Source organism: Scyliorhinus torazame, chromosome 8 (assembly GCF_047496885.1).
Source record: "Scyliorhinus torazame isolate Kashiwa2021f chromosome 8, sScyTor2.1, whole genome shotgun sequence".
Classification (NCBI taxonomy): domain Eukaryota; kingdom Metazoa; phylum Chordata; class Chondrichthyes; order Carcharhiniformes; family Scyliorhinidae; genus Scyliorhinus; species Scyliorhinus torazame.
The window spans coordinates 55,099,451-55,370,143 of NC_092714.1; the positions used below are offsets into that span (position 1 = coordinate 55,099,451).

The window sequence follows — 270,693 nt, forward strand, 5'->3', positions numbered from 1 at the left end:
AGATTTGCGCCGTTTTTTGCGCCAATCGGCGGACATTGCGCCGATAACGGAGAATTTCGCCCCATACTTTTAAATCAATGACTATTTAGGGGTAAAATTGCATGTTGTGAAATAAGTTACATAAGATTAATGGTCCATCGGAAGATGTCCTTTTTCTAAAAGCATTTTAACAGTAGTCAAACATCGCAAGGTGACCCACAGGGGCATTACAAAACAAAGGGCGTCATTCTCCGACCCCCCCGCCGGGTTGGAGAATCGCCGGGGGCTGCCGTGAATCCGGCCCCCGCCGGTTGCCGAAGTCTCCGGTACCGGATATTTGGCGGGGGCGGGAATCGGGGCGCCCGGTTGGCGGGCCCCCCCAGTGGATTCTCCGGCCCGGATGTGCCGAAGTCCCGCCGATAAATTGCCTGTCCCGCCGGCGTGGATTAAACCACCTTTTGAACGGTGGGACAAGGCGGCGTGGGCGGGCTCCGGGGTCCTGGGGGGGGGGCGCGGGGCAATCTGGCCCCGGGGGGTGCCCCCACGGTGGCCTGGCCCACGATCGGGGCCCACCGATCCACGGGCGGGCCTGTGCCGTGGGGGCACTCTTTCCCTTCCGCCTCCGCCACGGTCTCCACCATGGCGGAGGCGGAAGAGACTCTCTCCACTGCGCATGCGTGGGAAACTGTCAGCGGCCGCTGACGCTCCCGCGCATGCGCCGCCCGGGGATGTCATTTCCGCGCCAGCTGGCGGGGCAACAAAGGCCGTTTCCGCCAGCTGGCGGGGCGGAAATTCCTCCGGCATCGGCCTAGCCCCTCAATGTTGGGGCTCGGCCCCCCAAAGATGCGGAGCATTCCGCACCTTTGGGGCGGCGCGATGCCCGTCTGATTGGCGCCGTTTTGGGCGCCAGTCGGCGGACATCGCGCCGTTTCGGGAGAATTTTGTCCAGGATTTGCCAATCCCCTGAGCTCCATGGCTGCAAACCTGCAGACCCCTGTCGATACCAGCACGGGCCTCCAGGACTGGCAGCGCCAGATGTCGGGGGGGCGTTGGATGGCCAGTCCGTTCGCATCCCCCACCCATGTAGAGGCCTGGGGGCCATCGGGCACCCCGAGGGAGGAGGAGGTGCTGTGGTCCGTCCCGGGTCCCCCTGTAGGGGAGGTCCCGGAACACCGCGACACCTTGGACTCCCCCCCTTCCGTCCCAGGTGCATCGGGTGGGCAACGGGCAGGACAGGCTGGCAGCTCGCCATCTCAGTCACCCGGGCCGCAGCCTGGCCCATCTAGGCCAGGACGCCCCAGGAAACGGCCGCCAAAGGGATCCCGTGTCAGAGGGCAGGAATCACAGGAGTCCACCTCCAGTTCTGCTGTACCGTCTGGGGAACCACGTAGATGTAGTAAGGCCAAACAATTAGACACTGAGTAAGTTGGCACGGGTGCAGGGCACAGATGAGTTTTAGGGGCTAGGGCAATTGCACAAACTCCTTTCGTTATTAAAGTCAATGTTACACCTACAGAAGCTGCCTTTGTGCTCTGTCCAAAGCGTGCGGGGGTGTCATGTACGTTGAGCGCAAGTGTGTGTGTGAGGGGTGGTCTTACCTCAGCCCCAGGTGAGTCTGCCCCTTCCCCCTGGGCCGCCATCAACATCCCCCCGGGCAGAGGACGGGACCGTGCGCTGCAGTGTCACAGCCGCATGCAGGGATGGTCCGGGTGGATGGTGGTACTGTGGCCATGGGTCAGACATAGTCCAACGATGTGGAGCCAGGAGCTCACCGCAGGGCAGGTTGTCATCATCCTCCATGGCCTGCAATAGACACGCGTCCACCGGCAACTGTGTGATCCCGGCCGTTGTGCCGCAGGTGGATCGGCAATGGGGGGTGGTGAGCATGCAGGCGGGGTGGGTGGGGTTGGGGAGGGAGCTGAGGGTGCTGGGTGGGGGGATGGGTGGGGGGTGGGGGTGGTCGGCTGTTGCCATGGTGTGCGTCTGTGGCCATACTACCCGATTCCCACGCCCATCTAGTCAGTGAAGCGGGCGGCTATCAGCCTGTCCCGTGCCCGCTGGCCCAGCTGGTAACGGTGGACAGCCACCCGCCCGTGTCTAGCCCATCTGCCCTGACCATTGCCCCCATCCCCTTCATCTGGGGAGGACTGCGCCTCTTCCTGCTGCTCGTCCACTCCGCCCTCCTCTGCCTGTGGCACATCGCCCCTCTGCTGGGCTATATTGTGCAGGACGCAGCACACCACAATGATGCGGCCGACCCTATCTGACCGATACTGGAGGGCGCCCCCAGTGAGGTCCAGGCACCTGAAACACATCTTCAGCATGCCAAAGCACCTCTCTATCACTCCCCTTGTCGCTACATGGGCATCATTGTAGCGGTTCTCCGCCTCATTGCGTGGCCTCCGTATAGGCGTCATCAGCCACGATCGCAATGGGCAGCCCCTGTTGCCCTGCAACCAGTCCCTCGGCCGGGGATGGCGTCCCTCGTACATGCCGGTGATGTATGAACGCGACAACACGTATGAGTTGTGTACACTGCCCGGGTAACGGGCGCAGACGTGCAGGATCATCATGCGGTGGTCGCAGACCACCTGTATGTTCATTGAATAGGTTCCCTTCCTATTGGTGAACACGGCCCTGTTATCTGCAGGTGGCCGCACGGCGACGTGCATCGCATCAATCGCGCCCTGGACCATGGGGAACCCGGCCACGGCAGAGAAGCCCACGGCCCGGGCATCTTGGCTGGCCCGGTCCACAGGGAAGCAGATGTAGCGGTGCGCCATGACATATAGGGCGTCTGTCACTGCCCGGATGCACCGGTGCACCGATGTCTGCGATATGCCGGACAGGTCCCCACTCGGTGCCTGGAATGACCCCGTTGCATAAAAGTTTAGTGCATTCTCGGTCCATGCGGTACTGGTATGACTGCCGGGGCCATTACACACGGGGCGCCCTCGGGTGCCTCCGTTGCCGTGGGGCCGCGACGTCCTCCTCCCCCTCCTCCCCCTGTCGGTCAGGTGTCCCTCCAGCCTGGTCGGCTGCCGCCTGCCCCTCTGCGGCAGCCTGCGCCGCCTCTCTGGCACACTCCTCCTCATCCAGGGCAACATGGACATTAGCGGGGTGCCGCCACGGTGGCCAACATCGCTGGCTGATCGGAAAACATGATGGCCGGGGTGGGGGGGGGGGGCGGGGGGACGACGACACGGCATGTCATCATTGCCCATACCCCCTCCTCCCACCAGCCAGGTGGCGTGGACCGCATGGGTCCGACTGTTGGAGGCTGGCACCTGGCCAGGTGGACCAACTCACTTGCCCCCCCCCCCCCCCGCCCCCCCCATCCCCTCCCCGGCACGGACCCCATCCCCCACCCCGGCACGGAACCCATCCTCCTCCCGGCACAGACCCCATCCTCCTCCCCGGCACGGACACCACCCCCTCCCTGGCACGGAACACCCCCCCCCCCATCCTCCTCCCCGGCATGGACCACATCCTCCTCCCCGGCACAGACCCCATCCTCCTCCCCGGCACGGACCCCATCCCCCTCCCCGGCACGGACCCCGCCCCATCCCCCTCCCCGGCACGGACCCCATCCTCCTCCCCGGCACGGACCCCATCCTCCTCCCCGGCACGGACCCCATCCTCCTCCCAGCACGGACCCCATCCCCCTCCCGGCACGCACCCCATCCCCCTCTCCGGCACGCACCCCATCCTCCTCCCCGGCACGGACCCCATCCTCCTCCCCGGCACGGATCCCATCCTCCTCCCCGCCATGGACCCCATCCCCCTCCCTGGCACGGACCCCATCCTCCTCCCCGGCACGGACCCTATCCCCCTCCCCGGCACGGACCCCATCCCCCTCCTCGGCACGGACCCCATCCTCCACCCCGGCACGGACCCCATCCCCCTCCCAGGCACGGACCCCATCCCCCTCCCCGGCACGGACCCCCTCCCCGGCACGGACCCCCCCCCAATTCCCCTCCCCAGCATGGACCCCCTCCCCGGCACGGACCCCATCCCCCTCCCTGGCACGGACCCCATCCCCCTCCCCGGCACGGACCCCATCCACCTCACCGGCACGGACCCCATCCCCTCACCGGCACGGACCCCCCCCCCATCCCCCTCACCGGCACAGACCCCCCCCCCATCCCCCTCCCCGGCACAGAACCCATCCCCTCCCCAGCACGGACCCCATCCTCCTCCCGCTGCGGGGTCGGAGAATCTCTCCCAATGTTGTTGATATTGAGTTCCTCGACTATGCAATATATAATCTCAAAATTTTGCCATCCCTCTTCTATTCCATGCATTGACTGCCCGATGAACGAAGAAGATTCTGATATCAGTCCTAAGTTTGCCTTTTCCTCATTGGATCACCCTAGTTTTACACTCAATTTAGTCGGAAATAAATTTCCAGATTTACGTCTTACACCAGTTAGTGTTGTATACTTTAAAATCACCTCTCGGCCAACTTCTTTCCAAGCAATGTTTCTGACCTCAAGGAGATGAGTATCAAGTGTCTTGGAATCAGTGTCATGACTCTTCACAGCATCACCTCCAATACAGAACTGATCACTCTATTCAAAAGAGCAGCTCCTTGTATACAACCAGAGGACTATACCGTCAGGTGACTTGCGATTTCTACTTGGCGGTTTTGGTTATCTAGCATAGCATTTACCAATTTCATTGAACACTTTTCTGCTGTGATGATATATACATCATCCTTATGACACCATCCTTAGGTATTTCTACATTGTTAATGGAGTGGAGACCTCATTCAAAATTTTTCTTTTAAGTATTATATAGCTGTTGTAAGATTTTAGGGTTGAGGTATAAAACCCTTTGAATTAAAATTTCTAAGTTCCGAATTCATAATTTCTACCACTAGGATCCATAAGGTATGAATAATTATTCATGAGCCACCGTTTAACCATTTCTTCAAAGCTGATAAAAAGACTTTTAATTGCCAACAATACAATTAAAACATACAACTGCTTGAACACAGGCAACCTGGACTGAAAATCCATTCTGTAGTTTTTCACAAGCAACAACTGCCATCTCTAAAATGCCCCAATTGCTGTGAATGACTGAAAAAGTGGTTAAAAATAAATCCAGTGATGTTACAACGAACCCTAAAAATTTGTCATATTAGCAAAATCTTACAATGTCCTCAGAAATCCCAGTCACTTCCAACATTTTCTATTTTTATTACAGATTTACAGATTCAATTTTTTTTAAACTTAATTTTCCTATTTATTGTTTTAAATTTACCAATGTATTTTCTGTGAATTCTATGAAGTTTACTAATATGTACTATGTTCACATTTCAGTCCCAAGAAAGAAGGAGGAAACACGAAAACGCCAACATAATGGGGCACTTGCTGCTGCGATTGCATTGATCTCTGCGATTGCCCTATTACTTGTGGTAATCATTTGACTGATTTGTATCACTAATAAAGATAGATTTTTTAAAAAACCATAGCAATAGCAGAATTGAAATTAAAGCCATAATGCCAGGATCAATTCCCATACCAGCCTCCCCGAACAGGCGCCGGAATGTGGCGACCAGGGACTTTTCACAGTAACTTCATTGAAGCCTACTTGTGACAATAAGCGATTATTATTATTATATTGGCACACTTAACCTGCTAAACATGCCTGTTGTACACACATTTTGTTAAGTCTTGCAAGTTTACATAAAGGTCATGGCTCAAACATGCTATGCATACGGATTAAATGTACATTAATTTATTATGGAAAATAGAACTGCTCCAGTAACGTATTACGAAGCTGTCACATGAGTGCCCTGCAGCAGCTCTGTTCACTTATACTTAAATTACACTGCCACTCCAGCCTGCCTCATCCCTTCTACGTTTTGCCTCTGAACGCTCTCCTCCCCCAAGTTGCATAAGTTAGATCCAAATACCATCGTGAGAGTTGTAGGAAGTGTGCTGTGATACGCTTTTTTGAAAAATTGGTTGAACTCCAAGGCTCCTGTTTTTTTGGATTAAAGTGAGACCTGTGAGATTACCTCGAGCTATGTCGGTCATCTTCATAGCAGTAGTCTATTCTCCCCGGTCAGGCAATGCCAATACGGAATATGTTCAATCAACAGTAGACAATCTTATTTCACCCAGGTATCTCAATTTTCATAAAGGGAGTTTAATCATTTTAACATTGAACAAAGTTACTTTATCATCAGACGGAGAGGTTGAAATCCTGCATGCATAGAATCAAAGAATTTACAGTGCAGGAACCCATTTAGCCCATTTAGTCTGCACGGGCCCTTGGAAAGAGCCCACAACTCCACCTTATCCCAGTAACCCCACTTAACCTTTTTGGACACTAAGGGCAATTTAGCATGGCCAATCCATCTAACCTGCACATCTTTGGACTGGGAGAGGAAACCGGAGCACCCAGAGGAAACCTACGCAGACATGTGGAGAATGTGCAAATTCCGCACAGATAGTGACCCAACCTGGGAATCGAACCTGGGACCCTGGAGCCGTGAAGAAACAGTGCTAACCACTGTGCTACCGTGCCGCCCATGCATGCGGCAACTGTGATATTGCCACTGTTCTTGAGAAGTGAGGAGTACCTGCTATCTCCCAGTCAGAATCCTGCACTCGTAGCACACCCACTGCAAGACAGTGGCGTTCAAGCATTTGCACAACTCATGACTGGTTTGAGAGCATCTGTAATGCAGATGTTGATCAACAGTGTCAGGAATTCTACAGTACTCCAAGACTGAAAAACATTTTCCGACGCAAAAATGGAAATGTCATTTATCTGATGAGCATTGGGTGGTGGCTCGTATCAAATTGATGATTTGCAAACACACACTCCTTATCACCCATCCTGAAAACATTAGTTTGTATAGATTGGCAAAAATAAGGTGAACCACACAATAATTGGTGCAAAATTTTACTACAAGCAAATCCAGCACTAAAAACAGTGATCCAGTGGGATGGCATAGAGGATACGTTTGGCATCCCTAATCAACTTCCTATCAGCATACCCAGCAATGCTAGCAATAATCATGAATATCGCCAATCATATCAATGGTCATTTCACATTTATGCCTCATGACATCCCTTATCTCATCAGCAGCTTCCATGCCATTCCCAAAACCTTGTCCAATTGTGTAACCAAAGCTAGCTTACCATGAACTAAAATCCATAAACACGTAACAAGTAGGAGGAACCGTAGGAGGAGTCAGGAGAAGGGTGTGTAGATAACCTGGCTCATATTGAGATACAAAAAGACGAGGTGTTGGGCGTCTTGAAAAATATTAAGGTGGATAAGTCCCCAGAGTCTGATGGGATCTACTCCAGAATACTGAAGGAAGCAGGAGATGAAATTGCTGAGGCCTTGACAGAAATCTTTGGATCCTCACTGTCTTCAGGGGATGTCCCAGAGGACTGGAGAATAGCCAATTTTATTCCTTTGTTTAAGAAGGGTAGCAAGGATAATCCAGAGAACTACAGGCCGGTGAGCCTTACGTCAGTGGTAGGGAAATTACTGGAGAGAATTCTTCGAGACAGGATCTACTCCCTTTTGGAAGCAAGTGGACGTATTAGCGAGAGGCAGCACGGTTTTGTTTCACTAACTAGGTTTTTCAAGGTGGTCACAAAGATGATTGACGCAGGTCGGGCAGTGGATGTTGTCTATATGGACTTCAGTAAGGCCTTTGACAATGACCCTCATGCCAGACTGGTACAAAAGGTGAAGTCACACGGGATCAGAGCTGAGCTGGCAAGATGGATACAGAACTGGCTAGGTCATAGAAGGCAGAGAGTAGCAATGGAAGGGTGCTTTTCTGATTGGAGGGCTGTGACTAGTGGTGTTCCGCAGGGTTCAGTGCTGGGACCTTTGCTGTTCCTGATTCGGAGGAAAATGGAACTGATCTGATTAGTAAGTTTGCAGAAAACCCAAAGGTTGGTGGAATTGCGAATAGTGATGAGGACTGTCAGAGGATACAGCAGGATTTAGATCATTTGGAGACTTAGGCGGAGAGATGGCAGATAGAGTTAATCCGAGCAAATGTGAGGTAATGCATTTTGGAAGGTCGAATACAGATAGGGAATATACAGTGAATGGGAGAACCCTCAAGAGTATTGACAGTCAGAGAGATCTAGGTGTACACAGGTCGCAGGTGGAGGAGGTCGTCAAGAAGGCATACGGCATGCTTGCCTTCATTGGCCGGGGCATTGAGTATAAAAATTTGGCAAGTCATGTTGCAGCTGTATAGAACCTTAGTTAGCCCACACTTGGAATATAGTGTTCAATTCTGGTCGCCACGCTACCAGAAGGATGTGGAGGCTTTAGAGAGGGTGCAGAAGAGATCTACCAGGATGTTGCTTGGTATGGAGGGCATTATCTATGAGGAGAAGTTGAATAAACTTGGTTTGTTCTCACTGGAACGAAGGAGGTTGAAGGGTGACCTGATAGAGGTCTACAAAATTATGAGGGGCATAGACAGAGTGGATAGTCAGAGACTTTTTCCCAGGGTAGAGGGGTCAATTACTAGGGGGCATAGATTTAAGGTGCGTGGGGCAAAGTTTAGAGGAGATGTACAAGGCAAGTTTTTTACACAGAGGGTAGTGGGTGCCTGGAACTCGCTGCCGGAAGAGGTGGTGGAAGCAGGGATGATAGTGACGTTTAAGGGCCATCTTGACAATTACATGAATAGGATGGGAATAGAGGGATACGGACCCCGGAAGTGTAGAAGATTTTAGTTTAGGTGGGTAGCATGGTCGGCACAGGCTTGGAGGGCCGAAGGGCCTATTCCTGTGCTGTACTTTTCTTTGTTCTTTGTTCTTTGAACTAACAATTGATAAGAATTCACTAGTGTATGCTGACATGCATTCTGGTCTTGCCCTGTCAGTGAAAACAAGTGATCATTACCGCTATGCCAAATTCATCCCCAGCTACTGTTGAGTACATTCCTGTCATCTCGCTCTCTCGCTGTCTGATCATTTTGCCTAATAAGCTTAAAGCTTCAAAGTCGACAAAATGTTCAGACCGTCTGTTGTTCTGTATTAGAAAGGAATTCGCCACAGTCCATTGTCTGGTGGATCTCCTCAATGTGCCTACTTTAACATTGACAAACAGAAAACATCAACAGTAATGCTAAATGATTTTAGAAAAGCATTTGACAGTGTAGATCATAACATCGCAATCAACAATCTCCTTCAATTAACAGTAATCCATCATGTGTACACCGGATCCTAGGCTTTCTCCACCATCGACCAAAATGTGTTGGATGCTAATCGAGCACGTCTAGTTGCATAATGCTATATGCTGAGGCCCACAAGGAACCAAATTAGGTCCTGTTGTATTTTTAGCCAGCTGAAATAATTCCTGACTTGATACTGCCACCTCTATTCATCGCTAAAATTATGTTGATGTCCTGACCCTCTTGGTGTGTCAGAATCAAAGCAACACATTTCACATGCAAGGGCATTTTACTTTATTGGGTGAATGGGAAACCACAATTTACATGAAACAGAACCCCAAGCTCCCCACATCCCCCCCCCCCCCCCCCCCCCCCACCAATTTAGATGTTCCTGAGATTGTGCAACAAGTATGCATTAAACTGTTAGGCATCTACATTCAAATGAGATTACCAAGTGTGTGAAACGCTCAAAAACAAATGGAAAACTTTACATGCTGGCTTCACAAACATCACAACATAGATTCCGGCTTGGGTCACTGTCTGTGCGGAGTCTGCACGTCCTCCCCGTGTCTGCGTGGGTTTCCTCCGGGTGCTCCGGTTTCCTCCCACAGTCCAAAGATGTGCAGGGTAGGTGGATTGGCCATGATAAATTGCCCTTAATGTCCAAATTGCCCTTGGTGTTGGGTGGAAGTGTTGAGTTTGGGTAGGGTGCTCTTTCCAAGAGCTGGTGCAGACTCAAAGGGCCGAATGGCCTCCTTCTGCACTGTAAATGCAATGTTAATCTATGATTAATCTAGGACAAAGGTTCGGCACAACATCGTGGGCCGAAGGGCCTGTTCTGTGCTGTATTTTTCCATGTTCTATGTTCTATGTTCTATCTCAAATTGACTTATTCAGTGTTTAATATTACACAAGACCCACTGTCCATAGAAACCCGTCACTTCCAGCATTTTCCTTTCCTTTCTTATTACAGATTTACAACACTTGCAGTTTCCTTGTTATTTAATTTCCCTATTTATTGTATTGTTTTAAATTTACAGATGTATTTTATGTGTGTGAATTCTATGAGGTTTGCTAAAGCGTACTTTGTTCACATTTCAGATTCAAAACTGCAAGAGGAAATGATAAAATGACATATTGGGGCAATTGTTGCTGGGGGCACATGAATCAATATATTCAGTGTTTAATAGTTAAACAAGACCCATTGCTGAAAATGAAGGACTAGTTTTTAATGCTGGACATACCAAAGGGCATGTGAACAAGGTTGAATGTGTTCAGAAAATGAACTCAACCTCACAGCGTATGACCTGTGGACTTCAATACAGAAATACAAAATGCAGTGCAGTATGCATTTAGTGTAGTACGCCATTTATTTTTATTCTGTAAATTAAAAAGAGCTGTATTTTGCAATGAATCATAATTATTTTAAGATGAAAAATTCATATTGGAAATTTTTTTATATTATACCTGTTTTATTTTAATGATTGTCTATAAATCTGTTATAAATTATGATTGCTTGTTTTATTTGTATCATCACCACAATTTGGCACATGCCCTAATGCTTTTTTCATAAATCAATTATCTATTAGCTCCTGATCATTCTCCAGTGACCTCAAGTACACAAACCTAGACACATGATAGTCAAAATCAGACTGAATTATGGTAAATTAACTAATTAGCACTGATCATCAATGCTCACACATAAATAATGGTCACTTGGTTAAGGTGCCAGAAGATAATTTACAGCAGAAGTAAAGGGTCAGGGCAAATTTTATCTGGACTTTGAAGACTTCCGGTTGTGGTATGTAGGTGGAGTTGCATGTTGGGTGGCTCCTGTTAGAGTCTCTGGTTTTTGGACTTTTATGTCTGGTTTCGGGGGTAGTTTGTGGATGAGTTGGTGTGGGAAGTCATAAGGAAGACAAGGAATTTTGAAGCCCCTGAAGAAAGGTGCTGGAAAGAACGGGGCGAGCGAACGTCGCCAGCGAGTGAGACTCTGAATCCTGCAGGAAGAAAGATGGCAGGAGCTGGCCGTTGGGTGGGGCCGCACTCCTTCCGGTGGAAACTCTGAACGAGGTGATGTCGGTGGAGTTTGAAAGGCTGTTTGCCAAGCATATGGAGGTGTTTTGGAAGGAGATGATGGCTACGCTGAAAGAGTGGGTGTAGGAGGCGATTGCCCCGGTGAAGGTAGCAGTGATGAAGAAGTCAGTCGAGGTGCTGGAGCAAGGAGAGAAGTTGAAGGGAGTGGAGGAGGCACTGTTGCAGCACAGCGACCAGTTCACCTCGATGGGTGAGGAGATGAGGAGCGTGGCTGAAGCCGACAAAGGACTCAGAGGTAAGGTGGAGGACTTCGAGGTCGACCGAGTACTTTGCGAAGATGTTGCGGAGTTGATGGGGAGGGGGAAGAATCCTCCCGCTATGAGTTGGACCGGGCACATCAGTCGCTCAGGCCGAAGCCGAGAATGTGTCACCAAGGACAGTTATAGTCTGCTTTCAGAGCTCCAGGTGAAGGAGAAAGTTTTGAGCTGAACAAAGCATAGGCGACATGTGAAGTGGGAAGGTGTTGAAAATGAAAATCGCTTATTGTCACAAGTAGGCTTCAAATGAAGTTACTGTGAAAAGCCCCTAGCCGCCACATTCCAGCGCCTGTTCGGGGAGGCTGTTACGGGAATATACAAGGGAATATACATTACAAATATACAAGGACTTTTACGCTGGAGCTGGCAAGTAGCCATTGGACGGGTGAAGGTGGCATTGTATGACAGCGGAGTGAGATTTGGAGCGGTCTACCCTGCGAAGCTGAGAGCGCGTCACAATTCGAGGGACTTTTATTTTGAGATGGTGGAGGTGGCGGAGGCGTTCGTTATGGCTGAAGGACTGGAACTGAGATGAGAGTTGGGATTTGGACTTGGTTGGCGGGGATGGGGAATTGCGTTTTTCTTATGGAGGGTTTTCCAGTTGATTAGGGTTTTGTATTCTGTCTCTTGAATGGGGGTGGGGGGTGTTTACATGTGTTCTGGGTTTTGGTTTTCTTTATTCCTCATGGGTGCGGTTCTGCACTGTTTCTTGGTTTTCAGGGAGGTGGATTTTGGGCACATGAGGCCGGGTTACTGAGGAGGGGGAGGGGAGGCTGTGGCAGGGGTCACCGCGCTAGCAAACATAGGTTGGCTAGTAAACGGGAGTGTGGTAAGGGATGGGGCCATGGACACATTGGAGCCTGGTCGAGCAGGTTTCGATGGATCTGGGAGGTGTGAATGGTGGGGGGAGGAGATCGATACTGGGTGAACTGTTTGCAAGACAAAGTGGATGGGGGGATTCTGGGAGGGGGAGGGGTTCGACGGTAACAAAAGGATGGGGCGGACCTTGCCGGATGGCCAGGGCTTGGGATAATGGTGATGGCGGATAGGAAGGGGGGGGGGGGGGGTGAGAGGCCCCTGGTCAGAATGGAGGCATGGAATGTGAGGGATTAGGTGGACTAGTGAAGAGAACAAGAGTTTTTGTGCACCTGAAGAGTTTAAAAGCTGATGTGGTGATGCTGCAGGAAACCTATGAGGGTGAAGGATCAGATGAGGTTTAGGAAGGGGTGGATGAGTCAGGTGTTTCATTCGGGGTTTGTAGCCATCTGGGACGGCCACTTCCAGAATACAAAATGGACATCTGCAAAGATTGCAGGGAAAAATGGACAATGTTAAGAAAGCAAGCAGGCGCAGAGCCTGTCTGCACATTGGAGAAACAGCTCCCAGACAAGACTGAAACTGTAGACCCATTAGCATATGGATGGCCCATCTCCGAGAACAAAGGAAGATACTTAAGTAACCGATCTGGCCCCAGACCTCACGGCGCCAGTTCCCCAAACCGAAAGCAGAAAACAAAGCAAGGTCAACGGCCACCGAGGACACGCCCAGCCATTAGGGCACCCACCCCTTTATTGGTCAGGATCAATGCAAATGATCAAGAAATGGCCCAATTGATTGGGGCCAAGTTCAAGGCCCGCCCAAAAGCGCACGAAATCCCATCGGGTATAAGAAGAAGGCCCCAAGAGAGAATTGCTCTCTTGGAATCGGCTCTCACAGCGGAGCAGCCCTTCCACCAGCTGTACCAGAAGCAAGTAAGTCCAAAGTTAACGCTCGCTACCAGACGGACTACCTTAACTGTTTCCCCTCTACCACTTCGACCCCAGCAGCCTCAGAACCGAACAACGGCCATTGTTCCTCTGACTGAGTGGGTGCCTGAAGCTAAGTATAGGCTTTAGCAGTAGTGATAGTTTAGTCTGTAGTATTTCGTGCATGAGTAGATATTGCTGTGTATGTAAATAAATATTCTTGACTTTGAACTAACTAACTGGTGTACCGACTCTTTGATCAGTATTCGGGTTTGAACCTTGTGGTGGTATCGAAAGATACCTGGTGACTCTAAAGCAAACGTAATTAGAATTAAGGAAGGCGACCATATTGACCGCCATATTTAGAAACAACCAAAGAGAGCAACATTTACTGGCGACTCCGCCGGGACTCGACCTAGAAATGGCCTAGTCACTCTGAGAGAACACAAATTTGAATTGGAGTCCAATTGGAAACAGAAAAACCGCAAGTGTAAGAATGATACTGATCAAACCTCCAAGATTCGGAAGTGTGTTAATGCATGCGTACTAACAGGGATATAAGGTAAACCTGAGAGATTTTGTTGCATAAAACTGTCGGGAATTTTGTAGGCCGGAAATTAGCGTAAGCTGTACCCGTGTTTGCATCACCACTTTATCACCCCCTGTTCCAAATTCGGTAGAGACCACAGAGATAGAGAAAAATGGCAATGAAGGCAATGGAATGCCTTATGAACCCCCAAGAATTCGAAGTCGCAGCGACCAGTAGAGTAAGACAGTGGCCCGTATGGAAAGAAGAGATCAGAAAATATCTCAAATGGAAAAGGATGGCCCCTTTGGAGTGAATTCTGCGCCAATGATGAAACAGGTCCCGGGAGTATAGGGTATACTTGGTGGGAGAACCTGACAGAGATCCATAAGAGCTTAGGGAAAGCTCACAAGCCGATGGCAATCGTGTCCTGCTTGGCACAATTGCGAGGCACAGAGGAGGTCGTGAGGACACTCCGTAGAGAGATTGAGGAGAGAGACAAGAGTAGTGAAGGAGATGTGAACGGATATGAGAGAGAGAACAAGGAACTGAGAGAGCAGTTAGCGGCGAGGGACAAGGAGGTGGAGGATGCCAAGCGGGCACACCAGTCTTGTCTCGCCCATTTAAGCAGCTTCCAGTCCCAATACGACAAAGCCTACCAAGACACGCAACGCGCGGTGTTGGTAAGATAGGAAACAGAACAACAGGTCGAGCAGTTGCAGAAACAGTGCAGCGATTTAAAAGCAGCCCAAGAGCACTCCACACTTCCACAACGGAACAAAGGCAGAGCTCGGTAGATCACGCAAAGTGCCGGAAGCAAATTACAGAATTGCAATCTCTGCTTTCTGTTCAGAATGGGGTTCAGAGTATGTTTGGACCCCAGTTAGACCAGGAAAATGGCCCCGATTGGCAGGAGTAAAATGAGACTGCCCATAGATAAGTACATGGGACATGTACACAGGAAAAACCCCAGAAACGTAAAGCACCCCAACCCCCGACTGCACAGGCAGAACACACCCCTATGAACCCTGTAACCACACATCGCAGGGCCGCAGCAAAAGGAGACTCAGATTTCCTATACACTACCCCGTTAACCGTCACCCAATTGCGTGACGTATGAGATAAGATTACACCGCTCCTACCCACAGCGGACCCCCACCAGTTCTTTGCTAGAGTAAAACAGCAGGCGACCATGTAAGGCCTGGATGAAAAGAAGCAAGTGAAGCTCACAGTTTTAAGCCTCGACCCTTCAGTCGTGGCAGCCCTTCCCGACCCACAGAATGTCGGAGGAGGCACACTCCAAGAAATGCACACAGCGATCCTAGATACGATCGGCTATAACAAAGGAGACCCCGTAGAAGGCTTAAACAAGTGTAGGCAAAAGAAAACAGAGCACCCCACAGCGTTTGCTGGACGCTTGTGGATACATTTTTCTGCAGTTTTCGGAGAATTAGCAGGACTGAGAGCTTGCGCAAATTACGACCCCTCAGACGAGGCCCACAATGAGAAATGGGTTTTGAAAAGATTGTCCCGAACTTGGGAACAGTCCATCCAAGGCAAAACTGCATTTGTTAAAACAGGAAGAACAGGCAGACATGCATCCAGTTAGGACGCCCCAGAACCCCGCATGGGTAAATGAGGGCAGGAACAGCCCACAGCAACCCAAATCCCAGGAATGTTACAATTGTGGACAATTAGGATACTATGCATGAGAGTGCAATGCGCCCCAGAAGCAGCAGAGAAACCAACAGACAGGCACCCTAAATAAGAATAGGGCAAAGCCACTCCACATCATTAGCGCCCGTTCTGAGAACCCTGATATGAATGGGACCAACTGACGGTGTTCGGGCTCCCCAACGTAGGTCTGCGACACCCTTTGGGACAAATCCGGTAGACCGGTAGTGGCAGGCACAGTCCGGGGACACCCCGTAGAATTTCTTTGGGACACTGGAAGGTCCCGCACCACGCTCAATTCCTCCATGATGTTTCAGCGAGACACGTGGCCCACGACAGACACCATTACACTCAGCGGTTTTACAGGTCATTTACAGCAGGGACACATCACAGCCCCTGTAGCAATACAGATAGGGAACATTAAAACTAAACACCACATAGTTCTGGTCGATCTACCCCAGACAGCCGAACACATCTTAGAAATTGACTTCATGAGCTCCCACAACCTCTCATTTGATCTGGTAAATAAATGTGTATGGGGAATGGCAAAGTCAGCACATGCCCCCGCCATGCTCACAGTGGGAGAGTATGAAAATAGGATCGGCGCAGTAGGAGACTTCTGGTTCAACCCTCGAGCCATTAGTCAGGACAAACAAGCTAGGGATGTCCTGCAGCAACACAAAGCAGCATTTGCACAGCACAACCACGACTGTGGCAGGATCGCTGGCTTGGTGAATATTTCAGGTCCCGACCCCAGACCCCAAAAGCAATACGGTTTTCCCCAAGAGGCAGAGGGAGAAATCTCAAAAGTTATACAGAGTTTGCTTGATCAAGGCGTGCTCCGATCAGTAGCCTCCACGAATAACGCACCAATATTTCCCGTCAGGAAACCCGATGGGTCATGCCGACTGACCATTGATTACCGGGAACTGAACAAAGTAACCCCAGTAGCAGCCCCCACCGTGGCCACGAGTCCCGAGACCATGCTCAAACAGGGACTACAGTCAAAACATTTTCCGGTTTTGGACATTAGCAACGGCTTTCGGTCCATTCCATTGGATAAAGCGTGCCAATATAAATTCGCATTCACATTCCAGGGACAGCAATATACGTGGACATGCCTTCCACAAGGCTTCCACAACTCCCCTTCCATTTTCCACCGACAGCTGGCAAATGGTTTAGCAAAACTTTCCCGACTCGATTGTCTGGTCCAATATGTAGATGATCTGCTACTACAGACAGACACAAAGGGAGAGCAGAATGTTTAGGACTCCATTAACAAATTGGCTGTAAAGTGAACCCCAAGAAGGCCCAGATTTTACAAGAAAAAGTGATTTACTTAGGTACAGTAATCACACATGGCAAACTCGAGATGGAGCAGAAAGGAATCGACTCGATCGTGAAATTACCCCTGCCCCATAATTTCTCAGCAATCTGGTCATTTCTAGGCCTGGTTGGCTACTGCCGAAATCATATTGACTGTTTCGCCACAAAAGCAGCGCCCCTATCCGAACTTCTCAAGAAACAAGCACCTTGGGAATGGCTTCCACAGCACATGGATGCCGCGGATGCTTTAAAAAGAGCCCTCAGCACAGCCCCCGCATCACAGGTCCCAGATCCACTTTCCCCGTACGCAATTGAGGTTGCAACTACCGACCGAACCCTTTCGGCCGTGCTCCTCCAAGAACGACATGGCATACGCCTCACGCATATTAGATCCAGTCGAGCAAGGACTTTCTGCCTGCGAAAGGCACCTGCTCGCAGTTTTTTGGGCAGTACAATACTTCGTCTACATCACAGGACTCAACCCCATCACCATTTTCACTGAACACACCCCAACACAGCTACTACTAGATGGTCGACTTAAGGATGGCACAGTCAGCCAAATCCGCGCAGCCCGTTGGACCCTTCTTTTACAGGGACGGGACATCACAGTTAAGAGAACCAAGACCAACACTTTCCTAGCCGATAATTTACAATATGCAGGTACGCCACATGTATGTGAGATCATCACCACAAAGCATAATACAGGACCCTTTATACCAAAGTCAGCCCCCAGGAAAGCAGGTACTACACCCCAGAGACCCCAGCCCACTGACACATGTGCACCCCTTAGAATCTATGTGGATGGCTCCTCCAGTTTTAAATGGGAAAAGAATCACCAGTTGTGGCATTTATGTAGAGGACGCGCAGGGACGTGCCCTAGAAGAGATTTCATTAAAATTGCCAGGACATTTAGGCTCACAGGCAGCAGAACTGGCAGCCATAGCATATATTGTAGATCACCCCGACTCGTTTCTGACCCCAGCCAACATATATTCAGACAGTTTATATGTCTGCAACAGTTTAACAGAATTCCTACCCCTTTGGGAAACTAGAGGTTTCGTTTCCGCAGACGGAAAGCCCCTACCCTCAGCCCCATTACTCCAGCATATCCTAAAAACGGCCAAAGACCGTAAATATGGAATCATCAAAGTTCGCAGTCATCATCGTTCTTCCCCCCCCCTGGTAACGTTAAAGTAGACGTCCTAGTGAAAGCAGGTTCCAGACATGGTCACTTTTGGAACCCCCCCCCCCCCCCCGAAAGCGCCCCAGTACACGCGGTTCAGGTCTCACAGACCAACATTCAAGATTTGGCAAAGGCTCAAAAGGAAGATGAGAAGCTCAGGAAAGTTTTAAAAGGCAACTTCCCAGCCCCTTATGACAAGTTTAAAAATGCGATAACCACACAAGACCGTGTAATTCTAAAAGACGGCATTTATGTAGTCCTCAGCCAGAACAGGAATCAAATTATTTGTCAGTTCCATGACAATCATGGACACCAGGGCATTGAACCCACCCTAGCCCACCTCAGACCTCTCTGCTGGTGGCCTGATTTAAAAGCCAATGTTACCCACTCCATTGAGAATTGCTTAATCTGTGCCCAGAACAATCCGGACAGATATGCAAGAAAGGCTCAATTTAGTCACACCCGCCCTGTTAATGGCCCCTGGGCGAATTTGCAGATAGATTACATAGGACCCCTACCCACCTGCGGAAATGGTTTTAAGTATGTGTTGGTGGTCATCGACACCTTCACAAAATGGGTGGAAGCTTTTCCATCCAGAACGAATACGGCCAAAACAACAGCTATAATCCTAACACAGCACATCTTTAAAAGATGGGGCCTCCCACGCAGTATAGAGTCCGATCAAGGCTCCCATTTTACAGGACAAGTAATGAAGAACGTCCTCACAATTTTCAGAATTAGGCAGAAATTTCACATCGCATACCACCCCCAGTCAAACGGCATTGTAGAGGATGAACAGGACTCTAAAAGCCACTCTCAGGAAAATGGTGCAACAGAACAACAGCACCTGGGATTCAGTTCTCCCATTTGCTTTAATGTTCCTAAGAAACACGGTATCCACGTCCACAGGATACACCCCCCACACCCTCATGACCGAACGCCCCATGAAAGGGATAGAGTTTTTATTAGGACTGGATTTGGCCAGCCCCGCAGTCACCGCCCTCACACATGAAAATGCTGTACAGCAGCTTATTGAGAACATAAAGGCAGCCCAACTCGCAGCAGCTGTGAGACTTGGGACCAGGAGGAAACAAAGCAAGGCTTATTTCGATAAAATGGTACACGCCACCGAGTTTGTAGAAGGGCAGCAAGTGATGCTTTTCCTATACAGCCCCAGTTCATTCCTTTCCCCCAAATTTTCCGGACCGTACTCCATTTCGGACACAGTTAGCCCCTCGGTATGACGAATGTGATATAAAATAGTTAGTTTAAATATATTAGTTGCAGTAATGTAGATGTAGGCCGGTCTAATTCTAGTGAGTTCACAGGCAAAGGATTTCAGAAAGCATGGCAAGGAAAGGGGAAGGGTGTCTGGTAGAGGAGGAGAAAAGGATGCTGGGTAACAAGAGGCCAGGGTTAAGGAATGAGAAGTGAGCCAATTAGGATGTAATGGCCATCAGGAGGGGTATAGGATGACTTACGGGAATCGTGTATGTGAAACTTGATGCCATTTGAATGTATTTGCAGAGATCCCTTTGTCTTCTTCCTCATTCATTTACAAGGGGTCCAGGAGACTGGTTCTGTGTTCTGTGTCCCTAAGAAGCGAGTCAGACTTGCAAGTTGGTTAAAAATAAATAATACTATGCCTACAAATCCATCTAGAGTTTTATTGAGGCCAGATTGACGGGTAAAGAATTCAACATTTGTCATTTGGTGCCGAAACCCGGGATTTCTCAAGATGGTTACCGACCAACCGCAAAATCAGAATTAGACTGATTTTGGACAAGGGAAGTGGAAAAGGGCCCACAATGTGTAGCTGGAAAATGACCGCGCATTGATTTTCCCCTCTTCTTATGGTCTGATTGGTCTGGTCACTCGCGGTTGGTACGGAAAGATCGTCTCGACGAAATCAAAGGTCAGTCTGGGGATTAGAAAATTTAACTGATAGGATATCATAATTGATAGTTTGGTTTTGGGTTAGTTTTGGAATTGATGGGACATCGAAATTGATGGCTTAATTCCATGTGTGAGTGTTTTGATGAACTGATGGGACCTCAGAAAGGAGGGTTCAGTTCCAAGAGTGTTTTAAAATCTATAGTTGATTAAGCTAAAATTGAATCCTTGGACTGTAGTGGCAAGAAACGCAGTCTCGAGATTATGGAGAAATCATTCCCCGGTACAGTATACAAGCTCAGTTAAGTTCTGATAGCGGGCCTCATTTTATTGGACAGATTAACATGGGGTTCTGCTCCCAGTTGGGCATATGTCAGCAGTTACACTGTGCGTACAAACCGCAGGCGGCCGGGTTGGTTGAGAGACACAATCAGACCCTCAAAACTAAATTGGCCAAATTAAGAGCAGACACGGGACTGACATGGCTTAAGTTGCTCCCCGTTGCCCTCTTCCAGCTGCGGGTTACACCTGCGGGACCGGCCCGGCTGTCTCCTGCCGAGATCCTTTATTGCAGACCCCTTAGAACTCCCTGGAGCCTGCATGTTCCCAGACTGGTTCAGTTTCACCACATGACTGAAGAGATGACCACCTATGTTCTAGCCCTCACTAAGGTCCTCAAGGAGCTCCATGGCCAGGTCCGCGCGGCTCACCCGCCACCGCCCCCATTATCTAGCTCACTTTCAGTGCAGCCCGGTAGTTATGTCATGGTCAAAAATTGGACTCGGAAAGGGTCGGAGCCACGATGGGAGGGGCCATTCCAAGTTCTCCTTACCACCCCCACTGCAGTTAAAGTGGAGGGGGGGAGTGCTTGGGTCCATCTCCACCACTGTAAATTGGGTCCACCTCGACCACTGTAAAAAGGTCGGTTACTAACCTGCCTCCCTTCCCCAGCGCTGTTTTACAGGTGTGAAGCATGATGGGGTGGCTGCGCACCACCTGTGTAATCTTCGGCCTCACCTCGCTTGGAGTGACATCGGCGACGGACATGGAAAAGGGAAATATCATCTACATCTGTAACCCCAACCAAACTACAAGGACATTTCATTTATGCAGAGGTGATGTTCTTCGCTGCCCCCATATAGGAGGACATGGTATCGACTCATGGAAGGTTATCAGGTTAACGGACAATGCAGGACTCATGAAGCAATTGCACCGGTCCCGGCGATGGGAAGGGAACATTACATGGACATTGCCTTGTTTTTGGAGTACATGTAAATTTGATTTCGGATATGTTAAGATTGGTGCCATAAAGGTAAAATCAGACCGTAAGGAGAGGGTAGGAACAGGTTGTGAGAAAAAGAAGGGGACTAGAGAGAGGACGGGGCGTGTAAGGAGGGGAGTACAACTAGAACGTAGGTTATCAGGAGATACACTTAATTCATTTAGGGCCCAGACTGAGAAAAACCCGGGTAGTATGAATCGCTTCTACCAGATTTACCACCGCTTGTATGGCCAGGGACGGGTTGTCTGCTACCCGAACCCCGCAGCGGTGTCTAGGTTATTTTCTGTTACACCGCTTTGGGGCACTCCCCAAACGGTGGTTCATTGCCACTCACAGTATGATAGGCTGCAACGGTGGAGGGCATACATACCTAGCCACTTCACTCCCAATAGGGACTCCCGGTTGTACGAGAATTGTTTCGGCAGTGACGGGTACGGCTGTTTGCTGGTAGAGGTGGAAACGAATATAACATGTCTGTTCCCCACCTGTACGGACAGGAGGTGTCATATCACTTAGGCGTCTGGCCAGCTCCTTTGTGGCTGGGCGAATGTCTCTCATATCACTGTTGGGACTAGGGCTTTCCGCATTGCTGGGAGGCCCGAATGGGCGTTCCAAAGCTGGATAAACTGGGCTACTGGGGGATCCCTATGCAACCGATATACTGATTGTGATGCTAGCCTGTACACGGAGCAAGGATACTACTTTTTTTTAATGGCACAGCGACCAATGTTTTGTCACCCCCATTTCCCCGCCAAATTGCTATCGGGACTCTAGTCCCGACCACAGTCCCCTGCCCCTCGGCGTGGATGCTGCATAATCAGTTAGCACGCCGGGCAGTCTCAGCTGAATGGCTTCCACAGCACACAGATGCCATGGATGCATTAAAATGAGCCCGCTGCACAGCTCCCGCATAACAGGTCCCAGGTCCACTCTCCCCATACGCAATTGAAGCTGCAAACACCGACCAAACCCTTTTGGCCGTGCTCCTCCAAGAAAGACACGTTCGTTTAGGCCCCGTAGTATACGCCTCACGAGTTCTCAACCCAGTTGAGCAAGGATTTTCTGCCTGCGAAAGGCACCTGCTCGCAGTTTTTTGGGCAGTTCAATACTTAGCCTACATAACAGGACTCAACCCCGTCACCATTTTAACAGAGCACACCCCAACACAACTTCTACTAGATGGTAGACTAATGGACGGCACAGTCAGCCAAATTCGCGCAGCCCAATGGACCCTTCTCTTACAGGGACGGAACATAACAGTGAAGAGGACAAAAACACACTTTCCTCGCAGGCTATTTACACTATGCCGGCACCCCACATGAATGTGAAATCATCACCACCAAACACAACACAGGACCCTTTGAACCAAAGTCAGCTCCCCCGAAACCAGGTACTACACCCCAGAGACCCCAGCCCACAGACATAGGCGCACCCCTAAAGATTTATGTGGATGGCTCCTCCACAGTTTTGAACGGTAAAAGGATTACCGGTTGCGGTATATATGTAGAGGACGCGCAGGGACGAGCGTTAGATGACATATCTTTGAAATTGCCCGGACATTTAGGCTCACAGGCAGCAGAGCTAGCAGCCGTAGCGTATATTGTACAGCACCCCGACTCGTTCCCCTCCCCAGCCGACATAAATTCCGACAGTCTATATGTCTGTAATAGTTTAACAGAATTCCTACCCCTGTGGGAATCTAGAGGTTTTGTGTCCGCAGATTGAAAACCCCTACCCTCAGCCCCATTACTCTAGCATATTCTAAGGACAGCTCAAGATCGGAAATATGGTATCATTAAAGTTCGTAGCCACCATCGTTCTTCCCCCCCAGTAACGTTAAGGCAGACGCCCCAGCAAAGGCAGGTTCCAGACACGGTCACTTTTGGAATCCTCCCGAGAGTGCCCCAGTACACGCGGTTCAGGTCTCACAGACCAACATTCAGGATTTAGCACAGGCCCAAGAAGAAAACGAGAAGCTCAGGGAAGTTTTAAAAGGCAACTTCCCAGCCCCCTACGATAACTACAAGAACACGTTGACGACACATGACGGTATAATTTTAAAAGAAGGTATTTATGTGGTCCCCACTCAGGACAGAAACCAAATGACTTGTCATTGCACATCAAGGCATAGAAGCAACCCTCCCCCACCTCAGACCTCTCTGCTGGTGGCCTGTTTTAAAATCCAATGTAACAGCCTACATTGAAAACGGTTTAATCTGCGCCCAGAAGAATCCAGACAGATATGCAAGGAAAGGTCAGCTTAGTGACACCCGCCCCGTTAATGGCCCCTGGACGAATTTGCAGATTAATTATATAGGACCCCTTCCCCCCCTGCAAGAATGGTTTTAAGTATGTGTTGGTGGTCATCGACACCTTCACAAAATGGGTGGAAGCTTTTCCATCCAGAATGAACATGGCTAAAGCGACAGCCAAGGTCCTCACTCAGCACATCTTTACAAGATGGGGTCTTCCCCACAGCATAGAGTCTGACCAAGGCTCACATTTTACAGGACGAGTGATGAAAAACGTCCTCACAATTTTCGGAATCAAACAAAAATTCCACATTGCATATCACCCCCAGTCAAGCGGAATAGTTGAGAGAATAAATAGGACTCTCAAAGCAATCCTAAGGAAAATGGTGCAACAGCACAATAGCACCTGGGACACAGTTCTCCCCTTTGCACTAATGTTCATAAGGAACACCGTATCCACGTCAATAGGATACACCCCCCACACCCTCATGACCGGACGACCCATGAAGGGGACAGAATATTTGTTAGGACTCGATTTAGCCAGCCCCACAGTCACCACCCTCACCCATGAGAAAGCAGTTCAGCAGATTGTCGAGAATGTAAAAGCAGCCCAGCTCGCAGCAGCTGTAGGCTTGGGACACAAAAGAAGCAAAGTAAAGTTTGCTTCGACAAAACAGTACACGCCACAGAATTTGTAGTAGGGCAGCAGGTTATGCTGTCCCTATACAGCCCCAGCTCATTCCTCTCCCCAAAATTTGCAGGACCGTACTCCATTTCTGATAAAGTCAGCCCCTCCGTATATAAAATCACGTATCCCAATGGCAAGTCTGCATGGTTTCACATAAACCAGCTCAAGGCTTATGGCACACAGGACAACCATTCACACCACATCTCATTTGCAGCAGCAGATGAACACACCCCGCCCACGAATGATCTATTCCTACCCTCCCCCAACCAGTCCAGCCCATCCTCAGACATTCCTTCAGCTCCACCCCCAGAGGCACGACTCCGCCTCTCCCTTCATTCAACCAGCAGCGACAGGGACAGCCCCATAGCACCAAGACACGATTACACATCTGCACCAGGCCCCACTCCCAGCGACTCCGAACAAGATTCCAGCGACCCCTTTGAGACCACGTACATTAAAGCCCCTGATTCAGACCCACCGCCCAACGACTATGGATTGCCCCCTACCACCTCCAACCTCGACACAAAACACTGGCACCGAGACAATTGGTACAGACTCATCCGGAATGATGAGATGAACCCCAATTCGCCCCAAGCAGCTTTGGCACAGCTACTCCAGTCACGAGTATGGCAACCGGGAGAAGATGATGACTTAGAGTCTGACTCCCACCAGACGAACCCCTTTGCGACTCTGTTCGCTAGAGCAAAGAAGTGTCCAGATGATGGTAAAAAGGAACCAATGGAGATTTACGGTGTCCTTTCTGATGGAACCTGCACGATTTTTGTTATGTTAGTTTGTTGCTTCAAATGTTTGTTACTGTACATGCTGAATATTGTTTGTTCACTTAAAGTTTTCATGGCCCCACGCCACCACTCTTTTAACGCCCACTGGCAGTTAAATGAACAAGTTTGTCGGCAGACAACCGATCATAACTACTCTTCTGATTCGAAGGTAATCATAAGGGGCAGTATCCAAGATGAACACAAATACTTTCCATTCTTGTCCGGTCACTCAGGCAGTAGAGAAACGGCACTGGTCCCGCCCTGCCTGAGGAGCCCCATCTGGTCAGCTACGCTCGGGTAGTGCACCTACGGCACTGGTCACCGTCCTACCCGGGGATCCCACCCATTCTTGCCCCGCCGCGGCCCATACACACCCCATTCGGAACTTTTAGTTCAAAATTCTTTTGTTTGTTTTCCAGCGACCGTTAGGTTGCTCTCCATATGCTATTTACATCCTGAAACACTGGGATGGTACACTCACCGCATCGATTGCACAGGCTGCGAGACTGCTGGTGCTGTGACAGTATTTTCTTCTCAGATGTCTTATCCCAAAATTGGTTTTAAAAAAAATGAGGGAGTCACAGATGGTGACCAATTATAATGGGTAATTGATAATAAAAGGACAGACAGACATACAAGATCTTAAGCAAGATAATAACATATTATGCTTGTGCCCACAGAAATCCAGAACCACAGAAGCCACAGGAAGATCACGGAAGGAAGAGAACATGAAGACAGGCTTCATGGTCTACATTTGGATCTTCGCGGGATCCCTGCAGTTGCGCACAGACGCGACCCCCCTGACACCTATCCCACAGGCTGTAAATGTTTCCCATCCCTGCCACACACCACACCCAGAGACAGCAACTGATACACCAAACTGGTGTGACAAGTTTATCACCTGGTATTCCCAGTAGAAGAACTGTTAGTCATGGCAATACTCTGTCGTGTCATCCAGACACTGAGACTTAGGAAATGGCGAAGGAAAGCCTCCCACACTCCGGTATATACATTCAGACCCCCTATTTTCAGACTTCAGCAAACCCCTCCCCCACTCTCTTTAAGTGAATTAAAGTGCATCGACTTTTTTTTTGTTTGTTTGTTTTAATAAAAAGATGTAAAACTCGGTGCTTGACTGCCAAGCTACAGAGACATGTATTGCTGCTACTGTATAGTTTATACTGTTGTAAATTCTTGTAATTGACTAAGGATCGTTTAGATAATAGTTAGAGGTTCCCGTGTTTAACTGAATGCCTGAATGTCATAGCGCCCCGTAGAATTTTATAATAATGTGTGATATGGTACGAATAAAGTAATGGTATGATGGGAAAACTGGTCAATGGGAAGACTGGTCAAAATATTTGATACAATGTAAGAAATGCTGCCCTAACCATTTCAGACCCCTGTAAGACTGATAAGGCCAACTCTGCATAACTTGAAGTCTGAAAAGATCAGCGAAGGTCGAGCCATTCAAAAACACCGGACCTCGGCAACTCCTGATAAAACTAACTCGTCATAACCCAGGGCCGTAGGAATTAAACAAGATAGGTTCAGGAAGAAATAATTCTATTCCGACCTTTTAATGTGCCCTCCAAGGACAAGATAATGGTATGAGTGATGTGACCAAAAAAGGACCGTTCTATGCTTCCGTTTGTATTTCCGATCAAATTCCTGACTATACTATTGTCACGTAATCTTGATAATGTATAAATATTGAGCTAATTCTCTGCGAAAGCGCGGAACTTGCGAAAGACTCAGCAGTTTTATTGACTGCTCTCTGACTTCAAGTTTCAGCCAGTACTGCATGCAGTCTTTTCGAAAATAAAGCTTTGTTATTTTGTCTTAACTAGTGTGTTGAATCTTTCTACTACAGAAGCGGGAAAATATTGGCTTTAGCATTTGCCGCAAGCAAGCAGTTACCAATATCCTGAGTGAATTCCATGGGGGACTGAAGAAGTGATCGAGCCACGACCCGGAGGGAGGAGACGGATGCCGGCACAAGTTAAGATTAACCTTGGTCTCTCCTCTCTTTCGGATTGATGGTTCAACCCCTCATCCCTGACGGAAGTAACTAAACAGGTGACGGTGCTCAAATCTAAATTGTACTGTTAGTAGAGTACTTAGGGTCAGGGACCCCAATTGTGGTTAGCCTTAGGTCAGGGACCTCTTGTTATACAGGCTTAAGTTTTGGTCAGGGACCCTGCAATTTGGTTTGGTACTAGGGATTTTTTTTTGATCATTTTTTGTTGCCAGGAGCACATTTTATTGACATTATGGGACAGAGTTTGGACAAAACCGGGGGCAATTTCCCTCTATTTTATATGTGCTCCGAAAATCCTTCTCAAGAACGAAATTACCGGAGATTATCTGCAGCGCTGAACAATAACTTGGGTAACGATATTTGGCCACTAGGAACTACAATAATTGCATTTCCGCTGAGAAAATTATTTGGCAGAGAAACGCCGGCTTCAAATGGAAATTTTTAATTTCAGAGTGGAGAAAACAGTCCACTAATCGCCACGAACAATCACTATTAATGAGTTGGAGAGATAACACCCACAGAAAAGGGATTGATGATTGTGTGGATGGTAAAGCAAAAAATTGGGAGACTTTAAAATTGGAATGTGAACTTTGGAATAGAAAGCATAAACAACAAGGCGAAAATAAAAAATCTCCAACCAATAGGCAGGGAGGGCTAGCCCATCAAACGAAAGGAGGATCCTCCCAGTTGCTCTGGCATGCCGATGTTTCCCTATTTAGGTGATACGGAAGAGGAGGAGCCCCTGGATCCCACCCTCATCCTGCACTCCCCGATCCTACAATTCCACCGTCCCAAGTCCAGACTCCCCTTTATGGTCCCACTGCCAATGAAACTCCTGCTGAAGCATCCCCCGTAGCAACACGCACTCGGTCACACACGCAAGCCATGAATATGGAACAACCCTTCAACACTGTTAATCAGGCTTTTCTTGACTTATCACTCCAACCTAAGGAGGAGGAATCTTTTCCGACACCACCTCCCCACCCCCACCCCCCCCCCCCCCCGCAAATTATCCCATTAGGAGTGTTATTAACCCCCACGCTGGTGATAATGACGACCCATTCATTGAGGTGTGGCAGGCTTTTAAACCCCATGAGCTATGTTTGATCATGGCCCAATGTCACTACCTCTAACCCCTACTGACTAGCCAGATCGAACTTTCCGGTCCTCTCAACAGACCACTCTGACGAGCCTACCGCTACGATTTACATAGAGGGCGTGACTATCCCCTTCCTGATTGACACTGGCACGACTCATTCTACGCTAGGCTGGACATTAATTCAGAAACATGGCTTTCCCCTTTCTGATAAGCATGTGGAACTTGCTGGTTTCACGGGGGAAGGTGCTGTTTATCCGCTTACAAAGCCGCTCTCTGTTCAATTTGAGGGCTGGGAATGTTGCATCCTTTTCACGGTTACCCGCGTCCTCGGTGTCAACCTGGCTGCACGTGACTTGCTGTGTCCCTTGCAGGTGAAAATTGTTTGCCTTGATAACGGCATTACTATATCAGCTATCCCACAGGCCCAGCTTCAAAATTTTCCCCTTTTCACTACTCCACAGTGGTGGTCGGTTGATTTTGATCCCTCATACTTTTCACCTCCCTTAGAGTGTCACTCTTTGCTACGGTCATACAGGATGCTCGCCTGATTTGGAGAGCATTTACCAAGACGCCCTCGGTTCTCTACAATCTGTTTCCTTTGTTGGCCTCGCTAAGGGAAAAGAGTCTGCCTTTCTTGTCAATTTACCCCATGGTCTCTGGTGTCAGTCAGGACTTGTGTCGCCCCACGTGACACTTTCTGTGAACGAAGGCTACAGTGCCAAGTCCTTGGGATTACTGGCAGCTGCACTGAGGACAAGCTGATCCTTTATTTAACGGAAGTTAAATCCTACCCGCAGGCACTTTAGAATATTTCAACGCCCATTTGTCCTCATTGGTACACTGCACCACCATCGTTCAGTCCAATCAACGCCCGCAGATTTATGGGCGGCCTCCAAACACGACGTTGGTCTCACTAGTGTCCCTCCCGTTATTATTAAAGTTAAACCTGACATTCCCTTGCCCTCGATTTCACAGTACCCTTTGCGCCCCAAGGCTGAAGAAGGAGTCTCGGTCATGATTCAATCGTTCCTTCAACAGGGAATTGTGGTACCATGCCAATCGCCCTGTAACACCCCGATTCTTCCAGATCCTAAGATAGGAAGGCCATCCGAATGGCGATTGGTCCAAGACCGCCGACGTATTAATCAGATAGTGGAATCCTTACATCCTATTGTCCCAAACCCGGCGACAATCCTTAGTAATGTCCCACCGGAAGCGACTGTTTTCACCCTTGTTGATTTACAACATGCCTTTTTTGCGATACCCTTCGCCCCTGAATCACAGTATTTGTTTGCCTTTACATTTAAGGGCAACCAATACACTTGGACTAGGCTCCCACAGGGCTTCATTCATTCTCCAACCCTTTTCTCACAAGCATTGCACTCCCAGTTAGCGACATTATCAACTCCTGGTGGCTCCATCATCATCCAATATGTTGATGACTTACTCCTTGCCAGCCCTGACTTCATCGCTAACCAGCATGACACCGTTTACCTGCTCATCCGTCTCCATTCATGGGGATATGTGATCCCGCCCGCTAAAGTTCATAAAGGCCAACGGCAGGTCAAATTTTTGGGTGTCCTAATAAGTGCTACGGATTGCTCCCTTACTCAGGAACGCATTACTCCTATACTGCAGACCCCATTTCCTACATCGCCCAAGCAGATGCAAGCCTTTTTAGGATTGGTGAACTTTTGCAGACAATGGATTCCGAATGTTACTATCCATACTAAAGATTTAACTCCGTACTCCTCTCAAAATGCTCCTCTTAAGTTTGAACTTCCTGATTCAGCAAAACAATCTTTTGTTACTCTCAAACACGCCCTGGCTACCGCCCCAGCGCTAGGACGACCTATGTATGACAGACCCTTTCAGTTGTACGTTAATGTTCTTGATGAATGTGCCACTGGTGTTCTAACACAAGAACACAGTGACCGGCGTCGCCCGGTCGCCTACTATTCTACGAAATTGGATCCTGTAGCTTGCGGTCTACCTCCCTGCACCCAAATTCTTACGGCTGTCCATTTGTTAGCACAGGCAGCCTCTAATCTGACCCTTCACCAGCCAGTACAAGTGCATACCTCGCACTCTATTGTGGCTCTCCTAACGTCTCAGCAAACCCAGCATCTGACTCAAGCGCGCTTGAGCCGCTATGAGGTTTCACTATTGCAAAACCCCTACCTCTCTTTTCATTACTGTTCTACCTTAAATCCTGCTGTGTTCCTCGAACAGTCCCCCGATAACCTTGCGGACCCGCCACACGATTGTTTGCTTCGGAATCACTTCCTTACCGCGCTTCGCCCGGATTTAACGGACCGGCCTATTGATAATCCAGATCTAATTTTTTATGTTGATGGCAGTTCCTCCATTTCTAACACTGGCATCCCACAGTCGGGATATGCCGTGGTAACCGACACTGACATGCAGGAAGCAGCAGCCTTCGAGACCCCGGTCTCTGCACAAAAAGCCGAGCTATTTGCCCTTACTCGAGCATGTATTTTGGCCACAGATAAAAGTACTAATGTTTACACTGATTCTAGGTATGCCTTTGGCGTGACTCACGATTTCGGCCGCCTCTGGCAACAGTGAGGCTTTCTCACCTCTGCGGGAGCACCCATTCAAAATGCTCTTTGGGTTAAAAATCTCCTCTTATGTTATTCAGCTTCCCCATCAATTGGCAATTATTAAATGTGCTGCGCACACAAAGGGGGACACTCCTGTTCAATTAGGAAATGCCCGTGCTGATTCGGCTGCTAAGGCTGCGGCTATATCAGCCACTCTGATTGTTCCCAGTGGGGCTAATCAGGCTCTAAACCAGATACCTGCATTAGGAACAAAGGGCATGCCAGAGATAACTGAAGTTCATAATTTACAGAGGGACGCCTCTGATTCCGAGCGCACACTATGGAAGTCAATGGGGTGTTAACACTCCTTGACACGAGACCTCTGGCTTACTCCCATTGGTCAAGTTTGTATTCCAAATTCTTTATTGCCGGTACTTATTGATTATTTGCATTCTTGTACCCATCTTGGCAAGGAGGGAATGGTACAGCTACTCCTGAAAACTTGGTGGCACCCAGATTTGAATACAGTAAATGGATTGAAGCCTTCCCCACCACTAATTGTACGGCACATACGGTGGTGAAGTTGTTGTTAACAGAGGTCATTCCTCGTTTTGGGGTACCCAAAATGGTGAGCTCAAACAATGGACCACATTTTGTAGCTCGGATCAATACTGAATTGTGCGAAGCATTCGTAATTAAACAGCAATTGCACTGCGCGTATCACGCGCAGGCAGCAGGAATTGTGGAAAGAGCCAACGGGACTTTAAAAGAAAAATTATCTAAATTGACTGAAGAAACTGGGTTTAATTGGCTAAAGGTATTTACCCTTGGCACTGTTTCACATGCGAGTGACTCCCCATTCGCGGACCGGACTGTCAGCTGCAGAGATAGTCTATGGTCGGCCAATGAGGGCTCCCTGGGATGGCCATGAAAAACCCCTAGAGGGAGTAGACCTCCATGGGATGGGGGAACAAATGCAGAACTATTTGAAGCAATTAACACTTTCTCTGAAGTTTCTCCTCACAGGTAAAACAGGCACATCTCCCAGTAACGGCAGGGACAGCCATCCCTCGATATCCAGTGATCAAACCCAGAGTCCACGTGTTGGTGAAAAACTGGGACAGAAAGAAACTAGGACAACGCTGGAGCGGACCCTTCCTCGTACTGCTGACTACACGAACTTCCGTCAAGCTTGAAGGACGTTCAAGTTGGATACATCTATCCGATTGCAAGAAGATAGTCTCCAACCCAGACGAGAACACAGGATGAAGATCTTCATTATAATTTTTGGACTCTCTGGACTATTTAGCCTTAATGGCCACTCGGTAGTAAAAAAAATGACCTAAACGAGACCTGCCTTCCAATACCTATTTATATGTCATACTTTATGCCGAAAAATTGAACGTAAGCAAGTGTTGGGTTTGTACCCACATCCCCGTCCATTCGAGGGAAGGAATACCTCTCCAATCCCTCCCCTTTCATATCGCAGAGACGGTTGAATGGATTTTATGACAAAATCAAACAGGGAGCAGGGGAGATATGGAGATCTGCTGACTATGACATGACTAAATTTTCAGCTTCGTATCAACCTACCTATAATCATGCCTTGACTCCGCCCTCCCTCACTGTCCACTCGTATAATGTTCAAGGTTCCATGTGTTTTAATAAATCAGGGAAAGGAAAGTTAATGGGGCAAAGTAGGTGCAACCTTACAGTTGACTGGCAAGGACCGGTACCAGGCATATCCAACAAGGGCATGTTTAACTGTGATTAGTCCACGGTATGGAATCGAACCTCTAACATTTCATGGGGACAGACATCCCCAATCCCCTGGATGACATTAGCTGATGATTTTACGGCTTATAATGGAATCTATTTCATATGCGGCACTAAAACATATCCATGGCTCCCCATTGATTGGACAGGATCCTGCTTTTTGGGATACATCGTACCTCAAATGCGTCACCTACCCACCCTTAAGCACTCCCCCTCACGAGCAAAAAGGACTATTTCTAAAACAGAACAATTCTTCATGATGGCCTATCCCTTGTACGGTACGGGCAAGGCATCCGACGAACTGATCCACATGGCCACAGCATTGGAACAACTGGCGAACATAACGGCAGCAGAAGCCAGGGAAACTGGACAAGCACTGGCTGACGTCTCAGTTGAGCTAGTAGCTGTCCGGACCGTGGCATTACAAAATCGACTGGCTTTGAATTATCTGTTAGCCTCGCAGGGAGGAACGTGCACTATCATAGGTCAGGAGTGCTGTATTTATATTCCAGATGGCTCTGAAAATATCACTAACCTGGCCGACCATATTAAGAGACAGGCTGCTCAAATTCAAGAGATTGGCAGTGAATTTCATGACTATAACCCGCTGGGTTGGCTAGGATGGTTGGGTCACGGATTATTTAATTGGATCTTTAAGGCCTTCATTCTACTACTACTAATGCTATTAGGGATAGGATTGCTTGGTTGCTTGTGTAAATGCATTTTCAATCGAGTCATGGATATACCTATTTAAGTAGTTGTCATGATATGACAAAAGGCGGGAATGTGATATGGTACGAATAAAGTAATGGTATGATGGGAAAACTGGTCAATGGGAAGACTGGTCAAAATATTTGATACAGTGTAAGAAATGCTTCCCTAACCATTTCAGACCCCTGTAAGACTGATAAGGCCAACTCTGCATAACTTGAAGTCTGAAAAGATCAGCGAAGATCGAGCCATTCCAAAACACTGGACCTCGGCAACTCCTGATAAAACTAACTCGTCATAACCCAGAGCCGTAGGAATTAAACAAGATAAGTTCAGGAAGAAATAATTCTATTCCGACCTTTCAATGTTCCCTCCAAGGACAAGATAATGGTATGAGTGATGTGACCAAAAAAGGTCTGTTCTGTGCTTCCGTTTGCATTTCCGATCAAATTCCTGACTATACTGTTGTCACGTAATCTTGATAATGATAATATATAAATATTGAGCTAATTCTCTGCGAAAGCGCAGAAGTTGCAAAAGACTCAGCAGTTTTGTTGACTGCTCTCGGACTTCAAGTTTCAGCCAGTACTGCATGCAGTCTTTTCGAAAAGAAAGCTTTGTTATTTTGTCTTAACGAGTGTGTTGAATCTTTCTACTACAGAAGCAGAAAAATATTGACTTTAGCAAATGTGTGTATATAAAACAATTTAGGTAAAGTTCCAATCCACAGGACAGAGTAGAGTAGAGCCTGTCCTTGATTGCAGGTGCTCGACTTAGGCAGAGAACAAAGAAGATGTAGTAATATGATCCTTCACGCTTCGTGTTGAGGATCACAAGGAGGGAGTGTGTGGCCATCTGGGGTGGCCACTTCCAGGATACAAAATGGATGCTCACAAAGAATGTAGGGAAATGTGGACAAAACTAGACAACAAGCAGGCACAGTGCCTGAATGTATATTTGGGAAGCAGTTACCAGACGGAATCGAAACTCTGGGTCGATTAGCATATTGATGGCCCATCTCCAAGGAACAAAGCACTAACGCTCAGGTAGTTGATACTGTCGCAGACATCCCGGCGCCAGTATTCCAACTGAAAGACACAAAGCAAGGCCAACGGCCACCTAGGACACGCCCAGCCATCAGGGCACCCACCCCTTTATTGGTTAAGATCGATAACAATGATCGAGAAGCGGCCCAATTAATTGGGACCAAGTTTAAGGCCCGCCTAAAAACGCGTGAAGCCCCTCCAAGTATAAGAAGGAACCCCCACGAGAGATTCGCTCTCTTGGATTTGGCTCTCAGGCGGAGAGACCCATCCACCAGCATCACCAGAATCAAGTATGTTCAAGGTCAATGCTCGCTATCAGACGGACGACCTTAGCTGTTCTCCTGTGTCTATTCGAACCCAACAGCCTCAGATCTGATCAATGGCCATTGCTCCTCTAAGTGGGCACCCGAAGTTAAGTATAGGCGTTAGCGTTAGAGATAGTTTAGGTTGTAGTACTGTTGTGCATGAGTAGATCTTACTGTGTGTGTAAATAAATAGTATTGACTTTGAACTAACTAACTGGTGTATTGGCTCTTTGGTCGGTAATCGGGCTGAACCTTGTGGCAGTATCAAGAGATACCTGGCGACTCTGAAAGTAGAAACATGATTAGGATTAAGGAAGGCGACCATATTGACTGCCATATTTATAACCAGATAAACAGAGCAACAGTAGTACTGTTGCTTCACAGTTTAAGGGTCCAGGTTCGATTCCTGGCTTGGGTCACTGTCTGTGCAGTCTGCACGTTCTCCTCGTGTCTGCGTGGGTTTCCTCCAGGTGCTCCAGTTTCCTCCCACAAGTCCCGAAAGGCGTGCTGTTAGGTAATTTGGACATTCTGAATTCTCCCTCAGTGTACCCGAAAAGGCGCCAGAGTGTGGCGACTAGGGGCTTGTCATAGTAACTTTATTGCGGTGTTAATGTAAGCCTACTTGTGACAATAATAAAGGTTATTATTATTTGTCATTGTCCCTTATGCAGTCATCCTTATCTCAATATTACGAATGTGCTGGAGAGCACTTTTGTATGCTGCAAGAAACAAGGCCAAGGTATGTCATAATTTTGAAGTGCCAGACATATTGACATCCAGATCTGTATGAATGTTTACAATGTGCATATCTTAAAAAAAATTAAACACTTAAATTCCATGGTACTGGCCATTCTATCCATGTAAAAGCATATCTTAATGGCTTAGAACATTAACCCTACAGTCCTGTTTGAGGTGGACTCCTCTGCTCTGTGCAATCGTGGTGAGTGGAATTAGAAGGCTGTCAGTCCATCATACACTATTTTCTGCTCATGCTCTCAATGATTCTCTTTTACAACAATCTCTGGGGTACAGCAACTATATCCTGTTGAGCAGAAATTGAAGAGGTTGTACCCTCTCACATGAAATCCCCACTGCTGCCTGCACTACCACAAACCTGTTGCTCACTTGTGAAGTGTAAGTGACCAGGTGAAAACCAAACACTGTGAAAGGTCCCATCAAAGAGCGAGTATGCGTCAAATGCACTAGATCCTGCAAGGAATAGAAATTTGGAATTATTTAACTGTCGCCAGGAACTAGGATTTCCCTCTCTCCAACTCCCCCCGCTAGGCAGCCAAAAGTCCTTGATCTCCTGTATCTCCTCTTTTACAGTTTAGATGCAAAGTGGCTTGAGGGTCATCTCCAGTTCGCCCCCTCTGCCTGATGTTCTGTACTATATTTTCCTGCAGTGAAGGAAAGAACATAGTTATGAATGATTATAATGGTGTTATGTCAATGGAATGAGTTTCAGGGAAAAACATAAAATTGCAGAGGGGTGGCAGAGTGGGAGTGATGTATGAACTGGCGGGAATATGAGGAAAGGCATAGCAGGAGGATGGATGGGTATGCAAGACAAGAAGAACTTGTGAACTATCTATTTGCAACTTATACTGAGATTAGCAAAAATGTCCTTGAAATTTAAACTCTAGCCTTCTGAGAAGAAAACAAAGGTGTGATCCAACGGCCTTGCTACATCCAAAGCGCAGCTCACCGGCGCAGCGTGACTGATAAAAGCTGGATCTACCCGGCAAGCAACACCTTGCGAGATCTAATGTGATCCCATTGTGGGCGGGATCACATTTTAGCAAATCTGCATGTTAGAGCGGGACTGCTAGTCTCACTTTAATACGCAATTTCCTGAGGTACCCAAGGCATTGGGATCTATCCCCTTCGCCTCGGAGACCTTGGGCGAGTGCCGTTCAGTACTGGTCTCCACAAATGGGGACCAAACGGAACGGCACTTCTAGGGCTCTCCCAGGGGATCGGAGGTCCCCAGGTGCATGCCCCCTGTCACTACTGGAGCCAGATTGGCACTGCCAAGGTGCCATGCTGGCATTCTTTTGCGTAGGTGTGATCGGGTCGTGGGTGCCCTGCGCGTGTGTTGGGGGAGGGAGGGGTTGCAGGGCCAGGGACCCTCCCATTGTGCATTGGAACTGGGGGGCGGAGGTCGCATCAGGGCTTTGTAGATCGTGATGCCATTTCCTCGGTGTAGAAAATGGAGCTATGTGCGGCCTTGGCAGTGCGTTCCCCGCTGAGGCCCCTATAAGTGTGGTATAAACCAAAGTTTGCATTCAATTTTAAGCATATATTCAATTGAAAAAAGTTTATTTTCACATGAGGGGGGGGTGGGCGGGAGGGAAAAAAGGTGTAACACAATTGTGTCTGTATATAGCAAATTGAAAATTAGACAATATATCTAGAGATGACACCATACATTAAAACATTATCAAAAACAGGAAGCAAAAAAGTGACAGGAATGTGCAAGTGTAATTATTTTTTTTTTCTTTTACATATTTTTAGTAGATTACTGTTGGTTACTTTAAACCACAATCTGAAAGTTTTCTTGAATTGTAGAGCAGTGTTTCCCGAATTTGGTCATGGACATTCATAAAAACATTGAAAAACGGATAAAATTGCCATATATTTACATTGCGCATAAGCTGATGAATAGCAGTTATTTTTTTATGATTAAAATACAATAGATTTCTGCTAGAATAATAGCTCTGCATTTGGAATTCAGGATAGTAACAGGAAGACAGAATTACATCTAGCCACTAATAATGATTATTATAATATATCTTGAAAATTATAGTTTGTATTCTTCTCACTGAGACACACAGTTGCTCAAGTATGAGACAGCTATCTTTCAATGTCAAAGTTATATCTAGTCAAAAGATACAGAGCGAACATGTCTTGCCCTGAACTACCTATCCAGTCAGTCAGCTTATGGCTAAAGGATGCAATATGTTACATATTGAGACTGATAATGATAATTTTGAATTATTACACTAAATTTAAAGACTGCAATACCACTAAGTTCCTGCCAGTAAATGTGCTCAAATCAGTACCTCAGCAATGTCAAACACTCACTTCCAAAGCAAACTTTAATAAAAAACAAATATTAATGGTTATAAATTATTTGCTAAAAGTAATTTGTTGTTTTAATCCCATCAGGTGGATATATAATGTATCAGGTACAGGGACTAAAAACAAAGTCAAGCCCAAATCACAAGAAACAAGGCTACAAACTGAGATTTACTGTATTTGACTGTAGTTTGTTACTACTCAGACTGTGAATCATTGCTATCATCTGAGAGTGCTTGTTGAGTTCATCCTGCTGGGCTTGGACAAGGGCTTCTTTTTGTTGCAATCGTGCTTCTATCTGGGATTTTTGCATTTCTAGAGATGACAACTGCAGGGCGAGACAAAATGAACATCATATTAGGAAGGATATAAAGATCTTGGAGCAGAAGTAGGCAATTCAGCCCCTTGAGCCTGCTCCTCCATTCAATACGATCATGGCTGATCTCCTTTCGGCCTCAACACCACCTTCCTTCCCATTCTCCATAACCCGTCAACACATTGCTAATTAAACAAAATCTGTTTCTCTCCTCAAATTTACTCAATGTCCCATCATCCAACACAATCTGGGGTTGCGAATTCCACAGATTCACAACCCTTTGAGAAGTAATTTCTCCTCATCTCGGTTTTAAATCGGCTACCCCTTATGCAAAAACTGTGACCTCTTGTCGTAGATTGCCCCACAAGAGAAGCATATGCTCCATGTTTACTTTGCCAATATCTTATATCACTCAATTAAATCTCCTCTCATTTTTCTAAACCCGAGAGCGTATAAATCACTTTTAATCAATGTCTAGTCCAATAGCTGTGAGTATTATACTGAACCCCATTCACTAGTTTTATTGGTGTACAGTGGACTGTTTCTTAGCAAATACTTTAAAAAAAAAAAAATGTGAAAGCCATTTGTGGCTTTGGTCCTAAAAATGCAGCTTCAATTTTTAAAGTCAGCTTGATGACCGACAAGATCAGCAATCAGCAAAACCTGCATTGGTGATCAATTATAATCTGCTTACATGGCCAGTTTTGCGAGCAACAAATCTTGGAAACACAATCCACGTTGGAAATTAAGTGCGTTTTAAATTAGCTAGTCTTTTTGCAGCAGTTTCATAGAATTTACAGTGCAGGAGGCCATTCGGCCCATCGAGTCTGCACCGGCTCTTGGAAAGACACCCTACCCAAGCCCACACCTCCACCCTATCCCCATTACCCAGTAACCCCACCCAACACTAAGGGCAATTTTGGACACTAAGGACAATTTATCATGGCCAATACACCTAACCCGCACATCTTTGGACTATGGGAGGAAACCGGAGCACCCGGAGGAAACCCATGCACACACGGGGAGAACATGCAGACTCCACACAGAGAGAACGTGCAGACTCCACACAGACAGTGATCCAAGCCGGGAATCGAACCTGGGACCCTGGAGCTGTGAAGCAATTGTGCTATCCACAATGCTACCGTGCTGCCCTTTGATCAATTTGTGAAAATTGTACTGGAAAAACAAAAAAACCGTGAAACCCAGCAGAAACTCTAGGCCAAATATTTATTCAAATCACAAGCCAAATTAGTAATGAGTGCCAAAACACCATGACAAATTGAAATATTACAGAAGTTCTGCAAGAAATTGGATAAAGTTCATGCAATAGAAAACTCGAGTGGTATGCAACATGTGAAAAATATATTTATTTTTTTAAAATTTAATAGTAATGAACTGAAAATACAATTTCAGCCAAGTCAATTAATTAAAAAATAAATTATGGGAGTGATTAGTTCATTTTCTCTGTTCAAAAAGCAAGAGAAAATTGTGGAGAAAAATATTATTAGAAATTACTATTCACATTCAATAAAAAATAGCACGAGTGCAATTATTTTCCCGGATGATTTCACCAAACACCAAATATCTACTGTTGGTTAGGTTTATTTATTTTGATCCACTTTTGTACTCATAAGGAAATATATGTTATAAATGTCATTATCTGGCACTTTGGTACGGTAAAGTCGCCACAGTCCCAGATGACCATAGGTTGCTTCCCAGTATGAGGGGGAGAGCTATGATTTAACCTGAGGATCACCTCAGGCGAGTGGCAAGGTTGAGAAGGTGGGCCTTCATGAATAACCTCAGTTGGAATGGGAATTGAACCCACGCTGCTGGCCTTGCTCTGCATCACAAACCAGCTGTTTAGCCCACTGAGCTAAACTGGCCCCGACACAGTCAATGTAAGGACTATTCTCCTTATACTTTGGATTGATCCCAAACTCAGAATAGCACATCTTGCTGCATGAAGAATGAATTTCTCAAGTTTCCCCATCATCCATTATGGGTATTAAGCGTGAGTGCCAATTTATGTATAATTATGTTACATGCTATTCAAAACAACTGAAAAGGGACTATCAAATTATCCTGTGCTGGGTTCAAACAGTTGTAAGGAAACTTTCTGTTCCCTAATTAAATTTGTGTTACAAAATCGAGTCTACGCTAGATATTCTCTCAGATTAGTCAAGAGACACTGGTTTCTCCTGTAATTGGATCTGCAACTGTTGAAATCAGCAGTTTATCGTCACTATTCAAAATTTAGTCATATTATAGAATAACTCGGGGAAGAGGGCACAGGTACCCAAACAGGATATTATGATCTTCATATGCACTTCTACAATCTTCTGGAAAGTAGACAGATTAACCACTCTAAATACATCATTTACCTTAATACTGAGCTCTTTCCTGGCTAACTCCGTCTTGCTCAGCTCCTTTCGGAGAACATCAATAGCTTCTTCCATGTCCTCTTTCTCCTTCTCTGTTGTTTTTATTTTTTCTTGCTGTGCTTGGAGCCTTTGTTCCAAACCTGTCAATTGTTACAAGACAAATGTCAGATAGTGGTTTCAGACTAATATGCAAAGTGCAAATTTATCACTGTTATTACAATCACACACGTTCAATGTATTGGATGCTTTTCTGCCACTCTGTCCTTTCTATTGACAAGACAATATTTTCAACTTTCAAAAGGTCTCTAATAATCTAGTGCTCGAGATTATCCAGTCCATCAGAATATCAAACTGAAGAAATTACTAAAATTTGTTATGATCCCAGTTGATGTTACTATTGGACAGGAAGATCCCAGAACCTGGCCGTAACTGCACCTGTTTTTTTTAAAAGAAATCGTGGATGAATAAAGTCACGGGACTGCCAATTAGCTTTTAATAACAAAAGCAAAATATTTCTAAACACAAAATGTTTGGCCATAATACAATAGTCCTTCATTCCCATTTCATAAATGTATAGATTTTAAGGGTAATGCAGGTTATAAAATATATCTTATGCTATAATGTTCATAGTAAGTGCACAGTCGACCTTTGGTGGCGGCCATGGTGTGAGTGGTCGCACATTTGATGGCTCCCATCTCGTGGCGGTTTTTTCGGACCTTTTCCCCGGTTAATGGGTGGATGTCAGGAAGCAAAAAGGTGCAGGAGAGTTAGCAGAAGAGATTGACCTACTGTTATATGGAGCTGAGGGCCAGAAGCGGTCGCAAAAGAGCGGAACAGACTGCAAATGTTGGTGGGGTGCCTGCGAGGCACATGGAGATGGCGGAGGGTCAGGGAGCGTACCTGCCGGCTCAGTGGTCAACAGAGCAGCTGGTGGGCTTCCTGAACGAGAAGTTCACCCAGCAACGCAAGGAGAATCTGGAGGACCTGGCCTGGGCAGTGGATTCAATTACGGCGGTGATCGACTGCGTGGAGACGAGGCTGGAGACGAGGCTGGAGGCCCAGGGGGAACATGAAGTGGCGGAGGAACAGTTTGCCTCGATGGCAGCTGAGATGGGGCTGAAGCGGGATCAGCAAAACGATTCCAGGAGAAAGCCGAAGACCAGGAGAACCGGTCACACAGGCAGAATGTTAGGATTGTGGGCCTGCCGGAGGTGAGTGAAGGAGGCGACGCTGGCACGTATGTGGGGAGGATGCTGGAGGAGCTGCGAGAGGGAGCATTTGCACGGCCTCCTGAGATGGATCGAGCATATAGGGTGTTAATAAGGAAACCCCAGGCGACCATGCCACTGAGGGCGATGGTCGTGCGTTTGCACCAATTCCTGGGCAAGGAGTGGATCATGAGGTGGGCCTAGCCGGAGGAGTGTGAAGGAGCCGACGCTGGCACAAAGAACAAAGAAAAGTACAGCACATGAACAGGTCCTTTGGCCCTCCAAGACCGTGCCGATCATGCTGCCCGTCTAAACTACAATCTTCTGCAGTTCCTGGGTCCATATCCCTCTATCCCCATGTCAAGATGCCCCTTAAATGTCACCATCGTCCCTGCTCCCACCACCTACTCCGGCAGCGAGTTCCAGGCACCGCTCTGTGTAAAAAACTTGCCTCGTACATCTACTCTAAACCTTGCCCCTCGCACCTTAAACCTATGCCCCCTAGCAATTGAACCCTCTACCCTAGGGAAAAGCCTCTGACTATCCACTCTGTCTATGCTCCTCATAATTTTGTAGACCTCTATCAGGTCGCCCCTCAACCTCCGCCGTTCCAGTGAGAACAAACCGAGTTTATTCAACCGCTCCTCATAGCTAATGCCCTCCATACCAGGCAACATCCTGGTAAATCTCTTCTGCACCCTCTCTAAAGCCTCCACATCCTTCTGGTAGTGTGGCGACCAGAATTGAATACTATACTCCACGTGTGGCCTAACTAAGGTTCTATACAGCTGCAACATGACTTGCCAATTCTTATACTCAATGCCTCGGCCAATGAAGGCATGGATGCCGTATGCCTTCTTGACTACCTTCTCCACCTGTGTTGCCCCTTTCAGTGACCTGTGGACCTGTACACCTAGATCTCTCTGACTGTCAATACTCTTGAGGGTTCTACCATTCACTGTATATTCCCTATCTGTATTAGACCTTCCAAAATGCATTACCTCACATTTGCTCGGATTAAACTCTATCGGCCATCTCTCCGCCCAAGTCTCCAAATGATCTAAATCCTGCTGCATCCTCTGACAGTCCTCATCACTATTCGCAATTCCACCAACCTTTGTGTTTTCCGCAAACTTACTAATCAGACCAGTTACATTTTCCTCCAAATCATTTATATATACTACGAACAGCAAAGGTCCCAGCACTGATCCCTGCGGAACACCACTAGTCAAAGCCCTCCAATTAGAAAAGCACCCTTCCATTGCTACTCTGCCTTCTGTGACCTAGCCAGTTCTGTATCCGCCTTGCCAGCTCACCCCTGATCCCGTGTGACTTCACCTTTTGTACCAGTCTGCCATGAGGGTCCTTGTCAAAGGCCTTACTGAAGTCCATATAGACAACATCCACTGCCCTACCTGCATCGATCATCTTTGTGACCTCTTCGAAAAACTCTATCAAGTTAGTGAGACACGACCTCCCCTTTACAAAACCATGCTGCCTCTCACTAATACGTCCTTTTGCTTCCAAATGGGAGTAGATCCTGTCTCGAAGAATTCTCTCCAGTAATTTCCCTACCACTGACGTAAGGCTCACCGGCCTGTAGTTCCCTGGATTATCCTTGCTACCCTTCTTAAACAAAGGAACAACATTGGCTATTCTCCAGTCCTCTGGGACATCACCTGAAGACAGTGAGGATCCAAAGATTTCTGTCAAGGCCTCAGCAATTTCCTCTCTAGCCTCCTTCAGTATTCTGGGGTAGATCCCATCAGGCCCTGGGGACTTATCTACCTTAATATTTTTAAAGACGCCCAATACCTAGTCTTTTTGAATCTCAATGTGACCCAGGCTATCTACACACCCTTCTCCAGACTCAACATCCACCAATTCCTTCTCTTTGGTGAATGTGGGGGCACGTATGTGGGGAGGATGCTGGCGGAGCTGTTGGGACAGGGAGCATTTGCACGGCCTCTGGAGGTGGATCGAGCATATAGGGCGCTAATAAGGAAAACCCAGGCAACCAAGCCGCCGAGGGCGATGGTCATGCGTTTGCACCATTTCCTGGACAAGGAGCGGATCATGAGATGGGCCAAGCAGACTAGGCGCTGTACCTGAGAGGGCAGTGAACTTCAAATATATCAGGACCTGGGTGCAGAGCTGGCCAAGAGGAGCGAGTTTCAACAAGGCCTAGGCGGCCCTCTTCAAGAAGGGGTTGAAGTTTGGGATGTTGTACCCGGCACGTCTGTGGTTGACTTAACAAGGCCTGGAGCTGTACATTGGGACGTCGGAGGAGGCAATAGAATTTATCAGAGAAAATGGACTGGCAGGACTTTGAACTTTGGTGAAGATGCTTTGGTGCTGCGTTTAATTTGTTTGGGGCCATTGTTCGGAGGGGTAAAGGGCTTGGGGGCCCAAATGGGCTGGTAGAAGTAGTGGAGGGGTTGGAGGCGATGCAATCGGGGAAGGCCCCGGGTCCGGATGGGTACCTGGTGGAATTCTACAAGAGGTTCTCAGGGGTATTGGAACCGCTGTTGGTAAAGGCTTTCAATGGGGCAAAGGAGCTGGGAGCACATTGTTGCAAGCGTTGATCTCCTTCATTCTAAAGCGAGATAAAGGTCCGGAACAATGTGGGTCATATAGACCTATTTCCCTGTTAAATGTAGATGCCAAACTATTGCAAAGATCTTGGCCTCAAGGATCGAGGACTGTGTTTCAGGGGTAATAGGGGAGGGCCAGACTGGGTTCGTGAAGTGGGAGGCATCTGACGGCCATCATCAGGAGGTTACTTAATGTGCTCATGATGCCTCCAGAGGGACGCGAGGTAGAGGTGGTGTTGGCCATGGACGCAGAGAAGGCCTTTGATCGAGTGGAGTGGGAATACCTATGGGAGGTCCTGGTTTGGGTTCGGGCAGGAATTCGTGGACAGGGTCAGGTTGTTACATCAGGCACCGGTGGTGTGTGTGCGGATGAACTGGCTCAGATCAGATTATTTTCGGTAACACCGGGGGACGAGGCAGGGGTGCCCCCTTTCCCCAGGCTGTAGAGCCATTGGCAATGGCACAGAGAACGTCGAGGGTACGGCAGGGGATAGTACCGGAGCACAGGGTCTCGCTTGACGTGGATGATTTACTTCTTTATATTTCAGACCTCAGGGGGGATTGGAGGGATTATGGGAATATTAGAGGAATTTGGTCTTTTTTCGGGGTATAAATTGAATATGGGTAAGAGTGAGGTCTTTGCGATTCAGGCAAGGGGACAGAAGAGATTGTATGAGATGTCGTTCAAGGTGGTGGTGGTGGTGTTGGTGGGGGGGGGGGTGATCTCTGGATTTGCTTGGGAAGGTAAAACCCTGCAGGTGAAGAAGGTGGTGGGCGAGATGTTTCCAAGGCCAGCAAATCCTTCCTTAGATACAGGGCCCAAACGGCTCACAATACTCCCAATGGGGTCTGACCAGAGTCTTATCCAGCCTCAGAAGTACATCCCTGCTCTTGTATTCTAGCCCTCTCGACATTAATGTATGGGCAGCATGGTAGTACAATGGTTTGCACAGTTGCTTCACAGCTCCAGGGTCCCAGGTTCGATTCCTGGCTTGAGTCACTGTCTGTGCGGAGTCTGCACGTTTTCCCTGTGTCTGCGTGGGTTTCCTCTGGGTGCTCCGGTTTCCTCCCAGTCCAAAGATGTGTCGCTTTCCTCCCACAGTCCAAAGATGTGCAGGTTATGTGGATTGGCCATGCTAAATTGCCCTTCTTGTCCAAAAAAAAAGGTTGGGTGGGGTTACTGGGATAGAGTAGCTTAGGTAGGGTGCTCTTTCCAAGGGCCGAATAGCCTCCTTTTGCACTATAAATTCTATGATTAATGCTAAAATTGCATTTGCCTTCCTAACTGTCAACTGAACTTGCTTGTTAACCTTAAGAGAATCTTGAACTAGGACTTCTAAGTCCTTTTGCGCGTCCTCTGAAGGTCCTCAAAGCATTATTTGTTGGATAAACAGAAAATACTACCAAGATGTTAGTAGATATAAGAGCATATATACAGCGATTCATATACAAACTGCATTCCAGATATCTGTCAGTGACTGATTACAATTCATACCGTAGCTGTAATTTTAATTTATATGATAAATGGAATTATAATTTCCCCAATGTGTGCCTTCTTTAATTATGATGTGAAGATGTCGGTGTTGGATTGGGGTGGGCACAGTAAGAAGTCTTACAACATCAGGTTAAAGTCCAACAGATGTGTTTGGAATCACTAGCTTTTGGAGCGTAGTTCCTTTATTAGGTGAGTCTGATGAAGGAGCTACGCTCCGAAAGCTCGTGATTCCAAACAAACTTGTTGGACTTTAACCTGGTGTTGTAAGACTTCTTACTGTTCTTTCATTATGGACATGCATGAAATGCAATGAAACTTCTAAGATTGTGTTAGCACTTGACATAAGCAAGGAATAAATGTCGAACAGTGTACAGGACTTACAATCTTGAGTCATCTATCTAATGTTTTGAAGAATGGTAAATCCACACCAAAAATAATTCCTATTCCATCATCGTTTGAGTTCCCAATAGCATCACACACAAATTTCCAATGTCATTTATTCCAGATGAGTTTAGCCATTTGGAGCACACAAACACATACAAATGAAATATATCCTATCACTCCCTGGAACACTTCACTCTTCTGTTCAAATAATAAATACATTTGAAGCAGACAAATGGACACGGAGAAGCGAAAAACCAAAGACATACCCAATAATTTATTGTCCTTTTCCTGTAATTGAATGCATAAATCATTTTTCTGTGTTTCCATCTCTGCCAACTGAGCAAGACATCTAAGATTCAAAAAGACAAGATATTTTATGGGCAGCACAGTAGCACAGTGGTTAGCATTGTGGCTTCACAGCACCAGGGTCCCAGGTTCAATTCCCTGCTGGATCACTGTCTGTGCAGAGTCTGCACGTTCTCCCCATATCTGCGTCGGTTTCCTCCGGGTGCTCCTGTTTCCTCCCACAGTCCAAAGGCCATGCTAAATTGCCCTTAGTGTCCAAAAAGGTTAGGAGGGGTTATTGGGGTCAGGGGATAAAGTTGAAGTGAGGGCTTAAGTGGGTCGGTGCAGACTCGATGGGCCGAATGGCTTCCTTCTGCACTGTATGTTCTATGTTCATATGTTCCATGTTCATTTTACTGTTTCTTTAAAGTAATTCCCACTTGAAACTGACGTCAAACCATTCTGACTGACTTAATGATCTATAAATTAAACGGGCACAATCCAAACGCCATGCTGCGCATGAGAAAAAGCTCGCACGGCGCAGCGTGGCCGGTAAAACATGGGAGACTCCGCTCCCGGGATCTATCTGGCTCACAACGATGCCTCGCAAGATCCAACACAAATTGTGGGCAGGATCCCTTTTGGCAAATGTGCATATTAAGAGCGAGACACCTAGCCTCACTTTAATGTGCAGCTTCCCAAGGTACCCGAGGCTTTGGGATTCACTCCCTTCGCCTCAGAGACCTCAGGCGAGCGTCATTCAGAACTGGTCCCCACAAACAGGAACCAGATGGAACTGCACTTGTGGAGGTCTCCCAAGGGATTGGAGGCCCCCAGCTGCATGCCCTTTGGGCAAGGTGGTGCCCTGGCACAACGGTTGCCAGTCTGGCACCCGACAGTGTCAGTCAGGCACCCTGGCAGTGTTACCTGGCACTGTCAAGGTGGTGCTGGCATGGGCATTACCAGAGTGCCAAGCTGCCATTTTTTTGCACACGCCCGATCGAGCCAGGTGTGCCCTGTGTGGATTTTTTTTTGTGGGGGGTCACTTCGGGGGCCTCCCGAGATCAGGATGCCATTTTAAAAATGGGGCTATGTGCAGCCCTGGCCACGCGAACCCCACTGTGGCCCCTTGTACAAAGTTGTGGGGGGGGGGGGGGCGTGTTGTATAGCCATGTGTTTATTGGCACTGCGAGCGCTGAGAAACATGCAGCTAAAGGAGCTCGCTATGAGACTTTGCTCACAATTTGTTGAGTCATGCCCTACATCTAGTCACAGGTTAGAACATGGACTTACCTATCATTCTGTTGTTTAAGGGAGTCAATTTGCTTTTTAAACAATTCACTTTGTTCAGTTAGGGAATTGTGTTTAATCCGGAGTTCTTCAAGTTGCCTTTCGACTGTCTCGAGGCTAAAAAGAAAGTATGTGTAAACATACAAATCTGGAACTGGATTTATGGATCACGGTTTCAAGAGGTTATTCAGTCAAAAATACAATTTATTTAACCTTTAAAAAAGTTATGCAAATCTAAGTATACTTTGTGAACTGCCATACATAGAGGTTAATTTAGCCCACTCCCATAGAGACACATTCTCTCCTCGCCCACACTCAGTGTCTTAAGTTATGTCTGGTGTCCTCGCCCATATATCCATTAATACCACTTTGAAATAGAGTGCCAGAAAGGGTGACAGTGATTTTTAAACGAGTCACGGAACAAGTTACCTCCCAAAGCGTCAGGGATTCTCATAATTTCAACACTACTTTTTTCTGTGAAATAGGTGCGAAAACAGAAATCATATATGAACAAGTCTTTTCCAGCTATAATCTATGTATATATTAGGAATCAGGAAGAGGTACGCAGTCGCAGATACATTCCACCAATTACATGACCCCCTCAATGGGTGGCACGGTAGCACAGTGGTTAGCACAGATGCTTCTCAGCGCCAGAGTCCTAGGTGCGATTTCCGGCTTGGGTCACTGTCTGTGGAGTTTGCACTTTCTCCCTGTGGCTGCGTGGGTTTCCTCCGGGTATTCCGGTTTCCTCCCACAAGTCCCAAAAGACGTGCTCTGTTAGGTGAATTGGACATTCTAAATTCTCCCTCTGTGTACCTGAACAGATGCTGGAATGTGGCCACTAGGGGCTTTTCACAGTAACCTAATTTCAGTGTTAAAAGTGTTAATTGTGACAATAAAGATTATTATTATACATCAACCAACTGGCAAACTTGGCCGCCCTGGCCCTATAACATTACCCATTGGAAGTAGTACCCACTTAAGGATGGGTAATCTGGTAATAATTAACAAGTTCTCCTATTATAAACATACTTAGTCTTAACTTTTATCATATGTAGCAGCAGAACTGATGCTGGAAAATTGATTCTCATATACCCCCTCAAACCCACCCCAACGACAGCCACATGCACACATATAACACACACACATCCCTCTCATACACGCGTGCTCCTTTCCTCCCTCCCTTCCTGCACACCCTCCTCCCACACCTCTCACGCCCATTCTCGAGCCCCTTCCTCTCTTGCACCCTTCCTCCTCTCTCACGCCTCTCACTCTCCCCACCTGACACGCATGCAAACCTCGCACCCCCACACGCACACAAAACTCGCCCCCCCCACACGCACGCAAACCTCCCCCCCACACGCACACAAACCTCGCCCCCCCCACACACACGCAAACTTCGCCCCCTCAACACGTGCGCAAACCTCGCCCCCCGACACGCACGCAAACCTCACCCCCTCCACATGCACGCAAACCTCACCACCCCCACACGCACGCAAACCTCGTCCTCCCCACACGCACGCAAACCTCCCCCCCCCACATGCACACAAACCTCGCCCCTCCACATGCACGCAAACCTCCCCCCACACGCACGCAAACCTTACCCAACACACCTCCCTCCTCATGCACACCTCCCCCCCCCCCCCCACACAAACACACCTCTCTCCTCTCTCACACAAACACAAACATTCTGCTCCCGACCTTCCCTCTCACACTCGCCCCCCTCGCTCTCACAAAAGCACCTCTCAAGAGGTTCAAACCCACCGTACACTCTCTTACAACTGCCTTTGATGCCTGCACCCCCACCCCCCACTACAACCAGCTTGCTGAGGCCCGAACCTACCCCGGTTCCCTTGGCAACCACTTCTCAGGCCCGAATCCCCTCTCCACTCCACCCCCCTTCCCCCTGCCTTGCTCTCTTACAAGTGCTTCCCCGAGGCCCGAACCTGACTCTCTTGTTCTCTTACAACCAGGGCTGGTTTAGCACAGGGCTAAATAGCTGGCTTTTAAAGCAGACCAAGGCAGGCCAGCAGCACGGTTCAATCCCCGTACCAGCCTCCCCGAACAGGTGCCGGAAAGTGGCGACTAGGGGCTTTTCACAGTAACTTCATTTGAAGCCACTTGTGACAATAAACAATTTTCATTTTCATTTCACCTCTCTGAGGCCCAAACCTGCCCCCTCCCACGCTCTTTTACAACAGCCCCTCCAAGGCCTGAACCTGCTTCCTTATAAACTTCTCTCCGAACCCACGTACCCACTCTCACAGAAGACTGAACCCACTCCCTTACAACTGCCTCTCCGGAGACCCACATCCGCCACCCTGCTCTCTTAGAAGCACCTCCCTGAGTCAGCATATCAGCATCCAGTGATTGGTAACTTGATTGGTGCAGTTATTGTTGAAATTTGTTGGTTGCGCCTTTCCAACTGCCGTATTCCGGACAAATGGAGGCCATCAGTTCTGCTGACCTCCTGGAGACCTTTCACGGACCTCCATGGTTCCCAGTTTGGGAACCCCTGGTTTATAATATGACCCTCTCCCATTCTTATAAGCAACTGGTACAATTATTGCTCTGTGCCATATACAAAATCAATTCTTCACTGTTGTACACAAACCCTGTGCCACCGCAATTCATTTTTTGCAATGACAGGGTGAAAGATTGCACCAAGCAATGAGTAGATATCACTCAACCTTACTTTTTAGCAAGACCGTTTGAAGTAACTTTTAAAGATTCATGTTCTTCAGAAATAGCCTGCAGTTTACAATTGTGCTGATAAAGCTCTTTAATGTCAGCCTTGGCACGATCAGATTCCAACAATTGCGTCTTTACGATTCCATCAAGTTCCTCATTTTTTCTCTCTGCATCCATTAGAAGTGAAGCTAACTGTCGTGCCTACAACTCAAAAAATATACCAAAACATTTATAAAATGGAACAATTCAGAATTAATGTATAAAGAAGGTATTGCAGCATTGGAAAACAACATGAAAATCGAATGGTTGAGACAGTAAATATTGCCAGAGAATACACATCTGATTGACAAGTGATAATAGACAGCAATCAAATACTGCTGCTGCAGCAGGCCTGGTGTCTACGATAGTAGTGAACAAGTAGGGTTCATTATCAAAGTTGGTACCATGTTTGGAGATGATGGGCGGGATTCGCCATCAGTGAGACTATGTTATCCCGCCGGAGCTGAATTGCACCAGTTTTACGATTCCCTTGCATGGTGTGGAATATGAGGGATTCCCAGTGAATCCTGCTATCAAGCCACCATATTAAGCTCTTCTCCACCGAGGAACAGGCACATGGGAGCTGCAAGGTACGTGTTACAGCTATAATGCTTCCCTCTGCCCGTCTGGACTGCTCTCTAGCTTCCAGACGGGGGTCCCTTTTCGGGGGGGTGGGTGGGGGGAGCTGTGTGTGAGGGGAAGAGATCACACACAGGTTTCCTTTAGGCAGGGATCCCTATGGAGAGAGTCCTCCTATTACAGGGGTCCCTGTTGGGGTGGCCCAGATTACAGGGATCCCTGTGGGGGCTGGTCTGCTAGAGAAAGCATGAGAAGGCAGTACATTGTTTTTCGGGGGTGGCGGGGGCCCTCGGATGGTCTCTACCAGCGTGGCTCTGGTGTGGTGGACCTCATGGTGGGCCAAGGGGGAGGTCCACCACATCAGGTTCACAACTACTGAGGCCACAAATGATCTGCGCCTATGTGATTCCTGACCACAGGGTCTGGAAAATCACAGGTCGGAGCACACGGCACCAGGCCCGCTAAATAGTTGTAAATGAATCATGAAGACCCATTTGCATTTTACATCCCCCACTGGCGCGCATCGTGGACCTCGTTCATGCCCGACACCCGATTCTCCACCCCATCGAGAAAAGTATTCCAGGCGTCCTGGGATGGAGAATGCTGCCCTATATTTCTGAGGAACAGAATGCAAATAATGAAAAGGGCTATTTTAATCTATTTGGGAAAATATTTGGTTAGAGCCCAACTTGTCCATGCCGCGCAGTTTTTACAACTAAGCTAGTCCTAATTGCCCACATTTGGCCCATAACCCTCTATACCCAGCTTTCCCTTAGATTGTATAAATACTTTTTAAAAGACAAAATTGTACCTGCCTCTGGCAGCTCGTTCCAGACACTCACCACCGTGTGTGTGAAAAAAGTGCCCCTCTGGACCCTTTTGGATCTCTCCCCTCTCACCTTAAACCTTTGCCCTCTAGTTTTAGACTCCCATAACTTTGGGAAAAGATGTTGACTATCTACCTTATCTATGCTCCTCATTATTTTACAGGCCTCTATAAGTTCATTCCTAAGCCTCCAACAAACGCTCCAGGGGAAAAAGTCCCAGTCTATCCAGCCTCTCCTTATAACTCAAACCATCAAGTTCCGGTAGCATCCGAGTAAATCTTTTCTAGTTTAATAATATCCTTTCTGTAAGAGGGTGACCAGAACTGTACACAGTATTCCATGTGTGGCCTTACAACTTGTACAACTTCAACAAGACGTCCCAACTCCTAAATTCAATGTTCTGACCAATGAAACCAAGCATGCCGAATGCCTTCTTCACCACGTTGTCGACCTGTGACTCCACTTTCAAGGAGCTATGAACCTGTACTCGCAGATCTCTTTGTTCTGTAACTCTCCCCAACTCCTTATCATTAACTGAGTAGGTCCTGCCCCGATTCGATCTATCAAAATGCATCACCTCACATTTATCCAAATTAAATTCCATCCACCCGCCATTCATCGACCCACTGGCCCATTTGATCAAGATCCCGTTGCAATGCTAGATAACCTTCTTCACTATCCACTATGCAACCAATCTTGGTGTCATCTGCAAACTTACTAACCATGCCTCCTAAATTCTCATCCAAATCATTAATATAAATAACAAATAACAGTGGACCCAGCACTGATCCTTGAGGCACACTGCTGTTCACAGGCCTCCAGTTTGAAAAACAACCCTCCACAACCACCCTTTGTCTTCGGTCATCAAGCCAATTTTGTATCCAATTGGCTACCTCACCCAGATCTCATGAGATTTCACCTTACGCAACAACCTACCATGCGGTACCTTGTCAAAGGCCTCGGTAAAGTCCATGCAGACAACAACAACTGCACTGCCCACATCTATCTTCTTGGTTACCCCCTCAAAAAACATAAATTTGTGAGACATGGGGCGGGATTCTCCAATAATGGGGCTATGTTTAAGAAGAGTAGTAGGAATAATCCAGGGAATTATAGACCTGTGAGCTTGACGTCAGTGGTAGGCAAACTGTTGGAGAAGATACTGACGGATAGGATCTATTCACATTTGGAAGAAAATAGACTTATCAGTGATAGGCAGCATAGTTATGTGCAGGGAAGGTCATGTCTTACAAACCTAATAGAATTTTTTGAGGAAGTGACAAAGTTAATTAATGAGGGAAGGGCTGTAGATGTCATATACATGGACTTCAGTAAGGCGTTTGATAAAGTTTCCCATGGCTGGTTGATGGAAAAAGTGAAGTCGCATGGGGTTAATGGTGTACTAGCTAGATGGATAAAGAACTGGCTGGGCAACAGGAGCCAGAGAGTAGTGGTGGAAGGGAGTGTCTCAAAATGGAGAAGGGTGTGGTGTTGCTAGGGAGAGGAGGGGGGGTTGTTCTGCTGACGGGGATGGAAACTGGGCATGGTAACAGTGAGGAAGTCATGAGTGGAGCCGCCAGGGGGCGGGCCAGAGGAAGCGCGACACATGGCTGGGGGGCTGGCCAAAGAAAGGGGATGGCTGATCGGCAAAGTGGGAGGGGGGAGGGGGGCGAAGTGCCCCCCAACCAGACTGATCACCTGGAATGTTAGAGGGTTAAACGGGTCAGTGAAGAGGGCACGTGTGTTTGCGCATCTGCGGGTTCTGAAGGCGGGCATAGTCTTGTTGCAGGAGACGCACCTGAAAATGGCAGACCAGGTTAGGTTAAGGAAGGGCTGGGTCAGTCAGGTCTTTCAATCGGGGCTGCATTCTAAGACGAGGGGGGTTGCGATCCTGATTAATAAAAGGGTGCAATTTGAGGCAGAGGGCACAGTCGTGGATAGGGGTGGCAGGTTCGTTATGGTGAGGGGTAAGCTCGAAGGGATGAGAGTAGTTTGGTTAGTGTGTATGCCCCTAATTGGGACGATGCGGATTTTATTAGGAGGATGCTAGGGAAGATCCCCGACTTGGACTCGCGCAAGTTGGTCATGGGCGAGGACTTTAATACAGTCCTGGACCCGAGCCTGGACCGGTCATGCTCAAGAAGGGGCAGGTTGCCAGCGATGACAAAGGAACTGAGAGGGGAGCAAATGGGGTGAGCAGATCCGTGGAGATTTAGCCGGCCGATGGCGAGGAAGTTCTCGTACTACTCCCACGTCCACAAGGTGTATTCCCGAATTGACTACTTTGTTGTGAGTAGGGACCTGCTGGCCGGAATGGTGGGGGCAGAATATTCGGCAATTGCCATATCGGACCATGCTCCGCACTGGGTAGACCTGCAGTTTTGTAAGGACAGCTTTCAGCACACACCATGGAGGCTGGAAGTTGGACGACTCGCGGACGAGGCGGTGTGTGAGAGGCTGAGGAAGTGCATGCAGAATTACCTGCAGGTGAACGATACTGGAGAAGTCTCGGCAGCAGTGCTCTGGGAGGCACTGAAGGCAGTGGTGAGAGGGGAGCTGATTTCAATCCAGGCGTACAGGGACAGAACAGAGAGGGCAGAGACGGACCGACTGATTAAGGACGGACAGGAGTTACGCGGAATCCCCAAGGCCAGAGTTACTCAGGGAACGACAGAAGCTGCAGGCCGAATTTGGGGTGCTGACTACAGGCAAGGCTGTAGAGCAGCTTAGAAAGGTAAAAGGCGCGATTTATGAGCATGGGGAGAAGGCCAGTAGAATGCTTGCGCAGCAACTGAGGAAGAGGGAAGCGGCCAGGGAAATAGGGAGGGTAGTGGGTGGGGAAGGTAATCTAGTGGGTGATCCAGCAGGTCTGAACAAGGTCTTTAGGGACTTTTATAGGAAGCTGTACACTTCGGAACCACCCGGGGGACCGGGGGGGATGAGGCGATTCCTGGACGGACTGACCTTCCCATGAGTGGTTGGTGGACGTACTGGGGGCCCTGGTCAGGATCGAAGAGTTATTGGGGGCCCTGAAGGTCATGCAGTCGGGTAAAGCCCTGGGGCCGGACGGGTATCCGGTGGAGTTTTACAAAGAATTTTCCAGGATAGTGGGGCCGGTGCTGGTCAGGGTCTTTAACGAGGCAAGAGACAGAGGGAGTTTACCCCCGACGATGTCGCAGGCCACCATCTCGCTCATTCTGAAACGGGATAAGAACCCAGAGGCCTGTGTATCATACAGGCCGATCTCTTTGATCAACGTAGACGCCAAGTTACTGGCCAAGATTTTGGCGACCAGAATTGAGGATTGTGTCACGGATGTAAATGTGGAGGACCAAACCGGGTTTGTAAAGGGGCGGCAGCTGGTGGCCAACATAAGAAGGCTGCTCAACGTGGCTTTTGACCGGGTCGAGTGGGATTATCTGTGGGAGGTACGAGGATGGTTCGGGTTCGTGGCGGGTTTCATCGACTGGGTTAGGCTATTGTATCAGGCCCCGGAGGCGAGTGTAAGGACGAACAGGACGACATCGGACTACTTTAGACTACACCGTGGGACAAGACAGGGCTGCCCTCTCACCCCACTGCTATTTGCGCTGGCCATAGAGCCGCTGGCAATTGCACTGAGAGCTTCTGGGGGCTGGCAAGGGTTGGTCCGGGGGGGGGGGGGGGGGGGGGGGGAGTGGACATAGAGTCTCGTTATACGCGGATGATCTGCTGGTATATGTATCAAACCCAATGGTGGGGATAGACGGTATTATGGCAACCCTGAGGGAATTTGGCCGGCTATCCGGATACAAACTGAACATGGCTAAGAACGAGTTGTTTATAATTCAGGCGAGGGGGCAGGAGAGTAGGCTGAAGGGGTTGCCATTCAGGCTGGTGGGGGAGAGTTTCCGATATTTGGGGATTCAGGTGGCATGGGACTGGGGCAGGTTGCATAAGCTCAACCTGTCCCGACTGGTGGAAAGAGTGAGGGAGGAGGTCCGGAGGTGGGATGCACTCCCGCTGTCATTGGCAGGGAGAGTGCAGACTGGTAAGATGACGATTCTCCCGCGGTTCGTTTGTTTTTCAGTGTCTCCTCATCTTTATTCCACGGTCCTTCTTTAAGAGGCTGAATAAAATTATTCTGGGATTTGTATGGGCAGGGAAGTCCCCGCGGGTGAAGAGGGTGATGCTTGAAAGGAACAGAGGGGAAGGGGGGCTGGCATTGCCGAACTTCAGCAACTATTACTGGGTGGCCAACATAGCGATGATAAGGAAATGGATGGTGGGTGCGGGGTCGGTTTGGGAGCGGATGGAGGCTGCTCGTGCAGGGGCAGCCGTGGTCACGGCGCATCTGTCGCTTCCACCGGCACGGTACTCCACCAGCCCGATAGTGGTGGCGGCTCTTCGGATCTGGGGCCAGTGGAGGAGGCATGTAGGGGAGGTAAGAGCATTGGTGTGGACCCCAATCTGCGGCAACCACCGATTTGCCCCGGGGAACATGGACGGGGGGGGTATCGACTGTGGAGGAGGGTGGGGATTGTGAGGATGGGGGATCTGTTCCTGGAAGGGAGCTTTCCGAGCATGAGGGCGCTGGAGGAGAAGTTTGGGCTGGCGAGAGGGAACGACTTTAGATACTTGCAAGTGAGGGATTTTGTATGCAGACTGGTGCCGTCCTTCCCACGTCTCCTGCCGAAGGGGAGGCAAGACAGAGTAGTTTCTAGGGGAGAGGTGGGAGAGGGTAGAGTTTCAGACGTCTACAAGGAACTAATGGGAGATGAGGATACGCAGACAGAGGACCTGAAGCTTAAATGGAAGGAGGAGCTCGGGGGGGAGCTGGAGGACGGTATTTGGGCAGAAGCCTTGAGCAGAGTAAGCACGAACGCAACATGTGCCAAGCTCAGCCTGATCCAGTTTAAGGTCGTGCACCGGGCCCACATGACGGTGGCCCGGATGAGCAGATTCTTCGGGCTGGAGGACAAGTGTGCTAGATGTGCCGAAGGGCCGGCTAACCATGTACACATGTTCTGGTCGTGCCCCAAACTCAGGGGGTATTGGCAGGGATTCGCAAATGTCATGTCCCGGGTATTGAAAACTGAAGTGATAATGAGCCCGGAGGTGGCAATCTTTGGGATTTCGGAGGACCCGGGAGTCCAGGAAGAGAGAGAGGTCGACGTTCTGGCCTTTGCTTCCCCGGTAGCCCGGCGACGAATACTGTTAGCATGGAGGGACTCAAAGCCCCCGAGGGCTGAGGTATGGCTATCGGACATGGCGAGCTTTCTTGGCCTAGAGAAAGTCAAGTTCGCCTTGAGAGGTTCGCTACTAGGGTTCGCCCCCATTTATTGACTTCTTTGCAGAAGAGTAAGCGTCAGTTGGGGGGGGGTAGAGTAGAGTGGAATAGGGGGATATTGAGACAGTTCCGTGTGTGAACAGAGCCGTGGTTTGCACTATGTTTAATTTGTGTCTTAACTTCTTTTTTATTGTACTGTACAATGTCACATTTTCTAAATGCCTAAAATACCTCAATAAAATAGTTTGTTAAAAAAATGTTTTTTTTAAATGGAGAAGGGCGACTAGTGGTGTTCCACAGGGATCCGTGCTCGGACCACTGTTGTTTGTGATATACATAAATGATCTGGACGAAGGTATAGGTGGTCTGATTAGCAAGTTTGCAGATGATACTAAGATTGGTGGAGTTGCAGGTGGCGAGGAGGACTGTCAGAGAATACAGCAAAATATAGATAGATTGGAGAGTTGGGCAGAGAAATGGCAGATGGAGTTCAACCCAGGCAAATGCGAGGTGATGCATTTTGGAAGATCTAATTCAAGAGCGGACTATACGGTAAATGGAAGAGTCCTGGGGAAAATTGATGTACAGAGAGATCTGGGAGTTCAGGACCATTGTACCCTGAAGGTGGCAACGCAGGTCGATAGAGTGGTCAAGAAGGCATACAGCATGCTTGCCTTCATCGGACGGGGTATTGAGTACAAGAGTCGGCAAGTCATGTTACAGTTGTATAGGACTTTGGTTAGGCCACATTTGGAATACTGCGTGCAGTTCTGGTCGCCACATTACCAGAAGGATGTGGATACTTTAGAGAGGGTGCAGAGGAGGTTCACGAAGATGTTGCCTGGTATGGAAGGTGCTCGCTATGAATAGAGGTTGAGTAGATTAGAATTGTTTTCGTTGGAAAGACAGAGGTTGAGGGGGAACCTGATTGAGGTCTACAAAATTATGAGAGGTATGGACAGGGTGGATAGCAACAAGCTTTTTCCAAGAGTGGGGGTGTCAATTACAAGGGGTCACGATTTCAAGGTGAGAGGGGGAAAGATTAAGGGAGATGTGCGTGGAAAGTTTTTTACGCAGAGGGTGGTGGGTGCCTGGAACGCTTTGCCAGCGGAGGTGGTAGAGGCAGGCACGATAGTATCGTTTAAGATGCATCTAGACAGATATGTGAACGGGCGGGGAACAGAGGGAAGTAGATCCTTGGAAAATAGGCGACAGGTTTAGATAAAGGATCTGGATCGGCGCAGGCTGAGAGGGCCGAAGGGCCTGTTACTGTGCTGTAATTTTCTTTGTTCTTTGTTCCAGTCAAAACGTGGGCGTTTCACTCTGGACTTTCCTGAAGAAAGTCCAGTGATTCTCCTACCTTAAGGCGGCTAGCAGGGCCCTGGAGTACGTCTTGCAGCTCTGGCTGCCGATACGGGGCCCTGCACCTCCAGTCGGGAGTCCGTGCATGCGCACGGCAGCGGCCTTCGGCAGCCGCCCCGTGCAATATGGCGGACTCACACCGCGGACCGGCCCGAAAATATAGCCCCCCCCGCCCCCCGAGACCGCGCGCGCCCGCTGTTCAGTGGCCCCCGATCGCTAGCCTGGCCGTTTGTGAGGGTTCCCCCCCCCCCCCCCCCCCCCAGATGAAGGATTCCCTCTGCCCCCCCACTCCACAGCCACCACTGGCCGTTCCCGACAGGCAAAACGTTGTTAGAACCAAGTCGTCTTGAACTCGGCCAGTTTTCGTCGGAGAATCGCCGCGGGGGCCTCTGTCAATAACCCCCTACCCGTGCCGCGTAGACCGCGCGCGATTCGTGGCGATTCTCCGGGAGAATCGCGGGAGCGCCGTCGCGCCGGATCTCGGCGTCAACGCCCATTCTCTGTCCTCGCACCGAAGCTCGGAGAATTCCGCCCGTGATTTTCCATTCTCAAGGCCTTCCTGACTGTCCCTAATCAGTCCTTGCCTCTCTAAATGCCTGTAGATCCTGTCTCTCAGAATACCTTCTAATAACTTACCCACCACAGACGTTAGGCTCACCAGTCTGTAGTGCCCCGGCTTTTTCCTGTGGCCCTTCTTAAACAGAGGCACAACATTTGCTACCCTCCAATCTTCAGGCACCTCACCTGTGGCTGTAAACGATTCAAATATCTCTGCTAGGGGACCCACAATTTCCTCCCACAACATCCCGGGGATTTATCGACCTTCATGCGCTTTAAGGCTTCCAGCACCTCCTTCTCTGTAATATGTATACTCCTCAAGACATCACTATTTATTTCCCTATGTTCCCCAACATTCATACCTTTCTCAATAGTAAATACTGATGAGAAATATTAATTTAGGATCTCTTGTGAATCCGCACATATTTGACCTTGTCGATCCTTAAGAGGCCGTTCTCTCTCCCTCGTTACTCTTTTGCCCTTTATGTATTTGTAGAAGCTCTTTGGATTCTCCTTTGCCTTATCTGCCAATTCAATCTCATGTCCCCTTTTTGCCCTCCTGATTGCTCTCTTAACTCTACTCAGACAAGCCCTATACTCTCCAAAGGATCCACTTGATCAGCTGCCGATGCACATCATGGGCGTCATTCTCCGACCCCCCGCCGGGTCGGAGAATCGCCGGGGGCTGGCGTGAATCCCGCCGTCTCCGGCACCGGATGTTCGGCGGGGGCGGGAATCGGGCCGCGCCGGTTGGCGGGCCCCCCCGCTGGATTCTCCGGCCCAGATGGCCGAAGTCCCGCCGATAAATTGCCTGTCCCGCCGGCGTGGATTAAACCACCTTTTGAATGGCGGGACAAGGTGGCGTGGGCGGGCTCCGGGGTCCTGGGGGGGGGCGCGGGGCGATCTGGCCCCGGGGGGTGCCCCCAAGGTGGCCTGGCCCGCGATCGGGGCCCACCAATCCGCAGGCGGGCCTGTGCCGTGGAGGCACTCTTTCCCTTCCGCCTCCGCCACGGTCTCCACCATGGCGGAGGCGGACGAGACTCCCTCCACTGCGCATGCGTGGGAAACTGTCAGCGGCCGCTGACGCTCCCGCGCATGCGCCGCCCGGAGATGTAATTTCCGCGCCAGCTGGCGGGGCAACAAAGGCCGTTTCCACCAGCTGGCGGGGCGGAAATTCCTCCGCCGCCGGCCTAGCCTTTCAATGTTGGGGCTCGGCCCCCAAAGATGCGGAGCATTCCGCACCTTTGGGGCGGCGCGATGCCCATCTGATTGGCGCCGTTTTGGGCGCCAGTCGGCGGACATCGCGCCGTTTCGGGAGAATTTCGCCCCATATGTCTCCTTCTCCTTTTTGACCAGGACCTGAATATCACCGTAGGGAACATCCAGGGTTTCCTACGTCTAGCAGTCTTGCCCTTCACTCAAAAAGGAATGTGCTTACCCTGAACCCTGGTTAACACACTTTTGAAAGCCTCCAACTTACCACCCGTCCTTTGTCTGGAAAAAGACTATCTTGGCATTCTAGTATGCTTTTCATACACACAAAAGTTACAAACACTGATATCGTCAAGATTCCAACTGAAACTGGCTCAGACCAAAACTCTACACCAATAGATCAATTAAAATGCTAGCGTTTTAATTGGTACGGTTAATTAAGATGTTTGCGATCTGTCTCCTGATGAGAATTTCAAAATTAGCAAAATAAAAAGAATTTACTGTGGTTTTTAGCATTCTTCCCAGCCCATTGGGGTGGATAACTCAGAAAAAGTGCAACTTTCACAAAGTTATTAACAAACCCCATACAAGTTTATTTAATTACAAATACTTTTAACAATTTATTACTGCCCTTCGTTTCCATAGATTAAAAGGACTGTAGTTGCAAAATAGATTTCCATTCTCCTCACTACACTTTTGATAACAGCTTTTTATTACTTATAATCAACATTAGCATGATAACTCCAACTGTACCTTACTCTACTATATTTTGAAGAAACTTAGAATCTAGGGAATCAGCCGACCCGACAATATTTAGTCAATTTTTGTACCGAAAACAATGCTTCTTCTAATTTGAATTATGTAGCTTATATAATGCAGCAGGCCAAAAGATTGAATTAATTTGTTGAATTAAAAGGCTGAATTGGAGACAGTGGGCTGGATTCTCTGATTTTGAGGCTAGGTCAAAAAATTTGTTGAATTAAAAGACTGAATTGGAAACAGTGGGCTGGATTCTCCGATTTTGTCTGGAGAATGTGTCTAGTCTTAGGATGGAAAAGTCGGCGCAGTCCCGCACCGATGCTCTGCGGTAGGGGGGCTAGCAGTCGCGCCATGTAAAAACCCCGGCGTTCCCGATAAAAACGGCCGGAGAATTGCCGGGTCCATGGCTGCGCACGGCGACAACATGGCACCAGCCACATACAGACCCGGTCTGTCAGATAGTGTCCCCCTGTAACCCCCCCTGCCAACCCCCACCAGTCCCTCCAGCCAGCAGAACCACCCCCCCCCCCCCGGACTGTGGTGGCGCTGGACGCAGTCCGCAGCTGGCACGCGAGGTTAATAAAAACTCTGGACACAAATGGTCCATGCTGTCGGGAAGTTGGCCCATCTGGGGTAGAACATCGGGGGAGGGCCAGGTGACGCCCTGAGGCAGTCCCAAAGGCGTGCAGCATACTCACCGATGACTTGTTTTGGAGGGGGCAGAGCAATCAGAAACAGGCACCGCCCCCCGATTTCGGCATCAAAAGTGATTCTCCGCCTGATCGTCAAACGCGATTTCAGTGTCGGCAAGTGGAGAATCCCGCCAGTATCTTTTAAAATGATTTACCTATCTTGTGATATTTTCAAAATACCTCTGCTTCTGCGTGGGCTCTCTGGCAGCGGTATTGGGCAATCAAACGATCAGCTTGTGCTAGAGCCAGTGCCTTGGCTTCCAATAGGTCTTGTAAACGGTTTTCTTTAGACTACACAAAGGAAAGAGTTCAACATCAGTTATAGTTAAGCTAAAGATTGTTAATATCGAAACACATTTCAAAAGGAGCGTCTGTGGTATTGTAAAATGTGAAAATCTAATGAAGTAAGGAAGGCCAAGGCCCCACTCAATTCACATGCCGTCGAAAGGGGAGGCATGCAAAGGAATAAATGAGGGACAGTCACCTCTACGTGAACCTTGACGATTCCTTGCAATGTGACATAGAAGACATATATGGCTTTGGATGCCATTCCACTGACAACCATGCAGAAAAATGAGGCTTAGCAAAAACAGAAACATGAAAAACGGGAGCAGGCCATTTGGACCTTCTAGCCGGCTCTGCCATTCAATGTGATCATGGCTGATCCTCTATCTCAGCGCCATATTACTCTATTTCCTATCTCACAGCTGTCATAGTCGTCTCAACCAAGGAAGCTTACAAGAAAATTGAATAAATTTAAAGCCTTTGCACCCACAACACAAAAATGTATATGTAATAAAACGGCAAGACTCATGTGAAGAAATCCTTTGTCTGCACGAGGCTTTGGCGCTTAACATCAGACCTCCATGAGTGTCAAATTGGGGGTACTCCAAAAGATGCAGTGGGGAATCCCCTTTGGATGTTCCCAGGTAAGGTTTGCACAGCAATTGTTCAGAAGTGCAAACTTCCCCAGGGCAATTGCCCTGCACTGAGGACCATTAAAAAACACTATTTAAGGCAGCACAGTGGTGCAGTGGGTTAGCCCTGATGCCTCACAGAGCTGAGGTCCCAGGTTCGACCCCGGCTCTGGGTCACTGTCCGTGTGGAGTTTGCACATTCTCCCCATGTTTGCGTGGGTTTCGCGCGCCCCCCCCCCCCCCACCACAACCCAAAGATGTGCAGGCTAGGTAGATTGGCCACGCTAAATTGCCCCTTAATTGGAAAAAAAAAAATGAATTGGGTACTCTAAATTTAAAAAAACAAAAAACAAAAAGAAAAACACTATTTAAATCGCAAAACTTCAGATGGTTCTGACTGGGTTACTTTGTTATGCAGAAAAGGATAGAAGAATTAACACCTCATTAATTATTGTAAGTATTGTACAGACCCACAGAATTCTCCCTCCCCCACCCCCAATAGGACTCCTCCCCCCCCCCATCTTCAAGGGACTACACCCCCCATCCCACCATCAGAAACTCCAGCCCATAGAATTATTGCACTCCCCACAGAGACTCTTCGCCCCACGTACTCCACCATCAGACACAATTCTCACTCCTTCCCCCACCGTCAGGCACAACTCGCAACCCCTCCCAGCCCGACCCAACCTGACACCAATTCCTCCCACTACACGCGACCCCAAGGACCGACACCCACCTCCAAGGCCTGAGTACTCTCCCTCGGCCCAGCATGCACACCTCTCCATCCCCCAAGGCACGATCACACCTCTTCCTCCATCCCAGACCTCCCACCATCCCCTTCCTTCCTGAGACCCGTCACATATACCGCTTCACCTCCGGGGCCATTGTCCTCACCACTGACATTGTCCATTTTGCCAGACATTTGTGTAATATGGAGTAACCCTTCACCAAGAATGATTAGTGTTACATTAATTAGCTACATTTAAAAACATCACAAGAAAATGCACCACTGCTACAATGGCATGGGTAGAACATTGGTCAGCCTATAACAAGCTAAGAATTGTTGCTGAAACTTGTGCCAAAGCTAAACGCATAATGTTCTGAGAGACGTTTTGTAAACATACCAATGGGAAGGAACAGACTGCTCACAATTAGTATTGGAAGTTAGCAGTCCCACACCATTTTGCCTGCCACCTTCAGGATTTCTGTTATCAGGTTACACTGGCTGCCTTATTCGTGGCCAGCTTGCAGTCATTAAAATTACGGAATTACGTAGAATGGATGGAGAAACTATTTCAAGTGGTGGAGGGATCCACAACATGACAGCATAATCTTAAATTTAGAACTAGACCATTTAGGACTCAGATCTGAATGTGTTGTTTCACACAAAGATTTGTAAAAATATTTCCTCCCACCCCTGACTGAAATTTTTAATGAGACTGATAGGGCATTGTTGGGTACAGGTACTAAAATGATGTGGAACAAAGGCAGGTGAATGGGAGTTGAAGTACAAATCAGCCAGATTGACTGGCAGGACAATTCGAGGGGGAGAATGGTCTATTCCAATTCATACGTCGTTTCTCATTGTTTTCAATTCTCTTCTGAAGCCGTTTTGTACTTCAGTACACGTTGCATTTGATTGTAAATGTGGTAGCACAGTGGTTAGCATCGTTGCTTCACCACGCCAGGATCCCAGGTTCGATTTGGGTCACTGTGCGGAGTCTGCACATTCTCCATGTCTGCGTGGGTTTCCTCCGGGTTCTCCGGTTTCCTCTCACAAGTCCCGAAAGACGTGCTGTTAGGTAATTTGGACATTCTGAATTCTCCCACCATGTACCCGAACAGGCGCTGGAATGTGGCAACTAGGGGCTTTTCACCGTAACTTCACTGCATTGTTAATGTAAGCCTATTCGGATACACAGTGGGAGAATTCAGAATATCCAATTCACCTAACAGCACGTCTTTTGGGACTTGTGGGAGGAAACTGGAGCACCTGAAGGAAATCCACGCAGACACAGGGAGAACGTGCAGACTCCACACAGACAGTGATTATTAGGCTGATTTCAAAAATGTTACATCACTTGAAGAGTAAAAGAAATGTAACTCATGTTATCCACTACTACTGTCTAACTGCCTTATCAGACCAACAGATGAATAATTCACAATTCCGGACTTCTATTGTCATTAGACATTCAGCAAAGGTACCAATACATTATCAATTGCATCACATTGAGTTGTAAAAGAAACTATATAGAAACCAATCGAGAGGAAATGTATTATGTTTCCAGTATTTCCTTATTGTTTCTCAACTTAAAAAAAACAGCTGTTAATGTAATAGTGCGATTTCTGTTCCCATAACATGTAGCACATATAATTTTGGTTTTACCAATTTTCAATGCTGCTGGTTTAAAAAGATTATGTCATCAATTTCAACCACTTACGGCAAGAGATGAAAGCTTCTGCTCATATACATCCATTACATCGGACAGCCTCACATCCTTGACTTGTTCCTTCAGCTGCAAAAAGATATCAAATGTATTATTCAGCTGCTAAATAAAAACAAAACCAATATAGAATGCTCAGCAGAAAACTAAAAATAAATAGGTCTACAGGTGTTCATTGCTTACATAAAACTGACAACAAAATTATTTGTGGAATTCAAACATATGGCAGATAAAAATTTAACAATTGTGTTTAAGAGATCAGCTTTCAATATACACAATTTCAGGAAACTGTCCTAATCAAAAAAGGATCCTACACTTTTCCCACACAATTCTGAAAGCTAATTTTCTTAATAAGCCTCAGCCATCCATGTAGTCTATTTTATATTGCTGCACTTTCCTCTGTTAGACTATTATTGATTAAACATGGAAGTTTGGTAGCAAGGTAGCTAGTAACCGACAGGTCTGGACAAATGCTCTGGAGACACTCGTTCAGACCCACAATGTGGTTGACTCTTCGCTATCTCTGAAATGGCTCAGTTATATTCAACAAGATGACTCACCACCTTATCAAGGGCAATTAAAATTAGGCAATAACTGACAGCCTTGCCAGCAAAATCCACATTCCATGAATGCATAATTTAAAATCCCCATTCTCATTTGTGGGTTTGTGCCAAAGCTGGAACTGTCCCACAGACTAATCAATCGACATCTGGACGTTATCATACTCTCAGATTCGTACCTTTCACCAACTCCAGCAACATCTCCGGTTCCTCCATTGCCTCCCCTAGTGGCATATTGCTATATAGTCAGGAGGGAGAGGCTGTGGAAGACTTCAACATTAATGGCATCAGTAAAGTCTCATGGCATCAAGTCAAATATGGGCAAGGAAATGCTGATTATCAGCTATTACTTTCCCTCAACTAGTTGGTAGAAGCACCAAGATAGTATGAACACAACTATACTCTGGATGGGTGGCACATTGGAACTACGACTGACCCCAGCTATGATGCTGCAAGATTGGGCCTGCTGGAGGTGGTGAGAAAACCAGCATGAAGGAAAACCATACTTAAGCTTGTCCTCACCAATCTGTCACATATGTATTTGCCCATGACAGTATTGATAGGAGTAATCCCTGCAGAGTCCTTCTGGAGCCAAAGTTTCATCTTCACATGGAGGATTCTGCAGCACTACTAAATAGGAAAGATTTAGAAAAAAAATCTAACACCTCAAAACTGGGTATCCATGTGCTGTGAGCCATTAGCAGAATCAAAATTGTGTTCCATTGCAATATAAAGCCACACAGCCAAACATATTCCTCACCCCACCATTACTGTTAACCTAGGGAACCAACTCCTGTTTAATGAAGAGTGTCAAAGAGCATGCCAGGAGCAGCAACAGACGTGCCTAAAATGAGGAGCTAAATGCGTTAAAGTACAGGATTACATGCATGCTGAGCAGCAGAATCAGCATTCTACAGATAAAACCAAGCGAGCCCATAATCAACAGATTAGATTAAACCTTCGGAGGCCTGTCAGATCCAGTCATGGATGATGATGGACTGTTAAAACAACTAATGGGAGAAGGTGACTTTATGGACACCCACAATTTCAATGGAACTGGAACTCAGTGCTTAAATGCAAAAAGAAAACAAGCCTGAAACATAGGCAACCATTTCAACCAGCAGAGGTAAATGGATAATCTCTCTCTGCCTCCATTTAAAGCCCTCACTATCATTTTAAAAAATAAATTTAGAGTACCCAATTATTTTTTTCAATTAAGCGGCATTTTAGCGTGGCCAATCCACCCAGCCTGCATATCTTTGGGTTGTGGGAGTGAGACCCATGCAAACCCGAGGAGAATGTGCAAACTCCACACAGACAGTGACTCGGAGCCGGGATCGAACCCGGGTCCTCAGTGCCCTGAGGCACCAGTGCTAGCCACTGTGCCACCATGCCGCCTGAAGGCCCTCATTATCATAGTGTAATGAAATACTCTCTACTTGCCTGGATGTGTAAAGTTCCAACAATGCTCAAAAGTTCCATCAAGGACAAAACAGCCAGCTTGGCTGGTATCCCCATCCACGAATTTGAATCTTCAGGCTCTTAACTTCTGGCACAATATGGTTGCAGTATGCACCATTGCGCCTCACCAAGATTTGTTCAACAGCATCTCCCAAACCAGCAACCTTGATCAACGAGAAGGACAAAGACAACAGGGGAATGGGAACACCCACACCTCTAAGCCAAGTATTATCCTGAGTTGGAATACCTACGCATTCCTTCATTAACAAGCAACTAGTCGCAGATGACCGTGGGCCGCCTTCCCCTTTTTTTTGGAGGGGGGGGGGGCTGATTGATGATGATTTGACCCGAGAATCACCACCCCCCAGGTGAGGGGCAAGGTTGAGAAGACGGAGCCTTCACGAATAACCTCAGCCGGTATGGGAATTGAACCCACGCTGCTGGGCTTGCTCTGCATCACAAACTAGCCGTCCAGCCAACTGAGCTAAACTGGCCCCAATTCCTTAATTATTACTGCGTCAAAATCCTGAAACTCCTTCCCAAACAGCACTGTGGGAGTACCTTCACCACACGGACTGCACTCATCACCAAGGATAAGTAGAGGTGGGTAATAAATGCTGACCTAGCTAGCAATGCCCACATCCAGTGATGGAATATAAAGATGAATAAGGTGCACCATTGGTCCAACAGCATTTTTAGTGCCTCTGACAAAGTATCGGCATCCACCAGATGCCAGAGCGATATTAAAAACAAACTATAATATATAAGTTAATAACGCATAAAGCCCATCAACGTGCAGTACAAACCTCCATTCCTAATTGCAATTTATCGATCAACTCATGAATATTGGATCTGGCAGCACTGGTTGTACTTGAACATTTTGACGCTACAAAGCTTGCTGAATGCTGGTGGACAGGAACCTTTTTCATTACATGGTCTGTGTTCTGTTGTTTATATGCATTATTTGCAGCAATGTTTTCTCCAAGTCTGAAAGGAACAAAGCAGCATAAGTGTAAAATTTCTCCTCAATCTTTCCTATATTCAGGGCAGCATATCACAGAATCATTATGGCACTGGAGGCCGCCATTTGGCCCATTGTGTCTGCACCAGCTCTCCAAATGAGCATCACGACTTAGTGCCATTCCCTCACAACAGTGAATATTGTTTCTATTCAAATAATCATCTAATGCCCCCTTGACTACATTTGATTGAACCTGCATCCACCACACTTTCAAACAGTACATTTCAGACCCGTTGTGTGAAAAAGTTTGGTCTCAAATCACATTTGCTTCTTTTAAAATCACTTCAAATCTGTGCCCTCTCATTCTTGTTCCTTTTACAAGTGGGAACATTTTCTCCCCATCTGCTGTCCAGACCCTCATGATTTTGAACATCTCGATAAAATCTCCTCTTCGCTTTCTTCTCTCCAAGAACAAGCCCACCCTCTGAAATCTATCCCCGTAGATTAATTTTCTCATTCCTGGAACCATTCTTGTAAACCTCTTCTACTCTCTCTCTAATGTATTCACATCCTTCCTATAGTGTGGCCCTATAGTGTGGCACCCAGGACAGTACACAATATTGCAGCTGAGGTCTAACTAGTGTCCTCCTTGCTCTTGTACTCTGTGCCCCTATCAAAAACGCCCAGAATATTATATGCTTTATTAACTGTTCTCGCCACTTGTCCTGCTACCTTCAATGATCTATGCACATATACACCCTCTGCTCTTGCTCCCCTTTAAGAATCTTACCCCTAATTTTATGTTTTCTTCCCATGTTCTTCCTACCAAATGCATTGCCCCTCACTTCTCTGCATTGAACTTCATCTGCCACCTTTTTGCCCACTCCACCAACATTTATGTCCTTTTGAAGTTCTACACAATTCTCCTGAGTTTACAATTGTTATATTTATTTATTAGCCACAAAGAGAAAAGATCCAGAGGTGGCACACTCTGGATTCTTTCAAAGCATGATGAGAGGTTTAAAAGGTGTTGCTCATCCAATCTAAGATGGAGAACTGCAAAGCCCGTGCAAACACTCTGCTGATGTCATTACATATCACGTGACTCATTACCAGCAGGGATGTATTCCCAGATCCACAACTAGACTTCCAAGATTGCATCATCCGCAAACTTGGAAATTGTCCCCTGCACACCAAGATACAGATAATATATATATATTTATAGCAGGAAAAGTAAGGGTCCCAGCACGACCCTGGGAACACCACTACAAACCTTCTCCAGCCCTAAAAATATCTACTGACCATTATTCTTTGTCTATTATTCAGCCAATTTTTTATCCACGTTGCTATTGTCCCTTTCGTTCCATGATCCATAACTTTTCTCAAGTCTGTTGCATGGCACTGTATCGAATGCTTTCTGAAAGCCCACATCAACAGCAATACCCTCATCAATCCTTCCAAAGAACACCAGCAAGTTAGTTAAACATGATTTCTCCTTTAGAAATCCATGCTGGCTCTTCCAAATCAAACCAGATTTTGCCATGTAACTACTAATTCTATCCCGAATAATTGTTTCTAGAAGCTTGTCCACCACTGATGTTAAATTGACTGGCTTGTTAAATTGACTGGCTTGTAATTGCTGGAGCTATCTTTGCAGCCTTTTTAAACAATGCCATAATATTTGCAATGCTCCAGTTCTCTAGTACTGCTTTCGGGTCTAGAGAAAACTGGAAAATTATGGCCACGACCCTGCAATTTCCATTCTCACTTCTTTCGATATTCTTGGGTGCATCTCATACAGTTGCGGTCCCTTGTCAACTTCTCTATTTTGAACCCTTCCATGAGCGGAGTGTCCTCATCTGTCACCATACTCGAGCAGAATGAGAATACCTGAGCGAATTGGCACTATGATGTTTATTACAGAGCAGCAAAATTTGGATGAATTGCTGCACAAAAGTTTCAAAATTCAATCTACCAAGAGTTTTAAATTCAGCCAAAATATTGAAAACAAAACATATTGGGGGAAATAGGTAATGCTGGTGACGTAATTAATCTTGTAACAGATTTTGTATTGTATTTTCAGAGGGATAATTTATCAACAGCACTACACACCCCTAACCCCAAAATCACTCACTTCAGCTAATTAAACCACTTGGCCTTAATTCCTCAGCTTAGTTCAGCAGCTGGCATATCGGATGATCTGTGAGAACTGTGATACATTTGTGAGTCAGAAATCAGAATGGGTACGATGGACTGCTGAAAGGGCTCACATTAAGTGCAATTGGATGTTGAAACCAAGTTCATATTTCGCAGCTGAATTGCATTCCTTGCGTGTAATTTGTGCCATAACAGACGAAACAACATTTTATCCCCATGTTGTGCGACATAAACATAAATATAGTGCAGAAGGAGGCCATTCGGCCCATCGAGTCTGCAACGACCCACTTAAGCCCTCGCTTCCACCCTATCCCAGTGATCCAATAAAGGTACGCAGTTCTTAGAAGTTGGGCTTACCCATTTGAAAGTAACAAGACATCAACACCCACAGCTCGTCAAAATATAAACCTGATAATTATAAAGAATGTTGGAAATGTTCATTCAGGAGGTCAAGCAGCTTCCGTGGAGTGTGCTGACATTTCCATATGACTGTTCCAAATCAATAACCTTCCACCGAACTCACCTCTCTCTCCACAGATGTCACCTGATCTGATTATTTTCAGCATTCCATTTTAATTTCAGAGTTCCAGCTTCAGAAGTATTTTGCTTTGGTTGTAGCCTAATCATTATTGTTGGTAATCTCAAATAAAGATTTAACTTGCTTGTATGCCATCCCTCTGTCCACCATTTTAGCCGAGGTGTTATCCTATACAATGTAATTAATGTCTACAACATATATATTTATTGATTTACATTAGTTATCAAATTGATGGCGCATAGTCACATTCATTCTGAGCAAGCAAAAGAAAAAATAAACTAAATACCTTGAACACTTACAATATTGCAGGAAAATCAGGCAAAGGTGCTGCCTCAAACAGAATTTTTAATGCAAACTGTACATGCTCTCTGTGCTCGGATGTCAAAGCAAACGACAAAGGTGAAGTGAGTCGTTGGTCCTGGAGAAACATTAAAACACTGTAAAGAGCAATAATATTCCTATTTTGTAACATTATTTAGGTTGATAAATTTTACCTTTCACCTTGCCCTCCCGAAGGGACATAAAGAACGAGGTGGCAGAGATGAAGATGATGAAAATTAAAGGTATGGATAATTTACACAATTTCCTTACAACGGTGATCAACGTGTGCCATAATTATCACAGCAGGTGGTTGACCAGGAGGGCTATAAGAGTTTCAAAACTAAAATAAAAAATAGAAATATCCAGATTCATGGACATTCATGAAAAGGGGAGCATTTGTACAGACTGTTCAGTTGATTCCTGGGAAGTATGTTTCCCGGGGTGTTTATACGTTGTAACCTGATTTAATACATGTTTGAAATAAAATACCTTTTTTTTAATAAAAAATCCACCTACTCAGGTCCTGCAGCTACCTGGTTTCTGATGTTTGGTATGCCCTGCCTAAACTTTGCTCAGAAGAACAATTTCTGATGGCATCAGAGTGGATAACTATAGTACAGATTTAACATGATTAGCAAAAGAATCGGATGTGTCATGAAGAATTTATTTTAACCTATCAAATATTGTGCTCTGGAATTGATCAGTGATCCATGTTGAAGATGCCACCCTACATTAGACTCCCTATGATCTCAAGTTGTCAAGTAAAAGCCCACAGAAACATTATAGGCACCTATAAGTTTAATGAATGGCAAGCACCATTCATTCAGCACTGACAATATCCAAGTCAACATCTTACTCTGTGCTACCTAATTGTGGAATTTGTATACACAACTTAAGATGAACACTTTACAAGCAATACCTTATTTTTAATTTGAATAAAGCAGAAATAAAAAGATATTCCAGAAAAGTTGGCTTTTAAAACCATTTGAAATTCTACCTGCAAAATCTTATAAAAACTTGCTTCCATGTTCGGCACCAACTGTTTCACTCTGTTCATAAGACTCAGTGTCTTCAGGACAACATCTGCACCTATTTTACTGTCAACGTAGAGCAAGAGGAGAAAAAACAATGTCAGAAATATGTCAATTACAAACTCATTCTAGACTTCAAGTGATTATAATTCAGCTAGAAAATAATATACTTCCTGATAAGCATAATTAAATCAGTATACCATGAAAGAATTTGGAAAGAATTTTCAAATTTGAGCCTCATCGATGTATTCCACTGCCTAATAATAGAAAATAAACACTTTGGCAATTCTCATCTTTATTTTCTATCAGCTTAAAAATATGCTTTTCGAGTAACAAAAGACTTAGTGCAAAAGTATCAAAGGATGCTGATTCGATGGCAAGATTAATTTTTTAACAGTATTTGAACTCTTTTTACTAGTATTTATGACTATCCAATTAATCCCACTCTCCTGCTCTTTCCCCTGTGCCCTATTCAGTGTTTCAATTGAAGTATTTATAAACATAACTATGACGTCCGATTCTATCAGCTTTTCAAACTGTTCCATTCCAGAACACAACACTCCTGTAAATAAAAAGGTTTTCTCGTGTTGCCTTTGATTCTTTTGCCAATCAATTTAAACCTGTGTCCTGTGGTTACCAACCCTTCGGTCACTGGTAGTTGAAGGACCAGCTATCATTGATCAGGTGGATTCTAGGGATTTGTGGGGGAGAGGGGATTTATTTTTTAAAAAACAGGATATATGAAGGAGTGTTAATGGGAAACATAGATGTTGTGTATCAGAGAATGCATACTTGCTGGTTTAGCATCACGTGGTGTGCAGTGACTTCAGCAGAGTGTGTGCACGGGTTTTGGGCAGATCACCATCCTTGATTGTATGAACAACACCTCTCATCATGTTTTATAAGAATTCACAATGTGGGCACCTCCACACCTTTTCTCTTTGCGGCAACAAAGAAATATAACAGAAGACAAAACTGGCGACAAGAAATAGCTGTAAAAGAATTCAGACACGCACACATGCACACACACATGACAGTCAGGGAAGACTTACTTGCGTTAGCGTAAGTGGGGTCTGGGCTGCTGGGACCGCAAAGTTAAACGGGCTGTGGGGAATGGGGAATTTGAAGACTGCTGACTTTGCACTGATCATTACTCAGGAGAAAAAGTATAACAAGTCAGGCAAAACGGAAAATAATTCATAGTTGCTTGTAAAGGGGATTGTTTGAGCCATACTTACCATTAAACATTGGAAGGGAGGAAGTGTAAACCCTAGGAGATGGTATGGTTGGAAAAATAAGTACCATGAATGCATTTGATGAGGATGATTTGACATGGAATTCATGAGGACAGATTCAAATTATTTCTCATAGTAAATTATACATCAGAGGATGTAAAGATCAGAACATTTCTCAGCTAAGGACACAAAACCTTTATGCTGCTACAGAATTTAGTTCACCCAGCAAAACCAGATAAGTCCTACATTGAATGAATGAAATCTCCGAGGGACATTCTCTCCAAGACCATTATTGATTGCAGGACGGTTTCGGTTCTACCCCCATAGCAGGAAGAAGGTGAAAGTATTTTACAGTTCATAGTGACTTTAAGGAGGTTGGCAAAACATTGTAAATTTTGTGCAACATTTGACGATACTTTTTGTGTCAGACTGGTTTGTGGACTCCACAGTGAAGCTATTCAGAAGAAGCTGCTTACTGTAAATGATTTAACTCTGTCACATCTAAGGAGCTATCAAAAAGAGAAGCTTCACAGATTATGGATACCTCAAGGAACAAGCTCCAAAGGTGCAACCATGTCACCATTGTACACAGATTGTACCCTTAAGTGGGGTGGGGGGGATGTGAGAATGCTGGAGTAAAACAAATACATGCAAAACCTGTGGAAGAAGAGCCACATGGCCATGGCATGTTGGGCTCAGAAAACCTCTACACCAAAAAGATGCAAGAAAAAAAATCACAGCAGAACAATCTAATCATGTTTACCAATTAGTGGATGAAGCTCAAGATCACTCAACAGACCGTGCAGCTGGGCTACTGCAGGAGCTAAAACTATTTGTCTTGTCAATGCAGGACAATCAACAACATTTTTGGACATACCCAAAACTTGAAGGTCACAAAATTAAAACCGAGGTGGATACGGGCGCAACAATGTAATTGATACCCGAGACAATTTATCATCAAAAGCTGAAGCGTTTGCCTTTAAAACTGCTAAATGTGATCCTAAGGACATACCAAAGAGGTTGTACCATTAAACGGGTACATTGTGGTGAAAGTAGAAGAAAATGGACAGACGGCAAAATTGTCTCATGTTGTTCATGGAAACTTTCATGCTCTATTTGGCAGAGCATAGTTGGCTAAAGTTAGGCTTAACTGGGAAAGTCAATCAATGGGTGAATTCAAAGAGCAACTTGTAACAACCACTGATGAAGTACGAGAAGATGTTCGAAGATTTTCTAAGCTCTATGACTGGAGTTAAGATATACCTAAAAATCAAGCCAGACAGCACACCCAAATGTCTCAAAATTAGGACCATAAGCTATCATGCCTAAAGTTGAAGAACTAGAAAGACTAGCACAAACAGGAGCCATTGAAGCTGCTGCTACCTGATTAGGCAACACCAATAGTTCCTGTATTAAAAGGGATGGCGCAGTGAGAATTTGTGGAGATTTAAAAACTATTAACCTAGTTTTGTGCGTGGGTCTTATTCCACTGCTGCTGATTGAAGACTTGTTTACTGGACTTTCTGGAGGACAGAAATTCAGTAAAAATTAATTACAGGCATATCTGCAGATGAATGTGGCTGCCGAATCACAGCCACTATATCGCAATCATGATGCATTAAGGTCGGTTTCATTATAGAAGATACCCTTTTGGAATAACAGCTGGGCCTGCTCTTTTTCAGCGATCAGTGGATCAAATTCGAAGTGCGTTGAATAGAGTGTAATGTTACTTAGATGGTATATTCATCACCAGTTCAAGTGAACGAAAACACTTGGAGAATTTGGAAGCTATCCTGAAGCATTTACAGAGCTACAACCTGAGAGTTAAAAAGGATAAGTGTCACTTTTTCCAAGTCATCCATAAATTACCTGGGTCATATTATTGACAAAGATGGCTTACACAAGGAGCCAAAGAAAATGTCAGCACTCTTAGAAGTACCACATCCTCAAAATGTGACACTATTAAGGTTGTTTTTAGGATTGATCAATTATTATGGTAAACTTGTGCTGAATTTAGAAACACAATTAACACACTTTGCTATGTGTTAAACAGGCATGGCACTGGTCAGAAGAACGTAAGAATGCATATAATGAAGTGAAAGAAGCTTTACAGAACTCCGAGCTGTCGTTTCATTATAATCCCAAGATAAAGTTGCAACTTGCTTGCGATTCCTCACCCTATAGGGTTGCTGCAGTCGTCTCGCACATCATGCCTTCAGGAGAGGAAAGACCAATAGCATTTGCTTCATGCACTCTTACTATAGCAGAAATGAATTACACTCAGCTTGAAAAAGATTTGCGCATCATTTTTGGTGTAAGAAGGTTCCACAATTACCTTTATGGCCATCATTTTACCTTTTTGACAGACCATCGATCAGTCACTACAATCTGTGGGCCAGTAGCACAGTGGGTAGCACTGCTGCCTCACTGCGCCAGGGACCCGGGTTCGATTTCAACCTCGGGTGACTGACTGTGTGGAGTTTGCACATTCTCTCTGTGTCTGCATGGGTTTCCTCCTGGTGCTCCGGTTTCCTCCCACAGCCCAAACATGTGCAGGTTAGGTTGATTGGCCATGCTAAATTGAAGTGTCCAAAGGTTAGGTGGGGTTACAGGGATAGGGCAGGGATCGGATCTGTATAGGGTGGTCTTTCAAATAGTTGGTGCAGACTCAATGGGCTGAATGGCCTCCTTCTTCACTGTAGGGATTCTATGATTCTATGTCTAAAGGTATACCTTCTTTGGCAGTTCGTAGATTGCAAAGATGGTCATTGATATTATCAGCACACACATCGGATATCCAATATCGCAAGTCAGGGCAACATGCAAATGCTGTTGCTTTGTCACGATTGCCATTACAAGTGTAGCATAACCATGAAGAACATTTTGTCATTATTTTGTATTTCTCCCTCGTGGACGTGCACCTGTGACTTCATCTCAAGTTCAAAGATATACAAGAACCGATCCAGTGATGGAGAAGTTGATGGACTTGGTCTAAAAGGAATGCTGTCAGTCGTTCATAGGAAAAATCCAGACCTCAAGCCCTACATCACATGCAGTCTTGAATTGACAGTGCAGAATGGAGTTCTATTATGGGGAATCAGTGTGATTATTCATTCGTGCTTGTGTAGTAGAGTCCTTCACCAACTGCATGAGGGGCATCTTAGTGTGGTAAGGATGAAAGATTTGGCACATAGTTATTTTAGGTGGCATGCTCAAATTGAAGAGAAAGTAGTATTAATTCCAATCCTGTGCAAAACTAATGAACTCTCCATCATTACAACATTACATCATGGCAGAGAATATACACTGCTTATTCTGTTCCACTGGAGGATCACATGTTCTTAGTTTTGTTTTATAAATTTAGAGTACCCAATTCATTTCTTCCAATTAAGGGGCAAATTAGCGTGGCCTACCCTGCACATCTTTGGGTTGTGGGGCGAAACCCACGCAAACACGGGGAGAATGTGCAAACTCCACGCGGACAGTGACCCAGAGCCGGGATCGAACCTGGGATCTCGGCTCCGTGAGCCAGCAATGTTAACCACTGCGCCACCGTGCGTGTTCTTAGTTAATCTGGACGAACATTCGAATCAAGCCAAACAGTGTTTGTAATTTTCTCTTTAACCACAGCATTGACAGTAAACTTTGCGGACAGTGTTCCGGTAAGATATTAGAAATTTGTTTACTCTTCTTGCCAATGCCCCCATGTCCTTCGATACTTTTATAGAATGCTTTAATAATTACACAAAACATTCAGAAAATCCATTCCTGGACGAGATGAAGCTGACTTCAGAAACTTGACAAAATATACACAAGATTTGGAATACCAGAGCAGATTGCCAATGACAATGGTACGCAGTTTACTTTGAAGGAATTTGAGGACTACTTGAAGGGAATAGTATACACCAAGTCAGCTTAATATCATCCAGCAACGAATAAACCTCTCATCGTGTTTTACAAGGATCCAGAGCGTGGACACCTCCATACCCTTTCTCCTTGTGGCAACAAAGAAATACAATAGAGCTGAAAAACAATGTGGAAAATAGAGTAGAATAAAGCCATCAAGATCTTAAAGTTACTGCATTTAACCATTATACCCTCTTCTATTTACAAACATACCATCAATTGCATTTACACTGTTTTCAAATTAATAAAGGAAGCATGAACAAGTCAGTAGGAAACAAATACCTTTTCTTTTTGCGCCACTATCAAGTATCTCTATATTTAATAGGCCTCGCCTCCAATCACTTGCAAATTTGCTCACTTAGTGCCAGTTCATAAAGCTCTGATCAATTTTTATAGATCCACAGCCACTGTGCATTAGATTCAACACAAAACTAGATTCAACACAAAACTAGTTTTCTTTAAGCAGTCAACAAATCTCTCAGCAATACTCATTGTAGAACTTTTATCAAGTATTAACTAACTGTTGTATTCATACCTTACCATTTTGCTTGCTTTTTAAAAAAACTTTGCAAGACAACCCCATAGCTTACCATAGCTCCACATCGGTGATATTGCTTCTATAGCCAATTTCCATCCTATTGTATGTGAATTGATATTCCAGAATTGAAACGCAATTTCTGGCTGTGAGAACCTTAGCAACCTGCAACTTAATTGTATCATCTCCACAAAGCAGTAAAATATAGTTAAGGAAAAGGACAAATTTCCTGTTATTTCCTCCTCCTTCAAATGCAATTCAGCTTTATGCATTCCAATTTAATATTCTGAGATTGGTTCTCAAGTCATTAGGTTATTAGGTTGTTCTCTCGTCAGGTGAAAATACAACATTATAATGACCTGTCTAAAAAATTGATCATTAGCACTTATCAAATTATACACAAGTTTTAACATCAGGAAATTATGCTGTCACTCAATGGATTGTTCTCCATAAAAATGTTTCACCGGTGCTTAGTAAAGCACTGGAGGAAAGCTTGTGACATCGATAAATCATTATTAAGCTCAACTATTATTACAAGACAAGGAATTCACAATGGCACAACTGTCAACTTTATAAAGGCAGTCAAAAAGGGAACATACTCGTGATATGACACCAAACTGATGAAATCTAAAATGTCTGCAAATCAGGTTGCTACAATGACTAATTTGTTGTTTCCTAGTTGAAGGGTTAAAATCAACTCTGTTTTTATATATGCACGCACATACGAGCACTAAGATTCAAATAAATTGTCAAGGATCATAGATTTTCACCCCAGTTGCAAGGTGGAAGTGTATTTACTTGTGTGGGACTGAAGAAGAATATTATTCATCAGGAACTGAAAAAAAATCTCAATGTTGAAAGTTTCCAGAGTGAAAATTATTCATAAATCTTCATACATTTCACTGTATTTTTGCCCAGAATGTAAATTTAATTAACAAGGACCAAGTTCAATTACCAAAAATGAATATAACCAATGGACAGAAATAGTTTGGAATTTTCAATTCCTCCTCTAAGTGCTTCAGATAACTGTATCTAATTAAAAAAAGGATATCTAATAGGACATCGAGAGCCTTTGCAATTCGATCATATTTATTTTTCATCAGCATGTCCCCTTGGGTATGATCTGGAATTTGTAACTGCTCCAAAATAACTGGAAAAAGCAGCTCCATAAATGGCTCAACAGTCGTCCAAAGGCTACAATCCATTATTTCCTGGATAGTGTTACAGAAAATAAGGTTTAATCACAAAATAAAACAAGCCTGGCATATATTATTTCATTAAATTGCTCACTGTTCCAAGATTTTTTTGGAATGCAAAGAAAACCCCTGGTTTATTTTCTCCACTTCAAACTGCCTCCTTAAATATCTCCCTCCACTACTCCCTTCACAGTTGCCAAGAACAAGTGGAAGCAACCATGGACATCTTTCTCACCAAGAGTGAAATCAAAAGTTCAATTGCATCTGTTGCAACTTCCCTTCCTAATTAAATAAACCTTGACCAAAAGGTTAAAGATTGAAAAGCACAAAGAAGTAGGGAAAGGACAACAGGATGAAATTCTAGCAAATACATTAGAATCAATTTGAAGCTAGAGGAGCAAATCTGCAGGGAAAGAGTGGTGCAAGAACTATAGAGTGGTGAAACTAGTTAACTGGGGTTCATTTGACACTATTTAACGAAAAGAGAATTTGAGATACAGTTGTCAAAGCAAAGTTGGATATTTCTTTCGTTTGTCAGGCAAACAGAGGTTGTTTTAAAGCGATGTATATTTGTATCATTAAATATTAGAAATAAAGTATAGCTTTAAGTAGGTTTAATTTAGTGTTGCTGTGTAAGGAAGGGTAAACCTATAGATAGACTCATGTTAGACAAAGGTGTTTACATCTGGAGTGGGGGGGGGGGGGGTTGGTTTTAGTTCAAACTGCACTTCCATTGTGCCATGAAAAATAAACAAGCTCGGAGAAGTAAAAAGTAATTGCTTAGTAACCAGGGGCACCTTAAGGGTAGGAATGCATTTTGAGTGTGGTTTTAACTGCATTTTTTGGCAGTTGGGGAGAGGAAGAGAGCGTGTGAGTATCTCTCAACTCTGTTAAAAGCAGAGAAGCCATACAATGGAGTACGGTACACGAAAGAAAGCTCCAGGGGAACTAAAAGACAGTTAATACTAGAAACCAGGAAATGGAAAAGCTCCAGGAATATTGATGTAAAAAGGATCAAAGAGGAACTGCCTTTGGAATAAGATACTGTTTATGGAAGTTAAAGTCAGACCTAGGGAGAGAAGAGCTGATGAGGTTAGCTTCGAACAAGCCACATATCTGAAGCAATCATAAGGTTTGGTGTCATTATTTCCAATTTGTTTTAAGCAATACTATTCTGCTGGAGACGGAGTACCTGAGTTTGTGTAGAATTTTGGATGCATGTTACAATTCAAGATAAAGGCAGCCAGGAAGTTGGTGAAAAACCTGGTGCTGGATTGCTTATTAAAAGTGGAGCGGAGAGGGCAACACAGTGGTGCAGTGGTTAGCACTGCTGCCTCACGCCACCGAGGGCCCGGGTTTGATCCCGGCCCCAGGTCACTGTCCATGTGGAGTTTGCACATTCTCGTTGTGTCTGCATAAGTCTCACCCTCACAATCCAAAGATGTACAGGATTGGCCACACTAAATTGCCCCTTAATTGGAATTTGTTTTTAATTAAATTGTTTTTTAAAAAGTGGAGCAGAAGCTTTGTTTGAAAGGGTAGTTGGAAAACTTGGGAGTGTATTCTTAATGCCAACAGCTGATGGAAAGTATTGTTTTAAAGAAGATTTTGAAACGTGTTTTTTGGGGACTGGGGTTTAGGAACCCTCGTGTTACAATCATCTGGGTGGGATGGATTGAGAGAGAAATAAACAGATCATCAATTGAGTTTTATTGCCATTTGGTTCAGAGTGGGGTGCAATTTTCGAAATCTGCATACATCTGTGAAGACAAGGGGGAGTTGTATCATAATTAAATTTTTCATTGTTTAATAAATGCTTTTCTCTTGTTGCTAAAACTAATTTGCAGTCTGTCCTTTCATGTTTTCTAAATAAAAAGTAAAAGTTACAATTTTTTCAGTGAGGTTCCATTCTGGAATGTTCCCATCCAGTAGTAACACGCACTGGGATCATAACATTTTCCTCTCCCCTCACATGACTTTCAAGCATTAGGAAAGAATTTTCCTAGTCTAGTCTGATGTAACTATGCAGCAAATATAAATGTGGCCAAGTCCTGAAGGAGGGCATTATAAGATGTTACTGCTAAACTTTATTCTGCAGAGCTGCACCTTCTAGGCATGGACCCGGGTTCAATTCTGGCCTCTGTCCGTATAGAATTTGCACTTTCTCCCCGTATCTGAGTGGGTTTCCTCCGGGTGCTTCGGTTTTCTTCCACAGTCCAAAGATGTGCAGGTTAGATGGGCTGACCATGTTAAATTGCCCCTTAGAATCCAAAAGGTTAGGTGGGGTTACTGGGTTACGGGAATAGAGTGGGGGTGTGGGCCGAGGGAGGGTGTGCTTTGCAAAGGTCGATGAACTGAATGGCCTCCTTCTGCACTGTAGGGATTCTGTGATTCTATGAATACACTCAGTTCCTTCGTCCAAGTTAAATAGATTGCAAATAGATTTTGAGGTCCAAAATAGATTCTTGTGGCAACCCACCAGTTAGTTAATCTGAAAATGATCCATTTAGCCAGAATTTTCTGTTAGTTAGCCATTTTGCTCACCATACTAACATATTACCCACAATAGAAACCTCCTATCTTGTGCAGTTATGTGCCATCTATTTGAATGATTTTTGGAAATCTAAGTGGTTGGTCCTCCTTTATCCAATCTGCTTGTTATACCCTCAAAGAACACTAATAACAAACACTAATTCCCTTTCATTAAAGTATGCTGACTCTGCTGCTTAACTGATTTATGATCTTATAAAAGTCTTGTTAATATTTCCTGAATAGACTCTAGCATTTTACCAATGACAGTTGTTGGGCTAACTGGCCTATAATTTCCTGCTCTCTGTCTCGTTTCCCTCCTTTCTTGAATAGAGGTTACATTTGAGATTTTTAAATCTGTTGAGACTTTTACAAAATCTAGGGAATTTTAGAAGATCATGACTGCTACTGCAGTAACTTCTTCAAAATCCCTAGGATGGGTCAGCAGAAGCATGGGGCTGCATTTTCAGTACTTTTTCTCAAGCGACACTGATTTAAGTTCCTCCCTCCCTTTTGCCCCTTATTCTCAACTATTTTGGGATGCTTCTACCATGAAAGCAGGTACAAAATATTTGTTCAAAAACTCTGCCATTTCCTTGTTTCTCATTACTAATACTCCAGTCCCATCCCCAAATTGATACCATTTACTTTAGCTCGTCTCTTCCTTTCATTATACTTTCAGAAGCTCTTACTGAATTATTTCTTGCTGGTTTATGCTCAACCTATTTTCACCTTATTTCTTTGGTCATTCTTTGCTGGTTTCTAAAATTTTTCCAAATCTTCCAGTCAGCGTCATATTTACAAAAATATCCTCAAGGCGCCGAGGTCCTAGGTTCTATCCCGGCTCTGGGTCACTGTCCGTGTGGAGTTTGCACATTTTCCCCGTGTTTGCATGGATTTCGCCCCCACAACCCAAAGATGTGCAGGGTAGGTGGATTAGCCTCGCTAAATTGCCCCTTAATTGGAAAAAATTAATTGGGTACTCTAAATTTTTAAAAAACTTTTGCGAAAATGTATGTTTTACTTGAAAATTGATATCATCCTTAACAATTAATCACAGATGGTTCTCCCTTCTTATAGACTGTGTGTTAATGCAATATATCTTTGTTCGGAATTATGAACCATCTGCTTAACTGTACAACACAGATAAAAACACGGGGCAGCATTCTCCGCCGGCGGGACGTTCCGTTTTGCCAGCAGCCCAGGGGGCTTCCCGACAGCGTGGGGCTGCCCCACAATGACCAGCCAGCGTAACGGAGCATCCCGCCGGCGGGGTGAAACAGAAATGTGGCGCGGCGGGACGGAGAATCCAGCCCATGATATTTTACCGGTCATAGGCATATAAATATATTTAAACGCATCTTTCTTCCCCTTCAAATATTCATTCAAAGACTATGTACCTCAAACAGTTCCTTCAGAAGAATCAAAGCCAACAATGAACACCTCTCAGGGTTCTCTAGTGGTTGATTTGACCAATGGATAAGAGTGACAATTGGTTGCAACGGTTTAACATGAGATCTGAGGCCAGGTGTTGTAATCCGTTGCTCAGAGGACGTTTCAAACATTGTATGGCACAACATTCTCCTTAGGCTGCTCACTGAACAGAAAGCGAGAAGGAGTTCAAGGATCTGTGGGGGAGAAGAGAGAAATCTTACATTAAATCATAAATGTTTATACAACGTTCAAGTAGATATTGAATCACTGTGGTGCCAGTTTCTGTATAACTCAGTGCAGTCTGTTCAGCTGAAGATGGTTGGGTCTAAAACACTAAGCTGAGGAACTCCTGCAATGATGTAATGATCTAATTAATCATTTAATATGATTACAGGATTCAGTAGGTTGGATGAAACAAGAATGCATGATTTTAATGAGACCTGCGTAATTTCAGCAAAGGATGGTGGAAATTTGGAACTTACTCTCCAAAACACTGAAGATGCTGGATCATTTAAAATTTTCAAGACTGAAATTGGCAGATGTTTGTTGGATATGATGGTTAGAATTCCATGTCCTTAGGAATAACCGCAGAGTGGGTCCATCTTCAGATTCCATCTCTGTACTTGCCAGCACATTCTTCCTGGAGTTAGCTTCCTAATTGGGCGTTGCCTTGTCTGCCATCAATTTAAAGATTGTAGTGGGTTACTGATGCTGCAGACCTCTACTGCAGTCCCACCAGCAAAGGTGGGCACTATCACTGCAGAATGGGGACAGTGAGGGAACCTTTATCAAGAGGCACCCTCTGAAGTGGTATTTTCATTTTTAAGTTAAAATGTCAATATAGTTACAAGGCAACTCCTGTGGGTAAAAGCTCCTCCATAGAATAGCTTGCAGCAATAGCAGTGACCCTCCAATCGAGGGCAAACTGAAAGACGTTTCACGAGCCCTCCTACCGCCAAGCACTGCCAAACATCAGCCTTTTCCACAGGGTGGTGGGTGAAGTTATGTCTGTCCACTGTCAGCAAGCCTTTGATGATACACTTTCGGAAGTCTTCAAGCCCACTTCAATGAGACATGGAAAACCCCTCCCAGTATTAGGAATATGGAGCAAACAGTAGTAAATAGAGTTGAGGTGCAGATCAGCCATGGTTTCAAATAACATAGGAATATGCCCAAGAGGCCGAATGCCCCAAGTTGGTTCCCAGCCTTGTATAACAATATTTTATTTCTCAAGTGAGATGAATGCATAAAAATAACAGCACGCTCATGTACCAACTTTCATGGACTGACAGGATACAGATTTAGAGCCAAAATTCAACATAGAAAATTCAAAAATCACAGCAGTACAATTATGGCATTGGTTGGTCACTTTGATCTCTGAGGCTTTTTAATAAGGACAGGGGGAGTCCACACCGAGTAAAATAATAAATAAAGTTTTATTTACACAAACGATATGTACACTATCCGATAAATCGTTTCCGGGTTCCTAATCTGCTGGCTGACCTTTCATACATTGGCTAACTGAGGTTCCGCGCTCCTAGCAGGGGAGCTCATACTCCTCAAGTAGCACGGGGAAGATAAGCATTTCAACCCGTAGATCCCATACGGGATATTATAAATTGGTCCTCAGATCCAGAGTAAGTTCACCTATTTCCTCTGAAACACTGTAAAGCACTGTGTCTCTGCTGCGGTTATGAATCGTCCAATTAGGAAGGTAGTCAGGTTCAATGTGCGTCCGTATACAGGTGGCAACTTTCCAATGTCAAATTCTACATTTGGTCGATCCCCCGTATTATGAGATCTGGCGATGTTTTTTGCCCAAACTCAACAAAACTCCTCAAGTGTATTGAGGAGGCACAAGGGTGTGGAGCATTTTTATTTGATCTCATCTCCATTCGGATGAAATTTTTCATTAGCACGAGGCCTGAAAACTGTGTGAAATGGGGTGGAGGCTGAAGGAACATCCCAACAGAAGAGAAAATGTTTTGGAATTGTTTTATTGAAAGCAACATAAGTAACAAGGTCGGCTGAATTAAGAAAACAGTTAGAGGTTAGGTGTGTGGTGGTCGAATGAGTAGCAACTAATGGTAGTGCAGTGAAAGTTGAGGATAAGGAGTAACCTCGTTTCAGAGAAATTAAAGATTGCCAAGGTAGGGTGGGACAGGTTTTGGGCATTTGAAAAGAGATAATCAGGACATTCAAGTCAATTTATAGGAGCAGAGAAATCAAGTAAAGCTTTAAAGAATTAAGGAAATGAAAATAAAGATACGGGTACAGCCTTAAGTATTCTGAAAAGGCTGCAAACTGTGCAGGTTGGATATGTGTCAGAGAAATTGGAACTGGAATGGAATCCTGTAGCTCCACAAGAACCATGTAGGGAGAAAATGAGAAGAGAAAAAGTATCATATACATTCATTCCTTTGATTAGAGATAGAAAATGTATTTAAGATTTAAGCAAGTTGTTTAGTTATGAAGTAAATATCTTGCCATAACAAGAATAGTATGAGCAAAATCACTTCCAAAGATATTTTAAAAATAAATTTAGAGTACCCAATTCATTTTTTCCAATTAAGGGGCAATATAGCGTGGTCAATCCACCTACCTTGCACATCTTTGGGTTGTGGGGATGAAACCCACGCAAACACGGGGAGAATGTGCAAACTCCACACGGACAGTGACCCAGAGCCTGGATTGAACCTGGGACCTCGGCACCGTGAGACTGCAGTGCTACCACTGTGCCACCGTGCTGCCCCATCACTTACAAAGATAACATTTGAGGACACTGCAATTCCAAATTTCAAAACCCTTTCCAAACTAAATAATTAAACATTCAATCTTACTTTTGTGATACACCCGAGAATTAAATAGCTCATACCTTGGCTGCTGAATCAGAGTCCTTACCGCGCAAAAGACCTAGTACTTGACCCAGGCATGATTTAAAGTGTTCATACCTAAAGTGAGAGAAAAGAACTTGGGCATCAAGCCACTTTTTGTAACAGCCAACATATTCTTACATTGCTGCAATAAACATTATCCATTCTGCATTTCGGAAAGGTCTACAAAGAACAGAGAACATAGAAAATACAGCACAGAACAGGCCCTTCGGCCCACGATGTTGTGCCGAACCTTTGTCCTAGATTAATCATAGATTATCATTGAATTTACAGTGCAGAAGGAGGCCAATCGGCCCCCTGAGTCCGCAGCGGCTCTTGGAAAGAGCACCCTACCCAAACCCAACACCTCCACCCAACACCAAGGGCAATTTGGACATTAAGGGCAATTTATCATTGGCCAATTCACCTAACCCGCACATCTTTGGACTGTGGGAGGAAACCGGAGCACCCGGAGGAAACCCACGCAGACACGGGGAGGACGTGCAGACTCCGCACAGACAGTGACCCAAGCCGGAATCGAACCTGGGACCCTGGAGCTGTGAAGCAATTGTGCTATCCACAATGCTACCGTGCTGCCCTTGAGAACAAATAAATCTACACTATATCATTTTACCGTAATCCATGTACCTATCCAATAGCTGCTTGAAGGTCCCTAATGTTTCCGACTCAACTACTTCCACAGGCAGTGCATTCCATGCCCCCACTACTCTCTGGGTAAAGAACCTACCTCTGATATCCCTCCTATATCTTCCACCTTTCACCTTAAATTTATGTCCCCTTGTAATGGTTTGTTCCACCCGGGGAAAAAGTCTCTGACTGTCTACTCTAAGACTTCATAACTATGTTTTTTTTCATAATTTTAAATTAAAACATTACAAGTGATTTACACTTGAGGTGAAACAAACTGAAAAGTAAGAAAGTAGCAATTATAAGCATGGTGACAAGACAACCAACTTGTAGTTATTTCATTGTAAATTTGAGCAATTAAACAGGCTCCTGGATACAGGAAAGCCTGGTCTTTCTTTCAACTAAACTAGGTTAGTTAATGGAACAATTATAAGCAGCAAATAGTCAGCAGTTATTTGGTGTTGCTGCTATCCTCAAAGAACTTGCACAAGACCAAAATTCTTGACAATTTTTCAAGAATTTTCAGATACAAATTACTACATTTAATCCAGAAGTTAGGGCAAATCAAAGTTTGAACTTTAGATCTGTGTATCTATTAGGAAGAAAGAACTTCAATTGAACAGCACCAATCACAACTTCAGGGCATCTGAAAGTGCTTTGTATTCAATGATGTACTTCTGAGGTGTAGTCAATATTCTAATACAAGAAACATGGCAAACAATTTGTAATGAACAAGGTCCTCCAAACAGCAATTAGATAACAACCATGTCATTTAACCTTGCAATGCTGATTGAGGGATAAACATTGGCCAAATCACAAACAGGGAAGAATACCTATAATTTGTTTTTCAATAAGATTTTTTATCGGCACTTAAAATAAGTCAAACAAGGTCCCGGTTTAACTTTTCATTCAAAAGGCAGCACCTTTTTTAGTGTAGCAGTCCTTTAGTATTGCACTGAGGTATCAGCCTCGACTATATGTTTAGTCTCAAGTGCAACTTGAACAAAAACCTTCTGCTTCTCACTCAAGAGTGGAAAGTTTTACCATTGAACTAAGGTTGTTTTATCCTAATATTTTGATAGTTCCAAAATAAATACGACCGTTCAATTTCTGCTTCATAATCTAGCTTACTGATTAATTTGCATAATTGTAGTCAAATACAAAGAACAAACTTGAATTATATTGCTTTGACAAACTTGCTTTGACAAGGAGTCATCCAGACTTGAAACAATAGCTCCCTTTTCTCTCCACAGATGCTGTCAGGCCTGCTGAGATTGTCCAGTATTTTCTATTTTTGTTGCATTAAATAATGCTTTCTATGTTCTTAGGTCAATAAATTACTTGTGAAATGTATGTTTTGTAGGAAAATATGACAGCCAAACTTAGGAACAAGTTTGTATAAATGACAGTGAGATAATGACCAGTTAATCTGTTTTGGTGGAAGAATGAACTTTTGTCAGAACACGATGAGAACCCCTTCCTTCCTTCCTTGGATAGTACCAGAATATTTTATATCCACCTGAACAAGTAACAGGGTCTCTCTCTAATGCCAAACTGGCAAAGCAGTACTCCCTCGGTACTGTATGGAATATCATCCTAGACTGGAATAAAATTTGAACCATAAACCTCCTGATTTTGAGTTAAAGGTAGACTTGCAGGAGTTTGAGTTGATGATTGCAGAAAACACAGAAAATTTGAAAAGACTACCAGCTGGGTTGTTAGTGCTGTACATAGACAATAGTCAGGCATCTCCTCGTCAGTGACAAGTCAGTGATCTTACTTCAAATTCCTGGGGAATGGAAGAAATCTGAAATGGCTGATCTTTGTGAATCCAAAATAATGACATTTGCTAATGACACAATTTTTACAATTGTATTTTGCACAAAAAGATTGGGCATGCATTTTGAACAGACCATATTCTCCCGAGATGCTACTTCCCCATTTGACAACCATAGATCTGAAGGCATTATGAGAGTAATGTAGATCAAAGTAAGTAGCTACCAAAACCTTTAGGACTGAAAAAAAATCAATGTGGAGCTAGAGTTTGCATTATTTGTTCCCTATTAGATTTTCTTGGGTGCAGTTTTCATACAATGTCAACAAAGGACACTCTACCTTTGGAGAAAATCTGCAATCTTGGGATTCTTAAGGAGATCCACCAAAAGATCTACAGCATATTTTCTGGTTAATGTTCCATCTCCATTTACCAGAATATTAAATATAAGTTGAAAGGTCTGGTGGATATTCTTGGCATGAAACAGCTGCATTTAAAAAAAGAAACATTGAGAAACAGAAATTAGAATGAAAGAATGAATACCCTGGATGTTGTTCTATTGATCAGCAAGAAAGTTAAAATAATTTGAATGTCAAATTGCTTCATGCATGCAATGTCTCCCTAAAGGCACTTGATGAATCTCAAGCTTAAACAAATATCGTACTGCAATCTTAATCAACGGTCCATAAAATGTTTACTAGCAAAACGTACAGCGGTCTAGATATATGGGGGGAAAGGTTCAAAGCAAGGTGAATAAAAGGTATTTCAGGTCTCACCTTTTCTCCAACCTCTTCATTGAGAGTTATGCTTGCCAGTATAGAAAGTGCAAAAACCACCACTGTCAAACTACTGTGAGCTAAGAATTTAATAAGAGATCGATAAAATCCTTTTACATGGTTCTGTGGAAATAAAATTAAAATGAGAACAGTCAAATGAATTTAATATATATATTTTTTACTAGAGTTTTATCAATTTTTACAGATAACGCAACAAATTTTTAAAAAACTGATACGACGCAGAACAATTACTTCTGCATACATTAGATACAGAAAAGGATAAGAGAACGGCACCACATTAAAAGTGCCTTCAAACATACAATGGCTAGGGGATGGGGGGTGGAATAAGGCCATGTCAACAACGTAAAATGAAGTAACAAGATGCACACCTTTACGTGCAGCAAATTCAAGACAGTGCTACATGACTTATGGAAAACCTTGTAGGAGCAAGTCTGACAGTGGAACCTATAAATTTGAGATGGGGTCCCACACTTTTCGGAATGTATCTGATTTAGAATGGAGTACGGAAGTCAGGAACTCTGTAGGGATACATTCCATAATAATTTTATGAAAATTTGAATTGAAGGATACTTATCGCTAATCCAAGAAGAGAGGATGTTCTTCTGTGCTGCAAAAGTTAGGATATTATAGCCTGGTTTCATTAATGTCAATAATTCTCCTATCTGGGAGCCCCAAAATTAGGAGTAAAGGATCAAACTCTAAGGCTGTACCGAATATCTTCTCAAAGCTCTTTAACTACACCAGACCAGTAGGATTGAGCTTTGACACAGGCCCATGTATGTAGTCACCCTTGACTACCTGGCATTTTAGAAATAGAAGTTATAGCAGGATCAAACATGTGTGCGATATGCAGACTGTGCAATCTTTTGAACCGAGTCTGCTTCGTTCTATTACATACCAAAGTTTTATTGGCATATTCCGATATGCTACCCCATGTCTCCAAGTCTTTCTTTTTAAAAAAAAATATATTTCTTTCAAGGCATTTTCGCATACATACAAACCAAAGAGAAACAGCAACAGCACACAACATACCATATCTATCACCAATTGCCTCTTCTCTCCTCCCTCCAGCCTATGCCTCCCTTTTCTTTTATCAGAACCCCAAACAAAAGGAAGCCCCCCCCCACCCCCCACTGACGTTTTACCACTCCTTAAAGAAGTCAATGAACAGCTTCCACCTTGAGAAGAACCCCTCCTCCAACCCCCTGATATTTTCTCACGGTGTAGAAACTCCATCAAATCACTTTCCCATGCTCCCGCCCCAGGAGACTCCGGGTCCCGCCACTCGAGCAATATCCGCCTCCGGGATATCAGGGAGGCAAAGGCCAACACGTCGGCCTCTCTCCCCATCTACACTCCTGGATCAACCGACACTCCAAATATTGCCATCCACAGGCTCAGAACCATCTTCACCCCCAGATTCTTTGACATTGCGACTGCAAGCACTTTCCAAAACTCATCCAGCCTCGGACATGCCCAGAACATATGAACATGGTTCGCCAGTCCCCTGCACACCTATCCGCCACGCATGTAAAGAACTGGCTCATCCTGGACAACGTCATGTGTGCACTATACGTGACCTGGATGAAATTCAGTTTTGCACAGTGAGGATGAATTCACCCTCCGCAGCGCCTCACTCTATACCTCATCCTCAAAATCCCCGCAGCTCCTCCTCCCACCTGCGTCTTACTTCCTCCACCAAAGCTCTCTCTCTCTCTCTCTCCATCAGCTCCCCATATATGTCCGACACCCTGCCCGCTCTTATCTCCACCTCAGACAGAATCTTGTCCTGTAGCGGCACGGGCGGAAGCTTCAGGAACGCGGCCAGCTCCTTTCTCATGAAGTGCCTAACTTGCAAGTACTAGAACCCATTCCTCTTTGGGAATTGATACGTCATCTCCAAATCCTCTAACTCGGCAAACCTCCCCCAATAAACAGGTCCCCACCCACCCCACTCTAGAAATGTAGAATCTAACCTAGCCGTGACAAACCTGTGGTTGCCGCAAATTGGCACCCACAGGAACATGCCCTCCATTTTTAAGTGTTGCCGACACTGGTTCCACACCCTCAGCACTGACACCCCAAAGGGCTCGTGGAGTACCTAGCCATCGAGAACGGAAGAGGCGGCAGCAGTAATGCACTCAAACTGGTCCATCTACACGAGGCCTCCTCCATCCACCCCCACATTGACCTCTCCTCCACCGTCCACTTCCTAACTGTTGCGATGTTTGCTGCCCAATAATAATTCTTCAGATTTGGCAATGCCAGCCCTCTACTCTGCCTGTCCCACTCCAAGAACACTCTCCTACCCCGGGGAACCTTGCCTGCCCATATAAACTCCAAAATCATTTTATTGATTCGCCTAAAAAAGGACTTAGTGGTAAAAGCTGGGCAGCATGTACAAGTTGGGCCAAAAGGCCTGTTTTCATGCTGTAAACGTCTTATGACTTGGGCACAAAAATTAAAAAGTTCTAGAAGACTAACAAAAATCTTGGTAATACCATCACTTTTACAGTCTGGACTCTTCCAGCTAATGATAACGGCAAAACATCCTACCGCTTAAAAGTCCTCCTTCATTCCTTCAACCAAATTTGGCAAGTTCAACTTGTGCAGCTGTGCCCAGCTCTGTGGCACTTGTATGCCCAGATACTGGAAGTTTACCCCTACCAACCGAAATGGCAACTTCCTCAGACTCCACCCCTGCACGTCGATCAGGAACACCTCGCTCTGCCACATGTTAAGCTTGTACCCAGAGAACACACTAAATACCCCCCCCCAAGGAAGGCATCCTGACATTTGATTTAGAATTTGTGGCCAAAAAGCTCAGATACTTACACGTATAAAAGGATAAAATAAAGGCAAGATCTGCACATTGAGACACACTGCCCTGGCTGCAGCGCATTTGTGCTGTGTGTGCAAGGGTAGCACAGGTGTCAACTCAGATTAGACACGAGTTGTGCTATGGGTTAACTCTGATGAACACTTCAATGGGGCAGGCTACAGCAGGCAGCCAATAGGTGAACACAACAAAATGCTTTGTACTTTGAAAGCCTGTATTCAATGTTCAAGGAATATGGAGGAATCTGGCACCAACTTGACAAGATGATTTTGCACAAAGCTTGGAGCTCGTGACCAGCACAGAAGTGATTTGTCGGCAGTGCGGTGCCGCAGTGGGTTAGCCCTGCTGCCTCACAACGCCAAGGTCTCAGGTTCGATCCCGGCTCTGGGTCACTGTCTCTATGGAGTTTGCACATTCTCCCCGTGTTTGTGTGGGTTTCGCTCCCACAACCCAAAACGATGTGCAGGCTAGGTGGATTGGCCACACTAAATTGCCCCTTAGTTGGAAAAAAAAAAGAATTGGGTACTCTATAATTTTTTTTAAAAAGAATGTGATTTGTCTGCTCGGTATACTTTTAGCAGATGTCCACTGTGCATGTACTAATAGCTGCAGCACAATGGCAACTGACATGCTTCATGTTCCGAGTGTGCATGGAATATGCGGACACCATTTCAGACCTCTAGTTGCACAGATGATACCCATTGAGCCCACTTCTTTACCAAATATTTCTATGCCAGGCAGGGCAATGTTAAGGTTATGCACTCTTGATCAGTATGTCTGGTCAACCATAAGACCCTAAGATGTAAGAGCAGAAGTAGGCCATTCGGCCCAACGAGTCTGTTCTGCCATTCAATGAGACCATGACTGATCTGATGTCATAATTCTCAACTCGATTTTCCCACCTTATCCCCAAAACCCTCGATTCCCTCATTGATGAAAAATCAGTCTTTCACATTGAACATACTTGGCAACCCAGCCCCTACAGCTGGCCTCTACAGCTGAACAGAAATGATTGAACCTTGCATTACACAGCTTGTATTGTGCTCAGGTTTTCAAGAATACATTTCAGTCGTTAAGGGTTTCTTCCATCATTTCATTTAAATTGCTCAGCTGGGCAATTTTTCTCTCAGCAGATCAGATTTTGGAATTAATACATATAGACTTTACAATTGGATTTACTGCAATCATAGTTTCAGTTTAGTTTGATCCAAACAAAATAAATAAAGTTCTTACCAAAGATTTTATATGGGCTTGAACAGTGAGATTGTGTCGACACATGTTTGCCATCAGCCCTAGACATAGCATAGTTAGTTCATCTTCTGGTGCTTGACTAAATTAGAATAGAATTCACGTTAATTAGTTCAACTGGAATAATTCCACTGATGATACCGCACAATAAAATTACATCTTGCTACCTGCAATAAGGTTCTTCAAATTAAGCTTTCAAATAAAGGACAGGAATATAACTGCAAATTAGCCAATAAATTAGAATGAATGCAATATCGGGTCTGCTTAAGTGTAAATAACGTAAAGCAGAACTAGCTTCTTTGGATAAACAGAGTTGGATTGAAAAGAAGTTGATAAATTCAATTAAAGTTATCTTATGAGTCAAAATTTTTAACCAGCTGATTGCTTCGTGATATGGTTGTGTGAGAATATTGAAATCAGATATATTATTAGAATATTTTATGTACAAGTTGTTGTAACTAACTCATGGAACTTATGTGTCGTGATAGAAAATTAACATTTGCAAACAGGATTGTTGGAGTCACCAATGGATGTCCCAATCTTTAGAAGACAATGGAAAGTTGTTACAAGCATTTCTTTCAATAAGCAGAAGTTAAGAAAAAGGTCTAAAAACAGTCCAAAATAACTCAATTTTCTGTGATGCATGTGTTCTTAGGTAGCATAATAGACATAAGATAATAAACATCTGTTCTCAAGACTGGGTAATTATATCTTGCCTGTATTTTGCAGTGCAGTTAATAAAGTTTTACAAGTCAATCTGTTGCCATGAGGTTGATTGCCAGGTGTCCAAAACCAAAGCTCTACCCTTCAAGTCAGCAGTACAATTTTCTTCTAAATTCATATTTATACACTAGTTTTATTTAATACAAAAATGTTCCTGATGTTAGATAATGCTGTCCAATATGTTCACTTCTTATACTTGTTATAGCCATTTCTAGTTTAGAATAATTGCCCTTAAAAGGCTCCATTGAAGATACTCAATGTACGATGTACCCCACTTTTTTAATTGAGAAATGGAGATTAAAAAAACTTAGCATTTCACACCTTAAAAGTCATAAACTCAAACAGGAGGGAAGGATGTGAAGAGCATTATAGCGGAGGAGACAAAGCAGAGTTCTGGATTAGCTGAATGTTGTGAAGTATTGAATCAGGGATGCAGGTGTGGAAAACATTGCAGGTATCAACTGCAAAGATGAAGACATGGGTAACATTTCAGCGGTACTGAGGAAGTCCAACAGGTTTGTTTGGAATCACTAGCTTTTGGAGCGCAGCTCCTTCATCAGGTGAGTGAAAAGGTGGGTTCCACAAACACATATACAGACAAGTCAATGATATAAGATGATACTTTGAATGCGAGTCTTTGCAGGTAATTAAGTCTTTACAGGTCCAGATGGTGCGACTTGATGGAGGGATAATCACAGGTTAAAGAGGTGTGAATTGTCTCAAGCCAGGACAGTTGGTAGGATTTCACAAGCCCAGGTCAGATGGTGGGGGGTAAATGTAGTGCGACATGAATCCAAGGTCCCAATTGAGGCCGTACTCGTGCGTGCAGAACTTGGCTATCAGTTTTTGCTCGGAGGCGGTCAAGGGGTTCTACCTGAGGTGGCAGCCATTCATTTCCTACTTTAAAGAATTAATCACCATCAGCTGTTTGGGGAGGGGTTCCTACTGTTGGGGAAAGGGTGTTTCTTTCTTGGGTGGGTTTTATATGGTTGGTTGTGTTTTCCTAATATTGCTTTATGTAACATCAGTTTTCCTGTGTTGATATAATGTTTGTTATAAATGAAAAATCTTTTAATAAAAATCTTTTAAAAAAAGAAACATTAACAAATGTCTGTTTGGTAGCAATATGTGGGTAGTTCTGGATTTCATTGGCATGCACATAGAAGCTTACCATCTGGGTGTCACTGAAGTTACTGAGGATCAAACTGAAAATGATTTAAAGAGGAGGACCAAGCAATGGTGCTGTGGAACATACTTGAGACAGCAGTGATTATGAGATGATAAATTGTGTACTGGCACAGGTTTACATAGAACATGAGAACAGACTACGGAGGAAAGGTGGTTTAATAGCATAAGTTCATAAGAAATCGGAGCAGAATTAGGCCATTCGGCCCATCGAGCAGGAAACGCTGAGGACGACAAGATGGAACAAGTGCACCACAAGGTTTTCAACAGCTTTGACCAAACTAATCTTTGTGCTTCAGGTAGAATAGGGATCAGATTGGAGGAACTTAAAACAGAATTTGTCAGCCTCTAACGATGTGTCGACAATATATTTAAAGGTGTTGAAGAGAAAGATTCAGTCAGAGGTAGGATTGAGAAAGGATGACAGTGATTGGTTTTGAAAAGGTTGAAAACAATGATGTGATAGGGAGAGGTAATTGGGCTAAGAAGAGGGATGTTGGACAGATGGCAATTTGCTTGATGAGGCAAAAGAGACTGAGGAATCATGTGATAAGTATCATGGGGCCAGTAATGTGGAAGCCTTTGGAAATGGTCTGCAATAATAAGAGGACAGTGAGAACTTCAATACAATGACAATATTAAAGCTGCACCATCATACACACACAAGTTGTTCTAATCAGATTGTTAATAATAATAAAGTTGTCACAAACTTACATATGTTTCATCAGAAAAGCAATCAGCACATCAATATTTGCACTACAATTAAAAACCCTGGTGTTGTAAGTCATTTTCTGTAGAAGCTGCAAGCTCTGTTGAAAAATAAATGATTAAGTAATTTACAAAAATTCAAAACTGCAATTAATACATATATTATAAATACATATAAATCTCTGGTTATCAAATTTTGATAAATTATTTTCAAGAGCAAGAAATACACAGCCATGGCACAGTGCGTTAGCAAATCCTTAATTATATTTACCTGAAACTTATTTTCAGTGAGTTTTTGATAGCTAATAAATAAGTGTCGTTACAAACAAAATAACACTTGTTAAAGAGGTTAGAAAAAAAGAAAAGTGGAAAATAAAACTCTCTACTCTACACTACTTTGACAAAACAAATTGTTATGTTCACAGAATGCCTACAGTGCAGAATGAAGCCATTCGGCCCATCGAGCCTGCTCCAACCCTCTGAAAGAGCACTCCACCCAATAACCCCAACCTACACATCCCTGGACACTTAGGGGCAATTTATCATGGCCAATCCACCTAACCTGCACATCTTTGGACTGTGGGAGGAAACTGGAGCACCTGGAGGAAACCCACAGATACAAGGAGAAAGTGCTAACTTCACACAGACAGGCACCCAAGACTGGAATTGAACCAGGGTCCCTGGAACTACAAGGCAGCAGTGCTGACCACTGTGCCACCGAGTGTGATGTCCTAGTTAATCTTTAAATACCATAGAAAGGCAGTTAACAAGATGATTCTGGTTTGATGTGAGTAGTTATTTTAAAAACACTCCTCCGAATTTCTAACAATTTAACATTTATTGTCTTATTCCATCCTTGAATCTTCGCTTCTGCACCCCATGCCAAAGGTACTTGCCAATTATACTAGATTCATACCTGCAGTACAACCTGCTCATTAGGAGTTGTACTGTAATGTTGAACCACTGCTGCAAGTGCACCAACGAGGTTGTATGTGTGCAAAGTCTCTCTGCTTTCACTGTCTGATGCTGGAATAGAAACATAAAATAAAATATTTTAAAACTGGTACTGATGTCAGGTGCAATAATGTGAAATAATTCCATGTAAAAATGTCAATATCTGCAAGTATAAACACAATACAATGGCAGTGTGGTTCATTAAACTACCGACACACTTTATAAGAAAGTGGTTTCCCTCACAGGGTGCCCTGATTTCGATATTCTTCATAAGGAGACACCAAGGTGAGGTCAGATACTTCCTCACATGAAGTGAATCACCATGGTTTGTCCTCACACACTTCTCAATTACTGGTAATAGAATCATGGAAGTTTGAAAATGGGCTGGCTGTTACACTATCAGTCTAGGTTGCAAAAACCAGAAAACTAAAAAAGAATCAAAGGATTTAAAACATCCTTTAAAACAATACATGTAATGAATCTTAAATGACCAAATTATATTTAATACACAAATTACAATGAATAGCTTTATTAGATTTTGTTAATTCGGAAGTAAAAGTCTCATCTGATATTTTTACAATGACTTGTGATAAACTGAAAGTCACAAAAATAGCTTTATCCTCGGAAGTTTAAAACATGCAAAACATCAGGGAAGGATAAGTTTTAATCCAAGTCCCTTACCCCAGAAAAACACTGAAGAGAATGCTTATGTCTTTCTACATTTATTGCTTTGGATTGTTTAGCATTCCCCAATTTAGATCATTCGCAAATCCTGATTTCAAAAGTATCTCATCCTGATATGAAAATAGTTCCAAATAATGCACTCATCTAAGCACACCACAACCTTTTAATTGCAATAAACTGTCCTGCATCTCCCCAGGATTCTTATATATTAGGAAAGCAGTAGAATATCAGATTATATTTCCTTGCAAAAAAATTCTCATACAGCTTTCTGTGCTTCACTCAAGTTATTTTATACTAATTACTCTCAGTCTGACTTCAAATTTTTGATAATTACTGTCCCCTTTTTTTGAACTCTATACCCTTCAGATTTCAAATTCCCAGCTAATGATTTACGTCTATTCAATTAGGCCATCCTTTTCCTTCACATTCTACTAATGTGGTCATCCGGACTATGGGTTATCACATCACTCTGTCCCATCTGTATTTAATCCAAGTATTCCAAAAGAATTGATTTAATTTATAGAATTTTTAAAAAATTTGGGCCGAAAGTACACATTTCCATGAAAAGGTACAGGCAATTTAAAAAGTAAGTTTTTGGCGAAGTTTGAAAATATTGAGTACACTCGGTTTCTCTCTCTTTACCTTTTATAGATACATATATATGCATGTTTGTATTCAAACTTTTAACAATCTAGAAGCGAAAACAAATTTTATTACAGTATGAAGTGAAAATAAAAATGATAAATAATGTAAATCCATAATTGAACTACAGCATTCAATTTATTCTAGCAAAATGAATCATACCTAGCTGTGTTAGTAATCCAATAATCTTTAGAGTCAATGTCACTTTTATGTTAGGGTCACCAACAAGTTCCACAAGGCTATTCAGACATTCACTTGGTAAACTTTGATTTGTTGTAAATATCATTACGGCTTTTGTCCCACAAATTACCTAGAAAGATAAAAGAATATTTCAAAATTTGATTCCTTGGATATTTCTAGACTATGAATAACAATTGTGACAAGGACAGTATGCCAAACATAATCCTTGTCTCTTTCAATCTGCTTGTTCAGAAGTTTCTAAATCAGTTGTCATTTTAGCTAATATTGCCCATTATTCTATGATTACAAATTATAGGAGTTTAAACCGTAAATTGAACAAGAACAGGATTTGGCCATCCTTAAGATTGGAAATCTGCAGTGAACATTTGAAGAATACAGTATATCCAATAATGCATCAATAACTTCAAAAAACCATTGTTAAACTCATGATCATTCTGGATTTTTACTATCAGTATTAGTACATTAGAGTTGGAAGATATTATTTTATAAAAGGGACACTCAAGCCATGTAGGAGGCAACATCAGGGCCATTAACAGAATGATAAGAGTCAAATTGCATTTGCATCAAAAGGTACTCTGGAAAAATTTTGATGTTTGACTCTATTATTCTGTGAAAGCCATAGATAGTGGTCTCTACTTCATATAATTTTTTTACCTATGTATCTTAATTTTATCCTTTACCAGATTTTAAGCTAAGAAAGAATGCAAAGCAATGCTGTGCAATATGTGCCAATTACAGCCTGACAACTAGGCTCCCCTCAGTTCAAATGGCTGGAGGAGGGACTATTCCCATTGGCAATGGGAGTGTGGCCTCGAATATGGGCAAGATCCTGGTCTCTCTAGGCCAGAACTTAAAATTCCAGTTGGGAACCTTGAGCGTCTGAAATCATGTCAAAGGGAAAGGTTGAGGAGTTCCCAGAAGTTCCTTGTTCGAAAGGTCAAACGGAAATTACAATCAGGACCGAACATTAGTTACTTTGAAGTTTTTTTTGTAGGCCTAAAACCTCCTCCTAAAGGAATTATGAATATCTGTACTTGGAATTTCTCAGATGAGGGCTTGGGCCAGGGTGGCTGTCGCTGCATCTTTGGAAGCATCTGCAACCTGACCTAACTAAATAAATTACTCTGGTCACGGTCAAGGGTTAAAATCTGCAGGCTCCAGGAAATTTCCAAGCCTTGATATTTAGCATTGGGTAGGGGCTACACTAACGCTCCTTGGCATAGCTAGATGGGGCACTGTTGGAGGCTGCTAAGACTTTTCATTGGGATAGAACAGTAGTTCCCAACCTGCGGTCCATGGACCATGGGTACTGCAGGTGGTCTGTGTATCCGTTGGAGAAGAAAATGGTCTGTGGGGAAAAAAATGTCCGTGGAGAAAAAATAACAAGTACTCACAGTCTCATATGTAGCATACTAATCCTGGTTAAATTATTTTCACAATTATTTTCAATATTATATTAACCCCTGAAATTAGATTGTGTGGCCAGAGGCAGACTTCCAATGAAAAACACAGCGCGGCAGCGCAAGGCCACAGCCAATGTGAGAGCCCCATACAGAGAGGTGACTATTGTGGTGGAAACATCAGAGTCTTGGTAACTCTAAATTTGCTGATAGGGAATAAGCCTATCAGAAAGTCATTTTTCTTGGGTTGTTCTTTTGGCATTCTGTATATTTATATTTTTGTTGAAAAGCTTTAAATAATATATATTTTTTAAACTATCACGTCATCTCAATTTCACCCTTTGGCCACTTACGTTTAGAATGTTCACATTTTAGAATCGAAAACCGATACCTCATTTCTAAAGTATTTGATTATTAATCTTCATGAGTTCTACGAGTTGTAATTTTGGTTGGATTGCATATTGCTTTAGCTGAAACAACGTGTTTGTTTTACTTTGATTTTCAGTACCATTGTACAAAATTTCATGGCACACTTGGACTTTTTTCACAGCACACTGATTGAAAACCAGTGCCTTAAAATCCTTTGTTCGTGATTCTGAGTCTTGCAGATGATTCTAACGGAAAAAGGCTTACAATATCTTGACCATTGCAGCTCGTGAGAATATCCTATGCTCCTGGATTTGTGAAAAATATCTTTCAATTCAAAACTGGCAAAGGCTAATTATGGATTGCATCCCAATGGAATTCCTGATCCACTCTAAGAAGGATCCATATCTTAAATTCTTAGGCTCCACATTGGCGGACTTACTCCTATTGGGTTTGCCATGAGCTATTTCATTTTGTTAGTCTTGCCATCGCAATAGGCATGCATCCTGAACTGTTCGTCCTTTCCCCCACTTAATGATAATATGTTGTTGAAATTGATTTGTTTTATAAACTAGAGGCGCCGGTACCTTAAGAGTACTGTTCTGAATTTTATCCTGTCTTGCTTGTTTCTATGTTTGCTGTAATTCTTCAGTTTTATACCTGTTTTGCACCAATTGTTTTTGTTACTTTGTTGCGTTTATTGTAAAAAATATAAATAACCTAAAAAAAAACTCCTGCTACATAAGACCACTATCTGCTAGTATAATGATTGCTTCAGGCATGGTAGCAGTGTTTATATTCCAGGTGTTAATCAGCCTATAAATCCTTCCACTGCTTCACACCAATATCCATGGGAAAACTGAAGATGAGAAAACAACATATTCCCTGGATCAGATATTCCCGACTCAGATTCTTTTTTGTTAAATTAATTTATGAGTTGTAGATGTCACTGGCTAGGTCAGCATTTATTGCCTATCCCTAAGTACCCTTGAGAATGTGATGGTGAGTCTTGGTAACTCGGTAACTTCTTGAACCACTGTGGTAACTGTGGTGTAGGTACACAAAGTGCTGCCAGGGATGGAGTTTCAGGATTTTGACCCAGTGACAGTGAAGGAACAGTGATATATTTCCAAGTCAGGATGGTGCGTGTCTTGGAGGGGAACTTGCAGGTGGTGGTGTTCACGTGTCTACTGCCTTTGCCCTTCTAGTTGGTAGCAATCGTGGGGTTAGAAGGTGCTGCCTCAAGAGCCTTCCTACAGTCTAAAGTGTAGATGGTACACACTGCTGCTGTTGTTAGTTGGTGGTGGAGGGAGTGAAGGATTGTGCATGAGGTGCCAATCAATCGGGCTAATTTTTCCTAGATGTTGCCAAGCTTCTCGAGTGTTGTTGGAGCTGCACTCATCTGGGCAAGTGAAGGCTATTCCATCAAACCCCTGACTTGTGCCTTGTAGATGGCTGGCAGGCTTTGGGGAGTCAGGAGACAAGATATTTGTTGCAGGATTCCTAGCCTCTGACCTGCTCTTGTAGCCACATGATTTATATGGCTAGTCCAGTTTCTGGTCAATGGCACAATCCAGAGGTGAGGTGAGAATCACTTGTTGATATTGGGGGAATTCAATGATGGGAATACCATTGCATGTCAAGGGCAATGGTTAGATTCTCTCTTGTTGGAGATGGTCAGTGCCTGGCACTTGTGTAGCACTAATGTTAATTTGCCATTTGTCAGCCCAAGCCTGAATATTATCCAGGTCTATCTGCATTTGGATACAGACTTCTACAGTATCACGAATGGTGCTGAACATTGATTGCACAATCAGCGAATATCTTCAATTCTCAACATATGATGGAAGGAAGATCATTGATGAAGCAGCTGAAGATGGTTAGACATAGGACACTACCCGGAGGAACTCCTGCAGTGATGTCCTGGAACCAAGATGATTGACCTCTAACCACCACAACCATCATCTTTTGTGACTAATATGATTTGAACCAGCAGAGGGCTTTCCTTGGATTTCCATTGACTTCACATTTTGTTAGGGCTTCTTGATGCCATATTCAGTTGATGTCAAGGGAAATCATTCTCACATCACCTCTAGATTTCAGCTCCTTCTTCCATATTTGAACCAAGGCTGAAATGAGGTCAGGCAGAACCCAAACAGAGTGTCAGTGAGCAGGTTATTGCAAAACAAGTGCCGCTTGACAGCGCTGCTGATGACCCCTTCCATCATTTTATTGATTATCAAGAGTAGGTTGATGGGTTGGAAATGGCTGGGTTGGGCTTATCCTGCTTTTTGTGTACAAGACATACCTGGGCAATTTTCCACATTGCTGGGCAATACCAGTGTTGTAGATGCACTGCACACACAAATATAAGTTTTTAACCAGAATTAAGCTTTTGACATTGGTCTTCATTTTCTTCAAAAGCAGCCAAATAAAATTTTGTTTGAGTCCAAGGAATTATTTCATATTTCTTCAATATTTTATTTAAAATCTAATATTGGATTCTTAACGTTGGAAAGTTTAATTCAAGAAAAAAAGTGAACAATTTTTTCAAAAATTGCACAATGTTCTCAAAATGCTAACTGGCAATTCGTTGAATCTTACAGCACAGGAGGCTTTTCATTGTGCATGTTCTTTGAAAGAACAGTCTAATAAATTCAACTTCCTTTTGGCAGCGTACAATTTGCAATTACAATAAGTGAACTAAATGCTTTTTTAAAAAAAACATTAGCCCAGCTGAGCATGGAAATCATGGAGGAAATTCCTTCACCACATCTTCCAAAAATAATGTGTGTGCTTGTATAAAAGTCAGCTTTGTGAGGCCAAATGTTTAGGTAAAAAGGATAGATTTTACTTAAGCACATGTAATATTTTTGTGGTGTTGAAATAGTTTTGTGCCAGGGCTGGCAGAGCAGTGGCATTTTGACATGGCATCTCCTGCTTCCTAAGACTCTCTCCCGCTGACCACTTCCCGGCCCAACTCTCCCACCTTTCACTTCCCTGTCTAACTCTCCGGCTTGCAGCTCCTTTCGCTCACTTCCTCCTTCTCGTCACTCCTCTTCTGAGCCCTCGTTTACAGTAATACAGGAAAAAAAGCGGCAAGCAGATGAGATTTGGTGAGAGGGAGAGAGTCGATCTATGACAGCAATAGCGAGCATATGAGAAGTAGAAAGGGTTACTACTTTTTTGATCAAATGTCAGGGGTCAACTTTTATGCAAGGTCAACTATTCACCCAGAGTCTATGGATTGTTCCAATATAAAATGCTGACATGCTTAAACAAGGGTTTCCTTATTACAAAGACTGACATAGGACAAATCCATTAAAATGATAACATAAAATGCTACGGTTAAAACCATGGAGAGAACTTTTATGTCAATCAGAGAAAAAAGGGAGAAAGGTGGGAATGAGGAAGGGAGCACAGCAACAATGGAGAGAAATCAAAATAATCAAATGAAACAGTCTTTCAATGTCAAAAGCATTCTATAGCCAATTAATTGTTTTTGTAGTGTAATCACGGACATATATAGAAACATTCCACACTTGTACAGAGTATTAATACATTAACTTTTCTTCCACACAATAAGTTCTGTACTTACATCCAATTGCCTTTGCACTTGCAAAACATTACTTTCAGTTTTCGCATTTTTATATTGGGTGATTGCCAGCAACAGAGATTTCATGGAAGAAGTTGGATCCATTTCTAGGTAACAAAAAAAGGGAAATTAACAGATTGATAGATCTCACAATTTTAGCACATTACTATCAAAAAAAACAATAATAACATTGGGCCATAACTTTCTTGGAGTGACAATCAGCGTTGGACTGCCACTCCCTAGACTTTCCTGCACTAAATTTCTTCAATGCCCATCTCGCCTGACCTTTCTGACCGAGGTCAAGTAAGATTAAGGCAGTGCAGGGGGTCCCTGGGTCCAGCGGTGGATTCCAAAATAAATGCAGCGAAGGAGGGCATGCTCCCTTTTTTACGGCATTAAATGCCATAAAGCCCCGTTGAGCGTAATAGAATCACAGAACAGAAGAGGCCATTCAGCCCATCAAGTCTGCACCAACACATGAAAAACACCTGACCTACCTATCTAATCCCACTTACTTGGCCCATAGCCCTGAATGTTACGATGTGCCAAGTGCTCATCTAGGCACTTTTTAAAGGATGCGAGGCAAACCGTCTCTACCATTCTCCCAGGCAGTGCATTCCAGAATGTCACCACCTTTTGGGTAAAAATATTTTTCCTCATATCCCTCCTGCCCTTCACCTTGAATATGTGTCCCCTGATAACTGACCTTTAACTAAGGGGAACAGCTTCTTCCTAGCCAGCCTGTCCACACCTCCTCCAGCGAAAACAACCCAAGCCTATTCAGCCTCTCTTCAAATCTTAAATGTTCCATCCCAGGCAACATCAGTGAATCTCTGCACCCCCGTCCAGTGCAATCACATCCTTCCTAACTGCACGCATTACTCCGGTTATGGCCTCAACAAAGTTCTATACAACTCCAACATGACTTCCTGCTTTTGTAATCTATGCAATGATTGATAAAGGCAAGCGACCCATGTCTTTTTCATGGGTGGCACAGTGGTTACGCCGAAATGTGGCGACTGGGGGCTTTTTACAGTAACTTCATTGCAGTGTTAATGTAGGCCTACTTTGTGACAATAAAGATTCTTATTATCACCCTATTAACCTGCCCTTCTGCCTTCAGAGATCTGTGGACAAACAAGCCCAAGGTCCCTTTGTTCCTCGGAATAGGCTGGGGAGAAAGAAGTGTCCAAGGTAAGCGGGGGAGCTTGGAAAGGGGGTGGGGGTGAAGTGGGCTGTGCAGTCAGTGAAGCTGGGAGAGGTTATGTTGCACCCCCCTCCCCGGAAGAGGTTATATTGCATCTCTCTCCCCCCCCCCCCCCCCCCGGCGTTTAGCGACAACGCCAGCTCGCGCGCGCTCAGTTTAAATCGCCGGCATTTACCACAGCGGCGCGGGGGGGAGATTGGAACAAGCCAGCTTCCCTCACAGTACTAATCCAAGGACAAAAGTGCTGCAGATAGTGACCTTATTATGTTTATAATCTAACCAATTCCCTTGAGCTTTTAAGCAAGAAAATTGCAAAGTACAGCGTGTGTTTTCAAACTCATCTCCCATCACACCCCCTCTCCAACACAGTTTACAACATCCCAACAGTTTAACTGGCCAGGCAGCGGTTGGGCCGGTTGTGTGATCGGAACTGCGCCGCGCATTACAACAACTGCTCCGCTGCAGAGTGCCGGTGGATTACTGACCTGAGTATGTTTTCTCTTTTTCTCAAATACCTGTACGCCGCGTCAATAAAGTTCCCCAAAGATGAATCGGTTCCTCCGCTTCCCTTCCAGTTTTTTTTTGCCAGCTTGCGGTTCCGCGCATGCGCGGCAGTTCGTCTCGCTGGGCGGGCCGGCGTTCTGACGTCACTGTGAGGACGCCCCACCCCCCTGGGACTCCCTGACAGGTCATAGTATCATAGAAGTTACAGTGCAGAAGGAGGCCATTTGGCCCATCGAGTCTGCACCGGCTCTTGGACAGAGCACCTGACTTTTTAAAAAATATTTTTCATTCTTTTTCACATTTTTTCCCAAATTTACACCCAACACTAAACAATAATCAGTAACGGATGTAATGTCAATCCCCATATCAATAACAACTATCCCATCCTCCCACCAAACCCCAGACATTAGCCCGTATGTTAACATAAACAAATGACAGAAAGGAATCACCCATAATCGCCATTAACACCTATAGTCCCTCTCCCCCCAATCCTCTCAGCGCCCCCCCCCTAATGTTCGATGTGATCCAATTCTCGAACGTGCATAATGAATAACGACCATGAATTGTAGAACCCCTCCATCCTCCCCCTCAGTTCAAATTTGACCTTTTCAAGCGTCAAGAATTCCAGCAGGTCCCCCTGTCACGCCAGGGCACGGGGTGGAGAGGTTGATCTCCACCCTAACAGGATCCACCTTTGGGCGATCAACGAGGCGAAGGCTACAACATCTGCCTCCGCGCTCGTTTCCAACCCCGGCTGATCCGACACCCCGAATATGGCCTCTCGAGGGCCCGGGTCCAGTTTCACGTGCACCACTTTAGAGATTACCCTAAAAACCTCCTTCCAGTAATCCTCCAGCTTTGGACAGGACCAAAACATATGAACGTGGTTTGCGGGGTCCCCCCACCGCAATGTTCACACACATCTTCTACCCCCTCAAAGAGCCAGCTCATCCTCGCCCTTGTGAGGTGTGCACTATATACCACTTTCAGCTGTATCAGCCCCAAACTCGCACACGAGGTGGAGGCGTTCACCCTCCGGAGCACCTCCGACAGAACCCCTCCTCCATATCCTCTCCCAACTCTTCCTCCCACTTTGCCTTGATCCCTTCTAGCGGCACCTTCTCCTCCTCCAATAGCCCTGCAAACCACCAATACTACCCTCTTCTCCAGTCCCCCTGTCGTCAGCACCTCCTCCAGCAACGTGGAAGCCGGCTCTACTGGGAAGCTCTGTATCTCCTTTCTGGTCAACAACAACTTATTTATAAAGCACCTTTCAATGTAATGAAACGTCCCAAGGAGATTCACAGGGCTATTATAAGACAAATTATGACACCAAACCACATAAGTCCGACATTCTGAATTCTCCCTCTCTGTACCCAAACAGGTGCCGGAATGTGGTGACTAGGGGATTTTCACAGTAACTTCATTGCAGTGTTAATGTAAGCCTACTTGTGACAATAAAGATTATTCTTATTATCTTCCCAAAATGGAAGAAAGTCCCCGAGTGAGTGCGTTTAGCCCCGTGCTTCCCAGCACTTTCAGTGCCGAGAAACACATGGCTATTCAACGGGACTTGTGTTGAATAAGGGGTCTGAACGGGTAATGCGTGGCCAAGGCCGCACATTGCCCTGCTTTTTATACAATGGGGAGCTCCCATGAAGAGATTGAGACGTCATTTCTAAATGGCATCCGGATCTCTGAGGCACCCAAACGAATCCCCTAACTCCCCGCCCCCCCCCAAACACTAATATTTTAGAGAAAGTGTTTTAAATACGTTTTAAGTGTGACTTTAAAGGATAGGCACAAAAAAGCTTCCTGGTGAGTTTAAATCAAATTAAATAAATGTTTATTTACGCAACACCTGAAATGTAAATACAATGAAAACACTTCATCAAACATAAATACACACATATACAAAAAAAGGTGAGTTCCGTAGATGAAACATACACTTGGGTTATTAACAGGCACGGTAGCACAGTGGTTAGCACTATCGATTCACAGTGCCAGGGGTCCGGGTTCGATTCCCGGCTTGGGTCACTGTCTGTGCGGACTCTGCAAGTTCACCCTGTGTCTGCACGGGTTTCCTTCGGGTGCTCCGCTTTCCTCCCACAATCTAAAGATATGCGGGTTAGGTGGGTTACGGGGATAGGGTGGAGGTGTGGGCTTAGGTGCTCTTTACCTAGGTGTAGGTAAAGAGCACCTCAGTAGACTCGATTGGCCGAATGGCCTCCTTCTGCATTGTAAATTCTATGATCTACAAGATGGGAAACATTGCCGTCTTGATGAGTTCCTTCTCTAGGTTCTCTGAGGTAAAATGGAGATTGAAAGTCTGGGTTTTCACACAAAGTTGTGGCTAAACTTATAAAGAAATGGGAAATACTCTTGCAAGTTAGAAGCAAGTGGAAGAGTTAGCCCCTCTCTCCCTGCCTGAATTGATTGGTTGTCCGGCAGGATTCTATACTTCTTGCTGTATGGTGGTTCCCCTTTGTGCCGTTTGTCCCAGACTGCCCTCCCCTGACTGGTCCTTGAAATAATAAGATGTGTGTTATCTGAAGTCAATTTTAATTACACATGATCAATATTTTTATCTACATATATGAAACCATGTTAGAAGCCATTGCCAAACAATGGAGGAGGAATGGTTCCATTCACACCTACATGCGATAATCTGGTTTCTTTATACTTCTCTTTGCTACGTTTTGAGTATGCAGACACTAAGTCTGGATGACCATTGATTTGAGTGTCTATAAATTCTCAGAAAATAGGAGCAATGAATTCCATAAATGGTCTCCCATATTGAATGTTTATTTTTCAAAAGAGGATCCTTTTCCCACAGGCATTTATATTTGAATGACTTTCCAGAACCATGCGTTAGTCCTTGTATGAGCAGAAATTACAAAAAAACTTGACATCCCGCCCCCCACTACCCTCCTGCTAAATATATGCCTTTGCTACATCCAGACTCAACTGGGTGGAATCTTACCATTTTTTTTACAGTGTCAATTCCGTTGACAAAATGGGGAAAATCTCAAGCAACAAATCATGGAATTCAACAGGTCACCTCAACCTCAGCTGTGAATCCTGGGCTATACCTAGACATACTGGGAGAGTGAGAAACAATAGCCACCTAGTGAGACACTTAAAGAAAATACACCATTGTAATAAATAGCTGGCATTAAAATCACTTTGATCACCGAAAAAGAACCTCCATGCTATCAAGTCATGGCGGCAAGCTCCGCAAAACCCTGCGCAAACTCAGCACTTCCTCACGGTGCAGTGTGAGAATGGCAGTGTAATGTCTCCCCCACCTCCAACTCTGATGCAGGAATGCTGCATCGCTCTTGGTGCAGGCCCCCCCCCCTTTCCCCCCCCCCCCCCCCCCCCAGCCCCAACCCCATTTATGGAAGGTCCCCCACCCTCACACCAACGCTCAGTCTTCTCATGCGTGCCAAAATCCTCTAGTTATGAGGATGCCAACAGCTGAAAACAAGAATCTGGCCACCTCGTTATAAGGTGGGGAAAGACACCAGGACCCCTAACCTCAGAAGAGGCAGTAGCAGCTCAGATGTGTTATTCTGCCTCTATGGGCCCCTAGATCACCCCCTGTTCAGTGGCAGGTCACGTTCCGTTCTGTCATGCAGGACATTTCACAGAGGTTAAAATGAGCATTGCTCTGTCCTCACTGCAAGTCTTCATCATTCTCCTGTAGCATCCGGTCAGTCGCTTTTAACACCCTGCCCATGAATAGCTTGGCCATGTCAATGACCACACGCAGACCCCTTAGTAGTGAGACACCATGTTGGGAAGGGTCTTCACATTTTCGTGCTGGTCCTCACCAAACTGAGAGTCCGTAGCCCTGTGCCCTATGCAGGCCCCAACCATCGGCCAAAGTACTACCTTCCTCCTACTCCGCGGTTGCCCATCACTGCCCTCCGCTTCATGCGAGAAGATGTGATGCTCCTCCACCTCCTCCTGGTCCAACTGCTCCCCTCACTGCTGTGCCAGGTTTCACAGAGTGCAGCAGACCACTATGATGTGGGACACCCTTTGGGCGCTGTATTGGAGGGCTCTCCTCTACCAGTCCAGGCACTGGAACCCTGCCTTGAGCAGTTCACACATTGATGCATGAGTCTCATTGTAGCGAGTCTCAACGGGTGTTTATGGGCTTCTCACTGGCATCAGCTGCCACTTCCTGACTGGATACCCTTCATCCATGAGGAGCCATTCCTCCAGCCACTGCTCTCCCTGAAAAACAGCTGGGTTCTGCGAGTGCGCCAAGATATAACTATAATGTACAATCCTGGGAAACAGGCATACACCTGTATGTTGGGCATCGCATGGTCACAGACGAGATAGATATTGATAAATATAGATATCAAAAATGAGGAACACAGAGGCACGTGGATGCAGCTGATGACACCCTGCACCTGTAGCATGCCTGCTACGTGGGCAAAGCCCATGGCACAGGGGTCCTGGATCGCTTGGTCCCGGCCCAAGTTGATGTACATGTGGGCCCTCACAAATAGCACATCTGTGAGCACCCTTATATACTTGTATGCTGATGACTGGGAAATGCCGTGCAGCCCTGAAACAACCCGCTGTCGTAGATGTTCAGAGCGGCAGTAGCTTTCAGGGCCACAGGTACTGGGTGACCTCCCAGTCCATGTGTGCCAACTCTTGCATCTATAACAAACCTCTTGTAAACTCTTGTGTGATCCTGATTTCCTTTTAATGCCTGTACTACTAGGTGTTTTTAAAACTACAGACTTTTGGTTTTGAAATGAAAGCCCCCTGCTGCAAACTGCTAATTGGACTGGCCCAAAGAGAGTTCCCTCCGTGCAGTGTGCTCTGTGGCAGAGCTCGTGTTGCCATTTTGATGGACTTGGCTAGCAGCCAATCTCTTCTGGGATTTCGGGACATACTCTAATCTCGATTCTGATTAGTGGAGCGCCCCAGAGGTTTCTGGGATGAAGAAGCACGGCTCCATTTTAATGCAGTACTCCTTACACCTTAGGAAGAACAGGTTTTTTTCAGCTGAGGCTGGCGATGTTTGAAACAGTCGGGCTTGTGAAGGTTAACTCCTGATTTAAATGCTGCAGCGTTCTCTATCCAGCCAGGCCTGTGCAAGTTTAAACCTCTGATCAAAAGACTGCAAGCATTCGCCAGCCAGATCTGTGAAAGCCTAACCTTTGTTTGGAAGGCTGGGGATGGCACAGTGCTGATAGCTCTCCCCTCAGATCTCTAGAGGTCTAGAAGATTGGCCTTTTACTTTCTCTTCACTACAACTAATCTTGATCTGCGGAAAGAGCAGACAAGCGTTCCAGAGGCAGAGTGGATGGAAAACCTCATGCAGGGGATTCTAAGATTGTCTCAGTGAGACTGATAGTCAAGCTGGTGCTGATCAGGCAAGTGACAGTGACTCTCCAGAAGAATTCCTGCAACCCGTGAGGTCTAGTTGAAGTAGATCCTAAAAGATCCAAACCGACCAATGGTTTCAAGTTTGCCAACTACAAAGACTACAGCCTCAGCAGCAAAAAGTCCTTAATCTGCAGATACCTGAACTCACTCCCCCTCGGCAGCTCTACCCTCACCCTTAGCTCCTCCAGACTGGCGAACCCTTCCTCCAAATACAGATCCCTCACCTTGACCAGCTCCTCCCTCCACCTCCAATATACACTATCCATCCCCCCTGGCTCAAACCCATGATTCTCGCACAGCGGCGTTAGCACCGACATTCTTTCACCCTAAAATGCCTTCTCAACTGATTCCATATCTTCACCGTGGACTGCACCACCAGGCACCCTGAATACCTACTTGGAACCATTGGCAACGCTGCTGTCACCATAGCCCTCAAACTAGACCCCTTACAAAATTCCTCCTCTGTCCTAACCCACTCTACCCCTTCTCCTTCCCACCACCGCCGCAACTTGTCCACGTTCGCCGTCCAATAATAATGAAGCACGTTCGGCAACGCCAACCCCCCTTGCTGCCTCTGTAGCAGGGTCCTCCCCACCCTCGGCACCTTCCCCGCCCATGCAAAGTCAGAAATGATCGTGTCCACTTTCTGAAAAAAGGCCTTTTGTATAAAGATCGGAAGAGCTTGAAAGATAAACAAGAAGCTCTGCAGAATATTCATTTTTAACCGCTTGGACCCTCCCCGCCAACGTTAAGTGCAATGTATCCCACCTCTTAAGTTCCTCCCTAGCCTCCTCCGCCAGCTTTGTTAAGTTCCACTTATGGAGCCTTGTCCATTCCCTCACTACCTGAATCCCCATTTACCTAAGCCTATCCCTCGCTACCGTAAAAGGTATCCCCCCCTAAATTAGCCGGCTGTGCCAGCTCATTCACCGGAAATGCCTCACTTTTCCCTACATTCAGCTTGTACCCCAAGAACCCTCCAAACCTCCCTAGCAGGCCCTTAATCCTTCCCATACTCCAACGGATCCGAAACATAGAGTAAGAGGTCATCGAGATGGAGCAACACCCAATGCTCCCTCTGTCCCCTCATAAACCCTCCCACTCTACCGACCCCCTGAGAGCCATCGCCAATGGGTCAATGGCCAGTACAAACAGCAGCGGCGACAGAGGCCACTCCTGCCTCGTACCCCGGTGTAAGTCCAAGCTTTGCGAGCTCAAAGCATTCGTCCTCACCTTCATCCTCACCTTCGTCCTTGCTGCCACATACAGCAACCGCACCCATGCAACAAGTCTCAGCCCAAACCCAAACCTACCCAAAACCTCGAACAAGTACCGCCACTCCACCCGATCAAATGCCTTCTCCGCGTCCATGGGCACCACCACCTCCAGTACCAGAGCCCTCAATGGATTCATCACCACATTCAACAGCTGTCTTATATTACTCGCGAGCTGCCTGCCCTTCACGAAGCCTGTTTGATCTTCTGCCACCACCCCCGGGACACACTCCTCCATCATCCCTGCCAACAACTTAGTCAATATTTTCACACCCGTGTTCAATAGTGATATGGGTCTATACAAACCCACATTCCACCGAGTCCTTCCCCTTTTTCAGGATTAGTGTGATTACTGCCTGCGTCATCTTCTTCGGCAACTCCCCCTTCTCCAGTGCTTCATTAAACGCCCCCAACAGATGTGGTGCCAGGTCCGGCGCAAATTCCTTATAAAAGTCCGCTGGGTACCCATCCGGCAAAGGGGCCTTCCTCGACTTCATACCCCTGATATTATCTAGCACCTCCCTCAGCCCCAGGGGCTCCTCCAAAGCTTGCCTCTTTGCTTCCTCCACCTGGGGAAATTCCAGCTTGTCCAGAAACCGCCCCATGTCCCCCTCCTCTCCTCCCGGGTCTGCCTCATAAAGTCCCTGGTAGTACCCCCTAAATGCCTCATTTATCTTCCCCGGCTCTGACACCACATCCCAAGCCTCAGTCCGTATCTTCAATATTTCCCTGGACGCAGCCTGCCTCCGCAGCTGGTGCGCCCTCCCTGTTGCCAGCCTGTCTAACTGTCCCTGCAACTTTTTCCTCCTCGCCAATCCCTCCATGGTGGACACCCTCGAATATTCCCTGTCCACCTCCACTATCTTGGGCTTGCGAAATCCAACCAATTGTCCTGGCTTGAGACAATTCAGACCTCTTTAACCTGTGATTTTCCCTCTCTCCGGTTGCATTGTTTGGACCTGTAAAGACTTAATTAACTGCAAAGATTCGCATTCAAAGTATCATCTTGCATCATTGGTTTTGTCTATATGTGCTGTGTTTGTGTAACCTACCTCTTCACTCACCTGATGAAGGAGCTACACTCCGAAAGCTAGTGATTCCAAATAAATCTGTTGGACTTTAACCTGGTGTTGTAAGACTTCTTAGTGTGCCCACCCCAGTCCAACGGCGGTATCTCCACATCAATGTAACAATTGTTATCGACTGCCAAGCTCCCTGGCCCAGAAGGTGAACAATTAGTAGTGTAGTCACATTTTTTCAGGTATGAACTGTTGTTGGAGATTTTAATAATGCCCTTTAAAAGTAATTCTTACTTTTGTCTCTTCTTTCTCTCCTTTAATCCAATCTTTGTTTCCTTTCCGATAACTGATTTGACTTTAAATTCACTCATTTTCTTCACCTTCCTTCTCAGTCCTTCCTTTCTTCCTCTCTTCTCAATTCTTTTCTCAAATCTCATTGATTAAGGAGATACAATGATGGTCCCATAATTCACTACGGTTGCACATATAAAGTTGCTTCCATCAGTCCCTTTTTAAATCAAATGACAGGACAAAAACCTTTTTATCTGATAGATGCATGGAAAGGTCTAACAGGGCACACTGGGTGCCTGCCTGCTAAAACAAAATTGAAAATATTAATAAAGTAGAAGCCCAAATAGTGAATGTTGTCAAATGAAAGTAAAATGCTTCACTGAGGTGTAATTTGGAAAGAAAGCAGAGTAAGCATTTCTGGTAAATGGAAAAACAAATCTCAGACCATTTTTGAACTATAATTGATCTTGAATAATTGAGTGAAATCTATTGTATTGGATGGTCTGAACCAAAAGAAAGCATTTCAAATTGACGAAAAGCTGTGAAACTTGCTAATATTTAAAGATCTGCCTTCCCGCAAGTGAAAACCACAGTTTGGGTAGTTTCAAGTTGACTCAGTTTTTCTTTTAAATCTTTCTGCAGACGCCATAGTGGTATTGTCACTGTCAGTATTCCAACGATCAGGGATAATGCTCTGGACCCAAGCTCAAATCCCACAGTGGCAGATCCTCAATTAAAAGTCCCCAAAGCCACTTTCAATCACCCTAAAAACCCATCTGATTCACGAATGCTGATGCCCTTTAGGGAAAGAATCCTTACCTGGCCTGGCCTACGAATGACTCCAGACCCAAAGCACCCAGACCCACTCTTAAATTCCCTCTAAAATGGCCTAGCAAGCCATTCAGTTCAAGGGCATTTAGGGATGGGCAATAAATGCTGGCCCAGCCAGCAACATCTACCTAGATGAGTAAAATAATTAAAAACCTGCTGATATGCAACAACACCCAAATTGATTATTGGATTAATTCTCAGGGATGTCTGTTATTGTTGGCTGAGTTAGAGTTTGTTCTCGTAAACTGGATGACAGAACAGATACGCAACAAAATGATAGTTGATGTTTGAAGAGAGAGAGAAATTTATAGCAGAAACTCGCCCTATTGAAAGTGCAATGTTGTCTAGTGTGTTGGGTGCTCTGCTACACAGACGAACCAACACGGTTGCGGAAGGTACAACTCAGTTTTATTACTAACAATTATTTACATTTGTAAACTGGTTGCTGTGGTTCGTTCATTACCCTCTAACCTGTGGACCCAGCCCTAACACGATCTTGGAGAGGCACTCAGCACATGGTGAATGTCTGAGTGGCTTGCTGTGAGCTCTGTGCCCTGAGCTGTGTCCTGCTGGAATGAATCGGAAGTGTCGTGTTCCCCGTTTTATAGTGTGTCTGCTCTTGCTTGTGATTGGCTGTGATGTTGCATGTGTATTGATTGGTCCGTTGATCTGTCCATCAGCGTGTATGTGTGTTTGCACCACGATGTTTATCTGAATATCATGACATCCCCCTTTTTTACAAGAATATGTGCCTATGTGGTAATAAATATAGATGTGTACTGAGTGCAGCTGAATGTGTGTGTGTGCAATATCTACAACATGTACATGAGGCTAAACTATATACATAGGAAGGTATCAGGTGCAACATAGCAACGAGGTTGTACCATCAACAAAACAAGTGTAAACATCAAGCATCAAAACAAACTCCTGTAACGACAAAAGAGAAACTTATTAACATAGTGGCATAAAGCTTTTAGTGAGTCCAATCTTCAAACAGGCTCATAAGTCTAGCCTAGTAGGTAGGCGACGAATTCGGGTTGACCACCTCAAGGGTGGGTCAGGAACCACCGGCTGAGGAATGGGCCTGGCCACATGCAGCAGAGGAATGGGCATGGTGGCAGGAAGCTCCACGAATTCGACATCAGGGGCAACAGGAGGGTGTGGCACCGGCGTATGATCACGTAGCGAGCGCGGAAGCAGGCGAAGAGCCCGGCGATTGCGCCGGCGAATGGAGCCATCAGGCATGCGAACCAGGAACGAGCGGGGAGCCACGCGTCGGAGAACTTCGGCAGTTGCCGACCAGCCACCCTCTGGTAGGTGGATGCGGACATTGTCTCCAGGCGCCAAGGCAGGAAAATCAGTTGCCCAAGTGTCGTGTGCCACCTTCTGCTGTCGCATCCTTTGCAGTACTGGAATGTGGTAGAGTGTAGGGACAAGAATGGATTGCACAGTGGTCCTGAGGGCGCGACCCATCAACAGCTGGGCTGGTGAGAGGCCAGTGGCTAATGGGGCTGAGCGATAGGCCAGCAGGGCTAAGCAGAAATCCGATCCGGCATCAGCAGCCTTGCAGAGGAGCTGCTTGACAATATGAACGCCCTTTTCCGCCTTGCCATTTGATTAGGGATGCAGAGGGCTGGACGTCACGTGTGTGAAGCCATACGAAGCAGCAAAAGATGACCATTCTTGGCTTGTTAAACAGGGCCCATTGTCCGACATGACTAATCGGAATGCCATGTCAAGCGAAGGTGTCTTTGCATGCCCTTATGACAGTGGACGATGTTAAATCGTGCAGGCGTATGACCTCTGGATAATTTGAAAAGTAATCTATGATGATTACGTAGGCCCTGCCAAGCGCATGAAAGAGGTCCACACCCACCTTCGCCCAGGGGACGTCACCAACTCATGGGGCTGAAGCGTCTCGGGGGGTTGCGCCGGCTGAAACCTTTGGCAGGTGGGGCAGTTGAGCACCATGTTGGCAATGTCATCGCTGATGCCCGGCCAGTATACCGCCTCTCGGGCCCTCCGACTGCACTTCTCAACCCTGAGATGGCCTTCGTGCAGTTGGTCGAGGACCAGCTTGTGCATGCTGTGTGGGATCACAATCCGGTCCAGCTTTAGGAGGACACCGTCCACGACGGCCAAGTCGTCACGGACATTGTAGAATTGTGGGCACTGTCCTTTTAGCCACCCTCCCGTCATGTGGCGCATCACACGATGTAGAAGGGGGTCAGCCGCAGTCTCCCGGCGAATACAGGCCAGACTTGAATCGTCAGCTGGCAGATTGGCCGATGTGAAGGCCACCTGCGCTTCGACTTGACAGACGAACCCCTCCGAATCGGGCAGTGTGCTTACTGCTCTGGATAGGGCATGCGCAATGATGAGGTCCTTACCCGGGGTGTAGACCAGTTGGAAGTCGTACCTCCGGAGCTTGAGTAGGATGCGCTGGAGGCGAGGGGTCATCTCGTTCAGGTCTTTATGTATGATGCTGACCAGGGGACGATGGTCGGTTTCCACGGTAAACTGGGGGAGACCATACACGTAATCGTGGAACTTATCTATTCCGGTCAACAAACCCAGGCACTCCTTCTCAATCTGCACATAGCGCTGTTCTGTGGGGGTCATGGCCTGCGAGGCATAGGCGACCGGGGCCCATGATGCAGTGTCGTCCCGTTGCAGGAGTACCGCCCCAATGCCGGACTGGCTGGCATCAGTCGAGATCGTCGTATCCCGAGAGGTGTCGAAGAACGCCAATACCGGGGCTGTGGTGAGCTTAATCTTGAGCTCCTCCCATTCTTTCTGGTGTGCGGGCAGCCACTGGAACTCCGTGGACTTCTTAACTAGGTGGCGAAGAGCCGTTGTGTGGGAGGCAAGGTTGGGAATGAACTTCCCCAGGAAGTTGACCATGCCTACAAAGCATAGCACTGCTTTCTTGTCTGCCGGCTGCGGCATGGCTGTAATGGCGCTCACTTTGTCTGCATCCGGACGCACTCCCGACCGGGATATATGGTCCCCCAGAAACTTTAGCTCAGTTTGGCCAAAGGAGCACTTTGCTCGGTTGAGGCGCAGGCCGAAGACACGCTGGAGACGACTGATGTGCTCCTGTGGTGTGGTGGACCAGATGATGACGTCGTCAACATAGACGCGCACCCCTTCGATGCCCTCCATCATCTGTTCCATGATTCTGTGGAATACCTCGGATGCCGAGATGATGCCAAACGGCATTCTGTTATAGCAGAACCTGCCGAAAGGAGTGTTGAAGGTGCACAGCTTTCAGCTGGACTGATCCAGTTGGATCTGCCAAAAACCCTTCGAGGCATCAAGCTTTGTGAAAATTTTAGCCCGGGCCATTTCGCTCATGATCTCCTCCCGTTTGGGTATGGGGTTGTGTTCCATCATGATGTTGTTGTTCAGGTCTTTTGGTCGATGCAGATCCGGAGTTCGCCAGAGGGCTTTTTAACGCACACCATGGAGCTGACCCATGGCGTGGGCTCCGTGACCCGGGATAGCACCCCTTGGTCCTGGAGATCCTGCAGCTGCTACTTGAGTCGGTCTTTGAGTGGGGCTGAGACTCTACGAGGTGCGTGAATGACCGGGTTGGCATCCGGTTTGAGCCGTATTCTGTAGGTATAGGGCAGTGTGCCCATGCCTTCGAATGCCTCCTGATTGTGGGCGAGGAGCGAGTGGATCTGTGCCCTAAATTCAGCATCCGGGAAGACTGACGTGCCTTCTGGAGACAGAGCGTGTACCCGCTGAACGAGGTGGAGAACCTTGCACGCCTGTGCGCCTAGCAGGGAGTCCTTTGATGAACCAACAATCTCGAAGGACAGTGTGGCCTTATACACATTGTGCGTCACCTGGAGCTGGCAGGATCCCATGGCCGGGCTAACGTTTCCGTTATAGTCGACCATCTTACAACGGGATGGCCGAATTGGTGGTCTGACCTTCAAGGCGTAGAAGGCTGATCATGCTATCAGGTTGGCGGAGGAACCAGTGTCCAGACGGAATGTGATTGTTGATCGGTTGACCGTTAGGGTGGCACACCATTCATCACCCAGATTGACACTGTTCACTGGCATTGGCTGGTGGGTCCTGCTTGGAGACATCCGGTTCCTGTCGATGACCGCAACGCGGAAGGCTTCCCGGTCGTCCGTATCGCCGGTCTGTATATCGTCCGGGTATGATTCGGAGTATGGAGGCTGAATGGTCCGCACGTCCCTGCGAGGCTGTCGGAATTGGGGAGCGTTGGCAGGTTGAGCTGCTCGACAGCAGGCAGCGTAGTGGCCCATCTTGCCACAGCGGAGGCATTGTCGGTTTAAATGTGCGGATCTACAGTTGCCGCACGTCGTGGCGTCATGGCGTCCGTTGCGCCATTGCGCATGCGCAGTTCGGTCCTGCGTAGAGCGCGCCTGCGCGTCACGTCCCTCTGCGTCAACGTCTCTTTTGGTGAGTACAAGGGCGGGAGGCCGCGTAAAGCGCGCAAAATGGCCGCCCTTGTCCGGGCTGCGGGCCGGGAGGAACTCGATGGACTGGACCCGCTCGGCCTCGTAGGACCCCTGCCCTGCCGATTCGGCCGCGTAGGACCCCTGCCGTGCCGATTCGGCCGCTTGGAATTGGGAGTAGCGGCTGGTCGCGTTTTCATGGAGGACGCAGGCTTCGATGGCGGTGGCTAGGGTGAGACTTTTTATCTTGAGCTGCTGGCGTAGGGTGCCCGAGGTGACCCCAAAAACGATCTGGTCCCGAATCATGGAATCGGAGGTGGCCTCGTAACCGCAGGACTGCGCAAGGATACGGAGATGTGTAAGGAAAGATTGAAAAGGCTCATCCTTACCCTGCAGGCGCTGCTGGAAGAGATACCTCTCATTTACCTCGACGCTGAACTGTTGCTCGAGTTTGAGAAGGACCGTCTTGTACTTCGTCTTGTCCTCACCTTCCGCGAACACCAGGGAGTTGTAGATGTGGATGGCGTGTTGCCCTGCCGTGGAGAGGAGGAGGGCGATTTTCCTGGTGTCCGAAGCATTCTCCCTTTCTGTGGCTTGTAGGAAGAACTGGAAGCGCTGTTTGAACAGCTTCCAGTTAGCGCCGAGGTTTCCAGCGATTTGGAGCGGCTGCGGTGGGCTGATAGTTTCCATGGCGCAGGATGGCGGATTCCTGAGGATGCATAGGTAGGTCTCACAGGTACTGGGTTCCAATCCTGGTACTATGTCGTGTTGGGTGCTCTGCTGCACAGACGAACCAACACGGTTGCGGAAGGTACAACTCAGTTTTATTACTAACAATTATTTACATTTGTAAACTGGTTGCTGTGGTTCGTTCATTACCATCTAACCTGTGGACCCAGCCCTAACACTATCTTGGAGAGGCACTCAGCACATGGTGTACGTCTGAGTGGCTTGCTGTGAGCTCTGTCCCCTGAGCTGTCTCCTGCTGGAATGAATCGGAAGTGTCGTGTTCCCTATTTTATAGTGTGTCTGCTCTTGCTTGTGATTGGCTGTGATGTTGCGTGTGTATTGATTGGTCCGTTGATCTGTCCATCAGTGTGTATGTGTGTTTGCACCATGATGTTTATCTGACTATCATGACACCTGGTAAAGCAGCAACATTGTTAATGTGGTACCCTCAATAACGACGCTTAGAGTGTAAACAGTAAATAAGTCTTTAATAAACTAAGAACTAGGCTAGAGCCGAGACGTGTGCTAACTGCTGCACTGCCCACAAGGCGGCCCCTTATATACGGCTCACAGATGGGCAGAGCCGGAGGCAGAGTTCTCCAGGGTTCCAAGCCCGGTCTTAAAGGGGACATCACCTTACATGATGACAAGGGTACAGTGTTACAGTAATCGTTCATCACATTCACCCCCTGTTTAAAAAAGAGTCCGGCGGGGGTGAAGTGGCATCATAGGTCCATCCGTCTCGGTGGCCAGATCGTCCTCATCATCCTCCTCAATTCGGGCGGTGGTGCGGCGGACACGGACGTCCTGGTTGAGGGTACATCCGGGAGCACGGCGGTCGAGCTTCGGTCCGGGTCAGGGCAGGGGAACAGGGCGCAGGGAGAATAGGCGGGGCCGGGGGTAGCGGTGCCGGCGCCGGCGGGGTGTGTAAAGGGGGGGCGCTAGGAGGGGCGCCCGGTAGGTGCTCACCAATGGGGGGTGGGGCCAGGAGGGGGTGTGTTGTAGGGGATGCCGGGTCCTGCACGGGGGCGGCGTGGGAAGGGGCGTCTGTAGTGGGGGATCCAGTGGGTGCCTGATCCCGGAGGGAAACCGTATCTTGCCTGCCGTTGGGGTACTCAACGTAGGCGTAACTGGGGTTGGCGTGGAGTAATCGGACCTTTTCGACCAGGGGGTCCGTTTTATGGCTCCTAGCGTGCCTCCGGAGAAGAACAGGTCCCGGAGCCGTCAGCCAAGGTGGAAGCGAGACCTGGGGAAGACAAACAATCGGTTGTGCGGGGTCTCATTCGTGGCCGTGCAGAGGAGCGACCTAATGGAGTGTAGGGCATCGGGCAGGACCTCCTGCCAGCGGGTAGTTGGGAGACTTCTCGACCGTAGGGCCAGAAGGACAGCCTTCCACACTGTCGCGTTCTCCCTCTCCACTTGCCCGTTTCCCTGCGGGTTATAACATGTCGTTCTGCTCGAGGCGATGCCTTTGCTGAGCAGATACCGACGCAGTTCATCGCTCATGAATGATGTACCCCGGTCGCTGTGGATATAAGCGGGGAAACCAAACAGAGTGAAGATGCTTTGCAGTGCCTTAATCACGGTGGCGGAGATCATGTCGGGGCAGGGAATGGCGAATGGGAAACGGGAGAACTCATCGATAACGGTGAGGAAATAGGCATTACGATTGGTGGAGGGGCGATGCGAGGAAGCGGGCATCAAGCTGCGTGAATCGGTTTATGGTCTGGCTATAAGCCACGACCATCCGTTTCTTATCCCCGGACCGGACAACCACCACTTGTGCTCTCCAAGGGTTGATGCTAGCCTCGATGACCCCCTCGCGCAGTAAACGCTGGACCTCTGACTTGATAAAAGTCATATCTTGGGCACTGTACCGCCGGCTCCTGGTGGCGACGGGCTTACAGTCGGGAGTGAGGTTCGCGAATAGCGAGGGGGGTGCGACTTTCAGTGTCGCAAGGCAGCATACCATGAGGAGGGGCAAGGGTCCGCCGAACTTCAGTGTCAGGCTTCGGTGGCTGCACTGGAAATCCAGTCCGAGCAGGAGGGGGGCACAGAGGTGGGGAAGGATATAAAATTTGAAACGTGTGTACTTGGCGCCCTGGATCGAGAGATCCGCAATACCGTACCCCTTGATTTGTACTGAGTGGGACCTGGATGCGAGGGCTATGGTTTGGGACGCGGGATGGATGCGCAGGGAGCAGCGCCTCACCGTTTCAGGATGGATAAAGCTCTCCGTGCTCCCTGAGTCGAAGAGGCATGCAGTGTTGCGCCCATTGACCTGGACCTGCATCATAGAGTTCTGCAGGTGTTTTGGCCGAGTTTGGTCGAGGGTGATCGCACCCACTCGCGGGTAGTCCGAGTCCTCAGCCGAGTCAGACTCGTAAAATGGCCGCCGCCGGCTGTGCGTGTCGGGTCGAGAAGATGGCCGCCGACAAGATGGCCGCTCCCATGATTCGCACGAGGCTGATGACGCGTCAGAAGGGGCCGGGTTGGTGCGCAGCCTCATTGCGAGGCCTGCGGGCCTGAGAGCCTGATTTTCGGGCCGGCTGTTCTTTGTTCTTCTGGCCCCTGGGTCTGACCTTCGCAAAATGCCCCTTCACGGAGCGGGCTGGGAAGCGTGGGCGTGGGTGCTGGCCCTGCCTGCAGAAGTAGCACGATTCCCACGAGCGCTGCCGGCAGGTAGAGAGCAGATGCCTGGCGTGCACCTAGTTGATAGGCTTGACGAACCGCTTGCGGAGTAGCTCGACCGCCTCTTCATAAGTCGTCCCCTTTTCAAGCGTGGCGGAGATTCTGTGACTCACCCGGGCGTGGAGTAGGCGCAGCTTGCGTGGCCCCAGGATGGGAGTCTCTGAGGAGTCCAGGTAAGCCTCCAAGCATCGGAGCCAGTATTTTAAAATGTCCTTTGCCTCCGGTGTCCGGGCTTCCAGGTTGAGCTTCACTGGTTTTAGGCCTGCTTCCATCCTGAAGTGGTTTAGTTTATTAAATTGTGGTACCCTCAATAACGATGCTCAGAGTGTAAACAGTAAAGAAGGCTTTAATAAACTAAGAACTAGGTGTAGCGCACAAAGACTCCTGAGAGACAAATAGAGGTGAAGTCGATGAGGCTTTATTAAGCGTGACTCGTTCCCCGCAGTTCAGCAACAGACTGGAGCTGCGGGGAGAATTCCTGGTTCTTATACTCCGCCTTCAGGGCGGAGCTAGAGATCAACAGCCAACCAGGACCCGGGATCTGTCAGCCAATGACATCACGGCTTCACAGTCCCACATGACCCCTAATGCATACTACCACATTCACCCCTTGTTAAAAATGAACCCGACGGGGTGGTGCTTCGCATGGTGGTAGGGGTTTACAAGGCTGGTCCTGGGAGGAAAAAAAACTTTTGCATGTCATTACAGTGCCCTACACTGGGCTATGTACAGGGTTTTTTGTTTTGAACTATTTACAGTATTCGTAAGAGGGAAAAGGAAAAAAAACATTCTCGTTAAAGTCCACAACATTCTAGTGTTACACCGATGCCACGAGTCGGGCGGGCGGTCTGGTCGTCCTTGTCGATCGCCTCAGCCCTGGTGGTGGTGGTGCTTGTTCCAGTGTTGTCGCCTCCGGGAGCTTTACGGTTTCTGCTTCAGCTTCACTTCTGGTCGGACCTGGGAGGAGGACCGATCCTCCCGGGAAGGGGGCTGTCGCGGGGTGCGCCGGTGGCCGCTAGAGCTACATCGGAGGCGTCGCTCTCGACCTGGAAGGGGAGGGACTCGTCGATGGCGCGCATTGTGGCCTTTGCGATATCCGCTTTGATGCGGCTGAAGGCCTGGCAAGCCTCTGTCGACAGAGGGAAGGTTGTGGTCTGTATTAGGGGGCGGGCCTTGTCTGCGTACTGGGGGACCCACTGGGCGTAATATGAAAAGAACCCCAGGCAGCATTTTAGGGCTTTTGAGCAGTGAGGGAGGGGAAATTCCATGAGGGGGCGCATATGTTCGGGGTCGGGGCCTATTATCCCATTGCGCACTACATATCCCAAGATGGCTAGCCGGTTTGTGCTAAAAACGCACTTGTCCTCGTTGTATGTGAGGTTCAAGGCTTTAGCGGTCTGGAGGAATTTTTGGCCCGCAACCCGTGTTGATCAACCATTCGGTCCATCTCCCGTTGGAAGACCGAGACCCCGTTTGTGACGCCAAATGGGACTCTTAGGAAATGGTATAATCGCCCGTCTGCCTCGAAGGCTGTGTACTTGCGGTCACTTGGGCGGATGGGGAGCTGATGGTAGGCGGACTTGAGGTCCACGGTGGAGAAGACCTTATATTGGGCAATCCGATTGACCATGTCGGATATGCGGGGGAGAGGGTACACATCTAGCTGTGTGTACCTGTTGATGGTCTGGCTATAGTCTATGACCATCCTTTGCTTCTCCCCTGTCTTTACTACTATCACCTGTGCTCTCCAGGGACTATTGCTGGCCTGGATTATGCCTTCCTTCAGTAGCCGCTGGACTTCGGACCGAATAAACGTCCGGTCCTGGGCGCTGTACCGTCTGCTCCTAGTGGCGACGGGTTTGCAATCCGGGGTGAGGTTTGCAAACAAGGATGGGGGCTCAACCTTGAGGGTTGCGTGGCCGCAGATAGTGAGTGGGGGTATTGGGCCGCCGAATTGGAAAGTTAGGCTCTGCAGATTGCACTGGAAGTCTAATCCCAGTAATGTGGGCGCGCAGAGTTGGGGAAGGACGTAGAGCCTGTAGTTTTTAAACTCCCTCCCTTGCACCGTTAGGGTCACTATGCAGAAGCCTTTGATCTGTACGGAGTGGGATCCTGCAGCTAGGGAAATCTTTTGCGCACTGGGACGGATGGTCAAAAAACAGCGTCTTACCGTGTCGGGGTGGATGAAGCTTTCTGTGCTCCCGGAGTCGACCAGGCATGGTGTCTCGTATCCGTTGATCAGCACCGTTGTTGTCGTCGTCTGGAGCGTCCGGGGCCGTGCTTGGTCCAGCGTCATTGAGGCCAGACGTGGTCGTAGTGCTTCAGCGTCTTCCTCGAACCCCGTGGAGCCGTCGATGCTGGGGTCCATTGTTGCCATCCAAGATGGCGGCGGGGGTGAACAAAATGGCCACCCCCATGCATCGCACATGGCTGGGGGGTCACAAGATGGCGGCGGGGTGGACAAAATGGCCGCCCCCATGCATCGCGCAGGGCTGGGGGGTCCCAAGATGGCGGCGCCCTTCCTCCCCTCGTGGTGGCCGGGACCCAAAATGGCGGCGCCTGCGGGTCGCACATGGGGCGCTGGGGGGGGTTGGGGAGCATTTGGAACGCGCAGGACTCCTTCTTCTCCGGGGACAGCGGCGACCCCCCGGGACCGGCACACAGCCGCGAAATGGCCCTTTTTCCCGCAGCTCTTGCAAATCGCTGCGCGGGCCGGGCAGCGCTGCCGTGTTTCGCCTGGCCGCAGAAATAGCAGCGGGCTCCCCCGGGACGACTTGGCGTCTGAACCGCGCAAGCCTGTGGGGGGGGGGGGGTTGTCGCGGCAGGGGTCCACGGAGCCCAAGGGGCTGCCGCGCGGTCGGGGCCGTAGGCGCGGGCGTTTCGCGCGGCCACATCTAGTGAGGCTGCAAGGGCCCGTGCCTCTGAGAGTCCTAGCGACTCTTTTTCTAAAAGTCTTTGGCGGATTTGGGGAGAGTTCATACCAGCCACAAACGCATCGCGAATTAACATGTCCGTGTGTTCAATCGCGTTTACCGGCGGGCAGCTGCAGGCCCGTCCCAAAATTAGCAGCGCGGCGTAGAATTCGTCTAGCGATTCTCCGGGACTTTGCCGTCTGTTGCTGAACTGCGGGGAACGAGTCACGCTTAATAAATTGTAGCGCACAAAGACTCCCGAGAGACGAATAGAGGTGAAGTCGATGAGGCTTTATTAAGCGTGACTCGTTTCCCGCAGTTCAGCAACAGACTGGAGCTGCGGGGAGAATTCCTGGTTCTTATACTCCGCCTTCAGGGCGGAGCTAGAGATCAACAGCCAACCAGGACCCAGGATCTGTCAGCCAATGACATCACGGCTTCACAGTCCCACATGACCCCTAATGCATACTACCACATTAGGCTAGAGCCGAGACGTGTGCTAACTGCTGCACTGCCCACAAGGCGGCCTCTTATATATGGCTCACAGATGGGCGGAGCCGGAGGCGGAGTTCCCTAGGGTTACAAGCCCGGTCTTAAAATGGACATCACCTTACATGATGACAAGGGTACAGTGTTACAGTAACCGTTCATCACAGTTAATAATCATCACTGTTTCATAAATGACTTTCCTTTCATCATAAGGTCAGAAGTGGGGGTGGAGGGCGGCAAGTGACACAGTGGTTAGCACTGCATCCTACGGCGCTGAGGACCCGGGTTCGAATCCCGGCCCTGGGTCACTGTCCGTGTGGAGTTTGCACATTTTCCCCGTGTCTGCATGGGCTTTACCCCAACAACCCAAATATGTGCAGGGTAGGTGGATTGGCCATGCTAAATTGCCCCTTAATTAGAAAGAATGAATTGGGTACACTAAAATTTAAAAAAACATTGAATAGCATTGTCGCCTCGCTGGGCCGAGCGGCAGGAAACTCGCGACAATTCCCACTTGTTAGCACACTTGGTTATTGTTATAACCTGCCTGCTTACCATTGGCTGGGGACTAATGACAATCCCACAATCCTGTGGGAGTATGAGCTTCCCCAATGAGGGGGGGCGGAGAAACCATTAGTAACCTCCATGTATAAATAAAGCTGGCCAGTTTGGAACCAGCAGGAAGAAGTGTGCAGCAAGGGAAGTTGCTGCTGCTGTTATATATATATATGTTATTGTAAATAAATGTTATTACTTTGTATCCTTAAAACTCGTGCTGGATTCTTCGTGGCCCTCACAAAAGTTATATTTCCAGAGAATCGCGCCCTAAGTGTCATTGATGTGCATGTTAGGTGCATTGGCCACGCTAAATTGCCCCCTAGTTGGAGAAAAAAATAATTGGGTACTCTAAATTTATATTTAAAAAAAGAAGTGGGGATGTTTGCGGATGACTGCACAATGTTCAGCACCATTCGCAACTCCTCAGATAATGAAACAGTCCATGTCCAAATGCAGCAAGACCTGGACAGTATCCAGGCTTGGGCTGACAAGTGGCAAATTATATTCGTGCCACACAAGTGCCAGGCAATGACCATCTCCTATGAGAGAGGATCAAACCACTGCCCCTTGACATTCAATGGCATTACCATCGCTTAATTCCCTACAATCAACATCCTGGGAGTTACCATTGATCAGAAACTGAACTGGACTGTCCATTTCAATACTGTGGCTACCAGGGCAGGTCAAAGGCTAGGAATCCTACAGCAAATAACTCACCTCCTGACCCCCCAAAGCCTATCCACCATCTACAAGACACAAGTCAGGAGCGTAATGGAATATTCAACACTTGCCTGGATGAGTGCAGCTCCAACAACATTCAAGAAGCCTGACACCATCTAGGACAAAGCAGTCCGCTTGATTGCTCCCTCTTCCACAAACATTCAAACCCTCCACCACCGAGGAACAGCGGCAGCCATGTGTGCCATCTACAAGATGCACTGCAGTAACTCACCAAAGTTCCTTAGACAGCACCTTCCAAAACCCACGATCATTACCATCTCGAAGGACAAGAGCAACAGATACCTGGGAACCCCACCACCTGGAGGGTCCTCTCCAAGTCACTCACTGCCCTGACTTGGAAATATATCGCCGTTCCTTCACTGTTGCTGGAGCAAAATCCTGGAACTCCCTCCCTAACAGCACAGTGAGTGTACCTACACCTCAAGGACTGGAGCGGTTCAAGAAAGCAACTCACCACCACCTTCTGAAGGGTATCTAGGGATGGGCAATAAATGCTGGCCTAACCAGCAATGCCCACATCCTGTAAATGATTTTTTAAAAACTTACACAGGAAATGTTGGACATAGAAAAACCTAGTACACCTAAGCAGGAGCGTGAAAAGGCCGTTAAATCGCGGGAGAGGCCAAAAACAAGAACCACATCGGGCACCGATCGGTTTGTAATCTAACCAGTCTAACGTGGGGAAACAATGGCGGAAAGGAGGGTCCTTGGGGAGGAAAATACCGCTAGTGTCAGTCTCACACCCTCTCCAATTCCTTACAGATATTACACGGGATGGATGATATCTTGGTCTCTGCAGAAGCTGCCCTCGTGGTGCTGTTGGCAGGCCAGGCGGCCAGATGCCGGAGGAGGTGGCTTCAGCAACATAGACAGAGGCTTGAGGTGGCAACCCATGTGCAGGACTCCACCCCACACCTTGAGGACCCTGCCACTCATCAGGCTAGGGAGGGACCCAGAGGGGGATGACAGTGACGGCCCTGGGTGAACAGACTTCGCAGATCTGTCGGACATCATGTGCCACAGGAGGTTTTGCCTCGATAAGGAGATGGTGCGGCATCTGTACCATGACGTTGCGGATTTGGAACTATGTGGAGGAGGAGGATACCCAGTCCCGGTGGCCGTCAAGATCTCTGCTGCTTAGTTTAGTTTCCCTGCTGTTTGACCTTTCACATCTTTTGTCCTCTCTGGGGACTGCCATTAGCACTCTTTTCCCTAGGTTTTTGTGGCCATTAGCACCCGGTTTCCCTGGGTTTCTGTGGCTATGATTCATCTTTCATTCTCACTCCACAGTATAAATATATCCCATTTTCTCTGTCTGTTAGCTTTGACAAAGAGTCATCGGGCTCGAAACATTAGCTCTTTTCTCTCCCCACAGATGCTGCCAGACTTGCTGAGACTTTCCAGCATTTTCTCTTTCGTTACCGTTTACTGTTTGTTAGTGGGATGTAAATTTTGAAGAAAATGTGAAAATGGAGAATAAAAATATTTTAATAAAACAATCACTTCCCAGAGATCTTAAATAACCTTAAGGTAAATAAAATTGAGAAAAAATATTTTTAATGTTTCCTTACTTCCTACTTACGTTAAGACCATAAGACATAGGAGTGGAAGTAAGGCCATTCGGCCCATCGAGTCCACTTAACTGCTCAGTACAGCAAGAACTATGGAGCACGACCTCGTAAATTAGGATAAAACAGTAATTTCTATAAAGCAGCAAAAGCAACATAAATAAAGACTGGTTTTGATGCAAAACATTTTATTTGACTAAATATTGTATAACTTCTTACAATGATAATACTTCAAAATTTAAATTCAAATGCTCATTTTGCTTTTTAATGTAGCGACAAATTACTACAACATCTCAAAAAAGTGAATACAAAACTAAAGAAAAACTCTGGGCGGGATTCTCCATTTCAGAAACTAAGGGCAGGATCCTTCGCTTCACCGGCAGCGCACTCAAACCCATGGATTTCCCGATGGCATGGTAGTGGCCACAATAGTAAACACCATTGGCTGGCTGCCGGAACGGAGGGTGCCGCTGCCCGCAAGGGCACACTGCACCTGAAAATGGGCCTGACGGGACGGAGAATCCCGCCCTAACTGTTGATGCCGGGACATAATTTGTGGACAATTCCGGAACCATTAATGGGCTGGCACCTGCGCCACATGGAACACGTGCGATTCTAATGAAAAATGGTGTCGGATTCAGTGGGGTCGGGATTGGCATTCGAGAGGCTGACAAGCTGCAGCTGCCTATTAGCAGTCCACACACAAACAAGATGGCACTGGTTGCGCTGGAGCGCGCAATCCCATTGATGGGTCAGCTGGGGCCAAAGGATACCTGGAGGGGTGGCCTGGGGCGCGAAGTTCACAGTGGGCAGTCAGTAGCATATGCAGCAACAGGGCTGCCTTGCAGGCTGCGGCATTGATGTTCCATGCTCGTCCACCCCGACCCCACGGTTCACCTCCTGGCCGCATCCCACTGTTTGCTCTAGCCCTGGTAGAAGCCCCTGACCAGCAACACAACTGTCAGCACACTATGGTGATGTTGGACACTTTTTGGATCCTCTCTCCCTCAGCAGCGACAGCACCTGTTCCTTGATTTTTGAAACCACGAGCGGTAATTCCTCCTGGTGGAGGCGAAGCATCGCGAAGGCCCGAGAGATACTGGGTCAGGCGCACTAATGATATGCCAATGGCATTTACTCTACGTGCTGAGTAGAATGCACTGACGCTGCTGTTGAGGCACCAGGGCTTGGCATTCTGTCGGGCGCCTGGCGCCAGCCACGATTTTCGGCTCAAGCGCGATGCTCCACCCAATCGCATTTCCCGATTTCAGCACGGCCGATGGAGAATCCCGCTGGCTATCTCTTGATCTTTTTTAGCTGCATAGAACTCTGCATTTTTTGGTAGGAATCCAAAGCCAATAACCTTTGCACTTTCTCTTCCATTACATAAACGCCAAACTACTGCATGAGTGCATAGAATTCAACATAATATAGAAGTTCATAACTTGTGAAATAACAGTTTCATCTGTTCCATCTTAAATGGAAACCATCAGGCGCACTGTTGATTCAGACTATGATTAGTTCCTGGATCCTTCAGCTTGATGGTGGAAATGATGATGGATGGTACAAATTGGACCCTGCCATCCAGAAGATTGTGTCACATGGTATCGTCCATCAAAAATGCCATTGTCTTGTGCTATTCCCTGCTTGGCATTGAATGTATGTGACCATTTCTGAAATTTGTTCTGCTCTTCAAGCAGTAGCATTGTTTTCATAACAGGTTAGAAAAGCTTCCATGTTGTCAAACCAATGTGGGATTTTGCTTTTCCCGTCCACAAGAGGTTTCACCTTGTCCAAGTTACTAACTCATAATGACAATGTGTACTGTCCTTTTCTCATTTTTGCTGCATTTTACTTCTCTCCATATTTTGCATAGTTTGATCAGGAACTGCATAGTAGAAAGGGCTAGTCTCATCACTATTGTAAGTACAGTCAGGTAGATATTCATAATAAATCTGACACTATGTCATCAGTCCATGCAGGCTGGTCACTATCCACTCAGCTTTTTGTAGATAAGGGTCTGAATTCTCTGTCCTTTCACGTGGGCACAAATCTCTGGTCCTGCGACAGTGAATGGAGTTTGGCTGAATGCCAAATTCTCTGTTCTCGCTGGCAGTGGTGGTGGGGCGAACTCGGATCGGAGATTCATGATCAAGGCTTTGACTCATTTTCCATTGCTCAGGAATTCATTCAACCATTTAGCACTTCAAAGAATTCTACACTAAGTCCTTTGGCAAGCTTATTAACTTTAGCTTTTAATTGTCTCGTTGGATTTTCTGAGCTCCTTTCTGATTAAATCTCCAGAGCAGTGTTTAATCAACAACAAGACATCTTCCTCATACACTTCCATTTCTTTTAGCCTAATCTCATTTATTTTTGAATCTTTCAAAACATCAGTGGGATTCTCCATTGCGAGTCCACCTCGCTACCGCTGCCAGCAAGGACAGCCAAATCTTCATTCACTGCAGCGGGAACGGAAAATCCCACCGAAGTGAAGGAACGGTGAATCAAAGTCATCCTTTTTTTATTTCAGAATGGTAGAAACCTGCATTTCAGGAATGCCGTGCTTCTGTTCAACTAGCTTTTGAATTTACAATTCCTTCAGACTGTTCAAATAATCTTCTTATTCATGCAGTGGCAAATCATGGTGCTTTTTAAATTGAGCCAACTGTAAATTTGACATCCTCCCTCACACATGACCCAGGTCAAACAGGTGCTCACGTATAAAGACCACAGAAGCCAATTGAATTGAGAGGGGAATGCCTTAGGTTGTACGGTGATGAATCTTATTAAAATGGGAGTTCTCTGTGCCACGCTTACATTTCAGCAGGAAGTGAAATAAAGGAAATTGTAATAGATGTGTTAAAATAGGAATTGCAATTAAATGAGGTGCAAATAGAAAATTGTGACTATAATACTTTTTTGATGATTATGGGGCACCATAGCTTAATGATCTCCCTTTATTTACTCATTTGCACATAAATACAAATGAAAATTTTAAGATTTTAAATATATATTTTCCACCAGAACATCAAGTGTGGAATAATTTGTGAAAATCTTATTAACCCAAATGCTTTACGTGGTTGTAGTGCTGTTGAAACTGTTAGTGTTCAACATCATTGCAACTCTGAACCTGACAGCATTATCTGGTGCCCACACATGTGTAGTTAATCATGGAAAGCTGCTGACAGTCATTCCTATTCCTCTATAGGATGGGCTGTTGAATTCCCATCAGATGGAAATCTTTATTTGAATTGATGTGGTCTTCCACAGTTTACATGCTAATCCCTCTGGAGAAAAGTCAGAAAAATGATGCCTTGTTCGAGGTGATCAGACTGGGTTTTTAAAGGGTTACCGAATAATGATTGCCGCTGAACAACCTTTCTAGCCCTCAACGTCTAATTTTATATTTGTGAAATGTCAAATTCCTCCATTTCAATGGTACCACAAACTTTTAATATCAAATTAACTGTCATAGTTAGTTGACAAAATTTCAGCTTCTACCTTAATCCAATGTGTGCATCCCAATCTTCATTTCGTTTTCTGTAAAATTATTAAAAAATGACGGATAACCAATGCATTTTATGTTCTGCTTTCTGGTCTGTGAGAATTCTTCAATATGATTGGCTGCTTGATGACATCACTATTGCTGTACACTGGCGTTTCCGAAAGTTGACAGCAAAATCAAATTAACGTCAGGAAAGGTGAAATACAAGCTTACAAGGGTTTCTTCGAGATCGGCAGTGAGCATCATCACTTTGCCACTGACCACAAAATTGAGGCTTCAGAGTCATTTTCTTGAGCAAATTTGCTGAGGAATTTTACAAATCAGTGACTAAGAACATTAAAATCTATTTACAATATTTAAAGTTTGTCTGCTGGGGAGGGAGTGAAGCTGTGTGTGTTTTATGTCATATTCATATTGCATCCAGTTGAAGTGATTATACTCTTATAATGTAATTATTATGCACTTAGGCACAAATTATGCTGCTGTATATGTTGCCATTTTTTTTCTACGGTGTCTATATTACTTTAAGAAAAAAAAATGTGTTCTTCCATTCAATAACTTTGCACATTTTCATTCAGGGAGGACTTCTACATAGTCAGCATCATTAACTTCTGCAAAATAAAAGACAAATGAACAATAAAATATGAGATTATATTGAAATAACATTTAAATCATTTCAAAGTCATTTTCAACCTACTTTGTGGCAAAACATTTTTTCCAATTAAGGGCCAATCCATTTACCCTGCACATCTTTGATCTTTGGGTTGTGGTGGGGTGAGACCCACGCAGTCACAGGGAGAATGTGCAAACCCCACACGGACAGTGACCTGGGCCGGGATCGAATCTGGGTCCTCGGTGCCATGAGGCAGCAGTGCTAACCACTGTGCCACCGTGCTGCCATTGGCAAAACTGTTATGTGTTCCTACTTTATCCTGGGCAAGGTTCTCCGGCTTTCCTGCAGTGTGTTTCTTGGCTGCTGGAGGCAGCCCACCTTTGAAGATCCTGCCACCATCAATGGGATTTTCCATTGAATCCACCCCACGCCACCTGCACTGCAGAAACTCGCCAAGGCTCCTTAGGCAGCACTTTCCAAGCCCATGCAGCAGATACCTCGGAACACAACCACCTGGGGGTTCCCCTCCAAGTCTCTCACCACCTCGACTTGGAAATATATTGCCGTTCTTTCAGCGTTGTTAGGTCAAAATCCTGGAACACCCTTTCCTAACAGCACTGTGGTGTACCTACACCTCAGAGACTGCAGCAGTTCAAGAAGACAACTCACCACCACCTTCTGAAGCGCAACTAGGGATGGGCAATAAATGCTGACCTAACCAGCGATGCACACATCCCGTAAATGAATTTGTAAAAAGTTGATGCCTCTGATAATATTCTCTCTAATAAAATATTAATAACATATATTCCTCATATAATCAATGAGGTCTTGCAAAAAAAAGAGGATAAAAGAATGAAGAGTCTGGCAGTGGCTGTAAGTGAAACAGCTAATAATGTCAAGGCTTGATTAAAGGACGATTGCCTGTTTTGTTACACCCCACCTGCCAACTTCTCCACCCAGTTATTATACTCCTTTGTTTTACTCTGTTTATATAAACAATGTACTAATTATTTATATGAACATGGAAATGGCAATGTGTGAGATGTAATTATTCCACACCCAATTGAAGTGATGCAGGCAGCATATAACTTGGTGTTGCTTATTTCCATGATTGTATGCTGCTGAGTGGCTGCATGTCATAGCAGGGAGCTCAAATTCAGGTTAATCTGCACTACTTAAAGTCAGACAATGGCCGCGATCGCATGGCCTCGTCGTGCCCGACTCAGAACGCGACGAGGCTGGTAAGTCGCTCGGGATGCCTCACAATTTCTAATGAGATCTGCGAGCTGTCGCGATCTGGGTCTCGTCCTCACTAGGCGGGATCCAGATCACTTAAGTAATAATAATACTCTTTATTAGTGTCACAAGTAGGCTTACATTAACACTGCAATGAAGTTACTGTGAAAACCCCTTTCACAGTAACTTAATTGCAGTGTTAATGTAAAGGGGTATATAGTCACCACATATACAGTGGTAATGTAAAGGGGTATATAGTCACCACATTCCGGCGCCTGTTCAGGTACACGGGGAGAATTCAGAATGTCCAATTCACCTAACAAGCACGTCTTTTGGGACTTGTGGGAGGAAATTGGAGCACCCGGAGGAAACCCACGCAGACACGGGGAGAACGTGCAGACTCCACACAGACAGTGACCCAAGCCGGAAATTGAACCTGGGACCCTGGCACTATGTCTACTACGGAGTCTCCCAAGCCCAGGATCGAACACCCGTGCCTGGGAGATCCCGACTGTGCACCATTTAGCGCTGGTCCACACAAACGTGGATCAGGCGTAACGGCAGCTGGGGCGGTCTCCCAGACGATCGTAGGCCCCCGGTTGGTTAGGTTCTGGGCAGATTGATACCCTGGTACCTCCAATTCCACCCGGGCACCTCGGCACTGCCACCCTGGCACTGCCCTGCCCTTATAAGGTGGGGTGAGGGGGGTCTCGAGGCTGCCCTAATCGGTAAGTTGGGATGGTGACAGTGTCTAAAGGCCGCAGTGGGGGGGTGGCGTCAAGAGATCGGGGAGCCATTTTTCTCTTCCTGCTCTGAAGGGCTGCGTTTGGTTCGTCAGTGTAGGAAATGAAGCTACGGGCTGCCTCTTTGGGGCTTTCCTCACCGAGGCCAGAAAAACCTGTTTAATAGCAGGGTCGTTCACAGTACTGCAGGAGCCGAGAAACACCATTAAATCGCGCCCTACATCTCTTAAAGGCAAGGTGCATACTGCTGCAGTATGTGCTGAAGCTACTTGGACAATATTGAAGGAGCTTCAGGAAAGAGTCAAAATGTTGCGAGATGTACAGTTTGCCCCGCCGCTTTCGGATCCTGAGATGGAGTTACTGGTGTAGGAGGTGGACTGGATGAGAGATGTCATTCTTCCTCAGGTGGGCCCTCAAGGCAAGTGCTCAAGATGCAGTGGGAGTGGGAGGTCTTGGAGATCAAAGTCAACAGTCTGAAGCTGAGGATCCTGATAAAAAATGTTTAATAACCTCACACAAGTGGTCAAATAAGTAAATGCAGTGTTACGTGTCAAATCTTACCAACTCCACCAAAGGTTCACACAATGCTCCAATCACCAGACTCTCTTCAATCAGATATCAACAATAAAATCAATCTCACACCAATTTGCTTTAGCTCACCCCCACACAACTAACGCTGCTGGAAACCGCACATTCACACACCTTGCACGAACTGACAACTATTCAACTGTACACTCAGCTAGATGCGTACCCTCTCCCCCGCATATCCGACATGGTCAATCGGATTGCACAGTACAAGGTCTTTTCCACCGTGGACCTCAAGTCCGCCTACCACCAGCTCCCTATCCGTCCCGGTGACCGCAACTATACTGCCTTCGAAGCAGACGGGTGGTTATACCACTTTTTAAGGGTTCCATTCGGCGTCACGAACGGAGTCTCGGTCTTCCAATGAGAGATGGACCGAATGGTTGACCAGCACGGTTTACGGGCCACGTTTCCGTATCTTGACAACGTCACCATCTGCGGCCACGACCAGCAGGACCACGACGCCAATCTCCAAAAAGTCCTCCAGACCGCTCACGCCCTGAACCTCACTTACAACAAAGAAAAATGCGTGTTCCGCACCGATCGTCTAGCCATCCTGGGCTACGTAGTGCGTAATGGAGTGATAGGCCCCGACCCTGAACGCATGCGCCCCCTCATGGAGTTCCCTCTCCCCCGCTGTGCCAAAGCCCTGAAACGTTGCCTGGGCTTCTTTTCTTATTACACCCAGTGGGTCCCCCAGTACGCAGACAAGGCCCGTGCACTAATCCAGTCCACTACTTTTCCCCTGACGACAGAGGCATGCCAGGTCTTTAGCCGCATCAAAGCGGATATCGCAAAGGCCACGATGCGCGCCATCGACGAGTCCCTCCCATTCCAGGTTGAGAGCAACGCATCGGATGTAGCTCTGGTGGCCACCCTCAACCAAGCAGGCAGACCCGTGGCCTTCTTCTCCAGAACCCTCCACGCTTCAGAAATCCGCCACTCCTCAGTGGAAAAGGAGGCACAAGCAATAGTGGAAGCTGTGCGACACTGGAGGCATTACCTGGCCGGTAGGAGATTCACTCTCCTCATTGACCAACGGTCGGTTGCCTTCATGTTCGATAATGCACAGCGGGGCAAGATCAAGAACGACAAGATCTTGCGGTGGAGGATCGAACTCTCCACCTTCAATTATGAGATCTTGTACCTTTCCGGAAAGCTGAACGAGCCATCCGATGCCCTATCTCGCGGCACATGTGCCAATGTACAAGTGGACCATCTACAAGCCCTCCACGAGGACCTCTGCCACCCGGGGGTCACTCGTTTCTACCACTTCCTTCAGGCCTGCAACCTCCCTTACTCCGTCGAGGACGTCCGAACAGTCACCAGAAACTGCCAGATCTGCGCTGAGTGCAAACTGCACTTTTTCAGGCCAGATAGAGCGCACCTGGTTAAGGCCTCTCGACCCTTTGAACGCCTCAGTTTGGATTTCAAAGGCCCCCTCCCCTCCACCGATCGCAACGTGTACTTCCTGAACGTCGTTGACGAATACTCCCGTTTCCCTTTCGCCATCCCCTGCCCCGACATGACAGCGTCCACGGTCATTAAAGCCCTCGGTACCATTTTTACACTGTTCTGTTTCCCCGACTATATCCATAGCGACAGGGGTTCTCCTTTATGAGTGACGAACTGCGTCAATTCCTGCTCAGCAGGGGCATAGCCTCGAGCAGGACGACCAGTTACAACCCCCGGGGGAACGGGCAGGTAGAAAGGGAGAATGGAACGGTCTGGAAGGCCGTCCTGCTGGCCCTCCGGTCTAGGAGCCTCCCAATTTCCCGCTGGCAGGAAGTCCTCCCGGATGCCCTTCACTCTATCCGGTCCCTGCTGTGCACCACCACGAATCAAACGCCTCACGAGCGCCTCCTCCTCTTTCCTAGGAAGTCCTCCTCTGGAACGCCACTTCCGACCTGGCTAGCAGCTCCAGGACCCATTCTGCTCCGGAAACACGTGCGGGCGCACAAGTCAGATCCATTGGTGGAACGGGTGCATCTCCTTCACGCCAACCCGCAATACGCCTATGTGGAGTACCCCGATGGCCGACAGGACACGGTCTCCCTGCGAGATCTGGCGCCCGCCGGAGATACCCACACCCCCCCAACGCCAATCACCACCTCCTCACTCCCGCTGGTTCATCCCGCAGCCACCCCCTTCCCGGGGGGTTCGTTTCTCCTCCCAGACCCACCCAGGAGTAAGGACACAGGGGACAGCGCTACGCTCCCAGAGTCAACGGGACTCGAGCCAGCGCCATCACCACCACGCCCGAGATGATCGGAAAGGACGACCAGGGCGTCCATCCGGCTCATCGAATCACTTTAACTCTCAACGTTTTCAGTTATTGTGTCTTGTTATAGTTATGGCATCATGCCGACCCTGTTTGGCCCGTTGGCCCAGTTTTCAGTTATTGTGTCTTGTTATAGTTATGGCATCATGCCGACCCTGTTTGGCCCGTTGGCCCAGTTGAAGCGATAATTTTGTGTTTTGTTCAAAGTTACGGCACAGTACCGACTCTGTAAACCCCTACCACCATGCGAACCACCATCCCGCCGGGTTTTTTTCAACAAGGGGTGAATGTGGTGGTATGTATTAGGGGTAATACGGTACACCACGTGTCGACAGGCTATTGGTGGAGGGATGCCAGGTCCTGATAGGATCTGCCACCTACTGGACTCCACCCAGAAATGCCGGTATAAGAACCCAGTTTTTCCCTCCATTTCCCTCAGCAGCTGCATTCTGTAACCACGCTGCTGGGGATAAAGTTCTGCTTAATAAAGCCTTCAATTGACATTACCTCAACCTGCCTCGCGTCATATTGACGGTGCTACAGTGTGCAGCCACTCAGCAGTGCATTTAGCACTGAACTTCATGCTGTAACCATTTAAATTAGCAGCCAGCGTGAAGTTTGCTTGCTTGTTTTGCATGCAAGTTTGCTACCTGCTTCGGAAGCAATGGGTGTGGATTAATCGTGCATTAAGATCCCTGCGTCCGTTTTTGGCCTTATACAATGTCATTCTATGCTATTCTATTCCATTCATAATTTTGTTCACTTCTTTCTGCTGTCAAGTTAATAGCATTTGTAGAAACTGGGATAAAAATTAATTCTTATTAAGTTACAGAAGAATTTACCATACCTTCGTAATCATTATCTTTATCCTCCTCTTCAGTTTTGCTTCTTTCCAAAGGGCAGATTAATTGAATCACTAGACCTTTGCCAGGTTTTTTATAGTGAGCAGTTAAATCAGCCAAGGTTTTGAAGAATTTTTCTTTGACTCCAAACCCTGTCTGTACAATGAAAATACAATCATCCTGTTAAAAATTAGCATAATCCATTCACGTTCACTGAATAGTCAACTTGTCAGAATGTTGTTCATATGCAAATAACTGCAACCTTCCAAGCTTTGTACTGAATTAATAATACATTAGGCATACAATATAAGCTTCTCAACTTTTTAATGTCTATTTCACTGATGGGGAAACTCCTCTCTTCTTTGAGAAAAATATACTCTGTATCCTTTATAAAATGTCTTTGAATATACCAACGAAAGTATTCAACAATTCTACATGTTGCAATTTCAAGGTTTATTTACATGTCTTCAGTGATTGTTTGTTCAGGTGAGGGATGTCAGTGCAGAATCACTCCTAATTCAGGTACAGCTTGCTGCTTTGGTCAACATGCACTGTGATTAAAATTAAAACTATCCAATTCTAGGGCTGGTTTAGCACAGGGCTAAATCGCTGGCTTTTAAAGCAGACCAAGGCAGGCCAGCAGCACGGTTCAATTCCCGTACCAGCCTCCCCGAACAGGTGCCGGAATGTGGCGCCCAGGGGCTTTTCACAGTAACTTCATTTGATGCCTACTTGTGACAGTAAGCGATTTTCATTTTCATTCATTCTACATCATAAATCTTCTAGCAGGTTAACAGAGGAATTGTGCAGTCTATCATTCGGGACTGTAGTTTAGACCATGTCTCAGAGGTTAACGGAAAAAGCGCTGTCGCACCCAGTTCTCCAACATAAAGATTCAAAAATCAGTGTTTGACCAATATTTTATATTTAAAAATAAGAGTAACATCTTTGTGTAGAGATCAATAAGGAGGAGATCCAGATGCTGAGTCCCAGTCGAATGATGAGTCTCTGGAGTCGTTCTTTAACAATACAAATTGGATGGGATAAAAAGAGAAATCATTAATGTTGGAAACCGGAAATAAAGTGAAAGCACTGATTATGCACAGCAGACTGGTCAGTACATGAAGGTTAAAATAAGATTGGTCAGGTGCACTGATTGTGCAGGACCATGAGTCGCACTGCTAAATTTGACGCAAACTACTTAATCATACTTGCTCTGTTGCTATCCCCTGAAGATTTCTTGGAGTGACAATCAGGAAGCTGCCGCCTAACAATGCTCCCCCTCCCCTACCCTTGCAAACATCTCATGAAGAGTAGCTTGCCTGCATAAAAGAGAAAAAGAGGTTCCAAAGCCCAAAATGCACACATAGTTGTATCAATAAACAGCCAATGTAGATTATCAGTGATGGATGCCTTAGATGCTCAACACCACATAGCATCTCTGGGTTGACCGCTGGCTATTCAACTAAGTTTAAACAGATTGGATTGGATTGGATTTGTTTATTGTCACGTGTACCGAGGTACAGTGAAAAGTATTTTTCTGCGAGCAGCTCAACAGATCATTAAGTACATGAGAAGAAAAGGGAATAAAAGAAAATACATAATAGGGCAACACAACATATACAATGTAACTACATAAGGACTGGCATCGGATGAAGCATACAGGGTGTAGTGTTAATGAAGTCAGTCCATAAGAGGGTTAATGTAAGCCTACTTGTGACACTAATAAAGATTATTATTAATATAAAGCTCCAATTTGAAAATGCATCAAGCCGCTTAAGTTGTACACATCAACATCTAAGTATGTTTATCTATTGCTGAATAAAATTAAGCTGCAAAATAAATTGAACACCTTTATTGTTTTTATTACAGTTCTTCTTCAGTATTCAGGAAAGTAACTCAGCCAACTGATCACAAAACATTATCATCTTTACAGCTGGGAAAAGCAGCTGGATGAGAAATCAGATCCAAAGGAATATTATCACGTGGATAAAGGATGCACAATGATATAAGTGCTACCGGAATGTTTCTGTATCCCCTTTCACATCAGGGAGAGGATTTTATTTAGCCTGGATGTCAATGTATAAGTCAGCCTTTGAAGCCTCGAAAAATGTCCCCAGAAATGGGGTCAACTTATTCACCGAGTAGAAAGGTGAGCCATTTGAGTTTGGGTAGTTGCAATCTTTGTTTTTTGCCTGCAGGGGTGATGGTGTATACGAATGTCGTAAACTCATGCCTGTCTTTGCAACATAGCTTGTTTGACCCCTTTGCGCAGGTTATAAGGTACTGGGAGTGGGGTGAAAATTGAAGTTGACTACTAACATGAATACATCATATCATGGCTGAAAGGGGGGATGGGGGTCGACTTATATGCCGATTTTTGGGCTGAGAAATTGGGTCATCTCATATGCCAGATTGACTTGTATGTCACGGTTTACGTTATGTGCATGGCCAGCTATTAGCAATAGTTAATGAACCCAAGATTAAGAGAAGGGCCTATATCTCCAATGAACAAACAAAGAACAAAGAAATGTACAGCACAGGAACAGGCCCTTCGGCCCTCCAAGCCCGTGCCGACCATGCTGCCCGACTAAACTACAATCTTCTACACTTCCTGGGTCCGTATCCCTCTATTCCCATTCTATTCATGTATTTGTCAAGATGCCCCTTAAATGTCACTATCGTCCCTGCTTCCACCACCTCCTCCGGTAGCGAGTTCCAGGCACCCACTACCCTCTGCGTAAAAAACTTGCCTCGTACATCTACTCTAAACCTTGCCCCTCTCACCTTAAACCTATGCCCCCTAGTAATTGACCCCTCTACCCTGGGGAAAAGCCTCTGACTATCCACTCTGTCTATGCCCCTCATAATTTTGTATACCTCTATCAGGTCTCCCCTCAACCTCCTCCGAGCTAACTTTGCACCTGAAGTGCATTTTGAGTCAACAATCGGAAAATTGCCTCTTATGTTTTGAAAAATGATTTTCTATGTTGGATACTGCAATGAAAAGCACAATAGTAGATCAAATAATTTCAACTGCATTCTTACCTGAACCATAAAACGTCCTCGATGATTTTTAAAAATTCTATATGTATATATAATTCTTTGAAAGCTGAAAAAGAAAGATCATTGAATTTTATTGCATCATATTGATTACTGAACTCCAAAATAAGCTTCATTGCAGGAATAGTATTGAGTGAAGTGTATCACCTGTATACACTTTTGCATTTGGAACCTGGAAGAGGCATTAACATTACAGCACGGGGGGGGGGGGGGGGCAGCACGGTGGCGCAGTGGTTAGCACTGCTGCCTCACGGCACAGAGGACCCGGGATCTCCCCATGTCTGCGTGGGGTTCACCCCCACAACCCAAACATGTGCATACTAGATGGATTGGCCATGCCAAATATCCCCTGGATTAGAAAAAAAATGAATTGGATATTCTAAATTTACAAAAAATTTACAGCACAGAAATTACTGCCTGAGACACTGCTACAAGTGCAGAGTAGTTTCAGTTGACATAAGCACAGGCAGGTGATTTAAAAAAACATTGCCTTTATTCTACACACCAGCAATAAACCTTCACTATTTCTATCTTTATAATTCTGTGGTAACATTCTGTCAGAGTTGAGGCCCCACTGAGTCAAGAATGAATTGGATTGCGACTTCGCCATGATCAATGTTCAAGGTTACTGGGATAGGGGGAGGAGGGGAGGTGTAGCCACCTGAGTTGGCCAATTCCCGACGTAAAATGGAGAACAGCAAAGGCTGAAGGGAAATTCAGCCAACACAGGCAGAAACTAGCAGGTGCAAGTTTACAGTGTATTAGACTCTGCAAAAGCCCAGACAGCATCGATACAAGCAGCCATCTGCATAATATTGTAGCAGCCTCTACATACTAATGAGCGATCCCTGGGAACAATCAAAACATTTAAGGTAAACAAAGCCAAACCAGACTCCTCGGCGCCATCAGGAGCCAACACAAAAGAGGTTAACGGACACCTAAAGACCGCCCATCAATCAGGGAACCGCTCCAGTGTTGGAGAAATCGAACCAAGCGATTGGAACGTTGTCCAATCACTTGAAACCAGGTACGGGGTCCGCCCCGAAAGGCGGGAAGCCCCTGGGGACTATAAAGTAAAGCCCCCAAGTTCAAATCGCCCTTCTTGACAGGGTCACTCAGCAACGCGAACCAACCCTTGACAGTGACCTGTCCAGCTACCGCCAAAGAACGTAAGTCTCAAGTCAACGCTCGCTACGAGATAGGCGCTCCTAGCTACCAATCCGTACCAACTTCGAATCCCGCAGACTCAGAACCCGAACGAAAGGCCATTTGTTCCCCTGACCTGGTGGACCAGTCCGAAGCTAAGTATTGACCTGTTAGTGATAGAAATAGCTTAGAAAGTAGTTTATGCATGAGTAGATTTGACTGTGTGTAAATAAATGTGCTTTGATTTGAATCTTACTAATTGGTGTACTGAGTTATTGATCATTACTTGAACTTGAACCTCGTGGCGGTATCATAAAGATACCTGGCGACTCTAGAGCAAAGGTTATAAAACAGAGCCAATTGAACCAACTAAAAGTTAGCAACAGAGGGAGGGGGGGGGGGGGTGGGGGAGGACTCTTTTGGAGGGTCGGTGGTGTAGACTTAATGGGCCGCATGGCCACCTTCTGCACTGTAGGAATTCTATAAATTCTATGGTAATTTCCTCACACAAAGTGTGAAGTTTTTGCTTCAGTATCAAGTGAGGTCTTAACTCCAGATTTAGGCCAGATTTGCACCATAACTTTAGCGAAACTACTTTGTCCCAAAACTACACTTTAAATGCAGTTTAAAATTCCTGAAACTGGCATCCCATAAACGCCTTGCAGCAATTGTAAGCTTGTGCCTGATTCATACTGTAACCGTAAACTGTTCAAACAATTATAACAATGAGTGCATGTTTTTTTTTTAATAAACATTTTATTGAGGTATTTTTTGGTATTATAACAACAACACAATAAACAATGTACATGAAACTATAAACCTAGGGCAAAAGCCATCTCCCTCCCTTACAGGTCCCACCTTTATTAACCCCCGACTCTAAGCTGAACTAACCCCCCACCCTCCCCCTTCTGCTGACGATTAATTTTCCACGAAGAAGTCGACGAACGGTTGCCACCTCCGGGTGAACCCTAACAGTGACCCTCTCAAGGCGAACTTGATTTTCTCCAAACAGAGAAAGCTAGCCATGTCCGATAGCCAGGTTTCCGGCTTTGAGTCCCTCCAAGCTAATAGTATCCGTCGCCGGGGTACCACGGAAGCAAAGGGCAGAACGTCTGCCTCTTTCTCCTCCTGGATTCCCGGGTCTTCCGACACCCCGAAAATCGCCACCTCTGGACTCAGCGCCACCCTTGTTTTTCACACCGGGGACATGACATCTGCAAACCCCTGCCAAAATCCCCTAAGCTTCAGACATGCCCAAAACATGTGGACATGGTTTGCTGGTCCTCCCGCACATTTTGCACACCTGTCTTCCACCCCAAAGAATCTGCTCATCCGGGCCACTGTCATGTGAGCCCGGTGAACGACCTTAAATTGTATCAGGCTGAGCCTGGCACATGTTGCGGACGCATTGACTCTACGCAACATGTCCGCCCATAGACCATCCTCTATCTCTCCTCCCACCTCCTCCTCCCACTTGCGCTTCAGCTCCTCGGTCTGCGTCTCCTCTGACTCCATAAGTTCCTTGTAAATGTCCGAGATGCTTCCTTCTCCTCCCCACCCTCTGGAAACAACCCTGTCCTGAATCCCCCTTAGCGGCAGGAGCGGGAAGGTTGCCACCTGTTTACGTAGGACGTCCCGCACTGGTATATCCCTGAATTTGTTTCCCCTCGCCAACCCAAACTTCTCCTCCAGCGCCCTCATACTCGGAAAGCTCCCCTCTATAAACATATCCCCCATCTGCTCAATCCCTGCACTCCACCATATCCGGAACCCCCCACCCATACTTCCCGGGGAAAACCGGTGATTATTACAGATTGGCGACCAGACCGATGCTCCCTCTGCTCCCACATGTCTCGTCCTTTGCCCCCAGACTCTCAGGGCCGCTACCACCACGAGGCTGGTGGAGTACCGTGCCGGTCGGAACAGCAGAAGCGCAGTTACCAATGCCCCCAAACTGGTGCCCTTGCATGAAGCCACCTCCATGCGCTCCCATGACGACCCCTCCCCCACCACCCAGTTCCTGATCATGGCTATATTCGCTGCCCAGTAATAGTTACTAAAATTTGGCAGCGCCAGCCCGCCCTCTCCCCGACCACGCTCAAGCATTACCTTCCTTACCCGCGGGGTCTTGCCCGCCCAAACAAAGCCAGAGATCACTTTGTTGACCCGTTTAAAAAAGGACTGCGGAATAAAGATGGGGAGACATTGAAACACGAACAGGAATCTCGGGAGGACCGTCATCTTCACCGTCTGCACCCTCCCAGCTAGTGACAACGGGAGCGCGTCCCATCTCCGAAAATCGTCCTTCATTTGGTCTACTAGCCGGGCCAGATTTAATTTATGCAGCCCGGTCCCATTCCCGCGCCACTTGAATGCCTAGGTACCTAAAGCTTCCCCCTACTAATCTAAACAGCAGCTCCCCCAATCGCCTCTCCTGCCCCCTCGCCTGGATCGCAAACATCTCACTTTTCCCCATTATAGCCCAAAAACCGGCCAAATTCCCCATGAATCCTCATGATTTCTTCCATCCCCTCTAATGGGTCCGATACATACGGAAGCAGGTCGTTTGCATAGAGCGAGACTCTGTGCTCCCCCCCCCCCCCCCCCCCCTCCAACCCCGGACCAGCCCCTTGAGGCTCTCAGAGCAATTGCCAACGGCTCTATAGCTAGCACGAACAACAGTGGGGAGAGGGGGCATCCCTGTCTTGTCCCCTGGGGCAGTCTAAAATAGTCCGATGTTGTCCTATTCGTCCGTACACTTGCCACAGGAGCCTGATACAGCAACCTGACCCAGTCAATAAAGCCCCGCCCAAATCCGAACCGTCCCAGTACCTCCCACAGATAATCCCATTTTACCCGATGTAAAGCCTTTTCTGCATCCATTGCGATCACTACTTCCACCTCCCTACCTTCCGGGGTCATCATGATCACATTTAACAGCCTTCTTACATTGGCCACCAACTGCCTACCCTGAACAAACCCCGTCTGGTCCTCCCCAATAACGTCCAGAACACAATCCTCAACCCTGGAGGACAAAATATTGGCCAGCAGTTTGGCGTCCACATTCAACGGGGATATCGGCCTGTAGGACCCACACAGCTCCGCGTTCTTGTCCCGCTTCAGAATCAGCGAAATCGTGGAATGTGACATCGTCGGGGGCAGCACCCCTCTTTCCCTTGCCTCATTGAACATTCTCGTCAACACCAGCCCCAATATCCCAGAGAACTTTTTATAAAACTCCACTGGGTACCCACCCGGTCCCGGGGCTTTACCCGCCTGCAGGCCTTCAGACCCTCCACTATCTCTTCCAACCGATCGGGGCCCCCAGCCCTTCTACCAGCTCCCCGTCCACCTTTGGGAACTTCAGCCCCCCAAAGAAGTGCCTCATCCCCTCCGGCCCCGTAGGGGGTTCCGAACTATACAGCCTACTGCAGAAATCCCTAAATGCCTTATTCACCCCTGCTGAATGTCCAACCAGGTTCCCATCTCCGTCATTTACTTTCCCTATCTCCCTGGCTGCCTCCCTCTTTCTAAGCTGCTGTGCAAGCATTCTGCTGGCCTTCTCTCCATACTCATAGACCACCCCCTCGCCTTTCTCAGCTGCTTTACTAAACCGAACATATGCACACCCCCCACTGCGCTTCCGTGAGCTAGCCTGCCCAGCTAGCTTGGTGGCCCCCATCCCTGGCACCGGATAGTCTCCCACCTATTGTTCCCTCCCCACCCTCCCCCTGCTAATGCAAGCATACTCCAACAGCAAACAATCTCCACACAATTGTCCGACAGAATAACACCAAATTCTAAACAAGCACACCTCCATCCCCCAACAGTGCAAATTAAAACATTAACTCACTCAGCTCTACCGCTGGTCCCAAATCAATGCAAAAGGCATTACAAACAGCTTCCACAAAACGAAAAACGAGAAACTTTTTAAAAAAAGAACAGAGAAACAAAAAGAAAAAAAAATCATGAACGCTACAGCAAAGTTCAAACGTTCTCAGTACACCACCAGTCCTTTTCACAAAGTCCAGCGCGCCCTCAGGCTACTCGAAATAAAAGTGCTGTTCCTCGTACGTGACCCAGAGGTGGGCCGGATACAACAGTCCGAACTTCACCTTTTCTTAAAAAGGCTCGACCTAATCTGGTTGAAGCCTGCTCTTCTCCTATCCATCTCCACACTCAGGTATTGGTAGACCCGCAGGATACTATTCTCCCATTTACAGCTCCATGTCTTCTTGGCCCACTGTAGGGAGCGCTCCTTATCCAAGTACCTGTGGAATCTCACCACCATTGCCCTCTGGGGGTCTCCCGTTCGTGGCTTCCTTGCGAGTTGCAGGATTTAGATATTTCAGGCGGGATAGAGGGGGATGTAAAAGGGGTGGCGGAGTTGCGCTACTGGTTAGGGAGGATATCACAGCTGTACTACGGGAGGACACCTCAGAGGGCAGTGAGGCTATATGGGTAGAGATCAGGAATAGGAAGGGTGCAGTCACACTGTTGGGGGTTTACTACAGGCCTCTCAACAGCCAGCGGGAGATAGAGGAGCAGATAGGTAGACAGATTTTGGAAAAGAGTAAAAACTACAGGGTTGTGGTGATGGGAGACTTCAACTTCCCCAATATTGCCTGGGACTCACTTAGTGCCGGGGGCTTAGACGGGGCAGAGTTTGTAAGGAGCATCCAGGAGGGCTTCTTGAAACAATATGTAGACAGACCAACTAGGGAAGGGCGGTACTGGACCTGGTATTGGGGAATGAGCCCGGCCAGGTGGTAGAAGTTTCAGTAGGGGAGCATTTCGGGAACAGTGACCACAATTCAGTAAGTTTTAAAGTACTGGTGGACAAGGATAAGAGTGGTCCTAGGATGAATGTGCTAAATTGGGGGAAGGCTAATTATAACAATATTAGGTGGGAACTGAAGAACATAGATTGGGGGCGGATGTTGGAGGGCAAATCAACATCTGACATGTGGGAGGCTTTCAAGTGTCAGTTGAAAGGAATTCAGGACCGGCATGTTCCTGTGAGGAAGAAAGATAAATACGGCAATTTTCGGGAACCTTGGATAACGAGAGATATTGTAGGCCTCATCAAAAAGAAAAAGGAGACATTTGTCAGGGCTAAAAGGCTGGGACTAGACGAAGCCTGTGTGGAATATAAGGAAAGTAGGAAGGAAGTTAAGCAAGGAGTCAGGAGGGCTAGAAGGGGTCACGAAAAGTAATTGGCAAATAGGGTTAAGGAAAATCTCAAAGCTTTTTACACGTACATAAAAAGCAAGAGGGTAGCCAGGGAAAGGGTTGGCCCACTGAAGGATAGGCAAGGGAATCTATGTGTGGAGCCAGAGGAAATGGGCGAGGTACTAAATGAATACTTTGCATCAGTATTCACCAAAGAGAAGGAATTGGTAGATGTTGAGTCTAGAGAAGGGTGTGTAGATAGCCTGGGTCACATTGAGATCCAAAAAGACGAGGTGTTGGGTGTCTTAAAAAATATTAAGGTAGATAAGTCCCCAGGGCCTGATGGGATCTACCCCAGAATACTGAAGGAGACTGGAGAGGAAATTGCTGAGGCCTTGACAGAAATCTTTGGATCCTCGCTGTCTTCAGGTGATGTCCCGGAGGACTGGAGAATAGCCAATGTTGTTCCTCTGTTTAAGAAGGGTAGCAAGGATAATCCAGGGAACTACAGGCCGGTGAGCCTTACGTCAGTGGTAGGGAAATTACTGGAGAGAATTCTTCGAGACAGGATCTACTCCCATTTGGAAGCAAATGGACGTATTAGTGAGAGGCAGCATGGTTTTGTGAAGGGGAGGTCGTGTCTCACTAACTTGATAGAGTTTTTCGAGGAGGTCACAAAGATGATTGATGCAGGTAGGGCAGTGGATGTTGTCTATATGGACTTCAGTAAGGCCTTTGACAAGGTCCCTCATGGTAGACTAGTACAAAAGGTGAAGTCACACAGGATCAGGGGTGAACTGGCAAGGTGGATACAGAACTGGCTAGGTCATAGAAGGCAGAGAGTAGCAATGGAAGGATGCTTTTCTAATTGGAGGGCTGTGACCAGTGGTGTTCCACAGGGATCAGTGCTGGGACCTTTGCTGTTTGTAGTATATATAAATGATTTGGAGGAAAATGTAACTGGTCTGATTAGACCAGTTTACAGACGACACAAAGGTTGGTGGAATTGCGGATAGCGATGAGGACTGTCAGAGGATACAGCAGGATTTAGATTGTTTGGAGACTTGGGCGGAGAGATGGCAGATGGAGTTTAATCCAGACAAATGTGAGGTAATGCATTTTGGAAGGTCTAATGCAGGTAGGGAATATACAGTGAATGGTAGAACCCTCAAGAGTATTGAAAGTCAGAGAGATCTAGGAGTACAGGTCCACAGGTCACTGAAAGGGGCAACACAGGTGGAGAAGGCAGTCAAGAAGGCATACGGCATGCTTGCCTTCATTGGCCGGGGCATTGAGTATAAGAATTGGCAAGTCATGTTGCAGCTGTATAGAACCTTAGTTAGGCCACACTTGGAGTATAGTGTTCAATTCTGGTCGCCACACTACCAGAAGGATGTGGAGGCTTTAGAGAGGGTGCAGAAGAGATTTACCAGAATGTTGCCTGGTATGGAGGGGATTAGCTATGAGGAGCGGTTGAATAAACTCGGTTTGTTCTCACTGGAACGAAGGAGGTTGAGGGGCGACCTGATAGAGGTCTACAAAATTATGAGGGGCATAGACAGAGTGGATAGTCAGAGGCTTTTCCCCAGGGTAGAGGGGTCAATTACTAGGGGGCATAGGTTTAAGGTGAGAGGGGCAAGGTTTAGAGTAGATGTACGAGGCAAGTTTTTACACAGAGGGTAGTGGGTGCCTGGAACTCGCTACCGGAGGAGGTGGTGGAAGCAGGGACGATAGTGACATTTAAGGGGCATCTTGACAAATACATGAATAGGATGGGAATAGAGGGATACAAACCCAGGAAGTGTAGAAGATTGTAGTTTAGTCGGGCAGCATGGTCAGCACGGGCTTGGAGGGCCGAAGGGCCTGTTCCTGTGCAGTACATTTCTTTGTTCTTTGTTCTTTGTAATGAGTGCATGTTGTGGGTTTTTTTCAGACTAACAGATTTCCTTTCTCTAAATATATTTATAGCATTCAACCTCAACACTACATACAAATGTACACATTCACACAAAGGTGTTTCAAGAAGAGTAGCAATAATTGCAACAAAAATTATTTTAAAGTCCATAATTGCAAAAAGAAGAATAGTTGATCAGGGTTAGTATGATCATTTATTACTCTTTCAAAGCAGTCTGATATACTTCATCAACTTTAGCCCCCCATTATCTTGCCATAATTAGCAAATTTATGATCAAATAAAATTGATCCCAGAGAAATTGCAAAGGAGAAACATCAACCCACTTAATAACTAATTATAATAATCGAATTGTTATGCAACTAAGAAACTGAAAATCAATTGTAACTGAGACAAACACAGCAGAGAAGTCCCAGGTTTGATCCTCAATACTGAATTAACTGATCACAACTGAGGTGTAGGTATAAATACCATTAAAAGAGAAAGGGAAAATTAGTTTGGGTCTCATTCCTGATCATTAACTACTATGTGTAGTCAATCATTAAGGGTTTGAGGACTAATGAGTGTTGGCCTCACTTGTTAGTTCCTTTTGAAAAGTTATAGCAATCTGATGCTTTGATGAAATGCAGGGCAGCAAGGTGGCGCAGTGGTTTGCACTGCTGCCTCAAAGCGCCGAGGTCCCAGGTTTGATCCCGGCTCTGGGGCACTGTCCTTGTGGAGTTTGTACATTCTCCCCGTGTTTGCGTGGGTTTCGTCCCCACAACCGAAAAAGATGTGCAGGCTAGGTGGATTGGCCACACTAAATTGCTCCTTAATTGTAAAAAAATAAATTCGGTACTCTAAATTTTTTTTTAATTTTCAAAAAGAAATACATTTTTGACTTTTTATTTTACTTCCAGTAAAAAATTTGATCTTTAAACAAATATGTTTATCTTGCCGGGGTGGCACAGTGGTTAGCACTGCTGCATCACAGCACCAGGGACCTGGGTTTGATTCTGGCCTTGGGTGACTGTGTGGAGTTTGCACATTCTCCCAGTGTCTGTATGGGTTTCCTCCTGGTGCTCCGGTTTCCTCCCACAGTTCAAAGATGTGCAGGTTAGGTGGACTGGCCATGCTAAACTTCCCCTTATTGTCCAAAGGTTAAGTGGGTTACGGGGATAGGGCAGGGGTGTGGGCCTAGGTAGGGTGCTCTTTCAATGAGTCTGTGCAGACTCGATGGGCTGAATGGCCTTCTTCTGCATGTCGGAATTCTATGAAATGCAAGTACTTACTAGACACTGAGGCATAAAGCATTAGGGATGGTTTCACTCTCTCGCACTAAATAACTTCCATCTTTCCCATTTGCTGCAAATAAAGCTTCACAGGTCTTTTTGCTGATGTTTCCATGAAAATACGGGAGTGTTGTTACATCAGACATTTAGTCTTGCTTTTATCTCATATCTTCTCTCCCATTCAAATTTGGAACTTTGATTCTTTGTCTTGAGATCTCAGTATTAGCTGATGAATAAAAAAAAATAAGCTTGTTACTTTATTTTGTTCTCAGTAAAAAAGTGAAATTAACGCCGACTAATTAAACCCAGGGTTCTGGGGATTCTGTTCAGATCAGTGCATAAAGTATAGAAAATATGAGCCCATGACGTGTGGGTTCCCCAGCGTCGCATCTAAGGGGTATTCCTATGATACGCTGGGAATCCTTCTCAAACGTTCCCAAGTAAGGATTTATCCAGCAATTGCCCAGGAGAGCTAACGTCCTCTGGACAATTGCGCTAGACTGGGAACCATCCGACAGAAGTGACTTAAATTGCTAGCTACAGATGGTTCTGCCAGTTTTACCCTGATAGATACTCTGAAAGAGTTTTTAAAAATAAATTTAGAGTACCCAATTCTTTGTTTCTAATTAAGGGACAATTTAGCATGGCCAATCTGCCTACACTGCACATCCTTGGGTTGTGGGGGCGAGACCCACACAGACATGCAAACTCCTCACTCTCTGAAAGAGTTAGAGTAAAAAAAGTACTAAAACCCAGACCCAGCTTTGCACAGGATACCCTGAACAAGCACTACCACCCACAGGACCCACCATACAACCCACACACCCGACCCCCCCCCCCCCCCCGGGTCCAACCCAACTCTTTTAGCCCTAGTGTTAAAACTTACATGCTCCCTGTAAATTGTCCCTTTAAACCTCCCTCAACAGCAGCTACTGCCGTAAAAAAGGTGGAGTGACTTACTTTTCTGCGCCCCAGTTACTCCATGGCATTACTGCTGGGGGCACACTTCGCTGCTCCTGTCTCACCCAGCCTGAATGTGGAAGGTTGGATGAGACAGGGGCTTAGGAATTCCAACGAAGATAAGTCTGGCAAGAGTGGGAATCCTCCGGAGATTGCTACTCTGTGGAAGTTACAGGCGATGATGTATTGATTTAGAGGGGTAAAGTCAGGTAGGGAGAAATGTGATGCGACCATCAATTCACACGAGACGGAGAGTTGAAGTGAATAGTGGTTTTAATCAGCTAGAACTGTGCCTGCCTGCGACTGATCTGTACTGAGTGCCGCCTACAGACTGCAGATCTATATACCTCCCCCGAGGGGACAGAGCCATAGGCAGAGCCCACACTGGCACCAACATAATACAATGTAATGTAATGCAATACAATGGTGGGCCATAGGCGGAGCCCACAAGGGCATCAACATAATACAATGTAATGTAATGTAATACAGCGGGGGTGAAGTGGGCTCACAGGTTGAGTCTGTCTGGCGCCTTGATTGTTCGCTGCGATCGCCTGAGCTCTGGTTTCGCTGCGGGCACGGGTGTTGAACTCGTCGCTGCGGGCACGGGTGTTGACTCCGGGAGCGTGTCTTCTGGAGCTTCATCCTTGTAGGTCGGTGATGGGGGAGGGGGGATGTAGGCCATGTACGGGCAGGGACGGTGTTCGGTGTAGGGTGGGGGGGGTAGGTGATGGTCGCAGGGGAACCGGCGAGTGCCAGGTCCCGGAGGGAGACTGTATCTTGTTGGCCGTCGTGGTGCGCCACATAGGCATACTGCGGGTTGGCGTGAAGGAGCTGGACCCTCTCGACCAGGGGATCGGACTTATGGCTCCTCACATGCTTTTGGAGGAGGACAGGCCCCGGTGACGTCAGCCAGGACGGAAGCGAGACCCCGGAGGTGGATTTCCTGGGGAAAACAAATAGGCAGTCATGAGGGGTCTCGTTCGTGGCTGTGCAAAGGAGTGACCTAATGTAGTGGAGCGCGTCGGGGAGGACCTCCTGCCAGCGGGAAACTGGGAGACTCCTAGACCGTAGGGCCAGAAGGACGGCCTTCCATACCGTCGCATTCTCCCTCTTCACCTGTCCGTTTCCCCGGGGGTTGTAACTGGCAGTCCTGCTCAAGGCGATGCCCTTACCGAGCAGGTACTGGCGCAGTTCGTCGCTCATAAACGAGGAGCCCCAGTCACTGTGAACGTAAGTGGGGAAACCGAAGAGGGTGAAGATACTATGCAGGGTCTTAATGACAGTGGCCGCGGTCATGTCGGGACATGGGATTACAAAGGGGAAACGGGAGTACTCGTCAACGACTTTAAGAAAATACGCATTGCGGTCAGTGGAGAGGAGGGGCCTTTTGAAATCGATGCTGAGGCGCTCAAAGGGCTGGGATGCCTTCACCAGGTGGGCCTTATCTGGTCGATAGAAGTGCGGCTTACACTCCGCGCAAATTTGGCAATCCCTGGTCATGGCCCTGACCTCCTCGGTGGAGTAGGGCAGGTTGCGGGCCTTGTTGAAGTGGAGAAGCCGTGTGACCCCTGGGTGACAAAGGTCATTGTGGATGGCCCAGAGTCGGTCATCTTGCACGCTGGCGCATGTGCCGCGGGACAGGTCACTGGGGGCTCGTTGAGCTTCCCTGGACGATATACAATATCGTAGTTATAGGTGGAGAGTTCGATCCTCCACCTCAAGATTTTATCATTCTTGATCTTGCCCCGCTGTGTATTGTTGAACATGAAGGCTACCGACCATTGGTCGTGACGAGGGTGAACCTCCTACCAGCCAGGTAGTGCCTCCAATGCCGCACAGCTTCCACAATGGCTTGAGCTTCTTTTTTGACTGAGGAGTGTCGAATCTCGGAGGCGTTGAGGGTACGGGAAAAAAATGCTACGGGCCTGCCTGCCTGGTTAAGGGTAGCGGCGAGGGCGATCTCTCACGCGTCGCTCTCCACCTGGAAGGGAATGGACTCGTCCACCGCACGCATCGCGGCTTTGGTAATTGATGCGCAATCAATTGCACAAAGACGCAGATTAGGTACAACTGTGGCTTTATTACAGTCAGCTGCGTGGCCTCCTGCTGCAGCTGGCGAAATGGCAGGGCACTGGAGGTCATGCATATTAATACAGTTCTTAGTGGGCGGAGCCAGCCAGCAGGGGCTACCGGCGAACCTGTAGTGCAGGTCCTACCTTACATCCCCTAATACAGTAGTTCACCACATTCACCCCCTGTTAAAAATGAGTCCGGCGGGGATGATGTGAAACTATATACAAGTAGTGCAATTATGTACAGTGGTAAGAAAAAGACAAAGGTCCATGTTGACGGTCCGGAGTCCGTCAAAGGTCCAGCCGGTTCGGTGCTTTGGTGCTTTGTTGGAAGCGGCGTAACGGTGGCAGCGAAGTCGGTGCTGGCGGTGGTGGAGGTGGCCCCGATGGCGGTGGTGACGGTGCTGGTGCTGGCCAGTCATCGGGGAACACCGGGAGCATGCCAAAGTCCTCTTCGCCCTCTTGTGCGGAAGGGGTGGTCTGGTGGGGTCAGTGTGGGCGGCATGGTGGGGGGGGGGGGGGGGGGGGGCGGTGTTGGGGTGGAACCTGACGGTGCCAGGTCCCTGTGTGAGACAGTATCTAGGCGGCCGTCGGGGAACTCAACGTCGGCATATTGAGGGTTGGCGTGGAGCAGGTGAACCCTGTCCACCAAGGGGTCCGCCTTGTGGAGTCGGACGTGCCTCCGGAGAAGGACCGGTCCTGGAGCTGCGAGCCAAGTCGGGAGCGACACCCCGGATGTGGACTTCCTGGGGAAGGTAAAAACACGTTCATGGGGTGTGTTATTAGTGGTGGTGCACAATAGTGACCGGATGGAGTGTAGAGCGTCAGGGAGGACCTCCTGCCAGCGAGAGGTTGGGAGGTTCCTGGACCGTAGGGCCAGCTGAACTGCCCTCCAAACCGTCCCATTCTCCCGTTCTACTTGCCCATTTTCCCGGGGGTTGTAGCTGGTCATCCTGCTGGAGGCTATACCCCTGCTGAGCAGGAACTGACGCAGCTCATTGCTCATGAATGAGGATCCCCTGTCACTGTGGATGTAAGCGGGGAAACCGAACAGAGTGAAGATGGTGTTGAGGGCCTTGGTGACGGTGGCAGACGTCATATCGGGGCATGGGATGGCAAAGGGGAATCTGGAGTACTCATCGACCACACTGAGAATGTACGTGTTACGGTCGGTGGAGGGGAGGGGCCCTTTGAAATCCACGCTGAGGCATTCAAAGGGCGGGAAGCCCTCATCAGGCGCGTACAGTCCGGCCGGTAGTAATACGGCATGCACTCCGCACAGACCTGACAGTCCCTGGTGACTGTCCTTACTTCCTCGACGGAGTAGGGCAGATTGCAAGCTTTGACCAGATGGTACAACCGTGTGACCCCCGGGTGACAAAGGCTGTCGTGTAGGGCCCGGAGTTGGTCCACTTGTGCGCTGGCACATGTACCTCGGGAGAGGGCGTCTGGGGGCTCGTTGAGTTTACCGGGGCGACACAAAATCTCGTAATTTTAGGTGGAGAGCTCGATTCTCCACTGCAAGATTTTATCATTTTTGATCTTGCCCCGCTGTATGTTATTGAACATGAAGGCTACCGACCGTTGGTCAGTCAGGAGAGTGAACCTCTTACCGGCCAGGTAATGCCTCCAATGCTGCACAGCTTCAACGATAGCTTGGGCCTCCTTTCGACGGATGAGTGTCGAATTTCAGAGGCATGAAGGGTGCGGGAAAAGAATGCCATGGGGCTGCCTGCCTGGTTTAGAGTGGCGGCAAGGGTGACGTCTGAAGCGTCGCTCTCTACTTGAAAAGGCAGTGACTCGTCCACTGCGCGCATCCCGGCCTTGGCGATGTCTGCTCTGATGCGGGCAAAAGCGTGTTGTGCCGCGGCCGCGAGGGGGAATTGGGTGGACTGAATGTGTGGGCGGACCTTGTCCGCATAGTTTGGGACCCACTGGGCATAGTAGGAAAAGAACATAAGGTAGCGTTTGAGGGCGGTTGGGCAGTGGGGGAGGGGAAGCTCCATGAGGGGGCGCATGTGGCTGGGGTCGGGCCCGAGAAGTCCGTTTTGGACTACATAGCCGAGAATGGCTAACCGGGTCGTGCTGAACACACATTTCTCTTCGTTTTCGGTCAGGTTGAAAAGAGTGGCAGTGCGGAGGAATTTATCGAGGTTGGCATCGTGGTCCTGCTGGTCATGGCCGCAGATGGTGACATTATCTAAGTACGGAAAGCTGGCCTGCAAACCGTACTGGTCGACCATTCGGTCCATCTCCCTTTGGAAGACCGAGACCCATTTGTGACGCCGAAAGGGACCCTAAGGAAGTGGTAGAGGCGTCCGTCCGCCTCGAAGGCCGTGGATGGACGGTCCGACTTCCGGATGGGGAGCTGGTGGTAGCCGGATTTCAGGTCAATTGTTGAGATGACCCGGTACTGCGCAATCTGATTGACCATATCAGATATGCGTGGGAGGGGGTATGCGTCGAGCTGCGTGTACCGATTGATGGTCTGGCTGTAATCCACGACCATTCTGTGTTTCTCCCCAGTTTTAATCACTACCACTTCGGCTGTCCAGGGGCTGTTGCAGGCCTCGATAATACCCTCCTTAAGCAGCCGCTGGACTTCGGACCTGGTGAAGGTCTTGTCCTGGGTGCTGTACTGTCTGCTCCTGGTGGCAACGGGCTTGCAATCCGCAGTTAGATTGGCAAAAAGGGAGGGGGGATTGACCTTGAGGGTCACGAGGCCTCAAACGGTAAGGGGGGTAAGGGCCCGCCGAATTTGAGGGTGAGGCTCTGGAGATTGCACTGGAAGTCTAGGCCCAACAGGAGTGGAGCGCAGAGATTAGGAAGGACATAGAGGTGGAAGTTACTAAATTCTACGCCCTGGACAGTGAGGGTGACTGTACAGAAGCCTTGGATTGGGACGGAGTGGGATCTGGAGGCTAGGGAGATCCTTTGATTAGCAGGATGGACCGCATGGGAGCAGCACCTTACCGTATCTGGCTGTACGAAGTTTTCGGTGCTCCCTGAGTCCAGCAGGCATGAGGTCGCGTGGCCGTTGATTTTCACCGTCGTTGACGCGGTGGCCAGGTTGTGCGGGCGAGATTGGTCCAGCGTCATTGAAACGAGCTGCAGGTAGTCGTCGGATGCTTCGGGTGGCGAGCATGTGCGGTTCCGATCTCGGGATGTCCGGAGGCCCTGTGGGGGACAAGATGGCGGCGCCCATGGTGCGCACATTGCGGGGTCGGGACAAGATGGCGGCGCCCATGGTGCGCACATTGTGGGGTCGGGACAAGGTGGCGGCTCCCATTGTGCGTTTGGCATGGGGGGAGGGGCAATAGTGGGTGCGATCGCAGCGACTGTGGGGGCCTGGCACACAGCCGCGAAGTGGCCCTTTTTCCTGCAGGATTTACAAGCGGCAGTGCGAGCCGGACAATTTTGGCGGGGTGCTTCTGCTGACCGCAGAAGTAGCAGCGGGGACCCCCGGGGTGCGCGTGCGGCGCAGGCGTATTGGGAAGGCAGGGTCCCAGCTGAGGAGGTCGGCGGCAGGGTCCAGGAGGGGTAGGAAGGGGTAGAAGGGTGGGCAGCACGGCAGTAGGGGTAAGATTGTACATTATGGGATGCGATCGTCATGGAGAGCGCCAAGGTTTTCGTCTCCGCCAGTTTGAGCGTGGCCCCTTCCAGTAATCATTCTCGGATGCGGTCCGACGCAATCCCCAGCACGAAAGCATCGCGCATGAGGAGGTTCGCGTGTTCAGCGGCCGTAACGGCCTGACAGTCACAGTCCCAGACGAGTGGAATTAGGGCCCGCCAGAAGTCTTCGATGAACTCAGCAGGGTGGCGAGTACATGCCTGGCGAAGAGCGTGTTCGCCTTCTGAGCATAGTGTTCTTTAAGGAGTTCCATTGCTTTTGTGTAATTCGTGGCGTCTTGGATCAACGGGAACACGCTGGGGCTCAGTCTGGACTACAGGCTGTTTATCTTCTGAGCCTCCATTGGCGCGGGGTCCGCCGCATTGATGTAGGCCTCAAAACTTGCTAGCCAGTGAGTAAAGTCTTTCCTGGCGTCGGGCGAGTGCGGATCCAGCTGCAGGCGATCGGGCTTAATTCGGATATCCATTCTGTGGAAAATCTGACTGTAATAAATTGCTGCACGATCAATTGCACAAAGACGCAGATTGGGAACATCTTTATTACAGTCAGATGCGTGGCCTCCTGCTGCAGCTGGCGAAATGGCAGGGCACTGGAGGTCATGCATATTTATACAGTTCTTAGTGGGCGGAGCCAGCCGGCAGCAGCTACCGGCAAACCTGTAGTGCAGGTCCTACCTTACATCCCCTAATACAGTGGTTCACCACAGTAATATCAGCCTTGATGCGGCTGAAGGACTGGCGGGCCTCAGTCGTCAGGGGGAAGATGGTGGCTTTGATAAGTGGGCGGGCTTTGTCTGCATAGTTGGGGACCCACTGGGCATAATACGAAAAGAACTCGAGGCATCTTTTCAGGGCCTTGGGGCAGTGGGGGAGGGAGAGTTGCAGGAGGGGGCGCATGCGGTCAGGGTCGGGCCTAGCACTCCGTTTTCCACGACATAGCTGAGGATGGCCAGTCGGGTTGTGCGGAATATGCATTTCTCCTTGTTATAGGTGAGATTGAGGGCTTGGGCGGTTTGCAGAAACTTCTGAAGGTTGGCGTCGTCGTCCTGCTGATCATGGCCGCAGATGGTGACGTTGTCCAAGTAAGGAAGCTCTGCCCCCTCAGGGGAGGTATATAGATCTGCAGCCTGTAGGCGGCACTCAGTACAGAGCAGTCGCAGGCAGGCACAGTTCTAGCTGATTAAAACCACTGTTCACTTCAACTCTCTGTCTCGTGTGAATTGATGGTCGCATCAATTTAACGAGCTGGGACTGTGCCTGCCTGCGACTGCTCTGTACTGAGTGCCGCCTACAGGCTGCAGATATATATATCTATCCCGAGGGACGGAGCCATAACTGGAGCCCACAAGGGCACCAACATAATACAATGTAATGTAATGTAATACAATGGTGAGCCATAGGCGGAGCCCACAAGGGCATCAACATAATACAATGTAATGTAATGTAATACAATGGTGGGCCATAGGCGGAGCCCACAAGGGCATCAACATAATACAATGTAATGTAATGTAATACAATGGTGGTCCATAGGCGAAGCCCACAAGGGCATCAACGTATTGCAATGTAATGTAATGTAATACAATGGTGAATGGTAGCAGTAATACATTCACCACAAAATGCTGGACGGATTCTGTCAGGCAGATAGGAGTCTCGTCCCATGGTGGGAGAACCTCAGCAGTTCCATGGAGGAGGCCTGAAGGAATCAAAGGCCCTTCAGGCTAATGTTAGGCTTACCCCACAAATGATGCCCCTAGCAGAGAAAGTTCCATCTGCTGTAAGCTGTCAGCCAACCAGTTGCCTGAAATAAATGCAGAAAATGCTGGAAATCCTCAACAGTAGTTGTGGATACGGCCAGGATTCATGAATGGCAACGGGAGCCCAAAATGTGATTTAGCCAGCAGGATTTCTCAAAGGAATTATCCCCACACCCCTGCCAGTGATATAACAGAGTTGCAACATCGGGGACCCTATTTTAATACAGTAGCATCTCATTATCATGCCTCCTCGCAACAATCATCCCCCACATTCGAAAGTCCGCCCACAGCAGTGTGATGCACATGGCACCTTTTAAGACAGCTCTTTAAAAACAGGAAACTGGTGAGCTCAGCTCTGAGGGGAGTTTGGAGGTGAGGGAGTAGCTCGCAATGGGCTCAGTGAGTTAACAGGCAAAGGGTCTTGGTGTATGGGGAGTTAACCAGCAAAGGTCTCAGGGTGCAGGGGAGTTAACCAGCAAAGGGTTTTGATGTGCGGGGAGTTAACTGGCAAAAGATTTCCCGGTGCTGGGAGTTAACCAGCAAAAGGCTTCAGGGTATGGTGAGTTAATCAGCAAATGGTCTTGGGTATACAGAATCAACCAGCAAAGGGGCTCAGGGGAGAGGGAGTTCACCGGCGAAAGATCTCAGGATATGGGGAGTTAACTAGCAAAGGGCCTCGGTGTGCATGGAATTAACTAGCATAGGGCCTTGGTGCATGGAATTAACCAACAAAGGGTCTAAACGTGTGGAGAGTTAACCAGTAAAGGGCCTTGGGGTGCACTGGACTTAAGCAGCAAAAGGTGTCGGGGTGTGGTGAGTTAACCAGCAAAGGGTCTCAGGGTACGGGTAGCTAAACGACAAAGGGTCTTGGGATACAGCGAGTCAACCAGCATAGGGCCTTGGGGTATGGATAGTTAATCGGCAAAGGGCCTCGGGTGTGAGAGGTTAACCAGTAATGGGGCTCAGATGCGGGGAGTTAACCGGCAAAAGGTTTCAAGGTACGTGGTGTTCAGCGGCAAAGGGCCTCAGCGTATAGGGAGTTCACTGACAAAAGGTCTAAGGATATGGGGAGTTAACTGGCAAAGGGCCTTGGGGTTTGGGGAGTTAATTGGCAATGGGTTTCAAGGTACGGGGAGTTCCCTGGAAAATGGTCTCGGGATATGGGGAGTTAATCAGCAAAAGATCTCAGGGTGCGGGGAGTTAATCGGCAAAGGGCCTTGCGGTGCACGGAATTAACCAGGCAAAGGGTCTTGGGGTGCAGGGAGTTAATCGGCAAAGTGGGGGGTGAGTCTGCAAAGGGCTCCGGGTCGAGGGGGTTTCAGTGGCAGAGGGTGATCATCGGCAAGCAGTCAGGGCAGAATAGGTGTTTGGGATTGAACCGGTAAGGCTGTTTAGTCCGAGGGGGTGACCTGGCAGTGGGGGGACGTAGCAGGGGGCTGGGCAACAGACAGAGGGGGTGATTTGGTAGGTGGGGGCAAAGGGGCAACAAACCTGTCACCAGAAGAGAGAAACGGTAGGCCTCTGAAGGTGGGAGGATCTGAGCTAGGAGGGGAAGAAAAACAAGATTCAAATTGAGTCATCCTGAGGCAACAAACTGCAGCTGCTGAGTCTCCGCTTTCGTGGACGGTTCTGACATTGGGAAGGGAAGCCGGGAATAGTGTTTTAGGTGGGGTCCAGTAAACATGGGCTGAAGGACCGACTAAGATGTTGGGGCAGGAGGAGTGGGGCTGGTGCACCCGTGTGTTCACGACTGACTATGTCAACTCTAAGGGAAAGGCATGACAGCAATGAACATTTCTTTGGAGATGAGGGGCTGGATTCTCCGCTTTGTGATGCTGGAAGCGCAAATCAAGATCAAGTGGAGAATCTCACGAAATTGAAAAATCGAGGTTTGGTCCCGGCACAAATTCCGACGTCATGCTCCGGTCCCTCACTGACGGCAATATCGATGTTTGCGCCCCATGCCGGTGGATCCATGAAAAACCTCCCTTTGCATGGATTTTAATTTCATGTTCCACCCTTCCGCGATACTCCGTCCCTCTTAGGTGGATGTCTCGCGAGCGCAAATTAATGCAAATATTAACAAGCGGGATCTGGCATCATGGCTGCGGAGGGGGAGCGGGAGCCTAAAAACTCTGAAGAAGCCTCAAAACTTGTCGGGCTTGATGGGTTGCCTGCTAGGGCTTGGGGGCAGTAGCGAGGAACTACTTGGAACAGGTCCATGGACTCAAGAGTGTCCCCCTCGGAATCGAGGTGGTCTGCCTCAGACTGCCATTGCTGCAGTATGTGTTGTAAATGCACCCCTCTAGTGCTACCTTCAGACTCCTGGCTGCTCACAGTGCTGAGTGCTCCTTGTGTCCTTTGAATGCTCAGAGGGCTCTGGTCATCTGGGAGCTCACCCAGGCCACCCCTCTGGACACGCTCACACACCAGCTATTTCATCTAGGGGGTGGGCGTGGCCAAGCTGATTCAGAGGCCCACCAGGTGTTGTCACTCCTCAGAAGCACTGCCCACTGCAGAGGAAGCAGGGGATCAGCAGAGCTCACCCAAATCAGACGACATCTGTGATGTGTTGGGTAAGTTGGGTCTGCGAGGACTGTGTTTACTGTAGCAGAGAGAGAGACGGGCTTCCAACACTTGAAGAAATGCAACTCTATTTTATTAAATCTTAACTATTAAACATGCTTGAACTGTGGGTTGACACTATGCTGAGTTGACTGGAGACCTGAGGCTAACCTGACTAGACTATCTCACTACCACATGGTGGATGATCTAGTTGTTGCTCACAGGCTCTGACTGTCTCAGAGGCTGCATCCCGAGAGAGAGCGGGAAAACTAGCGCCCCCTGGTTATATAGTGGCCGTGTCCTGTCTGGTGATTGGCTGCTGTGTTCTGTATGTTCATTGGTCATCCTTTGTGTCACTCACTGTCTGTCTGTGCACCATCATATCTTGTGTGCATATTATGACATCTCCCCCCTTTCAAAAAATGTGTGTATGTGTCAATAAATAGTGTGTGTGTATATGAGCCTGACTATGTACAAAGTATTTGAACGTATTTACATGAGTAGGAGCTGAACTATATACAAAATACGTGAGCATATTTACATGGGAAGGTGTCTAGTGCAGATAGAGTGCATACAACAAATTAGGAAGAAACAATATGTACAGATGTGTAAACGAAGCACAAGGCAATGCACCATTCAGTCTATAAATTCAGTCTCTGTGGCGGGCGACGAATTCTGGTTGACCGCCTCAAGGGTGGATCAGGAGCCGCCTGCACTGGAATGGGCGGAGCTGCGTCCAACGTATATGATGGCAAAAGAAACGGCAGATCGATGACCTCTTGGAAGGGTGTGTCCTGAGGAATTAGCAGGCGAGGCGGGACATCACGTTCAGGTGGTGAGCGTGGAAGCAGCCGCAGGGCCCGCCTATTACGGCGAAGAAAAGAGTCATCATGCTAAAGGGTTGCTAAAGTAACGTCAACTCACTTAGGCTAAGTGGAAGAGGGTGATGTGGGTCTTGTCTATTCTGGGAGATTGTGAGGGAAAGGTCCTCAATATGATGGCCAGCCCAGAAGTCACTGGCCTTCGAAATCCGGCTAATGGAGATGAATGGGGAAAAGGAGGCGAAAATCCTTTTTTTCCTTGCAGCGATTAGTGCGAAAAGAGAGAGATGGAGCTTTTGGAACTGGTTATCATTCTTCAAGCGCTTCGAGAGGAGAGAAGGTGTCAACAGAGGTGTCTTGCTCTCCAGAGGCAGGAGCAGAACCCTGAGGAGGAAGAGCTGGTAGTGTCTGCTCTTTTGCTACAGGAGGGACCTTAGAGAGCGGGTACTCTGAGGTGCCTTCTGTGCCCCAGGGTCTACAGATGGTGGCTGACCTTCCTGCAGATGAGTGGTAACCAGTGTCAGCAATGATTTCACCTGTTCAGGGATACGGTGGCTCACGTATACGATCTCCTGTAGGAGTTGGCATTGCATGGACCTGGATGACATCCACTGCCTATGGCTTTGAAAGTCACAGCCACCCACAGCTTTTATGCAACTAGTTCCTTTCAGGGCTCCATGGGTGACCCTTGCAACATCTTGCAGTCCTCTGTTCATAAGTGCATTAAGGGGTGATGGACACAATCTTCCTAATGGCTCAGAACTACATGCATTTCGACCGGATCAGGCTCCTCAGGACACAAAATACATGGGTTTCGTCCAGACTGCAGGCTTTCCACAAGTGCAGGGAGTCATCAACTGCACTCATGTGGCTCTCCGATCCCCATGGCATCAAGCAGTTTATATAATGTTACCAGGATACAGGCACCAATCGTCCAGAAGGGATTCTGGGTTGATTTATTTAGACTAGGCACATGGGAACATTCACACAAAGATAAGAACCTTGAGTACATCAGGGCGTGCTGTGTTCTGGTCACAGGCAAATGTGAAACAAAGACAGGATTGCATGATACACCTCTCTTCTGGTGTTGGCATGTTGTTATCCCTAAAGATATCATAAAAAGGGCAGCACGGTGGCACAGTGGTTCGCATTGCTGCCTCACAGCGCCGAGGTCCCAGGTTCGATCCCAGCTCTGGGTCACTGTCCGTGTGGAGTTTGCACATTCTCCCTGTATTTGCGTGGGTTTCGCCCCCACAACCCAAAAGATCGCAGGGTAGGTGGATTGGCTACGTTAAATTGCGCCGTAATTGGGTACTCTAAATTTTTTTTAAAAAAAGATATCATAAAACATTCTCTGCAATCATGGGCAGTGTGGATGGAAGGCCTACCAGTATTGTACGGATTTTCTGCTCCACTCAATGATTTTCCTTTTATGTCTCTGGTGTCCAGGGTATAGCATCTGCGTCCAGCAGAGCAGAGCTTGGAGATGGCTGTGCCTTCTGATGCAGGCTCACCAAAGGTGCCCCCACCACCACCACTGTCAACTAACTACCTAGCTGGATTTGAGCTGGTGCATGGCACGCGTGAGCCTGAGATATAATCAGTTTCTCTGAGGATCCATTAGCTGGGAGGGATATTACAACTTATTATTAACAAGATTTTAGGAATATTCCATTTGCTATAATAATAAAAGCAAATTATTGTAGATGCTGGAATCTGAAACGAAAACAGATTCAGCGATGACAAAAACGTTATCCAGACTCAAAACGTTAGCTTCTTTCTCTCTCCACAGATGCTGTCAGACTGCTGTGATTGTCCAGCATTTTGCATTTTTGTTTTATAGTCTATTTACTATTGGAAATTAAGTCAACATGACTAGGTGTTGTATGACATGAGGTATACTGTTATTTGGGTAGCTGGTATGTCCCGATCTCTCCATCTCTGATGATCAGCGGCAAAATAATGCAATTGATCTCCTTCTTTCTTATCACAGAATCATAGGGTTTACAGTGCAGAAGGAGGCCATTCAGCCCATCGAGTCTGCACCGGCCCTTGGAAAGAGCACCCTACTTAAGCCCACACCTCCAGCCTACCCCGTAACCCAGTAACCCCATCTAAACTTTTGGACACGAAGGGGTAATTTAGCATGGCCAATCCACCTAACCTGCACATCTTTGGACTGTGGGAGGAAATCGGAGCACCCGGAGGAAACCCACGCAGACACTGGGAGAAAGTGCAAACACCACACAGACAGTCACCCAAGGCCGGAATTGAACCTGGGACCCTGGAGCTGTGAGGCAGCAGTGCTAACCACTATGCTACCGTTCCGCCCCGGCATCTATTAACTTGGAAATCCGTGGGATGGTCACTTCTAATCCTCCATCACTCCCTTTTGTTCTGTGTTCTCTCTTTCTGGAACAGGGGAAAGACTGTAATTGGATGTGCTCGCTCAATGAATGCATTATATTGGTAAGCGTGGCTATTTGGTAGAGGTTTTAAATTGCATCGGATCAAGGTGGGTAGCAGAGTTTGGATTGCTAGACGAGGATGTGAGGAAGTGCAAAGAAAAAGAGAATGATGACTGTGCTTGCAAGGGCAAGTGGGTGTGAGACGCTATTGATGGGGTAAGCTTGCAAAATTTAGTCAGGGTATCCCTCGCTAACTCACTACATCACACACTTGACCTTCCTGAATCCATAAGGAAACTTGTCTGTCTCCTTGTTCAAAGTCTTCCAAATTCTATCTATGGATTGGCTCTTAAATACTCCAATTGACGTCACATTACGCTGGCCTGCAATCTTGCCTGCTGATATGGGTAAGGGTGGGCCATGTCCAAAAATGGCGGTCTTCAGGGTCTCAGAATTTTTTATGGGGAGAGGGGCTGACGCCTAGCCTTTGCCTCCCTAATCGCCCGCCGAAAGATCTTGCTTGGCTGGTGATCGCAGCATCACCCAAAGCTTCAGACTGGCTGTCTGGCCCGTTGGAATTCCTCCAACTGGAGAAGATCAAGTTCATCGTCCATGGGTCGGAAGAGGGCTTCCACAGGAGGTGGAAGCGGTTCACCAACTTGTTCCAAGACCTGTTTGCAGCCAGCAACCAGTGGAGCGGAAGGAGTGGGGAGGAAGGGGAGGGAGGCACAGATAAGCCATGAAACATAAAGGAAAAGGAAGGAAGAGAGAAGGGGGATAGGGGGGGGGGCAAAAGCTCACCAAAAAAAGACTGCGAGTCACACGTCCAGAGTCACAGGGGACGGGCCCAAGGGCTATCGGAAAACAAGAGGGAGCAACAACACGCCAGCAATACACACTCGGAACAACACTGGAGACGGCTGCTGAGGCAGATTGGCCAAGTGATACCCACAGTCATGGGGGGGGGGGGGGCGGAGACAAGTAGATATGAATAGTGATCTTTGTTTATGTTTTCTTTCTCACTCTTTGATGTATCTCTCCTTTGTAAATTTGAAACTTTCCTTGGTTTCTTTTGCTTGATATTATACGCGGTTCTTGATATGAAACTTGTAATTTAATGTACAAACTGAAATGTGTAACATAAAATGTGAAAAGGGGCAGCATGGTGGCACAGTAGTAGTAGCACTGCAGTCTCACGGTGCTGAGGTCCCAGGTTCGATCCTGGCTCTGGGTCACTGTCCGTGTGGAGTTTGCACATTCTCCCCGTGTTTGCGTGGGTTTCGCCCCCACAACCCAAAGATGTGCAGGCTAGGTGGATTGAACACGCTAAATTGCCCTTTAATTGGAAAAAATGAATAGGGTACTCTAAATTTATAACACAAAAAAATATATACAATATGTGAAAACCAACAGAACCAGCAGAAACAATCTAGCCATTTACATAGTGTCACGTTTGACACTGGGATATGATTCTGACCACATTTCCGTTCAATCACCAAGACCACCTAGTTCCACTGCATTAGACCATAAGACATAGGAGCAGAATTAGGTCGTTCAGCCAATCGAGTATGCTCCGCCATTCAATCATAGCTGATATTTTCTCATCCCAATACTCCTGCCTTCTCCCCATAACCCCTGATCCCTTTATTAATCAAGAACCTATCTATCTCTTTCTTAAAGACACTCAATGATTTGGCCTCCACAGCCTTCTGCGGCAAAGAGTTCCACAGACTTGCCACCCTCTGGCTGAAGAAATTCCTCCTCATCTCTGTTTTAAAGGATTGTTCCTTTAGTCTGAGATGGTGTCCTCTGGTTCTAGTTTTTCCTACAAGTGGAAACATCCTCTCCACGTCCACTTTATCCAGGCCTCGCAGTATCCTATAAGTTTCAATAAGATCCCCTCTCATCCTTGTAAATTCTAATGAGTACAGACCCAGTGTTCTCAAACGTTCCTCATATGACAAGTTCTTCATTCCAGGGATCATTCTTGTGAACCTCCTCTGGACCCTTTCCAAGGCCAGCACATCCTTCCTTAGATACAGGGCCCAAAACTGCTCATGATATTCCAAATGGGGTCTGACCAGAGCCTTACACAGCCTCAGGAGTACATCCCTGGTCTTATATTCTAGCCCTCTTGACATGAATGCTAACATTGCATTTGCCTTCTCAACTGCCGACTGAACCTGCACATTAACCTTAAGAGAATCATGAACAAGGACTCCCAAGTCCCTTTGTGCTTCTGATTTCCTAAGCATTTCCCCATTTAGAAAATAGTCTATGCCTAAATTCCTCCTACCGAAGTGCATAACCTCACACTTTACATTACATTGCCCTACTCTACCTTTACCTCAACTTTTCTGCTGTTGAAACCCACTTCCTTGCTTTTGTTATCTCTGGACTTGACTATTCCAATGCACTCCTGGTCAACCTCCCATCTTCCACGTTACATTCACTTGAGGTCATCCTAAATTCCACTGCCCATTTTCTAATTCCCACCAAGTCCCGTTCACTCATCCCCACTTTGCTCCTCAATTTTAGAATTCTTATTATTTTTAAAATTCTGACATGCCCTCTCCCTTTCTTAACTCTGTTGCTTCCTTCAAGCCTACAATCCTGTGCTCCTCAAATTCTTGCACATCTCCAATTTTAATCACTCCACCATTGATGACCATGCTTCTGTTTTCTAAACCCTAAACTCTAGTATTCCCTCCCTAAATAACTCCACCTCTCTCCTCTTTAACAAAATTCCTTAAAACCTACCTCATTGTCCAAGCTTTTCGTCATCTGCTCCATTACCTCCTGACGTAGCTTTGTGTCAGGTTTTGTTTGATTAGCACCTTTGAACAGTTCACCATGTTAAAGTTGCTAGATAGATGCAAGCTCTTGTCTAGTAGCTGCAACCTTGGTAGAAAATGTGACGTCTGGTGTAATATATTAGACCCACGAATCTTACGAATATGTAAATTATACTGCATACTTCACAAGTAGTGCAACACTGCGCAGGCATTTTACCAAAGTGATACCAAAGTAGGAGGGTAAGTTCCATGACGATTTAGTTTCCACAGTTTGTGGCCAGATCACATTGCTATTATTCACATCACAGACATGGTACAATCACTGAGTTATAGAAAAGTATACTGTCTTTAAATAGTTTGTTTCCTGGGTCTAAAAACAGCAACCATCTCGTGAATCTAAATCCGGCAATTTGACAGAAAGTCAATAATTTCAAATAAAATCCAATTCTCAATATTCCATCAGAATATTCTGGCTTGTTTTGATAGTTGCTTCCAAATGTTTGCATCGATTTTATATTTAAAATCCATTAAAATATGGAAATTAAGATGCCTGTCTGGCATCAAGTCACAAATGAATTAGAACTTTCCTTAACTCAAGACTATAAAAATGTTGGGTCCCATTAGAACATGTGTCCCTTAGTCACAGTCATAGAATCCTTAGAATCCCTGCAGTGCAGAAAGAGTGTACCTACCCTCCAAAAGAGCATCCTTCCGTTGCCCACTCCCCTGCCCTATCCCATAACCCCACCTATCATCTTCTGTCCCAGATTTTGCTCAGGGTAAATCTAACAGTGCTAATTCTCTACCTTTCTCAACTCTGAATTGAGCTCCAAGCTCCAAATTTAGGCCCCTGAGAGGAATAATCCACCTCCAAAACATCCCCCTCTTTCATCCCTTCAACATGCATGGGCCAGCTAAAAATTCCCATCCATAGCTTTTGCAGTATTAGTTCTTAATTTTTCCAGTGCTTTCCTTGCTCGCCTTTGACACATTGGGGACAATTCAGAGCCCGCTCTAGCCATGTGTGGCATTGCCAACACAGGCAGAAAATCCCATGAGAATGGGAACCGCAATTCTTGCCGGAGAGAGCGCATTTCTCGATTTTCCCTGCCTCTCACTGGCGACGTCAGAAGGTTTGCAGCCACAATGGGTGTGAACCTGGCACAGGTTGGTACGGTGCCAACATGGCAGTGCCAAACTCTGCTGGGGTAGTGCCAGGAGCAGGCCCTAGTGGGAGCCCCATGGAGTTTATGTGTGGTGGGACGGGGCGGGGGGGGGGGGGGGGTAAAGAGCAGACATTGGTGGGGTGGAGGAGGGGGGAGTGCCAGCAATATTTCCACAGTGTTGGTGGCGGGAGAGGGGGGGGGGGGCATGCCAACGAGGATTGTCAGGAAGAAAGGGACATGGAATGCCTTCAAGGATTGTCAGGGTGGGGGATAACCTCTGATACATCTGTGATGGAGGCTGGGGGCCGTTATCCTCCAGCGTTGATAGGGGAGCCCCTTAAGGATGGTGCCCCGATTTCTGTGGAGCTGGTTGCCAGATCTATCAGGCCCATCCTGCCAGAGTAAACCATAAACCACGATCACTCTTTTTTTTAAATCTAAGAAGCTCAATATTTGGAGAGAAAGCTGTTCTGTTAGTTTTCAGTCTGAGCCTGACACTTTCCAAATTCTGGTACGATTCCATCCATTAACTCCAACTTTGGCTCCCATAACTTTTCCAAATGTCCCACATACTTATTAACCGAGTCCTTGTTAACTCCAACTGATTGGTGGGTGATTTCAAATTCCGTGTTCTCATCTTTAAATCTCTCACTCGCAACGTTCCACTCCACCTCTGCAGTTTTCTCCTGAGTTATGATCTAACTTTGCTCTTTGAAATCCTTCTTCACTTCTATCCACCTCCCCACCCTTCGAATCCCACGAGCACCCCCGCCCAATGCTCCTTACAGTATCACAATCAAAACATTCCAAAAGTACGTCCCTTACTTAGAATTCTGTTTGAAAACTCTTCTGCTTTATTTCTTCCTTTAAAAACCCCTTCAAATCTTATCTTCTGGTTACATACCGTGATTTTAACTCCACTTTTTGCTGATTCTCCTCCAATCCAGTGAAGTGCATTGGAAGGCCTTGTTATATGCAAAACTTTAGTAGTCACAGAGAAGTCTGGAAACCCGTGAGTCAAACAAATGATTTATTACCAAAAGTAAACTATTTACAAGTAACAGTCCCAGTTTGGACTATTCTGCAGCTCGGCTACCTGGGCTGCTGGGCAGGTGGGGGGGAGGGGGGTGGTGTCACGCGGCGGTTATAAAAAAGAACATCTAAACATAAGTGCATGTTCAATCATTTATATGTCCAAACATTTGGCGCATGTAGTAGATTTAGAAGAATTGTTTCTATCCCAGCCACTAACGTACTTAATTAATTGAGAATATAATAACAAATAGACTTCAAGGAACAATGACAATTTTCATTAATGTGGCATTTTCACGATGAAAAATGTTCAAGGCACTGGCTGTAGCAATATTGGTCATCTGTTTAAATTCCATCAACTGCCATGGTGGGATTCTGGGTCAATATTCTGGGTCTGTGGATTACTAATCCAGCGATAATACCATTATGCTACCACCTCCCCTTGGTTGCAGCAATATTAACCAATATAAAGAAAAAGATGCTGCACATTAAAACCTACTTCTGATGAAAATTACTATATTAATGCCAAAGTTAGAATATTAACAAGATAATGGAAAATAAATTAAAGGCAACAGAGACATGGGGCTGGATTCTCTGCCCCGCCGCACCACTTTTCTGCCCCGACCCGCAGGCGGGATTCTCTGTTACACCGGCTGTTCAATGGGATTTCCCATTGTGGGCAGCCTCACGTCATCGGGAAACCCCAGGGCGGCGGCAAAATGGAGGATGCCGGAGAATTCAGCAACCCGCGGGGGCGGGATTCACGCCAGCCCCCGGCGATTCTCCAACCCGGCGGGGGGTCGGAAAATCTCACCCAAGATGAGGATTTGGGGCGAGATTCGCCGGTATCAGCGCGATGTCCGTCAACCGGCGGCCAAAATGGCGCAAATCAGTTGGGCATCGCGCCGCCCCAAAGGTGCGGAATCCTCCGCATCTTTGGGGGCCGAGCCCCAACCTTAAGGGGCTAGGCCCGCGCCGGACTAATTTCCGCCCCGCCAGCTGGCGGAAAAGGCGTTTGGTGCCCCGTCAGCTGGCGCGGAAATAACATCTCCGGGCGGTGCAAGCGCGGGAGCGTTAGCAGTCGCTCACGGCATCCCCGCGCATGCGCTGTGGAGGGAGTCTCTTCCGCCTCCATCATGGTGGAGACCGTGGCGGAGGCGGAAGGGAAAGAGTGCCCCCACGGCACAGGCCCGCCCGCGGATCGATGGGCCCCGTTCGCGGGCCAGGCCACCGTGGGGGCACCCCCGGGGGCCAGATCGCCCCGTGCCCCCCCCAGGACCCCAGAGCCCGCCCGCGCCGCCAGTAAGGTAGGTGGTTTAATCCACGCCGGTGGGACAGGCATTCTAGCAGCGGGACTTCGGCCCATCTGGGCCGGAGAATCGCTGGGGGGAGGGGGGGGGGGGCGCCAACCGGCGGCGCAATTCCCGCCCCCGCCGAACATCCGGTGCCGGAGAATTCGGCAACCCGCGGGGGCGGGATTCACGCCAGCCCCCGACGATTCTCCGACCCGACAGGGGGTCGGAGAATCTCACCCAAGATGAGGATTTGTGGCGAGATTCGCCGGTATCGGCGCAATGTCCGCCGACCGGCGGCCAAAATGGCGCAAATCAGTCGGGCATCGCGCCGCCCCAAAGGTGAGGAATCCTCCGCATCTAGGCATTCTAGCAGCGCGACTTCGGCCCATCCGGGCCAGAGAATCGCGGGGGGGGGGGGAGCCCGCCAACCGGCGCGGCACGATTCCCGCCCCCGCCGAATATCCGGTGCCGGAGAATCCGGCAACCGGCGGGGGCGGAATTCACGCCAGGCCCCGGCGATTCTCCGACCCGGCGGGGGTTCAGAGAATCTCGCCCATGATTTGAGTAACAATTGCAATTCCTTGGTCAAGTACTGGAATATCTGTTGTGGTGGGTAAAATTGAGGGTAGCAAAGCAAGAGGGAGACAGACAATGGAGGAAATACACCTACCACCTATGTACAAGATTTAAGAACAGCAGGATGTTGGCTGTTATCAAACAAACGTGAAAATTGGAGAGCCGTGACTGCCAACATTGCAAAACGTGACTCTTGAAGAAGAGGAAGATAAAGGAAAATTGAACAGCATTTTACTTTTCCCTGGACAACATTATCAATTATTAATCCAATGCTCCGGGTAAAATTCCATTTCCATGCTAAAACTCATTTTTCTCAATCTGGATTAATACTGGAAATAAAACATTTGCGAAATGCAATGTCCAATTTTACCTTCAATGGGAGATGTTCAGGGAGCAGCAGTAATTATTCTACTTATTCAGCAAAAGTTTTTCCAATGTTCTCTTCTTATAAAGGCATTAACTCTTTAACTGTGGGACTTAGTTCTATCGGAGCTAGCCGTCTCCCAGTACATTATGTGTTCATCATGGGTGACCCCAAATAATGGCATGTCAGTGCACTGCTCCAACATGAAGGGCATCACAACCAAGCTAGATTCTGGGCACGATTCTCCGGAAAGATTTCTAAGTGTGGTAGCGAGTGGAAACTGCCACGAGCTTCCAGGCGCTCAGCCCACCAAGGCCAGCAACATTACTCAACGTCGATTGGTCCACTTAATGAGGCCCACGGGCTTCTCGCCGCAAATAAAGGCTCGCCAGCCGATTCACCGGGACCGTGCTAACTAGCTTGAGCAGCATTTAAACTGCACTTTCACAGCCAACTCCAGTCAGCTCGCAACTATGGCGCCGGGAAGACCGGCCCCAAGATTGGACGATGTGGACCTGGCCAGGCTCCTAGATATAGTGGAGGCCGGGAGGAGGGATGTCCTGTTCACCCGAGGGTCCTTGAGGGTGATCCACTGGGCAGCCGGTGCTGCCTGGGACGACGTGCGGCGGTTGTAAACTCTGGGAGTGTGACCAGGAGGACTGGCATTCAGTGCCATAAAAAGGTCAATGACCTACACCGGGCAGTACGGTGCTCCCCCACACAAGACCGTTCCACCTCCAATTGAGCATCTCTCCCCCAACTCTCAATACAGCCCACAACTCTCCCTTCATCCCCCTCTCCCTTCAAACCCCCCCAACTCTTCTTTCACACACCAAACCCCCTTCCACCATTGTGAACCACCCGCGTGTCTAACGATACCCTCTCTGTGTCTTCTCAGGAGGAGCTCTCGCAAACCCATTGGCAGAGGGCCCAGACTAGTGGCGGGATGCCAGACTTCAGGGGTCAGATTCTCCTTTCCGGCGACTAAGTTCCCACGACGGCAGGAAAACTGCCGCAAACAACTCCAGCATCAATAGCCCACAAATGTGCGTAATTCTCCACATTTTCGGGGGCTAGATGGACACTGGAGGGGATGGCGCCGCTCCAACTGGCGCGAAGGGACTGCGAGAGTTCGCGCATGCCCCAAAGGGCCGGCGTGATCTCGCGCATGTGCGGAACCGCCGGCGTGTTTTGCCGCATGCGCGGGGGTTCTCTTCTCCGCGCCGGCCATGGCGGAGCCCTACAGGGGCTGGCGCGGAAGGAAGGAGTGCCCCCATGGCACAGGTCCACCCACCGATCGGTGGGCCCCGATCGCTGGCCAAGCCACTGTGGGTGGCCCCCCCCGCCCCCCCCCAGCCCCACCGGGGTCGGATCCCCCCACGCCCCCCCGAGGACTGCCCCGCCGATTTACCTGCCGGGTCCCGCCGACTGGGACCATGTCTAACCCACGCCGGCGGGACTGGCCAAAATCGGACGGCCGCTCAGCCTATCGGGGCCCGAAGAATTGCCGGGAGGGCCGCTACCAGCGGCCCCCGACCGGCGTGACGGGAATCCCGTCCTGAAGCACGATCAATTTGACTGGAGACAAAGTTGAATCCAAACTGAGCCTTTATTGTTAAGTAATGGGTTAAGAGACATTGCAATTAGTTGTCTCATTTATGTTAAGTATCCATTAATTGACATTGATATGTAAAGGGGCTTCAGGTGGCCTCTGTCAGGTGATGTATAGTTAGAGTTTTGTGCAAAGGCTGTTGGAATGAAATAAATGTGTGTTTGTGAAAAAGGAACAGAACTTTAGACTCTTCATATCACAGCAACTAAAACGTCTAACATTTATTGGTATCAGATGTGTGGCCTCCCACAGCAGTTGGCGAAATGGCTGCGAGCTGGAGGCCACGCATAATTATAACCCGCCTCCTGTGCGGAGCTAGCATGCAGGGGCCACAGGTGAACCTGTAGTGCATGTTCTACTGTACAACCTCTAATATCAGAATACAGTGGTTTACCACATTCACCCCCTGTTAAAATTGAGTCCGGCGGTGGTGGTGGATAACGATATACAATTAGAAGTTTTAATATTTACAGAGCAGTAAAAAAATGTCTCAGCTCATCCGGCGGGCCGGTCAGAGGTTCAGCTGGTCCGGTGCCTTGATGGTTCTTTGAGATCGACGAAGCGGTGACGGCGATGTTGGCGCTGTCGTGCTCAAAGTTGCAGGGTCCGTAGTCAGTCTCCTTGTGCGCTGGCACATGTACCTCGGGATAGGGCGTCTGGGGGCTCGTTGAGTTTGCCAGGGCAATACATAATCTCGTAATTATAGGTGGAGAGCTCAATTCACCACCGCAAGATTTTGTCATTTTTGATCTTGCCCCACTGTGTGTTATTAAACATAAAGGCTACCGACCGTTTGTCAGTGAGGAGAGTGAATCTCCTGCTGACCAGGTAATGCCTCCAATGTCGCACAGCCTCAATGATAGCCTGGGCCTCTTTTTCGACGGATGAGTGCCGAATTTCAGAGGCATGGAGGGTGCGGGAAAAGAATGCCACGGGCCTGCCTGCCTGGTTGAGGGTGGCGGCAAGGGTGACGTCCAATGCTTGGAAAGGAAGTGTTTCGGCTACAGCGTGCATTCCAGCTTTGGCAATATCAGCTCTGATCCGGGCAAGGGCCTGTTGGGCCTCGGCCGTCAGGGGGAAGTGAGTGGACTGTATGAGTGGGCGGGCCTTGTCCGCATAGTTTGGGACCCACTGCGCGTAATATGAGAAGAACCCCAGGCAACGTTTGAGGGCCTTGGGACAGTGGGGGAGGGGGAGCTCCATGAGGTCCCCCATGCGGTCAGGGGATCGGGCCCCAGAACTCCGTTCTGGACCACGTAGCCGAGGATGGCTAAGCGGTTTGTGTGGAACACACACTTCTCCTTGTTATACGTGAGGTTGAGGAGAGTGGCGGTGTGGAGAAATTTAGCGAGGTTAGCGTCGTGGTCCTGCTGGTCATGGCCACAGATGGTCACATTATCTAGGTACGGAAACGTGGTCCGCAAACCGTACTGATCGACCAATCGGTCCATCTCCCTTTGGAAGACCGAAACCCCATTAGTGACGCCGAAGGGGACCCTAAGGGAGTGATATAGCCGGCCGTCTGCCTCGAAGGCGGTGTATGGACAGTCCGATTTACGGATGGGGAGCTGGTGGTAAGCGGATTTCAGGTCCACCGTTAAGAAGACCTGGTACTGTGCAATCTGGTTAACCATGTCAGATATGCGTGGGAGGGGGTACGCGTCGAGCTGCGTGTACCTGTTGATGGTCTGGCTGTAGTTAACGACCATTCAGTTTTTCTCCCCAGACTTAACCACTACCACTTGAGCTCTCCAGGGGTTGTTGCTGGCCTCGATGACGCCTTCCCAAAGCAACCGCTGGACCTCGGACCTGATGAAGGCCTTATCCTGGGTGCTGTACCGTCTGCTCCTGGTGGCGACGGGTTTGCAATCTGGAGTTAGATTGGCAAAGAGCGAAGGTGGATCGACCTTTAGGGTTGCGAGGCCGCACACAGTGAGGGGCGGTAAAGGTCCGCCGAATTTAAGGGTCTGGAGGTTGCACTGGGAGTCCAGGCCGAGGATAAGTGCAGCGCAGAGGTTAGGGAGGACGTAAATGCAAAAGCCGTAGAACTATAAGCCTTGGACTGTGAGCGTGACCGTGCAGTACCCCCGGATCGCTACGCGATGGGATCTGGAGGCCAGGGAGATACTTTGATTGGTAGGGTGTACCTTAAGGGAGCAGCGCCTTACTGTATTTGGGTGTACAAAGCACTGGGTGCTCCCGGAGTCCAGTAGGCAGGAGGTCACATGGCCATTGACTTTCACGCTGGTGGATGCATTGGTCAGGTTATGTGGTCAGGACTGGTCGATTGCCATAGATGCGAGCCGTGGTTGATCGTCGGGTAGTGAGGCGGCCGTTGAGTTAAGGTCCTGGAACGCCATTGGTGTCCATGTGCTGCGGGGTGGACAAGATGGCGGCGCCCGGAGGTCCTGGGGATTACAAAATGGCGCCGCCCATGGAACGCACATTGCGGGGGTGGAGCAAGATGGCGGCGCCCATGAAACGCATGTATTGTGCAGGGGAGAAGATGGCGGCGCCCATTGGTCGCACATGGTCTGGGGAGGAGAGGAGGATGGCGGCGCCCATTGTCCGTGACCGGGAGGGGTGGGGGCGACCGTGGCCGCTGAGTGGGCCTGGCACACCGCAACGAAATGACCCTTCTTCCAGCAGGCCTTACAAAGGGCAGCGCGGGCCGGGCAGCGTTGGCAGGGGTGTTTTTGCTGGCCACAAAAATAGCATCGGGGCCCCCCGGAGATCACTGGCTGGTACATAGCATAGGCGTATTGGGTGGGCAGCGCCCCCGCTGGGGCGGCTGCATGTGGGGCCCATGAAGCGTAGGAGGGGTGGGCCGCGCGGTTGGGGGCATAGGGCGACCGTCATGGAGAGTGCTATTGTTTTAGTCTCTGCGAGGTCGCGTGTGGCCCCTTCTAGGAGCTGCTGCCTGATAGCATCAGACCCAATCCCAGTCACAAAAGCGTCCCGCATAAGGAGATCTGAGTGCTCCTAAGCTGTAATGTCCTGGCAGTCACAGTCCCAAACTAGTGGGATGAGGGCCCTCCAGAAGTCCTCAATTGACTCACCAGGTAGTTGAGTACTCATTGCAAGCGCGTGTCTGGAAGAGCGTGTTCGTCTTCTGCTCATAATTTTCTTTGAGTCGGGTCAGAGCATCAGCGTAATTGGGCGCATCCTGGATCAGCGGGAAGACTTTGGAGCTGAGTCTGGAGTACAAGATTTGAATCTTCTGAGCCTCTGGAACAGGGGTCGCGCCGCGTTGACATACGCTTCAAAACAAGCTAGCCAGTGCTGGAAGTCCTCTCTGGCGTCGCTTGCGTGTGGATCCAGCTGCAGGCGATCTGGTTTAATCCGGAGGGCCATCTTCTGAATCTGATACTAATAAATTGAGGCACGATCAATTTGACTGGAGACGAAGTTGAATCCAAACTGACGCTTTATTAGTATCAGATGTGTGGCCTCCCACAGCAGCTGGTGAAATGGCTGCGAGCTGGAGGCCACGCATATTTATAACCCGTCTTCTGGGCGGAGCTAGCATGCAGGGGCCACAGGTGAACCTGTAGTGCAGGTTCTACCGTACAACCTCTAATATCAGAACACAGTGGGTTACCACACGCCCCCACCCGAAAAATGGCGCCAGAGAATACGGCAGCCGGCGGCGGGGTGGGATTCACGCCGTTCCAGGGTATTCTCCGACCCGGCAGGGTTCGGAGAATCCCGCCCAAGAATCCTCACCACCTACAAGGAACCGGCCCTGGGAGTGACGGGGGTGGCCGAAGGCAGGGCGGTCACCAACGCGGAGGCTGGCGGAAGCCGCAGAGGTGAGGAATCACTGGGCCCCATCCGAAGGACCCGAGTTGTAATTACCTTGTAGACTGACCCATCCCTCCCACTGACCACATGTTCATTCTCCCATAGGTCCTCCAGCAGATGGGGACGGCCCATCCCAGGTGGCCCCCTCTCCAGCCTCCCATGAGAACACCTCGGAGGAGAGCTCCGAGGAAGACACGATCGATGAGTGACAGATGTCATCCCCACCCTCCACCAGCGCATTACACACACCTCGGTGGGAAAGGTTTGTCAGGCTTCTGGGGCATAATCTGATGAGCACCGCACTGCAGATGATACACATCAGGTGGAGGCAGAAACCCTCAGGCGAGACAGCAGTCTGAGGTCTGCTCGATCCAGGGACCCAGCTGGGTCCCAGCCAGATGCTGAACCTCTGGTACAGGATTACCGGGAACTGATGGAGACGTTAGGGTGCAGTCAGAAAATTCAGAGGGAGATGCCAGCGATACTCCAGTATGCCCATAGCCGATTGGAGGAGTCCCAGAGGCTATGGGCGTAGTAGATTTCACCAGCAATGCGTGTCACCAAGGCCAACACTGATAGAGTGGCAACTGCATTGGAGAGCCTGGTGCACGACGTTGGCACGATGAGTGGAGGTGTCCAAGGCGTTGCGCAGTCTCGGCAGAATGTCTGACTCGTTGGGGGATGTTACCCATCACCAGGCTGACCTTGATAAGATGCTGTGTGACATGTCCGCTCTCAGATGGGAATGACCAAGACACTGCGGAGTTTGTCCCAGTCACAGGTGGGCATTGCTGAGGCACTGCAGAGCATGGTCCCATCACTGAGGAGCATCACCGAGGGTGTCGACACTGTGGTGCCGTCATCGGGACCCGCCAGCGCTGACAGAGCCAGGTGACGCTGGGACAGCCGGGACTCAATCCAGCTGCCCTTCCATCCCAAGGTGGACCCAGGGCCTTTTGGGCACCTACCAACTAGTGCCAACCCGGACCTGTCCCATGGAGTGGCGACAGTGGCCACCAGGAATCCCTCTGATGAGGCCGCATCTCGAGGACAGCACACGGGACAGGGAGGCACAGCTGTGTATGTGCCATCGACAAGCGCGCCGGGGCCTTCCAACCCCAGAGTCCCCAGAGGACGCTGGCCAGGTAAGAAGCTGGCTGCCTCCACGTCAGCTGTGCATCTTGGGGAGAAACCTAGACGTAGCAGAAGAGCTAGGAAGGTCAAGCACATCGAGGATCACTAAGGGCACCGGGGAAGTGGGTGGGGGCGGGGTAGGTAGGGGGTGAGGGGGTGGAGGGGAGAGTAGGGCAGCACCACCAGGAGTAGGGAACTGTATGTCAGCTAAGCACAACTAGTATGATTCCTCTGTCTCTTTCTTCTGCAATGCTGGCTGACCACCGAACTCTTGGCCCATCTCTCCAGGCATCTCCCCCAGCCCCGTAGCACTTATCCACCCACCGACCATGGACATATCCTGGAGCTGTATCCCATCCTCTGGGATTCGGATGTTGGCTGCTGCGTGTGTGATGTCGCCTCCTGCAGTGTTCAAGCACAGTGTCCAGGCATCAAGGTGTGATTGGAATGCTAGGCAATGACTCCCACATGCTACATGGCCCACCCACCCACAGGAATCCACTTGGGTTGTATGAACTGCTCACTTAACCATGATTGCCAATTGTAATAGCCTTCTGTCACACAGCCAGAGGCCTCGGCAGTCTGTGGGGCTATGGGTAGCTGGTGGGGCAGACGGGCAGGAGCTAGGGTTGCTCCCAGAATGGGTATACACAATCCAGGGGTTGGCATGCTGATGCCGCACTCAGTTGCCCCCTCAGCGCCTCCCCCCTCCCAGATGGCCCACCCAATCCGGACTGTCCCCCAGCTGAGCACTGAGGCGGCAGGCCTAGCCTCCCCGGGCTTATCGCCTGTGAGCAAAAATGGCTACTCATCTCCTCAGCTCCCCGCGGAAGCCCTTCTGCTCGGTTCATGTTTTTAAATAGGTGTATTAGACGAAGCCAATGTGACCACTTGTTGGGGAGACCGATGAATGACTGGAGGACGTTGGATATGGGGTCGCTCCCATTAATTGTATGGAAATAAGGCTTAAGTCATGATAGTTAAGTCGTGAAAAGATCTCGATTTCGCCTATGGGAACGGGCTGGTTGCTTCGCAACCTGTGCGCCTGCCGTGGTTCTCGTTTTCGACCACTCCCACTATTCACCGGCCTTGTTTCGCTCAAGCTAGAGCGCAACGAGGCCAGAGTATCGCGCCCTCAGTCTTCGACGGTTTGATGACCAAACAGGGCTAAACTACAATCTCATCCACATCCCAAATTAATGGCTGCTTTGATGTTCTCTTTTAGCATGATGTCTCTGTGGTAAAAACACAGTAAACAGATCAAAACAAAAAAACATACGCGGTGAAACTTGTTAGATCAGTTTTATCAGTTTATCCATCTGTGTTTCTCTGAATTACACATGCATCATCAGATAGTGATCAATAGCAGACATCCTGATAATCATTTTCCAGCTTAACCCTGGGATATTGAGGCAAATTATGCTACTTCTTCAACTGCTCTGGCTGTAATCAGCTAGCTCAGCACTGATTATGGTACAAACCTGGGACTTTCGTGAACTTTAATACTCAAAGATAACTTTGCTGATGATACAAGATTGAGGTTGAATTCCACAAATGCAAGGTTTCACATGATCATAGCGACATTGATGTTCTCTGAGGCAAATAACCTCTGCTTTCGTGATACTCAGCAAAGGAAATAAAACGATGCAACCACAGATAGGCTATACATTAGTAGTAATGTGTGTTTTGTGGAGTTACCATGACCCCTTTCCTGTAGCATGATACTTTGGTTGTCCAGCACGTATGCAGACCTGAGTTGCAATTGCATATGGTTGGCACTTCCTTTTTGACCTGATAGATCTGCTCTGAATTTATCCCATTTAGGACAGTGGTAGTGCTACACCACACAATGGAGGCTGTCCTAAGTATGGACTTAGTCTCTGTCATGATATTCAAACACGCACATCATGATAGACACACCAACAGACAAATCAGAACACACAACACCACAACCAATCACAGACAAGGACAGGGACAGTATAAAAGGACAAACACGACACCTGGTGGCCAGTATTAGCTGGAGACCAGGACAAGGACAGACCTGTTACACTACACACTCAGGGAGACACAACGTGCAGAGTATCCAGAACAAACTGTATATAGAAGTTAAAATAAAATAGAGTTGTACCAAATACAACTGTGTTGGTTCATCTGTGCATCAGCGCACCCAACACCACAGTCTCCACAAGGACTGTCATGGACATTTACATTTGTGACAGGTAGTTTGGTGAGTATGCCGTCAAGTAGTTTTTACTTGTTATAACCTGGGGGCCAAGGACTGTGCTCCATTCGATTTCCCCCTTGCACAGCTGAGTATGAACTCCCCCGTTAATTGGGGGAGAGGTGGCCCTTCTGGGAGAGGAGTTATAGTCTTTCCTAGTTTCATGTACACCATAATAAATCTGTCGTTCACTTCCACTCTACCGTGGGTTCTACATTACCCTCATGTCTGTTCTCTCATAACCTGTCAATAACTCAATTTTGCAGATATGTCCCTCAGGTCTCACTCAGTTCAGCCAGTACTCTTGGTGAAGAATGTTGAAGTCCCCCACCCAGTGTGCATTCTGTGCCCTTGCCATCCTCAGGGCTTCTTCTGTGTGGTGTTCAACATGGCGGAGTACTGATTCATCAATTAAGAGAGGGTGTTAGATGGCAACAGCAAGAGGTTTTCTTCCTTGTATTTGTTCTGTTGCCATGAGACATCAATATTGAAGGCCACCATGGCCACACCCTCCAAACTCTATACCACAATGCCACCATCTCAGGTGGGTCTGTCCTGCCTGTGGGACAGGACATACCCAAGGATGGTGATAGAGGGATCTGCACATTGACTGTTAATGTATGATTTTCTGAGCATGACTATGTAAGACTGTAGTCTGAAGAACAATTTTGGCCCTAGTTCCCTGGTGTTATTGTGGGAGAATTTGCAAGGTTGTCTTGTCACCAGTGCCTCGGGTGATGCAAGATGGATAGTCTGGTTTTATTCTTCAGCTTTGTACATCCATTTGATACAACTAATTGGCTTGCTACACCATTTCTAAGGGCTGGTAAGAGCAAACCACATTTCTGTGGTCTAGAGTCACCTACAGGCTAGAATGGCTCAGGGCGAAGATTTCCTTCCTTGAAGGATATTACTGAACCATACATATTTTTTCTCAGAATCTGGTAGTTCCATGGTCACCATTGCTAAATATTATTTTTTGATGAAATGCAGGTGTATACTGGGAAGGCCAGTATATATTTTCCATCCATAATTGCCTTGGAGAAGATGGTGAGCTGCTTCTTAAACAACTGCAGTTCCTATGGCATAGGGACACCAACAATGCTGTTAGGGAGGGAGTTCAAGGATCGTTACCCAGTGACAATTAAGGATATATTTCCAATTCAGGATGATTTTTGACTTGGAGGTGAACTTGCAGGCGATAGTGTCGCTGCACGCTTTCTTCTAGGGTGTTCAAGTTTCAGGTTTGAAGGCTACCTTTGAAGAAAGCTTGGTGCATTTGTTGATGATACACCCTGCAGCCACTGTGCACCAGTGGTGCAGGAAGTGAATGTTAATTGAATTAGCTGCCATGGTGGGATTTGAACTCAATTCTCAGCAGCATTGGATCAGGCTTCTGGATCATTGGCCCAGTAACATACAATCACTATACTAGCGTACTACACCTCCCACGATAATTTTCACCCACCCTAATTCCCCCTTTTCTCCTCTGTGCTCTCAGGCTGTGGCCTCCACTCTCCCACTCCCTTCTCAACCTTCTTTAAATATTCAGATCAATGTGCTTGACACCAGCAGACACTTGTCTTGTGGCTCTCAGTATTATTTTTATTGATATTACAGTCAATGTATTATATAAATATAACAACACATTTCTGGGACATTTGTTGCAAAATGATTATGGGCGGGATACTGCGGGAATCGGCGGGGCGGGCAACTCCGGTGCGAAGGAGTGGCGTGAACCACTCCGGCGTGGGGCCGCCCCAAAGGTGCAGAATCCTCAGCACCTTCAGGGGCTAGGCCAGCGCCGGAGTGGATTGCGCCCCGCCAGCCGGCGGGGAAGAGGCTTGGCATCACGCCAACTGGCGCTGAAGGGCCTTTGCCGGCCGGCGCAAGTTGGCGCTTGCGCAGGAGCACCAGCGTGTGCTGGCGTCATCCCAGTACATGCGCAGGGGGGGATCAACTCCACGTCGGCCATCGCTGCACAGGCCCGCCCGCAAATCGGTGGGCCCCGATCGCGGGCCAGGCCACCGTGGGGGCACCTCCCGGGGCCAGATCCCCCGCGCCCCCCCTAGGACCCCAGAGGCTGCCCGTGCAGCCACCAGGTCCCACCGGCAAATACCTAGTGTAATATGCGTTGACAGGACTGGCCGAAAACGGATGGCCACTCGGCCCATTGCGGGCCGGAGAATCGCCTGGGGTCCGCTGGTAGCGTCCGCCGACTGGCGCTGCGCGATTCCCGCCCCCGCCAAATCCCCGGCGCCAGAGAATTCGGCAGCTAGCTGGGGCGGGATTCACGCCGCCCCCCCCCCGGTGATAATCCGACCCGGTGGGGGGTCCCGCCCTATGCTATTTTCATTAGATGGCTGCCAGTTACCACATTGTCTGTTAAAAGCTTTGTATTCTCAGGAAATTCTTGTTGTGACAGTACTGTGCATGTAGATCTAACTGTATGAAGATACACGATAAGTTTAACTTCCAAAAATCTGAGACTTCCGGTGGCGGTATGTAGTGGGAAGACGCACACAAGGTGGCTTCCGCTAGGGTACTGTACCTCTAGATCTTTTCGCCCAGATTTTTGATCCCTCCAGTTCGACGGTATAAGGTGCCCACATAAGGGGAATGTCCAGAAGGACCAAGGCAAGAATGTTGAAGACAGAAGTTCGTACAGAATCAGAGGCTTCTCGGGCTCTTTGGTGGAGAAAATGGCAGAGGCTGTTGCTGCGACTCCGGCCAATCCACTAACGGCCAAGATACTTACCCGCGTCTTAGTGGCAGAATTCGAGAAGCAATAACGGGTTATGTCCGGGGACCTCTGTATGTCAATGAAAGATGCCCTGGCTCCCATTCGGTCAATGTTGGAGAAGACTAACGAGGTGGTAAAAGTGCGTAGCGCTACGATAAAGGGCGTGAAGTCCTCTCTCTCTCTCTCTCTCTCTCTCGAGCATAGCGACCAGATTGCCTCTCTGGAAGTTGAGATGTCTCTGATGGATAGTGTGAATAAAACACCGAAGGCCAAAGTGGATGAACTGGAGAGGCAGAATATTCGAATTATGGGGTTGCCAGAGGGAATGGAAGTCCCAACTCCAACAGACTACTTTTCGAAGATGTTTGGGAAGATGGTGGCGGTGGGTGAATTCACGTCCCATCCCGAGCTTGACTTTTAAAATGAATGTCCTCCCGAGATTTTTATATATTTTTCAGTGCTTCCCCACTTTTCTCTCCAAATTCCTTTTTGTCAGAGTTAATAAGTTAGTGTCCTCTTTTATTTGGGCAGGCAAGACCCCAAGGATCCATAGGGCATTTCTTCAGAGGGAGTCAGGACGTCTGGCTTTATCCAATTTATTATTTTATTATTGGGCTGCCAACAGTGAGAAAGTACAGACGTGGCTTAGTGATCCTGGCTCCATATGGGGGAAAATGGAGGCAAGTTCTTGTAGGAGCTCTAGTTTGGGTGCTTTAGTAACTGCCTCACTTCCATTCTCTCCTGTGTGAATTTCTTTGAATCCAATAGTGGTGTCCATTCTGAGAATCTGGGAGCAGTTCAGACAGCATTTTAAACTTAGCTCCATATCGTGGTTGACTCCTTTCTGCAGTAATCATCTCTTTGTGCTGGTGGGCTTAGACTCAACGTTTAGGTAATGGGAGGGGAAGGGCTTGGTGTAGTTTGAGGACCTGTTCATGGAGGAAAGGTTTGCCAGTTTTGAGGAACTGTCGGAAAATTTTCAAATCCTTGAGACCAATTTGTTTAGATATTTCCAGATTCGAGATTTTTTTGCATGACACTTCCTTCATTCTCCTTGGCACCACTGTCCTCCCTGTTGAAGAGGAGTTTATCTTTGGCTGGGGCTGGTGGGGGGAGTATTTTGCATATTTACGGCCAGATCCCATCAGCAGAGTTGAATGAAATGAAGGTGAAATGGGAGGGTGAATTGGGTCGTATTCTGGATGAGGAGGTGTGGAGCGAGGCTCTTTGCAGGGTCAACTCCATGTCCCCCTCTGCTCGGCTTAGTTTGATGCAGTTCAAGATGGTACACAGGGCTTATCTGACCAAGACGAGGTTGAGTGTTTTTTTTGGGCTGGACAACAGGTGTGAGTGGTGTTCTCAGGAGTTAGCTAACCATAGTCATATGTTCTGGTTACATATTAAGCTTTTAAGTTTCTTTCCTCAATACCATGTTAGAGATTCTTAAGAAAGAACTGGAGCTTTTTCCGCTGGTGGCCATTTTTGGGGTCTCGTACTTGCCGAGGCTGTAAACAGGGGTGAAGGCGAGTGTCCTCACCTTTACCTCATTAATAGCCCGGAGGCAAGTTCCTCTTGAGTGGCGGTCTCCTATTACGCCCAATGCCTCGACCTGGTTGGGTGACCTGATGGAGTTCCTACATTTGGAGAAGGTCAAATACACTCTTGGAGGGTCGGGAGAGGGGTTCTATCTGAGATGGCAGCCATTCATTTCTTTTTTTAAAGTGCTTGTCACCGTCAGTTGGTCAAGCGTTTTTTAGTTTAATGTTGGGAGGTTAGGATTGGATGTGTTCTTGATTGTTGATTGCGCTCCTTTTACATTTTAACTTGAAGCACCTGTTTTATATTATATTATTGTCTAATTTTACTCAAATTAACAAGTTTTCAATAAAAATATATTCCTGAAAACTTCTAACCAGATGGATTCTTTGGCATTTGACATCATTTGTACACGTTTTGCAAGTTAAAAGCCATCATAAATAATTTGCGTTTTTAAGAATGCAATCCTATACAGTAACAACCAGACAGGTTAACTTACAGCTTATGCCTAACCCTAACACTTCACAACTTCACTAAACTTCATCATGTATATTTGTAAATTAAAAGGCAATCTTACTTGTCTTCTGTTGGATGTAATCTTGCTTTGTTCAAAAATACCAATGCAAATTGGAAGAGAAGACAAAAGGGTATGGTCAGATCATTGAATACAGGTCATTTGCTTGGAAAAAGCTTTGATGAAATGCGGGTCAAACATGAATTTTAAAAAAACTGCAGTACTGATGCCTGACCACTTTATCATCTCAAAAAAACCACAGGATCCTTTGCAGCAGCTTTGGACAGTGTGGGGTAACAGCCTCCAATTTATCTGAATTTATATACAATAAATTGCTGCCATGCAGAAGCTGGTAAACATGGAATTATGTTTGAAATTGGCAGTATAATATAATATTTATGGTCAAGTCTGAAAACATTATTTTCTTCGATTATTGGACGACAAGTCCACTTAATTTTGCACACTGAATTTGTAAAAGTTGTATGTGGCTAGAGCTTCCCCTAAGTGTGAGTCGTAGCTCAGTTGGTAGCACTGACGGGAAAGTGGAGTTGAAGATTATATCAGATCAGCCATGATCGCATTGAATGGCGGAGAAGACTCGATGGGCCGAATGGCCGAATGGCCTATTTCTGCTCATTCACAGTGCCACTCAAAAGACTTAAGCACAAAACCTAACCTGACACTTGAGTGCAATGTCGCACTATCAGAGGCGCAATCTTTCAGAGGAGATGTTAAACATCTGCCTCTGGTGGACTTCAAGAATCCTATGACGCTACTTCAAAAAAAAGCAGGGAGTTCTCCCTGGTGTCCTAACCATTAACACCTTTATGTTTCATCTCAACTGGCTGCCATATTTTGTACATTTTAGACTGCACTTGTAAAGTACTTGATTGCAAAGCAGTGTGGGCTATCCAGTGTGGAAATCAGTCTTGCACGTATGGGACGAGATTCTCTGACCCCCCGCCGGGTCGGAGAATTGCCGGGGGCTGCCATGAATCCCGCCCCCGCCGGATGCCGAATTCTCCGGCACCGGATATTCGGCGGGGGCGGAAATCGCGCCGCGCCGGTTGACGGCACCCCCCCCCCCCCAGCGATTCTCCGGTGCTGCTAAAATGCCTGTCCCGCCGGCGTAGATTAAACCACCTACCTTACCGATGGGACAAGCGGCACGGGCGGGCTCCGGGGTCCTGGGGGGGGCGTGGGGCGATCTGGCCCCAGGGGGTGTCCCCATAGTGGCCTGGCCCGCGATCGGGGCCCACCGATCCGCGGGCGGGCCTGTGCCGTGGGGCCACTCTTTTCCTTCCATCTTCGCCACGGTCTCCACCATGGCGGAGGCGGAAGAGACTCCCTCCACTGCGCATGCGCGGGAATGCCGTCAGCGGCCGCTAACGCTCCCGCGCATGCGCCGCCCGGAGATGTCATTTCCGCGCCAGCTGGCGGGGCACCAAAGGCCTTTTCCGCCAGCTGGCGGGGCGGAAATTAGTCCGGCGCGGGCCTAGCCCCTTAAGGTTGGGGCTCGGCCCCCCAAGATGCGGAGCATTCCGCACCTTTGGGGCGGCGCGATGCCCGACTGATTTGCGCCGTTTTGGGCGCCAGTCGGCGGACATCGCGCTGATACCAGAGAATTTTGCCCATGTTTAGTGCTCCTCTTTCTGATTTTCCATGGTGAACACAAAGACCATGGTGCCCCAGCTTTTGAATGTGGAAGTTGCAATTTGCAACATGCCCTTGCCAATTCAGATTGCGATGGACAACATGTGAAACACATGTACCCAACCTATTCAGGAACCACCCTCAGAAGGAACTGGGAGCAGCTAGAATCTGGACCCAAGAGCTTGGGAGCACTGCCACCAGAGGTCTAATGATCTCATGTAGGTGGTCAAGGTCAGCGAATGTACCTTCACATGACATCTCCTACTCATAACTGAGTCAGCCTCTCATGCTGCTCAATAAGCCCACCCCTATCACTTACCCAGCAGCACTCCCTGGCACTCAGAACCCTTGATTAACATACAGATACCCTGCCTTACTCTCACACACTGCCAGACTCTAACCCACCTCTCACTGACTTCAGCTATTCAACTATGGCAGGAAACTCATCCAAATTGAATTCCACACAACTACTTACATCTTGCCCTCTCTCTGGATAAAGTGGCACTCAATAGGAGGGATTGGATCAGGACAGGCAAGGGACAAGGATTCTTGCTTCACCTGAACCCTGCAGGGGAGATGGTTTTCTATATCATGGTGCAAGCTGTGCCAACAGCTCTTTGCATTCTATATCACTGGGATTAAGGATGACAAATTACTATTATTATTATTATTCATATGTTCCTTCCTTATGCCCTTCTCAACTCCTCACACCCTTTTCCCAGCTGCCACGATGAGCAAGCTGCTGATCACGTGATCATGGATCTCTGGCCTCTCATCTCAAAGCCCTTCCCTCACACCAAGCTTCCCTTTCTGAGTTTCTACTTTCAGAAACTCAAAAACTGCCATCTGCCCAATCACAGGAGCTTCAGAAAGAGAAAAGAGAGCAACAATACAGCAGTTATGAAGAGGCCCCATCACTTGGTCTGACATTGATCGGTTTGGATGTTGTTATCCATGATTCTTTGACACAATGTTGAAGATACAAATAAATCTTGATTAATATTATTGAACTATGTACATATTTAGAATAGAGGGCAAAGGTGTGGAGCGATTCCCTTACAAGGTCCTTACATGCTGCTACCTATCTCTTGACTGCCCTTAGCTTTTGGTCAGGTGCCTTCTTACATCACCGTATGGGCAGTGCTGTACTCAGCCCCATGTTAACTTTTAAGATACCCAAGACTTCTACTACAGGCACCAGCTCAGCTACTGGCACTGCATACATATTGGAAGCTAATATAGAGTTGGGATCAGCATGTGAAGTTACCGGCTGCAAACCGGCCAAAAGTAAAAAATGGTTAATTTTGCCAAAATTTGACCAGAGGGCAAGGTGACAGACAAGTTCTGCTGCAGAGGACTCAGCTGAGCACTTCAATGGGGCAGCCACAGGAAAGAACTGAGTGGACAATCACATCAAGGTGCATTGGCTGGCCTGCCAAACAACCTCCTGTCACTGTCAAAGAGCATGGAAGAATCTGCTACCAGCCCGGCAGCAGGGAACTTTCAGCCCAGAAAGTGCCCTGTCCACACCTTCTCATCTTCTGTTGTTCTGCAGAACCAGAGACACTGGCACTACAATCCCTATACCTGCTGCAGCATTTGTATGAACAAATGGCCAATCCTCTGATTTCCCTGTGAGCTTCAGGAAACATTCACTGGCAAATGAAGGAATTCACTCAGACATCCCCAAAACACTCCAGAGTACTTTCAGATAATTGTCAAAAAGTTCAAAATTGGAAAAAGTTCAAAAAGGTTACTACCTGCAATCAGCTAGGGGGCGAGATTCTCCACTCCCGCACCGGTTGGGAGAATCGCCTGGGCCGCCAAAATTTCCCGGGACGCCGGTCCGACGCCCTCCCGTGATTCTCCCAAGCGGCAGGAACGGCCCTGTCGAGTTCCGCGGGCCGCAGGCCGGAGGATCGCCGGAGACACCCAAAATGGCGATTCTCTGGGACCTCCGCTATTCTCAGGCCCGGATGGGCCGAGCGGCCAGGCCAAAACGGCGGGTTCCTCCCGGCGCCGTCCACACCTGGTCGCTGCCGTCGGGAACAGCGCGGGAACGCTGGGGGGACGGCCTGCGGGAGGGGGGGGGATCCTGCACCGGGGGGTACCTCATATGTGGCATGGCCCGCGATCGGTGCCCACTGATCGTCGGGCCGTCCTCTCTGAAGGAGCACCTCCTTCCTTCTGCGGCCCCGCAAGATCCGTCCGCCATCTTCTTGCGGGGTGGACTCAGAGAGGACGGCAGCCACGCATGCGCGGGTGACGCCAGCTATGCTGCGCCGGCCGCGTCATCTATGCGGCGCCGCCTTTACGCGGTGACAAGGCCTGGCGCATGTAGGTGACGCGGCCCCGATCCTAGCCCATTGTCGGGGCCTGAATCGGTCGGGATAGGGGCCGTTTCGCGCCGTCGTGAACCTCAACGGCGTTCACGACGGCGTAGGCATTTCGGCGCGGGAGTGGAGAATCCCGCCCAGGGTGCCTGCCCCTTAAAATAACTGTTGCAAAACACATCTTGGGCTGTGTGATGTTAGCACAGCACCAAATTAACGCCTACTGATGCTTGCAGAGGACAGCGCCGTGTGTGCCCATATCCTCCAGTAATGAGATACGGCCACGCAGGAAGCAGCCAGTAGTGTATCTTTTTTAAAATTCACTCCTGAGATGTGAGAGTCGCTGGCCAGTCCAGCATTTATTGCCGCTCCCTAATTGCCTTTGAGGAGGTGTTGGTAAGCTGCCCCTTGAACCGCTGCAGCCCATGTGGCGTAGGTACACCCATAGTGCTGTTAGGGAATTCCAGGATTTTGACCCAAAATTCTAGCCCTGGGAAAAGATGGTACATGACTGTAAAGCTGCTAGTAGCACTATGGAACTGGATTTCCCACAAAAACAATTCAGGGAGTGCCTTGCACAGTCAGGTTTCTGGGAAACCCAATGTCGCTTGTCCCTAATTGAAATTTAAATTTTTGCAAACAAAATTAGTTGCATTTTACCAGCAGGGTAATGGGTTTGTGAGGTACTGGGGCCGGTAAAATCAGGGTGTGCCGGGTCAGAACATCTCCCCAACAGGGTTCAACCATCACAGAGTTTTCCCCAGAGCAGGAAGGTGAACAGGAGGGCTACCCCAGAGAGGCGAGCAGCCAATTCCCTTATGTACAGGTCTTATAAAGGGCCATTTTACCTTGCAGCCACCATTTTGTTGATATTTGGGTAATTTCCTGCCACAGAGGTGATCACCAGTCTTGTGATATCAGATTTTATAATCCATTTTTTAGGAAATAACTTTTAATTTCAGAAATTAACTGTTATAACCTGCCTGAATTATATCGGCTGGGGACTATTAGTTAACCCATAATGTATTTGGGGCCTGGTTATCTTGGGGAGTATGAGCTCCCGCAAAGAGGGGGGGCGGGGAAATCATTAGCAGTTTCACCTGTATAAATAGAGCTGGTTGTGGTAAACCACTGTAGTATATAATATGTGTATTGTGGTAAACTGCTACTGTATTACATGTAATGTGGTAAACCACTGCCCGATGGCTCCACCTCCCCTCGGGCTCGGTATAAAGGCGGCTGGTCTCCACCTCTGACCCAATTCGGGATCAGAGGCCAGGAGGCTTTCTGTTTAGTTTATGAAAGCCTCAGTTACGTTCACCACTCGTCCTGTGTTCATTGATGGCACATCAATTTAATAAGCTAAACTTCTAAGATTAATTCATCGCTCAAGCCTGATCGCCTAGAGCTGGACCCACAAGCAGCCGATGCCACTGCAACATTTGAGCACTGGCTAAGCTGCTTCGAAGCGTACCTCGGTTCCTCCACCGAAGACTTCACCGACCTCCAAAAGCAGCAGATCCTCAACGCACGGCTGAGCCCGCAAGTTTTCCTTCTCATCAGGGACGCCCCCTCGTATACGGAGGCGATAATGCTGCTGAAGGGACAATATGTAAAGTCTGTAAACGAGGTGTAAACTAGGCACCTTCTTGCCACGAGGCGACAACACCCTGGGGAATCACTAGCCGAATTCCTGCATGCCTTGCGGGTACTCGGCCGGAACTGTGCTTGCCAGGCGGTATCGACTGCCCAACACACGGAGCTGTTGATCAGGGACACCTATGTCGCAGGCATGAAATCGAACTACATCCGCCAGCGATTGCTGGAAGGGGGTACACTCGGCCTCGCAGAGACAGTGCAGCTCTCAAACTCGCTGGAGGTGGCCTTCCAGAACATGGAGGCCTACACCTCCGACCACGCGCCACCCTCGTGGATACGCCATCATCCGACCCGAGTGCGGCGCAAGCCTGTGCCGCGCAGCAGCCCGCCAATGCCGTAAGCCCGAAGTGCTACTTTTGCGGCCAGTGTAAACATCCCAGACAACGCTGCCCTGCACAGAACGTGACTTGCAACGGGTGTGGGAGGAAGGGCCACTTTGCGAAAGCCTGCCAGGCCCGATCTCTCCCTAAAACTACTAGGCCCAGCAGCGTTGCCTGCTGCCTGTCGGGGCCGCCCCCAGCTGCCGCGCCACCCGCCATGTGCGACCCGTGGGTGCCGCCATCTTCACCGCCATCTTTGATTTTGACCGCCACGCGCGACCCAGGGGAGCCCCCATCTTTGACGCCATCTTGTACTCCACCCGCCACGCGCAACCCACGGGGGCCGCCATCTTTGACGCCATCTCCGATGCCACCCGCCATACGCGACCCATGGGGGCCGCCATCTTGGGACTACTCCGCAGCCTCCCGGGAGCCCTGCTCATCAGGTCGTATGCTGGCCACCGCTACCTCCGACCAGCCTACCCATCACGTTCCGAAGCTCGCCTCCATCACGCTCGACCAGTCCCGGCCTCATCACCTCACAAAATCTACGATGACCGTCCGGATCAACGGGCACGAGACGGCCTGCCTTTTCGACTCTGGGAGCACAGACAACTTCATTCACCCAGATACCCGCGACCCAGAAAATCTCCCTGGCTTCCGGATCACATTCAGTAGAAATCCGAGGGTACTGTATCGCGACCCTTACTGTACAAGGCGTAGAGTACACTAACTTTAAGCTCTACATTCTCCCCCATCTCTGCGCTGCCCTATTACTGGGGCTCGACTTCCAGTGCCACCTCCAAAGCCTTACTTTAATGTTCGGTGGACTACTGCCCCCCCTCACCGTCTGTAGCCTCATGACCCTTAAGGTCACCCCACCCTCGCTCTTCGCTAACCTCACCCCGGACTGTAAGCCCGTCGCTACTAGGAGCAGACGATACAGTGCCCGGGACAGGGCCTTTATCAGGTCGGAGGTCCAGCGACTCCTATGAGAGGGGATCATTGAGGCTAGTACCAGCCCCTGGAGAGCCCAAGTGGTGGTCGTCAAGTCTGGGGAGAAACACCGGATGGTCATCAGCTACAGTCAGACCATCAACCGGTACACACAGCTCGATGCGTACCCCCTCCCCCGCATATCTGACATGGTCCACCAGATTGCGCAGTGTCGAGTCTTCTCCACAGTTGACTTTAAGTCCGCGTACCACCAGCTCCCTATCCGCCTGGAGGACTGCCAATACACTGCCTTCGAGGCAGATGGCCACCTCTACCACTTTCTCAGGGTTCCCTTCGGCGTCACCAATGGGGTCTCGGTCTTCCAACGAGAACTGGACCGAATGGTTGACCAGTACGGGCTGCGGGCCATGTTCCCGTACTTAGATAATGTCACCATCTGTGGCCATGACCAGCAGGACCATGACGAAAACCTCCGGCACTTCCTCCACACCGCTAAACTCCTGAACCTCACCTACAATAAGGAAAAATGTGTCTTCTGCACAACCCGCCTAGCCATCCTTGGCTATGTTGTGGGAAACGGAGTCCTAGGGCGCGGGCCCGACCGCATGCGCCCTCTCCTGGATCTCCCCCTCCCCCACTGCCCCAAGGCCCTGAAGAGATGCCTGGGGTTCTTGTCTTACTATGCCCAGTGGGTCCCCAATTATGCGGACACTTATTAAATTCACCATTTTTCCCCTGACGGCTGAGGCCCGCCTGGCCTTCAACCGCATCAAGGCAGATATTGCCAAAGCCGCGATGCACGTTCTGGCCGCTACCCTCAACCAGGCGGGCAGGCCCGTGGCTTTTTTCTCCCCTACCCTCCTGGGCTCCGAAATCCAACACCCCTCCATCAAAAAGGAAGCCCAAACCATTGTAGAAGCTGTGCGACATTGGAGGCATTACCTGGCCAGCAGGCAATTCACTCTCCTCACTGACCAACGGTCGGTTGCCTTCATGTCTAACAATACACAGCGGGGCAAAATCAAGAACAACAAGATTCTGAGGTGGAGGATCGAGCTCTCCACCTACAACTACGAGATCTTGTACTGACCGGGGAAGCTCAATGAACCCCCAGATGCCCTATCACGCGGTGCATGTGCCAGCGCACAAGTAGACTGACTTCGGGCCCTCCACTATGACCTCTGTCACCCAGGGCTCACCCGTTTTCTTCACTTTATCTAGGCTCGCAACCTGCCTTACTCCATCGAGGAGATCAGGACCGTGACCAGGGACTGCCAGGTCTGCACGGAATGCAAACCGCACTTCTACTGGCCAGACAGGGCGCACCTGGTAAAGGCCTCTCGCCCCTTTGAGCGCCTCAGCATCGACTTCAAAGGGCCCCTCCTCTCCACTGACCAAAACCTCAACATTGTTGACGAGTACTCAAGACTCCCCTTTGCCATCCCATGCCATGACATGACCTCTGCCACCGTCATCTAGGCCCTGCACAGTCTTTTCACCTTGTTCGGGTTCCCCACCTATATCAACAGTGATCGGGGTTCCTCCTTCATGAGCGACGAGTTGTGTCAGTTCGTGTTTAGCAAGGGCATCGCCACCAGCAGGACAACCAGCTACAACCCTCGGGGCAACGGACAGGTGGAGAGGGAGAACGCAACGGTGTAGAAGACCGTCCTCCTGGCCCTACGGTCTAGAAGTCTCCCAGTCTCCCGCTGGCAGGAGGTCCTACCCGATGCGCTCCACTCCATTCGGTCGCTCCTGTGCACTGCCACCAACGAGACCCCTCACGAACGTATGTTTGCCTTCCCCAGGAAGTCCACCTCCGGGGTCTCGTTCCCGTCCTGGCTGACAGTCCCAGGGCCCGTCCTCCTCCGGAACATGCAAGGAGTCATAAATCAGATCCTTCGTTTAACATAGAATTTAACATTTAATTTACAGTGCAGAAGGAGGCCATTCAGCCCATCGAGTCTGCACCGGCTCTTGGAAAGAGCACCCTACCCAAGGTCAACACCTCCACCCTATCCCCATAACCCAGTAACCCCACCCAACACTAAGGGCAATTTTGGACACTAAGGGCAATTTATCATGGCCAATCCACCTAACCTGCACATCTTTGGACTGTGGGAGGAAACCGGAGCACCCGGAGGAAACCCACGCACACACGGGGAGGATGTGCAGACTCCGCACAGACAGTGACCCAAGCCGGAATCGAACCTGGGACCCTGGAGCTGTGAAGCAATTGTGCTATCCACAATGCTACCGTGCTGCCCACATCGTTGAGAAGGTCCTGCTCCTCCATGCCAATCCACAATATGCCTACGTGGCACATCAGGACGAGCGACAGAACACAGTCTCCCTCCGGGATCTGGCACCTGCAGGTTCCCCAGCGACCATCATCACCACCCCCGACCCTACACCATCTCCCTCCACCACTACCCAGCTACTTCAAGATCTGGCACCCGCAGGCCCACCGGTGGCCATCACCGCCACCCCCGCCCATACACCACCACCCCCACTCCACCGACTCAACTACTGGGTGAAGAAGAGGACAACACGCTCCTGGACGCGCAGGTCTCGACACCGGTGCCCACACCACAGCCGGGACTGAGGCGATCATGGCGGAAGGTCAAGGCCCCCAACAGACTTGATCTTTAAGTCCACTTCACCCCTGCTGGACTCATTTTTTTTTAAACAGGGGGTGAATATAGTAAACCACTGTAGTATATACTATGTGTATTGTGGTAAACGGCTACTGTATTACATGTAATGTGGTAAACCACTGCCTGCTGGCTCCTCCTCCCTCGGGCTCGGTATAAAGGTGGCTGGTCTCCGCCTCTGCCCCAGTTCGGGATCAGAGGCCAGGAGGCTTTCTGTTTAGTTTATTAAAGCCTCAGTTACATTCACTACTCGTTTGTGTTCATTGATGGCACATCACTGGCCAGTGTGGTACTGTGGTACTGTCTAGAGTAGGGAATAGTAGCGAACTATTGCTGATTTGCAAATAGAGTCTGGCCCTCACAAAATTAATGTAACTAAATGGAAACACTTGGTTGATAAAGTGGTAAACAGACCTGGCATAATTAAAATTCAAAGTGTACCCTGTGTTCATTTAATAAGCTCAGAATTATAAATGAGAATATATTATCAATGGATGCCCCAACTCTGAGCTCTTTGAAGTCTACAGCTATTTCAATAAGGGTTCAGATTATTCATGTAGTTTCTAGACCAAAGCAGCTAAAAGCGCTTTTGTAAACAAAGGGCTTGGTGGAAACAGCAAGTCTGGAAAGAGATATAGGGCGGATTCAGCCACCACTGATGAAGAAGATTTCTGTGGGCATGATTCTCCAGGAAAATTTCTAAGTGTGGTAGCAAGCAGGAATTGCCGTGAGCTTCCTGGCGTTCAGCCCAGCGAGGCCAGCAACGTTAATTGGTCCACTTAACGAGGCTTCTCGCCGCAAATGACGGCTCACCAGCTGATTCGCCGGGACCATGCTCACCAGGCCCCCACTAACCAGCAGCACTTGCTCAGCCAACACCAGCCAACTCACAACAATCACAAATTCAGGGACGCTGACCTAGGGAGGCTGTGAGACGCTGTGGAGGCCAGGAGGGATGTCCTGTCCCCCCACATCCCTGAAGTGAGGACACCCGCTATGGGGTCCCTGGGGTCACCATTCTTTAGGCCCCCCCAAGCCCTCTTACAGCACCCCCTCCCTTCCAGGACCTCCACCCATCATCCCTCCAACCTCCCAGAGGCCCCTACTTACCACGTTCCTGGGGGAAGGACAGGGAGCCACCCTGTACTTACCCTAACCACCCAGGGGTCTCATCAACCTGGGAGACGCGGAGGGTGAGCCACAAGGCTGCCAGTGCTGCCTGGGATAAGGTGACGGCAGCTGTCAACTTGGGCAGTGTGACCAGGAGGACTGGCCTCCAGTATCGGAAAAAGGTCAACGACCTACACCGGGCAGCACAGGTAAACCCCCCCCCCCCTCCAGGGAGCATCCTCCCGTCCCCCCCAAACCACAGGTAATCCCCAACCCTCCCTCCACCCCCTCAGCCCTCCCTCCAACCATCCCTTGAACCCCCTTACCCCAACTCTCTCTTCACACCCCCTTCTCACAACTGTGAACCACGCTTGTGGCTAACGAAGCTCTCTCTGTGTCTCCTCAGGAAAGGCTCTCCCACAATCGATGGGAGTGGGCCCAGACAGGCGGTGAAGTGCTGGACTTGAGACTCCTCACCTCCTTCTAGGAGTGGGCCCTGGAGGAGACCAGAGTGGACAAGGACAGGGCAATCACCTACTTGAAGGCAGGCGGACGCCGCAGGGGTGAGGAACCACCGGGCTCCACCGGAGGACCTTTCAAACGCCTTACTGCCTGACTGACTGATCCATCCTTCCCACTGACCACCTGTTCATTCTCCTGCAGGTCCTCCAGTCGACGGCGCTGGCGCATCCCAGGAGGCACCCTCTCCTGACTCTGAGGAGAACACCTCGGTGAAGAGCTCTGAGGATGCCATTGTAGTTGCGGCATATGTGTCACTGACACTGCCAGCGAGTTCCCCACCGGTATTCAATGACCCGTAGTCACTTTTTTTGGAACTGGGGAGTTTCTCACCCGTTTAGCTCACACTTAGAATTCTTTTCAACATTGGGGAACTGAACTCCGAGATCCAATCGCCATTTTGAAAGGGTGCCCTCATCTCTAAGTGAGCTTGTGGGTTCCCCACACCCCCCACCCATGGGAAATGTCACCCCCCCCATACACATGGCTGCTACCCCACATCCCTGAAGTGAGGACACCCCGCTATGGGGTCCCTGGAGTCACCACTCTTTAGGCCCCCCAAGCCCTCTTACAGCACCCCCTCCTTTCCAGGACCTCCAGCCATCATCCCTCCAACCACCCAGAGGCCCCTATTTACCTTGTGGTGAAGTGCATCACTGTAAATACATGTAAGCTAGACAGACACTAGAGGGAGCACCAGAAACATCACACACACACACTCAACTAATAGACAAGTTAGATAGGAGGTGACCAATGGACATTCACGATACACAAGAAGGTGACACGACCACAGGGGGGCATTACACCAACCCATACATAAAGGACACCACACACATGATCAGCCCTTTGGCCAGTGGAGACAGTCAGTGAGGAGAGGCACAGGGTTGATTCAATATTACACCCATCACGTGGAAGACAGCAGCTGGTTAGTCAGTTAGGTAGCTACAATAGGATTAGCAGTAGTGTCGAACTCAAGTTATAAAAGTGTACAAAGTGTAAATAAATGAGTTGAAGTTATTTACACGTCTCGACCTTCCTTCACAAATGCAACACAAGGAAGCCGCTTATGTTACAAAGGAAACATAACAAAACATGGTACCACGAGTGAACTGCTTAAATCCAGATAACCATACCTCAGCGTACAGTGACAACCAGCGATACCCAGGCAAGATGTACGGGCTCCCGGTTCCGCAGCCGCTCCGGTGCCATGGCGATCTCCGTGAAAACTGGCAGCGATTCTGGCAAACGTTTGAATTCTGCCTGGTGGCAGCCGAACTTAAAGACCTGGCCGATAATGAAAAAATAGAGTTTCTCCTCACCATCGCCGGTGCAAGAGCAGAAGAAATCTTTTAAAAATTCAAGTTCTCCAAGGGGCAAAACAGGTACGACTTCCAGGCAGTCCTGGACAAATTCGGCAAATACTGTGAGGAAAACACACTCCAATCGGCAAGGAAAGGTAAGAGAAGCACCGGTACTCACCTCGAGGCCGAAATCCCGGACCAGAGAGCAATTTGGGTCGAGGTCGGCGGCCATCTTGCTAAAGGGACTATACTAGCGCAGTTGCGCGAGAAGTGCGCAGAACCGGAAGGTAAAGGAACAGCGAACTGCGTATGCGTGTCATGACGTCAGAGGCCCCAGACCGCACCAATTTAAAGGGGAAACGTCCCAAATCCAATTTAAAGGGGAAAATTCCCAAATCAAAGAAAAAATCTTTTAAAGCTGTAAAACAACCTTCCTTCACCTGGAATGACAGCACAATGCCTCAAATTGAACCAGGAAATGAATTTAACCTCCGAAGAACCCTGCAACAAGCAGTTACCTATGCACAAACCGATGATTCCAACCTCGAATACTTTGATACCGACCTTTACATTTGTTCTGGACCTCGCGAGCCCAATGACAGCTCCATGGTCCTAGACGACTACGACTCGGACGAACCTTTCGTGTTGCACATTGGCGACCCCCGCATTGAATCCGACGCAGATGCGGATTCATTTTTCGGATTTGAGGATCTTCAACCCAGCAGATATGACGTCCCAACTCATCAGTGCAGGATGATGCTGCAGCCTGAAATTCAGAGACAGAAAGCGGCACAAGCCCACAGAGAGCGGCCTGCTGCCACACAGAGCGTGGTCCACGCCCCGCTCAGGGTTCCCGACTCTACGAAAGAAGACATGCAAGACTCCACACCGCAGTCCTTGCAGGAACAAGACGTGACTCCAGTGTCACAAGACTCCACAGCAAGCTCATGGACAGACTCCACAATTGCAGAAACGCATGATTCCGATGCGCAGTCCTTGCAGGAACAAGACCATGAGGGTCTAGCAACCTCCTCTGACCAACTAGCGGCAGACGATGCAAGTCTGCCATGCTCACGTAAACAGCAAGAAGGCTATAACAGTCTACCACGCTCCACTGCACAGCAGGGCGACCATGACGGTCTATCATGTACAATGAAGGGCACAGCGCTGATGACTGGTCAAGCCCAAATGAAGACAAGCCAAAGTAATCGCCTCTTCCAAGCCCGAAGAAAAAAGGATTATGCGCTGACCTTCAGGATCATTCTAGCCGAAGAGTATTAATAATGCTGCACAGTCACAGAAGGATGCTGAGGATTTGCTAAAGAAATTGCTTGTATGTCTAACTTGCAAGGAGCAGACTGAAAATTGCCATTGCTTTAGTACGGATCGAAAAAATGGACAAGACATTGATCCTCATTTAATGGAAATAACACAACCTGAATCATATCTACAGCAGGGACAACTGTCCCCCTTCAACACAAAACCGCAAAGTCCCAACTACAGAGACCAGCAGTTAGTCAGTAATGACTCTTCAACCCCTGATGGGAATATTAATCGCATTGAACCTCTGCACACTCCACTGATAAATGAGCAGAACATTGGAGCAAGAATCCTGAGGACACCAGGATCAAGTAGCCAGATAAAGCACTTAAAACCCGCAGCAGTTTCAAGTGAACCAATTGTGCTTTCCAGTGATGGTGAAGATGCAGATAAGGTCGACCCGATTGTCCATTGTACCACATTAACTCCAGAGATTAAGCATTTATGTCTGGGGAGTAGAATGTGGGCAATTAAGAACAGTAAAAGAGAGACTGTGACTGTGCCAGTCCCAGCAAAATCAGAGCCAGAGACTATGAAGGCATGTACATTAGAAAAGGATGCATATGAAGTAACTGAGAAGAAAATTGAAACGGACTGTTCTTTGGAAACTAGTACAATGACTAAAGAAACATTGTATCTAACATTTGATGCCCTATATATGGGAGAAATTGAGGGAAATGAACAAGGTTCTGTAATGTCTAGGGGAAGATTTAAAATTCCAAAGAAGAAAAGCCCAAATGAAGGACAACGGCAAGACAATGACAATCCACCCACATTGTTTGCACCACCAGATGAAAACTCTGACAATTTACCCAACCCTAGTGAACAGCAAGCAGTTACTGAGGATCTAGCCACGGTATGTGAAACGAGTGACGACAGCATCCCACTTCCCATGCAAAAGGTGCAAAGTGACAGACCTCAGCTAGTGCGTACAGAGGCACTTGACGATCACGGTGAGACCACTGGTGACTCCGGTGACACCACACTACTTCCACCCTCAATTGCTCGAACCTCTCCACTAGTCAATGCATTCCTGCATGTTCCGACTCCAGAAGTGCAGCTTCAAGAAATCTCAGCTGACTCCAGTGAACCTGCTAAGACTCCAGACGGGGAGCATCAACAAAAAACAGACCAGACTCCAGATGGGGAGCAACCAAACGCCGACTCTGATTCCCGTAAGCCAGACTTTACTCCAGACAGGCAGTGTCGCAACCTCAGTGATGGCACGCTCAGGGTGACAGCAGATGCCGCAACGACAGGAGATGGATCACGTGACAATCACACTGGGTCAGCAATAACAAGCAGAAGCTACAGTCCAAGAGGAATACACCAATTTTCACCACAGCTATGTCCACACATTTGTTCCACACCGACAGTGCGGCCAATGACAGCTCATGCTGGACAGACCCAGTATTCAAGCCTGCAGCAGCCAGCAGTCTATGCAGCATATTCTCAAACAGGCCAGCACTACGGATTGCCCACTAATGGAATCAAGACCGAAGGAGGACTACCGCCAGCGCAATCTGCACTACAGACTGGATGCCTTAGTTACTGCCCAGGATTTGCTGCACCACAGCCTGGCCAGACAGCATATTCCTATCAAATGCAAGGTTCTAGTTTCACACTATCACCAGGTATTTATGCGAGCAGCAATTCTGTTTCCAATTCGATATGTTTCAACGCTTCTCAGCAGAATCACCCTTCCAGCACAGCATGTGGCCAGAACCAGTATGCACAGTCTCATCCGACTTCAACATCTGGCACATCCATGACCTCGAATGATACTGTTGATGGTACCTCTTCAATGTCAACGACCAATCAGCTACAAGATGCCATCCGACAGCACCACCACAAACATAAAAAGAAAAAAGAAAAAGACTCCAAATCGGACAGCGCAGTGATTCGACCACTTCTTGGTTCCTGTTGATGGCGTTCATAACCAAGAGAGACATTTGACCATGATGATTGATGGTTTATGGACTCACATGAATGATTTGCACTTATTGTTTAATCACCGTTCCCATGACTTGTATATACCTTACCTTCTCTACCTGTTCTTTGTTCAGTTTTTCTTAAAGTGTACAGAAAATGTGAACATATAAAAAAGGGAGGATGTGGTGATGTGCATCACTGTAAATACATGCAAGCTAGACAGACACTAGAGGGAGCACCAGAAACATCACACACACACACTCAACCAATAGATAAGTTAGATAGGAGGCAACCAATGGACATTCACGATACACAAGGAGGTGACACGACCACAGGGGGGCATTACACCAACCCATACATAAAGGACACCACACACATGATCAGCCCTTTGGCCAGTGGAGACAGCCAGTGAGGAGAGGCACAGGGTTGATTCAATATTACACCCACCACATGGAAGACAGCAGCTGGTTAGTCAGTTAGGTAGCTACAATAGGATTAGCAGTAGTGTCGAACTCAAGTTATAAAAGTGTACATAGTGTAAATAAATGAGTTGAAGTTATTTACACGTCTCGACCTTCCTTGACAAATGCAACACAAGGAAGCCACTTATGTTACAAAGGAAACATAACAAAAGATACCTGACCCGCACTTCCCCATCCTTCAACCCCACCCTCAACCTTCATTTCATGGGCATGGTCCCCTCACCCCTGGCCATTGGCAGTGCCACCCTGGCACTCAGGCAGTGCTCCTGCAGGCTTGGCAGTGCCACCTGGGCACCACGTTCCTGGGGGAAGGACAGGGAGCCACCCTGTACTTACCCTAACCACCCAGCGGTCTCCATCAACCTGGGAGACCCCCCCCTCCCCCCGGGTGCCGTTCCACCTGGTCCGCATTTGTGTGGACCAGCACTGATCAGCGCTCGGCTGCAACCTCCCTGGGCAGGCTGAAGAATCGAGGGAGGCCGGTCGACCCCTGACAGGTAGGTTGTAAGTAGATTTACGACCAATTTCCACGAGCATCATTCGGTCCCACCTATTTTGGGCAGATTTCCGACTCTGATGTCTCAGGTGAATCCCACGAGGTGCAGAGGCTGTCAGGAGGTCCGCAGGACGCCTCTCCTGGGATTCTCCAGCCGCGGTATGCTCTCACTTGAGCGTAACGTGGCAAGATAAACGTACCCTAAATGTCGGTGAATCCAGGTCTGAATCTCACCCAAAAGACCAGCAGGAATCACCCCGCCAAACTCACCAACATGACACATAGGAGGCGATCAAATGGCCATGCAATGCCCGAAAAGCAGATCACTGTACAATAAAAGCTGGGAGACCCTGCTCCTGGGATCTATCCGGTTCATAATGCCTTGCGAGATCCAATACGATCTCACGAGACTTTGCGATGGGATCACTACTTAGCAAATCTGCATATTAGAGCAAGACAACTAGACTCACTCTAATGTTCCTGAGGTACTTGATACTTTGGGAGTCATCCCCTTTGCCTCAGAGACTTTGCGTGAGCGCCGTTCAGCACTGGTCCCTACACTGGGGACCAGACAGAATGGCACTTGTGGGGATCTCTCAGGAGATTGGAGGCCCCCAGCTGCATACCCTTTGGACAGGGTGGTGCCCTGGTGCTGCTGGTGCCACCTGGGCATCCAGGCGCTGGCACCCTGGCACCTGGTGTGCAAAGCTCCCCATTGTTCAAAACTGTGCTACATGCGGCCTTGGCCGTGCATTTCCCGCTGAGGATCCTTATACAATGCAAGTCGTGTTTCTTGGTGTTGCGAGAGCCTGGAAACAGGCAACTAAACCCGCTCGCTATGGGAGTTTGTTCTCATTTAGTTGAATTGCACCCTTAAGAAATATTATAGTTGAATCATGCCCATAAACTATCCATTGGGTCACAGTATCAACAGGCCCTTTGAAGGTAAAATTAATTGCCTGGATTCTCCATTTCTGAGACTAAGTGTTGACGCCAGCAGAGGAAGTAAGGCGTTTTCCGACAGAAAAACTGGTGCAACACTTGCACCGATTCAGCTACTTTAAATGGGCTAACATCGTCGCCACGTGGAACGCAATCAATTCCATGCAAAATGGTGCCAGATTAGCCGGGTCCGTGATTGGCACTCATGAGGCTCGCACGCCACAGCCGCATTTAAACGGTCCTTCCCCCCACACACACTGTCCCAGCCAACAAGATGGGAAGGCTGGAAGGAGAGCAGCCACGGTTCAGGGACGTTGAGCTAGATACCCTCCTGGACGTCGTGCAGGAGAGAAGGATAACCCTACACCCTGGCCTGGGAGGAAGGCCGTCCGTCCCTGTTGCCGGCTGGTGCTGCACTTCTCAGTGGTACGCTCCGCGGCCCCGCCCGGCACCCCCGTATCAGCTACTGTGGCTGATGTCCTTGTTTGGGCCGCCTGATGCACCGCCGGTGGGTGGCGGCTGGTTGGGCGGTGGGGGGAATGGCAGAGGGTAGGTTTAGGGCACCCATATGGCCGGCGGCACTCTGCAGAACCAGAGACCAGGGTGGGTGGTCAGTGGGCTAGCAGCAAGATGGCTGCCTTGCATGCCGCAGAATTGACAGTCCTTCCCTGGGGCGAGATTCTCCGACCCCCCGCCGGGTCGGAGAATCGCCGGGGGCTGGCGTGAATCCCGCCCCCGCCGGTTGCCGAATTCTCCACCACCGGATACTCGGCGGGGGCGGGAATCGCGCTGCGCCGGTTGGCGGGCCCCCCCCCCCCCGCGATTCTCCGGCCCGGATGGCCCGAAGTCCCGCTGCTAGGATGCCTGTCCCGCTGGCGTAGATTAAACCACCTACCTTACTGGCGGGACAAGGCGGCGCGGGCGGGCTCCGGGGTGCCCCCACGGTGGCCTGACCCGCGATCGAGGCCCACCGATCTGTGGGCGGGCCTGTGCCGTGGGGGCGCTCTTTTCCTTCCGCCTTCGCCACGGTCTCCACCATAGCGGAGGCGGAAGAGACTCCCTCCAGAGCGCATGCGCGGGGATGCCGTTAGCGGCCGCTAACGCTCCCGCGCATGCGCCGCCCGGAGATGTCATTTCCGCGCCAGCTGCCGGGGCACCAAAGGCCTTTTCCGCCAGTTGGCGGGGCGGAAATTAGTCCGGCGCGGGCCTAGCCCCTTAAGGTTGGGGCTCGGCACCCCAAGATGCGGAGGATTCTGCACCTTTGGGGCGGCGCGATGCCCGACTGATTTGCGCCGTTTTGGGCGCCGGTCGGCGGACATCGCGCCGATACCGGAGAATTTTGCCCCTGGGCACTGCTACAGTCCCATGGGGGTCACCCCAGCCACTTGATCCATTCCCCCGTCACCCACCTCTCCCCGGCCCTGGCAGGTTCCACCCGCCACCTCTGCCAGCCTGGCCAGTGTCCGGTCTGGCAGCCCTCAGTCGCGCCTCTCCGTGTCCTACCTCCTCTCTCTCCCCCATCAGTCACGATGCCGGTTTTACAATTTTTAAAAGCACAAGTGAACCTCACCATTGGAAATCCGATCCATCAGAGGCGGAGAATCATGGAGGCCCCGGAGAATACTGGGTTGGGCCAGCTAATGATATGTAAACGGTGTTTACTGTACATGCATTCTGGAGTGCATTGACGCCGCTGTCAAGGCGACGGATAATTGTGATTTGGCGCCCGCCGCGAATTCGGCGCCGGAGCCAATTCTCCGCCAAATCACATTTCACAATTCCGGCTTCGGCCGACGGCGAATCCCACCCTGTTTCTTTTCAAGAAGCAGTTAGATGTAGTACTGGGGCCGAAGGTGATCCAGGATGGGGGGAATGCGGGATCAGGCTATTGATTTGGATGATCAGCCATGAACATAATAAATGGTGTAGAAGACTCAAAGGGCCGAATGGCCTACTCATGCCCCTATTTTCTGTGTTCCTATCCTTCATCATCTTAATAAATGTTTTATTTGCTTGTTAAAAGTTCATCAGGTTGTGACGGACCCAGTGGGGGGGATGACAGAGGTCATGCAGATATTGAGGGAGTTCGGAGATTTCTCGGGATATAGGCTGAACATGGGGAAGAGTGAACTATTTGTGATACACCCTGGGGACCAGAGTAGAGAGATAGAAGGCCTGCCTCTAAGGAAAGTGGAAAGAAACTTCCGATACCTGGGGATTCAGATCGCTAGGAGCTGGGGAACCTTACACAGACTTAATCTGACAAGATTGGTAGAACAAATGGAGGAGGACTTCAAGAGGGACATGCAGCCTCTGTCGTTGGCGGGCAGAGTGCAGGCAATTAAGATGATGGTCCTCCCGAGGTTCTTATTTGTATTTCAATGTCTCCCTATGTTAATCACTAAGACCTTTTTTTTTAAAATAGACAGGAGCATCACGAGCTTCGTGTGGGCAGGGAAAGTCCCGAGGGTAAGGAGGGGGTTCCTACAACGTAGCAGAGACAGAGGAGGATTGGCGCTACCAAATTTGGGCGACTACTATTGGGCCGCCAATGTGGCGATGATTCGTAAATGGATGATGGAGGGAGAGGGAGCGGCGTGGAAAAGACTGGAGAGAAAGTCCTGTAAAGGGACGAGCCTAGAGGCGCTGGTGACGGCGCCGCTACCGCTCTCACCCAAAAAGTTTACCACGAACCCAGTGGTGGCGGCAACATTAAATATTTGGGGACAATGGAGGCGACAGAGAGGTGCGCGGGGAGCCCTGGTGGGGTCCCCAATCAGGAACAACCACAGGTTTGCCCCAGGAAGGATGGATGGAGGATTTCAGAGCTGGCACCAGTTGGGAATTAGGAGGGTGGGAGATTTATTTATAGATGGGACGTTTGCGAGCTTGGGAGCATTGGAGGAAAAGTATAAGTTGCCCCGGGGAAACTTCCTTAGGTATATGCAGGTGAGGGCGTTCACAAGGCAACAGGTGAGGGAATTTCCACTGCTCCCGGCACAGGGGATCCAGGACAGAGTGCTTTCGGGGGGGGTGGGTCGGGGAGGGCAAGGTGTCAGAGATATACCGAGAGATGAGGGAAGAGGGGGAGGAGCTGGTGGGCCAATTAAAAGGAAAGTGGGAAGAAGAGCTAGGGGAGGAGATAGAGGAGGGTATGTGGGCTGATGCCCTAAGCAGGGTAAATTCCTCTTCCTCGTGCGCCAGGCTTAGCCTGATTCAATTCAAGGTGCTACATAGAGCACACATAACGGGAGAATGATTGAGCAGGTTCTTTGGAGTGGAGGACAAGTGTGGGAGATGCGGCGGAAGCCCGGCAAACCACGCACATATGTTTTGGTCGTGCCCGGCACTGGAGGGGTATTGGAAGGGAGTGACGGGAGTGATTTCGAAGGTGGTGAAGGTCCGGGTCAAACCAGGCTGGGGGCTAGCTTTATTTGGAGTTGCGGATGAGCCGGGAGTGCAGGAGGCAAAAGGGGCCGACGTTGTGGCCTTTGCGTCCCTAGAGCCCGGCGTAGGATTTTACTCATGTGGAAGGAAGCGAAACCCCCCGGACTGGAGGCCTGGATAAACGATATGGCGGGGTTCATAAAACTGGAGCAGATGAAGTTTGCGCTGAGAGGATCGGCTCAAGGGTTCACCAGGCGGTGGCAGCCATTCCTCGACTACCTAGGGGAACGTTAGAGGGAAGACAGTTGAACAGCAGCAGCAACCCAGGGGGGAGGGGGGGCGGGGGGGGGGGGGGGGGGGGGGGGTGGAAAGTTTTAGTTTATGTTAAATGATTAGTTTACCACGATGATTAGCTATTTGTTCACTGTTAAATTTTCTTTTTTGTTATGTTTGATGTGTAAGGGGAAAAAATTGTGATCGAAAAATTTTCAATAAAGTATATATTTTTTTAAAAAAGTTCATCAGGTATTCCTGTGACTCTGTTCAGTAGTTGCGTTCCACGTTTCTAAACAAAAGATAAAAGTTAGGGGGCATAATTCTCCCTCCTGGAATGCCCGGAATGCATATCCCGGGACAGGGAATCGGGCGCCAGGGGAAAATCAAGATTGGCGTCGGGTGTCGATCCAAATGCAATACTCCGACCCCGCACTGGTGGCTTGAATGAGGTCCACGATGCATGTCGGTGGGACTGGGGGGGGTAAATAAATGTAAATATGTCTTAACGACCCATTGCATCTGTTTAGTGGGCCTGCCGCCCTATGCTCTGGCCTCCGTGATTCTCTGGTCCACGTGGCCAGGCATCATGTGGGTGCAGATCACTTGTGTTTTTTTCCAGTGTAGCCCTGACGTGATGAACCTCCCAGTGGGTAAAGGGGCAACCTTGGCCCACCACGCGGTCCACCACGCCAGCACCACGCTGGTAGAGACAATCTTAAGTGCCACCCTGCCAACAATACACAGCCTGCTCACCTCCCGCCCCCCCCCCCCCCCCCCCCCCCCCCCCCCACCCCAACACTAAGTGCTGGAAATGCACTTACATCTTTTTGATGTGGTCTCTGTTTACAAACATTGAGGTTTTGCAACTTAGGCCATTGAAGTGTGAAGGGATATGAATAGATCAAAGCTGCAGATGGTTTGTACAAGCTGTCAATCACTGACCACTACTTGAAAGCTATGAATGGCTTGCAGCTAATGGATCTGTGGCAACCAGACATAGGCACAGCTGCTCTCCTTCCAGGAATGGACACGCGGAGCTGCAAGGTAAGTATTACAGTTGGAATGTTTCCCTTGGCCCATGGCCCCTGTCTGGACTGCGCTCTCACTCCCAGACAGGGGTCCCTTTTCTGGGGGGGACGAGTCCATGTGTTTGGGGGTTATGTGGCGGGGGTTCCTTTAGGCAGGATGTCCCTGTGGGGGATCCCCCAATTATGGAGATCCGTGGCGTGTCCCCCTATTACAGGGGTCTCTGTGGGGGGGGTCTCCCATTACAGGTGTCCCAAAGGCGCTCTCCCTATTACAGGAGTTTGTGGGGGTCCCCCTATTGCAGGGGTCCCTGTCTGTAGTCCCCCTATTACAGGGGCCCCTGTGGGGCATCCCCCTATCACAGGGGTTGCTGTGTGGGGTCCTGGGGGGGGCGGCAAACAGGACAGGTGACCCCCGTATTTGGGGGTGGGGTTGTTGTGGCCGATTTGCGATGTGTGGGGAGGGGAGGTGTGGCTGGCCACGGGACCTCACTCTTGAGTCGTCCACTGAAGATGGTGGTGCAATAGTGGAAATTCTTCATATTCCACGCCATACACGAATTTGCATGGAACACTGAATTGCATCCTGCTTTGCGACCCAAGGGGATCGTAAAACTGGTGCGATTCAGCTCTGGTTGGAGAACATGGCGGGAATCTCCGTCCCGCCGTACCAAAAATCCGGTGCGGCATGCCATCGGGATTCCTTGTTTCGCCGGCTGGCCAATGGGGTTTCCAATTGTGGGCAGCCCCTCGCCATCGGGAAACCCCCGGGCTGCCAGCAAAACGTAGAATCCCAACGGCGGGGAATTCAGCCAGGGTGTTCAGACAGGGTGTTCCTATACGTGGACAACCTGCTGTTGCATCTATCGGACCCATTGGAAAGCTTAGAGAGTATCATGGACATTTTGGTGAAATCTGGTGGGTTTTCGGGGTACAAACTAAACATGGGAAAGAGTGAGGTCTTTCCGATTCAGGCGAGGCGGCAGGAGAGGTGATTGGACAAGTTGCCGTTTAACGTGGTGGGGGTGAGTTTTAGGTATCTGTGTATTCAGGTGGCGCGGGGGTGGGGGAAGCTACACAAGTTGAATCTGGCTCGGTTGGTGTAGCAAATGACGGGAGAATTTAAAAGGTGCTTCCGTTGTCATTGGCGGGGCGGGTGCAGTCTGTAAAGATGACTGTGCTCCCGAGGTTTTTGTTTGCATTCTAGAACCTCCTGTTTTTTATCCCCAAGGCCTTTTTCAAGAAGGTTAACTTGTTGATATTGAGATTTGTGTTGGTGGGAAATACCCCTCGGGTAAAGAAGGCGCTGTTGGAGCGAGGGGGGTGGGGGGGTTGGCCTTGCCAAATTTAATGAATTATTATTGGGCGGCAAATATAGCCATGGTGAGGAAGTGGGTAATGGGGGAGAGGTCAGTTTGGGAGCGGATGGCGGCAGCCTCATGTAAGGGTACTAGTTTGGGAATGCTGTTGATGGAGCCTCTGCCGTTCTCGCCAGCCAGGTATTCCACAAGCCTGGTGGTAGTGGCGGCCCTGAGGGTGTGGGGAGAGTGGCTAAAGCACTTGAGGATTGAGGAGGGCTTTGGTTTGAACCCGGATCTGTGGGAATTACAGGTTTGATCTGGGGGGAAGAGGACGAGGGGTGGGATGGGGGGGGGGGGGTGCAGGGTTGGCGGCAGGCAGGGATTGAGAGGTTTGGAGATTTGTTCGTGGAGGGCAGCTTCCCGAGTTTGGAAGAACTGGTGGAGGAGTAGGAGTTGCCTCGGGAAATGGATTCGGATATTTACAGGTGCGGACCTACATGAGGAAGTACGTGCCGTCCTTTCCTGATCTGCAAGATAAGCTGTCGAAAGTAGGGGTTGGAGAGGGCTGGGTGTCAGAGATATATAAGGAATTACTGGACTGGGAGGGCGCCCCGATAGGAGTAATTAAGTGAAAGTGGGAGGAGGAGCTGGGGGGAGTGCTGGACGCTGGGTTATGGTTGGAAGCCTTGAGGAGAGTGAATGAGTCCTCTTTGCTTGCCAGTCTGTGTCTCATTCAATTTAAGGTAGTCCATAAGACACATATGACGGTGGCAAGAATGAGTAGGTTCTTTGAGGGGGTGGAGGATAGGTGTGGGCAATGTGCGGGGGGGCCCACGAATCATGTTAACCCTGCCCAAAGCAGGAGAGATTTTGGCGGGGGTTCACCGATCTGATGTCGGATGTACTAAGGGTGAAGGTGGTCCCGACTCCAAAATTGGCAGTGTTTGGAGTGTCGGAAGACCCAGGAGCCCAGAGGATGAGAAAGGCCGATGTTCTGGCCTTTGCCTCTCTGGTAGCCCGGAGACTGATCTTGTTGGGGTGGAGGGACTCGGAGCCTCCAAAACCAGGGGTATGGGTGAGCGACCTCGTGGATTTCCTTAGATTGGAGAAAATTAAATTTGCCTTAAGGAGGTCGATGGAATTGGGAGAGGATATGGAAGAGGGGTTCTGGTGTGAGGTGCTCCGGAGAGTGAATGCCTCCACCTCGTGCACGAGGTTGGGGCTGATACAGCTGAAGGTGGTATACAGAGCACACCTCACGAGGGCGAGGATGAGTCGATTCTTTGAAGGAGTGGAAGATGTGTGTGAACGTTGCAGGGGGAGGGCGGGGGGAAGGGGGGGGCGGGGGGGGGGGGGGGGGGGTGGAGGGCGCTAATAACATTTATATGTTTTGGTCCTGTCCAAAGCTAGAGGATTATTGGAAGGAGGTATTTAGGGTAATTTCTAAAGTGGTGCACGTGAAACTGGACCCGGGCCCCCGGGAGGCCATATGCGGGCTGTCGGACCAGCCAGGGTTGGAAACGGGTGCAGAAGCAGATGTTGTAGCCTTCGCCTCGTTGATCGCCCGAAGGCATATCCTGTTGGGATGGAGAGCAGCCTCTCCACCCTGTGCCCTGGCGTGGCGGGGGTACCTGTTGGAATTCTTGACTCTTGAGAAGGTTAAGTTTGAACTGAGGGGAAGGATGGAGGGGTTCTACAATTCATGGGCATTATTCATTATGCACTTTCAAGAACTGGATAACATCGAACATTAGTTGGGGCGTGTAGGTGGGAGGGTTGGGGGGAGGGGGGCTGTGTGTGTTAATGGTGACTATGGGTGATCCCTAATTCCTTTTTGTCATTTGTTTGTGTGAACATGCGGGCTAATGTTTGGGGTTTGGTTGGAGGATGGGATCGTTGTTATTGATATAGGGATTGACACATTTGTTACTGATTATTGTTTATTGTTGGTGGGTGTAAATTTGGGAGAAAATGTGAAAAAGGAGGAGAATAAAAATATTTTTTTAAAAAAGGGGTCAATGGAAGGGTGCGCTCAGAGATGGAAACCGTTCATTGATTTCTTCCAGGACAGTTAAGTTAGCGGGTGCGGGGGGGCACGGAGGTAACGAACAGCGCATACAGTCCAGGCAGATCATTCCTTACATGAAAAACATAGGACATACAATAAATACATAATGTAAATACATAGACATAGACATTGAGTGAAACATACAGGGCTGGATTCTCCACCGGCGGGATGCTCCGTTTTGCCGGCAGCGCGGGGGTTTCCCGATGGCATAGGGCTGCCCCACAATGGGAAACCCTATTGACCAGCCGGCGTAATGGAGCATCCCGCCGGCGGGGTGAAACAGAAATGTGGCGCAGCGGGTCGGAGAATCCAGCCCACATAGTGCAGTGCTACACAGTAGAGAAGATGCGTGGAAAAATCAGTTCAGTCCGTAAGAGGGTCATTCAGGAGTCTCTGAGTAAAAGATGTTCCAGAAGATTGGTGAATTGTAAATTGAAAAAGTGTATGGGAAAAATATCCAAGCCAGCCATTTGAACCTGGATTATTTGGGACAACATTATTGATCACTTGGATAAGTGTTGATTAATTAATTAAGGAAAGTCAGCATAAATTTGGTAAAGGCAAATAACTTGTGATAATGTAACAGAGAGGATTGGAAGCATGGATACAAAATTGGCTAAGAGATTATTTTTACAATGCCCCGCCAGTGTATTGGAGGCAGGGAGGCCCATAAAATAAAATGGGGGGCCTTCCTGCCCATCCTGACCTGTGTACTATATGCTGGTAGGTGGGCAATGCTTCACACAGTTCACCCATCTTGGGCATATTTATGCCTTTAACTTGCCAATTAATGGCTACTTACGGGCCTCATTCTGCCTCCGCCACTGTAATACTTGTGGCACTCTAGATAGAGTAAACACGGAGAGGATGTTTCCACTAGTAGGAGAAGCTCAGACTGTAGGGATGATCATTTAAAACAGAGATGAGGAGGAATTTCTTCAGCTAGAGGGTGGTGAATCTGTGGAACTCTTCGCCGCAGAAGGCTGCGGAGGCCAAGTCACTGAGTGTCTTTAAGAGAAAGATAGATAGGTTCTTGATTAATAAGGGGATCAGGGGCTATGGGGAGAAGGCAGGAGAATGGGGATGAGAAACATATCAGCCATGATTGAATGGCGGAGCAGACTCGATGGGCTGAATGGCCTAATTCTGCTCCTATGTCTTCTGGCATCGGGAAGGGTTCAGCATTCACTCGGACCCTCCCATGTTGCGGTTGGGCTGGGGGGGGGATGGGTTGAGGATTTTTTTGTGGGCCTCGGAGATCGGGAGGCCATTTAAAAATGGCATTCCGATCTCTTGCTACAACAGGGCGTTCCGGCGAGCGGAACTCCCCATTGTAAAAGACAGGGCTATGTACGGCCATGGGGAAGAATAGTAATCAGAACATGCTTTAAGGTTGTTAGTGGGTTAAAGAAATTCTCCAAAAGTTTCGGAAAAGTTTGGAAATGGTCACCAACTGGGTGAAGTGCTGGGAACACGCAGCTAAATGCACTTGACCGGGGACTTTGTTCCCTTTTGGGAAGACCTTGCCCATAATTTCGGAGTAAGGGATCACTCATTTAAGAAAGAGATGAAGAGGAATTTCTTCTCTCAGAGGGTAGTGAATCTGTGGAATTCTTTACTATAGAGGCTGCGTCGTCAAATCTGTTCAAGACTGAGATTGACTTATTTTTGATCAGTAAGGGATTGAAGGGTTATGGGGATAAGGTGGGAAAGTGGAGTTGAGGATTATCAGATCAGTCATAATCTCATTGAATGTTGGAGCAGATTTAATGGGTAGAGCTGCATACGTCTGCTCCTACGTCTCATGGTCATTGCTCCAGTTTCCAATGGGTTCCTCTATCCTCATTTCACCCACTTGGTGACCATTTCCAGACTTTTCCTAAATTTTTGGAGAATTTTAAAAATCCACTAACAGCCTTAAAGCCTGTTCTGATTATTATTCTTCCCCATGGCCATACCAGAACAAATCTCCTGAAATCCGTAGAAGGCTGCAGTGTGTGTCTCTTTGACTGTGTACTATTGGCCTCTCACTGCAGTAGCTCACAAATTTAAGCAGCATTTCTCTCTGATGACCACAGGGAACCTCTGCTACCTGTCTGTTATATTCATTGATTTGTAGGGAAGCCTAAGCCATCTCAAAATATCTTCCTATGCCCTCTTCCTCATGTTAATTGTATTTATTTTTTTAAATTCATTCATGAGATGTGGAATCAATGGCTAGTCCATCATTTATTGTGCAGCAAGGACGGGGCAATGGTGGTCTGTGCCTATACTCTGCCCCGGTCCCTTGGTGGGGTCACCCCAGCCCCATGGCTCATCGTCCCCGTCATCGCCCACCCCCCAGCCCTGGCATTGCTCCCCCGCCCCCCAGCCAGTGTCAGGACCGGCAGCGATGGCCATGCGTCTCCGTGTTCAAACTCCTCTCTCTCCCTTATCAGCCATGCCGCCTGTTTCTTGACTTTTAAAAGCACAAGTGAACCTCGCCGTCGGGAATTCCCCCAATGGAGGCAGAGGATCACAGAGGCCCTGGAGAATATCGGATCATACCCGCTAATGATATGCAAATGCCGTTTACTGTATGTGGAACGCATTGACGCCGCTGTTGAGGCATGGGAGAATTATGATTTGGCGTGAACCCAGGGTCGGCCATGATTTCGGCTTCAAGACCGATTCTCCGCCAAATGGTGTTTCGCGATTCTGGCATCAGCCGACACTTCACGTCCCACGCCGGCTGACCTTGGCAACCCACGCCGGTAGACTTTCGTGACCCAAGCCAGCTAACCTTTGTGAACCACGCCACGTTCACTTACCTTTAATGTGAAAGGGGAACATGCTTGAATCTTCAAATCTCACTTGAATCAGGTTCAGAGGGAAAACGGAAATACCAACCTCACTTTACGCAGCACTGGATGCTCTTGGGAGATGCTACTCCAGAATGCTGACAGCCTAATGGGCTTTTGGCGTGCTTTTAATGTGCTATCACAGGTCAGATACAGCAGCGTCGTCTTTTAATTAGGAGTCAGCTGTAAGTTAATAATGGACTCTGGGGTCCGCACCTCAAAAGAGCTCTTTTGCCCATCTTTGTCTGTGCTGGCCATTAAGCTCCTATCTATCCTAATCCCACTTTCCATCACTTGTTCTGCAGCCTGGTATGCTATGGCATTTCAAGTGCTCACCTAAATGTTTCTTAAATGTTGTGAGGGTTCTCGCCTCTACCGCCCTCTCAGACAATGTGTTCCAGCTTCCCACCACCCTCTGGGTGTAAAAGTTTGTTTCCAAATTCCCTCAAAATCTCCTGCCCGTTACCTTAAATCTATGCCCCTTATTATTGACCCCTGCACCATGTCCCTCATAATTTTGCACATCTCAATCAGGATTCCCACTTCCCCACAGCCTTCTCTGCGCTAAGGTAAAAAAAAACAGCCTGACTCATAGCTGATCTTAGATAATATTACTCAACTTCATTCAGGTATGCCTACAAAGTAACCCAATTTAGACATGCAAATATCGTCTTTCTGTTTTTGACAAGTACAGCTTTTTTTTAAAATTAGCTAAGTACTTACCTCTTCCTGAAATGAAACTTAAGGACAAATATTCTGCCTTGAGGTAGCCATCTTAACTCTGTGTGCAGAAGTACAGAATTTTAAAATCGATCTGCTCATCAGAGCAGGAGCCAATAGTAAACCTGATGTGTTGGGTGTTCTGGATCACAAACAGGTCACCAACACTGGAAGTGGTGCAACTCTATTTTATTATAATGTTAACTATATTAACATACTTAAACTGTGGGTAAATGCAATACCAGCTTTAACTGTTGACCCTTTCCTAGTCCTAACCAGGTGATGCACTCAGCACATGGTGAATGTCTGTGTTGCAGGCTGTGAGCTCTGTACTCTGAGCTGGCTGCTACTAGAATGAGCGGGAACTCTCCTGTCCCCTGTCTTTATAGTGCGTGTGCTCTCACTGATGATTGGCTGTGGTGTTGTGTATGCTGATTGGTCCCACTGCATGTCCATCAGTGTGTGTGTGTGTCTGCACCATAATATACTGGTGTATATTATGACATCCCCCCTTTTATAGAAAGAACATGTGCCTGCGTGACAATAAATATCGTGTAGTGAATTTATCTGACCATGTGTGTGCGTGTTATTTACATGATACTAATCTATTTACAAGAGAAGGTGCTGGGTGCAGAGAAATAGGGGGCAAGATTCTCCGACCCCCCCGCCGGGTCGGAGAATCGCCGGGGGCTGGCGTGAATCCCGCCCCCGCCGGTTGCCGAATTCTCCACCACCGGAGATTCGGCGGGGGCGGGAATCGCGCCGCGCCAGTTGGCTGGCCTCCCTCGCGATTCTCCGGCCCGTAGGGGCCGAAGTCCCGCTGCTAAAATGCCTGTCCCGCCGGCGGAGATTAAACCACCTACCTTACCGGAGGGACAAGGCGGCGCGGGCGGGCTCCGGGGTCCTGGGGGGGGCGCGGGGCGATCTGGGCCCACCGATCCGCGGGCGGGCCTGTGCCATGGGGGCACTCTTTCCCTTCCGCCTTCACCACGGTCTCCACCATGGCGGAGGCGGAAGAGACTCCCTCCACTGCGCATGCGTGGGAATGCCGTCAGCGCCCACTGACGCTCCCGCGCATGCGTCGCCCGGAGATGTCATTTCCGCGCCAGCTGGCGGGGCACCAAAGGCCTTTTCCGCCAGCTGGCGTGGCGGAAATTCGTCCGGCGCGGGCCTAGCCCCTTAAGGTTGGGGCTCGGCCCCCAAAGATGCGGAGCATTCCGCACCTTTGGGGCGGCACGATGCCCGACTGATTTGCGCCGTTTTGGGCGCCAGTCGGCGGACATCGCGCCGTTTCCGGAGAATTTCGCCCGTGGTGTCACACCAACAATGAAATGAACATTACATACAAACTACTGGAACGATGAAACAGGATAACAGAACAGATCAAAGAGTCCAACATTGTAAAACTCATAAGTCACGTCTCTGAGGTGGGCGACAAATTCTGGTTGACCGTCAGGGTGGCACACCACTCGTCGTCTAGATCAATGCTGTGCACCGACAGCAGCTGGTAGTTTTGATTTGGGGACAGCCTGTTCTTTGTTATAACAGGGACTCGAAAAGGCTCCCTCAGGTCCTCGGTTTCACTGATTTGCGGGAAGTCGGAATCGGACTTGGTGAACGTGGTTTGAATTGCCCGAACATTCCCGCGAGGCTGACTGAAGCGATGCGAATTGGCAGGCTGAGCTGCTCGACAGCAGGCAGCATAGTGGCCAAGTCTGCCACATAGTAGGCATTGTCGCGATTTTGTAGGACATTGCCACTTTAAATGGGCGGAGCCACAGTTGCCACACGCCGTGATGTCAGTCCGCTCGTTGCGCCACCGAGCATGCGCGGTGCGGTCCTGCGTGATGCGCGCCTGTGCATCACGTTTCTCCACGTCACCGTCCCCTCGTTTGGCGAGTACAAGCGCGGGAGGCTGCGAAAAGCACGCAAAATGGTCGCCCTCATCCAGGCTGCAGCCTTGGAGGTGATCAATTGTTTGGACCCGTTCCGCCTCGTGGGGACCTTGCCGCGCCGTTTCAGCCACCTGTATGTGGGAGTACCGGCTGGTGGCATGTTCATGCAGGACACAGGTCTCGATGGCAGTCGCTAGTGTGAGTTGCTTAATTTTGAGGAGCTGCTGACACAGGGGGTCCGACAGATCACCAAATACGATCTGGTCGCGTATCATGGAGTCGGAGGTGAGCCCGTAGCCGCAGGACTGCGCAAGGATGCGGAGGTGTGTTAAAAAGGATTGGAAAGGCTCGTCCTTACCCTGCAAGCGCTGCTGGAACAGGTATCTTTCGAAGCTTTCATTGACCTCTATGCTGATGTGGGTATCGAATTTGAGGAGAACTGTCTTGTACTTTGTCTTGTCCTCGTCATCTGCGAATGTGAGAGAGTTGAAGGTGTGGATGGCGTGTTGCCCGGCCGTGGAGAGGAGCAGAGCAATCTTCCTGGTGTCCGAGGCGTTCTCCCTGTCCGTGGCTTCGAGGAAGAGCTGGAGGCGCTGTTTAAAAATCTTCCAACTGACCCCGAGATTGCCAGCGATGCGGAGCGGCGGCGACGGGTTGATGTTCTCCATACTTCAGGATGCCGGGATGCTGATTAGTTGCAGGTGGGTCTCAGAAGTGTTTGTATGCAACCACTCCTTGTACCATGATGTGTTGGGTGTTCTGGATCACAAACAGGTCACCAACACTGGAAGTGGTGGAACTCTATTTTATGAAAAGGTTAACTATGTAACATACTTGAACTGTGGGTAAATGCAATACCAGCTTTAACTGTTGACCCTTGCCTAGTCCTAACCAGGTGATGCACTCAGCATGAATGTCTGTGTTGCAGGCTGTGAGCTCTGTGCTCCGAGCTGGCTGCTACTTGAATGAGCGGGAACTCTCCTGTCCTCTGTCTTTATAGTGCGTGTGCTCTCACTGGTGATTGGCTGCGGTGTTGTGTATGCTGATTGGTCCCACTGCATGTCCATCAGTGTGTGTGTCTGCACCATAATATACTGGTGTATATTATGACAAAACCCTCACGTAAAAGTCATTGTAGTGTTTCTTAAAGTCATAGGCTCTCATAACAAAACTCAAGTTAGGTCCTTTTCTTCCCTAGAAAAACCAATGTAAAAGTTGAAATGCTGCATGTGGAGCACTGCTCCCACCTGCAATAACTTGTCAAATAAAATAAATCATTAAATGTAAAATAGTTGGGTACACTACAAGTAGAAATACGGAACTGTATATTTCTAAATGTTTACATTCATAAATGAAACAACTTTTAAAATATAATAAAAGAAATATAATATAAATACAAATCTTAAAAAATTGCTGCCTGGTGTTGGATTGACTGGGCTTTATCTAGTGGTGAAAGTTGGTTAGAGCAGAGAGCAGCTTAAGTAGTTGGGGGCTTCAGTGCTTGCTGAGAGCAAGAAAAGGTGCAAGGGGGCCAGCTGAAGAATTCCCAGTGTGACCACAGGTACCGTGAGTTTAAATGTGAGAATGGAAGGTGGGAAATGGAGCAAGGGCAGGAGTGAGGGAGCAAGAGAAACCAGATGAAGTCCCCCAAGGGTAGTGCACTGACCCCACCGGCATTGGGGGGGACTGTCGGAACATGCCATGTGCACATATAGAATGTGCAGGCCACAAAATAGGAAGTTTTCCTTGTTAAAAAGATATCTCATATCTATTTTATGAATGACATTGAAGCAAATCAACATTGACTCAAATTAAGAGAGGAGTTATACAGTTCAGCACGCGAAAGGGTGATGTGTGAATGGGACTTGGTGCGAGATCACGTAGCATGCAAGGTTGAAGGAAGGCTGATTTCATGTGCATTGGAACAGCCATGTCTAGGGATGACAAAAGGAATGGTTGAGAATTTTAGCAACTGCGTTGAGCTGAGGCAGCGTCAGTATTTTATTGGCTGTAAAGGGCTTTGAGGTATCTGGTGCTTCTGAAAGACCTAATACAGAGTTTATAATTTCTTTTTCAAGGAGAACATAGAAAAATAATAGTGACAAATCGATGCACGATCAATTACAATCAAAGACGAGGTCGTATCACAACTGAAGGCTTTAATCGACTAGAACTGTTCCCCAGCAGCTTCGGTACAGAAGCTGCTTATACCCCGCCTGTCAAGGCGGAGCTACATACCAACAGCCAATGGTAAACTCCTAGGTTTAACCAATGGTCTTCAGCCTCTTGGGTAATGTAATACCTGATAATACCACACAAAGTGAATGCACTGGCTGTGATGTTATATGATCTTTTAGATAGTTTTTGGTAAGCTGCCAGATAAGACATACATTATGGAATTGCAACCATGTGGCTTCTGAGGGGAAGCAGGAGGCTATAATCCAGCACACAGGATATACACGTCGAGTCACTTGCTTGGATTTCTCAGACGTGCCGTGCATAATGAGGCTGTGCTTCACTAATTAGACAATTGGCAATCTCTGAAAAAGGACTTACTCCTTATTGCACCATGGGGTACTTTGCCAGTGGTTTTCAATGTCATGCAGCCATAACTTTTGTTTTAAGCCTCGTCAACTCATGATGCCTTTCTTGCAAGAATGTTTATTAATGCTACCATTCCTATAAGGTATAATACTCTTAGCAAAGCCTGTAAAATGTAGTCAATGCTTATTTTGGGACTCTTGAGCCTATGAGCAGCAGGGAGTCTGGTAGGCATTGGTTCAGAGAGTCATGAAGGACAGACCTGCTGCCATCTTGAGAATGAGAGACACCAACTGTTCGCATAGCGCTGTTACCCCTCTGCCTCTCTGTAAGGGGACTTATCACTTCCACTGATATGTTCAAAGGTGTGCATAAAGTAAGGAAACAAACAAATGGTGAAATAGACCATAGGATGGACCAAGGTACTTTATGACCAATGGAGTACCTTTGAAGTGTAGACACTGTTGTATTGTAGGAAATGTGGCAGCCAATTTGCGCACAGCAATGTGATGATGACCAACTAATCTGTTTTTGTGATGCCGATTGAGGAATAAATATTGGGCAGCACAGTGCGTGTAGCTCCTGTACTCTTCTTCAAAATAGTGCTAGGAAATATTTTACACCCCCATGGGAGGGCAGCTTGGGGACTTAGATTGTCTCATCTGAAAGATGGCACATGCTGCACTCCCTCAGTACGCTGTTAATAATAATAATAATAATAATCGTTTATTGGCACAAGTAGGCTTCAATGAAGTTACTGTGAAAAGCCCCTAGTTGCCACATGTTGCTATGGCAGCCTTAATTTGTGCTCAAGTCTCTGGAGTGGGACTTGAACCTGCAACCTGCCAATACAGGAGGAGAGAGTGCTACCAACGATACAGTAATGGCTGAAACTTAAAAACTGCTTGAATGATTGATTTGTCACAAATAAAATTTGTTTGACTAAAAATTGTTATTACTCCGAATAACAATTTTTTAAAGTATTTACTCGGGAATTCCCCAAATATGTGTGATAAGGTTGCAAGCTAATCATTTCCCCCACATACACGATGTTAGGTTAAAAAAAAAGGAATTGTTAAAAAAAAATGATGGATTATCAAGTCTTCTGTAAAAATTGACTCAAGTAGTTTTTGTTACTATGGATCTTTCTAGCATTATACACAGGGAGTTAAGACAAAGTCGTTTTTAGGTGAAGTTGAGCTGGGAAATTACCCTGCCTGATTCTGTACATGTGACATGAAGCAATAGATTATGGCAGTGCTTCACAAACTGTTTTCCAATGTGACCCCATTGGAACTCACCACCACCTTCTCAAACAAAATTAGGGATCGTCAAAAATGCTGGCCTTGCCAGTCATGCTCACATCACATGAAGGAATATATAGAAATGTTCACTTCACATCCTCAATGAATCTCAGGTCATTCTCTTCCTGACTGCAGTGTTTGTTCTCTTGAAGTGCCCATTTATATATAGTTTGGCTGTAGATTTTACAAAGAGCCAGTGCCTTCTTCAAGGTGTATTTCTTTTAGCTGATATAGTTAACATTGCTGATGTAGTTACCACTGTCTTGTGCACATTTATCGTGACACAATAATGGGTAAATTCATAGTTTGAGCCAAAGGTCAGCTGTGATTGTTCTCCTTAATATCAAAAGCTTGAATCAATTAAAGTTAATCATCTTCCCCTTCCCCCTTCCTCATCACACTCTGCTGAACGGTTTGATAATTAGTTTATCACTTCTACAGTCACAGGATTGTGCAGTCAAAGGTCAACCTTTTAAAGAAGTGCACCTTTACAATATTGTCCATTTTCCCATCATGTTTAACAGTCCCTTCAGTCTGTCGTCTTCCACCACCCTTTGTAAACGCTGCACGACTAATTTCCCCTGTTTACATCTGGTACAAATACTCTTCACAATTTGATGAAACAGTTAAGCCACTGAAATTCAGCAGAACTTTTACAAGCAAATAGCTGAAAAGAGCTTTGCCTAAAATGGTTCCCCTTATAGCTGTCAGCTAAACTCTCCGTATTACCTGGTGACAGAAGATCTATTGAGCCTCTCTCTCCTCCACCCTCCCCAAACACAAACTGTAATCAGCCCCTCTCTTCACATATGCCGCTCAATGCAAACATTTCAGGAAACATTTAGCTGCAGGCACATTTTAATGGTCCAGTGGCAATTGCTGCTTTCGATCTTCATGCACCTTCTGATTCCAATTTTTTTTTTTAAGCCCACCGCAAAAATTAAAAGCTGGCCGAAGTCAAACAACAGTTCCTGCTCACAGCACCCATCAGACTGACACTTCCAGGTTGTGGTGAATGTATTATGCCAATAATCCACCATTGTATTTGTATCTGTGCTATTGCCCTTGTATTTGTATCTGTGCTATGCTGTTGCCCTTGTGAGCTCCTCCTATGGGCCATTGTATGGCATTATCCATAGGGGAACATGTTGGGGCCTGTATGGGCTCCGCCCATGGCTCCTCCCCTTGAAGGAAGGTATAAAGAGCAGTCGACCTGTAGGTGGTTATCAGTATTGGATCAGTTGCAGGCAGGCACTGTTCTAAGTTGATTAAAGCCACAGTTTACTTCTACTCCCGTCTCGAGTGAATTGATGGTCGCATCACAGGTCAGAAAGGAAGATGCCTATGGCAGATTTCTGAGACCCCAATGTCTGAAATCTGCCATTTGGCAGAAACTTTGCATCCCTGCAATTATCTATGATGAAATTGACTTGCTATTTACACACCCATTCTGTGACTTTATTAGCACTGCGCACGATTCAACGGAAACATTTCTAAGTGTCATTTTGGCGCGTTTGGCGGGGTCTTTCTCGATGGCTGCATTGGCAGGATCGCGGCCGGTATTCAATGGCACTTAGTGCCAAAAATGAGCCCCCATGAGATTCTCGCCATTACTGGCTGTCTTGCCATATGATTCGCCGGACTCGCGCCTCAGCTTCTTGCCACTAACAAGAGGTAGATGCTTTTAAGAGGTCCCTCACCACTCACTCTCAGTCAACACTCAGGCATGGAAGTGTGCAGACCTGCTCCTCACTTTGGGGATGCCGACCTCACAAGGCTTCTCGATGCTGTAGATGAGAGCCGGGCCACCCTGTTCCCCTGAAGGGGCCAGAGGAGCAGCACAGGGTCAACAATGCCACCTGGGAGGCAGTGGCAATGACTGTCAGTGCGGGCAGCATGACCAGGAAGACATGCATCCAATGACGGGAGAAGACCAACGACCTCCACCGAGCAGCAAGGGAAAGTTACCACTTCTCTCCTGGCATCAATACCTCCTGCCCTTCTCAAATTCCCAACACCACCCCCCCAACAAATCACTGGATGACACCTTGCACCCTCAGAGATGGTGTGAGAGGGAGGGTTTCAGATTTCTGGGGCATTGGGACCGGTTCTGGGGGAGATGGGACCAGTACAAACTGGACAGGTTACACCTGGGCAGGACTGGGACTGATGTCCTAGGGGGTGTATTTGCTAGGGTGGTTGGGGAGGGTTTAAACTAATAGGGCAGAGGGATGGGAACCTATGCAAGGTGTCAGAGGAGGAGGAAATAGGGACAAAACCAAAAGACAGAAAGGGGAGTAAGAAAAGTGACAGGCAGATAAACCACGAGCCAGATTCAAACAGGGCCTAGTGAAAAATATTGGGAGCAGGACTAGTAATGTTAAAAAGACAAATTAAAAAGCTGTGTGCCTTAACGCGCGGAGCATTCGCAATAAAGTGGATGAACTAATCGTGCAAACAGACGTGAACGGGTATGATATAGTCGGGATTACGGCGAGATGACTGCCGGGTGACCAGGATGGGAACTGAATGTCCAGGGGTATTCAGTATTTAGGAAAGACAGAGAAAAAGGAAAAGGCGGTGGGGTTGCATTGCTGGCCAAGGAGGAAATTAACACAATAGTGAGGGAGGATATTAGCTCCGACAATGTGGAATCTGTTTGGCTAGAGCTGAGAAACAGCAAGGGGCAAAAAACATTTGTGGCCGTAACATATGGACCCCTGAACTGCAGTGATATTGCTGGGAATGGCATTAAACAGGAAATAAGAGACGCATGAGATAAATGGGTGATTTTAATCTGCATTTAGATTGGGAAAATCAAATTAGCCACAATACCGTAGAGGACAAATTCCTGGAGTATATGCGGGATGGTTTTCTGGATCAATATGTTGAGGAGGCAACTAGAGAACAGGCCATCCTAGAATGGGTACTGTGTAATGAAAACGGAATCATTGGAAATCTAGTTGTGTAAGACCCCGTGGGGATGAGCGACCATAAAATGATAGAATGTTTCATCAAGGTGGAGAGTGAAATAGTTGATTCTGATACTCGGGTCCTGAATCTTAACAAAGGAAACTACAATGAAATGAGGCGTGAGTTGGCTATGATTGATTGGAGAATGTTACTTAAAGGGATGACAGTGGATAGGCAATGGCAAACAAAGAGCGCATGGAGGAACTGCAACAATTGCTTATTCCTGTCTGGCACAAAAGTAAAACGGGAAAGGTGGCCAATCCATGGTTTACAAGGGAAATTAGGGATAGTATTTGATCCAAAGAAGTAGAACACAAATTGGCCAAGAAAAACAACAGGTCTGAGGATTGAGAGCTGTTTATAATTCAGTAAAGAAGGACCAAGGGATTGATTAAGAAGGGGAAAATATTGCGGAACATAAAATCTGACTGTAAAAGTTTCTGGAGGTACGTGAAAAGAAAAAGATTGGTGAAGACAAATGTGGGTCCCTTACAGTCAGAACAAGGGAATGTATTATAGGGGACAAAGAAATGGCTGAGCAACTAAGTACATACTTTGGTTCTGTCTTCACAAATGGGTTCATAAATAAGATACCAGAAATGTTGGGGAATGCAGGGTTTACTGAGAGGGAGGAACTGAAGGTGATTAATATCAGTAGAGAAATGGTGTTGTGAAATTGAGGGATTGAAGGGTGATAAATCCCCAGGGCCTGATAATCTACATCCCCGAGTACTGAAGGAGGTGGCTCGAGAAATAATGGGTGCATTGATGGTCATCTTCCAGGATTCTATAGACTACGGAACAGTTCCTGCAGACTGGAGGGTGGCTAATGAAACCCCACTACTTAAAAAGGGAGGCAGAGAGAAAGCAGGGAATGAGAGACCAGTAAGCCTGATGTCAATAGTGGGGAAAATTCTAGAATCCATTATCAAAGATTTTAAGATGTGGAGATGCCGACATTGGACTGGGGTGGGCACAGTAAGAAGTCTTACAACACCAGGTTAAAGTCCAACAGGTTTGTTTCGAATCACTAGCTTTCGGAGCGCAGCTCCTTCATCAGGTCATTGAAGAGGTGGGTTCCATAACCACATATATAGATAAAGTAAATGATGCAAGACAATACTTTGAATGTGAGTATTTGCAAGTCTTTACAGGTCCAGATGGAGCAACTGGAGAGAGAGATAATCACAGGTTAAAGAGATGTGAATTGTCTCAAGCCAGGACAGTTGGTAGGATTTCGCAAGCTCAGGCCAAATGGTGGGGGGTAAAAGTAGTGAGACATGAATCCAAGGTTGAGGCCGTACCCATGCGTGAGGAACTTGGCTATCAGTTTGTGCTCGGCGATTCCTGCCTAGCGATTGTCGCGCAATGTCCATTCATCCGTTGTCGCAGCGTCTGCATGGTTTCGCCAATGTACCACGCCTCGGGACATCCTTTCCTGCAGAGTATGTGGTAGACAACGTTGGCCGAGTCGTACGAGTATGTACCGCGTACCTGGTGGGTGGTGTTCACATGTGTAATGGTGGTACCCATGTCAATGATCTGGCACGGTTGCAGAGGTTGCCATGGCAGGGTTGTGTGGTGTTATGGTTTGTTCTCCTGAAGGCTGGGTAGTTTGCTGCAAACAATGGTTTGTTTGCGGTTGCGCGGTTGTTTGAAGGCAAGTAGTGGGAGTGTGGGGTTGGCCTTGGCAAGATGTTCATGTTCATCGATGACGTGTTGAAGGCAGCGAAGAAGATGTCGTAGTTTCTCCGCTCCGGGGATGTACTGGATGATGAAGGGTATTCTGTCGGTTGTGTCCCATGTTTGTCTTCTGAGGAGGTTGGTGCGGTTTTTTGCTGTGGCGCGTTGGAACTGTCGATCGATGAGTCTAGCGCCATATCTCGTTCTTATGAGGGCGTCTTTCAGCATCAGGAGATGTCTGTTATATTCCTCCTCATCTGAGCAGGTCCTGTGTATACGGAGGGCTTGTCCATAGGGGATGGCTTCTTTAATGTGTTTAGGGTGGAAGCTGGAGAAGTGGAGCATCGTGAGGATATCCGTGGGCTTGTGGTAAAGCGAAGTGCTGAGGTGACCGTCCTTGATGGAGATACGTGTGTCCACGAATGCAACCCATTCTGGAGAGTAGTCCATGGTGAGTCTGATGGTGGGATGGAACTTATTGATGTCGTTGTGTACTCATTTCAGTGATTCTTCGGCATGGGTGCAAAGGAAAAAAATTGTCATTGATGTATCTGGTGTATAGCGTCGGTTGAAGTCCTGTGCGGTGAAGAGGTCTTGTTCGAACTTGTGCATGAAGATGTTGGCGTACTGAGGTGCGAATTTGGTCCATATGGCTGTTCTGTGTGTCTGGACGAAGAACTTGTTGTCAAAGGTGAAAACGATGTGATCCAGGATAAAGCGGATGAGTTGTAGAATTGCGTCTGGAGATTGGCAGTTGTCGGTGTTGAGTACTGATGCTGTTGCAGCAATGCCATTGTCATGGGGATGCTGGTGTAGATTGCCAAGGCGTCCATTGTGACTCGGAAAGTTCCTGGTTCAACAGGTCCATGGGTGCTGAGTTTCTGTAAGAAGACCGTCGTGTCGCGGCAGAAGTACAATGGTATTCATGATGCCCTCGATGTAACTAGAGAGGTCAATGCCAGATTCATCAGTCGCATTCACAAGACAGCCCCGAACGTCACCCAAGCACAATGCAATGCCATCCGCGCTCTCAAACCAGCAGGTTGATGCACGATCAATAACTACTAAAACGAGGTTGTAGTACAACTGAAGGCTTTAATAAGCTAGAAGTATTTCCCAGCAGCTCAGGTACAGAATGAGGGCTGCTGGGATGGCACGAGTTCTTATACCCCGCCTATCGGGGCGGAGCTACCATACTCTACAGCCAATGGTAAAACCCCTCGGTTTAACCAATGGTACTTCAGCCTCCCAGGTACCATAATACCTGATAATACCACAGTGGTCACCATGTTAAACCTGTTGCATACAAGTTAAGTAAACATGACACGGATCACGAAGCTCGGCCAGCGTGGGTTGCGAAGGTCGGCCGGCGTGGGTCACGAACGTTGGCCAGTTGCTAAAAATGGGTCCTGGTATAAAAGGTTTGAGAAACACTACACTGGACCATGAATGATCAAGAAGAGGGAGGAGCACTGGGGGGAGCACTATCTGTAGCTAGGGCAAATGGAAATGTTAAACGTTCGCTATTAAAACATGTAAAACAGATACCGTTCTGGTGGTGCACTGCAGTACTGGAGGTGGAGGTGGAGGGGAAGGAATATGTGGCCACCTCGGAGGAGGAGGCCGAGGAGACGCTGGATCAAGAGGGACTGGAGGATGAGCCCAGGGAGGACCCGCAGGACCATCCGGAGGATGGAGGACCGACGGCAGTGGCGAGGGTAAGGCAAGCACGGAGGACCAGGGAGGCCCTCATCCACACCCGCTTCACGTAGGCCGTGGTCTCATCCATCATTCCTCCTCTCCCCACTCCCCTTCCCACCCCCTCACCCCATCCCTCTGCAACCCCCCTTCACCATCCTCACCCCTCCCAGGGACTGCGTAACATTACTGCAGGGTGATGGGACTGTGTCGGCACTGTCAGTGGGTCACTGTCAAGAGCAGGGGGTGATGATAGCCTGCAGCGAGCTGAGCGCTGGTGCTCCTCAAACTATGCCATAGTCTGGCCCCTGCCTGTCTGCTGAGTGCTCGCTCACACCCATCACCTGCACGCGGTGTGCCCTGGGGGGGGGTGGGGGGGGGGGGGGGGCAGCAGGGGTCCAGGACTGCCCAGGAGATGGGGCATGGGATTGGTGCTGGCACTGCATTGTGGAAGGAAGTGCCAGAGGTGTCATATTGGTCAAGGTGCAGATATTTTAATGGATTCACAAAGTGTCCACCTCTGGCCACCTCGTCTGCTTGTGCCCCACTCTCCCCACCCCTCCCACACCATCCCCTCACCCCCCCCCCCTTGCCCCCCTCCCCCCACACACAAGCGCACTCCCCCCCTTAGGTATATCTGCAAGATGTACATCAGAGATGGAGGCAGCCTGCTGCTTACCACGTCCCTTGGCCTTCGATGATCCTGGCGGGTGTCCTCTGGGGGCTCTGGACGGAGAGCCCCAGCGGCACATGCTCCGCTATGCCGCACTGTACCGCCATGCCGCACTGTACCGCCATGCCACACTGGGTGCTGACCGCGAGATGTGCCGTTGTCAGAGGCATGGAATTCAGGGGAGCTTGTCGCCACTCCATAGGATGGGTCCAGGTTGGCATCCAGCTCCTCCTGGTCAGTGTCCATAGGGCCCTGGGGTTCACATTGGGATGGATGGGCAGCTGGTTCAAGCCCAGGCTGCCCCTGCATCATCAGGCTCTGCCAGCACTGGCGGGTCCCCAATGTGCAGATGCGCTCGGTGAAGCTCCTCATTGACTGGGTTCTGCTCTGCAGTGCCTCAGCAATGTCCACCTGCGCCTGGAACAAAATCCGCAACTCCTCAGCTATTCCCTTCTGAGGCTGGGACATGTCCTGCATTGCCTCATCAAGGTCCACCTGGTACTGGGTCACGTCCCCCAGCATGTTGGACATTCTACTGAGGCCCTCAGCTATGGCTTTCACCGACTGCACCACGCCTTGGACACCTCCACTCATGCTGCTGACATTGTGCTCCAGGCTCTCCACTGTGGGCACCACCCTAACAGTGTCAGCCTGGGTGCCACACCTTGCCATCGCCATCTCCTGCGCCCGTAGCCTCTGGGACTCCTCCAATCGGCTATGAAACTGCTAGAGGGTTGCTGACATCCCCCTCTGAAAATCACGGCCACATCCTATCATCTGCATTAGCTCCAGGTAAACCTGGCCCAGAGGCTCAACATCTGACTGGGACCCAGCTGGGTCCTGGGATCCAGCAGACCTCCGAATTCTGTCCTATGTGGGGGTTCCTGCCTCCCCACCTGATGTGCATCTGCAACTGTATGGTGCTCATCAGATTGTGTCCCAGAAGCCTGACCACTACCGTTGCCATCGATGTGTGTGTCTCTGCACTGGTGGAGGGTGGGGTTGACAGCTGTGCCTCGATTATTTTGGTGGTATCCTTGGAGATTTGCACTAGGTGTTCTCATGGGAGGTGGGGGAGGTGCGAACCACCCCGGATGGGCCGTCGCCTTCGGCTGGAGGTTCTGCGGGAGAATGAACATGTGGTCAGTGGAAGGGATGGGTCGGTGTGTATGGCATTAACAACTCAGGTGTGACAAGTCATCTGGGTGGCAAATGATAGATCAACATCTCTGCGACGTGCAATGACCTCCACATTGGTGACCGATCTGTCCTCGGCCACCCCTGTAACCTCCAGGAACCCTTCCTCATAGCGGGTGCGACTCTGATGTCCAGTACCCCGCCACACATCTCTCCCTTCAGTTGTGGGCCAACTCCTCCTGCGGTGACATAGAGGGGGACTTCGTTAGCCGCACACATGGCTCAGCGCGAGGAGGCTGTGGGAGGGGCTTGTGAGGATGAGCTGTATGGGGAGCATGATGGGGGAGTATGGGGGGGAAGAGTATGTGGTTGTGGGGGGGGGGGCGGAGTCAGGGATGCGGTACAAACTCACTCAAGCGGCCTGCTGAAGGTCATTGACCTTCTTGCGGTACCAGGTGCTGGTCGTACTCGTCACGCTCCCTGAGCTGACGGCCACTGCCATTTCCTCCCAGGCGGTGGTGGCTGCCTTGTGACTGACCCTCCTGGACACTTGGGGGAACAGGGCATCCTATCTGGCCTCCACCACGCCCAACAGTCGCCCCAGGTTGGCATCACGAATGCTGGTCTCCATCGCGGCAGGGCTGTGAGCGGAGTGGGGTTGGTTGTGCATGAGCGGTTTAAGTGCTGCTGTCACTTGTTACCAGGGGCTACTGAGCACGGTCTCGGATGAATCAGCCGGCGAACCATGATTTGCGGTGTGAATCCTGTGGGGCTTCTTTAATTGGACCAATTAACATTGTGTAGTTGTGATGTCCTCACCGGGCCGAGCATTGGGGAGCTCGAGGCATTTCCCGCTCGCTACCACACTTTTCCATTAAATTGCATCCCTCATGTTATGTTTAGTTGCTAGCTTGCTATCCATTCATAACATAAGAACATAAGAACTAGGAGCAGGAGTAGGCCATCTGGCCCCTCGAGCCTGCTCCACCATTCAATAAGATCATGGCTGATCTTTTGTGGACTCAGCTCCACTTTCCGGCCCGAACACCATAACCCTTAATCCCTTTATTCTTCAAAAAACTATCGATCTTTAGCTTAAAAACATTTAATGAAGGAGCCTCTACTGCTTCACTGGGCAAGGAATTCCATAGATTCACAACCCTTTGGGTCAAGAAGTTCCTCCTAAACTCAGTCCTAAATCTACTTCCCCTTATTTTGAGGCTATGCCCCCTAGTTCTGCTTTCACCCGCCAGTGGAAACAACCTGCCCGCATCTATCCTATCTATTCCCTTCATAATCTTATATGTTTCTACAAGATCCCCCTCATCCTTCTAAATTCCAACGAGTACAGTCCCAGTCTACTCAACCTCTCCTCGTAATCCAACCCCTTCAGCTCTGGGATTAACCTAGTGAATCTCCTCTGCACACCCTCCAGTGCCAGTACGTCCTTTCTCAAGTAAGGAGACCAAAACTGAACACAATACTCCAGGTGTGGCCTCACTAACACCTTATACAATTGCAGCATAACCTCCCTAGTCTTAAACTCCATCCCTCTAGTAATGAAGGACAAAATTCCATTTGCCTTCTTAATCACCTGTTGCACCTGAAAACCAACTTTCTGCGACTCATGCACTAGCACACCCAGGTCTCTCTGCACAGCAGCATGTTTTAATATTTTATCATTTAAATAATAATCCCTTTTGCTGTTATTCCTACCAAAATGGATAACCTCACATTTGTAAATTCACATTGTCCATCGACTCCACGTATTGTACATAATTCATGAAGTTATACAGTCTGTTTGTACCTTTCATTGCTATTGTGATTTAGCATCATTTATCGTTAAATAGAAATTTAAAAACAGTAAAGTATAATTGTTGGGATGTCCCTCTTCAAGTCACCTTGACTTTGATGAATGACTTGCATTTTATAAAAGCACTTTTCCTGACCACCACACTGTTTCAAAACACTATCAAAGAGGTACTTTTGAAGTGTTTCATTGTCATTGGTTCAAAATCTGGGAACTTCTTTCCTAATAGCACTGTGAGTGCACCTACACCACATGCAAGAGTTCAAGAAGGTGGCTCACCACCACCATCTCAAGAATGTGCAATAAATGCTGGCCTTGCTAGTTATGCTCATAGCCTGTAAACAAATAGAAATAAACTATGATATCTCCAAAGGGACTTTGTGTTTTGTCTTCTGGTTCCCAAAAGTTAGAAATGATCACACTTTGGACAGAAAATGTCAGCTCTCCATTTGACTGGAGGACTGAAATTAATGAGCACATGAATGTTACACCCTCAGATATATATTCGCAGAAGAATTAGCTCCCAGTGTTGGGTTCACATGACATGAAAATAAATCCAAAAATGTTCTTCTTATGCTATGTTTCAAACAAAAAAAGACTACTAGAAAATCACATAACCACAGGGATTCTGGGAAAAACACCAGAAATCACAGGAACAAAATAATTCCTTTCGCAACCTGTAGACCCTCACACTTAGCTGTATAGACCCAAGTGCAGATTAACCGGTTCCCCAACCAGAACTAACAAGAGAGAGTGAGTGAGACTCATATTCCTGCAGAGCTGTTCAGAGACTTATTTCACATCTGGAACTTTTCCAGATCCACTTCAAAAAGGGCCCAGTGAGGAAACAATGGCTCATTCAGAAAGTTAGGGCCATGGGATACAGGAAAATCTGGCTGTCTGGATACAGAATTGGCTGGCCGAAAGAAGACAGCGAGTGGTAGTGGTTGGAAAGTATTCCGCCTGGAGGGCGGTGACCAGTGATGTCCTGCAGGGATCTGTTCTGGGACCTCTGCTCTTTGTGGTTTTTCTAAATGACTTGGATGAGGAAGTGGAAGGGTGGGTTAGTAAGTTTGCCGATGACACAAATAGTGTTGAGGGTTGTTGCAGGTTACAACAGGACATTGACAGGATGCAGAGCTGGGCTGAGAAGTGGCAGATGGAGTTCAAGCTTGATAAATGTGAAGTGATTTATTTTGGAAATTCGTATTTGAATGCTGAATACAGGGTTAAAGGCAGGATTCTTGGAAGTGTGGAGGAACAGAGGGATCTTGGGGTCCACGTACATAGATCCCTCAAAGGTGCCACCCAGGTTGATGGGGTTGTTAAGAAGGCGTATGGTGTGTTGGCTTTCATTAACAGGGGGATTGAGTTTAAGAGCCGCAAGGTTTTGCTGCAGCTTTATAAAACTCGAGTTAGACCACACTTGGAATATTATGTCCAGTTCTGGTTGCCTCATTATAGGAAGGATGTGGATGCTTTGGAGAGGGTACAGAGGAGATTTACCAGGATGCTGCCTGGACTGGAGGGCATGGCTTATGAAGAAAGGTTGAGGGAGCTAGGGCTTTTCTCACTGGAACGAAGAAGGCAGTGAGGTGACTTGATCAAGGTGTACAAGGTGATGAGAGGTATGGATAGAGTGGATAGCCAGAGACTTCCCCAGGGTGGAAATGGCTGTCATGAGGGGACATATTTTTAAGGTGATTGGAGGAAGGTATAGGGGAGATATCATAGATATCATAGAATTTACAGTGCAGAAGGAGGCCATTCGGCCCATCGAGTTTGCACCAGCTCTTGGAAAGAGCATCCTACCCATGGTCAACACCTCCACCCCATCCCCATAACCCAATAACCCCACCCAACACGAAGGGCAATTTTGGACACTAAGGGCAATTTTGTCATGGCCAATCCACCTAACCTGCGCATCTTTGGACTGTGGGAGGAAACCGGGGCACCCGGAGGAAACCCACGCACACACGGGGAGGATGTGCAGACTCCGCACAGACAGTGACCCAAACCGGAATCGAACCTGGGACCCTGGAGCTGTGAAGCAATTGTGCTAACCACTATGCTGCCCTAATGTCAGAGGTAGGTTCTTTACACAGAGTGGTGTGTGTGTTAAATTCAGTCCCAGCAGAGGTGGTGGAGTCAGAGCCATTTGGGACATTTAAGCGACTCTTACACAGGCACATGGACAGCAGTAAATTGATGGGGTGTAGGTTAGGTTGATCTTAGATTAGGATAAATGGTCGGCACAACATCCTGAGCTGAAGGGTCTGTACTGTTCTGTACTGTTCTGTGTTCTATGTTCTAATGGAATTCTAACCAGAAGCACAGAAATTATTGGTTAAGTGGCAATTAACCATTAATACACCATGTCATATGACCCAAGCTGGTAATTCCATTAATAGTATATGGTGGAAGGTTTAGACAGTAGCTTGTCTTTTACCTTTACCAAGCTTATCCTCTATACAGCTCAGTAGAGTTACAAACAACTTCTGGTTCCCCCACACTAAACTGTTCCAGCTGTGTCCATTTATACTCGTTTGGGGATTGAGCCAATGGCCACTATCTGTCTTCCAAAATACAATTAACTTAATTTAATTGCCAAGGATGCAATGCTGATACATTGGCAGATCTCTTCTCTTTGTTTAAGCTTCAGAATCAAAAATAAATTCTAGGGCATTTTTTTTTTCAATCCAAACAAATGGAAGTCATGTGCTTTAATATTATAGATCCCACAACATTCCTTTTAAGCTAACTAGGTGTTATAACCTGCCTACTTACCATTGGCTGGGGACTAATGACTATCCCACAATCCTGTGGGAGTATGAGCTTCCCCAATGAGGGGGGCAGAGAAACCACTAGTAAACTCCTAGTATAAATAAAGCTGGCCAGTTCAGGAACCAGCAGGAAGGAGTATGTAGCAAGGGAAGTTACTGCCACTGTTATGTATATATGTTATAGTAAATAAATGTTATTTTTTGTATCCTTAAAACTCGTGCTGGATTCTTCGTGGCCCTTACAAAACTGGCGACGAAGGTTAAAGTGAATATCTGTCTACACTGCTGAAGCCACCTCCCTGGATTTTTGTTGGATACAGGTTGGAAGTTGTTTTCTATTATACCATGCCTCTGTACGGACGTTTGGATGTTTTTGATGCTGCGCTGGAAAGCTGGAACTAGTACACACAACGGATGCGTTACTATTTCCGGGCAAACAATATCACCGAAAACGAGCGCTAGGTGGTCATATTGCTCACCGCCTGCGGCCCGCATACGTTTGGGGTGATTAGGAGCCTTACGTACCCAGCTGTGCCGGACACCAAAACGTTTGACGAACTTGTGAATATAGTGGGGCAACATTTTAACCCAACCCCGTCCACGATAGTCCAGCGTTACCGATTTAATACCGCTGAGAGGACCCCTGGAGAATCCCTTGCCGATTTTCTATCCAGGCTACGCAGGATTGCAGAGTACTGTGACTATGGTGAGACCTTGTCAGAAATGTTACGCGACAGTTTGGTTTGCGGTATTAACAATGCGGCCACCCAGAGAATGTTGTTAGCGGAGCCAACATTGACTTTTCAACAGGCCATTCAAATAGTATTGTCCCTAGAGAGCGCAGAGCGAGGAGTACAGGAGCTACAGGGAATGGAAGTGCATGCCTTGGAGCGCAACCCCTTCCGTCCGAAAACGCCCCCCCGCACTCCTGCGGTACCTTGGGCGAGCCAACGTCCGGACCGACTCCAGTGGCCGTCGGACATTCCTCCCCGAAGGGAGCCTTCTCCAGAGCCAATGGATGAGGAGCCATGTCCGTGTCAGACTTGTAGGCGCCGACCCCGTCACGGACGGCGGTCCTGGGGGCGCCAGAGGCGCCGTCGTTCCGACCGAAACTTGGACCAGCCCAGGGGCCGTAACTGGGACCAGCCCAGAGGCCGTACCTTCCATGTGGATGAACCTGCGGCGACTACTCCTGAGGACGTGGAGACGGAGGACGACTGCCTGCAGCTGCATTGTGTGGCAGCTCCCCGTGTGGCCCCCATTAAGGTGAGAGTACGGGTCAATGGCCACCCGCTTGAGATGGAGTTGGATACTGGCGCAGCGGTCTCCGTGATCGCCCAGAGGACATTCGACCGCATCAAGCAGGGTATACAGACCCTTACATTAACCGACTCACAGGCCAGGTTGGCCACCTACACGGAGGAACCACTGGACATTTCAGGAACTACAATGACCCCTGTTGTCTATGGACGCCAGGAGGGGCGTTTCCCACTTATCGTGGTGCGCGGCCATGGGCCCAGCCTGTTGGGTCGGGACTGGTTGCGCCATTTGCGGTTGCAATGGCAGCACATCCTCCAAACAGTTTCTGAAGGGTTGACTGAGGTGCTAGGACGATACCCAGATGTATTCCAGCCTGGTTTGGGGAAAATAAAAGGGGCCGTAGCCGTATCCAAGTTGAACCAGGAGCCACGCCGCGCTATTTCCGGGCGCGCCCAGTGCCTTACGCCTTGCTCGAGAAGGTAGAAGGGGAGCTCACTTGTTTGGAGAGTTTGGGTATTATCAGGCCCGTCCGTTTTGCTGACTGGGCAGCCCCAATTGTACCTGTAATGAAGCCAGATGCCACAGTTTGCTTGTGTGGCGACTATAAACTTACAGTGAATACGGTTTCCCGACTCGACCGATATCCAATGCCTCGCATCGAGGATCTCTATGCGAAACTTGCAGGTGGACTCTCGTTCACAAAATTAGATATGAGTCACGCCTACCTGCAGTTGGAGCTGGACCCTGCCTCCCGACCATATGTAACGATTAATAGACACCGGGGCCTGTATGAATATACACTGTTGCCCTTTGGAGTATCCTCTGCCTGCGCAATTTTTCAACGTGTTATGGAGGGCATTTTGAGAGGTTTACCACGTGTGGCTGTCTACCTAGATGACGTTTTGATTACAGGGACGTCGAAGCAGGAACATTTGGAAAATCTGGGGGCTGTCCTGAGACGCCTTTCGGAGGCTGGAGTCCGTTTACGTCGCACAAAGTGCGTATTTCAGGCAAAGGAAGTAGTCTACCTAGGTTATCGGGTGGACCGCGAAGGTCTGCACCCCGTCGCAGAGAAGGTGCGCGCGATTCAACAGGCCCCCGCCCCGACTGACACTTCGCATCTTCGTTCTTTTCTCGGTCTCGTAAACTATTACGGGAAGTTCCTCCCCAATCTGGCAACTACGCTGGCCCCTTTGCACCTTCTGCTAAAGAAAAATCACACCTGGGTTCGGGGTCAGCCGCAAGAAACCGCTTTCCGGCGGGTAAAGCAACAATTGTCGTCGTCTGGGTTACTAACCCACTATGATCCTGGAAAGCCTTTGCTCGTCACATGTGATGCATCCCCGTATGGTATTGGGGCCGTCCTGTCCCACAAGGTGGAGAACGGGGCCGAACGACCGATAGCTTTCGCCTCCCGCACATTGACTGCAGCGGAGAAAAAGTACGTGCAGATCGAGAAGGAGGGCCTGGCAGTGGTTTTTGCGGTGAAACGCTTCCACCAGTACATGTACGGCCGCCATTTCACTATCGTGACTGATCATAAGCCCCTGCTGGGACTTTTCAGAGAGGATAAGCCAATACCGCCCATTGCTTCTGCACGGATCCAGCGCTGGGCTTTGTTGCTTGCTGCATACGAGTATTCTCTGGAGCACAAACCAGGTATGCAGATAGCAAATGCTGACGCACTGAGCCGATTGCCTTTATCGACCGGCCCCATGTCGACCCCCACGACCGGTGAGGTGGTTGCAACCCTAAATTTTATGGACACCTTGCCTGTCACGGCATCACAGATCCGTGAGTGGACCCAGACGGAGCCAGTCCTGTCAAAGGTTCGGCACATAGTCCTGTATGGTGGGCAGCATAGACAGCTCCCAGGCGAGTTGCGGGCATTTTCCTCCAAGCTGTCAGAATTCAGCGTGGAAGACGGCATCCTCTTGTGGGGGACGCGTGTGATTGTCCCGGAAAAAGGCCAGGAGCTGATACTAACAGACTTGCACAATGGGCATCCGGGCGTGACCAAGATGAAAATGTTGGCCCGGAGTTATGTCTGGTAGCCAGGCCTCGATACCAACATTGAGAAGGTGGCCCAAAACTGCTCCATTTGCCAGGAGCATCAGAAGCTTCCGCCGGCCGCGCCCCTACATCACTGGGAATGGCCAGGGCGGCCTTGGGCACGCTTGCATGCAGATTTCGCAGGCCCTTTTCAAGGATCCATGTTCCTTCTACTAATTGACGCCCAGTCTAAATGGCTAGAGGTGCAGAAGATGCAGGGGACAACGTCCTGCGCAACAATTGAAAAGATGCGTTTATCGTTCAGTACGCATGGCCTCCCCGAGATGCTGGTCACGGATACGCCACTCCATTCACAAGTGAGGAGTTTGCGAGGTTCACGAAGATGAACGGCATCCGCCATATCTGCACTGCCCCATACCACCCGGCTTCAAATGGGTTGGCAGAGCGCGCAGTGCAGACATTCAAAAGAGGCCTAAAGAAGCAGTCTTCCGGATCAACGGACACGAGACTGGCTCGCTTTTTGTTTACGTAAAGGACCACCCCACATGCAGTGACTGGGGTAGCTCCCGCAGAACTCCTAATGGGCCGGAAACTTCGTACCCGCCTTAGTATGGTTTTCCCGGACATTGGCGCAAAAGTACGCCGCACACAAGAATGGCAGGGACAGGGATTTTCTCGGCATCGGCCGATTCGGCTGTTTGCGCCCGGTGACCCAGTGTTCGTTCGGAATTTTGCTGGTGGTGCCCAATGGGTTCCTGGTGTAATCTTTCGCCAAACGGGCCCTATACCTTACCAAGTGCAAGCCCAGGGTCGTCTCCAGTGAAAACATGTAGACCACGTTCGGTCCAGAAGACCATCCCCTCAAAAGATTCCCCGCCCCCGGAGCTCATTTCAACAGCCGCAGAGACCAGAGACAAGGGAAGGTAGTCCTCACAATCTTCCACTGGTGCCTCACTCGAAGCCTGCGCAGGTCGTTACGGGACCGAATGGAGATAGAGACGCTGACATGACGGAGGCAGCAGACTCTGACTCCGAGATGGAGACACCGGATGCATCAGAGGGGGAATCCTCGGGTCCACGGGCTGTGGATGTACAACCGTTGCGCCGTTCATCACGGAAGCGCCGGTCTCCGTCTCGTTACACGCCGCCTGATCCAACGCCGCGTGCAAATGGTGTCCGGCCTGCGGCCAAACGAGTCCGACACCCTCCTTCGCCAGGGTCTTCGGTGGATTCCTTGGACTTTGGGGGGGGAGGGATGTTATAACCTGCCTACTTACCATTGGCTGGGGACTAACGACTATCCCACAATCCTGTGGGAGAATGAGGGGGGCGGAGAAACCACTAGTAAACTCCTAGTATAAATAAAGCTGGCTAGTTCAGGAACCAGCAGGAAGGAGTATAAGACCATAAGACATATGAGCGGAAGTAAGGCCATTCGGCCCATCGAGTCCACTCCACCATTCAATCATGGCTGATTTCAACTCCATTTACCCGCTCTCTCTCCATAGCCCTTAATTCCTCGAGAAATCAAGAATTTATTAACTTCTGTCTTAAAGACACTCAACGTCCCGGCCTCCACCACCCTCTGTGGCAATGAATTCCACAGACCCACCACTCTCTGGCTGAAGAAATTTCTCCTCATCTCTGTTCTAAAGTGACTCCCTTTTATTCTAATGCTGTGCCCCCGGGTCCTAGTCTCCCCTGCTAATGGAAACAACTTCCCTACATCCACCCTATCTAATAAGCCATTCATTATCTTGTAAGTTTCTATTAGATCTCCCCTCAACCTCCTAAACTCTAATGAATATAATCCCAGGATCCTCAGACGTTCATCGTATGTTAGGCCTACCATTCCTGGGATCATCCGTGTGAATCTCCGCTGGACCCGCTCCAGTGCCAGTATGTCCTTCCTGAGGTGTGGGGCCCAAAATTGCTCACAGTATTCTAAATGGGGCCTAACTAATGCTTTATAAAGCTTCAGAAGTACATCTCTGCTTTTATATTCCAAGCCTCTTGAGATGAATGACAACATTGCATTTGCTTTCTTAATTACGGACTCAACCTGCAAGTTTACCTTTAGAGAATCCTGGACTAGGACTCCCAAGTCCCTTTGCACTTCAGCATTATGAATTTTGTCACCGTTTAGAAAATAGTCCACGCCTCTATTCTTTTTTCCAAAGTGCAAGACCTCGCACTTGCCCACGTTGAATTTCATCAGCCATTTCTTGGACCACTCTCCTAAACTGTCTAAATCTTTCTGCAGCCTCCCCACCTCCTCCATACTACCTGCCCCTCCACCTATCTTTGTATCATCGGCAAACTTAGCCAGAATGCCCTCAGTCCCGTCACCTAGATCGTTAATATATAAAGAGAACAGCTGTGGCCCCAACACTGAACCCTGCGGGACACCACTCGTCACCGGTTGCCATTCCGAAAAAGAACCTTTTATCCCAACTCTCTGCCTTCTGCCTGACAGCCAATCGTCAATCCATGTTAGTACCTTGCCTCGAATACCATGGGCCCTTATTTTACTCAGCAGTCTCCCGTGAGGCACCTTATCAAAGGCCTTTTGGAAGTCAAGATAGATAACATCCATTGGCTCTCCTTGGTCTAACCTATTTGTTATCTCTTCAAAGAACTCTAACAGATTTGTCAGGCACAACCTCCCCTTACTAAATCCATGCTGACTTGTCCTAATCTGACCCTGCACTTCCAAGAATTTAGAAATCTCATCCTTAACAATGGATTCTAGAATCTTGCCAACAACCGAGGTTAGGCTAATTGGCCTATAATTTTCCATCTTTTTCCTTGTTCCCTTCTTGAACAGGGGGGTTACAACAACGATTTTCCAATCCTCTGGGACTTTCCCTGAATCCAGTGACTTTTGAAAGATCATAACTAACACCTCCACTATTTCTTCAGCTATCTCCTTTAGAACTCTAGGATGTAGCCCATCTGGGCCCGGAGATTTATCAATTTTTAGACCTCTTAGTTTCTCTAGCACTTTCTCCTTTGTGATGGCTACCATATTCAACTCTGCCCCCTGACTCTGCGGAATTGTTGGGATATTACTCATGTCTTCTACTGTGAAGACTGACGCAAAGTACTTATTCAGTTCCTCAGCTATTTCCTTGTCTCCCATCACAAAATTACCAGCGTCATTTTGGAGCGGCCCAATGTCATCTTTTGCCTCCCGTTTGTACTTAATGTATTTAAAGAAACTTTTACTATCATTCCTAATGTTACTGGCTAGCCTACCTTCAAATTTGATCCTCTCTTTCCTTATCTCTCTCTTTCTTATCCTCTGTTTGTTTTTGTAGCCTTCCCAATCTTCTGACTTCCCACTACTCTTTGCCACATTATAGGCTTTCTCTTTTGCTTTGATGCATTCCCTAACTTCCTTTGTCAGCCATGGCTGCCTAATCCCCCCTCTGATAACCTTTCTTCTCTTTGGGATGAACCTCTGTACTGTGTCCTCAATTACTCCCAGAAACTCCTGCCATTGCTGTTCTACTGTCTTTCCCACTAGGCTCTGCTCCCAGTCGATTTTCGTCAGTTCCTCCCTCATGCCCCTGTAGTTACCTTTATTTAACTGTAACACCTTTACATCTGATTCTACCGTCTTTCTTTCAAATTGGAGATTGAATTCGACCATATTATGATCACTGCCTCCTAAGGCGTGGGCAGCACGGTAGCATGGTGGTTCACAGCTCCAGGGTCCCAGGTTCGATTCCCGGCTTGGGTCACTGTCTGTGCGGAGTCTGCATGTTCTCCCCGTGTGTGCGTGGGTTTCCTCCGGGTGCTCCGGTTTCCTCCCACAGTCCAAAGATGTGCAGGTTAGGTGGATTGGCCATGCTAAATTGCCCTTAGTGTCCAAAATTGCCCTTTGTGTTGGGTGGGGTTACTGGGTTATGGGGATAGGCTGGAGGTGTGGGCTTGGGTAGGGTGCTCTTTCCAAGAGCCAGTGCAGGCTCGATGGGCCGAATGGCCTCCTTCTGCATTGTAAATTCTATAAGTGCTCCCTTACTTTAAGATCTTTAATCAAGTCTGGCTCATTACATAACACTAAGTCCAGAATGGCCTGTTCCCTCGTGGGCTCCATCACAAGCTGTTCAAAAAAGCCCTCCTGTAAACACTCAATGAATTCCCTTTCCTTGGGTCCACTGGCAGTATTATTTACCCAGTCCACCTGCATATTAAAGTCCCCCATGATCACTGTGACCTTGCCTTTCTGACATGTACTTTCTATTTCGTGGTGCATTTTGTGCCCCTGGTCCTGACCACTGTTAGGAGGCCTGTACATAACTCCCATTATGTTTTTTTTGCCTTTGTGGTTCCTCAACTCTACCCACACAGACTCCACATCATCTGACCCTATGTCGTTTAGTGCTATTGATTTAATTTCATTCCTAATTAACAAGGCAACCCCGCCCCCTCTGCCCACCTCCCTGTCTTTTCGATAGGTTGTGAATCCCTGGATGTTTAAATGCCAGTCCTGAACCCCCTGCAACCATGTCTCTGTGATGCCTACCACATCATACCTGCCAGTCACAATCTGGGCCACAAGCTCATCTACCTTGTTCCGTACACTGCACGCATTTAAATATAGCACCTTTAATTCTCTATTGACCGTCCCTTTTTGTTTTCTTAGTGTGGTGGACCTTGGTTTACTGAGCCTTTCCATACGCTGTGTCATATTTTGTGGGATGGGGACAATCATAACCACTCTTGAGTTTTGTCTGTTCGTGTTTTTTTGTATTCCTAAGCAGCTACGCTCCCCGCTGATTACTTCACCTCTTGGTTCCCTGACTTTCCCTTCCCCCCCAGTCTTTAGTTTGAAGTCCTATTGACCACCCTATTTACTCTTTTCGCCAGAACACTGGTCCCAGCTCGGTTCAGGTGGAGACCATCCCAACTGTATAGGTCCCCCCTGTCCCAAAACTGATGCCAGTGTCCCATGAAAAGGAACCCCTCATGTATGTAGCAAGGGAAGTTACTGCTACTGTTATGTTTATATATGTTATAGTAAATAAATGTTATTACTTTGTATCCTTAAAACTCGTGCTGGATTCTTTGTGGCCCTTACAAAACTAGGTCTATTCTAAGCCTTTTTTTTCAGTGACATGTCTATTTTTTCAACTAATGCCAGGGTTTCTGTAGCTCAAGTGCTTTTCACAACCCATTTAATTTTCTTGGCTTCCCAAGCAAAAGGGCATTTTTTATCATTCTTTCCTACCAAAAGTATGATGAACCCTGCAGTCTGGAAAATTTGCATCTGAAGCATCATTAAAGATGACTAATCTCATCGCTTCTCGGCCTTTTGGCTAAGCTGAGCATGAGGTCAGGTGTAATGCCTGGATCTAGTATGTTGCTCTTGTGGGGACCATGAATTGGATTCAATTTGAATTGGTTTTTGGAGCAGGCAGGGATCTGGATTAGGGGTTTGTCCCTGTCCACACTCTGAGCTCTACTTTGTAACTCTTGTCATGGGAATGTCCCTTTAAGAAATGTTTTGTCTTATCACATGGCTTCAGTGATGTCATTGTGTGGGTGGAGCTGGGCTTTGGCTCTGAGTTTTATTTTCACTTTGGTTTGGGGCTGTTTTGTGGCTCTGAGTTTTTTGCTTTCGTTTTCACATTGGATGCTGGACTCAGACAGAGAAGTCTTGTCTTGTCTCTCCCTCTGCATTGTAAAAGCTGTTTCCAGATTATTTGATAAATTGAAAATAAATAATTGTTTTGGAAAGCACACAAGACATCTAAACCAGGTCATGAGTGCTGTGTGCTGGGTCACACCTTTGAAAAGGGTTTTCTGGTTTATGGGATTCTGTTATTAAATTGGAACAGTTTAAGGGGTAAATTTATTAAGGGTTATATATAAAGTACTGTAGCTGTGTGGTGTACTTATGTTTGTAGTTGATAAAAAATGCCTATTGTGTGTGTTTATAAAAATGTCAACTAAATTCATAGAATAAACTTTGTTTTTGATTAAAAGTGCTTAAGGCCTCTGTTGAATAACACCTGAAGGGTAGGCCCTTGTGCTCCTCGTAACCAATATCAATAAACAGTTGTAGGTCAGGTGAACTCCATGATATACTTTGGAGTTTTCTAAACCCTGGCCAATACATTTGATAAATCTCATATCGTCTGGTTCAGCCAGGTCTTGGAATTTGTATGGATTTCTCCAAATTTAATTTATTTTATGTTTTGTTTTCTCTCCGAACTTCCTCTTCCGCGGCATGCTTCATTATGGTACTCAGCTGTAACATGTCATAACTGGCTTCAGCTCTAGTCTGAGCGCATAACAAGTTCAACTGTCTGATCAAACTTCCCAAGTGATCATTTTTTTCCTTGGATGCTGGCTCATCATTTTGTGAAGATCTGACCCAATTTATGGGATGCGACTAAAATTTTCTAGATAGGATTGCTGGTTCAATGTCACTTCTGACTTGTTTTGCTTAATGTTTGAACCTATGTATTTAAGGGCCCCAGAGGCCTGGCTCCCAACCTTAAATTCCTTCCTGATTTTATCGATCACCCATTGTTCAAATTCTACAGAACCACCCCACAGAAAATCATCCAAATGCATGATAACGTTTCCTGCTAGTCTCTCTTTGCGATAGTAACGGGACATTGCAGAGTCTGCTTTCAACTGGAATCAACACATTTTCAAAGGACCGACCTCACGGAAAAATAGCATAACCTTGACGCATCATTCAATCCATAAAGACACTTGATTAATTTCCACACTTTTCGGTCTACATCACAGGCTTCTTTAGGGGATTTCAAAACTACTTCCCATTTAAATTGCTTACCTTACAAAAACGCTGCTTTCATATCCATTAATCTGCATCATTAATCAGTAGAATACTCCAAATTCTTTCCAACTATTCAGCTCTTTCTGTTTTGCTTCTTTTATCAGCTTATTACCAATTTATTAACAGCTACTAACATTTCTCCATGAGGCTTCTACTTCTAGTAATATTTCTATTTTGTTCTATATGGTCAAGCTATGACCTCTAAGGAAGGCTTTTGTTTTTTTCCATGGCTGGTTATTCCTGGAACAGGTCGCCAGTCTGTCGCCAGAAGCTTCTAGCTTCAGAGGTGCTGCTCCAAATCAAGCATGACTGAGCAGGAGTGTCTCCTGCTCTTACCGTCTGCTTTTGGCATGTTGGAAGGATTTTGCAGGTTGACATTCAATCTCTTGGCTTCATTATGAACGCACCTTCCTTGGCCATCAAATCCTGGAGTGGGACTCAAACTCAGAGCTTTTGGCTCAGAGGCTCGGATGCTACCCACTGCGCCACAAGACCTCAAGATATAGTCAGTGCCAATTAGCCTCAAAAGATGAGCCCTAATGGTTTGATTCCAGTGTTGTACAATAACTATTTTTCCTTCACTGCCTATCACTATTTTCCAGGACCTTTCCACTCTTCTCCTTGGTCTCTCTGTCTAAGGCTCGCTGAATTCTCTCCAAAATTTGGCTTTAATGAAAACCTTTCTGCTTGCGTGAAAAGCATTCAGATGAACAGAAAAAGGTAGAGCCAATGCTAGTCCCTTCTAGAGCAAAGGGAGCACCTGACAGGACCGCAGACAACTAGAGATGTCTGCCATACACCAATTGATACAGACTGCACCCCAAGTTTTCTTTGCATGCACTGCGCATGTCAGCACCATTTGCCATTTACAATCTGCCAATATTTTATGTGACATGCCATTGCATGGTTTCTCTCACACAAACAATTGCTGAATGGGTGCAGTCATAGTGTTCAAATGATGTTTAAATTTTCACACTTCTCAAAATTCCTCATTGACAAATTCCTGCCATTTTCTGTTAAGAACTCACTGGTGTCCATAATCCTGTTACCACCCATTTCTGTACGACTGTATTGACAATGTTCCATTTGTCATTACCATATATTACAGTGGGTAGGTGATGGATCTCTGTATCTATTCGGAACCTTGGATATGCGTTATCCCTTCTTAGTTCCCAAATAACAAAGTCAAGGCTGTGTTTTTTTGGCAAAGTTACGTTGAACTTTATTGTCAGCTTTAGTGTCTACTGGTAAACTCTTGGTTACAATACAAACTTAGGTCAGATTGATTGTCTTTAGCGAATACAGTGGTTGAGTTTAAAATACAACTCGTGGTAATTCTTCAAATCATAATACACGGTACAAAATTACAGACTGATTTTAAACAAAAGAAAAATGGCGATGGCAAAGACATAGGTTTCAGAAAGTGATAGATTGATTCCCGAATGAATTTTTCCATCCTGACAAGTGATTTTTAAGAAGATCATTATCTTAAAGTTTCGCCTTCTTTACAGCTGTGATTGGGCTTCAACTAATTTATAATTCACTCAATTCGACCGAACTGTCTGTCTGTCAATTTAAGAGGTAAATGTTTTGGTGTGATTTTGTAATTTTCCATATCCTGGCTTGCCAATTATGTCTCTAACATTAATTAGATTAACAGTTTTTGAAAAGTCATTACAGCCCTGACTGACTGTTACCATGGAAATGGACCAGTCCAGGCCTGGGAAGGCATCTGCATATAATGAAGTCTTTTGTCACTGGCCTTGGATTCTGCCCAGTCTCGAACAACTTGCAAAATGTCAACATTTAAAGTCTTATCTGATTAGTTCCCAGCTAGTCAGCTTTCCTCACTCTCATGGTTAATATGATTCAGTCAATTATTCATAATGATTTCTCAATTAAACCTTTTATCGACCTCATCTATAGCTATAGTGTGCAGCACGGTAGCACAAGTGGATAGCACTGTGGCTTCACAGCGCCATGGTCCCAGGTTCGATTCTCCATTGGGTCATTGTCTGTGTGGAGTCTGCACATTCTCCCCGTGTCTACGTGGGTTTCCTCCGGGTGCTCCGATTTCCTCCCACAGTCCAAAGATGTGCAGGTTAGGTGGATTGGCCATGCTAAATTGCCCTTAGTGTCCAAAAAGGTTAGGAGGGGTTATTGGGTTATGGGGATAGGGTGGAAGTGAGGGCTTAAGTGGATCGATGCAGACCCGATGGGCCGAATGGCCTCTTTCTGCACTGTATGTTCTATGTAACCAGAAAATCTGATTTCTATCAGTAGGTTAATCTGGTTACCATATCTAGAACGTGCAGCAGAAAAATACCCCCTCATTTTTGCTCCATACATTTAAGTCCATCGCCACATTGTTAAACTCCGTGGCTAGTGGCAAGCTCAGAACATGATGTGGTGGTGCCCTTTGATAATTTTACATAAATTTCACTGAGTTGTGACTTGCTCAATAAGGTTGTTGTATTCTGTATGAAGCACTCCAGCATCTCGCAATAAAGACTTTAGATATTTGTGGTCCCAGATGTGCAAACCGCCTATGCAATTCAATTTCCAAATGATCTTTCTGTCTGCCAAATTCTTATTCCCAGAAGTCAACAGAACTCCTTGAATTTTTTGATGAGACATTTCTGGCTTCCTTAATGGCAGGCAGTAATGGTCTGACCTAGTGAAATGCAGTTCAACAGTCTTCCCAAGTGTGGTGTTGGGTTCTCTGGTGCACAGATGAGCCAACACAGTTGTATGTGGTACAACTCTATTTTATTTTAACTCTTATATACAGTTCGTTCTGGATACTCTGCACGTGCTGTCTCCCTGAGTGTGTCGTGTAGCAGGTCTGTCCTTGTCCTTGTCTCCAGCTAATACTGTCCACCAGGTGTCGTGTTTGTGCTTTTATATGTTTCCTGTCTTTGTCTGTGATTGGTTGTGGTGTTGTGTGTTCTGATTTGTCTGTTGGTGTGTCTATCATGATGTGTGTGTTTGAATATCATGACATCCCCCCTTTTTACAAAGATATGTGCCTACGTGGTTATAAATATAATCGTGTCGTGAGTGCATCTAAGAGTGTGTGTGTGTGTTGTGTACAGCGTGTGTATATGACGTAACTATTTACATGGGGCGATGTCGGGTGCGTCACACTAACAAGGTTGTACCATAACAAAACATGAATGCGAGGAAAAAAAAACTTGAACAGTGGTCCGGTCAGACGATATCTGGAACGATAAACAACAGGTTATAATACAGAAGTGTTTGACTTTTTGAATGTATGAACAGCGTTATAAGTCCAGTCTAATGGGTGACTGGATAGGCTGGTCCTCAAGCCGGTTCAGTTGTGGAGATTTGGGTTCACACTGGTTCACATTGGACTGTTGGAGGTGATGCTGTTGCCGAAGTCTCTACTTTTCCATTTGTTGTACTTCATGCAGTGCTTGGGTTTTCATTCGTGCAAATATAACATTCAACATCTTTGTTAGTGTTGCCTTGGCTGTGGTTGGTTTACTAAGTTTTTTGCTGGCCAGGTGAATATTGTAGCACGTTCTAACAGCCTGTAACTCAGTTCCTTTGTGTATTTCTATGTGCTGAGATGTTACTATAGTTAGTAAGGCCTTAATTATCTGCAACTGAACACCTTCGTCGGTTTGTGGTCCTTGAGAACAACCACATATTGTCTCTATAATTCTATCAATTACTTTCTGTAAACAGTCAGATGATGTGCTGACTATGCGGGGACATTTCGACTGGCATGCCAACTCAAAAGGGAGAAAATACTTGTCTGCTTCAATAAAGTTTGCCCTGGATTTGACAGGTGGCAAGGTCCCAGAAACAGCCTTAGCTTCTGCATGGGGAGGATTTTAGCTGCTGTGGCCTGGTCACGGGTGGCGATGGAAGGGGCATGATCCGTGGCATCTCCACGAAGTCATCCTTGGGAACCAGTGGAGGATCCGGCGTGTGCGTACGGTTCAGTTGCGAGCGTGGAAGGCGGCGCAAAGCTCGCTGATTGCGCCTACGCACCAATCCATCCGCCCTGCATGCCAGGAACAAGGTGGAGTCTTTTTTCTTTTTATGTTTGTGGTGGACGGCATCTTGTAGCCGATGGGTCGTTGCCATCGAAGAAGCACCATCACTAATGTCATGCAAGACGATGACTGTGCCAGATGTGGAAGTTGGCCGAGACCGTGCACGCTGGTTCCGGCCTCCTGCTGTGCCGGAAGGGCGACTCCGCAGAGAAACGTCGAAGCATGTCGCCTTGGAGAGAGAATTGTTGCTCGCATCAACGTCTGGCGATGGCGCAAATTGGTGTGTCCGTCTTGGACCGCCGGTGCTGGTCGCCACTGCCGACCCAGTGGGACTGCCACGCGATCCATTCCCTGTCACCGTGGCATCCGCCGTCACCCTGAGCGTGCCATCACCGAGGCCGCGACACTGCCCATCCGGAGCAAGGTCTGGCGTGCGCGAATCAGAGTCGGCGCTTGGCTGCTCCCCATCTGGAGTCCGGTCTGCCTTCCGTCGATGCTCCCCGTCCGGAGTCCCAACAGGTTCACTGGAGGCAGCCGAGATTCCCTGAAGCTGCACTTCTGGAGTTGGAACATGCAGGAATGCACCGACCAGTGGAGAGGCTCGAGCCATCGAGGGTGGAAGCGGTGCGCCGCCACCGCAGTCGTCAGTGGTCCCACCGTGATCGTCGAGTGCCTCGGTACGCACTAGGCGAGGTCTGTCACCTTGCACCTTTTGCATGGGAAGTGGGATGCTGTCACTCGTCTCACATCCCGTGGATAGATCCTCATTAGCAGCTTGCTAATGTTGGGTGAATTGTCAGAGTTTTCATCTGGTGGTGCACACCATGTCGGTGGACTGTCATTGTCTTGCCGTTGTCCTTCATTTGGGCTTTTCTTCTTTGGAATTTTAAATCTTCCCCCAGACATTGCAGAACCTTGTTTATTACCCCCAAATTCTCCCATATGTATAGTCTCGAATATAGGATCCAATGTTTCTATCGACATTGTACTATTTTCCAAAGAACATTCCGTTTCACTTTTCTTCTCGGGTACCTCATATGTATCTTTGTCTAATGTACATGCCTTCATGGTCTCTGGGTCTGATTTTGCTGGGACTGGCATGGTCACAGTCTCTCTTTTACTGTTCTCAATTGCCCACATTATACTCCCCGTACATAACTGCTTAATCACTGGGGTTAGTGTGGTTAAACATACAGGTAATTTCTTTAGCAAATCCTCAGTATCCTTCTGTAACCGTGCAGCATTATTAATCTCTGTTCGGCTACTGATTCTGAAGGTCAGCGCATGAACCTTTTTCCTTCGGGCTTGGAAGAGGAGATTCCTTTGGCTTGTCTTCAGTTGGGCTTGAACAGTCATCAGCGCTGTGCCCTTCATTGTAGCATGAGAGACCATCATGGTCATGCTGCTGTGCAGTGGAGCGTGGTAGGCTGTCATAGCCTTCGCGCTGTTCACTTGAGCATGGCAGACTTGCATCGTCTGCCGCTGGTTGGTCAGGAGAGGTTGCTAGACCCTCATGGTCTTGTTCCTGCAAGGACTGCGCATCGGAGTCAAACGTTTCTGCAATTGTGGATTCTGTCCACGAGCTTGCTGTGGAGGCTTGTGACTGTGGAGTCACTTCTTGTTCATGCAAGGACTGCGCTCTGGAGTCTTGCGTTTCTGCAATTGTGGAGTCTTTCCACGAGCTTGCTGTGGAGGCTTGTGACTCTGGAGTCACTTCTTGTTCGCGCAAGGTCTGCGCTCTGGAGTCTTGCGTTCCTTCTATCGTGGAGTCTGTCCACAAGCTCGCTCTGGAGGCTTGTGACTCTGGAGTCACTTCTTGTTCATGCAAGGACTGCGCTCTGGAGTCTTGCATGTCTTCTTTCAGAGTCGGGAACGCTGAGCGGGACGTGGACCATGCTCTGTGTGGCAGCAGGCCGCTCTCTGTGGGCTTGCACCGCTCCCTGTCTGTTAATGTCAGGCTGCAGCATCATCCGGCACTGATAAGTTGGGACGTCATATCTGCTGGGTTGAAGATCTTCAAATCCGAAAAATGAATCCGCATCTGCGTCGGAATCAATGTGGGGGTCGCCAATGTGCAACACGAAAGGTTCGTCCGAGTCATAGTCGTATAGGACCACGGAGCTATCATTGGGCTCGCGAGGTCCGGAAACACTGTAAAGATCGTCATCGAAGTATTTGAGGTTGGAATCATCGGCTTGTGCGTAGGTAACTGCTTGTCGGAGGGTTCTTCGGAGGTCAAATTCATCTCCTGGGTCAATTTGCGGCAATGTGCTGTCATTCCAGGTGAGGGAAGGTTGTTTTACAGCTTTAACAGATTTTTGTTTTTTTGATTTGGGACGTTTCCCTTTTAAATTGGATTTGGGACGTTTCCCCTTTAAATTGGTGCGGTCTGGGGCCTCTGACATCCTGACGCTCGGTATGTAGCACGTAGGAAGCGACTGTGCATGCGCAGATCGCTGTTCCTTTACCGATGGCCGTTTTCTTGACTGCGCGTGCGCAGCGTCTCGCGCATGCGCAAACAAAACTTCCGGTTCTGCGCACTGCTCGCGCAACTGTGCTAGCGTGATACCTTTAGCAAGATGGCCGCCGACCTCGACCCAACTCTCTCAGGCCCGGGATTTCGGCCTCTGGGAATTCGGCCTCCGGGATCCCGGCCACGAAGTGAGTACTGCCGCTTTTCTTACCTTTACTTGCCGATTGGAGTGCGTTTTCCTCACAGTACTTGGCGAATTTGTCCAGGACTGCCTGGTAATCGTACCTTTGCTGCCTCCTGAAGAACCTGAACCTTGTGAATATTTCTCTTGCCCTTGCACCGGCGATGGTGAGGAGAAATTCAATTTTTTCGCGATCATCCAGGTCTTGGAGTTCAGCTGCCACCAGGAACAATTCGAACACTTGCCGGAATCGCCGCCAGTTTTCGCGGAGATCGCCGTGGCACTGGAGCGGCTGCGGAACCGGGAGCTGTAACATTTTGCCTGGGCACTGCTGGTTGTCTGTGTACACGGAGGTATGCCGGCAGGTATCGATCCACTCCTGTACCATGTGGTGTTGGGTTCTCTGGTGCACAGATGAGCCAACACAGTTGTATGTGGTACAACTCTATTTTATTTTAACTCTTATATACAGTTCGTTCTGGATACTCTGCACGTGCTGTCTCCCTGAGTGTGTCGTGTAGCAGGTCTGTCCTTGTCCTCGTCTCCAGCTAATACTGTCCACCAGGTGTCGTGTTTGTGCTTTTATATGTTTCCTGTCTTTGTCTGTGATTGGTTGTGGTGTTGTGTGTTCTGATTTGTCTGTTGGTGTGTCTATCATGATGTGTGTGTTTGAATATCATGACACCAAGCATGATTGTTCTGTCAGTCTCTGTCTTGTGTCATCTGCACTTTCTTCATTGAAGACTTGGTCAACAGGAGAGGAATGTCACTAGAAGCCACATTTTAAAAGGCTGACCCCAGCCAACTCGCAAGGGAAGACTACCTTCTTGAAAGACATTAGTAAATTGTCAACTCCAAACCTGAAGCATGTCGAGCTTTTATATTCCTTGACAGTCCACCAATCTCCCTCATCAAGAGATTCTGGATAGCACTTACACCACCCCACCCCACACACTGTGGAAGTGTGACCGCTATTTAATACTACATAGTTGAATGAATCAGCCATCAAATTACTCACCACTAGATTCAAACTTTCAGTGACCAACACAATTTCTTTATGGCAGTCTCGATCATCATTTTGCAACCTCAGAATTATCTGCTTCATGTGTTATTTCAAGAATTTGATTATTTTGCTATGAGCAATGCATCCCATAATGATACTTGGAATCACATAGATCATCGATTAACCATTCTCCATGTATTTCTAGGATTTAGGCCTCTTCTGTCACCATCCCAGACCTAATTTTTGTCTCGATTCTCAAATTGATTAAAAGTGTAACCATCACTTCTGGTGGCACGTGTAGGTGGAGGTCGCACGTTAGGTGGCTCCTGCTAAAGTCTCTGGTTCTTGGACTTTTATGCCCAGTTTCAGGGGAGGATTCTGAATGAGTTCTTGTGGGAAGTTATAAGGAAGGTGTGAAATGTCCAAGACCCAGACGAAAGGTGCTGCAAAGAACTGTTGGGGGGGTGGGGGGGGGGGGGGGGTGAAAGTCCGCCATCGAGTAAATCTGTGAGTCCTGCAGGAAGAACGATGGCGGGCCTGGGCCCCTCCCCTCGGTGGAACCTCTGACCAAGGTGATGTTGGGGGAGTTCGAGAGGCTGTTCGGCAAGCACATGGAGGTGCTTCAAAGGGAGATGATGGCTTCGCTGAAAGAGTGGTGTAGGAGGTAATTGCCCTGGTAAAGGCGGCAGTGATGAAGATGTCGGTCAAGGTGCGGAAGCAAGGAGAGAAGTTGAAGCATGTGGAGGAGGCATTGTTGCAACACAGCGACCAGCTCACCTCGATGGGTGAGGAGCTGCGGATGGTGCTGGAGGCCAATAAAGGGCTCAGAGCTAAGGTGGGGGACCAGGAGGACAGGTCAAGGAGGCAAAATCTGTGAATCATGGGCTGGAGGGCCTGAGGCTGACCGAGTACTTTTCAAAGATGTTGATGGAGTTGATGGGGAAGAGGGATGAACCCTCTTGCTATGGATTGGACTGTGCAAATTGGTCGCTCTGGCCGAAGCCTAAAGAAAGTGAGCCACCAATGGCGGTCATCATCTGCTTCCATAAGTTTCACCTGAACGAGAAGGTGTTGAGTTGGGTGAAGCAGAGACGAGAGGTGAAGTGGGAAGGCGTTTATGTACAAATATACCAAGACCTGATGGTGGAGTTGGCGAGAAGACCTTTGGATGGGTGAGGGCGGCATACTAGCAGAGTGAGGTTTTGAGTGGTCTACCCTGCGAAGTTGAGAGTGACACACAACTTGAGGGATTGCTATTTCAAAACGATGGAGGCGGCAGAGGCGTTTGTGAAAGCTGAAGGACTGGGACTGAGGTGGAAGTTGGGACTTGGACTTGTGGGGACGGGGATTGTGTTTTTTCTTATGGAGCATTTTTCTATTTGATTGGGGTTCTGTTTTCTTTTGAATGGGGGGGGTTAGTTGATTTTGTTTACATTGTATTGGGCATTGGGTTTATTTCTTTTTTCTGTGGGCATGGTTTTGTATTGTTCTTTAATATGAGGGAGGCAGAGGATTGTTGGGGTATGTGGGACCGAGTTACTGAGGAGGGGGATAGGAGGAGGGGCAAAGGTCGCAGCACTAGCAAGCGAAGGTTGACCAGTGAACGGGAGTGTGGAGGGGCCATGGTCGTTAGAGCCTGGTCGAACAGGTTTCAATGGGCCTAGGATGTGTGAAAGGTGGGGGGAGGGGCTAATACTGGGTGAGATGTTTGCAAGAGGACGTGGATGGGGAGGGATTCTGGATGGGTGGGGAAGGGGTCCGACAGTAACAAAAGGTAAGGGCGGGCCAGGCCAGAGGGGCAGGGCCCGGTGTTATGATGGTGGCTGATGGGAGGGGCAGGGGGAAATGAGACATCCCTGTCAGGATAGTGACGTGGAACGTGAGGGGTTAGGGGGATCGGTGAAGAGATCTAGAGTTTTTGTGCACTTGAAGAGTTTACAGGCAGATGTGGTGATGCTGCAGGAGACCCATTCTGAGGGTGAAGGATCAGGAGAGACTTAGGAAGGGTTGGGTGAGTCAGGTGTTTCATTCGGGGTTCGATAGTAGAGTTCGGGGATAGCGATATTGATGGGCAAGAGGGTGAGGTTCCAGATGGAAAAGGTGATGGCTGATCAGGGGGATAGGTATGTGGGTAGTAATAGGTACATTAGAAGGAAGGTTGGTGGTGCTAGCAAGCGTATATAGCCCCAACAGGGACGATGCGGGGTTTGTGAAGAGGGCGCTGGATGCCATCCCGGACTTGGACACCCATGAGCTGATAGTAGGGGGGGACTGGAACATTGTGTTGGAGCCAAAGGTGGACAGGTCCCAGCCGCGCTCGCTGACCCAGTCTGCAGGTGGGGAGGAGGGGGGGGCTTCTTTGACAAGATAGGGAAGGTGATCGAGGAGTATGTTGGGTTTAATTGCATGGAGGAGGTCTCGCGGTCAGTGATCTGGTAGGCTTTGAAAGCAGTGGTGAGGGATGAGGTGATCTCGTTCAAAGCTAAGGTGGAGAGGGAGGAATGCCAGTGACTGATAGAAGAGATTTTGGAGGTGGGTGGAAGGTATGCGAGGGACCCTCACATACGGCAGCACGGTAGCATTGTGGATAGCACAATTGCTTCACAGCTCCAGGGTCCCAGGTTCGATTCCGGCTTGGGTCACTGTCTGTGCGGAGTGTGCACATCCTCCCTGTGTGTGCGTGGGTTTCCTCCGGGTGCTCCGCTTTCCTCCCACAGTCCAAAGATGTGCAGGTTAGGTGGATTGGCCATGCTAAATTGCCCATAGTGTCCAAAATTGCCCTTAGTGTTGGGTGGGGTTACTGGGTTATGGGGATAGGGTGGAGGTGTGGACCTTGGGTAGGGTGCTCTTTCCAAGAGCCGGTGCAGACTCGATGGGCCGAATGGCCGCCTTCTGCACTGTAAATTCTATGATTCTAAATTCTATGACCCGGACACTGGTCTCCTAATGAAGAGGAAGGAGTTGCAGGCGAGGTTCAGCCTACTGTCCACGGGGAAAGCAGTGCATCAGCTGAGAAGGGCGAGGGGAGTTGTCTATGAGTATGATGAGAAGGCAGGGTATATGTTGGCAGGCCAGCCGCGAAGGGTGGCCGCGGCGACGAGATAGTTCGGGGGCGGGATAAGACGGGGAGTTGATGGTGGCTTTGGGTCAGATTAATAAAGTGGTAGAGGAGTTTTATAGGGATCTGTATAGATCAGAGCCACCGGAGGAGGAGCAGGAGATTTTCTGGGTGGGCTGGTATGTCTGAGTTTGGGAGAGGAGGAGAGGGTAGAATTGGAGGAGCCTGCAGGGGAGCAGGAGGTGAAGGAGGCAATTGGGAGGATGCGAACAAGGAAGGCAGCGGGGCCAGATGCGTTTCCAGTCAAATTTTATTTAAAATATCTAAGGACAGGCTGGCGCCGTTGATGGTGGGAATGTTTGAGGACGCGATGGGTAGGGGTGTCTTGCCACAAACAACAGGGCAGGCTTCCATCTCGCTGTTATTAAAGAAGAACAAGGATCCGGTGGAGTGTGGGTCGTATAGGCCCACATCTCTGCTGAATGTAGATGCCAAGATATTGGCAAAGGTGTTGGCATTATGGTTGAGTGTCTCCCAAAGGTGATTGGGGAGGACCAGACAGGGTTGGTTAATGGAAGACAGCTGTTCTTGAATGTGAGGAGATTGCTGAACATGGTGCTTTCTCCAGCAGCGGGGAGAGAGACAAAGGTGGTGGTGGTGTTAGATGTGGAGAAGGCATTTGATCAGGTGGAGTGGAGTTATTTGATGCAGGTACTGGAGAAATTTGTGATTGGGCTGAAGTTTGTGGTGTGGGCGCAGCTGCTAGATAAGGAACCAATTGCGAGCATGCGCACAAATAGCATGAATTCAGGGTATTTTGCATTACATTGCAGGGATGCATCATGTCCCCCCTATAGAGCCCTTGGTTTTTGTGCTGAGGAGCTTGGGTTGTGGAAGGGGATAAATGGGGGGGGCGGGGGGAATATATGATGTCCTTATAGGCTGTATATTTCGGAGCTGAGCACATCGATGGAGCATATAGCGGGGTTGCTCCAGAGGTTTGGGACCAAGCTGAATTTAGGGAAAAGCGAATACTCTGTGGTCTCCCCTCCGGGAGTGGGAGCAGGGGTGGAGTTTGCCAAAATGTCTGGCAGCATCTCATTTTAGGTATTTGGGGTGCAGGTGGCGCAGGATTGGGCTGGTCTCCAGACGTTTAAATCACGGGTTTGGTGGGAAGGCTGAAGGCAGTTAAGATGAATGTTTTGACGCAATTCCAGTTTTTGTTGCAATGTCAGCAGATCTTTTTGCCTGAGGTATTTTTCAGGGGGTGAACAGGTAGATCTCCTTGTTTGTTTTGTGGCGGGGAGGGGGGGGGGCAGGATTAGGAGGGTGATATTAGTGATACTACAGAGGGGATGGCAGGCCGAGGGGAGTTGTTTTATATTGTAAAATTATTGAAAATTTGCTGAATAAAAATACTTTTAAAAAAAAAAAGAAGTGCAGCCATCTTCAGTCCGCCTATCAAAATCCCGATCATTATACTGGAAGCTGCATCTAATGTGTTGTTGATCTCAAAACTTGGCCACCTTTGAATCCTCCATTATTTTGTTTTAAAGTCCATGATATTTTCCTCCACATTTGTTTTCCTAAATCTACCAAAGGCTGACCAAGCTTAATTTGTTTCTAATAAGTCATCCTTTTTTGTAGCATTTATCCAAAAACTGTAAAAGAAGGTCCAGTCCCTCTTCACCATCCAAATCATTCACGTCCCACTCTGACAATTATCTATTCCTAATTGTACTGTTTTCAGAACAAAGCCAAAGCCATACCATGCTTCTTCTGGGGTAATGAAGTAACCTGTGTCTACACAGCAACTTCACTTTTCCATTGCAGATGTGGTTCCACCTCCGAGAAAAATCAGTGGATAGTCAAGGCCTATGACACTGCATCGTCCTTCTGCCAGTCTGTTCCTTATTGGTCAGCAGCAGTATACTTTCTTCCTTTAGAGGTTAGAGAGAAAAATCTTTTGTAGCAACCAATCACCAAGGCTTAATATTCATCCTCTACTACCATGTTAATCCCATTAATAGTATATAATGGAAGAATAATACAGCAGCGTGTCTTTTGCCTTTAGCAAGTTTAGTCTCCATGCAGCTCAGTACAGTTACTAACCCCCCCTGTCTTTAACAATGTAATTGCCAAATAATGCAATTGCTATGGGTTGTGTTTCTCTGGACTCCTGCTGTTTTTGGCTGTAACCCTGTTTCCCCAGACCTGAGGTTTTGGATGCTGGCTGCCTTTTTTTCGGACTTTGAAGCCTGGACTGAGGCAATGGAGAACTATACTCCTTTTGGTTGAATGGAGGGGAAGAGGAGCCTGCTGCTGCAAGAGGAGAGAACCTGCCTGCCTGTAGCTGCCATGTCTGGGACTGTGTATTTGCGAACAGCTGCCTTTCTGCTTGTTGGCTTGGAGTGAAGCAAGGGGTAGATTTTGGTCAGGATAGTGTCCGAAATCTGGGTGCCGGTACTGTGGGAGCAGCAGGGTGGCAGCCCGATTGACTGTGTAATTCTTTGCACTGATGTTGTTTTTTTGTCTTACTGTTGGGGAATTGTATGTTTGTTATTGTATTCCTGTTGTTTATTGTTTTTGAGTCTAGCGGCTGGGTGCTCGCCAGTTGTGGCCCCTCATGCTTGGGGATTCAGGGATGCTCCCAGCGCTGGTGAGGGATGTCCGCTCGCTTTTCTCAGCCATGCTCTGCCTGTCTTTTTCCAATGGACTGTGCTGCTTATGCGCACATTTACACCAACATGGGGCAGTTGTTGGAGCCGGGTGGGGAGGAAGCGTGCGCTGACTTGAGTACTGGTGGCTTTGGATTCTTCTTGATTGTTTGCTGGGTTTTGCTTTTTGGTGGTTACCCTGTATTTTGTCTTTATTTCTTGTATAATGGAGCTGTTTTTGGGGGGGTTGAACTGTGCCCCCTCTTGGAAGGGGAGAGGTGTTTTCCCGCTCTCTTCTGCTGTGCTCCGCATTGGTGTGTTCTTTTCCAGTAGTCTGTGCTGTCATTTGGGTACCTGTGCTGCCCAGTGAAGTAGTTGAGGCGCCTTCACTAAATGTTTTCAAGATAAAGTTGGATAGTTTTTTGAAGAATAAAGGAATAAAGGGTTATGGTTTTTGGGAAAGTGGAGCTGAGTCCACAAAAGATCAGCCATGATCTCATTGAATGGTGGAGCAGGCTCGAAGGGCCAGATGGCCTACTCCTGCTCCTAGTTCTTATGTTTATGTAGCAAAGATCAGTGGGAGACTAGAGGACTGGGAAATCTTTAGGGGCAACAGAAAGCTACTAAAAAAGCTATAAAGAAGAGTAAAATAGATTATGAGAGTAAACTTGCTCAGAATATAAAAACAGATAGTAAAAGTTTCTACAAATACATAAAACAAAAAAGAGTGGCTAAGGTAAATATTGGTCCTTTAGAGGATGAGAAGGGAGATTTAATAATGGGAGATGAGGAAATGGCTGAGGAACTGAACAGGTTTTTTGGGTCGGTCTTCACAGTGGAAGACACAAATAACATGCCAGTGACTGATGGAAATGAGGCTATGACAGGTGAGGACCTTGAGAGGATTGTTATCACCAAGGAGGTAGTGATGGGCAAGCTAATGGGGCTAAAGGTAGACAAGTCTCCTGGACCTGATGGAATGCATCCCAGAGTGCTAAAAGAGATGGCTAGGGAAATTGCAAATGCACTAGTGATAATTTACCAAAATTCACTAGACTCTGGGGTGGTCCCGGCGGAGTGGAAATTAGCAAACGTGACACCACTGTTTAAAAAAGGAGGTAGGCAGAAAGCGTGTAATTATAGGCCAGTGAGCTTAACTTCGGTAGTAGGGAAGATGCTGGAATCTATCATCAAGGAAGAAATAGCGAGGCATCTGGATGGAAATTGTCCCATTGGGCAGACGCAGCATGGGTTCTTTAAGGGCAGATCGTGCCTAACTAATTTAGTGGAATTTTTTGAGGACATTAACAGTGCGGTAGATAACGGGGAGCCAATGGATGTGGTATATCTGGATTTCCAGAAAGCCTTTGACAAGGTGCCACACAAAAGGTTGTTGCATAAGATAAAGATGCATGGCATTAAGGGGAAAGTAGTAGCATGGATAGAGGATTGGTTAATTAATAGAAAGCAAAGAGTGGGGATTAATGGGTGTTTCTCTGGTTGGCAATCAATAGCGAGTGGGGTCCCTCAGGGATCAGTGTTGGGCCCACAACTGTTCACAATTTACATAGATGATTTGGAGTTGGGGACCAAGGGCAATGTGTCCAGGTCTGCAGACGACACTAAGATAAGTGGTAAAGCAAAAAGTGCAGAGGATACTGGAAGTCTGCAGAGGGATTTGGATAGGCTAAGTGAATGGGCTAGGGTCTGGCAGATGGAATACAATGTTGACAAATGTGAGGTTATCCATTTTGGTAGGAATAACAGCAAAAGGGATTATTATTTAAATGATAAAATATTAAAACATGCCGCTGTGCAGAGAGACCTGGGTGTGCTAGTGCATGAGCCGCAAAAAGTTGGTTTTCAGGTGCGACAGGTGATTAAGCAGGCAAATGGAATTTTGTCCTTCATTGCTGGAGGGATGGAGTTTAAGACTAGGGAGGTTCTGCTGCAATTGTATAAGGTGTTAGTGAGGCCACACCTGGAGTATTGTGTTCAGTTTTGGTCTCCTTACTTGAGAAAGGACGTACTGGCACTGGAGGGTGTGCAGAGGAGATTCACTAGGTTAATCCCAGAGCTGAAGGGGTTGGATTACGAGGAGAGGTTGAGTAGACTGGGACTGTACTCGTTGGAATTTAGAAGGATGAGGGGGGATCTTATAGAAACATATAAGATTATGAAGGGAATAGATAGGATAGATGCGGGCAGGTTGTTTCCACTGGTGGGTGAAAGCAGAACTAGGGGGCATAGCCTCAAAATAAGGGGAAGTAGATTTAGGACTGAGTTTAGGAGGAACATCTTCACCCAAAGGGTTGTGAATGTATGGAATTCCTTGCCCAGTGAAGCAGTTGAGGCTCCTTCATGAAATGTTTTCAAGATAAAGACAGATAGTTTTTTGAAGAATAAAGGGATTAAGGGTTATGGTGTTCGGGCCGGAAAGTGGAGCTGAGTCCACAAAAGATCAGCCATGATCTCATTGAATGGCGGAGCAGGCTCGAGGGGCCAGATGGCCTACTCCTGCTCCTAGTTCTTATTTATGTTCTTTCCACCGATGTGGGGCTACCATTGGGTTGGGTGTGGGAGGTGGCCGAATGCTGGCTTGAAAGCTGGTGGTTTAGTTTAATGGAACAGTTTTGGGGTTGAACTGTCTTGGGAGGGGAGAGGTGTGCTTTCTCTCTCTCTTCCAGTGCCCTGTACTGATGTGTTCTTTTCCGGTGGACTGCACTGCTCGTTTGGGTGCCTTTCCACCAAGGTGGGGCTCCCGTTGGGTTGGGGGTTGGGGGGTGGGGAAGTGGTCGGCTGTGTGCATATGCTGGTTTGAAAGCTGGTGGTTTTGCTTTTTAGTTGATTCATTGGCTTCTGTTGTTAGCGTATTGCTGATTGTTTTGTATTCGGCTGTGTTCTTTTGTATAATGGAGCTGTTAATAAAATCATAATATCTGCAAGTGTTGATACACTAGACACAAGCGGCTGGCCTTTTGAACAGTTTTGACATTATATCTTTGGCCTCACCGGCAGACTGATATGTTAACACCAACTGGAAAGAACTCTAGCAGCCTGGCTAAGCAAGCAGTCGGTTACCAGTCCTCAACTCCCTGAAACCTGCTTGATTTTTAAAAGTCTCTGATTAGTGTGAGCCACAAAAGGCCCGTCATGTTGAGGTGTCATTCACTTCAGGGATTTTCATCTTGTCTTCGTCAAAAAGAAACTCATTGGGACTGAACTCAACCATGAAGAGAGCCTCTGGTTATTGATTTCTCAGGCATGAACAATTATTCATTTCTGTGGTTCTTGTACTGCTACTATTCATAGTTGTAAACGTTTTTTTCTACCCCCCCCCCCCACCTTCTTCTGTGCGTCTGTGTGGTGAACACTCCTCCTCCAGGGTTTTTGATGTGGAATAAACTAGCCTTCTGAGTTCATAACACGAGTTTGCTGTGAGCTATTAGTTAATTAGATCCCACAAATCAAGGGGTTGGGAAAACACATACTTTAAAAATAATTCAAAATGCCTTCTGCTCATCGACAGTTGCTGAGAGGAAACAAATATTGTTTGCCCGAGGACCCGGGTTCGATCCCAGCCCCCGGTCACTGTCTGTGTGGAGTTTACACATTCTCCCTGTGTCTGCGTGGGTCTCACCCCCACAACACAAAGATGGGCAGGGTTGTCGGATTGGCTATGCTAAATTGCCCCTTAATTGGGGAAAAATTAATTGGGTACTATAAAAATTTTTTTAGGTTTTAGATATTGTTTGCCTGTCCGTAACACTCACCCTTTAAGAATATTATAAGACAGGATTTTAGCAGTTGGAGAACTTCCTTTTGTCAATTGCTTTGATTCCCTTATTCTTTTGATCATATGAAATTCGTTCCTGACGCCATTAGCACGTGTCAAATTCTGATTTAAGTCAGTGCACATTGTAAACGGTCAAGACATGTTCCTGAACAGCTTTAACGAGTTCGTGACCCATGTACAATTATGTCTGTTACGTTTGTCAAAATCAAAATATCGGCACTAGCCTTGTTCTTAAGAAATATGTGGTTGGGTGTATTGAAGTAGATGTACTTCTGCATGTCCTAGTTGGGAAGCTGCTTCCACTTTCTGGATGAAGTGGAATAATATCAGAAAGCCACATTGCTCTGCCCATATTTAGCCGCTCAATTCTGGGACTCAAGGAATCCTGTGGTTGAACAGAAGTTCTTTGCTGACCGTACTTAAAATTCACCTCATTAATTCACTATCAAGAAATAGCAACATGAGATGATGCTTTCCTGCGGGGTCTCATTCGGTGGGTATTGTCGAGTTGGTTCATGGAGCAAGAGGCCAGTTCTGTTAATAATGCGCAGTTCGGTCTGGCTCCTGTGGGGCGAATATTCCATACCATCGCGGCAACCACCGCAATATTCCGCCGGGAAACTCCACTGAGCTCGAGGAAAGTCCCCACGTTAAACAACACCGCGGAAGTAGATGTCTCCCTTCCGTTTCAATATGCGACGTATCCTTCTGTCGTTAGTAACTTCTCAAAAAGCCTTCCAAATGTTTTAAAATAAACGAGCTGAAACACCCAGAAGGGAAAACTAGTCAAAGTGTGAAATGATTGGCCCTTGCCCGATTATAAGGTCAACTCACAGGTTTTCCCCCTCCCTTTTGTTTGCAATGACCTGGCTGCTGATCATTGTTCAGCCGAGGTCATTCCTACGCGGCAACCCGACCTGGGAGTGGTTCTCGGTTCAACCCCGTTCACCGAAACCTAAGCCTGTTACCAAATAATGAAAAGAAAACTTCAACGAAAAATCTGGTTCGATCGGATCATTTTGAAAGTATTCAGTTTAGTCAAGCCCACTTGTCTTGTGTTGTCATACAACCATGGAATGGCCACAGCACAGGCGGCGGCCCTTCATATCAGTGCTTTAAAAAAAAAAGGTGAGGTGGGGTTACGGGGATAGGGTGGAGGTGTGGGCTTGGGTAGGGTGCTCTTTCCAAGGGCCCGTGCAGACTCGATGGGCCGTATGGCGGCCTCCTGCACTGTAAATTGTATGATTCTAAACTCTCCAAATGAGCAATTCACTTAGTACTATCCCTGTACATTCACCATTTTCAGATAATCCAATTCCCTCTTGAACGCTTCAACTGAACCCACATCCCCCACACTCTTAGGCAGTGCATTCCAGATCCTAAACCCTTGGTGTGAAAGTTTTTCTTCTTGTCACAATTGCTTCTTCTGTCAATTACCTTAAATGTGTCCCCTCTGGTTCTTCCATCAATAGGAACAGTTTATCTTCTGTCCAGATCCCTCACGGTTTTGCAAATCTCCATCAAATCTCCTCTCAACCTTCTCCAAGGAAAACAGTCCTGACTTCTCCAATTTATCTACGTAACTGAATCTCCTCATAGCTGGAACTATTCTTGTGAATCTTTGCCGCATTCGAGTGGCGGGTTATAGGGTTGGAGCAGGTTATAGAGATACAGAGGGGTAAGATCATGAAAGGATTTGGAAACGAGGATGAGATTTGTCAAATATGGTGTTGCTCAACCAGGAGCCAATGTAGGTCAGCGGGCACAGGCATAATGGGTGAACGGGATGAAGCATGGATTAGGACATGGGCAGCATGAGTTTTGGAGGATCTCAAGTTTACAGAGGGTGCAACATTGGTGGTCAGCCAGGAGTGCATTGGAATAGTGAAACCTAGATGTAACAAAGATAAAATTGAGGGTTTCAGCAGCAGACGAGCTGAGGCAAGAGTAGAGGTGAGTGCTATTACAGTGAAAGTAGGCGGTCTTACTAATGGTGTGAATATGTGGTCCGAAGCTCATCTCTGGGACATGTATGGCACCAAGGTTGCGAGCGGCCTAGTTCAGTCTCAAACAGTTACTGGGCAGAGGAATGAAGTCTGTAGCTGAGGAACAATATTTGTAGCAGGCATGAAGGACAATCGCTTTGGTCTTTCCAATAATTAATTGGAGGAAATTTCTGTCCTTTCAGTACTTGATGTAAAAAAGCAGTGCAGCAATTTAGAGACAGTGGACAGTCAAGAGAGTAATAAGATAGGGCTGAGTGTCATCAGCATACTTATGGAACCTGATGTTCTGGTTTCAGTTCATGTCATTGAAGGGCAGCATATAATCAGAAAAAAGTGGGGGCCGGGATAGATCCATGTGGGACTCGACAGGTAACAGTAGGGGAACAGGAAGAGAAGACATTGCAGATCACTTTAACAGTCAACCCATTGACTTTGCCATCTTAAGTGGTCTTGCTACTCCTTTGGAGGGGGTGGGTGTGGGGGTGGGGGGGGGGGGGGGGGGTGGAATGAGCAAGGCTATGAGTAAACTCAGGAGAGAAAACAAGATGATTTGAGATGGAGGTTCAAATCACTGAGGATGAGAAACTGGTGCAGGGGATGTGGCAGGAAAGGAGTGAAGATACCTTGGCGTACAAACTGACATGGTATATGGGTGGGTGGTAGGGGATGAGGAATTTGACTGAGGGATGAGAGATGTGGAACAAGGTGAAATGCTCAAAGGAAGAGAACATGTCAGAGGCTGAGAGGAACAGAATAAGATGTGATTTGGTGAAAAGAGCCACACAGCTGCTGCCACAGTTTGGGCTGGACAAGTGCCAGAGGATATAGCCAGGGGGAGGTATCATCCCCCAGCCAGGTTTCCATTAAAGCCATGATGCCAATGTAATCATCCACAAACAGTTTGGAGATGGCAAGGGCTTTGGTCACAAGTGAAAGCCATCCTGGAGGGAAATGTATGGATGAGTGCTGATAGCTGATCCACTGCCAGAGTCCAGCACTGGTAGGGTTGAGTAATTGTAGAAAAGATTAAGACCCAGTGGGTGCCTCTAGGTGGAAAGGTTAGCAAAGGAGTAGGATGGCACAATTGGGTTTCTGATTGTAGAGGAGCAATGATGTATTCCTTGACAAGTCCTTCAGGAGGCATTAAGGGCAGCAACAAGCTTATCCAAGTGGGAGTTAGGGTTGGAACAGAGGAGTGGGAAGGGGAAGAGTGCTGATGGGTTGGGACAGGGTCTTCGAAGGGCAGAGTACCCAAGGGGAGAGAAATGAAAAGAAGAATATGGAAAAAAGGGATAAACAATAAAGAGAAAAAGGGGAGAAAAAAGTGAAAAAGAAGCAATGTGTTTAGATCTGGAATGGCAAGCAAAATGAGCAGAAAGAGACCAATCAGCCCCACCAGTCTATGTGGCAATAATGCTCCACTTGAGCCTCCTCCCATCTTTCCTCATTGGACTCAATGAAACACAGGTTATGTGACAGGATTAGGATACTTTTATCCTGGCTCTTAATGAGGACCAGGCAGGAGATAATGTAGATAACAGATGCCTCTGGGCAGAGGAATCTGGGTGTCTTTGTTCATGAATCGCAGAAAATTGGTATGCAGGTACTGTATATAATAAAAAAGGCAAATGGAATTTTAGTGTTTTTGCAAAAGGACTGGAAAGGTAGAGAAATGTTGCTGCAATTGTATGGAGTGTTGTTGAGACCCAAACAGGGGTATTGTGTGCAGTTTTGGTCCCCTTATTTGAGGAAGGATGTGGTGGCATTGGAGGCAGTTCAGAGGAGGTTCACCAGATTCATTCCAGGAATGAAAGGGTTGACACATGAGGAGACATTGAATAGTTTGGGCTTATACTTGCTGGAGTTTCTAAGAATGAGAGGGTATCTGATCGAACTTTATAAAATACTAAGCGGGATTGATAAAGTAAACATAGACCAAACGTTCCCCCTTGTGGGGCAACCTAGAATGAGAGGATGTGGGTTGAGAGGCAGTAGATTTAAAACTGAGATGAGGATGAACTACTTCTTACAGAGGATGGTGAATTTGTAGAAGTCATTGCCCCATAGTGTGAGGGTGTGAGCCAAAAAGTATTTGAAGATTAGTTTAATGGAGGATGCACAGCTGGAATACGTCCGTGGAAATGTGGTGCAAGTTGGTGCCCTACACAAAGTATGGAATCGTTGGTGCCCTACACAAAGTATGGAATCGACCACAGGAAAGAAAGAGAGTGGTGAAATTGGAGGCACCATAATTAGGGTAATCAGATTTTCAAAAGTAACAACCTGGACACATTGACCATCTTGGCAGCACGGTAGCACAAGTGGATAGCACTGTGGCTTCACAGCGCCAGGGTCCCAGGTTTGATTCCCCGCTGGGTCACTGTCTGTGCGGAGTTTGCACGTTCTCCCTGTGTCTGCGTGGGTTTCCTCCGGGTGCTCCGATTTCCTCCCACAGTCCAAAGACGTGCAGGTTAGGTGGATTGGCCATGATAAATTGCCCTTAGTGACTAAAAAAGGTTAGGAGGGGTTATTGGGTTACGGGGATAGGGTGGAAGTGAGGGCTTAAGTGTGTCGGCGCAGACTCGATGGGCCGAATGGTCTACTTCTGCACTGTATGTTCTATCTCCTTGTAATACTGACTTTCACATCAAGACAATATGAGAGTCTGTGTGATTGTGTCCTACTCCAGTGTAGTCCTGAACTGTTTCCCCCTGCCCCCTCATTGAACACTTTTACCTGGAGTTGCACAATCTGCCGCATGCCCTCTGACATAAGGAGTTCATGGTTGCTGAGAAACGCTGTCAACACCACATCTCAGAGAGTGGCAAGACTGATCTAATGAGAGCTCTTGGTGTATAAGCCTGGCAGGCTTCTTCTTTTGATCACCTGTCAATTATACCAGGATGTCCTCTCATCCCTCTGTAGTTTCTCGGTTTGCATTCTGGTTCCTCCTGTATTTTGCCATAGCCTTATTCCAATTGCGTAGTTTAAAGGTTGTCCACCGAAAGAAAATCTGAAAACTGGAACATTTAAACACTTTTGAGGAAATTGTCAGGAGCCTGGGATATTTAATGAGAATCCAGGACTCTCTGGTGCTCTAACCATACGATCCAGAGGATCTAACGATCCAGAAGGCCGATCTGACTCGGAAGCTGTGACGGTGTATGGGTGTGTTATGGGCTGCTGGGGCACTTGACAGCGGATCAATGGTTTCCTGCTCGAACGGAGCATAGAATGCATTGAGTTCATCGGAGAGGGGTGCGCTGCTGCTTGTTTAGGCCTTGCCACAATCGCCGAGAGTCTGTAACGTTAGTCTGTGACTAGCTTGGTCTGATGACTCTAGTTTGGCTGCCATGTACCTGCCTTGAGACAATAGTAGACAGTATTCAAAGGGGCCTCCATTGGTATGTGTCTTCCAGTAATGGGTTGTGAACAGCAGTTTAGATAATAATCAAGTATAAATAGTGTATGGAGGAGAAGCAGATTATAGACAATTGGGAAGGTCCCTGAGCTGCACATATGTTAATATATGGTAAAGGAAGTTGATAGGGGCAGACAGCCAAATGCACAGAAGTCATAATCAACGAACAACAAGGGTATAATTGAACTGTCTCTGAAAAGCCAGATGAGGCAATTACCCTCTAGCCGTCTCAGAAAGCAGACAGGCCAGTTTCCAGCCACCAAGCCTAAAGGCCAAGTTTACAACAAACATGCTTCTAAGCCTTAAAGTCAAGACAGTGCAGTAAACCGTTGTAACAGCAGTTAAAAAATATCTTTGCTGGACCAGGAAAAAGATGGTTCCCAGATTTGAGTATCATCCCTGTATTGTGTGGTAACGATAGCTGGTTATTTAAGTTGGATGTTATTTGAGGAACAGGGGAAGTCTTATAGAGTTCAGGTATTTTAGATATATTGTGTAACAAATGGTACATTCTATAGAAACTGTGTGCGCTTAATAATTCATACATCTTAGATTGCGTGAGAGTAGAGTAGTGCGGTTTGTGTGTATTTGTCTTACCTTTAATAAATAGTATTTAATAATTGTTACACGATAACTGAGCTATTTATTCTCATGGGGATTTCACTGGTCTCCTCACACCAAAACAAAACTATACAACCCCACGAACCAGTGTTCAAGTTGGGATACCCTCACAAATAACATTAGCTTGCTTCAAGGCAATATTCTTGATCATCAGTAAAGTGATGGAAAGTGTGATCAACACTGAAGAAGCATTTAGATGATCACTTGAAATACCAATTTATCTAAGGGTTTTGACAAAGGGTCATCTGGACTCGAAACGTTAGCTCTTTTCTCTCCTTACAGATGCTACCAGACCTGCTGAGATTTTCCAGCATTTTCTCTTTTGGGTTGTATGCAAGGCTACAGACCAAGTGCTGAAAAATAGGATTAGAATAGATAAATCCTGGATTTCTGCACTGTAAAGCTCGATGATTTCTATCAAGCAGCACTTAGTCAGCAGTAACCTGCTCACTGATGCTTAGTTGGGGTTCTGCCCAGGTTACTCAGCTCTTGACCTTATTCCAGCCTTGGTCTAAGAGCTGACCTCAGGAGACGAGGAAAGCATGATTGCCCTTGTCAGCAAGACAGCATTTGGTCAAATGTGGCATCAAGGAGCCTGAAGTCAATGGGAATTGGGGGACAATTCTCCACTGGCTGGAGTCATGCCTTGCACAAAGGAAGATGCTTGAATTTGTTGAAGTTCAATCAACTCAATCCCGGGACATTGCTGCAGGAGTTCCTCAGGGTAGTGTCTGAGATGCAACCATTTTCAGCTGTTTCGTCAATGGCCTTCGTTCCATCATAAGGTTAGAAGTGGGGATAATTGCTGATGTTTGAACAATGTTCAGCACCATTCATGGCCCTCAGATACTGAAGAAGTTTATGTCCATATGCAGGAAAGCCTGATAACATTCAGGCTTGAGCTGATAAGTGGCAAGCAACATTCATGCTACGCAAGTGTCAGGCAATGACCATCTTCAACAAGAGAGAATCTAACCATTTTCACTTGACATTCAATGGAATTAACATCACTGAACCGTCTGCTACCAAATCTGGGCTTACCATCGACTAAAAACTGAACTGGACTAGCCATATAAATACTGTGGCTACAAAAACAGTTCAGAGGCTGGGAATTCTGGGGAGAGTAATCACCTCCTGACTCCCTGTCCACCATCTACAAGGCATAATTCAGGAGTGTGATGGATACTCTCCACTTGCCTGAATGAGTGCAACTCCAACAGTCAACAAGCTCAACACCATCCAGGACAAAAGCAGCCTACTTGATTGGCACTCCATCCACCACCTTCAACATTCACTCATGCCACCACTAGTGTACAGAGGCAGCAATGTGTACCATCCTGACTTGGAACTACATCACCGTTCTTTTACTGTCACTGGGTCAAAATCCTGAAACTCCCCTTCCCAACAGCACTGTGGATTTTCCTACAATACATGGACTGCAGGGGCTCAAGAAGGAGCTCACCACCTCTTCTCAAGGGCAGTTAGGGATGGACAATAAATGCTGGCCTAGCCAGCAATGCCTACATCCCATAAACAAATCGAACAAAAAAAAAAGCCAGACTGTAGCGGAAGCTAACACACCTGTACAGCACAGCAGGTAACAACTATGATGGGGCTGGGTTATAGGCTAGACAAAGTTACTTTAAAATTTAAACAGCTGAGCAGCATACCAGTGCGTCAGCACAATTCAGGCAAATGCAAAAGTGCATTTGACAGCCAAGGAAGACCAGGAAAAAGATCACTGTGATCATTGAGAAAAACAAAGAGCAAGCATGGTCAGGTGTTGGGCAGTGGAAAGGTTGCAGTTAACATGTAGTTGGGGTTAAAATCCATCCACTATTAGTGGCAGTGGAATTTATGAACTGTGGCAAAGAGGGAAAGAAAGGACAACAGATAGCTCAGGATAAAAGTATACATCAAGAAGCTCCTTCTGGAGTTATCTGGTCATAGATCATTTAAATACAATAGAATTCCTACAGTGCAGAAGGAGGTCAGTTGGCCCACCAAATTGGCACCAATCCACTCCACCCTATACCCACAACCCCGTAATCTAACCTGCACATCCCTGGACATTAAGGGGCAATTTATCATGACCAATCCACTTAACCTGCACATCTTTGGACTGTGGGAGGAAACCAGAGCATCCGGAGGAAACCCATGCAGACACGGGGAGAACGTGCAAACTCCACAGTTACCCAAAGCCAGAATTGAACTCGGGTCCCTGGCGCTGTGAGGCAGCAGTGCTAACCGCTTTGATTTGAATCAGGTTACTCCTTCATAGGAACATCTTGGATTACTGAAGATTGCAGCAGTTAATGAGGTCACACATATCTCTTTCCTTCAGGGGAAGTGTTCTAATTTTGTCAGTATCGTGTTATAATTTTGGTCTGGATTTCAGTCAGACTCACTTACTCCATAATGGGGTATCAATTGTACCAAGAGGTGCAGTTGGGATCACGGGGAGTGATATCAGAAACCTGTGGCAACCAGTTGGAATGACTAGATTAAATCGGGGTGGAGGGGGGGGGGGGGGCGGTGCAGTGATTTCAGTGAATATTTTGCTTGATTGGAATTACATAGAAGCAGAAGTAGGCCATTTAGCCCCTCCAGCCTGGCCCGTCATTCAATGAGCTGATGACTGGATCTGTGACCTAGCTAACGTGCCCTATATAATCCTCCAATAACATAAAAGTGTCAGTTTGCAGTGTCAAATTAAATCTCTGAAGAAGTCATACAGATTCTAAACGTTAGCAAGAAGACAACCTGGCTGGCGAGTCTTGATGAGTTTTCCCCACATCTTCTTGATTCAGATTTCCAGCAGCCACAATATTTTGCCGCAGCATTTTCTGTTCAGATTTCAGATTTCCAGCATCCACAGCAGTTTCGGTTCAGATTTCCGATTTCCAGCATCCACAGTATTTTGCCGCAGCATTTTCTGTTTATATTTCAGATTTCCAGCATCCACAATATTTTGCCGCAGCATTTTGTTTCTATTTCAGATTTCCAGCATCCACAATATTTTGCTTCAGCATTTTGTTCCTATTTCAGATTTCCAGCACCCACAGTATTTTGCGGCAGCATTTTGTTCCTATTTCAGATTTCCAGCATCCACAGTATTTTGCGGCAGCATTTTGTTCCTATTTCAGATTTCCAGCATCCACAGTATTTTGCCGCAGCATTTTGTTTCTATTTCAGATTTCCAGCATCCACAATATTTTGCCGCAGCATTTTGTTTCTATTTCAGATTTCCAGCATCCACAGTATTTTGCATCAGCATTTTGTTCCTATTTCAGATTTCCAGCATCCACAGTATTTTGCGGCAGCATTTTGTTCCTATTACAGATTTCCAGCATCCACAGTATTTTGCGGCAGCATTTTGTTTCTATTTCAGATTTCCAGCATCCGCAGTATTTTGCTGCAGCATTTTGTTTCTATTTCAGATTTCCAGCATCCGCAGTATTTTGCCGCAGCATTTTGTTTCTATTTCAGATTTCCAGCATCCACAGTATTTTACCGCAGCATTTTCTGTTCCTATTTCAGATTTCCAGCATCCACAGTATTTTGCCGCAGCATTTTGTTTCTATTTTAGATTTCCAGCATCCACAGTATTTTGCCGCAGCATTTTGTTTCTATTTCCAATTTCCAGCATCCACAGTATTTTGCCGCAGCATTTTCTGTTCCTATTTCAAATTTCCAGCATCCACAGTATTTTGCCACAGCATTTTGTTTCTATTTCAGATTTCCAGCATCCACAGTATTTTGCCGCAGCATTTTGTTTCTATTTCAGATTTCCAGCATCCACAATATTTTGCCGCAGCATTTTCTGTTCCTATTTCAGATTTCCAGCATCCACAGTATTTTGCCGCAGCATTTTGTTCCTATTTCAGATTTCCAGCATCCACAGTATTTTGCCGCAGCATTTTGTTTCTATTTCAGATTTCCAGCATCCACAGTATTTTGCCGCAGCATTTTGTTTCTATTTCAGATTTCCAGCATCCGCAGTATTTTGCCGCAGCATTTTGTTACTATTTCAGATTTCCAGCATCCACAATATTTTGCATCAGCATTTTGTTTCTATTTCAGATTTCCAGCATGTGGTAGTATGTATTGGGGGTCATGTGGGACTGGAAGCCCTAATGTCATTGCCTGACAGATCCCGGGTCCTGGTTGGCCGTTGACCTCAAGCTCCGCCCTGAAGGCGGAGTATAAGAAGCCGGTGTCTTCCCCCCTGCAGGCCAGT

At 47.7% G+C, this 270,693-nt stretch overlaps 2 protein-coding genes across 5 annotated transcripts; both read right to left on the minus strand.

Moving 5' to 3' along the window:
• Positions 1-36,703: 36,703 nt before the first annotated feature.
• cip2a (cellular inhibitor of PP2A) lies at positions 36,704-105,106 on the minus strand. Of its 4 annotated transcripts, none has more exons than XM_072513634.1 (22): positions 104,978-105,106; positions 103,289-103,392; positions 97,886-98,033; positions 96,360-96,469; positions 95,450-95,544; positions 92,813-92,909; positions 88,720-88,842; positions 88,285-88,430; positions 85,524-85,599; positions 82,615-82,842; positions 78,541-78,700; positions 77,545-77,686; positions 71,780-71,879; positions 70,761-70,879; positions 67,612-67,792; positions 64,782-64,856; positions 61,604-61,714; positions 50,131-50,327; positions 47,439-47,552; positions 46,127-46,209; positions 40,180-40,319; positions 36,704-37,807 (listed from the first exon to the last, which is right to left on the minus strand). In XM_072513634.1, exons 2-22 carry the CDS (start codon positions 103,388-103,390, stop codon positions 37,637-37,639), a joined length of 2,718 nt encoding a protein of 905 aa, XP_072369735.1. In that variant the 5' UTR covers positions 103,391-103,392; positions 104,978-105,106; the 3' UTR covers positions 36,704-37,636. The 4 variants fall into 4 exon arrangements, with proteins under 4 accessions (XP_072369735.1, XP_072369739.1, XP_072369737.1 ...); XM_072513638.1 differs by having other exon boundaries at positions 105,008-105,058; XM_072513636.1 differs by lacking the exon at positions 104,978-105,106 and adding an exon at positions 104,382-104,533.
• A 26,283-nt stretch (positions 105,107-131,389) lies between these two features.
• Positions 131,390-167,433, minus strand: LOC140427852 (SH2 domain-containing protein 1B). The gene is made up of 5 exons (XM_072513639.1): positions 167,299-167,433; positions 150,329-150,554; positions 140,813-140,876; positions 137,770-137,920; positions 131,390-132,075 (listed from the first exon to the last, which is right to left on the minus strand). The coding sequence occupies exons 2-5, from the start codon at positions 150,472-150,474 to the stop codon at positions 132,035-132,037; spliced, it is 402 nt and encodes a 133-aa protein (XP_072369740.1). The 5' UTR covers positions 150,475-150,554; positions 167,299-167,433; the 3' UTR covers positions 131,390-132,034.
• Between the last annotated feature and the right edge of the window lie 103,260 nt (positions 167,434-270,693).

Bases quoted from the DNA above. Each gene is read 5' to 3' on its own strand.
- cip2a (XM_072513634.1), bottom strand. From the start codon at position 103,390: ATGGATCCAACTTCTTCCATGAAATCTCTGTTGCTGGCAATCACCCAA. The intron at 92,910-95,449 runs GTAAGTTTGTGA...ATTCTAATTTAG, and splicing joins GCTTTTCTGATGAAACATAT to TCAAGCACCAGAAGATGAAC. The intron at 71,880-77,544 runs GTAAGCTATGGG...CTACGTTGACAG, and splicing joins ATCACCGATGTGGAGCTATG to TAAAATAGGTGCAGATGTTG.
- LOC140427852 (XM_072513639.1), bottom strand. From the start codon at position 150,474: ATGTCTGATGTAACAACACTCCCGTATTTTCATGGAAACATCAGCAAA. The intron at 140,877-150,328 runs GTAAGTACTTGC...TTTCTTTTTCAG, and splicing joins GCTTTATGCCTCAGTGTCTA to CTTTCAAAGAATTATATATA. The intron at 132,076-137,769 runs GTATGGTAAATT...TTTATTTTGCAG, and splicing joins TAAAGATAATGATTACGAAG to AAGTTAATGATGCTGACTAT.